This window comes from Anopheles maculipalpis, chromosome 3RL (genome assembly GCF_943734695.1).
Source record: "Anopheles maculipalpis chromosome 3RL, idAnoMacuDA_375_x, whole genome shotgun sequence".
Lineage (NCBI taxonomy): Eukaryota > Metazoa > Arthropoda > Insecta > Diptera > Culicidae > Anopheles > Anopheles maculipalpis.
The window spans coordinates 88,505,977-88,732,169 of record NC_064872.1 but is presented as its reverse complement, the minus strand read 5'-3'; the positions used below and the strand labels follow the sequence as shown (position 1 = coordinate 88,732,169).

The 226,193-nt window shown below is 44.3% G+C and overlaps 13 protein-coding genes and 3 non-coding genes across 19 annotated transcripts; 8 read left to right on the top strand and 8 right to left on the bottom strand.

Annotated features, from left to right (window-relative positions):
* Window positions 1-13,464: 13,464 nt before the first annotated feature.
* Window positions 13,465-13,547, bottom strand: Trnal-cag (transfer RNA leucine (anticodon CAG)). The gene has a single exon. It is a non-coding gene; the product is annotated as a tRNA-Leu (tRNA).
* Window positions 13,548-14,875: 1,328 nt separating this feature from the next.
* On the bottom strand, window positions 14,876-14,949 carry Trnan-guu (transfer RNA asparagine (anticodon GUU)). The gene has a single exon. It is a non-coding gene; the product is annotated as a tRNA-Asn (tRNA).
* A 3,171-nt stretch (window positions 14,950-18,120) lies between these two features.
* On the top strand, window positions 18,121-18,194 carry Trnan-guu (transfer RNA asparagine (anticodon GUU)). Its single transcript has one exon. It is a non-coding gene; the product is annotated as a tRNA-Asn (tRNA).
* A 39,020-nt stretch (window positions 18,195-57,214) lies between these two features.
* Window positions 57,215-200,594, top strand: LOC126563200 (uncharacterized). Its single transcript, XM_050219825.1, has 5 exons — window positions 57,215-57,224; window positions 199,798-199,941; window positions 200,024-200,115; window positions 200,207-200,348; window positions 200,413-200,594. The coding sequence occupies exons 2-5, from the start codon at window positions 199,827-199,829 to the stop codon at window positions 200,592-200,594; spliced, it is 531 nt and encodes a 176-aa protein (XP_050075782.1). The 5' UTR covers window positions 57,215-57,224; window positions 199,798-199,826.
* On the bottom strand, window positions 69,151-94,918 carry LOC126561158 (serum response factor homolog A-like). Its single transcript, XM_050217104.1, has 4 exons — window positions 94,692-94,918; window positions 94,447-94,611; window positions 93,860-94,373; window positions 69,151-69,326 (listed from the first exon to the last, which is right to left on the bottom strand). The coding sequence occupies exons 1-4, from the start codon at window positions 94,770-94,772 to the stop codon at window positions 69,151-69,153; spliced, it is 936 nt and encodes a 311-aa protein (XP_050073061.1). The 5' UTR covers window positions 94,773-94,918.
* LOC126563677 (U7 snRNA-associated Sm-like protein LSm11) lies at window positions 96,496-97,406 on the top strand. Its single transcript, XM_050220321.1, has 2 exons — window positions 96,496-96,866; window positions 96,931-97,406. Exons 1-2 carry the CDS (start codon window positions 96,563-96,565, stop codon window positions 97,404-97,406), a joined length of 780 nt encoding a protein of 259 aa, XP_050076278.1. The 5' UTR covers window positions 96,496-96,562.
* LOC126562519 (RNA-binding protein 1-like) lies at window positions 160,714-166,099 on the top strand. 3 transcript variants are annotated; one of them, XM_050219058.1, is made up of 3 exons: window positions 160,714-160,979; window positions 161,067-161,156; window positions 165,980-166,099. In XM_050219058.1, exons 1-3 carry the CDS (start codon window positions 160,771-160,773, stop codon window positions 166,077-166,079), a joined length of 399 nt encoding a protein of 132 aa, XP_050075015.1. In that variant the 5' UTR covers window positions 160,714-160,770; the 3' UTR covers window positions 166,080-166,099. The 3 variants fall into 3 exon arrangements, with proteins under 3 accessions (XP_050075015.1, XP_050075016.1, XP_050075014.1); XM_050219059.1 differs by having other exon boundaries at window positions 166,004-166,093; XM_050219057.1 differs by lacking the exon at window positions 165,980-166,099 and adding an exon at window positions 161,921-162,692.
* On the bottom strand, window positions 167,816-168,254 carry LOC126563322 (anaphase-promoting complex subunit 15B). The gene is made up of 2 exons (XM_050219955.1): window positions 168,035-168,254; window positions 167,816-167,967 (listed from the first exon to the last, which is right to left on the bottom strand). Exons 1-2 carry the CDS (start codon window positions 168,249-168,251, stop codon window positions 167,816-167,818), a joined length of 369 nt encoding a protein of 122 aa, XP_050075912.1. The 5' UTR covers window positions 168,252-168,254.
* On the bottom strand, window positions 172,252-222,351 carry LOC126562035 (putative uncharacterized protein DDB_G0271606). Of its 2 annotated transcripts, none has more exons than XM_050218445.1 (6): window positions 222,024-222,351; window positions 193,963-194,164; window positions 193,719-193,776; window positions 192,994-193,154; window positions 192,287-192,920; window positions 172,252-172,730 (listed from the first exon to the last, which is right to left on the bottom strand). In XM_050218445.1, the coding sequence occupies exons 1-6, from the start codon at window positions 222,100-222,102 to the stop codon at window positions 172,293-172,295; spliced, it is 1,572 nt and encodes a 523-aa protein (XP_050074402.1). In that variant the 5' UTR covers window positions 222,103-222,351; the 3' UTR covers window positions 172,252-172,292. The 2 variants fall into 2 exon arrangements, with proteins under 2 accessions (XP_050074402.1, XP_050074404.1); XM_050218447.1 differs by having other exon boundaries at window positions 193,963-194,161.
* LOC126563193 (uncharacterized) lies at window positions 173,593-174,339 on the top strand. The gene is made up of 4 exons (XM_050219819.1): window positions 173,593-173,779; window positions 173,845-173,936; window positions 174,014-174,134; window positions 174,218-174,339. Exons 1-4 carry the CDS (start codon window positions 173,632-173,634, stop codon window positions 174,328-174,330), a joined length of 474 nt encoding a protein of 157 aa, XP_050075776.1. The 5' UTR covers window positions 173,593-173,631; the 3' UTR covers window positions 174,331-174,339.
* On the top strand, window positions 174,914-175,702 carry LOC126563142 (uncharacterized). The gene is made up of 4 exons (XM_050219767.1): window positions 174,914-175,070; window positions 175,145-175,236; window positions 175,340-175,484; window positions 175,569-175,702. Exons 1-4 carry the CDS (start codon window positions 174,914-174,916, stop codon window positions 175,697-175,699), a joined length of 525 nt encoding a protein of 174 aa, XP_050075724.1. The 3' UTR covers window positions 175,700-175,702.
* Window positions 178,784-179,534, top strand: LOC126563264 (uncharacterized). The gene is made up of 4 exons (XM_050219895.1): window positions 178,784-178,928; window positions 179,015-179,106; window positions 179,234-179,363; window positions 179,446-179,534. The coding sequence occupies exons 1-4, from the start codon at window positions 178,784-178,786 to the stop codon at window positions 179,532-179,534; spliced, it is 456 nt and encodes a 151-aa protein (XP_050075852.1).
* Window positions 183,229-185,920, top strand: LOC126562983 (uncharacterized). Its single transcript, XM_050219590.1, has 4 exons — window positions 183,229-183,388; window positions 185,101-185,192; window positions 185,401-185,545; window positions 185,624-185,920. The coding sequence occupies exons 1-4, from the start codon at window positions 183,229-183,231 to the stop codon at window positions 185,872-185,874; spliced, it is 648 nt and encodes a 215-aa protein (XP_050075547.1). The 3' UTR covers window positions 185,875-185,920.
* Window positions 195,905-196,684, bottom strand: LOC126563156 (uncharacterized). The gene is made up of 4 exons (XM_050219780.1): window positions 196,549-196,684; window positions 196,359-196,450; window positions 196,115-196,259; window positions 195,905-196,044 (listed from the first exon to the last, which is right to left on the bottom strand). The coding sequence occupies exons 1-4, from the start codon at window positions 196,682-196,684 to the stop codon at window positions 195,905-195,907; spliced, it is 513 nt and encodes a 170-aa protein (XP_050075737.1).
* Window positions 197,290-198,094, bottom strand: LOC126563163 (uncharacterized). The gene is made up of 3 exons (XM_050219787.1): window positions 197,954-198,094; window positions 197,528-197,758; window positions 197,290-197,435 (listed from the first exon to the last, which is right to left on the bottom strand). Exons 1-3 carry the CDS (start codon window positions 198,081-198,083, stop codon window positions 197,290-197,292), a joined length of 507 nt encoding a protein of 168 aa, XP_050075744.1. The 5' UTR covers window positions 198,084-198,094.
* LOC126563141 (uncharacterized) lies at window positions 201,099-201,826 on the bottom strand. The gene is made up of 3 exons (XM_050219766.1): window positions 201,682-201,826; window positions 201,340-201,579; window positions 201,099-201,253 (listed from the first exon to the last, which is right to left on the bottom strand). The coding sequence occupies exons 1-3, from the start codon at window positions 201,809-201,811 to the stop codon at window positions 201,099-201,101; spliced, it is 525 nt and encodes a 174-aa protein (XP_050075723.1). The 5' UTR covers window positions 201,812-201,826.
* Window positions 222,352-226,193: the final 3,842 nt, after the last annotated feature.

The following is a 226,193-nucleotide window of genomic DNA, read 5'->3' as shown; positions in this document are numbered from 1 at the left end:
TGCAAGACGCTGCCCCATTCACGGGGCACTAGGCGTATGCTAGGCGCATGCGCACGGTACTTGATTTGAATTCAGCCTAGACCTAGAAAAACGGAAAACCCATAATAACCAATGATGAATGTTAAAGCGATGTTTTATCTCTCACGCCGCGCCCGTCCCGAGTGAGTTCCCCTGGTCGGCGCATGTTGGCACGGCGTACGAGCAGTACGAGGAGCACGATGCGTTCCATGAGTCCCCCATGAGTTTGGTTTCGGAAAAACGAGAAAGCAAGTAAGTGAAGAATTGCATACGGGAGAGATGAAGTTACGGTTCTGGCGGACGGTTAGCTGCCAATGTTTTCTGCGCCAAGGGTACCCGAAGCGATACACGGAAGCTGTGACAAAATTGAGATCCCAAAGTGAGATGGTTGTCGGTTACGGAAAGTGTCACATTTTGCAGTGCGGCCATAATTCATTGGCCACGGCGCACACACACACACATGCATGCACACTGTAAGTCGCATTGGGATGGATGGGCAATGAAATAGAATGAAATTTAAGAACGTGTCTTTTATTTTTGATGTTCGAATCGGTTTGTTTTGCTTTGCACAGCTAGCGATCGGTAATGGACCGAAAGGTTTTTCGCTGTCATCGGGCGATTGATGGGGAACCACTGCTCGCGCGTGTGTTTGTATATATATATGTGTGTGTGTGTGTGTTAGGTGGTGCTAATGTGTGCCATAAATTTTAGACCATTTGTATTGTGGCAATTAAACGCATTTTTCTCGGTGGTTTGCAATTGACGGGAAAGTGCAATTTTCTGTGACAAAAAAATACAAAACACTCGCACACACGTGTTGATGGATGAGAAGCTGTGAGTAGCTTAAGTACTGCGTGTTTTGTGTGTCAAAATATGTGAATATTTGTTCGGTTCTTTATTCCTATTTTATTGCCATTTTCCTTTTCCTATTACTGCATTTAAGGACAATTTCTTAGAGCGTTTAAGAGTGAAAAAAGGTTCTTAATTTTCTTTATTATGGTATTAAATGTTAAGGCAGCATCTAGAAAGCTTTCCTCGCTGTAAAACCTATTATTTAAGCAGCAGCTCAAGCACAAAAATAGCAAAACATATGCAAATCGACAACGCTGCCGTTCGCAATGCAAACACGCATACGCATCTTCGCAACGAGCGCCACAGATGTCCCAATTTCCTGGACAGATTTCATTCCATCCCACTGCCTCCGTGTAAATCGGAGGTTGTTGAGGTGTAGGCCTTCTCCCCCCCCCCCCCCCCACCAGTTTTCACGCGATGCAAATGACAAGGCAAAACGCATCGAAAAACAAACAACGCGCGTCATCTTTACGATCGTCGATGACAACGATGGTAATTTTTCAAAACGTCATCTTTCGTTTACCATCACCATCCACCACCGGTCGGGACGGGTGCGTTGGGCACGCATATCGCGCACTGACGTGCGTCACGTTGCAGCAATGCATTCCTCCACTGCTCGATGCACTTTTCGGTGCACCGGAATCGAGGCGGTACCATGGATCGGTGGATTGTGTTTTATTAATAAAAATCACATCCACTCTTTTGCAGCTCATTTTCCGCTCTGTTCGCAGTAGCAGCAGAGGGTGATGACGGGGAAGTGCAATTCTTTACCCTTATTTTGAAAATTAAGACACAAAAAAAAACGCCTACAGGCGAAGATTTGTTTTGAGCATGAAGCGATGCATTCGATTTGCCACGATGCAGATGCACGACCGAATCGGAACGGATCGAATCCGATGCGTTGAAGGAAATGATGACGATGGATCGGACGAGCTTGGTGGTGATCAATGCGGAACGGTTGAAAGGGATGTCCGAAGGGGATGAATGGGGAGGAATGCGAACGTGCAATATTTATTAAACAATTAGGTCATTTACACTAGATAACCGTTCCTGTTTGGCGCCTGTCGCTATGTTTGTATTCATTCTGGGGGACGAACCGCGTGCGAAACGATGGAGTAATTATACTTCGACTTATTTGAATTTGTAATGTTTGTGAGGGAAGTTTCAGGCATGTGGTTAGCGTTTCGAAATCTATACTTTTGCAGATGAATCGAGTGAAGTAACTCCAAAACCGGAAAACGCACGGAAGCGGAAATATTAATGAGTTCACAAATTTGTAGGCGATTGGTTTGACCTGACTCGATAGCAATGTTTTACATTTAATGCTTATCATAACTCGTCTTCTTGCTTTGCTCTGGCTTCCATTACAGGTTTTCTTTGACTTTATTTTACATGTAGCTTCCATGCCAAAACCAGCCGTGTACAGGCCTTCTCACGGTTATTTGCTTAAATTGGGGTAATTATTTTGGGATATTCTTTGAATGTAAATAAAAGGTTTTTGAATGTTCTTTAATGCAAGTAATGGACGTTAAACATTTATGATTATTTTACTGTAAACAGTTTCGAGGTCCCAACAGATCCGTGCATGATTCTACAACCCAGAATCCAAAAGCATGAGTTCAAAATGAAGAACAACATTGCAGAGCAAAATAAACTCAACAACGAACCTCAGCCGAGAACGATGGTAAAGTGAAGATTGAGTGAATTAATTTTTATCACCCGTACGCTCATCGACTACGATTAATAAATATTCTTCCAAATGAATCCGAAACGGTACTCTAGCTGCTTGGCTGCCATCCACACGAGAATGGCTTACGACAGTGCCCGGGCCGCGAATTGAGCAAGCGGAAGAGTGAGAGACAACCGGCCTGCTTAAGCGTGTGGGTTTTTGTCGATGCACCATCGAGGCAAACGAACTTGCAAATATTTCTATTGCCACCCGCACCAGCAAAACTCCCTACCGCACCCTACCAACCCTTCTTCCCCTCACCGGTTGTTCTCGTTTCGGTTGTTTTGAGACGGCTTTTCCGTTTTTTTTCTGGGCGCACACTGGGAGCTTTGGTTTAGTAATGAGATCAATATTCCGGTACGGAAACACGGTACCAATACAGAACGGGTGAAACAAAGGCAGAGCAGTACGTTCGGTGGAAGCCACCGAACTGACCCGTGTTGATCACGTACGCAGCCAGTTCGTTTGTATGAAGCACCGTGCGTCTCCATTAGTGCTAAGGCGAGGTTTGAAGGATGCTATTTTTGGTGCCGCCTTTTTTTCCATCGTCCTACGAAAAGCAGCGTATTATATCCCAATGAAATTTCATCGACCTGTCACCCGATCTAATGGGTAGGCAAAAGATGCGTGTTTGTGAATAGCGCTCTACGCGCTTTTAATCCTGCATCAAGCCGAAGATGAGAGGGCAAGCCATTTTACAAGCTGACAAATTTGACCCAAATTTAACGCTCCAACCGAGCTGCTGCATCCGAGTGCGGCTTGTGGATTCCAACAGAAAAACAAAGCACGTTCTTGTGCTTCTGTCTGTTTCCTCTGTTGGATGATTCGGTCGAGTGTGCGTGTGTCTGTTCCCTCGCGATTCAAAAGAGGGATGCGTTGCGAACGGCGTGGCGTGAAAATGAAAACAGCTTGTCCGCAGTCGGGCGTATCAATTCGCGCACTTAATCATCGGGCACGCAAATCGTGTAAACATACGCCGAGAGTGCTCCTTGTTGGGAATGAGCGTGCGTGCATGTGTGTGGATCTGTAGGGCAGGGTAAACATCGGACCGAACCAGCTGCATCGATCGGTGTATGAATGGTTGAAATTGAAATTATGAATAATGGATTGTAAAGTTCGCGCCAGAAAGCAAGGAAGAAATCGCTGGTTGGAAAGGACAGTATTTTATTGATCGATAAAGGAGTTTAAAAAGCAGGAAAAAGTAATTGAATGCTAGTGAAAATAAAAACAAAACATTAAATAACATTAATTAAGCCTAGCTTCGATCGTCGAGCACATGCAAACCAATCCTCGTCGTTGTCAGGGCCGGGATTGTGGAGTCATAAAATCTAATGAGCAGTTTGACGGTCCGCATCGAAATCATATAATGATGATGACCCACTTTACAGTCCGTCTGTTGCCAACTTTCCTTGTTCGCGTTGGAAAGGATTTGGAAGAGATAGAGAATAGGGAATGGGCCAAGAAAACCGGAGAGGGGGGGGACACTTCCAATTTAACAGGCTGGTCAGTTGTTTATTTTTATGGCAAAACTTTGTCCCGCGATGGGACAACGTATTCTTTGCCTCGCCCTGTGCGCTAGCACCGGTCTGGTGTCGCGAAAATTATCTCCAATAAAAACAAACTCCTACTCCTCCAACTACTTCTCCTTCCACCGTTGGGCTGGTGGTGTCTAGGATGCAATGGCCAATTTTTGCGAACCAACCGACTCGACAGACCGACGGAAGACGATACACGTTTGTTTGTTGCTTGCTTTTGTGGGTGACATTTGGGATTTTGTCCAGTCCAAGTAAGCTGGCAGGTCGAGAGGATAGGGCAGGGCCAGCCATTTTACTGCACATATGATGGATTTACGTTTTATCGCACCATCACCACCACCACCGACCGCTGACCCAGTTAGTGTGAATCAAATGCTTTTTTCGGGAGGTGAATATTACTTCGTTGCATTTAAATAAGCACCTTGCATTGTCGCTTTGGGAAACATCACTTAATGTCTGCCTGACGTAACGACGTAGTAAGTATGGAAAAATATGTTAAAGCTTTTGCCCGACTTTCGGTGATCATGCTACGATCATGTGCTATCACGTGAAAGGGTGTAGGCCGTGGGTGTGATCACAGCCACACATTCACCTTCGCCAAGCAACTGCTAGAGCACCGTCTTATGTTTATTCTATCCCCACTCACGGCTGTATGTTTTATGGATCGCGGAAAGATACCCGTCCCGAATAGACAACAAGGCGCATCCCTTCGAGAATCCCTTAGGCAAGGTAGCCACACAGAAAAAAAAGCAAGAAAAGGGTAAAGGTTATAGCGAAGGGTCGATAAAGAGAATTTTGGCTTTCGAATAGTTGATTCGGTTTCGGCATGATCATTCCTCGAGCGCGTGCTGATTGCACTTGAACAAATCAATACACACGCGCTTCGATGTGGAGATTATTTTAACGCTCACTGAACTTGGTTTCGGTTTTTTCGGCATGAAGCATGAATATGCGATCGAGGGATAACACTTTTCTTTTAGAATTCAACGTAAATCGGGTTTCTAGTGATATTGATCGTTCACCAACCGGTTGTGTTAATACGTTCGATTGTACTGTGAATGGGTTTTTTCCTAATCGAGCAAAAGTTTCATAATCGCAACAAATGAATGAATCTCGATTTGATCTCTTAATCAAAAAATAAATCGCACACCCCTTGACCCATGTCCCTATTTCTAATCGCAATGATCACATCCGGATGTGCAAATCGACCAACAAAACTGACCGATAAGAACCACATGCGGAAAAGCAAATGCATTGGAGTGGCATGGAATCCGTGCACCAGCAGCTTGCCAATTCATTCACCTTTCCCAGCCAGTCGTTCGCTCGGTTCGGCTTCGTTTAGTCAATACTGAGTGGGAAGTGGTGTAGGTAGTGGCTGCCGGGCTAATGTACGTGTGTTTTGGGAGGTTGGTACATGATTTAGAGCGTTTGCTTCTCTTTTTTTTGTTGCTGCTTGATTTCTGTTTTGCGAAAACGTGCCGTAAGGTTAACGAATCCGAATCTACCCAAAGGGAAGGAAATGCAAATCAAAACAAAGCAGCACCCCAAAGTGCAACCCGTTGTAACCGTCTCCGTTTGCTCACCCTGTCCTGTCTAGGATGCAAATCATCGGCACCGGTCACTGGACGATGGTTGCCTGCATCGTTGGAGATAGGAAGCGACTCGGAAGACTGCAGGGCGAACTCAAATAAAAGTAAGGAGAAGAAAAAAATCCAAAAAGGGGTGAGCTGACTGGGGTTGAGTAGCATAGATAAGGAAACGATTTGAATGAATGAGTGGGCACCCGGTTTTCCGCCGTGGGGGGGGGGGGGGGTTTGAAGGTGTAGGAGTGAGGTTTGTGAGGGTGTTTCTTTATCTCGCTTCCTTTGTAGCGCGAGGTGGTACAATTGGGTTGCTGATCGAATGATTAAGATCAAAGCTTCCCTGCTTTTTCCCGATTTCTTTTCCCCTTTTTGCATCGAAGCTGCTTCGCAATGGGGGTTGTTAAACGTTCGACGACGTGACCGACTATACAAAGAAAACAAGCGTACAGGAGAGATTTGAACTTATGTCTTTTTTTACAATTTTGTTTTCGCTTGCTGCTCTTTGTTTCAACTAAGTTGCACTAAGCTGCACTGACCGGAATAGGTAACATTCGTGTGGGGACTTGAGAGAAGCAGGCGGGATGAAGTAATATTGGATAGCAAAAGACTGTAGAAAATTTCTAAAGGAATGTCACCGGAAGGGCTTTGGCACATTGATTCCAAAATAATTGTTTATGGATTGATTATTGTTATAGATTTTTGTACAATTTCCTGTCAGGTCATTTATATACGACATTAATTGTAAATTGGATTTTTCTGAAATAAATTATAAGCATTACCATTTTTTTAATTTACAATCTTTCTATAAATAAACAATCTTTAATTAACAAAATCTTTCTAAGCTATGCCTTTTTACAAGTATATCGTCAGTGTTAAATTTTACATTACAATATCGTTAACTAAACAGTCAGTCGGTACGTACCGAATTATTATTACATTCTCTTTACAGAAGCTTTACAACATTTTGCGCAAGATCTGTTTTAGAAAAGATCAAAGTTTGAGGTGTATGGATATAATTTTCTATTATCAAGTCCAATCTTCCCCTTTTTGTTTATTGTTTTGCAATCATTTTGCGTCAATCGAAAGCTAAATAAAAATTGAAGAAGTAAACATCAAAATTCACAAAAAAAGAAGGAAATAATTAATTAAAAGTACACATTACAAACTAATTGAAACGCATCAAAACGATCAGACAGAATCTCCGTAATTTTTTTTTTTTTTTTTTTTTATTCGTAAGGGACGGCCAGGCCGTATTGCTTGGAATCTCCGTAATCAAACCAAATAAATCGACCGAAAAGATTGAAGAAACAAACAAGAAAATAGAAGCCCCAATTCAACGCACCACCTCCGTAACAGCCAGACGATGATGCTCCAGCATATGGTCAGCCGCCGAAGCATTCGTTCTCGTTCGCGCAACCTCAATCTCACTCACCTTTTCCCCATTCACATCTCATCCTGCTCGCATCCTGCCCCTCGACCACATACTCAAGAAATAAAGAGATGAACCCCCAAAAGGCGATTGCGTGAACGCGAAAGCTGCACACTGCACTGTTGTTGCGCGCTGCCGTCGATCTGTCCGCTTCTCCAAATGCACACCCAACCCAAACACACATCCAACACGAGTGCTTGGCGTGTGTTTGTGTCCGCGAGATGGTCAGAAAAGACAAAAAATCGACCTAAGAGACCTAACGGGTGGTGGGAGGGGCAGATGCAGGCGGGCAAATTGCAGCAATGAGTGGCAATAGCGGAGTGCAATAGAGCTATATTTATATACATTTACCGCGTCTCGTATAGTGTAGTAAATACGCTCTCGGTGTGCTACTGCCCATTTGCTGCTGTTGCACAGTTCGACGAACGAATTCAAGGCTGCGATTGCGGCGCGCGTTCGCAATGCGCGCGCGAATTCACCCCCGGCATGGTCGTCGTCGTCGTCGTCGTCATCGACACTGCTGCACTTCGGTCTGCGGCGTCTGCGAGTGCGAGCGAGAGCCGCATCTCTGTGTGTGGGTTTTCTTTCCTTGCGGGATGCGATCGCGTCTCGCGCGAGCTTCTCTGTACGGGTGTGGGTCGTCTGCATGTGGTTGTTTCTTTCCGTTGCGATCGTTCTGCGATCTTCGATGCCTAAATGAGCGACCGATGATGCATTTTTTTCGTTGTTGTTGCAGTGCTTAACCTCGTGAGATGAAGTGAGGTTTTTTTCGTTTTTTCTCTGGCCAGCAAGACGGGGGTTGATTTCAATCAAAAAGCGATCATCATCATCATCATCTCGGGACGTCCTCGTCGGCGGTAGTAGCAGTGTTCCCGGACGCATTTGCCATGATCAATGAGATCAGATGCAGGCGATTGCATCTTCGGGTGGGATTGGTACGATACGGTACGCCGAAAGTGAGCTGATTATAGTTGAACTGTTTGACTACGCGCGAGCGGTCAACGGCATGGGGTTCGATTCATTTATAGATGCACCGTAAGTGTGGCCAATAATTTATAGAGCAAATTCGTTGACCCGGTTGTGATAAGACGGTGGGCGATACGAAATAATAAAGATGATCGTTCATATTTTGTTTTGCAAATGTTTCGGATCCAGAAGATCATTTTGTAATTAAAGTTCAGCAAAAATGTATATCTCAACTCTGACCTAGTCACCACGAATATGCAAACATAGTAGTAAAACAAAAAGAAAAAATCCACAACAATCTATTGTCTGGCTGACTGAACATTGATTTACAGTTACTGATCTTCACCTCCATTAATCCGCTCCTCAAACGCTCCTCAAACGCTCCTCAAACGCTCCTCACGCTCCTCTACCATTCTATCTGCTTCTGGTGTCGAATGACAACGATCGAAATCGATTAATTGGTAAAAATAAATTTGCATCAACGAGCGTGGCTACTCGAAGCGTAGCGGGTCCGGTTTTTACAACCAAAAAAAAAAAAAGCCCAACACCCGATTTTCAAGGTCCCTCGACAGTGCCGAAAGAAGCGGACCGAAAGCCAGGCGGTAGGCAAATGTCTTGCAAATGTAGCAACAGTTGGTGACGCGCGGTGACCAGGGCGAGAGCGCTACCAGGATTGCGTAATGATGGTATTTTTTTGTTTTGGCGGAAAGAAAACAAATGCACCGCAAATGTAGAAAAAAAAAACTCACCCCCCACAGCAAAACAAAACATCATAAAAAAAATACCATTTCCAAAAAGCGCCATGCTCACCTTTGCGCGGGTTGTACAGCTGATTGAGCGCAACCTTGAGGCGATGGACGGTGCTCGGTGATTCGGTTTTGGTTTTTCGCAGCGTGTTTCGGTAGTGGCTAACTCGTAGCTACTTCACTGTTGTTGCTGGTGCCTTAGATTATGCATTTATTTATATATTTTTTTCTATTCTGTTTCATTTTCTGGAACCCATAAACCGTGACCAGTCGGTTAGTCAGTCCATTCATTCCAGTTGTATCGGATATCTCCGGTACGTACGCTTCCGAACGGTCGCCGAATCAGCTGATTTCCTTCATCCGTGAAATGCAACCAGATCCGTTCCGCTAAGCGTGCGCCCAAGAGCGTGCGTTTTTTCGGGGTGGCCGGAAAATCTCGAGGTGGCGAAACGCGCTCCGTCCGTACCCACGCGATGCACTGAACCGTGGGGTGCCGCTGCGATGGTGGTGGCCGGTGCACGTGGAAATCGAGCCACCGTTGTGACCTTGCCCTCGTATGGTGCGTTGAACTAAGTGGTCCGGCGGGCACAAGGTTGGAACATTTTCCGAAGAAAAACACCTTCGCGGTAGTGGGTAAAAATTGACGGACAATAATTGATTCGTTGTTTGTGACAATCGCGAAAAGCATTTAGTGTACGAGGAATGTCAGAGAAGAGTCAGCTGATAGGCAATTAAAATACAAAAAAGCTGCCAGAGTAAAAGATCAACCGAATGAAGCAAAACAAAAACATTAGAAAACATAGTTCCTTCGAAATAGAATACTGAACAAAACAATGAAAAAAAAAACATTATTAAATGAAAACAGGAAAATACGAAAAATGTAAGGAAAACCAGTTATAATAAAGTGCTGAAGAAAGAATCACGTAAAATAGCAGCAAAGTATAATGATTAATAAAAAGAATAAGCCTATTTTAAGCTACAAAATCACGCAAAATTTAAACAATTTGAGACAATCAACAAATGTGCTGAAGATTAATGGGTGTAATAACCAAAAGCGCTCTGGGTATGGTTATCATACGAAGTTAAAAATTACAAAAAAGGAGAAGTAAATAAATACAAACAAACCACAAATATTCAAAAGAGCTATCCGAAGCGCAAAATAGTAAAAAGTACAAACGAACGACAGAAGAAAAAGAGGAAAAAAAGAAACCAGAAAACGAAAGTGGTAATCAAGCGTACGAAAACGAGCTGAAACATAATTATACATTGTGTATGCCTTGACCATATGTAAACACATTGTTGGAAGTAGTTAGGATTAAAGGAGTGCGTTGCAACATCACTCAAACCAACGAAAAACCCTTCCATCCGACATTAGCTCATTAGCTTCTATTAACTTCCAGCAAAAACCCCCTCTAAGAAAGCTCAATCACATCTAGGTCGATTATCCTAGTGCCGCTAAGTGACGGCGGCATCTCGTGGCGAGATTCGTTACGCATCTCGGGCTGCCAAAAAAAAAAAAAGACCGGGGGACCGCTTCTCTGCAGCACGTGTGTGTGAGGAAGGTGGGGTGGGGGGACGGTAGGACGCAGGCAACGGAACGTGTAAAAGTAAAAACCCGTTGTGTGACCTTCGCCAGTGGATTGCTTAAGGTACCCACCGAAAACTACATCACAAGCCTCCATCCAAGTAGAAGTTGCCTCGAATTCGTACGTTGAACTATTACTATTCCGGCAAAGGGATGAGAAAGGGGGGCAGGAAAGTGGGACAGGGGGATGCTAGAGCAGTGAGATGTACTGCCGAAAAATGTGTGCCATTGTGTTAGTGGCTGCAATGGCATCTTATTGCGGGCTGGTTGCCATTTGCGAAGCGAAGTTATAGCCTCACAGTTCCCACCAAATTGTGGTCAGTTGTGGTTGTTGTTTTGGGAGGTTTGTTTCAAAGAACAACCTTTAGATGAATCTCAGTATGAGCCATAGTGAGGTGTCGCTGACGGGGGGAACTTTTTTTTTGGCGATCCACACCACACCAACCTTCCACAACGCCGCTATGCTGTACTCCGGTTGATCGTGTTTCCTCATCGGTGGTTCCTCACCGTGGTTTCGCCCCAACCGGGGGGATGTGAACCGGTTGTGAGAGCTGCTGGAAAAGTTGAGCAACGTCCTGATCTGCCGGTGCCGATCGAGGGGGATGTGTCCATTGTGATGCATCACAATCTTGCGTTCGCGAGCGCGCAAAAAAAAAAACACACACACACAATCCCCGCCATCTGTCTGACTAACCGAAAAACGTTAGCACCATCATTGAGAGGCTCTTGTTTTCCGAGCATGGGATGTGAAATCATGGCATTTTGTTGATGGGGTTTGATGTTTTTTTTTTTTTTTTGGTTACTGTTGTTGTTGCGCTACTGTTTCCTTTCGGCAATAGATCGACGGTGGCGAACGAGGGAACGAACGAGAGAGGCAAGCTTTTCGTCACCCCTTTTTCGGGTGGTCGTTTTGGGGCGGATGGTGCGGTGCGTTTTCCGTTTCCCAAGAGTAACACCGATCCGGTCATTCGGGTGGTTCATGGCAAAATTCGGCGGAAATGTCGACACCGGAGTTGATGTTTTTGTTTGGGGGGACTGACCGTGTTTGGATGGTTTTGAGTAGTGTGCGCGTTAAGCTCTAATCAATGTGCCATTGGAACACGAGTGAAAGACTGTTTTATGATTAGTTAATTATCATGCTTTCGGCATTAGGGGAATTTTGAGGAATTCTGAAATGAAAAATATCACTCAAACGATCAACTCGAAAATGACAGCTTCATTACAGAAAAAAACCAATATTCATTAAACATTTTTTGCTGAGATCTTGCACCACAGTATCCTGACTTTCAGAACTCTAAATAGAAAAACAAGATCTCCCTATCTATATCCATGAAATTCATTTAAAAAAATTCACGAAGATGATCAAGAGCAAAGAAACTTCCTGCCCTTAGGAAATAAACAGCTCCAGAGCCGTAAAAAGAGCCACAAGAAATCCGGTAAAATGGACAGCTACGATGCAACTAAATACTACCTTCATACGAATGACGTCCGTAGTTTTCTGCCCTCTCTTTCCAGAACATCATTTCCTCGATGGACCTCCGTACAGCTGGTTTGACAGCAGTATCAGCCAATAGATCGAATTGAACGAGATCAGGAAGTGATCAGGTCTGGAGAAAAACTCGTTCTCGGGTCGGATCGTGAGCCATCCTCCTTTAATTCTGTTCAAAGCAAGCACAGGAAAGTACATGAAGAAAACCGGACACCAGGTACGATGATGTACGGAGCCTCTTCCCGGATGGAGGCTTGGCTCTGGCCCAACAGGCGCAATGTACTGCGGTGTACACAACAAATCGTTAAACAAAAAGCAACCAGACAACTTCGTGCCGGAAAGAAGAGTCATTCGTCTCGAGCATTGCAAGTCCTCGCTTGCCGCGTGGTAAAACATTCTTGAGAGATCAAGAGCCCGCAGAACGCATCTTGCATCATGTCGTGGAGAGATAATTTGTTCCACAGAACCATACACTCTGCTGGCGAAGGATGCCCTCTCGCTGCCCTTTCATCATTCCCTTAGTTTTTTCGCCCTTTACAGCACTCAGACGAGGGGGGTAATTTACAGCTTCTTTGTCTTTTGCAGAGTGGCGTTCTAGCGCGACTTCCGCGCTGTGTGCAAAGCATCAGGCACACCTGAGCGGGATGATGATGCCCCCGGATGCCTGGAGTCTCGCGCAGCGACGTTTCACACACGTTCGCTTTTTTTCCCGTTTTCCCTTTCAACCGGTTGGACTGGCTTGGCAATTTCGTTTTATGGTCGTGTTCGCGTTTGCGAGCGTTTAGGCTGCCCATTCGTTCATCAAGCCGGCTGGATGGAAGAGGGCGGCGAACGGAGTTGGTAAAGTATCATTAAATCGCTTATTACTCAATGCTACCGACCTGCTGTTTCTGGGTCTTCTCGAACGCTTCTAGCACGACCGGAGACGGTGTGGATGCTTCACTGGAAATGCACTTTGATATTTAACACGCTCAGCGTGTGTAGCTGAATGGGCTAGAAACCGTCGAAATTCACTGGGACGTTCTTTGACGTCCAAAAAGGATTGAAATTATGCAACGCTACGCCTTTTTATCCTTTGAAATATTAAGTTAATTAAATAGTTGAAAACAACTCTTCTTCGTAGGTTTAATGGACTTTATTTGTAAGAAACTGTTTGTCACTGTACTCGTGCTACTGGCGGTCAACATTTCCTCACGCCAATTAACGCCTATGTTACGCCGATGCTGCAACAAGAGCTGGCATGACACAATAATAAACGATGATCATAACAGTTTTAACTCTTGCGAGCAAGACAGGGCAAGAGACCGTGCTTAAGATTCAACGTGATATGTTCATATCTTCGTACCACCACAACAAGGAGGGTTTATTTTAAAGAAGCGGAAATGATGCGATAATATTCGGCCTTGCGTCGCAGTACCGGGTCTATTTTTATCGCTTCTATTTTCATAGAAAGACCTCATGAGAGGTAAAATAAGAAACAAGATTAGAGAAGCATCATTAAGCGTGTTATATCAAGGAAAAAAGAATCTTTTTGTCAGAAGTGGGATTCGAACCCACGCCTACAGAGTAGACTACGACCTGAACGTAGCGCCTTAGACCGCTCGGCCATCCTGACTTGCGTGATGATCCGATGCTAATCAACGTGGCGGTTACGTTCTCATCACCACCACACTACGAACCAGACACTGTGTGTGATAGCGCGCTTGTGAGGTAAGGTGTGCTGATGAAGTGTAGGCGCCGCACCTCGAGTAAGAAATCGTGCCTTTCAGTGATGGCAAAGATCCGATAAGAATGAAGCCGCCGCGCACGGAAACCCTTCTGAATGGGCGCAAAATCTAAGCCAAGGTTTGAACTACTTCACTGCCACTCGGTAAGTAAACACGCGTCGCTCCTCGTGACTCGCGTGCTGGATTGCCTCTTGCCGCGACCACACTGCACACACGCAGTTTCCCTTAATGCTCATCGGAAGTGTCCAGGTTCTGTTATCTGTGGCCTTGTTTTTTTTTAGGGGTTCTTCTGATTCTGATGGGCAGAATAATGCATTCATGCGTATCAAGAAAGGATGAAGGAAGTGACACAAGACTCGGCCTTTTCTTACACAATCATGAATCCGTCCACCGGTTGTATCGTGCAAACGGCTCGTGGAGGGTTGAATCACTGCGTGTTCTTATCTTTCCGTAACGCAATTGAGGTAGCTCGCCTCTCTAATTCGTTGGGGTAATATGTTGGAGGTTGCTGGTTGTCTACGTACGCAACGGGGCCTTAAATCAACAAATGGCTAGCAGTGCGTTCGGCGTGCAGGTCTCGTTGTGTGTGTGTGTGTGTGTGTCAATGAGTTTGTTAACATGCTTCCGATAGAGAAACAGGTGTCGTCTGGCATGATAACACGCACGTAAATACCGCGATAGAGTAGGCATAACGTAACTTAGTCCCTGCATTAGCCATACACAAATACCTGTTGCAGGTGTGAGTGGTTGAAGTCCAGTGCATAGAGTGTAATTACCTGCAAAGGATATAAAAGAAATATAAATTAATAAGGTTGATTTATTCAATTTTGAAATAATTATTATTCAAAAAGGAATCTAAGCAATGGACTTTTTTATCATACATGAAGAATTAAATAAATTTTAGAAGAATTTAGTTATGATAAGATTAAACTAAATATAAAAGGATTGATGGATTGTCCATTATATTACAAGACATGAACAACAAGTACATGTGGTAAGGTGGTAGTGAGAGCATTTTTAGTCTCTGAGCTCCAATCACAGAACAAGACGGACGCTATATTACATAAATGGGGTGGTGGGTGTGTCGGTGGGTGTTTGGTTCACTATTAAAAGCGTGGAACAGGACGCAACACGCACAACACACCATTATCCTCCATGTATTACATGAAATTTGCATTCATTTTATGGCAAATGAAATATAAAAAGGTCCTTTGAACGCCCCCGGGTGGACTCGAACCACCAACCTTTCGGTTAACAGCCGAACGCGCTAACCGATTGCGCCACGAAGGCGGTATGTACGAGAGAGCCACCCATTATTTACAATTTCCAATCTATTATGCTCGGATTACGTTCTTTGCCACGCTTAGCTAGGATTGATCCGAACTTGCGGCATTATTAGCAATATCACGATTCATTGCGTTCGGCGATACGCTGCGCCAAACATCACGTCGTCCACAATGAATAAACATGACAGCGGAAAACACATTCCCGAACGGTTCCACCATTCTGTGAGTTGAGTAATTTAGCTTTCAAAATTGCAATAACTGCTCACCAGATGTCGGTAAGTGTCCCATAAAACTGTCCTAAACACAGCACACAGTGGTACGTTAGTAAATTTCCAACCTCCAACTACAAAACCTCCATGACCTCAAAAATTGCAAAACTCAAAAATAGAATCGTACATTTCCGTCCGGCTGCGCTGCAAAAATGCTCCGACGAAAATGGATAAGTTTGTTTCCAAGCTGGGAAAGGAGATAAATTGTTGTCCCTCACTACTTTGCGGACCGTTTTTTTTTTCTTGCCACATCATACGCCGGAGTATGATTTCCACCGATGCATTAGACATTTTCCATTGCTTGCCATCCGCCCCCCGGACATCCCCCTCCGTTAGTCTGTTTTGCGTGAAAATCATCTCCATGCGGGCATTCGGGAGAAGTAATTCCGGTAGTCGCTAGGGCGTCGAGCAGTAGGGAATGGAAAAGAAAGCCACAGTAAAAGTGAGAGGAGAAGAAAAAAAAAGCATGCTGGCTACCGCTGTTTGCAGCCGACTGCAATCGTAAAGTGCAGTGGAGAGACGTTGTGCGATGCATTTCACTCAGCAGAGGAGTGGCGAATGGATGGAAATGCAGGAGGAAGGAAAAAGACCATCCAGAAAACTAGGCCATTAGAAACTGCCGTGTGCATCAATTGCATCGCACATTGCATTTTGCACCAGCCCGTCATCAAAAAGTGCTGTTGTTTGTCGCTTCGATGTTTTGGGGTTGGTTGGGTGGAACGAGCGAAGGTGGATAATATTTGCGAGAGACTTGAGAAGGACGGAAGTCAAGCGGTAGAGCTATAGTGTTTTGAGTTTGTGCGCTTGAGATAAGAAAATTTAATTAAAAGTTCATTTTTCGACGCGTATGGCTAAGAGGTTTTTAATAAATACAGTTGTACAGTTACTGATTCAAAAACGAGAAGGAAAAAGTCGAAATTCGCTAGAAAAAATCGAAGATAAGGCCGTTAAAAGAATTCCATTAACTGGCATTTGTTCGCGTATAATTCAAAATAGATAATGAAATTTAAAGTATAATAAAACAATATCAAATTAAGAATCTAATATGAACTAAATTTCGAACTAAACGATCGAAATCTGTTCAACTGCAAGAACCGTTTGATATGCGAGACCAGCGATGACATGATGGGAAGAACTATTCGCGAACGAAACCACAAAAATGGCTAACGATTCACACAGAAACAACTGCGCCGTTTGAAGTCCCATCCCGTTGCGACCGTGAAAAGTGGAAAGAAGATTTTCCGGTCTGGATCGGTGCGTGCGTGCCTGTGGAATATGGCTTCGGCAAGGTGGACAAAGCACGGGGCAAGGTTTCATCCGTCCCCTAGGTGTCGATCCGGTTTCCCCATCGTCACCAAGACCTTGTTTCTACTAGATGTTTGTGCGTTTGGTTGTTAAAGGAAAGAAATGTTCACCCATCTTTCCGAACCTTTCCCCTATAGCGGGTTCTCCCCCATTACCGACCGACATACATGAAGCGGATTTTCTTTATGCAAAAAGCACGCTAAAATGGTATGATGGGGACAATTTGAAATTGAAAATTATACATGCTGTCTCACTCTTGCTCTTTTTCTCTTCTGCTTGCGTCCCTATTCCTCACCGTGTGTCTTAGCTCAGCTCGTCGTGAAAACCTCAGCTACAGGGATCACTGCTTCCATTATTGCCCGTTGTGGTTTCGATTTCATTTCAAGTCTCCATTTCCGCAGTGCTCCCCATTCGAGGGAGGAGAAGGTGGAGGGTAAGAGAAAAGGGGAGAGAAGGTATGAAGCAGCTGGGAAATATCATCCCTGCTCCAATGGATGGAAAAGCGCATATCCGATTTCTCGGAAGCGGACCTATGCCTAAATCCTCCCTGCCTTTTTGCGGTTCCGGAGGAAGCGTACGCGCGCGTGTGTGTGTGTGTGGTAGCGGTGCGGGGAAGGAAAATTCTACTTTTGCAAATGTTTTGTAATTCCAAACTCAAACAAGTAGTATCCGAAATGTCCTGCGGGTACGTGAAACAATATCAGAGCTAGGCAACATGGATCGTTTTTCTAGGAAAATCCGGTAACATGCAAATGTCATGCTGTGCCCGGGGTATGAGGATGTGCTCGGATGTGCTTGGATGTGGGGGGATACTAGGAGAGCTTCTCCGGGTGGCGGTGTGGTGTAGCGTTGTGAGGTTAATTTGAGTAGCAGGCGAAAGAACAAAGCCTACGACCAGCAGGAACAAGATAATGTTGTTTAGCTAATTGATATGTTTGAATTGCAATGTTTTAAACAAAATTCAATTTAGCCAACCAATACCTCCTAGCCGGTGGCGTATCAAACGAACGGCGTTTGTTTGCTCTTTACCTTGAGCTTTATTGATTGAAGGCTGAAACAAAAAAGAAATGGAGAGGTGGAATTCTATTTCAGCCAACAACTGTTTGCTTAGTAGCGAGCAGCATATTTAACGCTCGTTGAACATTCTTTCCTATCCGCTAGCTGATAAGTTGATTTGATTGCATGACACGGTGTGATGATGTAGATGGTAACGCATACCTTTAACCATGCGGTAGGGTTTTCTATTTTCCCGTACCTCGGGACATCTGCCCTTCCCCCTGGCAGCGCTGTCCTATTGAAAGTGAATACATTTAATTTCCTATTCACTGGCTAGCGAAGATTCATATTTCGTTCCGGTTGGTTTGTTTCTTTGCTTTCTCTGGAGTGTATGTGTTTCTGCTCACAGGTTTCTCTCAAGCTTTACAGTTTCAATACATTATCGATTTGTTTGGTGTTAGAGATTTAGCTTGAAATTATGATTCGAAGATCGTTTTGGATTTCGGAATACACAAAAATAGTGTTTTTTTAATAGCTTTGTGAAGAAAGGTGGAATATAGTGTAATCATGTTCGATACGCTATACAACACTCAGGTTTTCAAGTCGCCTTCGTGGCGCAATCGGTTAGCGCGTTCGGCTGTTAACCGAAAGGTTGGTGGTTCGAGTCCACCCGGGGGCGCAAGAAATCTCTTTTATTTACATTATTGTAATTCAATATTTTCATATGATTCCGTTGTGCCATCATGCAGCTTTTAAAACAATTTAAAAAGAGCGCAACAACAGAAACAAACAATTGTGTTAAGCGACCTACAAAAAAAGCAACTTTATAAGCTTTTGATATTTGACGGCATTGTTTGTAAAGGAATGTCCCAGTTACTACTATACACATTATAAAAAAGAATTTGCTTCTTGTTAATGAATGCCAATAATAATATGCACGTTTCCCGGACATACGTGTATGTAAATTGAAAACTTTTTCAAACATTTTTAAAGCCCCTTTGGGTCTCGGATGCGGCTGTGTTTGCGCAACAAATTCGCACGAACTGCCGACGCTCGGGAAAAAGGAAAAGTTCCTTCTGCTTGCCTGCCGTTTCATGATCATCATGCGTGTGACTAAGTGTCGAAGTGCGTTGAGAATGCGCTTTCCCTTTAAGAGGAGAGAGAGAGAGAGAGAGAGAGGGAGAGCGAGAGAGAGAGAGAGGAACACACACTGGGGTTGTTAAGGTGAGGGCTGCGGGAACGCATTCGGGCTACCGATTTAATGAGACGTATCACTAAAGATCGCAGAATTCATTTCATTATTGCCACTGTTTGTGGCGCTGAGGGAGTGCTCTCCTCTTGACGATGCATCTTGCACAAACGCGCCCGATAGGGGGAGAGAAGCTTGGCGAAACGAGCTTATCAGAGAAACTCGTTTTTTTCTTTTCACTTTCTGGCCTGGCGTCTTCGACGCGAGCGATAGATGCACACGAGCTTGGTACTGGATTTTCTCATTACCCGTTAGACAAAAACATAAAATAGATTTCCTTTGCAGTTGAGTTGCATCTCCAGAGGGAAGAGATGTTTGAATTTGATTTAATTTAAACCAGACAAGGGAAACAGTTGTTTTCAAGGTTAGGTTTTTTGTACTACTTGTATCAGTCGAGAATAATGTTCCCTTTGTAATTGTTAATATTTTTTTACTGGCGCGGCGTTTTTAGTTTAAAAAACGAAGAAAAGGAAGTCAAAGATGGTTCGATACAATTGTTCAGTGCACATGGGCAAGTTTTTTTCCCCTTTGCTACACGCCCCTTGACATATCTTTTTACCCATCCCTGACTACTGATCGGATCAAACAAGCGCATTACTATTATCTTGCCCCGTTGCACTTGCAATCTTCATGCGTATGCAAAATAACCTCTCCACCCAGAGCTAGCGTGTTAAACACACACACAGACACACTGCGAGAAGATAGTCGAGACAGGTCGTTTGCAATAATTCGACGTCTTCACAAGCTCCAGTTTTGAACCCGGTCTGGTAGATGATCCTTCAGGAGAATTACCTACTTGATTAACGAGTTTGCTTCTTTTCTTCAGGTTTCTCTCGCTCTTCAACGAACGCAGACGAGACCTCTTCATAAGAGTTGGCGAAAAAAAAAAAATGTTCCAATAATTATGATGCAGTTTTGCTAGAGGGCACTACACACTACTCTGCAAGGAGTTGGGCGCATTATCCGAGGTTTGCAGATTTACGACGACAGCTTGTGGCAAAGTGCATAGATGTACAGCATGTACTGATATGCATAAAAAGGGACGCCTTCTGGGTGCTCAAGGTATAATGAATGGATCCAACCCACAGCGAGATAGGTACAGGAAGAGGATTGACTTTTTCCGATCCATCCGGTTGAGTTAAGAATTTGAAAAGGAAACCTGTTTCTTAGGAGTAGGTTTATTTGAGAAATTACTAAAACATTTTTTTTGAGTTGCTACTACATCGTGCAAAGAAAAACGCATTTTGTTTGTAAACAAACACACAAAATCAAAACCTCCTTGAGAATGTTTCCTGAGTCTAGAGAATATAAAAACAAGGTTGGAAACTTGAACACCTCAAGGAAATTAATGTTGCATCATACTTTGTTTACGATACGTGACTTTGGGATATTTTGTGTGTGTGTGTGTGTGTGTGTGTGTGTGTGTGTGTGTGTGTGTGTGTGTGTGTCCCTCTCTCATCATGAAAGGAGCAAAAAAGACACAAGAAATCACAACACAAAACAAAACATTTGGCATTGGCGAAAGGGGTTGTGATTTAGACTACCGTGGACACCACACTTCGGTTAAGATCGTGGAACGATTGATTGACGGTCAGTGTGATGACGATCCCAAACTCGGTAGCGAAAATTGAAGCCCGTGTTCCAAAAAAAAAAAAACGGCGACCCCCATCGAAACTGCTGCTGTTGTTGTTGGCATGCACCCTTGAAGGTTGTTTTAGCTGCCGAAAATTTCGTACTGCGTCATGAGGCCAAATGTTCGATTGTTTTGCTAGTTGCACCGGGCGTTGGAGCAATAGAAAGAACATTCGCTCCACAAAAACAAGTTAATCTTAATGTGTTGGAGAGTTTTAGGATTGTTTTTTTTTTTTGCTAAAAATATTACTCCACGCTCCAAAAATAAGCAAAAAAAAAAACATAAAAGCGAAGTCAAAGTCATCACTTCCTTAATTTAAATGATGTATCACATTTCGTGGTGGAATATATTAAAGTGAACACACACAGCTGAAACTTGTTTACCAGTTCGTAAACAAAACTTCCCAACATAACCAATAGAGCAAAAAAAAAAGAAAAAACAAAACAACCTAGTAAACAAGAGGGAGAAAGAGAGCTGGCACTCTGCTAGTGTTTTTCTGTGTCAATGTCACGTTTGACGTTTTAGGTGCGTGCGCTTAGACTCGGTAAGATCGAGCAAGTGACAGGTGGATCGAGCAGTAGTGGTAGTAGTAGCGGTAGTACATCGAGGCAGTCATTTGTTTTTCGTGTTCTGTTTTGGTTACCCTACGCGCTCGTGTTGTGTTTGTTTGTTAGCTTTGTCGCTTTTTTTTTGCTCGATCATTTTCTATTTATTTTGTTATTCATTCGGTGTTTGTGTGGCGGTGTCGATGGGCGAACGAAATGGCTGTTTTTTGCTGTTGTTTTTTGGTTTCTTTCACCTAACTTTTTGCCTTGTGCTGTATTTGTCGGTGTTGATCGAGTAGCCAACGGCAACCAGTCGGTGGGAAGGGGTTTAATGAGTGTTTTCACAATAATGTAGTGAGCCCGAAACCGATCGAAAGTGCAACCCGGCGCTCTAACGCGCGTTTCCGAGGTAAGCCGACAAGGGGGGACGATAAAGTGACTTCATTTTGTCGCTTATCCGAATTGGTGCGTGGTGTGGAGCGTACGCCGTTTCGGGCAAATCGATTAATAAGCGGTCCGCGGGTGCATTGTGGCTTGCAGCTTCGTCGCGACTCAAGGTGGACGACTGTGGAGTCAATTAGCAGCAGCAGCAGCAGCAGCAGCAGCAACAACAACGGCCCTCGAGTGTTGACGCTTTGTTTTCCACGGGTCTAGGAGTTTATTATGTTTTCAAAATGACGTAATACAGCGTCGTTTGCAAATAAAGCAGTAAAAACAAAACAGTAACCTTCATTGGAAATTTCCGTTAGCGTTTGTTCGTTCTGCAAGCGATCCAAAAAAGAAAAAAAAAAACGGAACGTTCAGATGACTTATCATCGATTTGTAGCCCGGTGCGATCCGGCCACGAATGGTAATTTTGGAGCCCTTCTGGTTTTCTCTCTGTCCCTCTGTCTTTGGCTTTTCTTGCATTTACTGTTGCTTCATCTTTATATTCGGCTGATTTACGCCGCGGTCCACACCGGTCACGTGTCTGTGCTTCTGGTGAGGCTGGCAAGGACAGAAATGTCTGCATCGTAGGTTCTTTCAGAGGAGGTATGATATTTATTGGGATAGGGATAAGATTTAATTTTACGTGTGCGGGCTGGAAATGATGGTTTTGTACCAAGCAGGGTTGCAGTGTATGCCCACAAGAGACGGTAAAATATGAAGCTTGATTTAACAATTTTTTATCGTAATTAAAATTTGCTTAATTTTTTTAAAAACTCAAATATCTTTTGAAAAGGTTTAATCAAAGTTCTAGAGTTTTGATTCACCATTTAATTTTCTTTCCAGTTTTACACTACATAACTTGAAGCCCAAAATAGAAATAAAGTTGTTCAAATTGTTTAAAAATTCTTTATACACTCTCACAGGTGCTTCGTGTTTGAAAAGTTTCGTTAAACCAATTCCTAAATTGATTCTTCATAAGCCTAGTTTATTCAATGTTAACCTTTCTTTACACCAATTCCTCCTCAACCCTTTACTGCGTTGTCCATATCTCACACACACACACACACTCTTTCTCTCTCTCTCGTAAATAATGAACAGGAAAAATTCAACCTAATGAAGTTGACCGTTATCGGCAAAAAAGCACACACGTCGGGTGGGCAATTATCAGCCCTGGGCGCAGGGTGCAATAGCTCCGGTTTACATTTCCGGACCTTGACTGAAATTCAGCCGGGCACACACATTGCACCCCGCGATTGCACTGTTGCCTTCTCTCTGTCTCTGTGTCTCCCTCTCTCGATAAGCAATGTTGCATACACGGATTGCATTACTCCACACCTCGAAGTGAGAAATGGGTAGAAGCGAGAGTGGCCAAGAGAAACGGGGTGGAACAACATGGGGGCGATGCTTTTCAAACAAGAGAAGATATCCACGGGCTGCGATGCAACGCGCACTGTGGATCGTATCTTCCGGTGTATGTTGCAGCCCACCGCATTGCAATCATTGCGTACATCGGGGTGTTGTAAATAAGTGACACCCGAAGCGGACAGAAGCTTGTATGTCTACAATGGAGGAGGGAGTGTGTGCGTGTGAGAGAAAGAAGAAATTCTTTCCGCGCTGAAACGAGGTGCAATGAGGTTCGATCCTCCTTCGGGGCACGGTGGTTTGCCAGTGGTTGCATAATGCTGCCGTTTGTTGGTCAAACGCATTTATGTGTGTGTGTGTGTGGGGATTTTTTTTATTATCATTCATGCTGCGCTCTCCCTCCGATTAATCCGACCAGACATGGAGACAACTTGTGCGCTTACTTACTTACTACCCGGGTACCCGCAGTACCAGTAACGCATAACTTATCTCCGGTGGCCTAGATTTTATTATACGCAACGAAATCGATTGGCCTCGACCGATCGGACGACAGTAGGGTGGAAAGGGAACGGAGGATATTCGAGCAGGCTGGTTGAGTGGTTTCCGATTGACAGCGGCGGGTCCGACTTGAAAGTTTGTACTGTGTGTCCATAGTAGGACAGTCAGACCAACCAGTGAAGGGTGAAGAAGAAGGACAATGGGAGATGGGATGGGTGGAAACGGAAATGAAAGCAATTTTGCCGGAAGCGTGTGTGGCGAAAAAAAAAAAAAAGGTTAACTGGGTTACATCCCCCGAGAGAGAGGCTTTTCAAGTAGTGAATTAAAATCTGTTATAAAGCCAAATCAAAACAAGATGTTAAAATGGAAAATGTCTATTTGATCAGGTGATCTTAGGTTCAACTATTCAGTTTTACTCATAGATTGACTGCAGTTTACTGAGCTTACAAAAGCTTTTGAAATCGATTCGTGATTAAGAAGAGGCTTTTAAATATTATTATATTCGAAGAAACGTACAGATTTAGATTAATTTAACGGGCTTTCGGCCGTAGAAGCTGTTAGTTTATTCTTACCTTTAATGCGAAGAAATGTACAAACTCTGATCAATTATTTTTCTGTGCAGCGTTTACTAATTTTATTCAAAAGTCTCAGTGAGGCATGCTTAATACATAAGAAAGAATTATCAATTTAAAAACTGGGTCAATACAAATAGAATTTGGGCAAATTTTATTATTGTATCTTGCGTCAACGACTTTAAATTTCTCGACTGAACGATCCACACCTCAAGGATCCATCTTCCTTCCGTGCAATATAGTACATTAACTTTCTTTATTTTAATTATTCTAATGATTGGTAGACAAATTTGCAGTTTCATTAGAATCAAAGATAATTTACGTATGCAGTTATAGTATTATTTCCGTTCTTTTATTTTAATTATATAGTTAACAGCAAGCATAATATTATTCAGAGTTTCTTTTCAGACTATCCCTACATAACAACGTACTCAAAGTGCATTCGGTTAATCGAACCAAAGCAAAACGAAGAAAACATGCTGTAAACACACAATGCTCGGTTTAGCGTGGCTCACCAATCGCACACGAGCTTTTTCCCAATTTTGCCCAATCGAAACGATTTTCATCCTTCCTTTCATGTGCACGATGTGTTGTGCATTGGCACCGGGACCTGGAATGATTATGGGAAATGGGTTTTCCACACCACGATAAGCACAACCCGGGCACCAACCAGTGAACCACCGAGCCAGCTCAAGAAAGGAAGGAGAAGCGAAAATAAAAACGAACAAACACGGGCGGATAAGAACGAACGAAGCCCGAGCAGCTCCTGGATGTTGTGTCTGATTTTCATGCAGCAGCCAGCACCGGATCTATTTGCGCATGAAATCAAAATCACCGGGCACTTTACCACACACACCACTCGTCTTTTCTGGTTAGGTTTGTGTATCCCGGTAAGTAAAGGATTTTCGGCACGGGTTACACGAACCAACGAATAAATGATTCGATTGGTGGAAAAGTGCGAATGGAACGGAAAGTCTGGGAAGGGGGGGGGGGGAGGGAGGGTTTTTTGGTCGGGAAATCCTTACAACGGGCCATGGAAAATGACGACGACTAGCACAAGGAATACTGCGCTAGGAAAATTTGCAGCCAAATAATGCACAGGACAAAGGTACGCGGGAGTACAAGGGGTGACGTCAGGGTGGACGGATGGGAAAAGGTTAATGCACCCCTAAAAATTGAAACGTCTCCGCTGAATTCGGTTGGTAAGGTTGGTCGTGGTTGAAGGACGAAAAGGACGTTCCCTCACAGGAATATCACAGGGCTGCTCGTACGGCGGATTCAAATAATCGAGAAAAGATGCAGAAGAAGGAGGACTAGGGTTCTGTTTTTCGTTGAGTAATAAATGCTCCAAACGGAAGAGGAGGGTGGCATTCGGGTGGTAACGGGATGATAAGGACGAGCCCTGACACGATGGTAGAGCGTTGATGCTGTTGCTGCTGCTACTGCAGCTGAACATCTTCACCATGGGACGCCCACAACCGAGACAGCTGCCTTTTTATTCGCTTCAAGTCTGACATGGTACGGGGCAGCAGGCAGGGTTTGGCGGGGACGAGACGTGTAAGTAAATGCTTCATCCTTCCTTCACCGAAAATAGAATCAACTGGAGGTATAATGCAGGATTCAACGGCACACAGCCATCGCCTCGCCACCAGCCACCATTCCGTTGCAGACCTTCGAAATGCAAGCAACTTTCACTTTAGCATCCCGACCACCCACCATGGGAGCACGAGCGAAGGACGAACGGGAACGAAAAGGAAAACCAAAAACAACGCGCTTTAACGGAAGTCGTCCTTTTCTTGCGCAAAGTTGCTGGTGCTCCCTGCTGGAAGCTTTTTGGCCTGCGACTTCCAAAACGAAACACCCCGAACAGAAAGGATGTGCTTGGTTATGTTTGTGTGTGCGTCTAGTTAGGAAGCATATCTCTCATCTTGGTGGAATGAAAACTCCTCCGGAACAGTAAGCACCAGGGTGCAAGGATAACCCGACAAGCGTGTCATGAAGAAATGGCAGAATAAAAAAAAAACATAGAAGCAGCTCCGGATGGCGTCGGATTCAGTCGGAACAAATGAACACAAATTGTCGGGATCATGGCACGCTGCCAGCGCTTTTACAATGGGAAAAAGGATGAACACGGATGGAGTGTGAGTGTAAGGTTAGCCCGGGAGCTAAAGACGAGGAGCAGCAGCGTGTTGTGTCGTTGGGACAGAAAGCGGCACATTGAGCTGGCAATATGCTTGGAAAGTCTTGGTCAAAATGTTGTCATCCTTTATTATTTTTGTTTATAGATTTTCTACAAAGAAAACTATCGTCCTTGTTCATGTATAATACTTGGTCTAGCCAAAGTAGTATAGGCGATAGCGGCCTTCACACGGCAGGACAGGGGTTCAAATCTCATCCTAATCGAATCCCCCTTGGTGATTACTGACTGGCCGACGTGACCTAGTAGGTCGTTAGGTCAAGTAGAATAAACTTGCACCAACACTGGCTAAAATTTTCTGTTCCATTGTCCTGGTTATCACTTACGGTTATGAGGCATATCTGTAACCCAAAGTTCATGTATTTTAATAGTTTTATTGGTTTTCTTTGTATTCAAAACTGTCTTTACCACAATTTTATCAAATATAACTTTGAATGATATACTTCCAAAACTTCAAAATCCATCTTAAAAACTACATAAGTTATTGTAAAATAAAGCACACCTCCCAGGAAAAAAGGAAAACCTCCGTTTTCACCGTTTGTTGGTGGCAAAACTTTTCCTTTCCATCGTACCACAGATTTCCCAAAGAAACCAACGAGAGCGAGAGTTTGATTGAAAGCGAAACAAGCTCATGCGCTAGCTCATTTTATGGAACCATCGTCCTTTCAGGTTCGCCGAGATCGTACAACTCTGGGCACCGAAAACGGTGAGTTTTCCCGCTTGGCGAATGGGACGTCCTTCGGCACGAACTGTGTTGTTTTGAAGCACAAAACCTTTTCCTACATGCGCTAGACGGTAGAGCCCTGTGTTGTGCTTTCCTGCTGGCAGTGTGTATGCATATTCTAGACGATAGCGACGTAGGGGTTTGAGGAGTTCGAGGAGGAAAAAGAGGTGAGAAAGAGGAAAACTGGCACTAGACGAAACGTCACTACGGTTTTAGAGCAATCGTCATCATCGTCGTCGTCGTTGTCGTCGTCGCTGTTGGTTGTGTTGTTGCTGATTCTGCTCCAGCGCGATAAAACGCGAATGGATGAACGAGTAGAACAAACCAAACCGAGGACTCCACATCGAGGACGATAGTAAAACTAAGCATGAAAATGAGCAGTAACATAGAGGATATGGTAAAGAATCAGTAAAGCCAACCCAGCAGAAGAAAAAGAAGCTGGCTGCAGTTTTTACGCCAGCCGATAAGCGAAACGAACACAAACAAGGCAAGGACAACCAAAAAACAACCAACCTATGTTCGCTTGTGGAGCTCCAGAATACACCTTTGCTCTAGGGGGTGGTGCTTTTCTGTACCTTTCCCTGGGTTCATGTGGCGTGTCTGGAAGAGGTGCTTTGCTGTGTGCTACATTTACCTTGACTGCCGTTACAGCTTTCCTCTTTCGTCCGCATTTGCTTTGTCCTGGGAAGGTTGGTGCACCACGAAAAGGACTTCACATTCGAAGCAGAACGGAAGGCTTCAAGACGGTGAGTCGCAGTGAGTATTTGTGTGCGATACCGTGGGAACCGTTCAACTTCTTTTCGTTTGCTTCCCAAATTTTCCAATTTTTCCTTCAAAAAGGCGGTAACGGAAAAACGGAACGCTTGCTCTTGCTCCTGGTTGCAATGATTTTCATACATCGGAAACCGATTGAACGTAGGTTTGGGAAGGTATCGAACAAGTAAGCGTACTAAAATGATTTTACTGATCATTATTGCATCGAACAAGATTGGCTCGGTGGAAAAGCAGCTTTCCTGCCGTTTTTGTGTGTGTTTGTGTGTCTATGTACGTGTTCTGTTCTGTACGGTGTTACGATTACGACCTCCGCTACGAGAATGATAGCGATGATTGTAATGATGATGGCACTATGACGATCGACAACGTTCCTCCGCCTGCTGGGGAAACGGCGACCAGTGTGATTCAATAACGGCATCAAATGGTGGTGTAGCAACGGTACTACATTTCGCCTGCAACGACCGAGACGTGCCGGGACAGTAGTCCTGATGCACCGAGCCAGACAGTGGCGAATCTGGCGCTGGAAAAGGTGGGAAAATGAATCGTTGTTTCGGAAGAGAGGGAAAAAATAAGGGTTCACTATCATCCGTTGAAACTGCATCGGGAAAGATGGCTATGGCATGGTGATAAGATGAGCTTTTTATACGGACGTCCATAAAATCGACGCCCCATCGCGTGAGCTTTCTATTCAATGCACAATGAAAGCCATCTTCGGCAGTCTTTAGCCCGTTGGCAGGTTTTAACGGCAAACGGGCAGGGAAGTTTATGATCGTAACGTGGGCGATTGTCATAATTGGTTGGGACGGAATGGATGGCGCTGTGACCTGCATGGAATATTCGAAATCGGAATGCATAGCCAAAGTATTGAGTTGGGGAAAAAATTGATCTTATTTTTAACACGATCATGAAGACATTAGTTGACCAAGCCTCCGGAAATGCTCACAAGCCAATTCAAAACTGTGTGGCTTGATATTTCTTACTTACTGTACAGTTCCCGTCAATAACTTCCACCAAGTTTATATCCAAATCATCCAGAATGCAAAATCAGATTCGGTTGTTGCTGGCTCCACTTTATCTGACTTTGACCATCTGTCCTCAAGATTCCATCAAATTCTGGTTGAAATGCGAGCCTTAAACACTTTTTCCTCCTTTTTTACTGTCTCAAAACCCAGTCAGTTATCATATTTTTTTCTCTTCGATCCCAATTCCACCAACTTCAACAATCAACCGTCATCAGTGGAAAGGTTCATCCACCCGGGTTCGGTTGCAAAGTTTCCCTTTACGAAAAAGAAAAACCAAAAAAACCGGGAAAACCATTACTACACGCCAAATTAAACCTTCTATTTAATAAATTTTCATTTCGATTGGTCCGTCCGGTCTGCCAGCGTAACCTTTCGCATCCTACATCCACCACTACTGCTAGCGTCGGTGGAAGCAATTCCTAAATTTCGCGGTTACACGACGTACCACGCTGTAGCCGTCAAAACGGAAACCTTCCCAGCACCTTGGCGGAGGTTTTCCTTTGAATTTGTTTTCGTTTTATGTCGCACTTCCTTTTTCCCTTAGTTTATTCCTTGCGCTCTCGGAAAACTCTGTATGCAGCGTGGACGGAAATGTCAACGACTCTTGTGGCGGTTGTGTTGTGGAGTGTTGCTTGTTATAGTCCCCGTTCTATCGTGTTTTCGTGTTAAACCTTCAAACATCCTTGTACAGGCGCAACTTCACAGACGAACGCGTCAAGGTACGAATCTCGCAACACTCATCTGAGCAGACAGATAGACGGAGACCGCGCCGAATAAAATGCTGAACAAATTAAGGACGAAACTTGTAAGAAAAACATCCAATAGGAAGCCCCGTATTCGGAACGGTCAGAAGTTGGTCTAATTGAAATGTGAATTTCTTATCGCGCGTTTGGTGATGCTTGGGCGCTGACCAGGTACATCTGCTGACCGCAATTGTTGGGGGTTGGCGTTCGGATATTAATTACTGAACCGTTTCACTTGGCTTTGGAGATGCTTGCTTGTGGACCAGGAACAGTCGGACAACTCAATGAACTACGAGAAACTCCCGAAGAAGACAAGTGAATCTCTCTGGCAGGTGCATCTCCGGTAAAGTGCAAATTCATGAAATCGTTTAAATTTTAATGAACGTAAATTTATATTCCCTCCATCGCACAAATCCACATCATTTTGCTCTGCAGCCACTACTCCTGCGGGAGCTTTATGTGATTCCGTTGATGGTTCGAACCCATTTCTCACCACCTGGGTGGAAATCTCACTCGCCAACACACTGTTACCAAAAACCGCTAGAGCAACCATTAAAATCCACACCGACTCCACGGCAACTCGCGGCTTGCGAAAACTAAAGAGCCGCGATGTGCCAGCCAAAGAGTTCATTGGCTTCGAGCTCCCTGTGCATCGACCACTAAGCAGTAGCAGCAGCAGCAGCTTCATAGCATCATCGACAGTAAAAGCGTCTTTGTTCTTCATGCCAGAACGCGCTCGTCCTTTGGGGCTGGTCGTCGACGACGACGGTTGGCCTGAAACGCGTTCGAAAGGGAAATGCTGCTGCATGTGTCATTAAGCTAAAGTTTGCCCTGCTGTTCAGGCGTACCATGTTTGCCGCATCGCGCACCGATGGGAAACGGAAGATAGCAAACATCCTGGCTGCGGCGAGTCCCGGACTCGCCATCCCTGCATCGTAATGGCGTCAAACCATGAAAATCCGTTTTATCAACCGTTTGCCGTGGATGAGCGGCTTGTGTGTGTATGTGTGTGTGTGTGCTTTCTCTGTTTTTTTGTTTCCGAGCTAAAACGTTGGTGGTAGCGCTTAGGTTATTGAATTTAATTAAGTTTTCCTCCTTAATCTCTTTGCTCGCCCCTCGGTAGCTTTTCTCCATCCGCACTTCTTGGACACTTTCTAGTACTGCTTTTGTCAGTGACAAGTGTAATAGTTGCATTGCTACTTTGGGAGAAACTTCATACCTGACCTCGGACCGTCTCTTCCACTTTCACACCCCCATATTCACGCCTTGTCCCGCTGTGTCCCTTGTAAAACAGGACATGCCACACCACCAGGGGGCATGATGGGATAGATTATTCCTTCCGCTAGCCACAAACCGGTGGCATCGTTTTAAAATGCCAAAATTGAATCAACCGTCACGGACACACGGTGTAGCGACCGAATAACACCGAGACAGGAAGTCAAAAGATCATTAATGGGGGTAAATGCGCTACTTAGCGAAGCTCATTAAAACAATTTTGTCGAGCTAATTGAATTGAAAGTCGCGGCGAGCGAGGATGATGATGGAGAAAGAGTGGAAAATTTGTTTGTAATAAAGATGGTGGTTGAATGGTGGAATGGCTTATGGTGGAAATGTTATTACAACCCAACGAATAGCTTAGAAATTTTGAACAATTTTGACGAAGGGAAAAGAAAATGTGTTGCAGAGGGAGACAACATTTTCTTTTAGATGAAGCTGAAATGTTTTGCTAATATAATTGAATAATTTTTAATATTCGAATTTTTATTATCTTTGTCTAATATAAATACTTTTTTTATACACTTAATTGGGGTAAAATGAGCTTATTTTTATGTGACGCCGATAGGATTCGAGCTCAAACCAGGCGTGATCGTCAGTTTACCAATTACGCCATTTGCTCGCTCCCTTTTTGATATTTTTAGTGTGTGATGGAACATTTTAACATTGTGAAATTGAGCTTAAGTTATCTGTAGTTCGTCTTTCATCTATGATTGTAACACAATTCAACATCGGATAAGAATTTATCGGCTCAAACCTTCGTATTTTGATGAACCATTTCGAACCATCTCAATTGAAACCCTTCAAAAAACCTCATCTCATCGGTAACTAAAATGTCAGCCTATTGAAATTGTACTCCATTTCTAATCACAAACCTCCGAACGTGCCAAAACGTGGTGCGATTACTGGAAGATGATTTTCACTACCAACGTTACCATCAAACCACAATGAAACCCAGCATCAAACAACCACTAATGCGCCCTTGTCTTGTATGTCTAGCGTGTTTGTGTAAGTGTCCCGACCAAAACAAATGAATCTACCGGCTGGTACAGCATTTGAGAACTCCTTCTTCAAAAAACCGTGCCGCATTGATTACCGCGTTTCAAATTTCATCCCCAAAATTGCGATTTGCCGTGTGCCGGCTTTTTCTTTCTTCGATCTCATCTTTCGATCGTGGTTACGCACTGTAAACAGCGCCCTTTGATGAGTGTTTAAAAACGCGTCAGTCTGGATCGGCAGGGGCTGATTTTCGCACTAACAATTCATCAAACAATACATCCATTAATCCCTTCCGAAAGCGACTGCTGACGGATAATCGTGATGGAGTTCGTGTTCGCCCGCTGTGGCGAGGAAATGAATAATTGAGTCGAATAATTATGAAACACAAGTCCTGCTTGGTGGGTAAATTGATGGTGTGAGATTGGTAGCTGGTTTTGAAGGGAGAGTTTACTCAAATAGGGGACATATTTCTACACTTGCTACAGCTTAGACGCACTCGAACGGGATTAACGCTCGAAGGTGTCGAGCAGTAGGACTTGATTGTGTCTCACCTGCTACTAGTCTTGCTTTACTTCTTCCCTACTTCTTCCGAGACGATGTTGCGATTTATGTGAAGCTTTATGAAACCTCATCCAACGCACCATTATTTGCTGGTCCTTTTTTATCGCACTCCGAAACACAACAGACGCCGTCTAAAAACATCACATCTTCCCATGTGTGCCGGCTGGACTGGGTGAAGGTGGCGGATAGCTATATGCAGCACAGAGCAAGTGTCAGTCAATCTGCGATGAAAATTATCCTTCATCATCAGATATCCCTTTCCAAAATGGTGCGCTTTTTCCGCACTTCACACGAACCGATTGTTATCGTTGTCGAGGGATATATTATACATCGGTTAGGAGCGTACTGCGGGCGAGAATTACCGTCGTCGTTTCGATCATACACATCGTTTTTATGGTCCCGGTTTTAGCTCCCCTTTTCCCTATGTTGACAGCTTGCCAACATCGGCATCACCGTCAGTAAATAGCACATGAAGTTCTCACTCGGCACTGGGGTAGGATTGCAAGATGGTGTGCGAGAGATGGGCGGGATTCAATTTGATCAGAAACTCCTGTCGAGTGTTGCTACTGTGCTACTGCCCGTGTGTAGCATTAAACCTGTTACGCACAGACACGCCAACAACCTGCGAGACAATCGGTGCTAGTCTCTCTTCCTCCTCGCCTAGCCGGTGAGCGACAGCCAGCGATGGGTTTTAGCTTTACCACTTAGACGCATCCTGCGCGCTCGGGTCGTCCCGTCCATCCCAATCCCTAACTTTAATTTGGTGTCGAATGGAAACGCGATACCGACACTGCCCTTCATCCTTCTGCGTGAGTACGAGTGTACGAGTGCGTGTGTGGGTTGTTGGGGGAAAGAGAATCACACTCCTCTTCATCTAACCTCATCGTTATTGAAGCCACAGAAACGTTTTCATCCAAACGATTCGACGACTACGACCCAGACTACTAGCCAGACAGAGCTCAAACTCGTTCGAATGGATGGTCCGTTGTATGTGTTTGTGTGTATTCGCTTTCACTTGCTCTCTCTCTCTATCTCCCTTTCTCTCTGTAGAACTTATGCCCAGCGCCAGGATTCTATGGATCAGTGAAAGAAGGATGAACTTGAGACAAGCAGCATTCTGACTGAGGAACGTCCGATTCAGCGTAAGCTGCTGTCAATGTCAAGTGAGTCTTTTAGCTAAACAGATTTGTTCGACACACGGACGAGCGTTTTCTATGCTTTTATTTATTTCCTTTTCATCCATTCCTGCTGAATGGCCTGCGTTCGATGCGTTGTACCATCTGTATCGATAGTACGGAAGCTTAGGATGCGACTGAACTCGTAGGTTATGTTCACCCAATACGGGTTTTGTACGCGGTACGAAAAAAAAAAATCATCAAAATAGTTAAAATGATCATACCAAGAATTATTTTATTTAAAAAAGTAGCAAAGTACAATTAGATTAAAAAGTGACTCAATCAAGCGACTTTCTAATACTGCTCATTGATCGAAAAACTCCTGAACTACAAGCACTTATAATGCATTCAAAGTGAGCTGATAGCCCTTATCACAAAAACGTGCGAAACATTCTATCTTTTGAAATTTGAATTTTGGAGAAGGTTCAGTGCAATTCATTACACTAATTGGCTCTTTTAGTAATTAAGCTTAGGCTTCTACGAACTAAGTGAAAAAATTCTATGAAGCTAGACTCTCATTTCTTCTATCATTTTCTCTCTCTCTTGGGGTCGCTTAGATTATAGTTCCTTGTCTACTTTCACTTGTCCATGGCTTTGTTCCCTTATTGCCATTTTTAGTCTCTGCGTTCTTTAAAATAAGTATTACACCACCAACCCTAATGTAAGATTCTCTTAGGTAATGAATAGATATTAATAATCAATTTCTTACTTTTTTGTGTATTGGAGAAGAATTGACCTAATGAGTTATCTTAAATGCCAAAGTCTCAAACTGCGGTTGTCAAGTTAAAATGCCACAGAAAGGGATATTTGGACAAACGCTAGACAAGCAAACGCTTGTTTCAAACCTTTCAGTTTTCGTTCAGCAACTCGTGGACCTGTTTACCCATATTTCGACCACAATATTGCATCTTAGGTATAGGTTACTTTGCAAATTATGTCAAATGCCATGTGTAGAGCAGCCGAATCTGTGTGATGAGAGCATATTTTAACCGGTGAATGAATAACTATTATCTCCTTCAATAGGCTCGAACCGTGCCAGTGAAGCACACACAATTGTAAAAGGGACATTCTTGGAGTTCTTAGAATTGTAAGCTCTGTTCTTTGGAAAACATTTTATTGTGTCACATATTTATTTAGGAAAGCAATGTATGGACATTGGTTGAATCTTCGTTGGGGGAAAAAAATGGTAGTAATTAGTGCGATTGCTTTGCTTCAGTAAAATTTCAAACATAATCTTTCCAAGCTTTTGTTCAAAACCAAAAAAAAAAAATTGAGTTGATAAATATGTTGATAACAATCTTCACGGGAGGGAGAATGTCTACCATATCCAATTATCACCAGAAGCGCTGAAAATAAATATGCTACAAATACAGCCCCCAAGTCTGCGGGGGACAAATTGATGCATGATCCTTTTTAAACAACCAACCAGTCAAAAAAAAAGGTACTTTTTATCGCTTTCCTTGTGCGCTGGACGATTGAATTGTTAAAGAGTTGTTCTTTTTTTGACCTCATCGGTTTTTTTTTTCTTCCACGTCTCGTTGAGTTAGGTCCGACCGACGAAACAAAAAAAAAAAAAAAAGGAAGAAACCTTCACTCGGGCGTTTGATGAAAATGGGAATGCATAAAGCGGTATTCGTAGTGGTGTAAAAGAAAATGGATAAAGGTAAAATATGCCATCCGGCCGGCGCGACAACACGCGAACCGAGCCACCCTTTCGTTGGTGTGTAAATATTCATTGAATTGACCTCGGGATCTGGTGCGGATGAGGGTTTTTTTTGTTTGTTGTTGTTTTTTGTTTCTTTTGCTTTGCTAAGTTCACACTTCCTCAACCCGTTTACACGAGACCAGAAGCCGCCACCGACAGAGCGAGCGGGAGTAATGGCCTCACGCTTGGTGGGGTTAAAAACATCGTCTGGATGTGTGTTGTAAATTGCTTGACAAGTTAATTTAGCTAAAAAATAGGTAGTGAGAGATTTTTTGGTAAGAAGTAACTCGTCAGTAATATTAGCGATATTTAATAAATGGTTTGGCTTCATTGTCATGCAATTGCAGTTATCATACGTATCCGCATCCCGTCTGTCGCACTACGCCGACTCAAACGTCAAATAAAGCCGAGAAAAGCCAACGACACGGGCACGACCATCAGCATGTATAAGTTACCTGTTTCGCGCTTGATTTTATTATTACATTTTCTGCCATGTTCTACTTCTCCGTTTGCCTGTTTTTTCACACGCTACGCTACCACCACCATACGACACGCGAAACATGAACGATACGCATCGTGCCAGATGCTAGGCATCTGTGCTACGGGAACCTCACACTCCTGGCGGCCCCCAGTTTCCCAATGCCGCACAAAGGATGTGTTGTGATGTATTCCAAATGATGTTGTGCTTTGCAGCATAAAGCTCATGTATTTGCTTGTTTAGTGGGGTGAGCACAGAGCGCCGGAGAAGGTTAGGTCACACAGGTAGCTTTATTTATTTATTTTTTGTGCACACGTGTGTATGTGTGTGCATGGTTCTATGCGATGAAAGTTGGAACGGAACGAGAAGCAGAAATGGATCCACTGGCGACGAATAGGAAAACAAGAAGGTAGGAGTAGTTTTGAAAACGAAAGACGAAAAACGAATAACAAAATAAAAAGGAAAAGCAAGCGAAAGTTATGCGTCCACCCATCCAACGCCATCTCCCTAACCTCCCCCGAGGCCTTGTTCTAGTTTTTGGCAATGTGAGTAGCAAAAAAGTAAAAAGAAATTCAGAACCTTACAGTACGCGAGACAGCAGGCAGAAAGGAAAAACGGAACCAAAAGGGACCAAATCGTTGTCGTTTGGCCATCGTGTGCCCATCTTGGCGTTGAGGTTCAATGACTCGCGCGAGTTTTAGGTCTCCTCCCGAATAAGAAACCCGCCTGGATGAGGACATCGACACCACGGAACGGTACCGGTGTGGCGCACGGACACCGAGACACAAAAATGTCTCGGGTTCTTCCCGAGTGAAAGAAGCATTCTTCCAAAAAATTAATTTCCGCTCACTCGAGACGAAAACGCGAGCGCGCGCTCGACCGGGCGCAGAAAATGGAGACGCCTGGTGGATCGGATAAAACAAAAGAAGCAGGAGCATGGGGTGTGTGGTGTTTGTTTTTTTTTTTTGTTACGTCTCAGTCGATCGCACCGAACATTTTCGCCTCATCACTCATGCATCTGGGCGGGTCACGTGGGTGTAGTAGCAGGAATGCATCATTCGTTTTCGTTTCGTTTCTTTACTGTCCTTGGGCGTGCGATTCTGCTTGCGGATGTGTTTGCTACGGTAGCGGAGGACCGTATTCGCCCGTCCATCGAATCGTGCATACTTCCTCTCATTATCCCTTAATGAATTCCGCTTCAATTATAATTCTACTCGAGACAAGCGTAGCAAGCGTAGCCAGCCGGTCAGGGATCTTGAGAGTTTGGGTGTTTTATTTCGCAAAACTTTCGCACCGAAATGATACTTCAGGTGGGCTGAAGGTGGTGCTGTCTGGCGATTATATTCATCTGGCGGAGTTTGCTGGTTTTTTTTTTTTTGGAAATTGTGTTGTGAATTTTTAAGTTCACATGTAACAAAGAGAGGTAACGCAAATGTTGCCGGATAATGCGATGAAAACAGACAGGTTAGTGTGATTAAAATTGTTACTTTTAGTACCATATCTAGAACAGGTCTTATCAAAGCTTACGCTACGTTGAAAGGTCCCAATAACATAAATAATTCGAATTTCTTCCCTACGATCTTAGACGAATATTGAGCTGCCAGTGGTGTAACACAATACTCTAATTCACTAACAAGTTGTGCGTAACATTTGCATGAAATAAAAATGATTCATGCAAACACTTTTTCTCTTTCCATCCATACTTCAGTCTAGCCCAATGTGCTACTGTTTCCTTGACATCGATTTCCTTAGCCCAGACGGAGCAGAACTCCACTTAGGTCCACTTCAACAGTCTAACGAGAAATGTGCAAATATCGTCTTCCCATCTAAGGTGACGGCACTTTAACCAAACGTTCCGTTGAACTTTTTTTTTCTTTCTTTCGAAGTACTTTGTTGCTTATCGTTGTTGCACTTTCTCCCCAATTTTCTCTCCCCAATCAACCTTTCCTAGGCTGAATTCTTATTCTTTTCACTTCACGACACGTAAGTCATCCTCGAGCCCGAGGTAACAACTATTTTACTTTCACTACGACGGCGAGGACCACCTTCTCGACTCGTTTTGGTAACTTGTGTTCGTCTGGTGATGGGATGGTTGGGCTGCATTAAAGATGAAGTATCGCTTTCGGCGGGATCGTTGACGCGTCTCAAAACTCGAAGCTCCATAACCCTATCTTCTATGAATTTCTTCCCTCAAACCTAGCAGCAAAGGAAAGGCACACAGTGTCCTATTTTAGGATCGTGCATCTTGAGAGCTATTAGCCACTTTTTTGTGTCGTTGTATAGTTCCTTTTGTTGGTATTATCTTTATGTCTCTTATCAATTCTAGCGTATTTTTTACATATTTTTTATTCTTAAAACCTATTATTCAGTAGTATTTTTTACGGAAAATATATGATTTCGTATTGTTACTCTCGGTTAGATTGTAGTAACCAAAAAGCAGCTTACTTACATAAATAAGAATCAATTATTCTGCAACTTTACAACTGTCTTATGTATTGTTCACCCACCTGAAACGAGAGGAGAGGCAATGAGATTAGCATGATTGACTTTGAAATTACATAGAGTAGATTTGGATAGACCACAACACTTTCAACTCTCCCAGCAGCCAGCTTAAAACGAGACGAGCTTTTAAGCCAAAAAGTTTGCCCATGCCTTTCGAAACAATTGGCACACGTAATCCTGGCTGATTTAAAGCACCTCACATCAAAAAGCGACTCACCAGACTCAATCAATCTTTACTAGCGGATATACATTTGTCTCGTTGGTGGATTTATCACCATCGGTCTCTTCTTCATCTGCAGCACCAAAGTTTGGCAAGCTTTCCCGAATGACCCTTGGCACGGAGAGCGAGCGTTCCGTTGCCGAAAGGCCAAAAGGTTTCCACACCGCAGTCAAAAGCGGCGCCCACAAATGCTAACTGGCGTGGAAGTGAATGTATCTTTTAACGAAATCAATCATCACTCCCCGAACAAGAAAAGGCAAACAAAAATCTTGCAAGATGTTGAGCAAGAACTTTCCATTTGGCAAGTGCACAAGTGATTTCCAAAGTAAAAGAAAAGCACACACACACACACACACACACACACACACACACACACACACACGTATTATCCACCATTGCAGCGTGATTGTTTTTGCGCAAGCATAACTCAAAACTTGCGCGTAAATCATGCGCCGCTGCTTTCAGAGCAGCCTTCCTACCGCCAGTCCACAACTTTTTCGCGAGTTTTGAAAATTTATTTGCGTATAATTTGGACGCCACCGACGGAGCTGCCCAAGAGCTAGTGAGACATTTTCTGTCCTCTGTGTCTGTGGCTTCGTCCACTTTTTGTTGTTGTTCCCGCTCGATGTGTTGTTCCAAACGGGAAGCGGGAGCACGACCAAAACTTTCCAGACATAGTCACCGTACCGATGCGCTGCCCATTTCTGGGAAAATGATTCTGAGTCACTTGGGTACCACTTGTTGCAGCTGTGCGACGTCAGCGAAGCATAATGCGAACGTTATGATGGTGGAAACACTCGGGGAAAATTCTCACACACCGGCACCGTGCAGTGGTTGAGGTATTCTGAATTAGGAAAGAGGTGGGGGGGGGGGGACATTGGTAGTCGAGGGATGGCTTCTAAAACTTTCCTTGTTAGCGGTGGGAAAAGCAAAATCTTCACTTTTTAGCCGTGGGGAAAGTTTGGGGTTTTTCAACGACTTGCCAAGGACATGTCGGAAAAAAGAGGAACAAAAGAAAGAAAATCAAAGTAACCAACAGTGCAGGTAGAACGGTGGATAATGATGAGTACCCGGCTTACTACGATGTCTCAGCTTCCCATCCCTTTCCCTCGGCACTGCAATGGAGGATGAGGTAGAACATGCATGCGAATACGCAAAAACACGGTGGCCCTGTTCGGTTGGGCCTAAGCGCAACCGGCCCGCTGGCGATGGATGCTACGTACACGTACACGTGCGGCTCATCCTTCCGTTACATTCGTGTAAACCAACTGATATTGGAACACCGGACGATCTGTCTTCTGTAGGCAAAACATCCGGATAAGGTAGAAACATAACCTCGCCTCAGGTGGATTTTTTTTTTTGGGGCGGGTGGTGTTTCGATTTTTTGAGAATTTTATTAACAGACGAGGCAAAATTTATGGAGGAAAAATCCAAAGATCCAAAGCCACTTGTTGATTGTACATGAAATCAGAAAAAATATTATGAAAATCGAAAACTTCCTTCCAAACAAAACGAATAATTAACGTGTTTTTTTTTTTTTTTGAGGAATTAATAACCGTAGTCCAATTTAAAAACGCTAAACAATGTCTTGCTCTCCACAGGAGGTCACACTTTATGCACGCCCGCTGGGAAAACATTTTGCAAATCAATAGATCAATCTGTAAGAAAATGAATCGCGAGGCGATAAATCGGGCAACACAAAAGCGAACGATTTGAGCGAAAAAGAATGTCCACCGTTACGGTCGCCTCCAGTAAGACGCACAACACTCGTCCTTTAATATACCGTTTCATCTCACTCGTTTGTCTACTTAACCTTTGATCAAAAGGACCGCGCTACGAAGTACCACGTGCCAATTCAATTGCCCCAAAGAAACGGAAATGGCACACCAACAAACAACTGATGGCGACGATGGTGTAGCATCGGCGAAATGGAACAGAACACGCACCGAATCAAACCAACATTGTCAAATCTTTGGCCCATTTCCGGTCCCGGACCGGATGGGAATTACAAAGACAGCGGACAGCGTGTCATACGTAAAAAGCCTCCGAAAAGAAGCACTCGAATCGATGGTGAAGGATGATGGGAGTTTTTTTTTGTATTAACCTGCCGGAAGCGATACAATGGCTAATTTCGATTTGTTTGCTCTTTCTTGAGGAAAAGTTACATGAGATCTTTTTAGGGTAAATAAAGAAATAGCATTAAAAAATAACTTAAAGGTCGTTTAGCACAAGGCATAAACAAAAATTCGAGGCAAATTTCTTTAAGCTTGCTTAAAGATTTTTAATTGAAAATTTCATCTGAAAAAATTATCTAATTTTCCTTTCTTTTTGGTGAATTATGTTAAATATCGGTGACTTACTGTTATCGGTTTAAAATTTCTCTTAAGTATAACCTGTTCCTGAACAATACGGCACTGGACCGTCATAATTAATTATAAATAAATAACCTGTTCCTGGTAGTTTAACTGTTAATGAATGCTATTTGACATGAAATTGTAAGCATTTTATTTTTCCATGAGCATTTTCAGTCTGGTTTCGCTGTTTCTAATCACCCACACAAACTCAGCCCAACTTTAAGATTGAATGAGAAATTCATTACAACATTTCGTCAGTAATTTGGGACTGGGCTGCTCAATTTCGTTCAATTACAGCAAGCAATAAAAGTGACCCACCGAAGAACCTTTTCTGACATTAACAGCACAGAATCAAACGAAAACGCTTCTTCACAAATGGGCTGCGTAAAGCGTTCAATTCCACCAAAAGATGCTTCCCAATTTATCGGAAAAACAAATCCCTCTCACCGAAAGCGAAATTCTAGTCCGTCAGTAGCTTTTCCAGCTGAGTTTATTATTGCAAGCCGTCTGTTTGCTTGTTGTCTGCGCTTGTCCGGCCCAGCTGGCTGTCACGCTGGCTGGCACAACTGACTGGCTGGCTGGCTGGCTGGCTGTCTGGCTGGCTCTGTCTGTCGATGATTGCGATCCACCACCGGTGGGCATCCTTCACAAAGCGCCCTTAAATGCCCACACGGTCGCAGCGGCGGTATTATCAGACCGTGGGCTGATGTGATGTTGGCAGCCTTCTGAAGATGATTACAGCTGTAATTCTAGTCTAGCCACACGCTCGTTCTACATGTCTTCAAAGGCTTCCTTTAAAACGTTGCTTCCTTCCGACTAAAGAGCGGCCCCATTTGGCTAGCCGACCGTTAGTGGTATGCGTTTGCCGACAAAAATGCCAATAAACGCACACCCCCCACATCGAGTGAGCCAATGTTTCCAGTCCGCTTAAACCATCGGAAAAATTATACTTCTAGGAACATGGAACAGCAACAACAAAAAGAAAACACACAGGCTGAAACAGATTTGTGTCAGCAGCATGATAACTACTGGCTGGCAAAATGTTTTACAGCACAGATACTGTTTGTTTGTTTTTTTTTGTGTGTGTGATGTGCCGTGTCCGCCTCTTCGGGAAAAAACTTTACTGCACATAATGGGAAAAATGTTCAAAAAAATAGGCCGCCTCAATGCTTTCGTCCCCAAATCTTCTTTTTTCTCTCAATGCGTACCGAAGCAGTTGGAAGGCACCATTTTTCGTGTGGGCTGTGGCCGAGACCTTGAAATCAGTTTCCTAGTCTCGCGCCGGTCGTTTCCTCAACGGTGGAAGGAAACATATTTTCTCACCCTGTTTTGCTTGTTCGCTTTGCCAGCCTGGTGTACGAGAGCAAAATCAACTGCTCGCAGCATGATACTGACGGTCGACCGCCGACAGTGACGAACTTATAGCACACACACAGAGACACAAACACAACCACACACAATGTGCCTGGAACGGCTTTTCGGCGTACACGTGCGTGCTTCGTGAAGAGCTTCGGCCGGTCCGGTCGCCCTTTGGATGGTAAAAGCAGCAAGAAGGCTCAGGCAACTGCTTTTCCCGGCGAACATAAACAAACGAACACACGCCTACAAAACATCGCACCACCACCACCATCAACAGGAGCCTGCGGGCATTGTGGTAGACGAGTTTTCCGGTCCTCCCTACGAGCGCGCCATCGACAAAACGGAAAACTTGTGCAAACCGGCGCGAGAAGAAGAAGCAAAAGCAAAAGAAAATCAACAGACAAAAGTGCAAACGAGCAAGGGACTGTAAAATTTCCACTCGGAAAAGTAGACATTTCCGCTGGCGTGGTGGATGCTTTTGGCAAACGCCCGTCAAACAACTGGCAAGAAATAGAGAGGGAGAGAGAGAGAAAGAGAGAATGTACATCGTTCAGAAGCAAAAAGGGAAACAGTCAAAACCTGGGGTGGAAAAACTCATTTCTATGCTTCCGGCGTTTGGCAGCCAGCCTGGCTGTCTTTTCAGGATGAGCCGCACAACAATGATGACGGCGGACACTGCCGTATCGATGATGATGATTATGTGAACTTCAACCCCAAGGATTAGGGCGAACCGGAATGTTTCGCATCCGCTTCGACATTGCACGAGCGAGCACGTGCACGACTTTTGGGGTGAACTTCGTAATTTTCCTGTTTCGTTGTGATGCGATCCCTTTCGAAACTTGCACCACATCCACCAGTCTATCGGGTGCCAAAGAGAGTCAATTTTTTTTCATGCCATGTGTTACAATGCACGCAGGAAAAGCTCCCTGTAAACAAGAGGTGTATTAGACGTATTCAGTATCATGTAAGAAACAGGAAATGAAGGGTGCATGAACGTTCAAAAACGTTGCTTCCTTATTGACCAAATAAAGCAGTGAAGAAACCCAAAAACCTTTCATCGATTTTAAACACAACCGCGATACGTTGTGAAATGCAATGGAGACGCCTGGTCTCTCACTATGGAAAACTGGTTGCGTACTGTGCGGTTCTTGTTTCTCAATGCGTTCTACCGCCTGTTTTGCAACTACACACACACACACACATACGCATCCTGTCGTGTTCGATAACGCAGAATCACCTCATGTGTTGAAAAAAGGATTTAACACACGACTGAGTACAGAGCATTGTTCAGCTCAATGGTGAATGTTTCACATGTTCTTCGTTTTCCCCTGCACTGCAGTCCACTGCGTACGGAGCAGGGAATTGTGTAAGACTAGACAGAATGAAGCCTTGCTGTGATTTATTGGTGATGTATTTCAATGTCTACCATCCGAATAAAATACGGCTCGCGCCTGGAGACATGGTGCGGACGCCTGGTGCCGCATGTGAGGCTTTTTTTTTCATCCTTCCTCACCGCTACTAGGCATAGTTGGTGAAAATCGATAATCATCATATGGTGGTGCTGAGGGCCATTGTGTGGCAGTAACTACCGGTTCGGTAATATGTCCCGTATCGAATGGCTCCGGGTCGAAGAGTTGAGTTTCTTTAAGCTGGATTAGCTGGCAGACCGGTAGCAGATGAAAAAAGAAATTTGGCCGAAAAAAAAATACATAGAGGCTTTGAACGGTATCCGAAAGAGATCAATTACAGATGGAAGGTTACCTGTGCGATATGGGCAAATTCGGAGGAAACATTTTTCTTCCGAGAAAAGATTTTACAGGACAATACGGCATTGGACCGTCATAATCAATTGTAAATAAATAAAAAAAGATTTTACAGGCTACAGATCAACTGCCAGTTTATGTTAGGTAAAATATTTTCGCTAGAATCATATTAAATCTGTTGCTTAAGCAGGTTTTGCTTCAAAGATGTGTTTGAAAACACGTCAGCTGGAGTATTATATACAAATCATATACTATTCAAACGATTTCCATAAATTCCTTTAATTGGTAAGCCCTGTAATTGAAGCATGTAAAGCAGAGAATGCTTTAACAATATGAATCAGCACCAAACATGCCACCATGACGGTTTCATACAGCAGCAACTCCTTTCGAATCCTTCGTTGGAAATGGATGAAAAAATTAACCGACCAAAATTAAATCATCGGCGTGAAACGTGGCGGTTTTCGGGGGGCTCCTTATCGAAGACATCAACATAATTTGATTGCAGAGGCTGAATAACTTAACAGTAAGTAATCAAGGTGGTATTAAAACAATCCTTCCCTAATGTGGACGCTGATGGAAAGCGAAAAGGGAACACACACACCCCCAAAAGCCCCTAATCAATGTTATGCTCTGCACGAACACGTCCATTAAACACCAACCAGCGCTCCATACACCATAAAACCCTGGCCGCGGTAAGTAACTAGCCATTGTGCGTAATTCCTACGAAAACGACGGATTGGTTTGCGTTGAAAACTTACGTCCCACATTTTATTTTCATCACCGCGGAAAAGCGGAAATCATATTTCCTTTTTTCCCCAGGGGTACTGACGGTAGCACACAAAAAATAGCGCCACGCAGTTCGCGCTTTTGGTTCTGGGTGCGATTTCTATATAATTCTACCGCGAGAATGGGGCGTTCCCGTGGCCAGCTTCATGCGGTCCAAGACGATCAAAGGATGTCGCGATGTGATGGGAAGGCGGGACGCTCTGGTTACTGGCTAATAAATAAATGAATATTCATAAGTCATGGTTATTTTGCTTACGCTTATGGGAACGTACTGAAATGAGGAAACCACCGGCTTACGGTTGAGCCAGTACTAGTCAACAACTCTCCGGTACTTCGGTTCGTTCGGTCGTTCGGTACGCGTTTGGACCTTGGTTTCTTTCCTCTTTGTTTCACTAGGTCCTTGTTCGCTACTTTTTCGCACGACACAGGGGATCGATTATAGCCAAAGCCAACCATCGGTAGTGCTCAATAAATTTTATGAAACAATCATTACTGAGCTGGTGGGCACAGTTTGGGATATTGTATAAGTTGGTGTGTGTGTTGAAAAAGCATAATAAATAAAACTTTCCAGTCTGCAAAAATACTCCGCCCGGGACTATGCGTGAGTGTCGGTTTCGGCGGAGAAACATAATACCGGTTGTGCTGGATTGATTCTTCCGGTGCGTACACAAGAGGCGAAATTATATCCATGCTTCCCGAAGCGGTAGTGTAATGCTAGACGCATAATTAAGCCAATTATTTATGACTACCTGGTTGTTTGGCTCATTTCCTTGATTGTCTGAACATTGCTAGTGGCTGTACTAGTTTTTGCTCTAGAACACTTCGCTAAAGAAACAGACTAATCTATTCAACATTTTTTTCTGTTCATGTCGATACCCTATTCCCCTGCCTTGATGGTGTGTCAAATGTGCATGACTGGATATCAATAAAATTTACAAGTTTTATAACAACCAGCATGGGCAAAAGGATCAAGAACAAAAAAAGGATCAAATGGGCGGAACTCATAACTAGGGAAGAAATGTTCCGTCCGTAAGGTAATTAAGTATATTGTTACAAATGACATCACGTGACGACAGCAGCAGCAAAAAGAGCTAAATACGTATAAAGTTTTTAAGCAACAGCTAAATATTAGTATGCTATTTCATAAAGAATTAAAGTTGAAGTACTTACACAATATTTAAATGACATCCTGCTTAAATGCCTATTTGAACTAATTCTAATTACTGATTTTAAATATGACAGCTTGCAATACGGCATTGTCAACCATTTTTTTTTTCAATTTATAGTCTCAAAAGTTCGTCCAGCATTCAAAAGACTCTTCGAAAGAGATTTAATATCGAACGTTTCATCTTTTAATTATTAAAGTATTAATATTGGAAAACTTGGAAACTTTAAAAAATACTTAATTTAAGTAACAGTGAGTAAAACGTCATGAAATCATTCCAATATCCTTTTTATTTTCTGACTGTTGGGTAAGAATCTTTTAAAAAGCTTTCATACTTGCATTTTTATCAGAATCAAAAAGTTAGAACTTGTTTTCAATTTGCTTTAAATTGTGCATAAGTAGTAAAAGAAAATATCTACGTTTTTTATTGACTTGATATTCAACTAGGAAAATTAATTTTTTATCCTAAGCTCTACAATAATTTAAAAACATTTCTCCCAAGAACCATTCCTTAACTTCCTTCCCATTGTGTTGTGCAGCACGAGCAAATCAATTATGATATTTCCGATCATGATTACGACCCTCCCAGCAATTACTGTGTATTGTCGCACCGTGGCCGTACCATGAAGCGCCTCAATTCTCCCCCATCGATTCTCGGCAACACAATTGTTGAACACATACACACACATACGCACTCAAAGCCCCGACACGAGCATACGAGCTGCAATGAGCAAAATCCATTACGAGCAGTGAAAGTGAAACGCCCTTTTCGTTTTCGTTACGTTCTATGAAAGCGACGTCGCGGTTCCAATGCTCTCTTCATCGCATGCATCACCCAATCCTTCAAAATTCCAGCTCCAGCCAAGCTCTGGTTGTTGCTGGCTGACGAGGGAGAAAAAACGCGAAACGAAACGAACCGAAAAAAACAACAACCATCCCGTAAAGAGTTCCCTAACAATGCACGAGCTTTGCTCCGAAGGCATCGAACACTCGGCGTCTGAGAGTTTTCTGTTTCGTGTGAAGAGGACGCAAGCACACGATTTGGTATCGGGAGAGCCAGACTACGGTGAACATCGTGTCCTTGGAACAACCTTCACTCACCGACACAAACCTCAAAAAAGGAAGCTCACCACTCTGTCTGTCTCGGCGAGGAGCGAGAAAAAGGGAAAATTTCATGAGCAGAATAAATAAACGGAAACACTTTCACTAATAGCCGTGTCGTCGTCCTTGTTGTAGTCTGTGTTTACACACGTACAGCTCAGACGAGCACACACATTCATAAGGTGGGATGAACACCAACGCACACTCGCTTTCGGCTGTTCGGGTCGGTGTCGCACAAAACACATTAATGTGTGTGTGTGTTTGTGTGGGTGGGTTGTGGAAAGTCGTCGCATGCTCCCCATGCTATTCGGTCCTCTTCGGTCGAAAAAATGGTCGACCTTCAGACGAACGTTCCCACCCATTTTGAGGCATTCCCGAAAAATTCCGAACCGCTCTTTCGATGCATTCCGATTCGATTCCCGTTCCCGTGGCTGGAACGCTTGCCTTACTAATGTTGGTGAGCGTTTCGTGCGTTTGTATTGTCGCTTTTCCCGGCCACTAACCACCACACAGCCCGAGGCGAAAATGCGCCGACTCCCGGTGCATTTACATCGCTCGCACAACGTTCGACAATGGCAAAAAGCACACGAGAAAAACGGACGCCTTTGCGAACCCTTCGCGAGAGCAAGCGAGCGAGAGGTAAAAGCAGGCAAACGGAATAATCCTGCACCCGATAATGGGATCGATGGTGGGAAGGGGCAAACGGCAAGGGCACGTGCTGTGAGAAAAAGAAAGATGGCCCATGGCCTACCGCAACACCGACCTGCTTGTGCCAGACAGCCGCAAGCCGCAAGCAGCAGGACGGGAAAAGGGTAGGACTTTCGAAAGGACAATCGAATGGGGTTTGCCGATGCAGGCGACCAAGCAACCGTGAGCAAAAGGACAACTTCGGCGATTCGTTCGATGGCGTTGTCTTTCTCGGCTTTCGGCGTGTCGATGAGCGCACACCGATGACTTTTTCCTTTGCGAGTTGCGAGTTCGAGGCATCTTTTCCAAGCGAAAAAGGGCCGCTGAAAGTTTTCCTTTTTCGTACCGTCGGCCATGGGTTGGCAGGGTGGGTGAGTGTTTGGGTGTAAAAGGAAATTTATGTTACGTTCGGTACGTGAATATGGAATGTGGTTTCGATTGTGGTGGTGCAATTTTGTCGATGTATATAAGCGGAGTGCATTGGTGGCAAGGGTTTAATTACAGGCTTTGGCGAATGTGTTTTAAAGCATCCCAAGAACAAAAGCATAAGAAAGCTTTGATTTCGATTTGCAAACACAAACATGTGGCAGATAATATGTGAGATTTGAACCTTAGTCCTGCCGTGTCACTGTTGCCTCTACGGACGGGAAACTCTAACAGTTTGAAGGATCTGGGCTTCAAATAATTCATTATAACTTTTAAGAAAAGGCTTTCGTTTCCTATCATTATAAACTCACCAAGTGCAAGACATTCCTCAATTTAATGTCTTAAATAAGAGAATGAACAACGAACAACATAGAGGCGGTGCATTCGGCTTTATCATAAGCTATAATGAGTTCCAAAACGTAGTATTTGACATTTTGGTCTGTTAAATAACTCTCTGGAAACTCTGGAAAAGAAAAATCAAAACCTCTAAAATCCAATACCCTGATTTGATCCCGTTTAGATTGCCAACTAAGAGCTCGATTATCATAAAAAAGGTGTTCTCAATAAAAACTCTACTGAAATATTTAAAAAAAGTTTGTGTGGAATACCGCATCAGATAACGTATTATAAGCTTCAAGGCTAATTGGTTGAAATCCACTCTAACTTATCTCAGATGTTTATCATCAGCAGGAACTCAAATTTTGATTATTAATCGCCTCCACAAACGAAATATCTCAATCTCGCCGCTCCAACAAGACTATTTTGAAACTATTTTTGCCCCCCCCACCGACCACCTTAGCCTTACCCTGGTCAACATTCCAATAAATTAAAAGGACAAACTTCTTGTGTTCTCCTATAGCAGGGGAAACATGAGTCCGTGGGACCCTTGTTCGTGTTTACAATCGAAAACAAAGATCAATTATTGCGCCGAAAGTTGTTCAAGAGGTCACAAATCAATTTGGCGTGATTTTTATATTCCAGAGAAAAGGGAAAGAGAGAGAGAGAGAGAGAGAGAGAGAGAGAGAGAGAGAGAGAGCTAAAAAAAGTTCTTCAAATGCTTTTTTTTCCCGGCTCCTTTGCGGAATTCCGTTTCGCTTTCCAAAACAGTAGCACGCCCTTGTACCCTTGTCTCCACGCACTTCAGGGCCGCCAATGCTAAAGGGAAAGGAAACAAATCCTCGGCAGCATGTAATAAAGAATTCCAATTTCGCAAAGAACGTACGCATCAAACGGAAAGTTTTTCGGCCAAAGAATGTCGTCCACCCGTCGCAAAAAAAACCCAAAGCCTTCCTTTCACCCTCCTTACCCACTCCACTCAAATCCCGGACTAGTGCTAGTGTTGTCAGGCGTCCTGTCTTTTTGCAAAGTTCGCACACAAACACTCACACATACTCGGAATGGGAACGGAACCCGGACTTATCGGGAACGGAAGCGCGTGAAATGGGAAAGTCTCACGCAAAAGTCACATTTCCGGCTGACCAGCTCCACATTCACTCGATTCCGAATTGGGGTTTTGTTTCTTTCTTTAGGGGCAAAGCCGAATCACGCCAATCTATGCCGGTTGTCGCACGCCAAGAGAGTTGTTGGTTATTTGTGAAATTTCGCTGCTAAGTGTCCTTGTATCTTGACTTTTTCCTTCCTAGCATACGCACACATCCATGCATACATACCTGGAACGAGAAGAAAAAGTGTTGGGAAACATGTTAGCGAATAATTTTCTTGAGCTGTTCTAGATCTTTTAGCTCTTATGAAGATGTTGTAACGTTAGAGGGCGGGATAAGAAATTGTAAAAAAATGTTGACGGGAAGTATGTCCCTTTTTTACGAGCTTAACTCAAAGAAAAGCATGCTTCAATTCATTTTTCTTCAACATTTCGATTCCAATTTCGATCTGATCGGACTTTGGGCAGAATATTTTGCCATTCACACACGACCAGCTTTCTATCCCAAGCTGTCAATGTTATTGAGTCCATTTTCGTGCGATGATTAATGCCAAACGACATCCACCCGGCCGATCAACATCGGTAGCAGTGAAGAAACAAGGAAGAAATAAAACACCACTTTATCTTGCATTCAGTTGGCCTGTTTGAAAATTGATTTAAAACCACAAACTCGACAGGAATGTCACTTTCTCATTAGTAACACAGAAAGAAGCAAAAACACGGCCCATCGAATCGATAAAGCAGCGTAATGCTTTACCAGTCAGAGTGCCACTGGTAAAGCAACTACACGCTTCATGAAGATAAAAACTGATATTTCTACTCTCACGGGCTCCACCTGTTTCGGGTTTGGGGTTTTTTTTTCGATCTGCAATTGCGAATAGCTGCAATTCCAGTTTCTGTCGATGTTGTGTATTTTTCTTTTCCTTCTTTACATCTGGTGAACGATTTTGTGAATAAAAGAGAACGTTGACACCCAGAAGCGACCGAACGTGATCGACTGACGACCGATGACGAGTTCTTCGTAATGATCGAGTGAACTAGTTTGAAGTCATCAGAAAACAAGGTTTTTCCCTGCGGGTAACCTCGGGTATGGTATGGAAAAAATTATTGTTGCATAAAAATAATTTAAATTCTATTAAAGCTTTGTTCTACGAAATGAGTCATTATTACTGGAGTTGACTAAAACATTTTTCCTAAAGGGTGTGAGAACTACTGTTTAGGCTTAATAGCTTTAATCATCTTTCAGGAGAATAGCGGACTACTCGAAAACTCGAAAACAAAAAACTTTTACAATATTAAATTTCTAGCGGTGTGAGTTTTCTTCAGAGGAAGAAAAATGTTTTAACTCGTTGAAATGGTTTTTTAGAGACGACAGTCCACAGCCTGCAAGATCGGGGTTCTAATCCCATTAGGAATGTTGCCCTGTAGATCATTTTACTATCCAACTACTTGGTATAAGTAAGTCTCATATGCTTCATTTGATTCATTAGCAGGCATAACATCGTCAGCAGGTCGTTAAGCCAAGACGAAGAATCTTGCATGTGCAGTACTTTCATTTGCATGTCCAACTATCTGGTTCAAGGTCAGCAGTGAGTCAAGAAAATCAGAAATGGCTGGACCCAGAGAAGCAGAAGCAAAGAATTTACTATTTTCCAAGAGTTAGACTATTTTCTATCGTACTAAAGCATTAGTCCGCTAAAGAGAATCTGGAAGAGTTTCGAACCCAGACCTAAAGAGTAACCTGTTACAGCTGACATCAAATCGGCGCTTCCTAGTCATCAGAACTGTCAACATTCTTAATTTATTTATCAAGAATAGGTTCCACCTTTTAAATAAAAAACCTTAATTTATTTATCAAGAATAGGTTCCAAACATCAAACAAATTATGAAACAACGTTCCATTTCAATACAAACGTCCACAAAGGGTTCGCTTAGAAATTTCCCGCTATCTTAAATGTAACATAGAAATAATCTACCAGCACGGTGTAATTCGTGGCCAGAATCGTTACCCCTAACTTACCTCACACCTATCTTAAACGCTTTATCTAGCAAATACTGCAGCAAATTGCAACCAGCCAGCCAGATTGGATGGAATGGTGACTGGGTGTAGCTGTGCCCGGGCCGCTTCCTTCAAATAACTTTCATTTATGAACTGTTCAATGCTTTTTCTTTTCTTTTCCCCCTCGCTGCCTTCGTTTCCTCCTTCGCAAAGGTCTTGTGCAGCAGCTGCTGTCTTGCACCCGATGTCGACGGTGAGGTCACCCGATGGGGTTAATGTTTGGTCGGGGCGGCCCACCAAACCAATCCGACAACGACCGGTTCAATCATTAGTTCCCTTCGCGCAAGGCGTTGGTTCGTTGGGCACAAATGGCAAGGCGTTGAGACGTCACCAGTGCCATTCTAAAGAGACCGCCGCACTAAGATGTCGTCTAGATAGCGTCCCTTCGTTTTCCCTCTAGCGCCATAGACTCCAAGATGAAAAGGAAAAGTCGTCCCTGGCAGCAGAGTCGGCCAGAGCGGGCGAGAGCGTTTCGGCGTGTCTGTCACCTCGGTGGCAACAGGTTCAGGTGTGCAGGCCGCCCTATAGCCACACCGACACGACCTTTCCCGGTATTTCTTTCGATCTTCAAACGCACAGAGGAAAAGGCTTCGGGTAATGTTACATTAACAAACCGATTCGCTCGCTCGAAATGCGTTTCGATGCGGTGCACACGCTTTTTTTCCATCCCTCGACTGCATTATGCAATTCATCGAGCGTGGCGCAGCTTTTTCTGCACTGTGCCGCTGCGTATAAAGCTTACGCGTGTCACACACGTACGGACCCGACGCGACCCGACAGCGAACGCATGTGCCGTTTGTGCGCCTTGCCCGCCACACTCACGCAAGAACGTCCCGAAAGCTCTATTTGTTGTCAATAACAAATGGAGTGTGTTTGCCTGCGTCGGCTTGACAGCATTGATTAGGCGTCGGTTCTTTAGTTTCTTTTTCCTCTTCTGCACGGGCCAGTCTTCGAAGGAGTCGATTGGTTTTATTTTATCCCGCGCGTATAAAGCTGGCTGGCTGGTAAAGTTGAAAGCGAAAGCGCTGTTGAGCGGTGTGTGTGTGTGTCCCGTGGTATCCCCCTATCAGACGTACAGCTGCCATGGCAGTCATGTGACTGTTTGTGCAAGGAGTAGCTTCCACTGCTGGAGCCCTCCTTTCTTAAGCTCGTGAATTATTTCTACTTCTCTAACTGCCCAAGCGGACTCGTCGGATTATCGTGTCACTAGAAGCATTCAATGAGGAAGGTTCATCACGTTGGAGGAAGGTTTTGCACTCGCTAATCCACTGCAAACCCCGGCGCTGCACCGTTAACCTGAATGATTAGTTTCAACACCTGCGGGCCGGGGACGACGAATTTGACCCGATTATTCAACCGCTCCAAAGCTAGCAGAACCGATCGTGTGAAATGTGGCTCCAGTCGGCAAAGGAAAGCGTGCATAATCTGCACGGCAATTTATGGCATCGTAAAATATACATTTATCACTCAGCGCGCGAGGTGCAGCCAGCCAACCAGCTCAGGGACCTCAACACTAGACTCAACTCTTCTCAGTAGGGGAAAAAAGGGGAAAAATAAAACACACATTTTAGCAACCTGTAACACCCAGCCCATTTGGTTGCACTCGATTTCTTTCCGCTAATCCACCGCTCGTTTCCAGTGTGTTGTAAAATTCAATTATGTCGAGGACTTCTAACAAATATTACTGTGCGCAAAAGGTAAACAGATTACCGGTTCGACAGGGCACGTTTTTACTGGTAGGCACCAGTAAAAAAAATCCATTTCTATTGCAAATAATGTTTGCTTTAGAACGATTTCCTTCCCATCTTTCGATTATGAGTTTTTTCCGTTTGTTGGAGCAAAGTTCTCATTCGAACCTTTTTCCTTTTACGCACAAGTAAATGAAACACTTTTCCACACCTTTTAGCCTTTTATGCTGCTGCACCAGCTTTCTGCAAAAGGGTGTTTTTTTTTTCGCTGGTTAAGATTAAAAATCTAATCCGTAGCTTTTAACCGGGCCCGACATCATCATTCTTCGGACATATTGAGAGGCCCAGCTCACAAGCCGGCTTCCAGAACCGAGCGGTACACTACATTAAGCCGGCTAATTTGTACAGTAATTGAAAACAGCCTTCTCGGTTGCTGTTTCGTGCACAATTATGTTGCGTTTTTCGGACAGGTGCACTTGCTCTCCGGGCCGGGAATTGAACCACGGGGGCCGGCATTTTAATTACGCAACTTTGAACTTAACACCGAATGCGAGGAGACCGCTATGAAAGCCAGCAAACGGCATAGCATTAGAATTTTTTTGGTGTTTTGTGTGGAAGGGTGAAAGTTTCAAAGAATGCTTTTTGTCAGATGAATGGTATGGATGCATGGATGCAAGATGATCGGTTGGAGCATCAGATGGTTTTATGGATGTATTTCAGCTTTTGTTTACACTGTTTACAAGATTTATGATAAAATGGAACGGAAAAATGTTATGTTTTGATATATAATTCGTTGGCTATTTTCTTCCACTTTTTTCACACTTGACCGACGAGAAAATTATTCCATTAGAACTTAGAAGAATTAAGATCCATTTAGACTAGGTTTTTAAGAATTGAGTGAATTCAAGTTAAGTCGTTAGTTAGTTAGTCGTTTAACCCATATAATCGATATCCATTCTCTATTCGGAAGACCTTCTGAGGCGATTTGCTCGGAGTACCAGCCCGTTAGGATTGGATTGAGCATCAATAGAACGAAGAAAAAATACCAGCTTGCCGTTAATTGTTCTCTTAAACAAAAAGAATCCGTCTATCATTCATCCAACTATCACTCAAACACTACACTGCATCAGTCTAACACACAGCCCACGCCAAAAATCCGCTTTCCATTTCGCATAAACATACGAATGTCATATCGATACAAATTTACATTTAACCCGTTCCCATCATCATGACAAACCAGATGTCTGTGTTGGCACAAAAATGGAAACAAACCATAGCCTGTACCCACAGCCGATCCCCCCGAAACCCCTGAAACGGTGGCCACAGTGTGTGGGGCTGCATTAAAATAAAAATAATTGAATTATTATTATTTGCTTCATTAAATCGATATATTCGTTTCACTCAACGACTGCCACTCGTAACTGGCCGGCCGGGTTCGCAGGCTTCACACACATTTGCCCGCCGCTCGCTCTAACAGATCGTACGGTCAAGATAGCAGGGGGACATTTTGTCAGAGCAGCAGCCCGTTTAGCTCTACCTCGTTGATGGTGGTCCATTACTTACGGCGGTTACTCCCGTGCGGTTTGGAAAAACGGCCACCACACCACGTTATCCTCCATCGAAACGGAGAACGAGGCTCGTTTTGCGCACACGTTTGTGTGTGTGTGTGTGTTTGCCTACTCTACTGCTTCTGCTACCGATCAGAGGCACTGTGTGTTCTGTGCTAGGCAGGCCCTCGACGATCGTTGGTGGCGTGCAAAACAAATTGTAAACGGTGCCCCTGCTCGCTTCTCGAAGGCGTCCACCCACAAATTGCTGCTGGTCTCGTGGTGCGCTTTTCCAACGGGGAAAAGCACGGCAGGTTCCAAACGACGAGCGGATCCCAATCTGACGCAGATAACGGACGGACGGTCCGGACTGTCGGCAAGGTGGTTAGCCTGCTTAGAAGGGAAGCTGCCGTAAGAAGTGTTCGATTTTGCAGCAAGGTACATTTTGATCGACATGGCGTGAACAACAATGTTTTCCTCACCAGTACACGCGTTTTTAAAAGATAAATTCATCATTTTGTACCACCCACGCGAGAGGGAGGGATTGTTTTTCATTAGCGAGGTAATTAAGACTGGGAGATAAAGTCGCGCGCAGCGTGCCTGTTTTTGAATTGCTGCCAGCGGTTGCCCTGAATATTACTTGCGGCAATTAGATATTGGGATGCAATTACTGTGTACTTTTTCTACTAATCAGCAGTAATATCTCTATAGAAAGAGTCCACTGTTGCCCTCGAGACCTAAAACCTCCTTTTTTGTAGATCGATTTTGAGGACTAAAAAAGGGAAGATCTTTTGACGCAACCGTTCTTCTGTGGAAGGAAATAAAACTAAAAGAAAATCTCTAAACCCTTAAGCGAAAGGTGGAGAAAGAATCGCATAATAAATGGTGGTTATTAATAATTTGAATACGTTATGTCATTATTACGAGGGTACCGTTGGTGCCGTTGGCGATCTAACTTCGACTGGTCCGTGCACCGTAGTTCGGTGTCCAGCGGTCTACAAACGAGGAGTCTAACTAACAGCGGTCAAGCGAGGTTTAAGATCGGGACGGGGCGATATACTTCGGACGTCCCAAGACGTATAAGCATGGTTCGTGTGTCCGCACTCCACACGCGCCATCTCACGCGATCTGGAGTGGAGTGTCAGAACAGCAGCCACCATCACCATAACACGCTCGCGCCCAGATGAATCTGGGTGTCTCTAGCGCATAGGGACAGGTCGCGCCCTAAGCTCCAACCTTTGCATCGTTTAGTTTAAAAAACGAGGTTAAACCTAGACCGCCACGGTGAGTCGACGAAAAGGAAAAGTGCAGCGTCAGTATCTACCACGATTGGAGCAGTTTCATTTCGCTTCTAAACTGTAACTTAAACAGGCTTTCCGCCGTCATCTAAACCTTACATCTTGGAGGAGACATTGCACTCGATTTGTCGATTCTGCATATCCTTTAAGCTTGTTGCACCTGAGCCGCTGCGTAGACAAACCGTAACGAAAGCGAAAGGTTATTATGGCGTGAGGGCAGTACGCGATAGGCAAATCTACTAACCCGAAATAAAAGGCTGCAGTCACACGAATGTTGCGCTTTGACAAATGATCTGTTTGTTTTGTGTGTGTGTGTGTGTGTGTCTGAATGTTTTGCACGGTTGGTGCATTGTTGCACTCGAGAGCCACGAAGATAAATCGCTTCAGGTGGAATCGAGTGCAACGCGGACACTCCACCCCGCTCACGAGCCACAGCCTCTGTGTCCTGCAGGGTCCCAGACCAGTGAGAGCAATGTTTTTGATGTATTTCTGCATGTTTGATCGAACGGTGAAGTGTTGTTGTCCCATTGTAGGTGGGTGATTGTTTAATGAGCTTTAAACACGATCTAGCAACGGTTTAGCGTGTTTTTTACCCTCGCACCCGAAACCCTTCCTAAGGGTTGTAATAAATTACCGCGTGTTTTAAAGTCGGTAAGTGCCTTTTTCGGTGTGCAAGGTGCAAGTCCCCGCTGCTGTCCCTCGTTGTAAGCGGTGTGATTAATGCGTTTCCTTACATTGTACGCGTGCGATACAGAGATACTTGTCTGAAGGTACAAGATGTTTTAATTAGGATTTTCCTATCTCGAGTGTGACCCACGGTTTGAGGGAGGTTAAGCTGCTTTTGATGTTTATTTAGGCAAGCGAAACATATTCGATTGAAGGGTGAAGATTGCGTGGATTATTAATTGATCGTGCTACTAAATTGAGACGATCGAATGCATAGGAAATTTTAGATCTACTTTAACGGGATTACAGGTTGTACCTGTGGCAGATTTGACTTCACCTGATCCTGCCAACAATCTCGCTGTGGCCTGGTGGAACATGAGTCCGGATTTCTATTGGGGTGAACAATTCTTCTAAGGAAATAAGCGTTCACGACAAATCTGTGTCCAACTCGATTAAAAAAATGTTTCTTTTTCAGATGCTAATCTTTGCCTCTTCTTCTTACAGCCTTTTGCCTGCACTTATGTCATAAGTGTCTAAAATTCATTTGTTGACGTTTTTTTCTGTTAAAAGTCGCCCATTCCACCAATTCATCCCTGACTTTGACCGTGGATATATTTAGATAGATTGTCCGCTTCAAATTGGTTTAAGAAATTGCGATCGTACGGGACTTTTACATACTTAACTTGGCACCTTGAGATCCTCCAGAGTTTCTTTTTTCCAGCGTAAGCGTATGAAAAGTTGGATAATTTTTATCCAATTCATACGATATCTACTGAATGATTTTATCCTCATCAAAAATTATCGCACGAAAATGGATGAGGTCTGTAGACAGGACTTGGTCTTCTCATTGTGCCAAGATATCACAATCCCAACGCTAATCTCTGTTTAGAATAACATGTAGCATTGATTTGTCCTCAACGGTTGAAGAGCTTTCTCATCATCTTCAGCAACCACCAGCTCCTGTGCTTTAATAAAACCATTAAAGCGAATGATGATGGAATGCTCACATAAACTCCTTTCAAACATCGGTTTCATAAATTGTCTCAAATTTAGCTTCCTGCTACCTCGTCAGCTTGCCCGACTCCCGAGCTAATTTATGAGCCGTTTATGAGCAGCCAATAAATTACAATTTCAATTCAATCAATTGATCTCCTAACTCAAACGTTCAAACGCACTAACCAACAGCTCCATTCTAAGCGGATCTGTTGCGGAACGTGCAGACTAATACCGCAAGGTTGGTCGAACCGTCGGTTGGCCATAAATAAGCGTCGGACCTCGGACAGACAGCGGGAGTGCTTGCGATCGGCATTAAATAATATAATTACCACCTTCGCCTCCAGGCACAAGCTGCATCGGCACGGCTGTCGATGTCGTGAAAATGAGCAGAATTCGCTTTGCAATCTCTTTCTCTTTCTTTCATGTGGCTACCAGCAGCATGCACGCACTGACACTTGCCAACCCCTACGGGAAGGAAGTACAGCAGCAGCAGCAAACGCGCCACGAAACGGTCGACCAAATCTAGCTGTTCTAGCTGATCACGAGGACGAACGGCCATTACGTCGCCCATGCTACCCCAAAATTGACGCTCACGATGCGTGTGCAGCGTAGTAACTGCAGGCACGAATTTGCAGCACGGTTCGAACGGTGTGCTGATGCTTCCTTCCTTTCTTTTTGCTCTCCGGCTCACACGTTCACGAAACGAACCGACCGCTCAGGTTGGACTCTCAGGTGCGTACAACGCATTCAGCAAAACCGAAAGAGCAACCGCACTCTCGAACGCGCTAATCGATGTCAAGGTGCACCACCATCACGACAAACGCGTTCCTTTAAAGCAGTGTTGTTGTCCGTTTTTTTTTTTTTTTTTTGTTGCCTTCTTTAGTTTGCTCCTTTACTTCTTTTCTTTCCAATTTTTGCACCAACCATCGACGCAGATCAACGATCGAAACAGTTAATTTTATGTTCGTTTTTTTAAACTTTTTATATGCTGTTGGTTTACTTTTGTACTGCTTCCATGTACCGGTATGTGATGGGATTTTCTTACGAGCATAAAATTTTATCCACGTTATCAACGTGCGCACCGGTTGCGGTGTTGATTGTGTTTGTATCGAGAAAGCAATAAACGGTTGGCTCAAGTGTTACATAAGACAGCAGGTTTATCAAGAACTCACTGTAAAGTAGAGGGATTTTTATAAATAAGATGAAGTGGAGAGAGAGAAACACAAAACTACTTTACAGAGACTAACTCTTTATTACCCATATATAAACGCTACTCACCCAATATTCTACATAAATCTGACCAAACCTGTACCCTTGTGTATGGAAAGGTTCACATACTTTAAGACGCCGAAGAGATGGAAGTGAACCCGCCAATGCTTTAGGGGATGAAAACACTCGTAGCCATTTTGCGTGGCACAAATCAGATATCGAACAACCTCTATATACCTCTCTCTCCCCCCCTTCCCCCTCGCCCTCTTGATGGTGAGGTCTCGTGACTTTGGCGTCCAAATGCACCAAGGGAGTGGTACCTTTGACATGGTTCAACTGGTCCATGTCTTCCAACGGCAGATCAACCTATCACCAGGGAGGAACTCGTCAACACGCGGTATTGCTTGGAGGGTTGAGTGTGCGCTAGCCGTGCCGAACGTTACCCACACTGTTCCCTCTTCTTTCCCTGCTTACGGTGATACTGTTTCGTGCTATAATTTAAGGATCGTGCCGTTCGACAACAGGAACTTGCATTGTAATGACCGGTTACAGATTGTTTCATAATAATTCGCACGACAAGCTACAACTGGCAAAAAAAAGAAGTCTCTCTCTCTCTCTGCACTCAAATATCAGTAAAACAGGTGCGGAACGCGGTTTTATGGCTCACGGCAGCAGAGTTGTGCTGCAGATAGATGAGCTGAACGCGATCTGTTTACAAGGTTTATTGGACCAGTTTGACTAAGCTTGAGTCATTTCGTATAAACCAATACCAATTAAGAAAGTAATAAGTTCAGCGGAGTGTGGCAGTTCTATGATGTTTTTATGTGTCAATGGATTACTGAATATACTAAGAGCAGATGCTATAAATTTACCTAAATTAAACTTGTTCTACACATCCATAAAGGCTTCAACCGTTCAGTCACACAAGGAGCATTCTATTGGGAAAAAATAATTTAAAAATTTCAGCAATTTTTCGTAACATTTCCTTTCTAGCGAACATTCTAGTTAAAGGAAAAACTGTACCAATCACCACTCACATTCTGCAACCATGTTCGTCGACCAGCATCTAAACACAGCTCGATCTGCCACTCGCTCTGCGGTGCACCCGATAGCAGTTATCCTCGTGTGCGTATCCACCGTACCTCTCCCACAACACCCCGCGATCGTGCTCCACTACGATCGGTTTCTGTGTGCGCCCTGTCACTTCACCCTTGAACGAGGTGCATGAACCAATGAACTCGCCTCGGCCGGGGGTCGTGATAAAAGGCAACAGATTAAAGCTGAAACCCGACCCAGGTGGGCAGAATGCACGCACGCACGCACGCACATGGTAGTGAATGTTGCTCGCGACGAAGCAATTATTAAATCATAGCCTGCGCGAGCTAGTTTTGCTACCACACCACCCAAACCGGTGCGAATCGTGTGCGTTTGGAGGCGACCAGTAATGAAAACGATCGCAACCGGACGGCCGAGCTCGTTTTTCATGCGTACCCGGGAAAGGGAAAGGGGGGGAAAAAGGAAACAGAGCACACACGGGGGAACGGAGGAAAAACGGGCTAGAACCAGCCCCAAACAGGATGTGGTACGCATTTTGTCGGCTCCCTCTAGCTTGTTCGGGGTACGGTTGTGAGGTCATCGGCGCTGCATTGCGTTAACGAAAATGCGGATCGCAATCACCGTTCCTTCTGATTGATGTCCCACTCGTGAAGGGTTGGGAAGTGTCGCCGTATGTGTGCAAGCACAGCTCAGGGTGAACCAGACTGAAACTGGTGCGTGATCGTAGTACAATGCGCAACGGTGGCTGGTAAAAGTGAGCCGGCTGGTAAGCTACCGTTACAACTTCCGATTTATGCTAGGAGAAGGTAATAGTTTTATGAGAGAGCATTAAAAATCCATTAACGATGTACAAACGTTGGGCTATTAAAAAAAACTCTTCGTTTATGTCAAATCGTTTGGCACCTTTCACATGGCATGTGGAAGGTGTTTCCATACTAATTTATTTTCCTTATGTATTCTAATGTTTTTCGTAACTACTGAACTTATTTCTCGTCTCAGTAATGCATTGAACTTTCTACTCCTTTTTCTTCTCCTTAGCAAAATTTTCATATTTGTTATTTTATCATTTTATGTTTAATATGTGTTTATTGTGTAATAATTTTCTTCTTTTTATTTGCTGTTCTTCTCTACTTCTTATGCTTTTACTTCTTGAGATCCTCTGAAGCTCCTTAGATCTGCGTATAAGTTGTGTTCAAATAATGTTTAAAATTCCAAAAACTGCTACTTTTCGCCAGACTTTGTCAACACGTGAGAAGTGTATCATGCTTCTGAATTAATGTAAGAAACCAACTACCAGCAAGGTTATCCTCCTGCCGTTTATGCTTGAAAGAAACATGTTCCTCTAATACGTATGCTAATGGACTATGTCAACTGCTACTCCTGCAACACTGCAGCCCAAACACACCACGATCGATTTTTACTTTCGTCCACAAAAGGCGATAGTAAATATCATTTGCTTGGCAACGCGCACTCTCCGCAACCTTCCACAAACGTACCGTCATCGTACTTTGCATAATCAACCGCAACTCCGGTGCAAGCGCGCTCGCGCGCTCACACACGCCTGTCACCCATCGCGCCGTACCAGCGGCGCACAAAGAGGCGCGTCCTTCTAATGCAGATCGATTCCGCTGCATTGATCCGCCAGCACTGCCCAGTGTTGCCCCACGTGCACAATTCGACTCAGGCGATGCAATTTTTCCAAGTAATTGAAATTTTAATAGTTCAAGCGCAATGTCGCCTGCCTGCGTTGCCTCCGGTCGCACAAAAAAAAAAAAAATGCCAAAATCCTCCATCACCCAGACGCCGTTCGCTGCAGTTGGAAGATTTAAACGATTTCGACGGGTGCGTACGCACGAACTGCAGCAGCAGCGCAGCAGCGCAGCAGTTAAAAAGAAACACACATAAATAAAGAATGCAAAGCCTGCGCCGCGAGTGCTCTCCCTGCGTGGCGTTTCGCACTAAACATGTGCTAAAAGATCGCGATACGAGTACACGAAAGATAGGATCGGTCCCTATTCGCGTAGGTGGGTATGTTTGCAAATGTCGTACACGCGTGACCCGCGCACCTACCAAATCCACCCACCCAGCCACCCGAAACGCGCGTGGTGGACTGTACCGAGATGGTGGTTCGCTTTGCATATCGCTCCGCCCCCAACATGCCGAGATTCATCGGGCACACACACACACACACTGGGTGTCTAGCGGTCCCGCAGACGGCTGGCTTCGCTATGCTGCTCCGCGCACTATGTATCGCTATGCTGTTGCGTCCGTCTGCAGGCGGTCTAGCCGAGTGCAATCGAATGCTGTCGGCTGATCGGGCGTCGGGTGCATGTGCATAATTGCCTCGGCGGACGACCGACCCGACCCGGGGGCCCGATGCGATGAAAGGCGGCAAGGGCAAACCGTCACCCAGCATTATTGTGTTGTGTCACCCGTGTGGCCGGTGGAAGACAGATCCACACATACAGCCATACACGCACGACCAAGCGCGTGGTAACAATTTGTCACAATTGTCAACGGAAGTTACCGTTCATTACCGTCGGTGGAAAAATTATTGAGTAGGTATTAATCGTACCTTTTATTATGGTGGTGACTAGAGGTGGTCTAAGTGTCTTTTGCGATCAAACGCTACTTCACACGTATTTTTTGACTGACACAGGGCATCCCGGAGTAATTTGTCGCTTTCCTATTTATTTTTGTTTGTCGATCAAACGAAGATCAAAAATGTTTGGGCCATCGTCCTTAAAGCCTCGCGATATCGGTAGGAAGAAAACTATTTTGAAAACTGTCACCAAAACATCCGCTAAGTAATATCAACACACTATTACATAAACAATCCTTGTTTCAGCTTTTATTTTCTCACTGTCTTTCACAAAGTCACTCGTGTCAGAGTCAGTCACACCGAACAAATTGCATCCATTGGTTAGGAGACTAGAAATCTCCTAATCTGCACAATCTGCCCTTCCTACACAAGCGCAACAACATGAAGAAGAGGTGCCGAAAACATGACCAAAAACTTTCGCGTCTTTGGTAGTTCATTTGTTTTGTCTGCAAAGTTTGTTCCGTTGCTCGTGTCTGATGCCCACATTCGCACTGGGACATGTTTCTTCTCTAGTCGGTCTTTATTGCAGCTTTTATATGCGACTAGAACACACACGTTTTATCCATCGACTTAGCAGGAATCCGTGGAGTATGCTCTAATAAACCATTTGCCCGTGAAGCCACCCATCGCGTCATTCGCGCCAAGCACAGAACAGACAGCTGAGACTAAGGAGAAGCGTTAAAGTTAATTTGCTTCCAGCCACTGGTTCCCACCGCCCCAAAAACGAACCGAAATGGTGTTAGCTTCAGTTGAACGCTTCACAGAAGTACCACATGGATGCGGTGACGTTGGTTGCAGTGAAACAATTAACGGATAATTCAATAACAAAGCTATTGCGTTTCTAGTCTTCGATACGCGGGTAATACTTTGAAATTGTAGTCAATTGTAACGGATTAAGACAATCGTCAGATATAATGATTGTCTAGCCAAAAAAAGGAAGCTCTAATCTCAAACTATTGTCAGTAAACTGGATTTTCCTTTTCGTCATTGGAGCGCTCTCTCTCTCTGAGATTGGATGTGTGTAGTACTGATTCTGATTGAGATCTGGCCGTCCTTATGAAAAACTATTTTCACTATCTTTAAGATCTCACCGTAACATAAACATTGGGAGGTCCTTCGTACGACACAGGTTGCAAACCAATTTGATGCTTATCTCCTCCAATAAACCAACAAGGTACAAAACATTTACACGACGCCTGTTTGCCTACCGTTCAGAGAGGCCGTTTTTAGATTATGTTTCAAGCGGGAACACAAAACGGCAAAGAATGTTCGGTGTGCCCAATCGATGCAACAACCATTATTATTCATACAATTATTAATGCTCTTGTTTCAACGCCATCGACGTTCGGTTATTGATGCGCTGACCTACCACCACCGGGAGGAGGATTGGCGAAGGAGGTTTGTTTCATTTGCATCTGTATCTTGTGCTAACCGTTCGCTCGGGTCTTTGGTAGGTAGACTGCACGTTACACATAGGATAGAGATCACGACCTAGGGGTCTTGCGACTGGTCGCGCCACAGTTCATGACACACTGTACTTCGGCGCGGTGATCACCGTTCGTTTTTGAGCTTTAAACTGTGGTTGGATGGTTGTTGGAAGTTGGGTACAATGTTGGTGCTGAGTACATTATTCAAAGTTGGTGCCTTAAATCCGAATGGCTGTCTTGGTTGAGGGCGGCCGCGGTTGGCATATATTGCTATTGATTGGCTCGAATTAGGCCTGATGGATGGTATTGCGGATTTGTGTCGTATGCAGTTAGACGTTACGTTACGATCGCTGTTGCGACATAATGAGGTGCGAATTGCAATGATTTATCCTTGGAACTGGGGTATCACCGGACAAGCAGGTGCGAAATAAAAGGGCTTTTAAAGCGTGAGCTTCAACTCACTTCAGGTGATAGTTTAAGAATAAAGTATGAGTTATGCACTAGAATTCCCAAAAGACCTCATGCAATGCTAGCTAGCTACTGGTGGGAACCGGGTACAAGCTCTATAAATTGGAAAACCAAATTGAGGACAGTCTTATTGATTACAAGCGTAAGCATTTCCCCACCAACGGTTACATTCCCATGCGCTGAACGAGGTTCCTTCACTCCCAGGAGGGTGTCCGCACACTTGGTGATAAAAACTGTCCACAGCAATCTAGTTACAACCGCCAGTATGGCCGCTTGGTTCCTAACAAATCTCAAGCTACGTTGTATTTGTCAATGAACCAGAAGGGAAGAGAGAGCATAAACCCCTCGGTCCACCTCACCAAGCCTTTCTAGGACGAGTTCCATGCAAAGCAAGCAGGACCAGGAGACGGAAGGTTGTTGGGTGAGTTTTCTGCCAGCTTCGCCTTCGATAACTAATCCCGCCAGATGGTCACAGTACCGTGCAGCACCGGTACCCGGCCGTGTGCAGTAATCGGGAGCGACAATCTCTGCGTAAGTGCAATGCGATCCACAGACCTCCATAGGTCTTAACGTTGAGACCCCGCGACTTGCGTATCCATTTTGGTGCTAACGCGTAGACAAGGAGGGGCGATATTTAATAAAGAAGTACAGCTGACGTCTAGCCCCAGCCCCAGGTCGAGCGCCACTCCTTGTAGCGCTGTGACACACCACTGTCCGGTGCGTTGCAAGCGTAAGCTAAACTACGCGATCGAAAATCTTGAAATCTTGAAACCGACCCCGAGAAGCTAACCGTATATCCTCGTCCAAGCACTCCACCAGCACAGCCGGACTTTGTGCTCCATCTGGCACAGAAGACACCGGGGGGTCTCCTCCGCATCGACAGCGGGACTTTTGGCGATCGTAACACTACGATCCGTTCCAATCTACCACCGACAGCATAGGTTAGGGGAATCAAACAAAAAAAAAAACAAACCTCCAAAGATGATGGATTTTTTCTCACTCTTATCTGACCACCCTGAGACGTTCTCTCCCTCGAAGCGGTTTGCAGCGAACACTACACTCCTTCGGTTGCGTAGAAGTCCCAACGTTTTCTTTCTAACGAAATTCGCTCCACCAAACAAATGGCGCTGGTTGCCGCCTTCTTCACAGCTCCGAGCATAAGACACCGGGCGCACTGGTTAAAAATCGTTTTTGGAGCTCTGTTCGACGAGCGTCTCAGGAATGTTAGTTATGCGTTACGTGCGCAGAAACGCACACGCACGCACACATCCGAACCGTGGCTCAGCTGGAACCTGGAGCTGGATTAGGGGGTATCGTAATTGGCGTTTCAAATTCGATGCCGCTGGGACCGGTCGCTTGGAAACCCTGCGAACAACCGGACCCTTCACCGAGGTTCCGAAGGAAGGTAACTAGTGATTCATGGTGATCGCAGCAAAACGATCGATTTGTACCCCACAAATTAAGTGGGTGGGAAAGAAAAAACAAATGGACTGTTGGAGGGCTAGCGAGGGTGCTAAGCTCATGCTGCAGGCATCAACAAAATATGCAGCTGATTAGTTGATGCTGCCATTTTTGGAAGATGTTCGAGCAGAAATGGAAATGTGGCGAATGACTGAAATGGATTAGGCTTGTTCGAGCCACAAGAGATAGACAGGATTGAGGAATGATTTACAAAAATAGTTTTAAATTATAATGAGTTTATGAATAGATAGCATAACTGTTGAGGTTTGTAATAAATACTAGCTGAAGACAAGCTGATTCCAAATTTACCAATTCTTCAGAAATATCTAGATCAACTGTGCATTTAGTTCAATAAATTAAGAAAATTTCTTGCCCGATTGCCTACGATTATAAATTACACGAACGTGAGAACAATGTCTTTGCAATCCACGCACGAACGGGTAACGCTCACTGCACTCCCAATGTTGTAGAAAATAAAACGTTTCAACGGAGGTTATTTTGTCGTAACCATTTCCTTAAACCTGTCGCTCGATCGTACACACCCTTCGCTCCGAAAATTCCCTCTTTTTGCCGTTAATTCATTGCTTCCTTCCGGTTTCGTTTGCTCCGTTTCCAACGATCGTCACGACCGTCCTTGGCGTGTCGTTGGTAAAAGTAAACATCTCAACATCTTATTCCGTCGGTTGGGTCGGTTTGAAAGAAGCACCAAAAGAAAATGCGACCAAGTAGTAAGCTCAATGGACACGAAGTTCTTATGCAATGCGATGCAACGCTCACCACTTACAACACCTCTAGAATGGCTTGTTCTTTTGTGGAAAACGACACGTCTCGTCGTGTGTAATGTTATTCTTATGCAAAAGATGCTTCTGGATATGTTAAAAACGAGCAGACTGTTCGGTTGTTTCTGGAGCAAAGATCACAGCGAATGGATGTTAAAGGCTTTTGCACACCACTCTCGCGATCAGCACGATTGCGAAACATATCCCACCATCAAATCCCTCCCCGTGTAGTAAACGGACAATCACATAAATCTGTAACTGATATCGATTTCGCGATAAGAGCCACTTCACACTGTTCCCACACATGGCTGCGAGACCCTTTGGCATGGCATGGCCAGTGCGTGGCCAAAGGGCGGCCCACTACTGACCCCGGACGATCGTCGAGGCGTCGAGGAAGTCCAGCGCGGCGTGAATTTATGGCACGTTCAAGACCGGTTGTCCGATCCGTTTTGTCCACAGGGTGGACCCGCGTGCAGCTGTTGACGCTCACACGGAGTGTGATCAAGAGGCCACTCGTGGACGGGGTGCGAAAAGAGGTAAAATAACACCAACAACAACAAAAACAGACCAAAAAGCCCGGTACCGAGACTGACAAAGGCTCGCCATGGCTTGCGAAACATGCGCACGTACGTGTACGCATGTCCGCTACGCAGCATGGTGTGTATAGCGAAGGGTGGCCGGTGGCCTGGTGCGGTTGTAAATCAAAACTTTGTACCACCCGACACTGGCACGCAGGGCGCGAACGGTAATGGGGGTTTGCAGCAGCCTCTTGGCAGCGGTTCTGGAGTGGATTGTTGAATAGATGTTTATGTTATTCCTTTCCAATAAATGTTATTAGATAAATGTTTGTTTCGATTGCTGGAGGATAGTTTAGACTACCGAGATTACCTTGTATCGGAGTGGGTGTGTGCGGGTCATATGATCTCTCTTCGGGACGCTGAGGCGAACACACTTTTTAACCCACTTATCTTATCCTTTTTGCTAAAGTGAATCAGAATGATTTTTCACAACAGCCACACAGCAACAACACAACAGTAACTCGTTAAATCAACAACAACTCAACGAGCTGTTCCTGCTTCAAGAAGGGCAATATTCCTCGTCCCGGTGCATTGGTCATTATTCAATGTCCAACTATTTGCACATCGTCGGGTCGCGCACTATGCGCCTACATGCGCGCTTCAACCCTTTGCTGATCAATGATGATTGATTTGTACTGGGAGGCAACGTAAGAAACGGCATGATTCATGATGTGCCATTCCATGCGTTTAGAAGAATGATTATGTTCGTCGTGGTGTTGTGTCATACTCACAGTTCTCTAACACATCGTTACCATTACTATCCGATATTCGCAAACTTCAACTCCACAGCTTTACTCTACATAAGTTCAAAGAGAAGAAGGCGCCCGAAGAAATGTTAATTAAAAAGCATAAAAAAGCAAACGTGTCATAAAATGCCTATCTTGCTACCGTAGGGACATAATGCATTGTAAGCTCCTAATAGCAAACAGGTCCCTCTTCTGCCCTATCTCGACATCTTTATCTTCCAAAAGATAAACACTTCCACCAACAGGTCCAACGTGTCCAGGGTGCCCAAGCGCTCTGTCAATTAAACGTACCAAACCTAACACAATGTAAGCGTGCGGTGCAACAAGTTGCACTGTTTAAAGTCGTGCGTACCTGCACCAGATAATCTCTACCAGAATCGGAGTGTCTGTCCAACCGTACACGGCGGAACACATTAGCGACAGGCGCGACTAATCAATCATGGACCACAATCAACCATCATCTCGCGATAATTGACACAAATACCGGCTGTGGAAAACCCGTCCCGTCCTGTCCCGGCCGGTGTCTTGCAGGACAGTGGATGTCCGCTAGCCACTGGCTTCTTCGTGCGACCAAAGCCAAAGGTTATGTATGCAGTCGGAATCAAATTGGCTTCACTGCGAGTGCGCTCGCGCCCGCACGTATGTCACTTCATCAAAACGGTGTGGTGAGCTGAGCCGACCAACCATTAGCTCCCCGATTATGTCCTCCTACGCGGGACGTTAGATTCTTGCGGTTCACATATGCCCCCGAACGGATTAACCGTTTTGTTTTGGGTCGCAACCAGGGCCAGTAGCCACACTGCCACCCGTCACTTCGATTGCTTGAGGCTGTTCGGTTGGCCATTCCTCAGCACTCCTAACCGTGGGGGAGAGATCCCTACGAAACAGCGATAGAAGGGCATACCGCACCACTAACTGGACGTCGGGCTGACTTAAAGTCGGCAGCCGTACCCAAACATTTATCACTCGTCGCAATTCATTACTTCAAACGGGTGAGGTACATCGATCGTCGAACAAACGACAAGCTACGCAGGAACCGATCTACCGCCATAACCCATTTAATGGACTATAATGATCGTAATAAACAGCCAAACAGCCATATCGCAAAAATTGTATAATTGTATGGACGACGAGGAAAACATGCGGAGCCGTGGAGTGACAAGGATATGCAGACCGACGAACGAGCCTCCGTACTGCACATTGTAGTCGATGGGGAGTTGGAGTTGCAGCTTGGTGGATCTAGAGCCGAGCTTGACGAATGCTTTGCGGTACCGCATATTCTCTTTGGGGATCGAATTTCAACTTCATGTTCAACTCTCGGCAGACTTGCGTACGACAGATTTGCACACATGAGGTAGCGGATTAATCATCGTCACAATCGTTGTGTGTATATGGGCTGTCTGTTTGGTCTGACTGTTGGTTACCAAATCATACTTGTCTGCAGGGAATATCCGTTTTTCCGACAGAAGGAAACCGTTGAACATACCTGAAAAAAAAAAGAGAATAAGATAAATGTTAGTATAAAGTTGTTTAAATGATGGTTTTAACAAATTTAATTCATGTGATGTGCTGTAGTACTATTTATAAAAAAATTTGTTTCATCAGTAAATTAAAAATATTTTTAGAAAACTTTTCCTCAAACGCTACAAAAAAATCATAATACATTTTGAAGCACTCATACCCTCAGAAATCATTCTTTCCTTTCCAGGAATTACCGCAACAATTTTGTTATCATTAACAAAACCAAAACAAGTGACAAAACTAATCCTTTTTCCCCCTTTTAGCAACTCTTTTCATCCTTTCAACCCATTTTCTTCCAATATATCTTCCTTCAAACGGAAACAGCTTGCAATTGCATTTCAAACATGTTTTTTTTCGCTCTCTCTCTCTCTCTCTCTCTCTCTCTCTCTCTCTCTCTTTCTTTCTCGGTGCATTGCTGTTGTCTTGTGGATTTGTCTACCACGAAACCCGCAATCATAAACTTCCTGTGTTCGCTTGTCACACTTGTTGGTACTTTTTCTTCCCCGCCAGCCAACCCTAATACGGGAAAAACGGTTAAAGAAGATGCTCATACGAAGCGATGCCTGGTGGCAAAAGTGATTATGAGTTGACACAAGGATTTGGTGGCATTTTCGAACGTGACTTTTATGCTGGGAAATTTTCATCGAACGGTGGCGTGTACTTCAGGCGGGGTGACAAAAGCAAAACGGTGAAGCGAGCGATAATTGATGGCTTCATGTGTTGGCAAACCCCCGAAGGCAAACCATTCGGCCGAAACCCATCCTTTAAACAATTTTCCTTGTTCGACGTTGAAGTGGTTGTGTTTTCCACTTGAGCATTTAAGAATCTCTTGAGCGGTGGAGATGTTGCTATTCTAAATATTTCCTTCCAAAACAAATGCTGTTGGCGCGATCTTTACCGCTTGTTTGGTTAATTTTTGTTCGCTTTCGTAAACTGTACTAAAAATCCTCAATCACTCCACCACCATCCTAGACAATGGATCATTAAAACCACATTCCTACCTTCTAACCGTCTAAGGTAGAGGACACACCGACCGTAGTAAGTCATTGCTCTTACACCTCCATCAAGCAATTATGCAAATTAATAACTTTTCTGTCACTCGTCACAATTCGTCGATGCAAGTGTCGATTGCATAGTACGTTCCACAGCTCGCACAGGTAGTGGTTAGATCAAAAAGAGAAAAAATAACCATATCCACCCCGTGGGTTTTAGCGATCGTGTCGGATAAATTGATGAAAATAATCGTGACACACATCCTGCGGGTGCCGTGCAAGCAAAACGGAATGGTAAGCGAGAGTGAAGAAAGGTAAGAACAGAGTTTAAGGTTGGTGTAATGATTGCATTACTCAATCGAACGTATTCGTATGTCTGCTGTGCTAACTGTTGATAAACGGCAATTAAATAGTTTGTTAAAGGAAATGACGAAACTTCTTAGTCTTCAAATAAACCACTTTGTGTCCATGTCATTGATTAATTCCTATCCGTTTACGGTCAACCCTCAAATTATAAAAATAAATTCAAAAATGGAATTCATACGGCCACAGACACATTTAAATATCTATCGAAATTGTAATTTTTGATTGGATTTCGGCCAATTTTTCTTCAACATAAATTGCTACCCTATAAAATAGGACAAATTTAACACCTCGTTAGCTTACCCTCGTTGAAACCAAAAGCAAAGCGATAAAAAAATCCCTTAACGAACAGGTTCGCTTCCCTGATGGCTTCATTAAAGTGCACAAAAATATGTCCAGCATAAAACTTTACGCGTTTTCACACGGTGTCCTCAATAAAGTGAGCTAGCGCGCGAGTAAAAAGTACAATCCCACAACTACCGAATACTTTCGCGAATACTGTGAAGAAGAATTCGCTTTTGCCTGCTGGTACTGTTGGATGATAAAACTTCAATGCAAAAAAAAAAAAAAACGTCCCCAAAAAAGTATGAGTGCATAGGCACCGTTAAGAAGTTGCTCGAGTGTAAAATGACTACGAAGAATGGTTGTTTTCGCTTGCTTCTTTGCTGAATCCGACTGACTAGTGAAGGCGCGAAACGGACGATGAATCGCGGTTCGAAAAGAATCAACGAAAGTGAATGAACGTCCATGAACGAAATCCCGTATAGTGGTGTGCACCTCGTACACCCTTTTGCCCCATACGCCACCCCACCAGCCCTTGATCTCGATCGATCGTTCTGCCGACATTGTGCCGGAGGCGATGCGTCGATCATGCCGGCAAGGGAGGGGAGTGACGGTGGGCGATGTAGTGTGTATATGTAACGTATGTTGCAACCGCAAATGCCGTACATTTTCGACGCTTTCCGAACGCTGGGTCAGTTCTTCCTCTGCGGGTTGATCTTCCTGCGGGCGTTCGGTTCGATTTAATTGACGCGTTAATGTGACTTCGTTGGTAGTGGTACGGTGGTTTACTTCAAACTTGAATGAATTTTATGATAATAATGAGAGTCTTATTTGTTCTTCAAATAAGATTTATAATATAAAAACTTTAAGGATCCAACAACGTTCAACATATTTGAGCTTTTGAATTTTAAATATTAAGTAGAATTATATTTAAATATTTTAAATAATTTCTTTACCTTGAATAAGACTATTAAAAATGTATGTTTTTAGTGGCAAGCCGTTGTATGTAAAGGAAAAGATAGTAAACCAGATGGAAGCAACAACAAATTTGGAATATTATGAATAGTACATCGAGTGACTTTTATTAAGAATATGTTCCAACTAGAGCCTTGTGATTGTTATAAAGAAATCAAATTTAAATACTTTAGAAACAAATCACAGGTTTAAGGATTTGTAAATCCCAACGCTTACTATCATATAAATTGATTATGAATCTATTATCTGATTATGAATATCTGTTGAAATTTTGTTATGCATTTTTTCCTTTTTTGATTTTTTAATTCATCTTGAACTATTTGATTTTCAAAACGGTGAGCATGTTCAGCTCTGGTTGTCACGGAAAATTTGCAACATATAGCAAGCCAAGCCCCGACGCTGCTCTAGCGCCATCGTATGTTGCCATTCCTTTCAAATGATATTTGGAGATCGTTTTATAGTTGCCATTTTTTTTGTGGGTATTATTGTTGCCACCCCATTGCAAGCAAACACGCCAACCAGGAATGGTGCAATAAGCCGGCGATTGCATCAATGAGCTGAGCGCTAGTTTTTTGGCAGCCACAACGGAACATAAAACTCCCCAAAACTCGCGAACGCGATAAAAAAAAAGCAGACCAAAACATCCACCGGAAAAAAAATACGCCAACATAAATCTACAAAACAAGCTGCGTGCGCTAGAGTTAAGCGACTGACGAACAACAACAAAAAAGCAACCCCCCAAGCCTTAGCTCATGGAGAATGGAACAAGAAATACCACCAAAAAATGTAAAACCACCCTTGTGTCGCCCCTAACGAGTTGCGGCTTTGTTCCACCGCTCTTACTCTCGCTCGCTCGCTGGTACATCCATGCCCGAGCCCACGGCTTATGCTGGTCTGCGACCTCCGGTCGGGCCATTGGCACAGATTTTTCGGGGGCCCAATGAAACCTTCCCCAGATGAGTGAGAGTGAAAGTGAGAGGATGGTGCGAGCGGGAAAGCAAACAAACACCAACCAACCAACCAAGCTTGCAACAAAAAAAAAAAGCTCCGTGAGAAGAATCACCGTTTTGTTACACTGTAGGCAAGATCGCGCGCGCGCGCGGAAAGAGAATGAAGAGTCGCGAGATCGCACATTACGCAATGGACACAACTACGCGATCGGACGCCATGACGACGACAACGCCATCCGGTGCTTTCGACAGCGAGAAAAGGAGTGGATCTGATTTTCTCTCCTTCGCCCGCTTTTCGATCAACGGCACACCGTTTCGTGGTCATCGTTGGAGCTTTTTTTGGGGGTGCTTTTTTTATTTTGTTGGTCGACCTTTTAGCGAACCTGCCGTGAGCGTGTGTGTATTGCGTGATGATGACGGAAGATGTCGAAGCTGTACATCCGACTCCGACTGCGGCATAAAATCCGATTGCGCATGACTGCATGCTGGTCGGCAGTCGGCTCGGTGTGTAATAAAACGATGCCTCTTCGCTTGTTTTGCTCAAACTCAACTGTGGCTTACGGTGTGCGGTTTGGGGTTTGGACCCGCCCTGGCGGGGGAGAGGTGGTTTCATTCACTTTAGACTTAGATAGGAGAAAAGTACGGCGAGCGCGCGAGGAAGGAAGCGCGAAATTCACTAACCTACATTGCAAACGGCGCTATTGCGTGAGTTGGCCCGCGGACGGCAATGAACCCACGTGCTGAACTCGAGTGCGAAAGATGCAGCCGAAGCCTTCAACCTGGCCGCGTGCGTGGTGCGGTGGCGAATTAGACGGTAGCAGCATCCCGAAAGCAACGCGTTATGCGTACACGAGATAGAGTTGTTTTGTGGCGTTGGAAATGCTGGGCTGCGGGTGGTGGCCCCGGTAAATTGTTTTCTTTCCACACGTACGCACACTTGCGCACTAACAAGAACCGTGCTCGCCCGCCTAAATGCAACTAAATACATAAATGAGCGATAATGACCTGCTCAGCTGACCTACTCAGTTCGACCGGGCACTTCGTGCGCTCATGCTCCTGAGGGCTTTAATTACACGCTTGCGGTGAAGCGTTAGAAAGGCGAAAAATAATGGGCCGATCAGTAGCGATTATGGGCGTATGAAGAGTTTATTGGGTTTTAAGGTATATTTATTGAAATCTTTATGCGGTATGCGTCTTCATCTAAAATAAGACTATTTTTAAATTTTGTTTAAGATGATTTTGCTTTCTTTCGCATTATTTTGAAGGCCAACGATACTGACTGTTCTTATTACTTTCGTTACGGTCACGTGGTAGAGGCGACGGTGGTGCCAGAACCGGAGCTCAAATCCCATACAGACCGTTCCTCCGTAGTAGGGATTGACAATCCAACTACGTGGTATTATAAAGTCCAATAGTAAGCCTTTCGATGGCCAGTAAGTTCTACAGCCAAGAATAGATCCGCAGAACCACGTTAGGCTATCGTCCCTGGAATGTATAAGTTTTGAGATCAAATCCATACCGGAAAGCTTAGAATTTGTCTGTTACGTTTGATCACTTCTTTGCCAGAATGGCCGTTAATCTAGTGGTGATCAAAATTTCACAGATTTTCCTTACATTATTTGTTTATCACCCAAGCATTCGATTTCCTTTAAACTTTTCAAACGGGCAAAGCTTGAGGGCAGGGAAAAACTGTTTTCTTCTCATATTCTTCCGGTTCCACGTATGATGGATAGAATTTCAAACGCTTACCTGGTGTGACCTTTCGAGAACACTCTCCAAGTGAGCCTGAACATAAGAAACACTTCAACTTCAAACTTCGTACAGCATAAAATCAGATGATTTAGTAAGGCATAACAAGCGCTCGACGCGCATCGAATAAGCGTCTTACCATGCAAATGTGAAGGGTGTTTTAACGGGAATTCAGCCTTGAAAAGCGTGATGCTTTCGAACAACAATCGCCTATAAAACATTACGATGCATTATCGACAGCTCTTAAGCTGCCACGAGCTAACGAAGATTTTCATCGACTGATCTTCATGTGGTGCTTTGAAGTATGGAAAACTGTTTTGCTTAAAGAAGTTTTACTTAAAAATGTATGTTTTGATTCAGTTACGATCTTTTCATGTCTAATGCTTTGCTCAAAGGAAGACAGTCTTATGCAATATCACCAGCCGAGTACTTTCGAAGCATCTCACTCATTTTACAGGCTCAGCCAGCGGTCCCAGGGCACTGGCCTACAGCTATATCTGTGCCACTAAGCATTCACTTCCCCGAACCCATTTTCTTGGTTGCCCGCAGGCGTTTCTCAGCAGTCCCACCCAGACCACCAGTCCACCCAGCTCTCCAACGAGATTCTCGCACCCTTTTGCTTTCATTAGCACCGCCGGATTGGCGGCCGTAGAGCAGTTAGAGTCGAAGCCGTTTTTGGACCGTTAAAGTTTGGCCGTCGAGCGACCTACTAAATTGCAAACAATAAACTACTTCTCACAGTGTGGCAAAGTGAATGCCGGTCTGTGTAGATGGATATTAGATGTGGTTTGAGCACGGATAGACATGTGACAATGTAGTGACGCTACTAAGCATGGGTGGATAACACCTGAGCGAGGAAGAAGGTCCTCGGATGGGTCGCGCCAAAGAAAAGTAACAGGAAAAAAGTACATTTTGGCACAGTCGAAAAATTCAAAACGATAATGAGAACTCCGCGCTCCAATCAGGTGATGTAAACTCGTCTAGAAATTCCTTGTACACCTTAAGTTCATTAAGACTCAAAGCCCGCCGATAGAGCTGAACTCTTGCACATTGTTCGTCGATAATTGTTCTCATCATTAGCAGCGCATCTTAAATATGCACCCCATCTTCGATTCTCAGTAACTCCATCACCCAGCAATCAAACCGAGTGCGGAAAGCTCTCGAAACAAGGTCCACTACTCACTATCCCACACACATACACACACACCAAGCCGGAGTGCTTTGAACTTTTACCTTCAACGAGTTTCGAGAGCTTCGGCGAAAAAAAAAAACGGCCAAATCCGAACCGAATCCGTCCGGCGTACCGAAACGCAACTTGACCGACTGAATTGTGCTGCCCCCGGAGACTCGGTCAAAGATGTATGCGGACGCCTCGTGCCGGTTTTGCTGTGGTTCGCTCGCACACTCGGGGCCACGGATTGCACGGGGTCGAAAAACTTCCAAGGTTCCCCATGGTCAGTTTTCCCCCTCCTCCGTTACCAGCGCTGCCTCTGCACTTGCACTTTTGAAAGCTTTGGGACGAAATTTTGGACGAAACTGAATACGAAATATCACAAAACCACCCCAGCCCCAGGTGTCTCACGCGGTCGAAGATCAGCAAAATGAAACGTCCAAACCGCCATGGATACACGCGGACGCGGAGACAATCGCGCTGGCCTAAACTACCGTTTTGTGAGCTGGTGGCACAAAACATGCCTAAAAGCGGAACGATTGAACGATTTGGGAGGTGGGTCCTACCTTCTCCACCAAACGAGAAAAAAAAGTGGATTCTTGTCTAGCTGCGGTGGTCGTTCACTGTTCAAGGTGATTCCTTGTACCGTTTTCGAGCGCGAATCAAGTTTGTTGTTTTTTTGTTTTGCTTGGTAATTTTGAAGACCCGGAGAGAAGACGGTCGATGGGAAGAGATGCTGAGGTAAGGTAGTAGTAATCTGCACTCACCAAAAATAACCAGTTGATGTGCTGCGTGAGGGGGGAGGGAGAGGGACCTCTGTTGGTGCGGTAAATCGAAAGCAAAAGCGAAGTTCCTCGTTCGCCGGTATATTGCCCAAGACTCTGGACGAATAATCAGCACAGCTCGACTCAGGGCACGATAAAGGGTCAAAGCAAGCTTTTGACATTTGGCTCGAAACAATAGGGAAAAAGTGGTTACCAATTATGGAGCACCCGATGAAGCATAAAACACACACACACACACAAGCTGATCGATTGCATGACACGAGATGAGACAAGAACAAGGTAAAAATCAACACGTCCAATATTTTGATGACGAAGCCTTCCTTTCCGTGTCGCGTACAGAGTAAAACATTCTCTCCTACCAGAGCTATTGAAGCCCCCTTTTTTTTGGAGGATGATCAGCAGTCTGTTCAGCTGAGTAGTTTGTGATCGTTTGCCCCGAAAAATCATTTGTCAGCCGATCGACGACGTTCGTTAGCCAACTCTTGCAGCTGAACCGATGCTGTCAATCGCGGGTTGATTTGGTTCCCCAAAACTGGAGAATGTAAGCCTTCGGGGCATTGCTTTTCGGGTGGAAGGTGTGCTGCGTGTTGTGCGAAACAATTACTCGCCCGTGTGAGGCAGTATAGGCGAAGGTTTTTTTTTAAAGATTCGTGTTTCTTTCGATTGTGAGATCACTGAACATGCAGAAGAGGGGAAAAAACCTACAACAAATGACGAATGTTTGGCTCGCTTCGATTTAGATTCCCCCAGAACCCACGCAAATCACTTGCGCCGGCGTGGTCCGATCTATCTTCGATTACCCTGGGTCAGCAAGCGATAAATTGCACGCAAAATTTGGAACACACCATTCGCAATCACCCTCGTCGCCGCTTGTGACATGCACAGCACGCAGTGTTTGGATCGTTGGTTGGCCTGGTGGGTTTTTGCATTCCAGTTGCGTGGCGTGCATGTTGTTGCATGACATGCGTCAACTTGCGTATTCAAGGTGCCGGGGCACACCGTTTCCAGGTTAGATCCGATACGGATTTCGGTGCCTTCAGTGTGCCTGTCTTGCATTAGGTATGCAATCAGGTCAGTTTCGGACGGAGGTGTTTACAACATGTATTATTTAATTGTTGACTTTGATGCTGTTTTCTTCAACGGGAATTTCCAGAATCGCACCCCATAACCCCCAACGGTTCTCGGAACGGTAGATTGACGACGAGGATTCAATGGACCGTACACCGTCTTATGCCTTTGCGAGCAGTTTCCACCGTTTCTGGCCCATTAATTCAAGGTGAACGCGATCGTCCATTAAGCTGAACCGCACACGCACGTTTCCTTACGCATCGCAGTGCGGAATGTCGCACATACATGAGTCGTTTCCTACTGCAACGATACTGGTTGTAGCTCGCTCGCCGTGGTGTAACGCGTTACCGAAAAAGGATCACCAAGAAGGATGTGACGACGGGGAACGACATGTGCGTAAAACTCACAGTGTGAGGAAGAACTGGAGTTAAGGAAGCACCGTAGCAAGCAATCGTGGCACCGTACGCACATGCGAGGACGTCATGTTGTGCACTACGCACTCGAGAGTGCTTCGCATCGGTGCACCAAAGAGGCGCGAACGCGCGTTCCGCAACTGCGCCGTGAGAGGAGTTCGAAAGCACATAAACAACGTCGAGCTATCCTTGACCGAGTAATCACTTCGGGTGCTTGACTTGCCTCGATGTGTGGTACAGTACGGTGCATTGCAGCGGTTGCGCATAGCGGTGGGCAAGAGATCGTACGAGGGATTGTTTCCATCTCCGTCGCACTGTCGGATGTTTGCGATCGAGCGTCGTGTTCGTCTGTGCGTCTTCCATTGCGTATTTACAACTTGTTGAAGTACTTCCAGTTCGTTGCCAAGTGCTCTGCAAAGCTTCAAGAATTAATTTTGGAAAACAACAAACTCAAAGATCCAGAATAGCCACAAACTTTCTGAACTAGAAACAGCAGAGCGCGATTCGCACCTCACCAGATGACCTCAAGAGACCTGTGAGAGGTGGCCACTGCATTCAACAATTTATTGTCCGTCTGACTCGTCTTATTACACCCAGATTTGCAAGAATTCTTTTCCTTTCTCCAACTAACCTAGATACTTTCATCCTACATACGAGACGAGAGTGTTAGACGAACAAAGAGTCATTAGCTATTGAGGACATTGCACCATCGCTGACAAAGCCGTGCGTAAATGGATTGCATTCCCCTCTGTTAGATTTGTTCTGCGTTTGAGGAAGTACCAAAAAACATGACCGCATCCCATAAAGCCCATCACGCATAACAACTCAATGACACAACATTTCTAGATATCCGTTCTCATCCCAATCCCTTCGCTCACCACTCACTTTCGAACGTCAGAATATAAAGTAGTCTAATTAAATGCTTCATGAAAAGGTTTCATGTTCCATTCCGCGTGTTATGAAAAATCTGCCCATTCACGTTTCCCTCCATACACACACAGCAAGAAACAGGGCAAGTCGCACGAATCTCACGCTAACCATTGGGCCAGTACTACGGGTAAGTAATTCGCGTAATCGCAATGAATTTGTCACTATGCCTAACCAACCAACCACAGCGTACAGGGCCTGTGGTCTCAGTCGAAAGGAGAGCCTTAATTTAAATGTCATTTTTACCCATTTATGACAGTAACCACCGGCGCGCGCAACGGTTGGTTTGTGTGAACGTGATAAGGTCTGCCACTGCCTACACCTTTCCGTGTTGTGACCTGACCTAACACACTACCGCAAGTGCCAGGTGTACCAGTGCCCAGAGGATGCTTCTCTACGGCTGTGGGTTTGGGTGTTCCAAGTCGGTTGAAGTCGGTGCGTTGGCGCGAAATCAGGGCACTATCATGTAGTCCCGATCGCAGGTGGACCAACGCCCCTTTCTACTGGGGACCAGGCAAGGAAGCGGTTAAGGCAGACCCACTGCAACGGGTTGCTTGTAGCGCCAAACGATGTGATGGCTGACCGAACATAACCGATGACATGCTCCATAGTACTGGTACGGCCTTTCGGGCGGGTTGTTCCCGTTGTCCTGTGATCGTGATTGCCCATTTATGGCGTATGGCTTGGGTACGCCGGACACAGAGTGCCGTCGTCTGGTAGGCTTTGCTAGCCTGCTATAGTCAGTGCGATCTTTTACGGATCGGGTTGGAATCGTGTTGGCGTGGGCATAGCGCTGGCGCCCTGCTATAACATAGTAACTTACAAACGCATTACGCAGTTACGCGACAAACGATCGCAAAGCACTTATCCGTTTCGGGGTTTTGGGTTCCATTTCACTCCCGTACTGCAACGGGTACGACAAATTCAAACCGCAGCCACTTAAAGAAAAGTGGAAAAGAAAACTCTTATTGAGGGTTTTTCAGCTTTAACACGATTTTTTTATGGAAGACATGTTCTTGATGTTGGAAAAAAATTCTTTGGATATCTCTTTCAAGAGGAAATTTGAACCAGATCCGTCTTAAATAGAGGCAGTGCGATTTTCATATAAATCATCAAACCTCTTTCATGAAAAACATTATATTATAACAGGTTGGCTGATAAGTCCCGGTCCCGGTCTGACACATAGAATGCGCCGCTAGTATTAAATGCATATTATTTTTATATAGCACCAACGTTCAAATGATTCGTGTCAAAATTTGACGTCTGTATGTCAATTAGTTTGTGAGACAGAGCGTCTTTTGTCAAGCAACTTTTGGTTGCTTGACGAACGAAGAAGAAAAAAGTGTTGTTCCACCAAGACAACGCACCGTGCCACAAGTCATTGAGAACGATGGCAAAAATTCATGAATTGGGCTTCGAATTGCTTCCCCCCACCGTATTCTCCAGATCTGGCCCCCAGCGACTTTTTCTTGTTCTCAGACCTCAAAAGGATCCTCGCATGGAAAATAATTGGCTGCAATGAAGAGGTGGTCGCCGAAACTGAGGCCTATTTTGAGGCGAAACCGAAGGAGTACTACCAAAATGGTATCAAAAAATTGGAAGGTCGTTATAATCGTTGTATCACTCTTGAAGGGAACTATGTTGAATAATAAAAACGAATTTTGACAAAAAAATGTGTTTTTCTTTGTTAGGCCGGGGACTTATCAGCCAACCTGTTATACTCTCTAATGTACCCTCAATATAATCCAAAATGTATAAAACTAATTCAGCAAAAGTCAACTTCAACAAAACAAAAATCCTTCCAGCAAGCTTCGTACATCAAAGATCCTACAGTTGAGCTTTTAAGCCTGACCCAATCCTGTCCATTATTACGTACTCTGCTGGCTAAACTAGAAAACCTCCTGTTCATCACATTAACTCTCGTTATCTATCACACAATGAATCACTGATCCACACTATATTGTTTCTTTTGACAAGAGGGAAAAAAAACCCTCATAAGAAGTAGCTGTCACCAGTCTCAGGCCAGTCCACCGGTTCTAGTTGATCAAGCAAAAGATGGTTCCCTTTACCAGCCAGTGTGAAACGGTCGAAGCGGTCTGCCCTTCTATCGTATCAACATGCTACATACAAATGCCCTGAGGTGCACTTGTTTCGTCGACTGATTTATGTCCACACTGCCGAGACACGGTATTCGAGAGATCCTTTTCGCATCCGTTCAGGAGCTAAGAAGCTAAGACCCGACTTACTGTGAACCCGTGTGTATGTTATGCCACTTAAACACACATACACATTTGCGTCAAGATACATGAGATTGTTGGTCCTTGCAGTTTGGGACACTTCCTCGTGGCACTGTCTCTTTTTCGCTTCTCGCTCGATTGACTCTCGGACAAGAAGGTAAAATGGCTGTGTGTGTGTCAAACAGTTACAAGCCGTTGTTACAATTTATTTTCCTTCTTAGAACTTGTACCAAGAGTTCAACACACTTCAAAACACACACACACACATTTCCGAGTAATGATCTTGTAAGGAACACAGGCTGTCTTCTAATTTTATATGCAATTTTACAGCTTAAAGAAGAGCACGCGAATCTCCTCCATCTTTCAGCCCGTTTGCCACTTTGCACACCTGCACACTCACGATTTCTTTACAACCTATCTCAATATGGCTGTTCGTCTGCAGGATGGCAGGATAAAATATTCCTCAACCACAACATCGTCATCGTCCCAGCAGCGCCACATACAAAAAGCACCAAAAGGTATCAAAACGAGGCCAACAAACTTGCCGGCTCAACTTTACTTGCTTGTTCGGGGAGTTTGAGTTGTTCCTCTCAAAGTCTCTCTCGCAGCATTTCACAACTCCCGGTCGTTCCGCTGTCCTGCTGGTGCGTCAGCTACGGTAGTATACAATTTGCTACCTTCATCATTGTGCACTAAACGAGATTTTCCGTTCGAATTTGGCTAACAGAGCTCCCCAGGGCGCATCCCCAACAAAGCAAGGGCGAATGGGAGAGTGAAGGAAAAGACGGGAAAAACTTTCCCAAAACCCCGTCGGGGTGGATGGTTGGAAAGTAAATGTTTTCAATACCTGCAGCCCCAGCCAGGATGCTCTCGGTCGCATCACAGCATACAACAAGGCACCGACCAACAAAAAAAGGTAAAATCTTCTTCTGATCAGTTTACTCTTGGTGCTGGTGGAGTCAAAATTGTTTCGTTTTTATGCTACTTTTCCCAATCCGTTCGCAACCGAAGCGATTTAGTAAAGTTCAAGATATTTCCTTTTTTTCCTTCTTCTGTTAAGGTGTTGCAGTTTTTCCGCTGTTTGAAGGAATATTTCATTCTGCATTTTTTTGCACTCCCTTGCCATTGTTGCGCTCCCTTTTTTCACCCCTCTCTTCTTCACCCATATCATTCCCAGACGGAAGGTCCGGGAAAGTCGGTACTTTATTTTCTTCGGACGAAAGTTAATCAAATTCCGCCCCGGCGATGATGAAAGTGTTGCGCTAACGGCCACCCGGACGATCGGGTCGTCCGGGTGGTGAGTTAGTGTTTTGCTAATTGGATGACGTTCGACTCACTTTGATTCGGTTCGCTCTGTTCCGTTGGTGAGTTGAAACAAAAACGGAATAGAATGCTCTTCCACCGAAAGATCCTCGTAACCATCCATCAAAACACACGTAACAACTCAATCGAATCGCACCCGGGGAACACGATGGTGGTCAGCTTTATTGACACAGGCTGAGGCGTCGTGAGGGTTGTATTACCGGGACGTGAAGTACGTGACCATTTGATCCTGTTCTTTACACGGGAGGATTTTTTGATGAGACTGGCGAAATAATGGTACTAACAAAGGCAACAATAAAACGATGCTCCACAAAATCCTCCCATCAATCCGATGGGGATGTAGAGCCGTCATAACACGCGCAACATGGTACAGTGTACCGAGAACGGAGAAGTTCTCAGTCAATGGAGTTTTGGTTACTTTTTTTTTTTGCCCGTAGCTGCAATGCTTAAGAGATTCACCACCTCACGCTGAGACTTCAATGGGAAACTGATTGACGGGATTGACTGATCGGGTTGTGTCCATCGGGTTGGCGGAGTGAGTGAACGACCAGCGAAAACAAAAACGAACGCCATAATCTAGACATCCTCCTCGAGCGAATCCTCGTCCAATCTGTATCGAACAATCTCGACCGAAAAGTTTGACTGATTGACAAAATGATGATGCCATGTGATGATACTACAGTTTCTGCTCCATTTGTCCACCTCCTCGGTTTTCGTGGCTACCCAGACCCTTCCAAACCCATGAAACTGTCCGTCGATAAATCAGTCAATCTCTGATCGATTGAAGGATTGAGAACGACGTGCGTGGGTGAGGCAGCACGCTCACGTCCAACGAGACGATGCCCACATTCGTTGCACATTCTCTGTATGACACAGAAAACCATACACAAGCACACACACACTCTCGCGTGCGATGATGGCCGGTTGATGGAGTTGTAAAATATATCTCATCGACCAAGAACATCCATCCGCACCGTAAGTCTGGCTGGAACGTGTGTACAGTTGGCCCGGGTTGCCGGAAGAACGTCTGCACCGTCCGAGACAAGCTTTATTACATCACCGATTACGCTGACGATGGCGTCGGGACATTGTATTGATGCGTGTGTCGCCCGATTGCGTACCGCCCGTCCCATTCATTCGGAGTTATCTTCCGTTTTGATGACATGAAAATTAAGGATGTGGTTCCATCGTCGGAGCGCAGTGTCCTCGGGTGCGTAAGTACCGAAAACGATGACAGCAGAGACACTGAGTGACGATAAAAAATCGATTTAGCTCTAGAGCGATATGATGTGATGAGATATTTTGGTTGTTTTGTGGGTTAAGTTTGATTTTTTGTTGTGTTTTGGTTGTTATTAACAGCATAAATGATCCTTTCGACTTCGTGGAAGATCCTATTTGCATCATTCATGGTACATAATGCTTGGAATGCGTCCAAGAGATCCAAGAAATAGTTTTCACTTTTCATTCATTTATCGCTAAAAATATATTCAAAAAACCAAAAGGACTCTGTAATTTCCACTTGGAAGTGCAAATATTCATGGAATCATTATAAAAATCACAAAAAGCCAGCCATTTCTATGTACAAACGACCACAGCTCATCATGCCTCTCACACAAAAACAAAACTATAACTTGACTTACTTTCCACCTCCAGCCACACACACTTTGCCAACCGTGAAACCCCTCAACATCAACTTCAAAACTACTTCCATGAACTATCATCATGGCGCGCTCTAGACTCTACTTAATATTCATACACTTCCTTCACCGCACCATAACGATTCGATCGTAAAATTTCCCAAAAAGCCAACACAAAAAAAAAAGTCGAATCGACTATTTTCCCATTTTTCCAACGTAAACAAAGCGGTGGCCCTGCACCGACGGCCGTTATCAGACTACCGTCGAGCGAGAGTATAGAAAACTGCTTGTAAAATTTTAAAGTGGTCCAATCGAGATTTTTTGATCGCACAGCCCTAGCAACCCGTTACCGGAGACTGGTCCTCAATGCCGGATATGCCTTGGGAAGTAGAAATCTGGATGCGGTAGGATCTTTCTGATTTTCAGATGGTTTTCTACTTTCCTCCCCCGGGGCTACAGGATTCGGACAGACATTGGCTCGGTTGGAAGTCTGCACTACTACCGAGACACACCATGTCAACGGATTGTCATAAAACCCAAGTGCCCACTGTGGGCTAAATGATGCTACGGCAATGGCTATTAAATTGCCAGAATGACATCGATAGCTGCTGCTACTTGACGCAAAGCAGGCTACGGTAGAAGCCAGAAGGGACTCCGGCAAACTTTTCCTTTCCTTTCCCTCTTCTCCTTTTTTTTTCGTCTCCCCAATCTACCCGAAGAAACATTCAAAAAAAGGGAAAAAGAGGCCAACCCAACCCTCAAACATTCCCCAAAAAAAAAGCAGATCTCCCCAAAGTCTTTCGACACGGATGAATCGGATGTTCCAATTGCAGCCGCAGACGGTAACGTTTCAGTTTTCAGTGTCTCTCTCTCTCTCCCTCCTTCTTCTATCCGCCAACTATTCCGGTTCATCATCCCTTTCGCTAAGGATGCGTTTGCAGAATTTGTCATTCCACTCCCGAATTCAGCTCGCGCATCCTTCCGTTGACATTTTTGTCCTTTCCATTTTTTTTTGTGTATGATTCTTTCCACCGTCTGTGCCAACTAACAAAAGGCACCGCTCACGTTACAGACGTACAAAATCAAGTCCATCGCATGGCAATGGCATTGGTGACTCTTCTGGCTGGCTCAGTAGCTTGGCAAGCTCATGACGGGCGTCGATGATGATGACGGCGACGACCAACCGACGGTACGCTGCTGGTCAATGATCGGGATCGTGGGCCCCGGGAAAAATCCTCGCCCCAGCAAAATGGTGTCACCAACCGTAGGAGCAAGGACGAAGCTTCAACTAAGCAAAAAAATAAACAATCTCCCGGGTCTCTGAGAATCGGGCTCTAATCAATTTCGTTCCAAAAACAGGATGCCCGAATAGCATCCCTGAACCTCCCTACTCCAAACGATGCACTTTTCTTCATTTCCACTGCACGGAAACTCTCCGTCGCCTTTGCACACTCTTAACCAGCAAATGGTCTTCTTCGCGTCGGTCGTTTGCTTCGTTCGCTGCTTCGTGTCCCATTTTTACGTTGCCAGAGCCGTGGTCGGGTCTTAGCCAGTTCTAGCGTGTGGAAAGTTCTTGGCGCTTGGAAGCCGTTTGTGCGGTGTGCGGTAGTAGTGGATCATAAATTTTATTGCTTTCGTCTGCTTCTTGTCATTATTCCACTTTCACTAGCTTTGGCACGGTCTGAGTGTGCTCTTTGTTGCTCTGGGCTGTGGCGCTGACTGCTGCAGTGTACCAGCCACGTTGGTTAACACTTGTCGGTTTGGGACGTTCGTTTCTTTTTTTTCCGTTCGTTTGGCACGGTATGATCTCGAATATCCTGTCCCTTCTCTTTCTCGTCCTATTCTTCTATATCCTTTCTTTCCCATTTTCCTGTCTGGGTTGAGCGATGGGTTTCATATTTACTGGATTTTATTATAATTTTTCATTTACTCTTACCCGATCACGATCCTTCCGAGCAGCACGATAATGGTGGACGTCGCGTTCTTCTTTATCTTCGAATCCAAACCGATAAACCGAACGAAACCTATCGACACGGTTCGATAGAAGATAATCTACCTATTTTGCATACAGGAGCTCATCCAAGCTCGTCCACGTCCTGATTCCTTGCCGTTCCTTGCTGGTTAATAATTTGCATAATATCCCAAACGCGACGATTTTCCTTGCCTTTTCGGTGCCTTCCATCCTGCTTTTTACAGTATGTCACATTAGGGAACTATTCAAATTTTTCTCCTTTTTCCCTGGCCAAAACGTGACACATCACTCCCTCATCCGGAATGCTGGAATGCTCATTCAAGCTGCTCAATTTTTGACGAACGAAACAAAAAGAAAGAAGGGAAATTCCGCCCTTTTTTCGCAGGTTGCAAATTTTTAACCTCACTTTTCACACCTCCACCAGAAGGTTAACACCATATTGCAGTCCATAGAGACATACACACAAACACAATGCTTTCCGGTGCAGTGTCCTGTCTGAGGTTGACAGCAATACATGACAACGTGACATCGCCCTCCTAGCATAAGGGAAACGCTAGACGGAACAGCGAAATCAGACAAGCAGGGTGTATAAAAACAGCTACAAACTAGAAATGAAACTATGAACCAGACAATGATTGCATGACAATTTTCAATTTTACCCACTCTCCTCTCCAACCGTGTTCCCCGATTCCGGGACAGCTTAGGGTTTAGAAATTCCCTTTCAGTGTGGCTAGACTTTCACTATATCCGAGTTTTATCGACCTCGATCTTCACCGCGGCACGAGCACTACCATCCATCGGGAGCTATCCTTCTTCCTGGCTTCTCATTTATCGTAAGGAGTTTCATTTGGTGGATTGGAGTTTGGTTGCCCTTTTTTCTAACTTTGTTGGTGCTATTTTCCTGCTAAAAGAATAGTAGTTTTTCCGCCATTTTATGAGCGTCTCTGCTTTCGATCGTATAGTTCGTAATATTATGCCCACTTTTGTTCACTTGTACACGGCTCAGGCTCAAGAGAAGCAGGCGAGGTTTCGTCTGCAATGTATGCAAATGCACTTAATGCCGCCTCGGTAGTGATGGTAGTAACTCGTTGAACTTTATCGTGCTGAGCGTGAAAAGTCGTGTGGATTTATTAATCTAATTGTTGGACACATATTTTTCAAAGCTCCAACGATTCAGGAGCAATCGGCTGCCCGTCACTCAGTCCGAGCTGACGCGTGTCTGACATCATCTACTTACAAGGCAGAAACGTCATGTTCTACTGTTTTAACTCTACTTCAATGTAAATAAACAAACAGCCATTCGAAATGAGAGACACAAAAAAAGAAACAGCAGCACCAACACTGCCTAAGAACAAGCATCCAATTACCGTCGACTGTTGCGCGTTTCGGCTTTATCACTCCCATCACTCCCCTTTTGGTGAGTGCATTTACAATCGGAATGTTTTTTTTTTTTTTTTTGCTTGCGCAGAGTATAGAACCCAGCGTTCCAACCTGTGCCCAACATAACTAGGACAAACCAATCTAATACTCCATGTGCCAGCGAAGGTAAAAGGACACGCGTGACCTTTATCGGACGTCAGTCTCGCTGGTCCGGATGGTTGTGAGGGCGAATGCAGTGTGGGCATGCCCTGCACCATGCATTTCGGTTTCGCAGCAACAAAAACACTGCGAGCGAAGATATCGATACTCGTTAACGGACACACACACACACGCGCGCACGTTGGAACGCACCTTCAGAATAGATCTCATACGACAAAATCAGTTCCCGCTCGGTTCTGCCCGGTTTCGCTATGGAAAGCGAGGCTGCTTGACCCACTATCGCTAGAACAACGCTCCCTGCCAACTTTTCGCACACGCAACCGATGCGTATGATGCGGCTCGGTTAGGGTGCATGGGAGACGAGCGGGAGCGACTGATCTGCATACCTGTGCCTCCAGGTGGGCTCGTTTAGATTTCAGCACAACTTCTACAAATCAATCGGAAAAACAAACATAACTTCTACTTTGACATGACGGGACACGGCGTCCAAATTCCTGGCCGACCTGTGGTGGTGAGAGCCCAGAACTGGGGAGAATTCATGCTGTGTATCAAGGCTTAAAATGTGTCTCGTTTTAGATGGATTCAGTTTGATAAAGCCTTTGTTTTAATTGCCGTCACATTATGTTCAATAGAGTGTTTTTAATATAAATTTCTTCCACTTCTTGGCTTAACGGCTTTGTATGTCACGGAGGCCATCGAATGGATTACTACACTTGCTGATCTCTACCGCTGGACTGTCCCAGTATGATGTTTAATGCTACAAGCGCATACTTTATGAGACTTCTTACTTGTAACTTAAACAATCAATAAATCGTCACTCAATTAGAATAATTTTATTGATTGATAATGAAGTAGAATAATCTCAAAAAAAAATTCTCTGAAGGAGTCGTAGTGTAGCTTTCCCATCCTTCCACGAAAGTCGGAGGAAATCTAACTTCCGTCGCTGCATAAGACATTCCAAGGTCGTGTTGCTTTAGGAGAAGCAGCACAACCTATGCTACGTTTGAAATAGTTTTAAATTTAAACTGAAAGAGACCAAAACTTTAAGTCTGTAAAAAACGAATGGCGAAATGGTCAACGCGAGGCGCTAATGCAATACTTCATTAGACTAATCTAGCTAACTCAGGCTCAAAATCAGCAGCGAGTAATGACGTCCCGCGGCTCACACTAAACAAAGAGCACGGGTTAGCTATCGTTGACTGGATTAATATCATCGTTACCGATCGATCGGCTAATCGATCGACCAGATCCGTAAACTAGGTGCTAGTGGAGGACCATGAACCGTGATTTGTGCCTTCATAATGCGCGCGCGCACTCGCACACACACACGCACGCACCCATACCCATTTCGGGCACGCACCGTGCGTGGTGCGTATCGGGTTTGTCGGCCGCTTTGGGTCACTTATTAATCAATCGGAAATGACTCTCCACCACCGCTTCCTTTCACGCTATGTCAATCTGTCCGTCGTCGTGTCAGCCCGGTTTTTGCTAAATCGAGAAGGATCAGGTTTTTCGGTGTCGATCCTCACCCCGAAGAAAGTCACCTTCTGCGCGTTGCGTTGATCGATTGTTTACCGGGCGGGGGTTTACAATAGGGGCCCGGAGGTGTGAAGTTGGTGGAGAGGAAAAATAAAAATATCCGCTCAGCCGGTTAGCCATGACCCAGTGGAGACCCCGTGTTGGGGTTGTTGTTGTGTCGTTGTTGTAGTTGGTAGTGACAAAAAAAAGATTGCACGAAGTAGCCTCACACACGAACAGACGAGCGGCAACTTCCGAAAGCTCCTAGCGACTGAGTATTATCGGAGATTTCCAGTTTAGCGCTGGTATTCCGTAAGAGTGCGCTAAAGGGCGTGCTGAGTGCGTGGAGGAACCGTCGCATTATGCATTTCCTTTGCAATTTACCGAGGCCAAGATAAGCCAGGTGCTTTTCTAAGCTCTTTTGATAGAAATGACACAAGATCCACGACGTGTTTGGTCTGATAGTGTCGTGAACGTTGGGGCTGATGCTGGCTTTATGACAAATTGGACCCACCCAATGTGAAGTCCAGCTGGCAGGATCAAAACACTCTACAAAAAAGCCATTCTCAACAGAACGTCACACAGTATGTCTATACTTTCAGTTTGACACCACTCTAAGATTATCGGTCCTAACAAAACGGTGCTTTTACAAGGCCACCACGCCAGCGATTTAGGCTTCGGAAACAATATTGTAAATGTCACAACCGCAAAGATCCCATACGCTTACCCATAAGAAAGGGCGCCTTCTGACAACACACCAGAACACAGGAGAAAAAATGGTACCTCGCTGTACACACATCGATGAAACCCCAACCTGCCCTGCGCGGGACATAAAATGGTGACCCCAATTATTGCAAATATCTTACACCTCCCCCTAAGGCAGTGATGTCTTTGAGGACTTCGAAACGGTTGCATCAGACCTCTGGGTTAGGGGGTAGGGAACAAGAAAAACAACAAAAATACACACCCTTCAACGTGGTTAACTGAACTGGAGAAGCCTTAGATGAGGAGACCCGCACCACCTACGAAACTCATCTTCAATCGGAATGTCGAATTGATCGACACTTCAGCGTGTCAGCGTGGCGTGTGATTTGTGAAGGAAGACCGCAACCATTTGGACACCCGCAAGAGGTCAGAGAGTGGTGTCAGATCTTCTGACGCCGATTCGATCGTCTCACGCTTGATCGTCCCATTCCGACATTCCGGCTCAGCATGGTGTCAGGTACAAAGGGCCGAAGAAGCTCATGCACAGGACGGACTCTTTATGGCGCTTTTGTGATTGTCGCTCGATGGCGCTTTTTAGACACAATTAAGCTCTTCTGCTAGCATGCATGAGGAGAATTTGGCTGTGCAAATTAAACAGTTAGTTTCAGCCTTCCCAGCGAGCTTCAAATAAATTCTTTCAAATTTAAAAATAATTATTGAGAAATAGTTTCTCCTTCTCTGCAGCAATTCCGTGCCGGTTGGCGAATAAGGCGATTCGCTAGGTCTTTACCCATTTGGCCATACATTCCCCATTCGCAGTCACTGTTCACACCCACCATTACGCAACACAACGTTGCCCCGGAGGCTAACCGTTTCCATAAGAATCCCCGTCTAATGATCCTTTCCAGTTGTCAAAACTATCCATTTTTATGCCCAATTTCTTTGGACGATCAATCAGGGTGAGAGATCGCATTACATCGAACTCATCGCGTACCAACCATTTGTCAAACAGAGAAAACCAAATGTGAAAAAACATTCAACAGATCAACATACTCCGTAAAAGGATACTGAAAAATTGCAACCCAAACAGAGCGTGCCAACTGAAGATGTTGCGGATTAGCGGACCGCGAGAAGGCAAGAGGACGACAAAAAAAACCCCTGGCGGGTGCCCTGCGTTGCGTTTAAATGTCACGCTTAATTTTTCACTTTTCTTCAACGAAACATGTGTGCGTGTGTGTGTGGTTTCCTTTCAGTTTCATGTTCGCCAAAAAAGCAACAATATTACAGCAACATGGCACAGCAAACGGAAGCAAATCGCGTGCAGTGATAAAGTGAAAGATCAACAGCGGAGGCGAAACACCAGCCGAGCCGTGTGACATAAATGGGCAAATGGACAGGAAGCCGACGAGATCAGTCGAGAACGAGCGAGATGTTCGAGCCCGTAAAGGAGCAGGGAAAGTGAAAAGATCGCTAGGGTCTGATGGGTTTGTTTCGGTTTCGAGTGCTGGCCACGATGTTGTTGCTTTTCGGGCTTCGTGACACACATTTTCTCTGGTGGATGTATTTTTTTGTTAAACTCCGTTTGGGTTGCGGGACAAGTAAAAGTAAAAACAATCTTAAGAGTGGTGAAGCAAGAGGCCAACCATCGGTTATGTATGAAACAGTCTACCGAAGAGAGTAATAACCGCTTCCCGTCACTGTTGTGGCCCACTTTTGGTGGACAAATTCTGTTCGAAAAAGCAAATGTCGCGGAAAGGAAGTACAAAAAGTGGAAAATTGTTGGAAGGAATGAGTTGCATAATTGCCGTCTTTGCATGATTCACATTTGGCGAGTGATCGGATGTACCGCTGCGTGAGGTGGTTGTCTGCTTGATGGAAATGATTATGACCACGGGAAGTGGGGGAATTCCTTTTGTTTGGAGAGGATGGATTTAATAGGAATCATTTTGGCGTAACATCGAATAGCCTGAAGCAAACGTTGCGTAGAAGATTAATATGTACAGGATTGAGTATTGAACAATAAAATGAACGCTTCAATCAAGCTACTGTACCTTGCGTCAGTTAATTACAGCGCTTTCGTGCCGATTTTTGGCACAATGAAGATTTAGAAAATCTAGATAATTGTTTTCATTTCTTAAATAGCAAAATAAGACTCTATTACCAATCCATGACTTGTTGCTCATTCTCCGTTATCTCTAAGACAAAGTACATTGACCTTCGGACCGTGTGGCTAAAGAATGTGTCGCAAAATATGGGAATAGAACTGACCGGGAGTCAGATTTCAAAGTTGGTGTGATTTTTGTTTGTTTCCTAAGACGCTAAAGAAGAGCACGAAGCACTGTGCCATGCGTTTAACAATGTGATAATGCATGATTTGTGTTGTTTTTCACCGTTTGACTGTAATACGAGCCCATGGATGGAAGGTCTATTTGTTGGCCACGTGATCGAGGTGATACCAATGCTTTTATTATGCACGGAACGGAAGACAGACTTATTTTTAACTATAATTGCCAATTATTTGTTCAAAGAAATCAATTTTTAGACTAATTTTTGTAAAAGACTTTAATTTTTTACAAAATTTTACCTCATATTTTGATCAACTCTGCTACGAAATTGCACTCATTGTGCAGCACCGAAACCGTGCGATCGGATTGCGGAAACTTGAAGAAACATTGCATTGCGCAGCAACAAAGCACAAGCCAACGCCGTCACCCGAACACTAACCGTGCTTTCTTTTAACGGATGCAATTGATTTTGCCGACCGGTGCAACGTGAACGCGTTAGCGCGGCCACTGCACTTGACCGTCAAAAAGGAACCGTCTTCCCACCTGTCCCACTTTGTAGCCTCTCTCAACAAGTAGTTGCAATCAACAATCAACTGAATTATGATACTGACAAAACAGGGCTGACTGCAGAAAAAGGGTACAAATAAAATCAATTACTAATTGCAGCCGGGTTGAGGGTACATTGGTACACCCGATAAAATGCACATTCTTCACAATACGTTCGCCTCACTGCAAGCTGGTGGAGCTTCACACGTTAGTTGTTCCCTTTTGGGGATGACGCTTCACATTTCACTTCAATCCGAAACGTCGAAACGGGTCGTGCTTCCGTTTAGGACTTTTATTGTGGGTTACCGTTTTTGCTGCCGTCTGAAGGAAAATGCTTCGATGGCAGATTTTGGTGCTATTTCGATTTTACAGCCAAGCATAATGCACAGTTCGTTTACTGTTGAATGTCTGTTTTTTTTTTCGAGTGAAGGAGAAGCAAGAGAAGGAAGTGTTTGCTTAACGGTTTAAAGCAACTAAAACCGCTTTCGATAGCAATTTTTTGTACGTTTTGATCATTATTTTAAACTCAATAATAACTCGCTTCTGAAATAAAAAAAACTCGCACTAATTTAACACAAATGTTAAAATTATTATTATGCTTCTCCTCTTTCTATTTCGTTTATTCCTTGAAGGTAAAAATAAAATATGTTCCTTGCTGTTACTTGCATAGCAACGGATAAATATTCAAATATTTAAACGCTAACCACAGCTCGGCTAGTACTCAACAGGTGGCGCTAGTGTATACACCATTCCTGTTGAATTTTTGGTTTTGGAATAAATCACGTTCCCTTTTGATAAATTATGTATTAATAGGGTTTATAAAAGAATATACAGAACAAAATTGAGTGTGTAATATTGTACGATAACTTATTTAGAGTGTAATTATCATAGTTTCTGCAAAAACACGCAGATACAGTACCGAAACTAGACTGAAACTTGCTCCTAGTGCCACAAACTGATTTCAACAATTTTACAAGCGGTATCCGTGTCCTTTGCCATAAAATGCAGTATGCAAACGTTTCTTTTCCAATTTATCAACAGTAATAGAACCCTGCCCTTACCTTTTATGACGATATCGGGCGGTTTGTTTGCCCTTCCGCCGTGACTGCTACTGCTACCGTTGCTGCTATTCCCATTATGATGATTGTTGCCATTATTGTTGTTGCTACTGCTACTGTTGCTACTGGAAGGCACACCGAGTGCATCCAGATTGGTAACGCCATTTTGTGATGTTGTGTGTGCATGATGGAGATGTTGCTGTTGATGGTGGTTCTGCAGCAACTTTTCGGCGAGCAGTGAATTATTGAAACGATTCTGCTGCAACAGGCCTTGCGCTTGAGCAATGAGTAGCTGCTCCTGTAGCTGTTGCGTGGTAAGCCCACCGGATCCAACGAGCTGATCATTACCACCGGCACAAAGCCTTTGCAGGCCACCGTCGAGTTCGTTTGGCTCACTGACGGACAGGGCGCTAAGCTGAGCGGCCGCCGCTGCCGACGTTAGGAACTGGCTACAATTCTGTAGGAAGATCTGTCCGTTTGCTTCCTCATCTAGCTGTAGATCGTTATTGTTCTCCTCCTAAAATGGAATGAAATATAGTTAGCTTTCCCCACGACTCATCCGGCCACCAACGGCTACCGATACTACTTACGACTTTTATCTCGGTGGCAGGATAATCCTGGAAGAACTGTTCCAGCTCGAACGTGTTCTCCGTTAACTGTCGCAGCAGCTCGTCCGAATCATTGTCCAGCTGATCCAGCGTGTTCAACTCACTCTCGAGCTCTGCCGTTTGGCTTGCCGTTGCTTGGTTGCTCTCCTGCAAAGAAAAGGAAATGGGAAACCTCATTCGTACCGACTAACTTCCTTCTGTAGCTTAAACAAAACTGTGTCGCTTACCGTTTGCAGGCATGCTTGCAGATCCACCATCCGTCCATCGTTGTCCGGGGACCACAGCAACTCATCGTCGATAAATGGCATCGCCACGATGGCAGAGCCACCCCGTAAACTCGCCAACGCCAGCGTTTAAATTTCTTTCTCAAATTCTACCTAGTACGAAGCTAGATCTGTACATTTGCCGCGAATGCAATAAAATTCTCTAAAAATAAACTTCAACAATTTGAAGGTAAAAACGACTGAAAAGCTTTCTGACTACACCTCACTAATTCTATTCACCACTCATTTAGCTAAGACACCACACTGCGCTCACCTTCCGTGAGCTTCCGTATAACTTCGCCTAGGTGGCGCTGGGAACTATTTTTTACTTTCACCACAAACCGCTATTCACCATTCACCACGGCGCACCTTTTCAAATATTGCTTCTTTCACCACGCACACGCACTTTACTTCGCAAAATATCAACTTTCTACACACGTTTTATCACACGAGCTGCTTTCCGAAGAATTATTATCATTTATCACAGATTTCGTTGCATTGCAGGTTAGGTAAACGGAGTGAGGCTTGTTTCGCCGCTGCTTAAAAGTTCTAACTTTCGTAGTGTATGTTGCAGGTAATATTGCTTGTTGCGCGTTGCTAGTAGCTTGAAGACATATGGTGCTTTTGTTTCGTTGGTATCGTTTCGATGATGTTTGCCAACGACTGCTGCCTCTGTTGTTCGAGGGGGCGAGCTTGAGTAGCAGTTGTTCTTCGGTTTGCTTGATAAGTAGTAGTTGGCAAGATTTGGCTTTTTTTGGAACTGCAGTATCATTTTCTGGGCTCGTTCAACAGGCGGGAGAGATCCAGGTGAGGGTCAGCACACGATCATCACAGTGGTTTGTGTTTCCTGTGCAACATGCTGAAATTATAGAGATAAAAACACACAATAAACGTTAAAGCGATTGATAATATTAAATGTTCTTCCTAAGCAGAACCGAAGAAGAAGCCAAATTGTTCCCACATACAAACAAACTAGCAATAACCTAGTAATTAGAACAACTGAACCTTTCTCTCTCTCTCACACACACCTTAGTTTTACATTATGGTTCAAATTATGTTAAGAAGCTCCAGTCAACCTGTGTAACCCAATTCCATCTTCAACAGGTGACATTGAAAAGAGGCTAAAGGGAGCAATACGAGTCCCGAAAGTGTTACATACAAGCTTTCACTAGATGTTCAATCCTTTCGTCTAGTCGCGGTATTACTGACTGACGCAAATTACGTAAAAACATAAGCCAGTTAGAGAACCATCTCAATAACAAAATCCGAAGCAGTTGCTCGCAGAACGAAGTAAGGTACATGTATTATTAATGAACGAAAATATCATAATCAGTTGAAAAAAGACTCAAATTCAATTAGTAACATATGAAATGATATTATTGAATAACCAAAAATATGCATTCTTATTTTGCTCCAACGACTTGTAGAAGTAGAAGAAACGATGCATTCAAAGTATGTTGGAATATAATTTCGAACACTGTTTGTTGTTTCGATTTCGAACTTGATCGGGTTTTGCTTTTGAAAAGTCGAATACGGTTTAAATCTTCACTTTATTCATTAAAAAAAAAAAAAGAAAAACCATTGCATGCGTACATTGATAGAAAAACAATTAATGACCAACAAAACACTATTATCATTCAAAATCTGTTCAAATAAAGGCAATTCATATCTGAAAAGGAAAAACTCTTCCGAAGCAAACCCAGCCATTCGAATTGTTTGCTCACCCCTGATGTAAACAATCATTTGACAGCTGCCAGTTTGTCAGAAAATCATTTGCTTCTGCGTGCGGTTGAATTTCTTCCATCAAAAAACGTTAATAAATCACCGTTAAAAGCATGCATGATAGTGATTCCGAAAGTGCAACATCCGACTCGGACAGTTCCTCCGAGCTAGACGTCGGCAGCAAGCGATTTAATCCACTGAAAGCCCTATACTCCGCCAAACTGAAAGTGCCTGTTGCAACTGCCCGGCTGCATGACAACGTGAGCGTGCTGGAGTCGAAACAAAACACACTGGGCGGTTTTGCGGAACCTTACGATGAGAATCGTGTCAAGCAAATCCGTGCCGCCCAAAATGCGAACAAAGTTAAAGTTATTCCTCGTGGACAGAAGCCGGAAAGGAGATTTCTTCCAGAGCAAGGTAAGGGGCATCGTTTGGGGCGGATTATTCGAACTGAAATAAACTCTGAAATCATTCTCTACAGGTCCGGTAGCGTATGTACGACCATTGAAACACACAAAAAACCTTCTCACGCGGTTGGAAAAAGGCTTCGAAGGACCGTTAGCGTTGATGCAGAAATGGATGCAGGAACGGCGACGGGTGCGCGTACACATACGCAAGCAGAAAGGCATACGGGGCCACGTCTCGGGTGTGATTGAACTGTTCGACAAACACTGGAATATAGCGATCAGCGATGTGTGCGAAACGTACACCAGACGCAAGTATCGGTACAGCGAGAACAATCTGCATCCGGACAGTATCGTTGCGCCCACAGATTGTAGCGAGCGGTTGCGTCGGTTAGGGATCGTTCTGGCCAAGACGACGGTACGCTCGGAAGGCAAAAAGAATGTGATAATAACCCGCAAGCTGCCTCAGCTGTTAATACATGGCATTCAGGTGGTGCTGGTAACACCCGAACCGAATGATCCTCAAGCAAGTACTTCGAGAGCGAAGCAATAAATGGGAATATTCATCTACCTTGGAATTGATTTAATCGTAGATGTAGTAGTAGGATAGGGGAAAGGGGGGTCGACAGCGACGCCGGTTTTCACACGGCAGGACCAGGGTTCTAAAACTATCCGGATTATCTCCTCGTAGTCAGGACCGACTATCCACCTACGTGCTCTACGTTGCCCTATATCAGCAAATTTAGTAAGCCATTCAATGGCCGGCGTATCCAAGAAGGTCGTTAAGCCAAGAAGAAGTAGTAGATAAATAATTTTTACTTTCGATAAGCATAATCTTTTGAATGATCAGAATGAATAAAAACCCATTTCCCTGTCAATGACTTCTAGGCACGAAAGTTCGCCACAGGGCAACCGAACGGAAAGTCTATTGCCCTCGCCGTTTAGCGTCGCAAGCATGGCATTATCTGGCCAGGCGGGCATTTTCTTCTCCTTCCCATTTTACGGCCACAAACGTCTTCTAGCGCCATTCAATTGCAAACCGTGTACGAACGTACGTACGTAGCAGAGTAGTGCAAAACGCAACGATAAAACCATGATAGGAGATGGCGAAGGAGAGAAAGTTGAAATCATTTCACTTTTTAACTGGCGTGAAGAAACGGTGGCCACAGTATACGTCATTCGTAACGGTGGCTTGTTGTTGTTGTCGGTACAAGTTGCGCTCACATGTTGCATATTCTGCGTGCCCATGTGCGGTATCTTGCACGACTACCGGTTTTGCTGCAAAACGATCGCCCCGGTATGCGATTACACATCTCCCGGTTGGTCTCTCCGTGGGTGATCTCCGGTATCTGATAACAGCCAGTAAAAGATTTCTTGGTTTCCTGGATATTACGATGCCCACAATCAGTCGACAATTCAGCTTTCGACCTTTCTTTCACGCACGATCACGGATTGTAATGATGAATGAGGAAGAATTTCTCCACCGCTCCTTGGGTTCCGTTTTTCATGCAAAGGTCATAGGAGTTTGGTCGTGATGGATGGTGCGCTTAAATATCGCATCGCCACACAAATGGATCTATTGACAGGCGGCAAGTACTATTATTACGGAGCCGATCAATGCGTTTTTGCGCTACCGGAGATAGTTTGAATGGCAAGCGTTCATTGGCCTCGCTTCTGCGTTATGTTACAGCATAACAGGAAAGGGGGAGGAAGCAAGCATAAGAGCCAGGCCACCGAACTGTGTTGCAAATGGCATTGCTTGTTTAGCAAAATAGTACCGTTAGCGAGCTCTGGCTGAGAGGATCGCCATTTTTGTATGTTGTGTGCAGTAACAAACCAGGAAAAGGGGAGAGAAAAACATAGTTTTACACACACGCACAAACACACATGAAGCAGGTGCAAACGTGCGATGCAGCGTTGCGTGTGGTGCATCATCATTTCGCACGCGCCCGCGCTCGCCCGCCAATCCGCATCACACAAGAAAAGGTCATTTTTCTTTCGCTTTCGCTTGGGGTTTTTGTTTTGATCGTGATCTTCTTGGCGCTTGGTGTGGTGGAACCTTGCCGCTTTTGCTTTTCAATGAACCTGAAGCTGAACGCGAACAAGTGCAACAAACTGTGTCCGCATTGTCAGCGTCATCGGAAGTCGGAAGTATGCTCTGTGTGCCTGTGTGTGTGTAAGAAAGATGGGAAAGAAAAGCACACGATCGTGAAGAAGCAACGATAAAAAGCATGCAGCAGAATTGCTTACAAACGAGATAAGCGACCCCGGCTTCGACCAGATTCGCATCACGCTGTGGCCAGGCATTAGAGAAAGGCCTCTATCCAAATCGCCGTTGATTGTCGACAATTTCCTCCGACTCTGCCGAGCGAGAGAGCCTGGCCTTGTGGTTGTGGGTAGGGAAAGTGCAGCTAAAAGGGCAATGGACTTGGACGCCGTGCGCGATCTTGTCGTGTTGCATCAGTGGGGAACGAAATGGGAAATTGATGCACTTTTTTCAATGCAAGATCCAGGCGACTACGACCATTTCCCTTCGGTCTTGAACGGTGACTTTTACAAGTAATGCGATTTTTGTTTTATAATTATCAATAGACTTCAATCAGACGAGGAACCTTCAAATAACATTGTACGGCCGCCAACAACTCGCATGTTTGCGCCGTACATGATCGTATGAAAAATCACAATTACTTTCACTACTTGGTGCTCGACTTTGCACGGGAGACGCGTACAAAGCAAAAACAAACTGCAACCCAGCCGCTGCTGCTACAAGCTCTTGCCAAGCCGTGTCACTCTTGAAGGGATAAATTGAAATAAATTAAATAATTACAAATAGCGTCAGGCATCGTGTGCCTGCGAGGGAAAGAAGGCGCACACAGACGTACACCATTCATCGGCCATCTTTCCAGCGCTCCAATACTCGACGTATCTGCCGGGATCCCCCCGGCCGTTGATGTAATGTGCTTACAAAATGATTAACATTCCTGCCACATTCGTCGCGCTCCTTTCGATTGCAGATCACACAGCATCGATACGGCCAGAGTCGTCATACCAGAAGAGCACGGTAAGGCACATACATACGCCGCTAGACACCGAAATCGATAGCTCCGGAAGCAAACCGGTCGATCGGCTCGCTCCGTTAGATTTTCCCGACCCCCGACGAAGACAGTGTTTCTTCAACTACTGACTGGTAAGTTAATTGCACTTTTTTTCTTAATACGATCGATTAATATTCTAATCGACCCAACGACCCTCGGTATCTTGTGCTTTCGATCGGAGCGTCGGGCACTGTACGGACCGAGAGGCTGATTTATGTCCCATAGTGTCGCACGATACGGGTGAGATATAGATATTTCGCGATGTACTACGTGCTGCACCTAGCTACTACTACACCCTGTATGTCTACTAGGCCTCGCCTATGTGGAGTGCGCCTTTGACACCAACCAATAAGGTGCACATTTTCCAACTACTGACCGAGTGCACCGAGAGCTGTGGTGATATAGTGTTGTTATTTATGCAAATGTTCTACGATGTTACGGGCTCGCTGGGTGACCCCGGGTGCCTTATGACAGGTCGTTTGTCACTGAGAGAATCTGAAGCACGCTCTCTGGGCCCGTACAACGTTCTTGTCCATAAATCGTTTTCCGCCTGATGGTCAAAACAGTCGAATTCTTACAAATCCTACTCGCACACTCACTCCAACGCATTGGAGATCACCGGGCAAGACCTTCGACTCTGGTGGCCGATCTGCGCCGTGTTCTTCCACTAATGAACCGCCATGACATTGAGCGCGTGGTCTCGCTCGTGGTCCAGATGAGGTTTGCCGACAGGGGAGGGATAGGGTCGGTAGAAACCTGTTAGGTGCTGGTTTGGTCCGATGTGGTGGTGTTTGATTGATCAAATGTTTTCCGCATTCGTGTTGAAAGCGGTTTGTGCTTTTTTTGTGTGTGTGTTACGTGCCCCAACGATTGTTTTGATGGCGATGCCCACAATATCACAATATCTTGAGAACTTAAACGCGAGCTCTAGCGTCCAAGGATAACCGTAAAGGAGTAGCTTAAAATCGTATTGGAGTAAATTTTGAGACGACATTAAACTGATAGATCACAATGCTAGATAGTTTGACAAGCAGCGCATCAAAAGCCGCAGGATCTAAAGTTTACACAAAAATGTACTCTTGTCGTCAATATATTTTGGCTCTTTTTCCCATCGAGCCGATGATGATGAATATCTTAAAGAATCTCCTTTAGTGGTACTCGCCGTTCCGCATCTTGGAGGTGTAAAGATCCCAACAAAAAAATATACATACCCGAATTGCATCCCGCCTCACCGTTTCCCAAGTAACTCCTTGTTTTCCGATGGACAAGAGGACGTGCTGCATTTGCAAAGAACGGACCAACGGTTCGGCATCGATCGACACGATCCGTTTGGCCGCCAAACCGAATGGCGGTGAGCAACTAAAATTTCAAGATCAACCCCCTCCCCCCTGCTCCCCCGATCATCCCCTGACCCACGCTGATCACCCAACACTCCTCATCGACGCAACCATCGACGGCGAAACTTTCGTAAGGTCAACCACTACCGCACGCGATGCTCGAAAGGAAGGGGAAGCTTAAGCAGCCGAGCTTTTGCAAAAGGCGCGTTGAGACTTTTGCTGCGCCCTCCTCCCCCCTCTTCCATCTTCAGATGCAGGGTGCAAAGTAAAGCTATTCACGCGAGACGTAGTAGACGCCTCGCACGGCTCCCCATTGCGTCTTCGACCCCACGTCCCCGTGTCTCATGTTCATCACGGTTCTCACTCACGGTCAGCATCAAGGGGGAACCTTGATCGTGACGAATAACATGTTTCCCCTTATGTGTGTATGTGTGTTCCGACCCTTTCCACTTCCCGTGCGTACATACACACGAGCTTCACGATCGATCCAAGTTCTGTCGAAGATCTTCTCAGACCGAGTCGTCGTCGTCGTCGTCGATGACGTCACCGGTCATTTGGCGTCCAATAGCATGGGGTGGTTTTCGTTTCGTGGATCATTTCAAAGCCGACTTTTTGGTTTTTTTGGCAACAAGACAAAACAGACCACCATCGCTTCCGATGTGTTGCGATCGGTGTTACGCTACTACGGCCGGTTTTGGCCGGCGGTGGTGGTTCGAGTTGTGCTGGGTGGCGCGACACTGGAGACAGATATGCGCGGCCTTGCAACCGCCGTAAGCAGCTCGTTTCGTTCGGTGTGGTTGCCGTCGACCGTCGTCGTAGGTTTTGATCGTGAATTTACAACCCCCCTCAGGGCGGAAGGTCACCGCGAATTGGTGGTCGCCTTGAAGGCCTAGGCCTATTGATGAACATTTCTGGTATGAGGGGTGTAGTATGATTTGGTAATTTTATTGCATTTTAGTTCGGCAGCTCGTCTATTTCAACCTAAATGGTTTTAGATGTTACAAACGTGTTTTTTCTTCGACATTTATGGCGATCTTCTGCATGACTGAACATGGTTTTTACAAAAACCAACAAGATCGAATCATATCCTTCTTTTAACTATTCCGCAGAGAGGAAAGATTAAACTAAATTACCCAACTCTCGGCTTCTAATAATAGCCTCGCTCCACTCGAACCGAACGTCCATTACAACCGGATCAAATCAAAGAACAGATCACGATCGACCATTTTGCGTACAGCACCACAAGCAGCAGCCGCGCTGTAATAACGCACCGGTACCGGTCTCAGCTACACATTGTCGCTGGTAATGATCGATAATTGATTCGACAGCAGGCATTAGTCGAACAATTGACCCTCGATCGTTTGACGGTAATAAAACGCGTACAGCCAGATTGTTCCCGTCGCGTTCGATCAGCGATCGCCCGGTGTAATCATTTCATTTTACAAATCGGGTTCGATTACAAGTTTTGCGCCTTTCCGGACTTTGCAGGACAGGTGGGCTATGGGGTGTAAATTGGTCATCGATAAGTCGATTTTCCTGTTGACTCAGGCGGCATGGTAAGGAAATTGTAATGAGCTGTAAGATTTTTTGATAATTGTCTGACTGACTGACATCCTTTTTCTTGATGGGGAACATGACTCTTGCACTCTTGAGGCGAAGCAAGTCCTGTGGTGAAGTTGGTGGGCCCATCTTCTTGTCACATTAAAGGTTTGAAGTTCAAATCCTGAAGAAATATTTTAATTAAAATTAGTTTGGAAAAAATGTAATCGAGGGAATCATTATCCGGATTAACTACTCAACACTTTCCCGACTTGTTGGAATCTTCTTCGTAGCGCCGTTTCTAAGCACAAGAACAAACCATGCAATAATATTTACATTTACGCATTAAAATAAAACAACCATGGAATAAATTATAGTTTTATGTGTGTTCCCTTGTAATGACTTACAATTAATTCCACGAAGTTGTTATTAACAGCAAAACCAGCGAGATATTCGTCTTGCGTGCCTCGGTGCAATAGATCACTGGTTTAATAAATACTTACGATCGCGTACGGGTCCTTTCGGCGGCGGTCCCATGTATTTGACACGCGTAAAGAGTATCATAAAATAACACTTTTATGTCCATATTTAACGGGAATCAATTGTCTTCACGGATGGGAAAAGCCCAGACAATTTACTACAACCGTGGTGTATGTGTGTGTGTGTTTTTGCTCCCGGAATATGCATGCGAGGTCAAGCTAATCGATTGTCGTTTAGATTTTTGCTTAACTTGTACTTGACCCGATCGAACGAACTTTACTCAAGAAAGGATCGTAAATAAGCATGCAAATTGTCGTGACAATAAACGTCACAGAGCTTAAGTGTACTAACAGGTCGCTTAAATGTACATGATATTGACATTTTAAGCGTGTTACATTACTTGTAGGAATTAATTTCTACATCACAAACACACTTAACTTTTGAAATCCAAAATAGAAACAATTGTCTAGAAGTGCAAGTGTAGCAGAATAGAATGTTGTACTCTGGTGCACTCCTATTTAATTCTCGAAACGACAACGCAAAGTGTAACTGCATCTCTGCACAGCAGAACGCGCCTTTCCTTTCTCTAGCTGGTGGTAGCGATTCGTCATCAGCCTGGTCGTTTTCTAGTTCTATTCTAAGTGCGTTACGCCATTGCGAGCGAATGTGCGTGCACATTCGGGTAACACCTCACGTTCACCATGCTACCCCTAATTTCGCCCTTTTTCGCAATGCTGTCCTTGCCTAGATGACGTCTCTCAACGACGATGACCGACCCAAGACGAACAACGATCAGGAAACCCACCACAAGTCTCAGCCTCGAAACGGTAGATCAGATTGTCCCTGAGGGTTGATCAGCTATTGTCAGCCATCTTGAACTCCGTCGCCAAGGAGGACGTGGACGTGAAGTTGACCAAGGATGGTGTTTGTGTGTGTTTGGTGAATAGTTTTAGCTACTTTCGATGTCGCTTCTATTAGCATAATTAGCTCTAATCGTGTGCATGAAAAGAGTGTGCCTTTGTGCACGAAGCAGCTGTATATGGTAAGAATCTGATTCCATTTCTAGAACTAGTGAAAGGCGAAAGTTGCATAAATAAAGCGATCTCGCAAATGCAATCAACTATCACATTCTCAAAGTGTCAGCATCAAAACGGGGAGGAGTAGTCTACATTCACTTCCTTTCTAAAAACTTTCGAATCCCGCCTCGGAAGCACGGTGAACGGTACCAATCAATTCTAAAGCTTCAACTCTTCTAATACACATACGAAAAAATCCTCTCAAAGAATCTCCAATGCCACCACCGTCGCTTCACATATGTTATCAACGCATTCCTATTTCATCGGGTGATGCAACGCAACAACTCGGCTGACCATGACTGGTACCGCCGCTCAAGTACCTCGCAAGTGGACGTGTATTAGCTTCCGGTTCCGTACGCGCCGGCAGCTTTTGCCTCAAGGAAACTCAAGATGGGCTTTCTTGAACTTTCAAAGCCGTCCACCACCACCTCCGAATCGCTGCTGCACGCATTAAACAAACGCGCCGGGAGGTGGGCCATGTTTTTCATACGCCGCCGACTGTCGATTCTAAAAATATATCCCAACCGAAAAGGATTCAAAGTATTTACAGATGCGCATGCATAAACCGGTTCACCGGGTTTTCTCGCGCGCCGGCTTCCTCGCCTTGAATTAAATTCACTTCCTCCCGCAACAGCTTCGATGATCTCGATCGCTTTGATCGTGCGGAGATTAGCAGGATGGGTAGGTAGACAGGGGAAGGAGGATGGGGAGGGGGTCAATTTGCCCTTGACAATGTATCTAGGGCCTAATCAAATCAATGCTTAGCACGCGATCATACGTTCACAGCATCAAAACACGGTAAACATCATAAGCGAATCGCCATTAGACAAACAACAACTCATGACGCGCAGCGAACGAAGAATCAAATGCATTAGTTCTTTCGAACGAATTTTGGACAATTGTTCGCTAAGAACTCTAAACGGTACAACGCCATCACACCATTTTTTTTTTGGCGATGCTTATATAGTGTGCCTGGTTGAATAGCTTAAAATGGCGTCGTGGTTCGAGCTTCTAGGCTGTCAGTATTCACCTTTCCCACCCAAAAGCCAAAAAACAACAACCCCATAGGCCTTCCCTTGCTCAATCCGATCAGTCATGCCAACACACGAATGCCAATTGCTGTGGTGTTTGCCCGCTACTACTGTTGCTGCACTCGGCAACGTCTCTCGAAATGGTGATGGCAAAATCCAGGAAGTAAATAGACACACCATCGTACCAGTGTGCGTTAGAAACGCTAAGCTAATGAACGGACTTGGCGTTGTCTTCATGTGTGTGTGTGCGTGTGTTTTTTTCACCCCCTTTACCATGTAACTCTGGCCACGAGCAGTGAAGTAAACAATCATTTTTCCAAGGATACTCTAATCATCACCAATACCACGCTACACACGCTATAGACTCTGCCTTCGTAAACAGAATATGGCCGACGTACGCATACAAGCTTTGGCTCCGTCTAATGGCGGTACGGGGAGACTTCAAATCACTGACTATCCAACAACCAATAAGCAGAATGTATGTGTGAGAAGTGCGTTTAGAAAATACTACCCACCACCATATACAGAGTAGCACTCCACTAGAAGAAATAGTGCGCGAGAAGGAGACGCACTATCAGTACAACCCCTTGCACGGCTATTTGCAGCACAACTGCAACTGCGGGCATGGTCGCCGTGTTTTTTTTGCGACGTGAAGTTGTAGAAAGTCCATACAGGAAGTGGTGCATGGTGATGATTAGTAAGTGAATGACTTACGATCGCTAGATTCGTCTCAATGACACTGCGTTGGGTGTCGCTTACGTGTGCGTGCTTACACACGGCTAACGGGGAACTAGTTGCTATTCGGGTTGGATAGTGGACAACTTAGTAGTCATGCTGAGTTCTTTGTAAAGTATTTGTAATCTTTAAAGATGGCCGCATCTTATTATTCTACCAATTAAACACCAACCAATATTATCGCCCACGAGCACTCAACAGCCCCAACCCAGCTTTAAAAGACATTCACCAATCCCTCCACTCGGTGACGGATGGCGCGCCCGATGGAACCCGAACGCACCGCGCAAATGACACTTTATGATTTATGACAGACAGGCGATTAAAAAGTACTCCACCACCCCACGGCCGTCGCACTGAATCCTTTCAAGATAGTCGACCGGTCGCACACGATCGCTAACCGTTCGCTGGCAGAGAGGTTGAGAAAGTGCATCCTCAAGGACCAGATCCCATCCTTCAGCGCCGTCGTCGTTTACAATCGCTTTGTGAATGTTCATGTTCCCCACCTTCGGAGTGCATTGATGTTTGTTTCCAATTACTGTTTCCATGATTAAACATTTATTACATTCCAGTGCACGAATCTCGCGAGCTACGGAGCAGTAAGTAAATGGGTTTCACTTAACAGATTCATTAAAGCTGGAAGTTCAAGAACAAGGGCGTTTCGCTGTGCGGTATTATTGATCGGTTGCAATTATTGTTAAGTAATAAGGTGTTGTCGCAAATAGATTGAGATAAAGCAATAAAATATGCAATGAGCTATCGTAGTGTCCATGTGACACTGACAGCTTTCATCTGTCATGAAAGAAGTTCTTGAAGAAGTAATGAAGAATCATGCAAAATAGTATACATATTTTTTAAATCACAAAAATCACCACCGCAACCACTCAATTGACCGCAACTCATTCTCTGTTCCGAAAATAAAATCGCACAATCCCGATGACGAAGTCATTGGAATCCCGAGGCACGCTAACTGCAAATCGTTCCCAGTTCTCCCTCAGGAGGCCGGCATTTAAGACGAGAGCACTCTGTGTGAGCAGGCGACAACGGTGCGTAGCGAAGCGGGACGAGGAATGGCAAACAAAAACCGGCTCGATCTGATCTATTTCTAGCGGCCCAAGCAGGAACATAGGGGAAAGTGTGCACGCTCGAAACGTGCGCTCGTGATCCGTTGTCAGAAACAAATGGGGGATGCTGTCAGAGAGACAGTTACACCGACCAAAAAAGAGAGCGCGAACCTTTGTGAAAGGAATGCATTATTCCCGGTTGTTGGCATAGGTCCCGGGGTGGCTAGCCGGAGCGATACTAGCCGGCCACGAGCAAGAGAGACTACGATACGGAGAAGCCATTCAACCAGCCGGCCAAACGCCAAATCCTGACCTACCCCAACGGGAGCTTAGTGAAGATGATGGCGTCCCGATGCGACGGTGTCCCACTGATTCCCGATTCCCTACTACTCTCACTAAGCGCACCGCGTGAGCACCGCCAGAGAGCAAAGGCGAGCGAGACAAGAAGGAATCAAAGCCGTCACACACTGATGGTGGGTGTTCTGGGTGGTGGGTTTAAGGGCGGTGGGTGGCGATGTGTATGCAAATTAATGTTTACCAAAGCGGCGGATTGTGCTGCCACTGCGCTTTGCCACTGTGCTTTGCCTCAGAGAGCACGGTCGCTTTTGGGGAGAATGATTCTCGATGGCGAGATGCCGGGCGGTTCGCTCTCGGCGGTGACGCATCTCTTCGCGATTGCCTTCGCCGTTGAACTTGGTTTGGTGCGCCGCATCAGGCCTCAGACATCGCGCGCGTAAACATGTTTACATTGAAACGTGTGAATTTTGCTCTCGCACCAAGGTGACGTTACATCGTGAGGGGATCGCTGCGCGAGATCGAAAGGTTCATTCATTCATCCGAGCGTTCATCCCCCGTGCAGTCACTCACCGCGGGTCATGTGTGGTGGCTTTTGAGTCTATCCGTTTGTTTTTTTCCACTGTTTGCGAGTCACGTTCTGCTCAGGTGCTAAAGCTCATCGTGCTTTTTCCTAGCCTGTTTTCCGCTTGTAATTCGATTTATCAACTCCGGTTGTAGTCCGCATGGTAGTCAGTGAAACTGGGTACGACACATGGGAACATTTTACCTTGAGCAGAGTAACATGTGCCTCCGAAGCACATGGTGAGTAAGTGAACCATGCACATACAGGTATACTACGGAAACTTGCTGCCATGTGATGAAGAGCATGCCATTTTCCCAGCCGTTTTACACGGGGAATAAATACCTTTCGAGCCCTAGCAGACGAATCATAATAACCGCCAAAGAAAGTACGGGGTTAAGGTGAACGAATCGGTTCTGAGGAAGCTACAATCAAGAAAAGGGGCTTCCCCACAGCTCGATGTGACATGTGTTGGAGTTTTTTTTTGTAAGAAATTGTCACGATGTCATTTAAACGCAACAAGCTCTGTTACTTTCACGCATTTCTTTCCCGCGAAACGTGTGCACGAGCGATATGGTCGTCGGGAAATTATGACCATCACGTGCTGGTGCAACGAGTCGCTATTTTGGGCCCTTCGCTCTTCGGCCTGGTCAACGTTACATACAGGTAAATTGGCACGTAAAGCCACCACCAACAAACAGCAAACTTAAGCCAGGTTTGTTTACTTCCCGCGAAAGAGTTAATTGCTCAATGTGGCCGTCTGCAAGTGGGCTTAAAGTGCACGAAGCGGTCAAGAAAACCTCAACATGACACTCGTGCACGCATATTGTGGTGGGACAGGGAGAAAATTTCCTACCGAATCTATTGATAAATACACGAGCAAGGAAAAATAAAACACAAAATTAAATGACACACCACAGACGGTGTCTGTTTTGTTTGTTTGTAGGAAAAGCTCCCATTTCACCACCGATCCGCACTATCAGACTGAACGTAGTGAAACCTTCCAAGTCACGTACACGCGAGGGAACAGGGGGGTTGTTCTTGTTGCTTTTCCTTTCCACGTCCCCCTCCTTCCTAGCCCTCTCCGTTCGGTGCGTGTTTCAGTGTCTTTTGGACACACAGTTCCTCAAAGGTGCGTCCGGTGTGATTAGCATAAGTCCATGTGGCTGTTTTTACTATAGTTTTTCTGCACTGCAAATGTTTACTTTCTGCACTCTCTCGCTCTCTCCCTCTTTCAGCTCATGGTTTGTTTATGGTCAAGTCCAGACGAGTGGTTTGTAATTTCAACCACAGCTGATAATTGGCTGATTCCCGAATAAGTGGAAACGCGCGTACGGTGTGTGCGGTGCGTTTTTTGTACGATAACAACTGTTATCATCATGCGAACTGCGTTTCGTGCGTTCGCAGAGAAATGATTGAGTTGCTGCTGACTTCTATCTTACCGAATGGGTAACGAAAGAATGCTGGTTAAAGACAAACTGTGGAGGCTTTAGTTATCGGTTTGAGAACAAAAACTAGTTTCTAGAACTTTAAGAAAAAATAAATAAATAATCAAGCTCGAATGGCAACATCAACGGTAATTTAAATTCTTTTGCTTACAATGAGTCTAATTGCTTTCAGTTTGAAAAAAAGATTCCTCTCCAGTTCACCAGAAAATCAAACTTTTTCAAGAGGCAATTTTGTAAAGACATTGTTGGCGTCACTTCTGGAAATTAATTTTTCCCCTGCTGTTAGGGACAAGCATAAAAAACTCCCTATCTTTTGCACTTATGCTTTCTACCCTCCTTGCTTCCTTCCTTCTTTAATGATCTCCGTTATTACCCTTCAACGGTCTCATTCTCCCCATGTCGTTGCATAATTTCTGTCGCTTTTTCTCAGGTTCAAGTTCAACGAACGAACGTATGAACGTGATTCGGTAATCGATACAGTTTGATCATTAATTATGTATGATGGTCAATTACAGCACCATGTCATCGTAAATAACAGTGAAAATATGTACTGTTTGTGAGAGAAATTATTTCCATCAAAGAAGCAGAATCCCACAAGTGTTTTAAAAGTGATTTAAAACTCAATTTTAAATGCTACCTGAGCGCCAGTAAAATATTCAAATTTTCAACCTAAATCCAGGCGTTCAGATTCTCTGAACAAGCGACAACAATGTAAGGGATTTTAATATTACACCGTTTTTTTGCGGAACCGGACTGCCCATAACAGTCCAACATGCTGATGCGGCCGATTAGATAAGGCTGAAATGGCAAGAATGTATTGTCTGAGGTCAGTGGGAGTCACGCATTAAGCACGATGCAGCATACCAGGGATACCGATCAGCTTTAAAATGGATGAAGCGTGAAGAAAAATGATCCATAACCGTGGCGAGAGATCGGTTTTCTCCCGGCACACAGACCACAACCTGGCGATGCAACACAGTGAACCGCGCTCGATGCATCATCGTTCCCATTACGGTGGTTGTCCCTTTTGTTTCCATTTTCTTTGCTTCCATTGCTTCCACCGTCTTTCCTATCCACCGTTTCGCGGGTTAACTGTACGCTTGCATAATTTCCCTCGTCTCACGAAGACTGCGAAGAAGGCAAGCGAGAGAGAGAGAGCGAGCGAAAAAACCGAAATTCATGTTGCACTCTAATGTAAGTGCAACATGAAGCAAACGAACGGTGATGATGCGCTTGAAGACCGAAAGTGAAACGGGCGGGAAATTTATGTAGGATGTGTTGAAAGGGAAGAGGACAGTAACCGGTTCTTGGTAATGGAAGTGAAGAATGAATGTGTGCATAAAAAAATGGAAGCAAAATGGGCTGGGACTGTATTTTCCCACAGCCGAAGTTACATGGTTTTGTTTTGCGTTCAAAAATTCGGCGTCTGTAAAGAGCAGATCTTAACAACAATGAAATAAAGCGTGAATAAATTGCTTATTTTTATTCTGAGGAAAACTATTGCTATTTTTATGTTACCTCATATTATTTGGATAATAAAAACGCCACCTTTCCTACAGCACTAATCTCGTCTATTCCGTACGTATCTCACCTGCAAATAAAAGACAGAAATTGTATCAAACGTTAAACACCATGCGTCTCCATCACTAGTGCTAATGTATCCGATTTAGAATCGAACGAGATGATTTGAGCGAGAAGATGTTACCAGCAACGATAAACAATAAATAAACAATCCATCACTGTCGAACTGCCAGCCAGCACCGGGGGCAACGAATGAGATGATCTAAATATTGCTCCCGAAAAATCGACACTCCACGCGGGGAGCCGTGTGGCGGTGATTGGCGGTTAGGATGATTTAATGGTGATCCGTTCCCGACCATAGCATAGAAACGTTTGTTACACATTCATCGACCAGGATGATACGATGTCACACGTCACGCCAATAACCTTCACCTTTTCTGTTTGTTTTGTCAGCAGAGAAAGTAAAGATAAATTGCGAATTGGAAGAAGTTTGTTTGAAACTTTCAAATAGCTTTCAGAAATAGACAAAAAAAAATTGCATCATTTTATTGTTCAAGTTTTGTTTAAGGAATGGTTGAAGCATACATTCGAAGCTGAGTATTGAAATTGCTCCTTAAATTACTCCTTTCTCTCTCTCTCTCTTTCTCCTTTTCTCAACGCTCAGGCAATAACAAGCAAGCAAACACGTGCTTAAAGTCAATGGCTGAACTTGATCGGACAGCGGTGTCAATGGCTTTGGCCTGAATCGAGGATAATAGTTCATGGTTCATGCTACTCCACTTCGGTTCGCTGCCAAACAAGCTGACATCGGGAGGGCAAAAATAGCGAAACGAAACAAAAAACATTCCAAAACGAGCTCGGGACATTCGTCTCTATTTCGATTGTCATACAGCGTGTTCCAATATATGTGTGTTTGTGTGTATGTCTGTATTAATGGTAGGAGAAAAACAGCATCCATCGGATAACAGCAGCAGCAGCATAACATGAGAAGGCAGCATGAATGGATGGATGGTGCAACGAATATGAAGGGAAAGAAATGACCGCACCAGCGCCAGCAACAAATGATGAAGTGAATGTGAAGTGCATAGCAGAATGGAAGAGATGCATTTCTTGCACTCCATCGTGAAGAGAGAGAGAGAGAGAGAGAGAGAGAGAGAGAGAGAGAACGTACATCATGTTGCTCGATTGCATAACTGGTTTGGTGGGAAGCAATTTTTTCGTTGTTTTGCTGTCTGCTTTATGCATTCTTCTTTCGTTTTTATAATGTTTTTGAAGTTCGTTTAATGGAACATGTTTGTATTGCATTTTTCTCTTTGAAATTTGCATTTATATTTATATTTTTTACGATTTATTGAATTTGTATTTATATGTTTATTTTATAAGTTTTATTTCTTTTAAATATTTTTGTGCTTCATTTTGTCGCCTTTATGAAGGAATAAAAGGAAGAATATTGCACAGTTTTTAAGAATTTCGTTGTAGTTTTTAACAGTCCTTTTTGTCTCTTTCATTAGTGTATTTCGTATTTGATAAAAAAGGTTTACAATTTTGTTCACACCAATGTCCCAAAATATGTGAGCTTGCTATTGTGTTTACTTATAAAATTTGCAATCTCATGTCTTCCGTCCTGACCTAGCTTCAACATCCAAATCTAGGCCATTTCTTCGTCAGGCCCATAACGTCTAGTAACGTGCGAACTGTTTTCCCATCGTTACTCACTTTAAGCTAAGTCGACCCACCATGTGCGTGGGCGACACCGGCGGTGGCAGATTTATGTGCATCGGTTTGTCACAATTGCTCTCTCACAATTTGGCAGGCAGAAGGAAGAAACCCCAAGAAGAACGTTGCTGGGTGCGAAAAATGGGACGGTGCAATAAATTATTAATTTTATGCGATTTCAGATAATTAAAACCTAAGCTCACCAAGCACAATGCAGGAAGCCATTGAACATGTTGTGAGCGGTGTACCAATCACATAAAAATATGTAATTAATTTAAGCTAGCATTTCCAACCGACAGCCAGCCACACACGTGAGCAATAACCTCCACGAACGACCAGCAGTAACACTGCACCGGTGTATCAATGCTACGGCCACGGTCATGGCGCCAACTGACTGTCCCTATCGAGTCGCGATCTTTACGAACGAACCCAAGCCAAGCCCAACGAGCTTGCACCATGACTAGCATTCCACGCCGTCGTTGGTGATATTTTTCCCGTTCCATTCGTTGAATGCACACACATACACACACACACACCATGCCATTTTACACCCACGACCCCGTCTAGTCGGTAGGGCAACATTGACAAATCATGAAAAAAGGGTACAGATCGGTACGAGCCGCGTGAGAGGGATTGGGATTAGCGAAGTTGAGCTGAGCTCTAAACGCTTTCCTCCACAAGCAAGCGAGTTTTTCTCGCTTACCACTCTCACCATTAGCCGTAGGAACAGCAATTTAAAACCCACCCACCCACACTAACAAACACAGCCGAGAGCCCTTTTTTGCTGCCACGCTTTGCCTTTAATCTTTCCAGCCTCGTTTAGTTTATCTCTCGCTCCGCATGCACCTAAACTCACTGGCGAAAGGTTTGCCAGCACGATCTTCTTCTGCAGGGAGGTCACACTTTTCTCTCCATCTGTCGATTGAGTTAAAACACACCAACACACGATTTCTTTCTCTCTTTTACTGCCAGCTTTTTTCCGCTGTTTTTGTTTGCGGATCTTCCTCCATTTACAACCGTTGTTTGGTGCAGTTCAGTGCATCGGTGAGTGCATCGAACGGGTGAGGGGGAGAACCAAAGGGAAATATTTGTGCATTATCTCAAAGGCAACGACCTCCGCCGACCTAGCACAATGCAAAAGGAAAAGTGCAACGGCCAAACACGCAAGAGGAAGCAAAAAAAAAAAAGGGCATAGAAAAAGAAACAGAAACAGAATGCGCAAAAGTGCATTGCCGTAGTGATCGGACGGAAAATGCAATAAGTGTGTGAAAGGGAGACCCTATGCATCTGTGTGTTTGTAAGTGTACACTCAACACAGTGTGCCCTAGCACCGAAACGTTAGATATGCGAAAAGAAATGGTGGGCATAAAACGAAATCACTTTAAGCAAAAGCAATGAAAACATTGCCATCCCAGGAAGGTGGGACGTTAAAAGGGCAGTAGATGGGACGGTTGTTACGATAAAGTGAATGCAGTTTTGAACGAAAAAAGTACTTCAAATGCAGCTCCAGCTAAGGGCGATCGTTTCCGATCGTAGCTTTTCCTCTTTCGTTTGGAATGTTTGCACCGAAAGGGGGTTGGTTGGTTGGTTTTCGGGATTTGAAACCGGCTGCCTGCTGTTTGCCTAGGTCGTGGGTGTGCAGCATAATGCAATTTTATTCACCACCTTTCGCACGTGTTGTGTGTATGGGTGTTCGTTCGTGTAAATCAATCGCGAACGGGCGAAAGCTTAAACTGGGTTTAAATCTCACTTCCATTAAAGGTCAATAAAATCGGAGCATTATGTTTGTGGAAAAATTGTGGAAAAGGGCGAACCGAAAATCAATTTACGATTTGCACTGTTGGAAGTGTACTTTACAATCTCAATTAGTTCTTACTTAGAATAAATGTTGGGAAGGTTTTGCAACTTGTATCAAGGAAGAGTAAATAAACGAGTTCCATTTTTGCATAAGTTTCAATGCTCTTTTCCATAGGATATAGATAGAGTAAAATAGGATTTACAAATACGACTTAATAAGATGTTGAAGATGATCATCTTTGACTTGGTAAAGGTGTTGTTAGATCTGATCTTGAAAACGAAACTATTCAAATTTAAGTTTTTTCAGTTGCTAGATACACTTCTGCACCAACAATCTCTACTATTTACGTTACTTGGATCAGATCACATGACCTAACTTGTACAATCTCGCATAAAATTACACAACCCTAAAGCATAAGGAAAAAAATCAATAAAACCGTCGCTGGTCACATTACGTTGTTAATTTTGTTTGATATTTGAGTCGCTGAAAATAATTAAACTTTATTATTAACCCTTCTCGATCCGCTTCCATCCATTCAAACCGCAAAGTGATGTGACATTAACGGCCACATTTATAACCGCACCGCACAATAACGGCCCGCTAATTTGTACTCATCATTCCTAAATCATGCAGATCACCCCAGACACCACAGAAAGATTCAAGTTCAGACCAATCCGAAATTCGAGGAAGCAGCAAACACAGCAGTGCGGTGATGCATTGGCACCTGAGAGATGAACGGGAGGACGAAAATGTTAATGTGTGAAAAATTTTCCCAACACCACTGCAACACCATTCGGTATGTGAACTGTCAAGCAACATAAACAGAGTTCATCAGAAAAAAAGAATACTCAAAGACAACAAACAGAAGAAAACACTATTGCTAAAGGAAAAACACACACTTACTACCACCCCCAATCGGGATGCTTGGGCCCCCACCGTGAGGAAGAGGTGAGGGTGAGAGGGTAAAAGATCAGATGCTTCTTTCGTTGCTCTCAAAAATAGAACGTCCTTCAGGCAAGAGTTGCGCGAGGAACGACCCAGTACGAGGTCTTCGGCCACCGTAGAAGGGACGCCACCGGGTGTCGACAATTACGGGTGCGAGAGTTCAAGTTTACCGAATTTGTTAAAAATAACGCTCCCTTTAAAGCTAACGTTGGCGCTAAAACACTTCAAATACACACACACACACTCGCGCGTGTCCACATACTATCCTCAGGTCTTAAGGAAGTACACACCGTAGGATCTACGGCAAGATTATTGGAACAAGTCTGGACCACTTTTCGGAATTTACCCACGCGTGTTTTATGCTCCAGAACGTTCCAAACTGTTCAAGCTGATCGGAGCACAACTGAGCCGATTTTCCTGTTGTTTTTCTCAATAACTGGGTGGAAAGTAGAGGAATTGGGTTGAGGTGTTCGGCAAAAACATGTGCTCAAAAACGCAGCAAAAACATGGATCGGGTTGGGGTGTTCCGTAGAAAGATGCGTGACCCCCCTTAGTAATAGGAGGCATGCCCTCCTGTTACTACCAGTAGCACCTGGTCGGTTTTTTATTTTGTGCCAAAACGGGTCGCATTTCGATGGGGCAAAATTGGAGCAGGAGTAACAGGAGAGCATATCAGGCAAGGAGGTATCAAATGGAAATTTAAAAAGCGGTCATAAAATCTTTGAAAATCTTTTTAAAAGACCTCTACAACGTTTCTTATGAGGAATTAGGGGGGTTTTTCATAAAATCCCGGAAAATTTGGTCTGCAGCATTCCCGTGGAAAATCGGCGATACCTCCGTCATTACCGGTTCAATCCTGACGTCCGGCATACTGTTGGATGCGTCTTGAGACCGCGCATCTTTTTGCGGAACACACCTTTTTCCGGAACATTCCATCCCGATCTCTTCGCATCCCAAAAAACAACCCCCCCAAACACAAGCCTCGCAGAATCGTTCAATCTTCGCCCCGCAATTGTTTGGTTAAATCCAACATTTTGAAGACGGATGACGTTGCCATATCTGTTTGCACACGTGCATGCGTTAAACTGTTGTCGAAACCGTCTGTTTTGTCAAACCAGGCAGTGACAATGTGTGTGAAAGTGAGATTCCACAAAAACTGCGAAAGCAAACTAACAACAACCACAGCAACAAAAATGGTGGACACTCTTTACTCATCTGAAACCGTGTTCCTCCCACACGGCCCACGCAATTTGCTGATGCGAAGCTGGTGGGGCGGTACACAGCGCAAAATTCTCGACAACAAATCGTTGTGTATGCTCTGTGGACAGTTATCGAATGTAAACAAGTGGGCAATTAATCAGGTGGTTTTGAAGAAGAGAAAAAAAAATCGTAGGACCGCTCGAAGGCAAATACGGACAAGGATGGGTCGTGTAGTTCGGCTTTACTTTGCGTGCGTCAATTTGGTCAGGTGAAATTGCAGACCCGGTGGAAGGTAATGACGTATGAAGGGAAAGATTGGACAAGTGTGAGCCATTTGGACGCGTGATCTGATACGATTGTATCCAACACGATGGTCGATTCGTCAGTGCAACTGCTGGAATGAGTCCTTTAGTCTCTATAGGAAGTTGAGCTCGAGCTCACTTAAAGGTTGCTTAAGGAAGCAAAGTTGATAGACATGGCAATGTAAGCTTGTCTCTCCAGCAATAAGGTTAAGTAATATTTATTCCAATATCCTTGGAAAGCTCCTCCTGGACTCCGAAGCAGAATCATGACAAAAGGCTTGTTTTGGTCGGCCATCTTCTACCTCCTAATAGCTTTACGAAAATCTGGGAAACTCAACTCCCAGATTATATCTTAAACATCACTACAGCACTGCTTGTGTACAAACGAGTTCATTGTGAACATCTGAGCACGTCTCAGCATTTGATTTTGGACGATGCAGTTACAAACCTTAATTTAACGTGCCGAAAGCTGTAACTATCAAGCAAAAGGTCACGTCCATTTGTTCCGACATCTTCACAAAAGATCGTACTATTATTGTTGGGCAAAAGTTCACTTCCTGTCCTGAATGGCCGAACCTGGGTGGGCAAAGCTCAACTTCACTCAACCATTAAAAATGGGGTAAAAAAGAAATAGAGTTCCGACAGGAAGAACATCTTAAATGTCAAATTCAATGCATGATATTGAACAAATAAATAGTGATTTAATCAATTTGGTAGTTTTACCATTACTCTGACAGACATTTCAACAAGGAAGTCGAATAAAAATTTCGATAAAAAAATCAAACACGAGCATGCAAACTAAGGCATCTTTTTGTTCCTTATCAAACAAATAGCTTTAATTTTACACACTTATTCCAATTATATCATCATCAAAAGTTGACCTTTGTTCTTGGATCTTTGTTGCAAAGCAACGCCTCGAGACGGACGGCGTTAGTTTGCGGTTAGTTAGAGCATTTGACTACAAATAAATGAATAGCATTCACAACTATCGGGCCCACTAGTAGCAAAAACATTGTCGAGCTCTTATCACCACGCTTTTGCCGCCCACGCCCCACTGTACTTCACTCTGATAGGAGGATAAATAATTGTACGTGTCGTTATCTATTTCTTGTTTTCGCCAGCTGTTTTCGTAGCTTCTGTTGTTGCTGCGTCATATCAAGAAGCACCCCAATCTTGGCTGGTAAGTAAATGCGAGTAGGAAACGGCGCCCCTGGTGAGATTCATTTTCGGAAGTCGGTGGATGAGATAAGTGTTTGAGCGGCTGCTCAAGAAGACCGGACATGATCATCAAACCTGCCCCTAATCGGACAGCAACACAACGCCACCCTCTTACTACTTGATTGCCATCTACGACGCTAAAACATTGAACTTCGTCATGGTCAACCGATCGCTAGACGACGCTACCCAGCACAACGCACCCGCTGAAATACGACCCACCAGCACATGCGGCCAACCAGCCTACGGAAGACGACGCAACGACCAACCAAGCGGATGGTGAGTAAATTCACGATCACCCCTACCAAGCCCTCGATTTTCCGCCTCCCCATCCACCCTCCTCCAATAAAGCAAATCTTCCCACACCCCTCCTCCCCTTCCGTAATCTCCAGTCGCTGCTCGGGGTGGGCCTTCTACTACTCGCACAATCTGGGTCAAAGACAAGGTTACTGCGTGTGATTTTGCGACCACCATCAACCACATCCACCATCCATCGCGTCCCACTGCTCACGCGATCCTCTCTCACACGCACACGCATTGTAAAACGCTCGCTCGTTCACTCACACGCTCACTCTCGCGCGCGTTGCCGCGGAAACGAAAGCTTCCCTCAGCTGGCGCCCCGACCGTTTTGTTGTGTGTGTGTGTGGTTTGTGTTTTATTTTATTTTTTGGGGGATGAAGAATCGCTTTTGTGGATTGTATGTATCAAGCCCATTCATCATCGCCGCTTCGTTTCACTTTCATCTGTGTCGAATTTTTGATCCCGTTTCTCACCAATGGAGCAAACAAAAAGTCAGAAGGTGGAAGGAACCTGGGTGTTGGTTTTCCATTTCGGTGGTATTCGATGGGAGTTTTGTTTTTTTTTTGTTTGTGTTTCCCTCTTTGGTACAATTAAAAGAAGAAACATTTGACGAGGGAGAGTGAGAGAGCTTTTTAATATTGTGCCGTTCATTAAAAGACGTTTTGCTTGCTGGTGACACGCTATTAGCAGTATCATTGTGTTCGTATCGTCTGCATTAAAATGTTTTCGAAGCATCTAACGCCACTGGCCGGAATGACTTATCATCAAGAAAGAGAAAACCAAAAGCCAACCGCACTGCGATGTTGACATTGTTTCGTTGATTTGTGGAACATTAAATAGAGCCATTAGATGGGAACTTATTAAAAATGAGTTAATATTTGTTTCCGCTGGGGTGTGAAGTTTCAACAAAAAGGAAAGAAGAAACTATACCGAAGATGATATGGATACATATTTTAAGCTTTTGCTTAGGCCAAAGATTTCTTTTAAATAATCTAAAACACTGACAAAACTCTAAATAAGTCAGTTGCTAAGAACTAAATGTGCGGATAAAGAAAAATGTCGACCAAGGAAGTCTCTTAATAAATACTCCTTAAAAGTATTACAATGAAGATACGCCCTGAAGCAATCCGATCCAGAAGCTATTAACACTGTCTGGAATCAATAGCCACAGTGTCATCATGTAACGGATTCAAATGATGTCTAACCTTCGACTCTAAAGTTTAACTTCACAGTGTGAGCCACCGACCTTCGCATGCGGTCGATAGAAGGAAAACGCCCCACCCACCCAAGATTATGCAAAAATGTGCAAACCGAATCATAAAGTCGAACATCGGGAGTAGGAGTGGTTGGTTCAATGTGATGTAAATGTTATGAAAAGCGGATCAGACACGACTGCGTGGGAACTGGCTTCCGGTAGCAGAAGTTTCAATTACCGAGCATATCTCTGAGGGCATTAGGCAGGCCCAGCTGTGGATAATTATAACGATCGAGCTTATCGTAAGCTGTAACGTCTATCGTAAGCTTCCATCACGAACAATCCGAAAAAACTTGCCCCCAGCCCAAGGACACACAGCAAGCCCAATTAGACCTCTGACACTTGCCAATTTGTGGCGCGTCTGTACACGCACACGGTCGGTGAGGATGTTGTCTGGGGCCGTTTGGGCCTTCGAGCTTCTTCACCACACACAGTGACACAGTGCTACAAACCTCCGAATCCACTGGCAGATCGTTACTCTTTCTCGCTCGTTGGCCGGATTTGCTCAAATAAAAAAAAGACCTACAAAAAAAAAAAAGCCGCAGCCGGCTCGAAGACAAACGCGAATGATGCTGAGGCCGCGGAACAGTGTTCCAGCAACCAACACGCACACACAAACCGGCGACGACGAAATCACGCAAAAATAAATCGAAAGCAAAGCTCGCGACAACTAAGATCTTGTCAAGAAGCCAAAACCAGCACGCGTTTATTCGGTTTTTGTGTCACGGTCACGCGAAAAAGAAGCATCGAAAGACGGGGAAAAGCAAGAAGGTAACCGACGGAGAATTGGAGAAGAAAAGAAAAAAAAGACACCCCGAGAGCTCTCTCGGGAGATCGATTTAAAGCCGTGCAAGGGGGAGGAAGTAGTTGATCAAACATCATCAGCATGACGATCCTGACCGCAGGTTTCACATATGTACTGTCGTGGGAATTTCTTGTGCGTGTTTGACTCGTTATAATCATCCAGAGCTGTATGTGAGGCAGACACAGCACACGATACGGATGATCAAAAGGCTACAGTTTGCCAGGATAAAGGAAAGGAGCGCCAGACGTCCAGATAATGGTGAAGCTGCAAATGGTGATTGCGTGCGTGCTGTTTGCCTTTTACAAAGTAAATTTTTGTGACTCATCCAAAGTGGTGCATTGCGCACATAATCAGCATGAATGTAAATATTTATGCAACCAATATTGTCATAAAACTCTACCCATAAGTGGTTGCAAAACTTTTTGAAATATTGAGAAATTTACCGTTGCGGTTATTAGGTTGGTTTAATGTGGATTCGTAAATAACTTTTTTTATAGTTTTGTTATAATATTATTTACTTAAAACTTTGAATAAAGTTACAAGAAAATAGGCTTAGTGATACCATGATTAAATCATTTGTTATGAACTGCCTCAAAAAATGATCAAATTTTGACATAATAATACTCACTACAATAATTTCCCCATTTATTCAACAATTGCATCATATTTACAATCCACAATCTTCGACCACGACCCACGAGTGAAAACCGGGCTCATTATTTGTAACGGTTCAGTCCAGCCAAAGATCGCACAACGATCCACGCAAAGCAACCTCGAAAATCCAGTGCCCCCGAAGCAGTAATGATATAATCGTATAACGTAACGTGCGATACCCTGCAACAACGATGCAAAAGTTTAGATAAACCTTATTGCCACCGGTTTTGTGCAGTCCCCGGGCGTGAGTGTCCGGTCCGGCAGAGGAAGCGTATGGCCGTACGGGCTCATACCATCCCTTCCCGAAGCATTGCCTCTGGGCAGCGTGTTGGGCCGCAAGGTTGGATTTGTTCGATGGACAACACCACCGAATTTCTACAGCCAATGTCAAACTAATAATCGTTTTGGCTTTACGCAAATGTGAGCGCGTGAGTTTTGTACGTCGCTTCTGTCGTTACGTCGCCTTTGTGTGTGGATGAGGGAGCAAAAGAAGCTTATTATTGTTTCATAAAATATGTCTCCTTAAATAATATTTAAGAAATTGTATTTAAATACAATTAAATATGCAAATATATAGTGCATTGTAATGAGGTTTGTTTGAAATTATTTAATTTTTTATACTCTTTTTTCATTAACCACAGTAACAAGTTTGACATTGCTGCCAAAAGTAATACAACTCCGTATGGCGTAAAACCAGCTCCAGCAACACTCGTCGACATGTTTTCATTAAGCGACGGAAAGACTGTTCAATTGCAAAATATTCCGCACCTAACTGACCAAGGTTGCACTGATTGCGATTGCCTATTTTGCACCGGTAGAAGAAGACAACAAAAGAAGATCAACAAACCGATGTGCAAAAAAGCTGTCCCTAGCGAGATATGAAATTATAAACAAACAACATTCAACGAATAGCAGGACATCGTCTGACACCGAGCAGAATGAAATGATTAAAGGCAAGAACATGGAAAAATAAATACATTAAAAACACGCCTAAAAGAATGCTGACAGCCTCCAGCTTCAGCGTGATCATCTGTCTAGCTGTCCAGGCTCGGCTTGATTTCCATCGTTCGCACGTGATTGATGCGGCGGCGATCGCCACCCGCCCCACCACAATGGCAGAACTGATCACCCATAATCGAACGTTCCACATCCGTGATCGTTCTGTGCGTAAAGGGTTCATCTTCAGCGAAGGACACCCGGTCGGAAGGGTCAACAAGGAACAGTCGCGAAAACTATTGTCAACATCGCACCTTGTTTGGCAAAATGTGGAGCGTGTGCGCGCGCGCACACATTCGATCGCTTGTTATCTGATTGTTTCTTCGTTTCCGCTCGTTTTTAACTTGTGGCCATTTTCGTTGCCCTTGGTAGGTGAAAGAGGAAGGCACGGGCACACACTCGGAACAAGAACCGGAATGCAAATCACCGACGCCACATCTGGTAGTGTGAGACGAGTGGAGTGTGGATCGTTTGCAAGGCCATTCGGTTCTGATGCTGTGCTCCACGCTAATCAAGGTCATGGTTGAAACTATCGCTTATAGTAAGTTACCATTTAAATAAAGATGATCGTGATCATGATACACGAAGAGACTTATTGTAATAATTAATTAAAATAAATCCTTTGATTGTTATAAAACTCCCAAACACCTGAATGTATGCAATGTTTGAATAATTCCAGTGAAAAGATTACTTCTCGATTATCTCTTATGTCTTCTACAAAGGAAATTATTCCTCCCATTAAAAAGCGATACATAACCACAGTTCGAAGTTGCGGAAGAAAGAGACATAATAAATATTGCAGCAGGATAACCCAACCGCAAAATATGTAGGCCATGGCTAATGCCATTTATGTGTGATGCTCGTCGCACCGTCCGAGGGCAACCGGGAGCCGAACACAAAAAAAAAAAAAAAAACCGGACTGAGCAACACAGTCAGAGCAAACAGCATGACAGCGTATGTGTGCGGGAATCCAGCAGCATACCCACCCCAGAAAGGAACACACACACGCAATAAGCGTCCAGGGCTCACCCAAAGACATGAAGACGTAAAGGCAAAAGGCAAACATAAAAATCCGTACCTCTAAGTACCTTCAATTTTTGTGCTTTTCTTTTTACGCACGCATAACATGATCGAAAAAGATGAAAGTAGTTTAGCATTTATTTTTTCGTAGAGTCACGGAGTGATACCTCACTGATGATAGTAATACGGTGCGTTTAAGGGAGCAAAAGAAACAGCAGAAGGAAGGCGCTAGCGCGCGAATTTGACTGTAAAATTCCGAAAAGCGAAATCTCAAACAAACGAAAGTTTTACACGGCGCCTGTGCTCGAATTCGGGTTGCCCGATCGGATGGGTGGCGCTTCTAGTAAGACGATGGAGCACACCACCCCAGCCCCTCTCATGCCAACCGATTTTCTATTGCCCCGAGCCACCACTTTACGCACCTTACGCACTTTTTTTGGGGTTTTTTTTTTGGAGGGATCGTTTTGTCTCGCTTCGTCTCGCTTAATGTCAAAGCTTGGTAGTTGGTTTGTCAATTAATGTGGCGTTTTTGTTTTTCTTTTTTTTTTTTGGTGCCTCTCTTTATTCGACAGCCAGCCATTCAGCAATGCTCAATTTACATTGCACATTGATTTCACTAACTGTTTCCTTCTGTCTGTGAGGGTTCCTCTCTCGCTCTTTCGTTTTTTTTTTTTGTTCAACCTTTTGCGGGGGGTTATTTGAATGTGCGTGTGTTTTTTTTTTCGGTTTCGAAAGCGAAAGCATTAGGTTGGAGCTACAGGCAGGGCAAGGTTTTGGTCAAAAGTGCGTGGATAAAACCTTGGCTTTTCGGACTCTATTGCTTCTTTTCGCTTGGAGCGGGTTTTTGTGCCATTTGTCATGAATTTTGGGTTTGGGTTGTAAAGCTCAAAGCTCATTTAGACATTATTTGCACTTTTTATATCAGTTTTTCAAAAATTTTCTCAACTTATCGAACCCTCTTTAAATCTGGTTATGTGACTAAATGCGACCTTTTTATGATATTTTTATGTTACAAACAAACTGCCCATCCCTCGATAGTAATAGAGATCTCAAGTACAATAAGCTTAAGTAAACTTCGGCGCTTCTTTACGTATCAAATCACCTCTCCCCACACCCATACCGTGTATCCATAGGCATCTTTTCATTAATTAAACCAACAATAGCTCGTCTAATCACTTCGGTTTCTCTCACACCAGTCAATCAACCTCACTCACAGATTCACTTTCGTTCAATCGAGTATGTGCCCCGTCATATCGCTTTCGTTTGCATTAGCAGTGATGATGCAGCTTCACACACAAAAAAGAATACCAATCTCCAAGCGCAACATTTCACCGCATAAACGAGGTTAAAAATAGACCTCAGAGCATCGCTAGAGAGGCAAAAAAAATAGCAACTTAATATCCAAATATATTGAAATTTCCATTTTCCCTCTCAAGCTAATGAGAAAGAAAGTAAAATCATCGCTATCGACCATGTTTTGACCCTGTTGCTTGAGGAGTTCATTCGGGATGGTGTGTGCTTTTCCTTTCCTTTTCATACAGGTGTGGTTCGATGGTATCGGAAGATCGGTAGTGTGTGATCGTGCATCGAACTCAAGGTGTCAAAAACCTCTCCATCTTTGGGTGAAGTGGTGATTTAAAGGTGAAGAGGATCTGTTTGGCCGAATGCTTTCCTTAGCATACGCCAAACCCCTAATAAGATGCCCAAAGATGGCATTCGATAGCCAACAGACCTATCGCTATCCAAGTGTTGCGGAAGTGGAATCCTCTCATCTCGGCAGGCAAACCGAGTCAGGTGAAATCAAGCAAAACAGGTCTATAATGCTTGTTAAGGATCCGAGCGATGTTGAAAGGGAATTTCCATATGATAAGATTATTATTTTTTTTTAAAGCCTTTCGGAAAGCGCTTCACAATTCCACTTTCAACACATCGTGAACTTTAGTTTCATGTTAGTTAATTTGAGGAAGTTGCAGTAGGAAGTAGTGATTTGAACCCTCGACTCAAGGTAAGCACAGCGCTTAGCTTCGACAATCAATCGGTCAAGGGTTTCCGATCCATTCGGACGAGTAACCTACTGATCAGCCAAAAAAAAAACCTTCCTAAAGTCTCGCTCTCAAGGTCACGATGCTCCAGCAAATGTAACGTTCTTACCCCCCAATGCCGTCTAGACCAGACCGTTGGCAAAGGTCGCCCGGTATTGCCTTGAGCTGCGTACAGCTGTAACGAGAGTGGCCTGTGAAGCATGCAGCATGAGCTTCATAAACACACATAGCAATGTTGGAACAATGGAATGCTACGCACCTGCTCATCAAGTTAAGGAAGGGCTGCCAGGCTGCCACCATTGACATCGCGGAACATCTTACAAGCAATCAAACATCCTCCAAAACACGAGAAGAATCGAATTCCATTTCCATGCTCAGAGTGTAATTAAAACACCTCCATATTCAATTAAAGCGTTAGCTTGCGATCATGCTTCTGCTCTCGCATCGATCAAACGATGACGTACGGCAGCAGCTAGCACAAACAGTAGTAGTTGCGAATGGTACCTACAGAAAACTACCCCTAACCCTCGCCCAGGCCAAGCCAACCAAGCCAACCAAGCCAAAAACGAAGGGCATCGGCGCCAAAAGCCGCCAACGAAAAAAAACAGCACCTTCGCGTATCGCGCGCGCACTATACGCTACAAAATTCCCTGCCGGTTGTGTTGGTGAGCGCCACAATGAAACGCGATCTCGCCACGCGTGTTTCGAACAGACCACAGCGCGCAAATCACACATCTCCCTCTCGAGGAAGACCGCCAAACTGTGCCATCATGGTGGTGATCATGATCATCATGCTGACGGTGGCGATGAGGAACCCTCCCCCCCCCCTCCCCAACCTGGGTGGCATGGGGCGGAAAATTTAAACTTAACACACTTTTAAATTTCAATAGCAGGCCAGGGTTACCTTACATTGAAAAATAAAATTCATACCAACACCGACCGGTACGACCGTTCTCTCTCTCTCTCCCTCTCTCTTGTAGACGCGTTCTCTCGCTTTGACTACGGTTGATCTTCCGGCAAAGTTTACGTTTGAGAAGGGATGGAGTGTTCAGGTCGACCGACCGGTACGTTGGTATTGAGGTGAAGTGGGGAGGGACAGTTGCACTGGTAAAGGTTGACGCAGCGATGCGCAAGACACGCCGAGATACGTACTCTACTATACGTAGAGAGGGTGAGTTTTGCGGCCCACTTGCTTGCTGTTTCGCTTGCACTTCTCTGTATGAGTGCGCGAGCCGTAAGACGATTTGTCGCCGATCAAGATCGAATTTCCCGATCGAAGGTATGAATGGAGGGTACGAACTTTATGAGCTATGCGAGATCGTACGCTCGTACGCGGATGTGTGTAAGATCTTCAAGACAGTTGCATTTTGTTGAGAATTTGTGGCCGAACTACGAAATCGATGAGAAATTAAGTGACTTCCAGTAGGATTGCTCCAGGCATCATCCGATAAGTGAAATGTCGTTACCTTGTTCCCTCGTGTGTGGTAGAATCCGTTCACCTCATTAGTTTCCCAGTATCGAAACCCATCGGTCCGATTGCGATAATGACAATGCAGATAAAGCCACCGCAAAGCACCCAAGGGCAAGGATCACAAGACGTCCATTTCCCATTCGCCATTCCGTTGACCATCAAGCTTCAGCAACTTTGCAGCATTGACCGTATCGTGCCGAACACGCGTATCCGAACTTCAGGGTAAACATGTTGGTACGCACTCCGCACCTTCGCACACGACAGAACCACGTAGTGGAGTAGAGGATTGACTCCTTATTTGGAAGCACTATCGCCTCCGGGGTAACTTCATCAACTAATGCGATACGTGTCCTTTATGTACTGTGCGCGACGATGTATTTCATTTTGCAGACACAAATTGACTCCACATATCGACAGATACTGTTCCGTGATACCGGTCTCGGGGAAGATCTCGTCCTCTCCTAACCTCTCCCCCAAAAAAACACGCTGGAAGAAAAGCCCGAAGGGCTTTCGGTTTGGTCGCAATGAACACATCGGAGCGATTAGTCAAGTTCAAGTTGTGTTGCGCAAGTTGACGGGCGAAACGCTCAAGGTCCACCCCGGGGTGAGACTTCGCAAAGACATCGTCTTCGGATTGCATAATTTGTGTTCAGGTTGTGCCTATATAAGTGGTGGAATTTGTACGTGTTGCAGCAGAAGAAAGCGGCATTCGCGACACGTTCACAGACACGCTGTGTTAGTAGATAATGCTTTTGGACATTAATCAAAAGTTACATAAATTTTGTACCAAGCGCAAGCGACACGTAAAGAGGTGATAATGAGCAAGCAATAATGTACTTTATTTTAATAGATCTCTCGGGTCCTTCAATAAGTCTGCGATAACCGTACCTGTAAAAGAGATAGAGAGAAAAGAAACGCATTACTTTCATTGTACATGATCTCTTTATTGCTTTACAGAATGAGGTTATTCTCCGATTGATAAGAGCTCCAGAAAATGGAAACTTGCATCTTTGGCAATCGATCGCTTGTATCACCGGCTGCTGCAGAAGCGTCTTCGACAGCCCATTTCCAAACCGTATGATCGTACTGTATCATGAGTTAAAAATACACTGACCCATTTCTGCGTTCGCTAAAAATAAAAACACATTCCTCTTTCTCCGCTTTATCGCTCCACAAGAAAACGCCAGCATCAACACGGTCGAACTAGACAAAGTAGATAATCATCATTCCCTTGCAAGCCTTCGCGAACCAGACTCCACACTACCACAGCTAGCTAATGTCTGTTTAATTTTGCCTTATTTTATTACCCAGGAGAATTAGAATATGTCTTCCGTTCCTGCCTGGTTTTGGCATGCACATAAATCGCACACAACTATCGTAACAAACATGGTCATCGGTCACAGCTTACACGTCACAAGGAAAAGTGTGTTTCTTCTGCCACTTTCCTCGAGCTGTTCCTTCTTCTGATTCGCTAAGATCGCTGCGGTCCCGTCTCAGGTTAGTCCTCGGGCCGGCTGTTTCAATGATGATGGTGCAGCTCATGTAACGTAATGTACGATTATTACTAGTAGTAGATTATGTACTAGAACGCAACGACCCACCGACACTCTCCCGGATGGGACGTGCACGATGTGCGGTGTGACCTCGATATATTTATTTGCAACAAAAGTCGCCACGCCACGGCACAACCGAAAGGGAAATAAATACCATCCTTAATCGTCCCTTTGCAAACGGCGTGCAAACACATACCCAAACCATCGCCAACGCTGCTGCTCATCTGCCGAGCAAATTAGTTGCGAATCACAAAAATAAACTTACGTCCCGCAAACCACACATTGAGGCTCGGTAGAACTTCCCCCGCTGCTGCTAGTAACGGTTGCCGGACGGGGCGTTCTAATTTTAATCGGCTTGATCTGTTTGGTTCGTTTTGTGTTGGTACATCGGGTTTTGTTCATGGGGATGAGTGTAAGGCGTGCATGAAACATGACACGAAAACTATTCAATGTTCGTTCCAGAAATATGGGCAAATCATTAGCATTAGAGGGGGGCGATGCTATTAATCGTGGTTCACATAATTTCCAAAACAAACGACATTCATAAATTAAATGGAGTATGGAAAGATCTTCAACTGAAGGAGAAGATATGGAGGTATGCACGTGATGAACACAATTTCCGTTGACGAAGCTCTCGAATACTAACTACCTTTATTAGTAGCCCAAAAATTCCACCTTGGACATCACGCTCATCAAATCCTTGAAACCCATAGGATCATCATACAGCCACAAAACAAACTTCAACAATCTATCTCCACTGATGCGCTCCAGCCGCGAAGATGTTGGACTGTTTGTACAAGTGACGCGCAACACTTATGTCAAATTTACTCCTCCATGTGCAATTCGTGAGTGCTGTGTGTATCCCTCCCATTCTCTTACGCACGCATACGCAATTGGGTCAAGGTTGAGTTTGAAATTATCAGTGTTTTCACTAGCAGCCTCCCAATCGTTTTGTTTTTCGGATTCGGCTTTCTCTTCATCCCTATCAGCTGTTTGGCCGGTCACAGTTCTCTCGGACTTTCACAATTAGGAGCAACTTGCTATAAGCCTAGGGGCTAGGTTTGGTTAGCTTGAACTTGTTTGTATTTCCAACATAACACACTCACACACCTCTAGGCTGATTTGCAGGTTGTTGGTTGGTTGTTCCTTTAAGCACCTGCGGATACAAGACCCAACCCCCGTGGACAGGTGGAGGTAGTTTTGACAGCGTGTGCCTTTATGACTAAGATTCGCGACGTGAACTTGAAGTTAACGAACGAGCTTTTTCATGGTCTTCTGTGGCTAAGCCTATTTCATCTATTAGTGCACAGTGTACAACATCCTTGGGAAACATGCCTACTAACCCCCACGCCAATCGGCGACACTTCACACTGGCAGCTGGGAGTCTACACCTCCGCCAGACAATCAAGGAAACGGCAAACTCACGTGACACTCTATACTAGTGGAATGGCCGTGGCTGTGACGAATGCTAGCTAGAGAGAAACCCGGCAAACGAATACGAACAAGACGGAACATCGGATCCATACCGGGCCAGCGAATTGGCCCGGCTTTATTTTGGCATGGGGACAAAACAAAATAAAAACAATTGAACCATTTAGCCAGAGGGTAACAGAAGAAAACTATCCGTTGCTACCCACCCACTCTCGTTGGTTCTCCTTCCGTTTCTGTCAACAACTGTCAATGGCTAATCGTCCGACCGTGCCGTGTGATGGCGTGTAGTGGGAATTTTGGCGCACTTTTGGTGACACACAATGCCGTTTGGGTTTTTGGGTCAAGTTCAGTCGAAAGTTTTTTGGAGTTTCGTCTCTCTGTCTCTCTTTCATGTTTCATCGCTACGCTCTTCCGTATCTCGGTTGGGGTGCGAACCTTGGTCTCATGGTGAAGTGAAAAGCGGGGAGTAGACAGCAGACAAGATGGCTGCTTGCGGCACTAGACGAGGAAATGGAAGACACCCAACAAAACCTCTCAATAGCGTATGCATCCCTTACTTAAGCCTCCTAGGCCAGGTGACAAATGTTTGCCGATTTCATTTATGTCCCCATGGCTTCATATCATAAACTCCTTCCGTTCATGCAAACGCATAACAGCGAGCTCGGTGGTAATTAAATAATAATATTTTGATTTCTCGCTACTTACGCCCGCTCAAACAAATCAGCGGCGGAAACCGTTTTTCACCAAGGCCATCTGTAACATCTGTTTCGCACAGTAGAGCCACACACACACACGCACACAAGCGTCCCCTGGGTGCAAAACGCGCGCGATAGCGATCATCTGGTTTGATGTTATTTTTAAACATATCACCCAGCGAAACCGCCAATTATCGCAAATGCTTGGCTGCAGTACGTGTAATTAGTGCTAGCGTTAAAGAAGTCGGGTCGAAGCTAACGTCTAGCTCGTGCGGTTGTTTCCTTTCGCTAATGCTAAAATGTATCCACCACAAGATCACACTCAATGGCAGGAGCGTTCTACTAAGTATAAGATAACAGATCAGACGCAAAGAGGTGGACGTTTTGTTTGACATGAAGCTTAGAAGATGTCCACGAATTCCTTACTGAAGTTCAAGTTTGCTTTGTTAATATCAAATGCTAGTGAGGACAGGCTCTTTGCACATAAATGTGATCATTAGTCACCTTCTCCATTTTTCAAACAATTTTAGCTGACTAATCGGTGACGAATTAGCGGCTGAACCATCGACAAATCTAGATCACTCAGAGGACTCGTCTTCCGTCACTTAGCGGGGTAGTAAATGTGTGTGTGTGTGCTACTGTAAGTTCTTCCACACTGCTACCAAATATGAAAAAGGCAGGCAGGCTGATCTGGTACCGAAACGGGATGAAAACCAATTAACCCACTGGTCAGAAAAATGGGTCATAAACGAATGGGCCAGCATCGAACCATTCTTCATCACTTTCGACACACACACACACACGCGCGCAAAATCCTCGCAGCCGGTGATTTTACCGAGCGCGGTAAATTAAGTAAACTGGCCACCCAGCAAAACCGGGAACCCCCTCTCAAAGGACGACGGATGCGCTTCGTTCCGAGAAGTGCGAGATGTGCGGTTATGCGCGATCTACAAGACTGTCAAACAAAGAGAAGATCAATCATCGTCAAGTAGAAGCCGGTCAAACGGAAAGGCCAAATGCGGTCACCTGGGGGTGGAAAACGCGTACGCACCACAATAAGATCATGTGTGCAGTGTGGCCATTTGCAGGATATGATGGGGGGGCGAATTTTAGTAGGACTGTTTGCCTTAAAACGTAGTCCCAATTCTTTCAGGATGCTTTTGTTTTTCTTTTCTACTTAATCCTTTCTAGTGACGAAAGCACCGCCAGTAGAGAGATGATCGTGTGGAAAATAATTTTCTGAAGGATCGTTTTTCTATTTTTCACTAAATTAAAGTTCATAAACGAAATGCACTAAATTGAGCAAATTTGTGCTAGTTGTGGTGGATTGTTTTAGCTTCGCTAATTATGCTACTGGAACAATCTGTTCCGGGGAAGGTGGCCCTTTTTACACCCTCTGCAAGCCTCACTCCGGTACCCTAGATTTGTTAGAACCATGCTGACACCGCGCATCAAATGGTGGCAATTGTCACCAATATATTTACCAACGCTCGGTAGATGTCGGTCAAACACAACCTCGCAAACCTGCCTATCGAATCGAAGAATTTGTGCTGAGTTCTGCAAATCGTTTTTACATCGGCTTCACCGAATGCGGTTGAGTTTTGTGCCACTTTACCACCCTAAGGTTGTTGTTGTTGCTGGTGAGCGTTTGTTTTGTTATTGTTCTAAAAGCGCACCAGTAATGTCCAAACGGAGCGTTTGGCGATTGTTGGAGAGCAGAGGTGTCCAAGCTGAGGTTGGCTTCAAACCAAGGGTGTCCTACATTTTTTTAAAATTCGTAAGAATTCCCACAGAGACAACTAATCTAGTGCTTGTTCTATTTTCCTAAAGCAGATGGCACAATATACTGAGGCAACATCTTCCAGTAGGAAAAATCACAACACGAAGTAGCTCGAGACGAATTCTTAATGTTCAACTTCGGTCTCAAAAATCATCTAATCTAACCACGAAACTATCAATCCAACACAAACTACCTACGCTGCCATTTCGGATGCACTGATTAGCACGCCGAAGGACATCGGCAAGACTATGGCGCACCAGAATTCACGGTCATGTGCTTATCAATAAACGGCCCGGTACAACTGTTTTGTAGCCTCCGGTGGTTTTGGTGTACAGCTCGGCTCCACAAGGCAGCCGAAGGTCGGCCTCCACTTAGCGCGAGTGCGCGAGACGATCAATTTCCAATAGTGGCTAGCGCTCGCACACTCGCGCGATGGAACGGTTGCCGGGCTTCACCTTGGCAACTATCCGATAAGATTAGATGAGAGCACACACCGAGAAGTGTGCCCGGGGTTCCATCAATACCGTTTTTTTTAACAGTGTGTGCTACCATTTATTGATGAGGTGGTCTAGCATTAGTTCCGAATGGACGTATGCAAACATCGATTGATTTCCTAATGACTTTTAAACGCTCTAGATCATTTACATATTAATCGAATGCATTTGTGAGCTATTAATTAACAGATTCGTTCACACTGATAATACGGATGTCTATCAAGCATGTACCTGATATCGGGTATTACGGTTAGAACTGGAGCACAAAGGTAGTTCACACTTCCAATATCTCTTGGTTGAATCATTACGAGCACTGCTCATTACATACAATCGAGAGCCTAAGGGTTGAACAAAAAAACGAAAAATCGAACAACTGCATCGCACTACAATACGCACCGAGGTTATCACTCGTCTAACGGCATGTTGCTTCCGCTCCGAACGGGTGCGGGTTTTGCACACCCGAACGGGCCTCTGCTCGAGGGTCACAGGAGCTCCCCGGAAGTATGCCGGGTGATAAAAGTATGATTAACTCGATCGCTACACGCAAAATGGTGCACCAAGTACGAGACGATCGATGCAACGCAGTCGCGAACACGTACTTGCACTTCACGGGTAATTGGTTCCTCCTCCCACTAGACTAGGCGCTAGTGCGTGATGATGAAAGGAAGGAAGGTTAGGCGTAAGGTTGGTTCACACTTATTGTGCGTAGGAAACACCACAGCCACCAATTAGGATAAATGCATTTGAGTTAGAAACAATTAGTACTGCTCGACACTGCTACTCGGGGTGGGTTATTTACAAATTATCGATACGGAGTGAACCGATTACTTAGGTCCCGCATAAAGTTTGATAACTTAAATTCTGGAGAGTTCCTAACAAATTTAGAGGTCAGACCTGCATCCATCACGTCCAATAGTTTTCCACCATGTCAAGATGCGCCTGTCCTTCATCTTAATGCATCCTACACCGTGATTATCGTAGAATCATCAGACGCTAGACGCAGATTATTTACCAGACGGCGCTCGATGCAGGTAAGCGTACACCAGGAGCACAACACATCCGTAAGCTATTTATTGTGACTTTCCTCCCCCGTGTCAGCACCCAACCAACCACCTTCCAAACGCCAAAGGCCACCGTCAACCGCCAAGTTCACTCTTTGTGCTCAACAACAACAGCAAGCGACCAGCAAAAGATATCGTTATTTATTCGTTTATCTTCACGAACTGGGCGGTTTGTTTTGTTCCGAGTGCGCGATCCGCGATCGTCCGAGCTGCACAACTGCATATGCATGCACGCGTCCCTGTACAGGGCTAGTTTTATGTCTTACTAGCCGCGCCGCATGGGGGATGTGCGTTTTACGACCGAACAAATTGCGCCAATCTGCACCAAGTGCACCAGTACACCCCGAACCCTAGGCTCTAGCTGTCGCTGGCTTCCTCCCTGGCATTAGAAGTTGAGCCGGTACCGTGAGGGAATGGCAAATGGTTGGCTCTTAGCTCACGCCTAATGCTCACACCGGACCCGTATCCGATCGATCCGGGTTCGGCAGCTGTAAGATTCGGCAGTTTACCGCCGGCACAGTTTACACTCACATCCTGGCGCGGCGCACATTACACGACAGACGTAGCAATTACGCTCAAAGAAAGAGGGCGTAAGTCTCAAGGCCAGTGCGCACACATTTCTCCCGCGCACTTGTCACTAGAGAAGCGCAACAGCAACCAGCGTCAGCCGAGACAGATGCTCGGCGTGGAACAGTGCGAATAGTGCACTGCAATAGTCTATCGATTTTGAAGGTCGAGCACGATCGGTTTCGTCGATCGGCGCGCCAGGAAGGAAACAAAGAGATGCTGAGTTGGCCGCCTTCTGCAAAACTAATGCATGGAACACAGAGAAATTGTGTGCATCTGCAACTCTAAGCCGGCTGGCGGGATCGATTTACAAGAGTTAAGGGTTAGAGAATAATGAAAATGGATAAAATACTACTTGGACGAGATCCAACGAACGATGGCCGAGCAGAATAAATGGTCCGGGAAGTATATTTAGGGTGAGATGTACCCTATTAGTTATTGTGAACATTCCTCAGATGTCATGTTCTATTGGGGGGAATTTCTAAAGCGTACTCTGCTCACTCTTGGTCTCAAGTCAAAGTATCAAATAAAGCGCACATCTTACCGCGTTTTGTCTACTTTGTGTTACACCGTGTAATTTATTCCACGTCTCGCGAGCACTTTACTACACCTGCACAGTCGGCATGCTGTACGATCGCGCTAGAATCAAGATTAGGATCACACTTATGCAAATTAGCCTAAGGTGGAAGTAATTTCGGCCTAGCTCTTCCTTCTTCTGGCAGAGCGCAAGCGCACCGATCGCGAACTGTCTCCTTGCGATCAATTAATAGCTTAATTAATGTGACAGCTCTGGCGACACTGGCAGGCACACCGACCCAAGTCTCATGATCGAAAGCGATATCTTGCCGCTTCCTTCACCACGTGCGCGGTTCTTAATCGCAGCACGCTCGCTCTATAATTTCCTAGTACGCGCACCATGGAGGTCGCTACATCTCGTGGGGTTCACAACCTACCCCAACACGGGTTGCGATGAGATCTCGGCTTGCACGCCGAGACCCCCGCCATGCCCATGCCGCTCGTGGGCCGCTTACAACACCGCGCACCAGTCTGATAGGGGCATTAGTAGTCTATCGATTATGCTAATCCGTCCTAACGCTGCGTGGCCGTATGCATTCTGAAGTTGAAGCGATTGCATTGAGCCAGCACTGCTTATGGCATACGCGGAAGGTCTTAGAATCGTATCGCCAGTGACTCAAGCTCGTTAGGGTAATGGAGTGTGATGCATGGAGTGCTCCGTGCTGAGTTGAGCCGGTGGGAAGCAAGTTGGTTCGTGCAAGAAACGCAATAAAAACACACAACAAACAATTGTAGCGATTGATAAAGCCGATAAGAATGAAGTAACGTGCTGCACCGTGAATGTTTATGGGATGCAATCTGTTTTGATAATGTACTGCTGTAAGACCATATTATACAAATAAGCTACATATAAAACATTTTTAAACCGATTTACAACATTTGGTTCGGTTGCCAAGCAGACTGGACGCAGCGTTGCGATTCTGCGATTTATTTAAAATAGAAAAAGGACAAACCACACAATTATGAAAGCAATAAAAATAAAAAGTCCCGTCCTCCATTCGTAATACATAACAGCCTTTCATCGTCTAACCTTCCGCGGTCACTCACGAACCGGGTGACATTGCGGGCGTGCGGACAGTGCGGGTAGGCACACGAACACTTGACGCCCTCGTCGAACTATACCGCGCGATGCACTGCTGAGTGCAACCAAAGAAACTCGACCCTTGTACCCCACGTGCAACAGTTGGATTCCGAGTTGCCGGATCTGTCTGTCAATAGTGTTTGCATCGAATGATAGGGATATAAAATTGTTTAAATAATAATCTTCGCCAAGTCTGCCGAGGAGAAGTACATCAATTTGATGCAACGTTATCATTGAACTATATGATTAGTGAGTCCGGAAGAGCATGAAGATGATAAAACGACTTCCTCTGTGTGATGATCGTTTGAATGGCAATAGAGATTCATCGTCTAAGCTTTGCTATTGAGCAAAACGCATGTATTGTTAAAACGCACCACAAATTCAACGAGCGAAGAAACGACGGGGAGAAGGTCCCAAAGCGTGTGGTGACTTTAACTTGGTCCGCTCGTGTAACATCGACGGCGACGTGCCTTTTGCACATAAACAGAAGCCGCGTGCCGCACTGGGGCGAACGAAATTTTACATTTTGCCAACGTAATACGGCCCCAACCCCATTTCTCCCATTTTCCACCTCGCTCCCGATGGCCGATTTAGTTAAACAAAATTCTATTGCACTGCTTTTGCTACCCAACAACGTGCGGTACGCTTTGGTCGTGTTTTATTTTCCCTTTTTTTTCGTGCTGGCAAGTTTTCTTCCAGCACGTTTTACTACGATCGTGGAAGATGCAGGTTGCAGTCCCCTATTTCGGGGACCGTCCCCTAACGCAATCAGCATCCCCAGCGAATGCCTTCGAGTGGGTAGATTCGAAGGGAAAAAGGATCCAAAACCGTTCGCTTCCGGGAATTGAAGATCGTGCCAACGAGTGAGTTTAGCCAGTTTGGCTCGTGTGCGATTTACGATCTGCCCACAGAAAACGCTGTTACGCATTGTGCTTTTGCGGAGTAGCGGAGTATTGGTAGCGTGTGTGTAAAACGGTCATTTCGAAAATACTACATTCTAGTAGAATTTGAATGTTTAAAGGCGTAGGGCGTTGGTGTAACACTAAATAACTCACACGTAAAAATGGCAAATTTATTCCTAATCAGTAATTTAACCAATTTTAATAACATCATCAAAAGCTGGTTTAAGGCTTCCGCACGTGGATCTATTTTTGGGACCGTTAGCTACAGGCAAGAGATTTTTACAGACGTATTACGTGTTTCAATATTGATTCAAATACACCTCACATCCAGTTCGAGGCTGTTTTGTAACGTTGTTTTGCAAATTTGACGACTATTGTTGGCTGGTACGGATAACAGATCATTCCTGTCTACGGTTAGACACTGCAATTCCGATATTTGCACTCAAGTTTTGGGCGCTGTTGGTACAGGTACAGCTGCACAAACCTCGGTCGTACCGTCGGCTGTTTTTGTACAAACTACAAGCTGTTGGCCTGAGGGCTAGACGAAGAAATACGTTAACACAAACATCGTACGTTGGGCTTCTTGAAGCAGACGGCATACGCCATTCTTTCTGCTTTGATTTTAGTAGACTTTTGTGAAATAACCCACCCGTTACTACTACGCGGTAAAGTTAGGAAGAAGGATGCACTGCTGACCTCGAACATCTTCATATAAAACCGTCAAAAATTGGTGCTTGAAGTATAATAGTTTACCTTTTTTCCTATTTTATTTGACATGGAACGCTATTAAACCTTCAAATTTATGGAAATATTGTTCGGTTCTCATTCTTTCCCTCTCTCCCTTTCATACTGCAAACATTCTCACGCCTCACTGCAGTAAAACAATACTGAAAGCCCCGAAACTAGTATCACCAACTACTTCTGCCTGATTTTGGACGATCCACACACACACACACACACACACACACACACACATAATCGTCCCTGAGCAATTTATGGAAATATTCAATTGGACGTTTATTTTGACCATTTTTAGCTTGTTTCTTAAATAAGGCACACGGTTTTAGCATATTTCATCGCTACCTACCGCTTCTCGCCTTCCACAAGACAACAATCATCAGCGGGCGGGAAGCATTAAACATAAAAATGCAGATTTTCAATGTCGCAGCGCTGACCCATGCCAGCATTCCAACCGATTCCAAAAAAAAAAAAAACCCCGCAGCAGGAAAAGGAAATCCGTCGGTCGGAAAATTCATCATCTGCCCGGGAGGGGTGGTGTTGCTTTATTTCACATCGGTACCACCATCAGTGCTCGATTGTGATGGCAGCATGAGTGTGTGTGTTTGTGTACGATCGTCAACCAATGGCAAACACAGCCATCGCGCGATACGGAGCCGTGACGATCTTGCAAACTCTCAAGGCCGTCGTGCCCCTGGTGGAGGATTTTTTGATTTTGTTTTATGTATGGCTGGCTGGCGTGTGTTGTGCTTCTTTTTTTTATTTTGGGGTGGTGGGATAAACCAATCCTTCATTCGCAAAAAAAAAAAACACTCAACGCACACCGTTTTACGAAAAGTGCCTCGAGGTCACGATCAAAGCTGGGCGATCGTGTAGCATGACGAGATTTTCGTGCAACCTCCTCCTCCTCCGGGGAGGGATGAGGATCGGAGAGGGAAAAAGGTGGGCCGGACTGTCAATCAGCTGTCAAACGTTAAACACATTTATTGATATACATCTTCCTACCACCCGTCTAGCGTTGCTCACCTGTTGTGGCCGTTGTTTTAGCAAGCGATTCCCTTTCGCTAATGCCGGTGACATTGGGCCGGTGGCGGTGGAGGTGATGCTTTTTTTTTTTTTTGGCCAAAGGATTCGACTTTAGCTAATTGCCCTACCGATTGTGCCACCGCTTGATAGATTCGCTTATCGGGTGCGGTAATGGATGATCATTTTCGTCATGAATAAGACATTTTTGTGTTGCAACCGATTGTCTCTCCAAAGGAAGTAGATCCTTCGGTTAAGAATGCGAAAGATAAAATCGATTTTTTTCTTCAAAATAAATGTAATGTCTGGAGTTTTGTTTCTAAAAATTAGAACTCAACACTACAAGGAAGTTTGCTTTATCAACAAAGCACAATCAGTATTGCAAAAGAATTGCACAACGTTTATCCACACCAAACGATCTACTACAATCGTTTACCTTTCCAAACTACACCTGCCTAATCAAATACTATGCCAACGTTGATTTGATCTACGTATTGACAGGGTGTTAGGTTACTGCTGGACACTGTGCAGCTACGGTTAAACGCTAAATCATGGAGAAGGCTAAACGGGCTATAGGAACACCCTGACCTTCGACCGTGAAGCGACGGCCATGCTCGTGGCGAACAAAACGGCTCGCACAATTCTCGCGCCTTTTTGGCGGGTAAAGCATGGGAGAGATAGAAACAAAACCTCCCTAACGGACGATATTCATACAGACAGATACCTTACTATTGATTAAATTAAAATTGTGCTCGAGATGGAAATATTGAACATAACTTTACAGTAGTGTAAACTGGTCGTTAATTATTAAAGGCATAAAAAGCCCTAAAGTATGCAATCCAACTTTAACGAAGGATTCAAACATTTAATCAATTTTAACACCTTTATCATGCCATTCACAAAGTGTCAACTTTTAGTCATTTATATTCGAATAATAAAAAATTGTTCACGGCCAACTACCTTCGAGTGATAATTAAAATTGCATAAAATAGCAACACCCATAAATGCCAGTCCAACGCAACCACGCAGAAAGGTTTTCCGTTGTGTCTGTCCCTCCGCACTTTAACCACAGGATATCCTCTGCCATTGAAGAAACTCCGCTTGGTCCTACACTTCCGCGACCTTACTGTGGAACCATTTTTTACTTCCTTTTGGTATAAAGCTAGGGCAACCATTTTCTTGTAACAGAATGGCATGTGCGCTGCCACTGTTTGCCAAAAGAAGTAATTAATTTGTGCCCGTGACCTTCACAAAATTATGAGGTGGATTTTCTTGATGGGTGAGCAGACACTGTACGCATCCATATTCATTTCTCTTATCAAATTTTGTTGACGCTTAAGGTACGTTGTTTTATCATCAGAAAACGCATCCGTACGAGGCTCACCATTTAGGGCCATGAGATTTTCATTCTTCGTGCCAATGGAACAGTTTAGAATGCATAAGATAGTGCACGGATTGATTTTGTAATTCGTTTTGGTTTTGAGATAGAAACAACGCTCTTAATGTTGCTGTGAAAAAGACTCACTGCATACATTTGCATGTATCTCTAGGACGGTTTTCTTGAGCGCATCCTTTATTCAAATTATTCGCCAAATATTTGGACTTTGAAATGGCATAAAGGATTTTGAAGGTGAATAGTGTTTTATAGTCGTTTTCAAAATTATTCAGTCAAGATATGAGCGACCCCTCCATCCGGTTTAGTGGTGGATTTAGTAGATGTCCTTCACACGTATATCGACGATAGGCCCAATCTTGAACCACTCACCTTGAATCCGTCCGACAAGTGATACTGAAGTAGCTGCTTCCGCATTATAATCCACAACCGATATTTCGATCTCCGATTATCCGTGTAAATCCAGTAAATGTGCAGTTCAGGCTCGTCCTTCGGATGTACTTCAGCAATAGTAACACACCGGTTTCGCGTCTTAAGTGTGAAACCTTTTTCACGCACCTTTAACAAAGATCCACACTGTTTAAGCACCAAACAATGCTATTTTCTTCCGGCAAGATGTTTTCCCGCACGGAAATTGTTGAGCGCACTTCCAAAACACTCCGCTTCACGGACTCAAGTACACCCCCAACACTAAGCCAGTTGAGGCTGGAGAGCACCAACGTACAGCAACAAGAAAAAAGGCTTGGAAATCTCGTTTTTTTTTCTCCAAAAACTTCACAACACGCACATACACACTTCAGCACACGAGGAAAATGCACTTCACTCGGGGCATTGAATTAGAGAAGGAGAGGATCACTACAGACGGATCGGTCTTGATCGGACCCCTTGTTATTGCAATTTATCTGCGTATCGTGTGCGTACTATTATTACTTTTATTGCTCATTCGATGATTATCATTATTCAGCTTTTCCTTTCTGTTGGCCGAAAACGAATAAGAAAAACCAATCACCTTCACCAATTCCGATGTAACCGTAATGCGCAATGTAACTCAAACTCACTCGATCTCGATCTCGGTTTATTTTCTTCTGCCTTTTCTGCTCGGCCCACGCGCGCACCAAGCTTTTCACTCTCGATTTTCAAACTTTACTTTTCTTTTTTCCTCTTTCAACAAAAAAAACACGAGCGAGGCCACCAAGGCGCAATATTTTATGGCGAGGACAATTATGATGAACACCACTCACAATTATGCTGCGAAGGCACTGCTGCTGCTGATGGAGTGTGTGATGAGCGGCCAACCAGCCGAAAGCCACCGTCGACTACAGCCGTCCGCCAAAAGGAGCAAATTGAACAGAGCGGATTCTTCTATTGCAGAAGATTTACACCTTTTTTCATTCAAATTCGAAACACAAGAGCACGGCTAAGGTTGTATATAATTTGACTTTTTTGTGGTTTGTTGTCACTATATGATATATCACTTTTACGAACACTTTCGACACAAATTTGACTTCAACTCACGTAAGGCACTGGCTGTGTAGGTTAATTAAGCGCTCACCACGCTCCACACGTGTGCAGTGATTATTAGAATTTTTCTTTCTCGTTTTTCTTTCTGCGAGCCGTTAACGGACGACAACGATGCTATCGGTATCACTGCTTATTATCTTTGGGGCGGACAAACGTATCACCACCCTTCGTCTTCTCCGGTTTATCGTTTGCACCCACGAGTTTTCGCGGGTGTTCCCGCCACCCGCTTGCCACGATAGCGGGCACACTTTCACTATCTTGTGTGTTTGAACTTCGGCAAAACTGAAACCGAAATTTGTTGATTGATTTTTATCCCTCTCGATGATGATCGAATGAATGAATCACCAAAGTTTTGTGCCCATGATGCACCGCACAAAGAGGCACACCACCGACAAACACACACCAAACGACTCCTCGGTCCTGGCGGTGTCCTCGTGCAGGACTAGGAGATAACTCAAGCGATAAACCACTAGCGAATGCCAACCGAAAAAAAAAACCCCGATGATTCGATGCGATCGCGCACAGCCAAAACAAAAACAAAGCACACACTCGCGCGCAACGGTGCAACGCGGGAAAGCACAAAACAAAAGCCGCGTAGCAGCACGCGTTTTTCCGCCTCGGAATCGTACTACGCGGGTTACGGGAGATACGCGTCAACGCGAACGGAAAGTCACAAAAGAAGTGCTTGGGATCGTGTGTGCGTCGATGGGCGGCCGAGTGACTTGGGTCGGCATTTACCCCCACTACACTATGGGTGCGGTATTGCCCAGTGGGTGGATAAAAATTTGAGTTCCTAAACTGTCCAAATCATTAGAAGTTGATCGGAATAGAAAAAGTTAACCTTTATTATTATAAGTGATTCGCTTTGAGGGACGCAATTGCTGACGTTTTTAAAATAAATATTAATTTCGCTAAATTTCAGTTAGAGTCATATGAGAACTCACATATTTTCTCATATGTTTCTAACGTTTTTATTTTATTTGTGCGTTTTACTGTTAATAAAACGGTTTGAAGTAGTTAAGAATTCTATGTACTAACTTCACACGGTAGAACTAGGGTTCAAATACCATCCGGACCACGTTACACCTTAGTGAGAAATTTACTCATCCAACTAAGTATCATTGATAAGTTTAGTAAACCATTCGATGATCGGCATGTCCGGCATCAAGGATCGGCAGTCAAGAAGAATAAAAAGAATTATTAACTTAAATAAGAAAAACATACACTTCCCTTTACACGATCCCATAGTGAAATACCACCCAAAGCAAATTCTCTCGTTCGCTGCCGCTCGCGAGTATGCTCACGATGTAACGTGAGATACTCTGCAGGGGTTTTTAATGGAACCAGCTCACCATGAGCTGTTGGTAGCGGTGGTTTGGCTCATAGCGAATCTTAGTATTCTAGTTGGTTCTTTCCGGTTCCATGAGTCATTGTATTGCCAGTTAATGAATCGTTATCATTGCGGTAGAATAAGTAGTTGCAGAATCATTCAATTGTGGTATGAGACTTGGTTTACTTTAAGTGGATTATTTTGTGATTTATAATATTATGTTTTTAGATAAACTCTTGAGAGTTTTTTAAAAATAATAAATATACAAGAGGAGTATTCGTATTATAAAAATAAAATTCGATCTAATGCAACAACATTAACCCTGCACACATTCATTCGACGAGAACGCTCTCTCATGTGCAAAATGAATTTGCACGCCTTTGCCCCCCACCAGCAAACGGCACCAATTGAGTAACCCATCGGTGGTGAGATGAAAAACCAACTGAGCGTTCACCGTTCACCGAGACCGGATCGGGTGGAAAATGGTTCATTTTCGGTTGTGGCGAGTGCATTTTTCCGCCATTGAACCCGATCGCCACCCGACAACGTGCGCGTACGGCCGGAAAAAGTTCAACGGAACGGGACGCCACCGGAGAAAGGGAAATGTTATTGAACTTTCCTACATTTCTTCATTCACTCGAACGAAGCGAGCGAGCGAACGAACGAGAGTGAACTGGACGGTGGACGGTGGAAAACTGGATATCGGCGTGAGGGCGTGGCGTGCGCTGGAAGTGGTGAAGGGTGCTAATGATCTCTCACTTACAACACGGGCCACTCCAGCCACCAGCCAAGTCCAGCGTAGCAAAATGGGCAATTGGCAAAAGGCGTTAGTTACGATGTTTCTCCTCTCTTCTTGGGTCGTTTCGAAGAACATCTTTCTTTTCCGGCTGGTTGTTTATAGACAGGGGAGCATCATCATCATCTCGGACTATTGCGATTGGATCACCAAATCTTGACCTACTTTTGTGAACGTTCAGTGTAAGGTTAGCGTCAGAAGAGATGAATATTATATTAATACTTGGCGTGTACTTTATAACTGTTGCTTGCAGAGTTCTACAGACAAGACGGACAAGGGATTACTACAACAAATTTCACATTGACTCCTAACACACCTCCAACAAACGTCCTCTTAAGTAACGAGCTAATAATTGGTTCAAACAAGATACCTCGTTTGTATAACAAGCACACAACATCGCACAAGTAAGACAAAAAAGCCGAGGCAGAAGCAGATACCAAAACAAAAAACCTTCAATTAAAAAGCGGAAATAAATAAATCGCTACCGATACACCGCTGGCGCTGCACAGCAACGGTGTGGCACGCCGTAGTACGGAGGGGATGTTGAAGCCACTGATGCTAACAAAAAAACAGACACCCGCACAGTTAGTTTTTTTGAAGGCTATCGCAAGCGAACCGTTAAAGGATCCTTTGCACAAGGTGCGTTATGGCTGATCTTGCATAATTGCCCTGACCGCGAACGAAAGACGCACACTAATGGGAGGGCTTTAAGTTTTGTCTGTTTTGTTTTTGTGGTATGTTAGGAACACATACGAACATACGCATTGGGATGGGCACAGGAAATAAGTCAATCGTATTGAATGTGAATGAGACTATGAGAAGCATCAATGTAGTTGTTATGCTTGAACGGTTTCCGTTGTAATAAAATGTGTTCCAATATCGGGATAGTAATTTTCAAGCAAAATTTTCCGTATGTAGGTTTTAAACAAAATAATTCATCTGGCCCAAATACATAGCTTCTGACAAACGAAGAGGGTCCAAACTGACATCTTCTCGCTAACTAAATGCTCAACCTAACACAGTCCCACTTTTGCCTGCTCAGGAACGAGCGTTAGATGTTGGTATAACGACTGTAACGAAAAAAATAGTTTCAATTGTTAGTAATTAACGTTGAAAATGACTTCCTTGCTGTCACAATCAGCACTTCCTACGTCAAAATTTGGAATACCTGCACCAACGATGCAATCGACGAAACCCTTACAGTTTAAGCTTCAAGTTCAATGCCCCGCACGCGCTTATGTTGCGCCTGAACTCGTTAAACCCCAAACAACTTTCTCGCTCAAATGGCGGTTGCCCGTTCAGGCCAAGCCTCCGGTTACTCACTCCGGAGCTGTGTTGTTGTTGTCGCTGCTGTTTCCCGCTTGCTCGTTTTTTTTACAATTTCTGCACTACGCCACAAGCTCTATTGCATCTCGCCTTTCTTCGCCCAGCATAACCATCTTCAACCAGTGTGAGCGTCAAAGAGTCTTCACTCTTACCTTCGATGATCATCGCACACCACACATTAGCGGCAGTCGAGTAGCAGAAAAGTGATCGCCGCTTGCCGTTGCAGTACAAACCGCAACCCGATGGAAGCGGCGCACACAAAATGGCAACAGCATAGGAGAGCACCAGCGGTGCAACGGGATCTATTATATTACGAACAGTGTACTGCACACAATAGACAAAGCCCACCGACACACCGCACGGACCGGAATCTCGGCGTGGTTAAGCAAATTGTCGGTAAAGATGGCAATAGAATGAGACACCGCACTCCGGTTGCATCCATTCCGTCTAACCGAAGCGCTAGGCAGTGTGCTGCGTGAAAGGCCTCGGTCTTTGGAGAGGGCAGAGCAGTGAGAAAAAATTGCCAAAGAACTGCACTCAAAAACCGGTGCACTTCTCAGCAGAGGCCACTGCACTGTAGTGTAGGAAAACAAGGGTTGGACGATTAGACGGATGGGTGAAGTGAAGCAAAGTGAGGAAAGAAAAAAAAAGGCACGAGTGCAACGCGCCTACCGTGTGCCGGTGGGAGAGAAAGCCATAGAAAACATGCTGGAGAAAAGTGAAATTATTTCACTCTCGTGCCAATAAACCATGGACGACGGTGTAATCTCGTTCGGGCCAGCCTTCTGCAAAGGCCTAAACTGATGGAAATAGCGATGCAGACGACGAACCCGTTCAGTGGACGATATGGTGGACAGGCGGGAGGGTACTTTTGGGGCCAATGGCCAACCAAACTGGCTTCGGCAGTGAGTGAGGATGAAAGTGGAAGTGGTGAATTAAAAACAGAGAGAGAGAAAGAGAGCGAGAGAGAGCGAGAGAGAGAAGGACGGACAACCGAGCAATAGGAAAAATCGAAGGAATTTGCATTTTACACCCTCCGAACACGACGTCACACTGAAAACGTTGTGATTTTTGTTCCTTTCCCAGCTCTTACGAAAACTTTGGTTCGATGACACCGCATGATAACCGCGCTTGGGAAATGGGATAATCGCACAACCTCAACCCGTAACATGCTGCCTGCTCGTTTAAGGATCTTGGCTAAAAATAGAAACAACCAGTGTACGAAAGCTCCTCGAACTCGTAGCAGGAAACATTAGAAAGGTGAAGCACAAGGTAAGTTCACGATCCACGACGCTAAACAGCGAAGGCAAGGAGCTGGCACTACTCGCCCCAGTACAATGGTTTCCCGATCGTGAAAATCAAACTGATCGCTTTGTAGGTGGCCGTAGGTCGTCGCATGCAATATGCCTCCCGTGGGTTTTCTTACAACGCCCACGTGATAAAGGAAAGCTAACACTGAGGAACTGGTTCGTGGACGGTAAGCTATACGGTTGGCACGCGAACATAAATCTTTCAAAAAATTAAACATTTAACTATATCGCATGGATTCGGCAAGGGCACAACAAAGTAGATAATTAATTTGAGCATTAGTTTAATCCATGTTGGAGCTAAGGGTGGAATGTGGAGCCTAATGCCGCTGCATGAAAACTTTCAATTTCTTCAGACGGTACGGTACACGCAGACAGTAGACATTGTTTTAAATTAATGTTTATTTTGAGCTATTATTAAAATAGCTATATAAAAATTGGCCATTTTTGCAAGTCGTAGAATATTTCTTAGACAAATATTTAAAGAACCCTAAGAACATGCAGCCGAAATTACTCTCCGAATAGGTCCCACAGGTGAACACCTGTGGGACCTCCAGAATGTAAAATGCTGTGTCTTGCTCCTCGTAAAAAAAATAGATTATGAAAAATAATGTAAAGAGAAAATTTTTACATTTTTTTTGTTTTAAGCAATATGCAATATTCAAACAAAAAAAATTTCAAAAAATATTTTCATTAAAGGAGTAACTTAAAAATAAAAATCATTAAAGATTTTCAAGCCTTTCAAAACAGCTAGCGAGTCTTGCTATCTTTTATTCCTACAAGTTTCAGTTAGATTCAAGCAATTTTCAATTAACCTCCTCCTATCAAATTACTTTCCTTTTGGCCATTTAGAAAATAATAAAGCTGCTCCAATCACCTCACCAAACCGATCTAATCCAACGGACCGGTTCGCTAGATCAACCACCATCAAACCATCACACGAAACTCTACCGAAGGGGTTCGTTGACATCGACGAAATCAACCCCTTCTACGTTCAGGTGCAAGTGCATTTACGCTGCCAACAGCAGCGGCAGCGGCAGCAGCTGGTGCAATAAACTTTTGCACTATTTTCCACACTTTCCTTAAGTTATGCACCGTTTCAATCACCTTGTCGATTGGCCGGGCTAGGCCGAACGTAACATTTCGTTTGGTTTCGTTTGGCTGGAACCATGGTACCATTTCACTTTTGTTCTGTTTGTTGGTAGTAATCGACGGACTGTACCCGGCATCCATAGCTCGACACTAGCCGTGTGAGCGGTCACTATCTTAGCACCCTCACTATCAGCCATCGCTTATCGCGGTGTTCTCGGCTAGTTTAAAGTGATCGCAAGTAAATAGAGGAAGTACTTGCACGCCCCATCGGGATGGTGCGGTGCATATTAAGCGCTAATCTCTTGCAAAGTGCTCGCCACACCATTCCTACAAACAACGAGCGAGGGTTGAAAATGCACACGTTCGCATACCTGCGGGAGTAAGCGTCGACATTGGCATTGGATGTGCGAAATTAGGTCACCATCAAACACCGAGACGGCTGTCGAGCGTCGAAGGAAAGGGGACATAACAATCCAGAACACCCGGCGGGATGCTCCTGCAGGCGTTATCTGATCTTGGCTTACTCATGAGCCAGCCTGTGTGTCCTCCTTTTGCTGCTTTTACAACGCATCAGCACATCCTTCCGTACGGATTGCCGGACCATGAATTAAATCCCATTCGCTAATAATGAATGCTTCTGGTGCATAAAGTGACGCCACTATCAATTCGCCAGCCGATTTGCCAGCTGATTCACTGCGGAGGAAGATTGATTAATAAAGCAAACAACAACACCGGCAAACATTGAGAGCAGCAACATGGAATTTGAATTATTTGTGTAACGATGTGTGCTGAGCGGGGCGAATTTTATGACCTACTTTTTATATCGTGTAATCGAATGTTGTTGTTGTTGATGGGATTAAAATGCCTTGCGGGAAAATAGTAACAAACACCTCAACACAATCGCTCTGATTGTAAACCACTTCAGCAGCTTATTGATCGATAATAAAGGAATAAAACGAATCGTTTCCTTTTGTTTCGGCTGGTACCGCAAACGTTTTTCTTTGCGGAATTGTTGGATTGTCTTTTTGAGCATGCTTACAGCTGAAGATGTTCCTCGCGTGTCACGTGTAGTTGATGGAATTACTAACAAACACACACAGTTCCAGGGTAATATAACAAAAGTAGAGCAAAACATGTAAATTAAACTCGCCACTGGATTCTGGAGGGAAATTGAGAACCTTTGGGAGTCGTCCTGTATATCGAGATTCACCCTTTTATCAGCTGAAGGAATCGTCGTATAAGCACTCAACTCAGCCCTTATTCTGTTCCGTGTGGCGTATTACAAATCATCTACTAATGACGATATGTCTCACTGATCACTAAAATTCAAACAGTACTCAGGAGAGGATTCCTCCCGAAAGTTTTTGAGTTAGATCCAACGGTCTGACGGCGTTCAGAGGTACTTTCGGTAGATTATACACTTCAAGTAATAAGTTGCAAAACTTTGGGCAGAATGCATAAGCTTCGCTACGTAAAGAAGTTCTATGAGCTTTAAAATTCATTATTATTGTACATCTAATTTTACTTCCAAGAGATATGATTATGCCATGAGAATCTAAACTCACTGCATAGGCTAACCTTTCAGAATCCAGAAATTTTGTACCTAATCTTTTGATAAAATTTGATAACACAAGTTATGCTTCGAATTCCACAACAAACTAACATACTACTTGGACATTAATTTGAATCCACTGTTCAACGCCTTCTAAATGACGTCACATATGCATCACAATTCTTGTCAGCACTGCATGCTTTCCTCCGTCACAATTCCCTACTATACCACATCTCCTCGGGCTGGTTCCAACCAATCCCCCAATGGTAAACAACAAGTATCAGCAAATCCCCAGCTGTCTGTCCTTGGATTGCCGTTGCGAGTGAAATTGCCTGCAAACGATATTCATTATCAATAACGGTTACACTTGAAAAGAAGAACCCTCCCAAGCCAACGGTGGAAGCAATACGATGCACGACCGAAAGGGATTTTCTCACCCCATGTACGAATTGGCTGCCGGTCGGATAGACGATCGTTTGCCCTTTTTGTGGTTGAAAGACATACCGCATCATTTCCAACATCCCCCAAGCTAACGTTATCTGTCAGGGGGTGAACTGCAAGACCGACACACGTTAAGAGCTTCTGCACACAAACAAATGTTTAATTCGAACGGAACGCTCTGCGCTATTTCAGCCCGAGCTCGAGAGCTCCGTAGCTTGACTTTTTTATCTTGAGATTCCCTCACCCTTTATGCATGGAGTCCCTCGGACCAGCCCTTGTGATGGAGCTGGATTTTTGCCTTCGTACATCGTTGGTTGCATTGTTCTATTACAAACCGCGGGTCGCGTTTGGATGAATTTGCCTTGTTCTCTCTCTCTCTCTCTCTCTCTCTCTCTCTCTCTCTCTCTCTCTCTTGCTTACTCCCGTGATCCCTCTATCATCCCGTAGGCGTACTTTCTCGACACTGCAATTCTTTTCACGAACAAGGAGAAAAGGCCAACGAGTCCGAGCGCCAGCGGTCGTAGTAGCCGTGATCGTTTGCAGTACTATTATTATATTTAAATTGTGTTAAATTCTATCAATGCCACTGCAATGGGCGCATACTGCTCTCTTGTGTTGCTTGTGTATATTGGCATCCTTCATCCATTCTGATGCTTTCCAATTGAGTCGGTTTGAGACCCTCAAGTGCCATAGCGGCTGGAGGGAATGGTTGCTTAAGTAAATATTTTTTTTTTACTTATGTGCATTGGTGGATTCATTGTGATTCGGGGATTTTTCAAGAGCCAAAGCCTCAAACAAACATTTAGAAAACCATACTCATTGATCGTGATTAACAATACGTAATGAATATTAGCTGCTAAAGTGTATGATTTTTTAATCTAATTTAATACTTCACGCTTTGTAGCATCTATTAAACTATAAATTATGATATCACTTCTCCAATTGCATGAAAATAAACTACACTTTCCCCACTGGTAACGTCTTTCAATGAAGTAAGATTGAATTGTACCCTTCCGTTTAACGAAGATGTCCTTCGACCATTATTACTGTACAGCTCACTTTACTCACCTACTCACACAAAGCATCGAGTAAACATACCTACACACACACGCACCCCCGATAATGATTGTTGTTAGCGACAATGGCCAACCCAATGACACGGTAAACTGATACGACCATCCAGCTCGTTCCCTTATGGTTCCGTTTCGCTCCGCGACAGACGACGGTCGCTAATTTTACGGAAACATCACAGCATGTGTGCGTGCGTGACTATGCGTATCAGTGTGTCCTTGGCAATCGAAGGGTTTTGGCCTGCTGCATAACCGTACCGTATACATGTAGCATGATAAGAATATATTTCTTTAAAAAAAAACGTTCGACTAACCCGCAATGGAGACGCATGGTGTTGGGTGAAGTGAAATAAAATATTCTCCTCCTAAATACCTTCCTTCAGTTCTCAATGCAGTTTTAAATATTAATCTTCACGAAAAAAAATCCCCTGCAAACAGTTGTGTCGATACACACACACACACGATCGTGAACTTCAACTTCAAATAACTGTCCCCCCGCGTTTTCCGGTATCCACCGAAAAGGGCGGCACGACACCGTCATCGACACCAACACTATGAGACGCCCATTCAAGTGGTTGGCATTCGCCTTGGACGGCGTCGACGCGGTTCACAGCATTTCAATCTTATCTGGCAAAGAAGTGGGGCCCTTCAAGTGACTTGCCTTTCTTCCTGCCTTGCCATCGCGCCGCTTCCCTGCCCGTGTCAGTTCACTATCGCTGCAAAGCGGAGCCAACGCGGAGCGCACTTGATTCGGGGTGAAGGATGTCCATTCCGTGGAGGGTTGAACAGCCCTGCGGTAGCCCTTGGGGCTAGGATTATCGTTCGGCAGAGGTGTATTGATGCAATTAGATAATTACATTGTAATCGATGTTCGATCCTGCACGGGACACTCTTCACGCGCGGCGTCGATGCGAGATGTGGTAACGGTTGGTTTCTGAAGAGTTCTTCCATGAAGAACTAACGAAATGACATAAGTTGGAGTAGCAATCATGTTTTTAATAGTAATTTGTTTGTAATTAGTTAATTTGACGCGTTTATTTTCAATAATTGAGCTTTAAGAGTAATATCTTTTTGGGCTAACGCCTAAAGCTATGCTATTTGCATCCCAATGTACAGTTTTAATCGCTTTTCTAGCTAATTTCCACTTTGTTTAGTCATTTTAGTTGGTAGAACAGCTCTGATTTTCACACGTCAGGACAAGGGCTCCAATCCCATCCGGACCGTTTCCCCGTAATGAGTATTGACTATCCCGCTACGTGGTATCAGCAAGCCTATTAAGCCATGTGGTGACCGAAGTGACTTGGAAGATCGCTGAGACAAGAAATAGAAAAAGAAATCTTTTATTAAAATTTCAACCCTTTTTGATTACCTTGATAAAGCGGTAAAATAATTATCTATATAGAGTAATCTCGGCAATCGTCCACAGCCATCAAACGGTGAAAAACACTTTCCAATTCCCTTCCGCAACGTCTCACAGAAAAGGTCAGCAAACCTGGCACCAAATAATCCATCACAATCCCCTCCCCTCGCTTCGGGTGCACTTTTGCCCATCCGGATGCATCCCCCCCCCCCCCCCACCATCCGAACTCCGACTGCATCTTACGCCACACCACACCAATGCATCCGAGTGCACTCGGTGAAAATGAAAACTTTACAGCGAACAGATCGTTGTCTCTCTTTCGATCGCAAAGATCGCTTCATCCCCGCAAAACTTAGTTCTTCCCCATCCCCACATCCCACACACTTTTCGTGACCATTCCCGGGACCCCCACCGCATCGAACCCCGGCCACTGCGGTAATGTATCGGCAAAGGTTTTCGTACGGTGGACGCACGTTGCAGCCACAAATGCACCGAACACATCAAACGCGGTCGTTGCATGTGCCCGGCCCGGTTGGGGTTTTTTTTTTTTGCGACGTTAGAGCGGTTCGGCACGATGGTCGCGATGAGATGAGCGATTCGCTTAGCGAAGGAAAGCGGCAGCAATTTGAACGCTGGCTTTGCAGTGCAACACCAACGCCAGCACTCTTCCCCACCCCGGATCCGATCCGGGAATCGTGTAATAAAATGGTTTGGACTTGCAGATTGGATCAGCATCGAGGCAGTTCAATGCACCCCATCACAACCAAGACGCAAGTGACGCGAGGACCACTCGATGAAGGTGACTGTTGCGATGATGATGAGGACGGGCCGGCGTACAGGCGAGCGGGCATGCGAGAAAATCTGCGGCAATCTAAACACTGCGCGAAAGCGACCGGGGTTGGCGCGGCTTGTCGTTTGGCGAAATGCAAGAGGTTAGGTTTCACGGTATAAAATGGGGAGGGTTTTGTTTCGATGGTGTAGTGTTTTTTGTTTTCTTTCTCTCTTTTTTGCTTAATTTCAGCAAAGAGCTAAGCGAGAAACATCTCTTCCGGAGGATCTCACTCGATTCACTGATCTATCCCAACGTTTTATGCTCGAGCTCTCTAGCGTTCTGCATTTTTATGTGGCGCGTAGCTCACGTACATCTGGCTGCAAAATTGATCACTGATGGTGGCGTTCAATCAATAGCAAATGTATCATATGAAAGGACATTGCGTCCACTTTTCAATTTGTTAAACGTTTGAAGGATTTTTTTAAATTATTTTGTATATTTTACATGCCACTTGCCTCCTTGATTGCGTCCAAATTTGTTACTTGTCTCGTTTTCATACTGTTTTCATAAATGCTTGAAATGTTTCAATGCTTTTTAATCGATTTTTACTTAATCGTTTACTTTATTATACAACTCATCACAATTTCATATTATACATATTCACTTATTGATTTGTATAGTTTTTTTTCAGAATTTCCGTCGTTTTTTTAAATATTACTTTAATTCACAAACTCATCTTACCCTTAACTGATGTGCATTACATTCGTTAAATTTTCTAATAACTTTCCACTTCATCAATTATGTTAAACATTATATTTTCGATTTTCCATATAAACATTTAATTTAATTTATGCATTTCTTTTCTTCTCCGCTCCCTCTATAGCTCTTTCTGCCCTTTTATAGTCAAAAACACATATTTTAATCATTTGTTCGTTTGTCCGTCAATCAACACCGCACAAAACGAGACAAAATCGCACCGAAATTCGAATAAGCAGTGCAGGGAAAACCGAAAAAGGGGCTCGTTTGTGCAGGCCACCCGGTTCATTAACCCCGTCCACCGGGCTGGTAACCGTGGCCATGCAAATGCGATGCAAGTGCATCGCGAACAGTTTCGTCACCAGCTTCCCAGTTCGCTCGTTTTTGGGATTTCAATTTCGTTTGGCGTTTGGCTTGATACATTCCTCTGGCACGGTCGATTAGTGTTTCCAACTGGCCTCGAAGGAATTGCGTGGTCTGGATTGAAGGCATATCCGTCAATTTGAAGCTGTTGGTAATGAGGGAAATGAAAACTATCGATGGAAGCATCGATACAAGCTTTCTGCGCAATTACTTACGGAAATCGTATGTTAACTAATCAAATATTGAAGGAAACTAAAATTATTGCACTCTTTGACTAATTGACAAGAGTTTTGGCAGCTTATCTCATCCTGGATAAAACATAAACCTTCTATTTCATCAGTTAGTCAGTTTCCTACGAGTCCACATTTCTTGGAACCTCGACACCACCCAGCCAAACCCTTTGGGCGGCCTTTGGTCGTGTTGTATAGCTAGAGCGAGAAAAAGAACGGTAACACTCGCTCATAGCCAATGCCACCGTATGGGTGCTGGATGCCGCACGGTGAACGACATTCCGACCACCAGTTGCAGTGGCATTGCCGCTGCATCCGCGCAAAAAAAGGGAAGGTGTATGTGTGTGTGTGTGTGTGTGGGTTCCGGTCGTTGTGTTTTCCGCTCGGTCTCTCGAGTTCAATGCTCCAGATTGACACGCTTTTCGATCGTTGCGAACATCGAACGTTACAATCCATTCCGGAGCTGATGCACCGACAATGCGATGCAACGATGCCGGACCGACACCGTGGAGAAGATGGCGGTACGAATTTCCAATGCAAATTTTCCGCTCTACCCTTGCCCACCCGTCCCACACGGCTGGCCAGTGCAAGCGGCGATTGGCCGCGTTCAGAAACGTCGATGACTTGTTTTGGGGCGTACTGAAGGGGCAGCTCGTTCGATAACCAAACATTTGAACGGTTGAACGCATTGAACACAACCTTTTTTTTGTTGCCAAAAGCAGACAAATTGTAACATGTAATAAATTACAGACAGCCCATAGGAAATCAAAGGAAAAAACCGCACCAAAGTGAGGATCACTCCGTAGATCACTTTCCATTTTCAACTTAACCGCATATATCCGTGAGCCCGCAATGACATGGCATGAAAGAAAATCCTCCAACCAGCCCACTCACACCCACACCCACACACCAGGGCCAGTGTAATCATCCCGTTCGCAATTACAGTCACATCACGCTGCAACGAGAGCAAATGTGAGAATGGCGCTAAATTGCAGCACCGAATTTAAATCATCCTCATATCCACCGCAGCGCACCCCTCCATTATCATGCCCGGATCATGAGATGAGTGTGGGTGGTTTCGTGGCCAACCCCCCCTCCCACCGGTCCCCCGCCCCCTCTCCTTCCATCCATTGTAGAGGCAATATCGGAAAGTGAAAATAGCGGTGCGGTGATTGAAAGTGAAAATTCGATTGGTTGATCACCGGTCGGAACACGGTTCGAGGAAACAGGCAAATGTCTGAAGAGTCAATCGCCGACCTGTCAGCGGTCAATCGAGGAAAAGCGGGAACTCGATTCCACTTTTTCTGGGTCGATCGATAAATTTTACTTCTCGATTGCAAATCGTCTCGTTGCCGGGTGGAACTTTTTTGGTTCCACCGGTGGTGGTGCTGCGATGCAATTGAGTGCATTCTGGAGCAAAATAATGACCCTGAGAGAGTGTTGATGGAAGCACCTAGGAGTAATATAAATTAAAGTGAAAAACATCAGTTCTAGATTGATGCAAAGAAACCCAATGATTCATAGCGCTCTTTCGTCAATGAACAGCTCAAAATGGAACTCAATTGATACAAAAGAAAATTTTAATAACTTTGTCCGTTTTTTTGCAGTTCTATTTATCTCCTAAAGCTACTCATGACATCGTTTCATAAATAAAAATTATAAAAATGTTTAGCATCCTTCACATAAATTACTCATAGATGAGTGGTCAATCTTGCCTACAATGTGTCGGCCTAGATGGGATTTGATTATGGTCCCTTCGCTTAAGCATATGGCGGCTCTACTTGAAAGGGATAAGGACACATGTTCCTTGGACTGAGTAATATCGAGAAACAACTTAACCACCTAAAACTTCCTGCTTTACTACACAGAAAGTCAACAAATCAATCAATATGTTTGCTTTTCAATTGAGTATAGAAATTTTATTTTCTTCTCCTAGAAGCAAACTCTCCTCCAAAATACGATCGTTGTCCTGCTGGGTTCCAAACAGGGAAGGGCGTCATTTCCCTTTTTATACTTCAAATATCAAATACAAACAGCAAAGCCAACAAACGAGAGACAGAGCAACGCATCGGTTTTTATGCGGGTGAGCATGAAATCTCCAACTGACGGCATCACTGCCATAATCGATAGCAGCAACTGTAGTAAAAGCAATGGCAGTTTGTAGTAAATTGTGCGTAGGGTGATAGTAAAAAACAAAAACGGTGATCGTTGGTATAATAAAAAGGGAACACGTGAGTGGGTTGAAAGAATAGCTGCATGGGTGGGTGAAGTGGAAATAATAATGCACGTGCTGAATGGTAAATTAAGGCAACCGATTGCAAGTTGCAACATTGACTTTGGCAAAACTTTCACTCTTATTTAGTTTTAATGCGAAAACTTGGCTCTCGGTGTGCCCGATGGATTTTTGTCAATTGATCTTTGTGTGGTGTGATTAGAGAAGAATGTCTCAAAATCTTTTGAAAGGGAATATCGCAAAAACGGTTCATGTTTTAGATGCAAAAATTGTCTTCTCTTTGGACGTATTCGCGAAAAGAAGAATCATCTCAACCACACATATCTGACTCATTCCCATCTGGTCATGTTGCATGCCAAAAGCCCCACCGTGTACAATAACCGTTGCCGTTTTCGTGGTTCATTATGGATAGTTCTGGTTGGACTGGTCGGTGTACATGCTTGTCTTGTCCCTTGTCCACAGTCAACCAGAAGGAACACCGGCAGCTGACAATCGAAAGTGACAGTGACTCGGGCTTAGATACAGGGCTGGCGACTTGATTCGTTTCGTTTCATTTCTGTACGCGTGTGTGAGAGGTACTTTCTTCGGTACGTACGTGCCTGCTTCCCGCTGGGAGTGCATCTCTTCGTACCGATGCACTTTTTCATCCATCCGTCAGTTTCTTCCTCCTCTCTGTTGCATAGACAAATGGCATACCTCGCCACGATCACTACCACCGCCACCACCACCGTCACCATCCAGTCAAGGAAAGCTGTCCAAAGAGGAAGACTCCGATGCAATGCGCGGGTCCGTTTGGGAGTTTCTGGCTAGTTTCTTGACCGGTTTGCTGCATGGGTGCAGCTGCAAGGCGGTTGCACCAGGCGCAATGAACATGTTTAATTAACATCGGAAAATTGCCCGCCGCCGTAATGCGGCTCCCACCGTAATCCGACGTTAGAAGCGATCTGCACCGTGGCTGCGATGTGAGTGTGTCTGTCGAGCGAGTTGATTGAACTGTTACTTGACGTACCGTCACAGCGTTTGTTGGGGGAAAAAGGGTTTCCTTTTCAGGTTTTTTTTTCACTATATTGCGCTAGTTTAATGCGCAAAAGGAAAATGACCTCCACACAATGGGGTTTTACGGGTCCATCGTAGTGCTGGATGCTTGAAGAAGAGTGATTCTAATGCAGTTTAATGTTACTAATTTCTAACGAAATATTTTACAGATACATCAAGCGCATATAGTGTTTAACCTAGAAACAAATGTTAAAACACGCACCTCTATCCAGATATCCCTGTTCCAAAACTGTCAATGAAGAGATCAGCCTGGATCTTGCAGGCAATAAATTATGTACCAGTTAGTTCGATTATTCTCGTCGACGGAAGTTTCGTACTGTGGAGATCGTCTCAGGCTTACCTTTGAACATAAACAAATTTCCATTTCTGCGTGGGTTCATTGCGTGGGATGTTACTGATGCGTTTGCATGTGCATCGTTTAAAGGTGGTCCTCTTTTACTAGGAGCATAAAATGCAAATTCCAATGCCTGCCCGTGTGAACCAGTGATCGAAGAAAGCTAACATGAACTAATTTGCTGATGATGAATGTGAGGAAATGAGAGGAAAAAATGGATCCACTGCCAAAACGGTCTTGTTTCGATTGGGAGCGAGTTCGCTGGACGTTACTTTCCTTTGGCGATATTTTGTTAAGGAAGTAGACATGTTCACATCAGCAACACGTAGAGGTGGCTTTAGGGTTCCGGTTCGCATTTCTCTATAACATTGGATCAGACTTTTCCAATGTTATACTTTTATGAAGCAGCAGGATACCGCGTAGAGAGCCAGTAGAATCGCATGTGTCCTTCGGAATCGTCTTTATGTTATATGTTTATCTTTATCCCTAATTTATAGCTCATATGTTGGACTAAAGATCTTCATCTGTAGAACAATATCGCCTTCAATACTCACATAAAAATATTTAAATACATTTAGGTGTCAATTCTATTTATTGAAAATCACTCATAATATCACATCAACATCAATGCTAGACATTTTGGACGCATTGGGGACATGTCCAACGCACAAGGTAGCGAGCTGTAACCGGACACGACGCATTTCTATCATCAACCGTCCCATGAACAGTCAGCTATCGTCAGTATTGCTGAGGGTCATCGATCTTCGGGCTGAAAGATTTGACCAACGCACGTGCCACCCGTCCGTTATTACTGGCCCCCGGTTCAGACTGACATCTAGAATCTAATGAGCAGTGAAATGCAGTTTCGCGCAGAATTTCAACCGAGCCTACCGAAACAATATAAACGGTAGTAAAGGGTAAAGAAGTTCTTCGCACATCCACAGTCCATTCCCGATGACAGTGCTGATGAAGATTTGAACGATTCTGTTGGCTAATAAGCTCCCTTTTCCTGTTCGGTTTCGAACAGTCAAATAAAAAAGACGAAAACGTAGATTTGCCCAATGTATGGTGCAGTTGCGTCACAACACGCTGACGACTCGAGCAGCGTGTGTCTACCGGCATGGTCTGTTCCAAAAGTGGACGCAAAATTCGTGTACCGAGCCCTTGGCTGGTGGCAACGCCAAGACGCCTGTTTGTTCGAGCAGCCCTGAGCTAGACGTGTATCGATCGCTAAAAATAGAGACGCATTCAATGCATCCATGCATGCCGATCCCGGTGGGACCGAATTGGGGTAGGCCAGTCCCAGTCCCCAGTCCGACTACGCGCACTCCCCATCCTTCGCCCGCGAGCATTAGCATAAACCACGAACGCATCTAAAATAGTTACATCCAAATGCTGGTCCATTTGTTTCTGCGCTGTGCTGTGCCACGATGTCGCCCGGTTCCATCGTTCGCTTCGCTTATTGTGGTAGGTTAAGGTATAGGTAGGATGCTACTTTGGAAGCTGATGTTTCCGTGATGGACCATTTGCGTTGGTTTGCCGCGTGACCACTACATGTTCAGTGGACGAGCGACAGAGTTCTGCGGAGGGAAAGTGCTGCATCGGCCGCGTGCAGCATGGGAAAGTCGTAAGCAGCGGAGGTAGATTATCCCGAACGAGAAGATTCTGCGAGCATCGGGGCACTGTAGCGACGTCTACTGATGTGCATCGTACTTGCATTCTGCTGTGATGCAGCCGGCAGGAGGAAAAAAAAGATGGAAGAAAGAAGCCCGAGGTTGGGACTAGTCGTCGGTGCGCCTTGACATCGTCTGCTGCGCTACGTCTAAGGCAGAAGAAGAATTGATCTACGATTCCTAATTTACTGTTGGGATAGGTCAAGTGAAATTTCGTATCAAGTTTATAAATAAACGGTGCAACGTCAGCCGATGCACCGTGATAGCAATGATGCACCATGCTGTACTGAGGCCGTATGTAGCTTAGAGGGAGAGAATGTTGATTGTTCTAGCTAAAATGAGACATTAGGAATGTTGAAATTAAACCGTATAACTACAACATATTAAATTCGAATTTGAACGCCGGTCCTGGCGGGTGAAGATCGACGCCGTTTTAGCTAACCACCGTACAGCCCCCGATGGAAGGTACCGAAGACAAAAATGTGAATATGTATCTGAAACGTACAAATTCTTACTATCTGTAATAAAAATAACCGAATTGCAGCGTAAACAATTTTTTTAAATAATCGTTTGGGCTTTATGTAAAATATTCTTAAATATGTAGCGACTATTTCAAATGATTTCGCATAATTTTTAATCGGACTCTACACACCTTGATTTATGTTCGAACATCGGATGGTGCTCCAAATGACAGCCGGACGCGCTAGCTTGATCAATTTACACAATATAGTTGACGAGTTCACGTGTTTTTTATGCATTTTCTACACATAATCAGTAATAAATCCACGTGAAATGTTCTTTCTTACATACTCTCTTATTTTATTCGTGGTTATAACATAAAGAAAATACGCCTCATCCTAAAATTGACTGTTTGTTGTTGTATGTCTTCTCAAACGGCTTCTTGTCAAAGTGTTCAAACATGACAGAACCTCGCTTGTTTCACACACCAAATTTTCTCTCTATCTGTGGTGCTTGCTAAAGTGCGTCTTGCTGTAATATTCCCCCGAGACAAGTTAATAAAAAACATTATTTTGCTTTAATTCATATATTAAACCCAAGTTCTACAGACAAACTACGTCAGGTATGTATTAGTTGCCCATTTTAAATCGATTAAAGCAGGAAAAAAGCATGCTAAATTTGCTGACGACGCAATGGTCTGCATCGGAGCAAGGGCGGCCATCTTGCATTAATCAAGCGAAGAAAAAAATGTGTGCTAGCAAAAAATTTCAACATTCGTTCGCCCGTACCGTGGTGGTGCTATGCATCTGCCTGCAGCAGTCCCTACATCAGGCAAAGGCAAAAAGCAAATCCAAGGCCAATGTTTACGTATTACGCTTGAATGTTTAATGCCAATATTCTACCGTCCGCGCATACTGTGTCCCTTACCTAATGCATCACACATTTACGCTGGTCGTTTTCTTTTTTCTTTCTCCCTTTCCAAAGGTTACTACCGAGCGCACATTTCATTCGCGGCTAGCAGTTGTATAATATAAAATCAGTCACACTGGATAAGATGGCGCGCTACCGTGAGTGGGACCTGCAGTGCAAGGTTTACGTGGGCAATTTAGGTTCCTCTGCATCTAAGCACGAGATTGAGAGTGCTTTTGGGAAGTATGGGCCGCTGCGAAATGTTTGGGTAGCACGCAACCCTCCTGGTTTCGCGTTCGTCGAGTTCGAAGACAAGCGGGACGCTGAAGATGCAGTTCGGTCGTTGGATGGAACGTAAGTTTTGGTTTAGGGTTGGTTGTTTTTCTGCGAGGTTAGATTAACGTTTTGTTCTCTTCGTCACCACCTTCGCCACAATAAAAGACGGTGCTGCGGAACACGCATACGGGTAGAGATGTCCTCGGGCAGATCGCGACGAGATGAACGCACACGCCGACCCCGCCGCTCGTACAGGTGAGTGAAACGGTTTTAGGACGAATTAGATGATGGTTTAGTTGTGTGTAAACTGTTAGTCTCATTTAATGAGCAAACTATTAGCGAATCTCTTAGAGTATGTACTACATCCAAAGCTAAAGCAAAACCCAAACCCTAGCGTATTAAATGACCCTAAACCACCACCACATGAGCCACATTCAGTTGTATTGTTGTGGTGGTGATGAAGAGCGTTTTACTCTTTCTATCACCCAAAACGATACGTAGAATTTCATCCGCTCGATGTAATCATGTTTCGATTTACTCTTATATGCAGCCTCGTTTTGACTGTGTTTCTTTCCATTTTTATATTTGTTTTGCGTGTGTTTTGCGAGTTGTGTGGAAAATTGCGATAAATAATGTTACAAAACCTAAGATAAATAATGTTTGGCCGTTGGAATACATTCACGCAATCAGTTTCTTATCCTTATCCCCGAGCAAACGAAAAAAAAACTAAGTAGAGCATGTAATATTGATAATAATACTACTGTTTGGCGCAAGATGAACAATATTAACGCCTTGATTAAAAAGCAAGCAAACCTAACTCAAATACACACAGGAGGAAAGGTTTCGTAAGGGTTTGTTTGGAACAGTGTTTGTTCTTTCACATTAGTAATACCAGAATCGGCTTTCCACCCTCCCAAAAAAAAGTACCAAAACAAGAGAAAAGAAACAATATCGATATTCGTACGTGTAACGTAGCGAGCAAAGCAAATCTAACCAATGGTTGATCAAACAAATTTCAGGGCAAACTCTTCTATGATACTACTCCACGACAGCGACTTACGCCACAGAACATCATCTTGTCCAAATTTTGCTAGTAGCGCTACTAGTGTTAAGTCTACTACCGCAACCACCACCACCACCATCAATTCCACCAATTTTACCACCACCATCACAAATACAACTACCACCACCACCACTACTACTACTACTACTATCTCCACCAACACCACCAATACTTCTACTGCGTGCCTGAGCTCCTGCCGGCGCGGCTCGATCTCCTCTAGACCCGATCATTCGTCTTCTGGCGACTGCTACTACTACCACCACCGTCACCAAAACTACTACTACTACTTCTACTGCTGCTACTACGGGCATGCGCACGTGCTTCTACCTCTACTTCCGCAAGCGCCCATCGCGACACCACTGTTAGCAGCAGTAGCAGCAGCAGCGTCAGCACTGCGCTTCCTCTTGCGATGGGCTACAGCAACGGCAGCGGCCCTTCCTTGCGACGGCCTCGTGTTCTGCAGTTTGCTTCCCCTTCTACTGCTACTACTACCACCACCACCACAGCCGCCACTGCCACTGCTACTGCTACTACTACTTCTTCATCATCTTCCTCCACATCCCCTCCATCGGCTGCGAAGTAGTAGAAGCGGCGGTCGTCTTAGCAGCACCACACATAGCCTTCGCAGTGATTCAGCAGCGCCCTCTACCGCCGCCGAACGGTGCCTTCATCCAGTGCCATCGACTCGCCCCGTTTGGTGGACACTGTTGGTTCCATCTTGAAGAGGCAGCGCTCACCTTGAAGTGTCTCGAGCTTGCTAAACACACAGAGCACGGGCGAGTTTGGTTTGGTGTTTATAGTTTCCACCGACCTGCCGTCTGATGTACGAGCGCTGCGTAATATGCTGACCATGCCCAACTTCTTGCTCCTCTAGGAGAAGAGGAACAGCAGCAGCAGCTAGAGGGTTTTACTAGCCCCAAGGGTCAAGTAGTATCATCGCTCTTCAATGCTTACCCACACACGCACACAGATAGACATCCGGTCTTTCGGTGGCTGACATCATCCCTCCGAAATGTCCAGAGCAGAAGAGAGCATGATGAAGCCGTATCCGTGAGGCATCGCTGCTGCTGCTGCAACACCTCCTCGGGTCTTCTTATGACTCTCTTCGCCTTCGCTCCATCTTCTCCAGCCTCCGGATGGGTTCACGCCGTTACGGGAACTCTTTTTTCTTTTTTTTTCTTCTCTATATATCTCTCTTTCCCAGCGAGATCATCTCCTTCAGTTTGTTTGTACAAAACGTGTTTTGGACGCGCTCTGTTATGAATGGGTGGTCCATCGTCCGCGCAAACACACACACACTTGTCATCATCATCCTTCGCGCTTCTCTGCGCCTAGGGGCTTCTCTACAAGAATCCTTTGCACCTGGCAACTTTATTTATCATCCACCACCGACCATCATTCTTCACCAACAACTACTTCTATCTACCAAGTGTATTATGCCACCGCTACTACCACTACTACAACTACTAGTATGTACTTCTATTGCTACAACTACTACTACTCCTGCTGCTGCTACTGCTACCCACAATTCTGCTACTTGTGCTGCACCCACCATCCACCATCGTCATCATTTGGGTGTCATTTTTGCGGCATCCGGAACCGGAACCACCACCAATTGCTATTACTACTCTGCTCCCGTCTCTTCCACTGGTGTTGCTGCATCCTACTTCTGCTACTGTACCATCACCATCCTTTTCTTCGGTGCTGCTTCGGTGCATCCATATACCACTTCTTCCGAGGTGGTGACAACTCCTGGATCGCTCCTTGACCCGGCTTCTTCGAGCCTACAGCATCCTTCACACGAAGCTGCTCGACCTTGCGATGGGTCTTACACAGTTGGTGCAGTTTGTGTTTTGTGTTGGTGGTAGCAGCCTTCAAAAACATTGCTCCTACTCTGTCTCCGCTAGCGCTTAGCTATGCCAACAGTGCCATAAAAAAAACATACACCTGCAACTGTAAGTGAAACCGATTCATTGCCTATACAAAAAAAAACCTAATAATGTATCTTTAGGTCACGTAGCAGGGATCATCCCATCGCGGCTAGGCATAACAATCTCAAGCTCTTCCTTCCGACATCGTACGACCATCTGTCTCCCTTCACCATCACTTACTACCATCACCAAGACCACAACACCGCTGACCCCAACAACTTCTACTCGACCTCGCCACCACGTGTACCGACATCAAACAACAACCATCATCTTCTCCATCATCAGTCACCACATCTTGCCAGCTCTTCCCTGCTCTGCAACCCAACCCATTGAACCCGCGCGTCGCTTCTGCTCTCTTCCCCCTTCCGTACGAAAAACTGTGGCCATCCTCTTCACCTGTGGCGTGTTCTCTCTTCAAATGAGGCAGAGCAAGCCTCTACCACCCACTGGCAAGCCGAATCGGATATTGAAGATTGTGCACAGACAAAACGGTCACCAACAATTGGATCGAATTGTGAAATTTAAAGTTTCTAATTCTTCCTTCACCACAACACCACCACCAACTGCCACCAAAAACACACCACCAACCCACCAAAAATCACATCCAACCATATCCACCAAAAAGCTCCACAACGCGCGCGCGCTCGTGTGTGTGTGTGTGTATGTATGTGCGCTCGCTTTCTCTTCTCATCTCTTCTTCCGTTTCCGGAAAAGGTAGGATGTTGTATGTATGATTTTTTTGTTTTTTTCTCCTTCTTTTTATGCTTTTTTCTCTTTCCATAACTAAGCCGTTACATCATTGTAATGGTTTTTTTTGCAGAACTTTTCATTTTATTAATTTATCTATTTTAGTTTTCGACCATTCACCATTGCTACGTTTGATTGACAGTACAGTAAACACAATTTCTATGTCAGGAACACCATGTGTTATGTTTCTTTCATTCTATTTTCATTTTAAATTATTTCTTTTTTATAATCGGTTTTAAAATTATTTATCAGACGATTATGTGTTTTGTTGTTATGTCCAATTAACTGTCTCTTCCTTTTTTTGTTTGTAGCTACATTCAGTTTACTTAGTACCCATAGAGCTTTGTTTGATTGGTTTAAAGCTATGTTTCATCATGATATTAAACCTTTGAAAAGCAAAGAATTTCTATAACTCAACACAACTACTTATGCCTCGTCCAGGGCAACCAAATTTATATTACACTGTGTTGCGATTACCCGTGCCAGGATGGTCATCATCATTCAAGGGAAAACAGACAAATATCATGTAGTCTGTTGGTAGACTTGGGGGAAGTAATCTCTTCGTAGCTAGCTTTTTATTTTCGGGCACTCTTGACTTTGATCCAAGACAAACCCCATATAAAAGTCGATGGATCTCTTGGGGCTCGAGAAAAGCATGCATCACGAGCAAAAGCTTTCGTAATACTTTTGGTTGGTTTTCAAAGTACTCGTCCAATTCTGCAGTACGAAAATTCAATGTGCAGCAGCAGTATGTATCGTGGGGTACCTTCACTTGGCAAATAAGGGACGTGTGGCTTCAACTTTATATTCTACTGTGCATGGTGGAGTGGTCTTGCTAGCAACCAGCAGCTTTAACAATTCTTATACTCAGCTCGTGGAAGCAATTCGTCTAAAAGACAGCGCTAGAAAAAGTACACTAGCTATGGAATATCCCAACGAGTTCTACAGAGCTTGCCGTGTTCAAAAGTACTGTGTGGTTGCTGTTTTGCGAGTAGTGCCGGTTTTGTTTGTTTTTTTTTTTTTTTCATTAATTAAACTCAATCGTATCGTAATCTCTAGTGTTATCAAACATATTTAAAAGAACAACCATAAAGTGTGTGTAAATTAGCTGATACCTCTCCTACGGTGATAATGTGCTGCTTCATATACATCTTTATCCAAAATCGAATAAGTCTAGTTGTGTGGAACTGCCAATAATTTCGTCTGTTCTTTCGAACATCAACCGTTCCCAATTTCTTCCCATCTCCCTTCAACAACAACAACAAAATCTGTGACAACCACCATCTCCTTCGTCCGTCCCCGTTCCGGCTTCATTCTCCTCTATTCTCTCTATTCAGATCTCGATCACCGCGTCGTTCCAGATCTCGCAGCCGCAGCATGAGCCGTGAGCGCGATCGCGACCGTCGCAGCCGCAGTGGATCGCGCGACCGTCGCTAAGCTGACAAGAGGATGAAGTTGCTGGAAGACGCATACATACGCGATAAGAGGACAGGAGCTGGAACACATAAATGCAGGTGTGGTTTAATGCTAAGACGAAAGATTTATGTATATAGAGGGATGGACACTAAAAGCGAGAAGGGGGGAGAGAATGAAGCGCATGTGCAGATTTGGAAGTACCCACAATGCACGTGCGTGTGTTCACTTTCTATTGTCATTACTTTTTTATTAAGTAATCTGAACTAGATGATAAGTCGACTATGAATTTTACAATAGACTATGGACGAATGTAAGGCAGAAAAAAGCAAATGAATCGTGTACAACAAACAGTAAAGGGAAAACTTCAGCTAAATCAAACAAGGAAGTGACAAATTCCCGAATTGAGATCGTCTCAGCAGAAAACGAGCAAAGATCGATAATATGTGTAAGCAAAGATCATTCAACGACAAGTGGAGTTGTGAGTGGTGCGACAGTAAGATTGAACCACAAGTATTTCTTTCTAAACTTTCATTCTTCCTGCCATCCATGTGTCGTCGCCCCTGCGGCCCCATCCTCTGGTGTTCTCGGTGTGTCTGGCATGAATAATCTCGAAACATTTCGTCCTTCCGACCTGAAAAAGCACACACAAACACACCTAGCCACAGTGATGATGCGCCCTAAATAATTATAACTTGATTGGTTGATTTTGTTTGAGCTGACACAAGCTAGCATGGGAAAAAAAGGTTGGACGCATTTGAATATCCCCCAACACACCATCATTTTTGAAAGCACTCACTCGCATGCATTATTCTGCCAACTTCTCTTCCTTCTTGCAAAAGATTAAACTACGTCAAAACGTGGCAATTGTAGCATGGGCAAGTTGTGCTTGAGATACAGATTTTTGAGTATTTTTTTTTTCTCCTCCTCTATACACATACACAGAAAAATGGTTTTATTTGCGAAGGTTTTCGCGCGGATCAAGACGCATCGTGTGTCCCTTGTGTATTATATGTGAAGAGGTGTGTGGACTTTATATATAAGTTTTCTTCTTCGCCGTTTTTGCCAACAGCAGATTAGTATGCGCTACATTTTTCTTACTTTTTCTTTTTCTTGAATGTAACACTTACCCTAGTGTATAGAATCTTAATACATAATCGATAAATAAAGAGTAATAGACGGTACACAGGAGTACAAACGAAATGGAGATTGTGTCCTTTTGGCAGCTCGTGATAATATCACAATATATAAACTCCTTTCGAGAACAGTGCATCTATGCAATAATGGCTATGTTGGCAATTTGAGTTCCGCCTGGTTCGACTCCTTGTGATTCAGCCAATGTGCTAGATGGGGCAGCTTCGTTGTGGGCCATGCATTCGGCATCCTTATCACCTACTCCAACCATCGTCTCCTTCTGGATTGACTTCTGTCTGGATGTATGAAAGATTACCGAACATACCAGTGTGTTTTCTAGATCGCAGGAGTTGGTCTTCCGTCACTCATTTGTACAGATTTCGGAGCCTTTTCTACCAAAGAATCCCCGTAAACTACTGGATATAACATTTATGGAACTTATTCTTATTATCTTCACTGACCTTATGTGTCTTACAGTAATTGGTGTATTAACAAATAGATAGTCTTTAGCTTCCCTCATGACACTGCCATCATCGCACAGAATTCTTAATACAACTTAATGCAAGCTTCATACAATGATTAAACAGAGAGTGAGACACAGAAAAACTCGTAATATGCTGCCCCTTCTACAGCGTATCAGATGGTTGAAGATCGTCTCCCATGTAGCCTCCCGTCACGGCAGTGATTTCATCCGGAAGATTTCCACGCGTATTGTTCAAATCATCCATATCGTCATCGTCATCGTCCGAGTTGTCTGAATCGTCGCTCTCGTCGTTTGCTACAATCGGTGTTATCATTCGTTATTTCAACAACGCACACCAAGGGAACGGCATCAACAAACTTACCATCCTCATCTTCCGTGTCCATATTTTCCATGTGCTGCTCGTTGGAACTTTTGCCAATCGGCGTAAGCTCCAGCCCGATGAGATTGATCCGGTTCAACCATTCCGTGTGCTCCGTTTCCATCGCATTTACTTCCGCATCGTCATCGTACGATTCGTCGACAGAGAACCAGAACTTGTACGCCGGTGATGGTTTTAAGGAAGGATAAAAAGGAATCATTGTGTTTTGGTACCGACTGCTCCGGTTAGGCGATTTGCTGGAAAAATTCAATTTAATATTTACAAACTTCAATCAAACGACCGCGATAAGCAATATGAACGATTTTACTTACAATTACAGCACGCTTTGTGGTCAGCAACAATTCGCTATTCAATGCGGCTTTGTTGTGATACAAAATTTTGTTTACCTATCGACGAAGGAAAACCGAGGACCGATTTGACAGGTGCGTTTCTGGTGGAAATTTATATACCACTTCCTTTTGTTAGAATATTAACAATTTGTAATGCAAGCTCAATTTACGAACAATTCTTTGTTGAATGTCTTCACACAATAGAATCATAAAAATTTCTGTCTTGGGAATAATGTTTACGCGCTGGAAAGAGCGTGACCACTGTGAGTCTTTCGTGCAATTTGACAGCTATTGCCAAGGTTACTATAACGCTGAACGCAGGTGGCACAGACAGGGCTACTTCTGATCCTGCAATTCAAATAAATCAGATTTTTTTTTGAAACATCAAGAAAAACATACAAATTTACAAAGCAACACCAAAATACCATCCATACATTGTTATTCAGTTTTTTCCCTTTTTATTATTGAATTTTATATAATTTTTCAATTACTTTTCTCTATCGATTTTCTTCACGGCTTTGTACATAGTCGGATTTCATTAGAAAAAAAAAATAATAAAAACAGAACAAAAACATACACGAACATACGATCGTCTGTTCGCTCGTGCTTGTTCTCCATTCGCTTTCTCCAATACCTTACATATTCTGTTCATTACAATGATGAATTTGTTTCTCTTTTTTTTCTTCCCTTTTTCCTTTTACTTTAACCGGCTTAGTTGGCATGGTTACACTCTTGCTCTTTTCTTCTTTTATTTTCTTTCCCTTAAATCTTTATGACTCTTTTTGGGTTTTGCTTGTTTCTACTTCTCTTTTTGTTTCACGTGCACTTAGTAGAATGGTTCGACGACTTTGTCAAAATGGGAATTTACTTTAATTTGTGTATTTTTTTCTTTCTCTCACTCCCTCTTGTTCTTTTGCGTGAATACTATTTTCATCTTTTTGGTTTACACTGAACATCTTATACACTAAAGGTTCTGTTTTTTGTTTTGGTTTCTCGCTTTTACTATCCATAAAATTAATGTATTTGTGGGTGTGTATGTGTTGGGATTGCATCCGTTTTTTTTTTTTGTTACGTTCAAGAAACACATTGACACTGTGGTTAGAAGATGAAGACGGTAGTGCGTAGCTTATACCCTATGAATCATCAAAGACTAGAAGGGAAATTAATCGAAGGGCACCATGATGCAGGTGATGCAGTGCAAAAAACATCACCCTAGATAAGAACCAAACGACAAGCTGCCGGTTCGTTACTTCGATACAGTGAAGTATACCCCATACGGTACAATGAGAAACAGAACTTTCGCAATTGCGTTCACGAATTAGCAAACGGAAACACGTTACAGTCAGTTTTAATTCTATTTTGGAGCTTCTTTTGATTCGCACCACATTTTACCGACCACTCTGCACCCTAGCGTTCCTATTGCTAGTTAATCAGCTGTAGTAAATCACCTTTTTCTGTCAGTTTTCTACGTTGCTGCTCACGAAACTCTTTAACTGAGAGATAGAAAATTTTTCTAATGGTGTAACGAATTTCTGCTGGCTCCTGTATGCACTTTATTAGCCCAAAATTGAAAAGATAAATCTTAAAATTCGCTCTTCGTCAATCACGGCCTGCAAGCCACGTTGATCACCACTTTGTGTGTTTGCTGCTACTAAATCCATTAACTCGTTTAATGTTAGACACCGTTGGCTTAATTTCATCTCACCACCACGGACAGGGTGAGACAAAAGCCTTTAGAATCGAAATCTCGTGTTTGACGTCATCATATCCGTGTATTAATTTTCTTTTTCTTTTGTATAAAGTACACACACACACACACACGCACTCACATACCGCCTATATGCTTTTTTCTTCTTTCTGCTTTAAGTAACCTTATCAGTGTGATGTTGTGATGTGCAAGGATCATCGTGAAAGTCGCAATTCTGTATATATTTATAGTGCAATGTCGATTTTTGTTGTTGCTGTCTCCCAATTTGAAATATTTGTTTCTTCCTTCGCTTTTTTTAAATCATCACATCATCAGCATTTGTTGTCAACAAGTAAAACTTTAAAAGAGAAAAGGTTGCTTCACAATATATTAGCTACTGAATGCGTGGCTCATCTGTTTTTTTTTTTTTCAATATAATCTTTCTCCACGTTTCATTAATCTGCTAATTCCTGTTTTACTTTTTGTAATCGTTCTCCGTTTTCCTTCCTTTTCATGCCAAAATTAACAAAAAAAAAACATTAAGAAATATAAATTCAAACTTTTTGGTTATAAATAAAATTTTCATAATTAATCTTCCTTTGGAGAAAAGAAGCTAACTGAATGTATAAAGTAACAAAAGCAAATAAATCTTCAAAACTGCATCCATTTTCGAGGCACAAAACCAATCCACACAATACGCTTGTTTCTACATGTCTATCGCGCCTCTTCTCTAATGTGTTGCTTTATATTATCTTTTCAATTGCAGTTTTTTTTTGTGTTTGCTTTATGAGCTATAATGTTTTCTTCCACTTTTTTGTCCTTCTAACACGCTTGTATCATTGTTAGTGCTATTTGTTACATGATTTACTCTCGTTTTCTTCTATTTGTTTTTGGCTTGTTTTTTTACTTTTCTTGCACTTTTTACTTGCGTAAAAAAGACTTATCCTTACCACATGTGTGTGTGTGTTGTTCATATAAATAAAAGAAGAAAATAAACAGATAATGCTAGCTAAGTTGAATTTTCTCTCTTTCTCTTTCTCCACTCCTAGCTCATGTTTTTTTTTTTTTTTTGTAATCCCCAGTGTTTCTCTTTCACAGTTTTCAGTTTTTCACCATTGTTTTTTTTTTCAAACCTCTTTCACTTTTCTTATTCTGCGAGGATGCAAATTTTATGAAGCCATCCTTCTGCTTTTTTGCTGCTTTGCGCCATGAGCCTTTTTTTTGTTAGTCTTCTCTCTAAATTTCAACTAATATTGTGACGATTTATCCTGATGCTAATCTAATTGCGAATGTGTTTGTGTATGTTTCTATGTGTGTGTATGTGTGTGTGTGTGTGTGTGGGAAAGGTGGGAAGAAACAAGACCGAAAGCCTAGAGGACCAATGCTCCCGTGGCTACACGTATGTCCGGGTCTTTTTTGTCCGTTGTACAGTGGTTTGTTACTCGTCTATTTAATATAGTGACTTCATATTCAAATTTGAATGTTTGCCGAATGTGTTTCCTGTGCTGTATTTGTGTGTTTTGGGCATTTCTTTGTTTATCCTACTGTTGTGTCCTCTTATCCTCTGTACTCTAGAGTTTAGTGTACACGCCGATTGATGGGGAGGTTGGTTGGCTGGTTAGGGTGTCCGGTGTGTCTTCGCAAACATAGTTGTATGGCAGCATCAACAGCACGAGGACGTGTGCATCAGGCGCACAAAATTTTGGGGAAAAAAATTCGTGCCAAAATTTGTTGTTCGTTTAGTAAGAGTTTAAGTTAATATGTACATTGGCTCGAACGGACACCAAAGTCAGCTGTGTCGGAATGGACTGTGAAGCTGCAGGAGAACAGGAAAAATTCGTCCTTTGACCTTCATTAGTATAACGAAAGTTTGAAGTTGCCAAATGAATTCGCTGCCTTTTTTTTGTAGTGTGTTGTTGTAGGACTTAACATAAAACCAAGGTCAGGAACATCAAACATACTCAAGCAGCCTTTTGAAGATGCTCTGAATAGGAGAGAGGATGAATTCTATCACAAAAAAAGAACAAACTTAAATCACTCTTACTCCGGAAGAGCGCTCTTGGCAGACCAGCAAGCCTGGACCCGGGAACACAGTGGATCGGATTTTGGTTGGTATCGGCATTGACGCTTTTTCCCTCCCTCATCTCATATCTCGCTATCCGCTGCACCACCGCTGCCGCCGTCGTCGTCGTTTATAGGAAATGTTTCACTACTTGTCTAGATATCACGATAGTTCCTGCGAATACTGAGTCTCGAGCGTTGGCCGGCGGGCCGTGGCCCGTGCCAGAACCGAACCGGTCCCGGTTGGCAGTACCGTCGTCGGTGGGCCGGGTCCGGTGCCGTACGCCGAACCGTACAGCTGCACGCACGAATCCTTTATCAGTTCCTGCGTTTCGCGTAACTGCCGCTGGACCTGGGGCGCCAAACGCTGCACGGCGATGGCAGGTGGGAAGCGGGGCTCGCTGGCAGAGGACATGGAGAGTGGACCACCGACGGCACTACTCGTGCCACCGCCCGTACCACCGCTGGCGGATGCAACTGCAACCGAGGCGGACGCTAGTGAGGCCGCTACGGACGACGAAACGTTCGAGATTCCCGCCGGCATTGGCTGTTGTTGTTGGGTGGGTTGAACTTGCTGCTGAAGCTGCGTCACTGGTGGAAGCTAGGGGGAGCAAAAGAGAAGAAGAGAAGCGGGTAAATAAATTATGCATTAGAAGAGACAGGACTAAGGACACATCCGAGAGCAGTAAAAGGAAGGTTGGCATTCCATCACCCTCGAGGGGATTGATTTTATGATTCAGAAGCACATGAAATGCGTTGGGATTTTGTGTCCAACGATCACATTTAAGCACTGTCATTCAAGCATTTCTCCAGCAAACGTCGTTCCTGCTCGTGTGGGGTTTTCCCACATGACTATCCTTGCCGATATCCAATCGATTGGTTCGGTAAAACTATTTAGCAATTTTATTTAAAGTAAAACAATCGTTTTTTTTCCTCCTCCTTCCAAACCCAAAGTAAAGACGAACGGCGACAGCTGTAAAAAAAAGCCAATCCCTTTCTGCGGATTCTTTTTTAAAGCGTTCCCTCCTTTGGGAAATTAAGGATCGTCTGTTTTTTAAGCTTTCTCGCTTCTTCTTCAATCTTGATTCTGAACAGCGTATGCATGTGTTTGGAAGCATGCCTGAAGGCAGGTAGATGTGCCTTGCATTTTAAGCATGTAAAGTTGGGATGAAGCCATGAATGATCTTCAAAACACATCAAGGCTCAAAGAACAGCTGGTTTGGCTCACAATGGCGCGTCTCGTGTTGCTTCCTCGAACACCACCCGCCGGGAAACGTTGCGGTGTCCTTGCTCTGCTTTTGAACATTGACTTGTTGTTCTTCTTCGTCCGGATGATCAGGATGATTACTTTACAACCGAGTCGAGAGACCCGAACGCTGCCTTGGAATTCCCATTTAAAGGAATTCCTTTTTAGGTGCTCTTCCGTTGGTGGAAACGTCGTGCAGGTGATCTTGCCGGCACAGTATCCTTCTGATGCTGCTAGGGGTAGGATCGTACATCACATGATGAGTCTCTGCGTCAACATCAAGTTCCACGGGTATTTGATCGTGGTGTTTTCGGCCCTGCTAACCATCACGGTTCTCATCAGTTCTGTCACGCTAAAGTTGATCTACCGAAACCGGCACGATGTGGACACCATTCCGACCGATCGTAAGTAAAAAAAGGGGAATACAAATTTGGAGTGATTCTAAAAGCGCTTTTGCTGCCTTCTACAGTTCAGGATCTGATCGACTATGGTTGGTTCGATTTTGTCGGCGATTTTGTACACCTAACCACGATCGGTGTTCTCTTCTACGGCATCCGAAAGGTAATTTCTTTGGATGGCAATGCATCATTCTATCTTCAAATCAGATCTAATTCCTTTCTTCTGTCTGTCTTCCTTAGGAAAACCGCTTCTGTCTGATACCCTTCATGATATCGATCGTGTTCGACTGGATAGTGTATCTGATCTCGAACACACGCAACGGTTCTGCGCTTCCCTATCAGGTGTGGCTAGTAACAACAGGTAGGTTTGGTAGTAGTTTTTAGCAACAGTAAGCGTGTCACGATCTTCGCGATCACTTACATCAACCATGTTCTTCCTTACAGCTCTCTTTCTGTACGTGTTTGTCACGCTAATTGGATTGTACAAATTTTTCCAACTTCAACCCAAGGAAGGCACTAACCGGTCGGATGAGTTTAACAAAACGATGTGTTTGTGAAGCTTTTTGGTTAGTGGTTAATGTGTTTTATGTACGCGTGCAGCATCGCGGTACTTGAAGTACTTGCGCTATCAAAAAATGGACAGGAAGTTGATCATTCGTTGTGATACAGGGAAAGCTGGGGGGGGGGGGGGGGGGTGGGGCTTTAGTGATAGTTTTTGCTGATGAAGTGTAGTAGTGTAAAAACACTTTAGTTTTATGAGAAGATTAGGAGGACTGTTATAACAACAGCAAACAAAAAATGCAGTCTTAACCCTCTTTACGTAAGCGGCTGACATTGTCCGAGTCCATGCCATGTTACGAAAAATTTTACAAACAAAACCTCCTGGGCAAATGCCGCAAGAATGATCCCAATTCCGATTCCCAATCGTGTATATAATCTTGAGACGGGAATGGTGCTGAAAAAAAAAAGGGAGTCGAAATCCCGAACCGATAAGGAATGTCGGCTACCGATCCGTGTGGCTCTCATTATCATGGTACGCTTGTGTTCTGTGAGATGAAGAATCGCGCGACAGTTGAGTGAACCGTGTTGTACCAGACGGAGGCAGAACAATCGTACGGAAAGTGAATCAAACGAAATTCAATGGCCAAAGGACGCAGTTGCTGTGGATGGTTTTGGAGCCCACGGTTTCATGGCGTGGTGGTGGGACTACTGGTGCTGGTCAATGCCATCTCCTCCATTATGGCTTCCGCTTACCTTCAGATAAAGTTTGAAGACTTCCGGAAAGTTCCCGATCAGTGTGAGTGTGTGCCTCTTACAGAGTGTCTCCAAGGGCACGGTAACTTTATACAGTATTTTCCTTTCTCTCTGCAGTGTCCTTATACTACCGATACGCGACGATAGACATGATCTTTGTGGCGATTGTACTGCTGGTAGTTATTGCGTACTTCATCGGAATCATTCGTGTAAGAGAGTGATCAGGGGAAGAAGATCGATCACAAACAAAAAAAAAAAAAACACACACACACACAATGAAACCGACGTCATCTTTCTTTGGGTTTGTTTTAGGTTAATGAGTACTACATCATCCCGTTCGGCATTCTACTGCTGTTGGATTTTATGGGCTATGTTGCAACGGAAATGGCCACCACCCTCAACAGTGACAAGCCGGAAATGTTTCAGGGTAGAACGGTGGGCACGGTGTTCGAAATCGGTACATCCTAATAATCAGTATTGAATCGTTGAAAAGTTTTCCATTAACTGACTGCCTTTCTTTTTTCTTCCATTCGATCTGCAGTCGTGTTTGGCTACATGTTTCTGACAGTGTTCTGTCTCTTCCGGGATCTGCAGCTAAGCCGACGCATGCAGGAGGAACGTTTGCGCGGATATCGAAGCTTAAGCAGTAGCACCGAGCATATGGAAATGTGATGTACGTCCACGTGTTTCTCGGTGTGTATTTGTGTGTATGAATCAGTATCACGAGGCATATTTATGCTACCGTCGTTTAGTGTATTGTTTAAGCTTAAAATGCTTTGATGAACTAAAGAAAAACACTCTCTAGAAATATTCAAAACAATTAGATTGCAGCGAACACGGGCAAAAATAGTATTAGTGCTTAAGACAGGTTGTATTACTTAAACCGAATTCAACCTAAAACTACATTGCCCCACCTATCTTGCTCTCACTCAAGCTGTCGAGATCAGATGCGATCTGTTGGAAGCAAATTTTGTCAGACAAATAATGGACTTTAATAATAAAAGAAACGCGTCGCGAAATTACTTTTATTAAGTCTGTTTTTTTTTTCAATATTAGCTAAATGGAACACGTTCCATACCAGTTACTAACTAAAGTTAAGATTAGTAGAAGTATGATTATTGGCAACGATAAGAGAAGCTATATTCGAAATTGCTTATCGGGCCGCTTTATACATTTTTATTTCTTTCTTTAAATATATTTTAAAAACCTAAACAACGAGGTTTTTGGTACTAAAGGGAACTAAAGGGAAATTTCAGAAAATCTCCCCGAAAATTCCCGTGGAAAATCAGCGACAATTCGCTCAATTTTGGTCCGAATCAATCAGCATACCGTTGGATGCGTCTTTGAGGAAAAACTGCGAAAAGAGTTTTTGTGCAATAACTCGACAGAAGAGGGAGGAGGGATCGGGTTGAGGTGTTCGGCAAAAAGATGCGCGGCCTCAAGACGCATCCTACGGCATGCCGGACGACAGGATCGAACCATAGCTGAACGAGTTATCGTCGATTTTCCACGGGAATGCTGTTGTTTTCCACAATAACTGGGCAGGGGGTGGAGGGATCGAGTTGAAGTGTTGGGCAAAAAGATGTGTGGCTTCAAGACGCATCCAACGATATGCTGGACGACAGGATCGGACCAGGAATGACGGAGTTATCGTCAATTTTCCACAGAAAGCTGTTGTTTTCCTCAATAACTCGTCGGGGAGTGGAGGGATCGGGTTGGAATGTTCGGCAAAAAGATGTGTGGCTTTAAGACGCATCCAACGGTATGCCGGACGACAGGATCGGACCATAGCTGAGCGAGTTATCGTCGATTTTCCACGGGAATGCTGTTGTTTTCCACAATAACTGGGCAGGGGGTGGAGGGATCGAGTTGAGGTGTTCGGCACGAAAAAGATGCACGGCCGCAAGACGCATCCAACGGTATGCTGGACTCCAGGATCGGACCAAGAGTGAATGAGTTATCGCCGATTTTCCACGGGAATGCTGCTGGCAGAATTCCCCCCCTCCACCCTTTGTTTTGGAAAATCTCCTTTAAAATACCCTTTAATATTAAAAACCATGTTTTGGAGGTCTTGTAAAACGATATTTCAAGAAAGAAATAAAAATGAGACAGAAAAGCTTAAAATTGAAAGACCAACTTAAAAAGGGACGGAAAAATATTTGTCACGACGGAAAGAAAATAATTTTCGGACCACTTTTAAAATTTCCATTTGCTACCTCCTCGAATTCATGGTCTCCTGTTACTCCTGGTCGAATTTTGCCGCATCGAAAACCGACCAATTTTGGCACAAAAATCCGACCAGAAGCGACTGATAATAACAGGAGAACATGACTTCGAGGAGGTAGCTTGTGCCGGACCAAAAAGTCCAAATTCAAACTTAAAATACAAAACCAGTTTTAAAATCTCGAGTCAAAATTAAAAGTTGAATTCCAAAGTTAAAATTTCGAACTCAACTTTAACTTGGATTTCGAAAATTAAAACTGGATTTGCAATTTTTTGGTCGGCCCGAGCTATCTCCTCGAAGTCATGTTCTCCTGTTACTATCAGTCGCTCCTGGCCGGATTTTTGTGCCAGATTTTTGCGGATTTCGATGCGGCAAAATTCGACCAGGAGTAACAGGAGAGCATGAATTCGAGGAGGTAGCAAATGGAAATTTTAAAAGTGGTCCGAAAATTATTTTCTTTCCGTCATGACAAATATTTTTCCGTGCCATTTAAGAATGTTTTCCAACTTTAAAGTTATTCAGTCCCATTTTTGTTTCTTTCCAAAAATATGTTTCAAAAAGACCTCTACAAGGTTTCTGAAGGAAAATTCAGGGGAATTTTTCACAAACTCCCGGAAAATTCGGCCAGCAACATTCCCGTGGAAAATCAGCGGCAACACCATCATTACTGGTTCGTCCCTGGCGTCCGGCATACCGTTGGATGCGTATTGAGGCCGCGCGTCTTTTTGCCGAACACCCCAACCCGATCCCTCAACCCCCCGTCAAGTTATTGCGGAAAACTTCAGCATTCCCGTGGAAATTCGGCGATAACTCGGTCATTCCTGGTCCGTTCCTGTCGTCCGGCATACCGTTGAATGCGCCTTGAAGCCACACATCTTTTTGCCGAACACCTCAACCCGATCCCTCCACTCCCCCAAGAGTTATTGTGGAAAACAACATCATTTCCGTGGAAAATCGGCGATAACTCGGTCATTTCTGGTCCGTTCCTGGCGTCCAGCATACCGTTGGATGCGTCTTGAAGTCGCATCGTTTTGCAAAACATTCCACCCCGATTTCACCGTTTTAGGCGTCAAGTTACGCTCACGCACACACAGCTTCTTGCTCCCGTCACTAGAGGGCGCGTTATTTTATATGATTAACATCGAAGCATGCGGTACCAACGTTAACGGTCAAAGGGCCATCGATATAGAGAGTGCAATACTGTGCACATCGAGAATGTTTACAAATTAGAGAAATCAGAAACGTAAACAGCAACAAAAGCATAATGTTAAAGGGTAGCGTAAGAAAATTCGGTTGGTTTTTTTTATGTTCTGCGTTGACGACGCCATATTTTGCAGCAGCAGCACTGGTGGTAGTGGTGGTGAGATCGCTGTGTATTGAGAGACACCGAAAGTACAACAATCGCGCACAGCTTCAGCGAAACGCGAGAGCTTTGTTTGTCGTTAAGGGTGGGCACCATCAGTTCCAACAGTTGACAGCTAGCATCCAACAGATCCGGTACGAAGCGCGCTAAACCTTGTAGAACCGCAAAAATGGCACTGCCAACATATTTGAATTTTACCAACAACATCCGAACGCATGCATACTTCGTCGGTGCAATTATGACGTTGGATACGATCTGCACTCTGCTGCTTGCTGCCGCCTGGAACGTTAAGGCCGAGCAGCTTCCGGAGGACTGTACGTATGGAGGAGGTGACCATCTTTCTGGTGTTTGATGGTGGTAACTAACACGACGCATCTTGTTTGCCGGTGCCTGCTTTCAGTGCAATTCATCGCTAAAGCAAAGGAGTTCCTACTCGTGGTCGGTATTGTGCACACACTCATCACAATCGTGTACTGGGTTGGTTTCCTCAAGGTAAGTAGAAACGTCTTGTGATAGTCACAGAGTGTGTGCAGTGTGAGTGAATCTCATCGGTTCACACGGTTCAATTGCATTCAATCGTAATGTTTTGGTTTCCCTTCTACCACCAACAATGGACCAGCGTCAGCGATGGTGCCTCACACTGTTTATCGGCATTTTGGCCATTTCCATCACGCTGCAGTTCATCGGATTTCTTGGTGCGATACTTCAGCTACAGTTTGTCAACGCGTGTGTAGTGCTGATCGGGCTTGGTAAGTGAATAATTAGTCATTGGAATCGGGTGGACAAAATTTGTTAACCTTCTTGGTTCACCCTCGGATTCTCCCGCATTAGCGATTAGCGGCTACTTTTTGTTGGTTACACTTCAACTGCGTAAAGTCAACTCGGAGTCCCTGCGATCACAGGATGGATTTAGTGCTTAGTGCCCGGATGTGTGCGATCGTGTTACATTCAGAGGTATAGCTTTAAAGTTTCCATTTTAGAAGCTAAGAGAATCCGGAAAGCAAGCGATCCCGAGCCTAGCCCAACGAAATACGCAATGCGTTTAATAATGCTCCGGTTCTACACTTCCGATGACGCATACACCACGCCACAGCTTATCGCGCGCCTCGCACGATTGTTGTTGGAAGCGAGGTTTAAGCAAAAAATCTAATCCCGAACAGAGGGGAAAAAACATATCATTCTTCAAGCACAAAAGCAGCAACGAAACGAAATTCCATTCAAATCAATGCGTCCACAATGCGGCTGCCAGCTGCCTTATCATCAAGGAGCACTTTTTATTCACGTACACCTTCGTACGGGTTTGATGGATTTTAACAACGTTGAAGGGACGCTTGCAAGCCACGATAACCTAATCAACTATAATAATGAATTCGTTCAGCGCTAATGGTTAGTATTATTTTTTACTAACAAATGAAAATATAGCTTAGTTATGCAGAGAAGAAAAAAACGCCTTAATGGGCTACGGAGTGAAGAGATCAATTTTCTACTATTCAAGCCACAAGCCATTTGTTGCATGAAACATTTGGACAAATACAAATTTACAGGGGAAAAAAATCCAAAAAATAATACTTACACAGATTGTTCTAAATCATTCAAAAGCAAAGTAAATGGCGTTTCACAAAGAGAATTGTTTTGGTAAGAACGTGTGTGGATCGCTCTTGTATGTAAACCAAAACAGAAGGTTCAATAAAGATGTATAAAATTTCATTGTAGACAAAGTAAGACCGCGGACAAATATCGCTATACGACCGATCGTGGATAGCATAAGATAGTGTTCGTTTTAATGCTTATCTAAGCAGGCCTCAAGCGAGGAATGATGGAGGAATTGTAAACAAAAAAGAACAACATTGCTGTACTTCATACTGCGATCGGATTGATACGATCGAGAAGAACAACTGCTTTATGTAAACTAAAAGCTTGCATTCTGGTCGACCTGCCCACGCACGACTAACTATTCCGTTATGGATAAACCAAAAATTCGATGAAGCTAGTATAAATGGCAGACCAAAACCTCTTGCGGTTGGATAGTTAATTATAGTAGAGCAAGAGAATTCAGAATTTTCTAACTTTTTCAATGAGGTTCAAACGGGCTGGTGCCATTGACAGATCCTTCATAAATACTTAACAATCGTTCCGCAACAACCCTCCAAGAAGCTGTCGATTTGCAATCTCGAAGAGCCACCATCAATCCGAAGATCGCAGTCTTAATGCACTAACAAGCCTCGGGAGGTATTTTATAAATTATTTAATTTTATAAATATAATTTTTCTTTTGTAAACGGTCGGTCAGAGTGCAACAGATCGGGTTTCATTGATTTGTTCATAGAGGGCGCTATTGTGCGCGCAGCATAACCAATCGGAAGATGCAGTAGAGTTTTTAAAACACATCTGCACCTTCTTGCACCCAAGAAAGATGTGCATAGCCGCGGCACACACAGTTAAACTTCGCCTCAATATGAAAAACACACTGCCATCAACCCTTCGGGAAGTAAAAAGCCGGTAATCCAAACACCAACAGAATGCATACGATCGTGGGCAACGTTTGTAGTGGTGGTGGTGGTGTGATGTCTCGCAACAACATAAGATCGAGCACGTTTGAATGCTTGCCCATGCGAGCTTAAGGAAGGGATGATTTGAATGAACAAATGTGTGCGTGTGTGCGCGCGCGCATGAGAGAACCAGAGATGCATTTTACAAGTTCGCTTAGAAAACAACGCAAGTGAGGCGTTAATGTTTTAAAAATTTCATCATTTGCTCGATCGATACGAACGGGAAATTTGTACAAAAAAAAGGACAATTAAGTGATGAATAATGCACCTCACAAATGATGAGAATGTAACACGTGTGTGTTTGTAGGTGACCTCTTCCTCTTTTCCAACATCAATCACAAGAGTTCCCGTCCACACAAGGAGAAAGAATTGATTGCTTGAAGTTACCACACTTCTATCGACTAATGACCCAGTTGTTGTTGGACCTTTCCCTACACCGTTGGCTGCATGTGCTGAAATAAGGGCGAAAAGGGGGGAGTCCCACAATACTGGCCGGGTGGCGATGGTAGGGAGCTTCAGAATTAGCATTAGAAGAAGCCACACACTGGGGAACTACACGTTCAAGCGCACAACCACGCGACGTTCGATCAGCATGTGGTGGGAGGAATGATGATGCACCGACACATTTGTGGGGCGACGTACGGGTTGGATCCAAACATGATTCCAACCTTTGTGTGTTTGTGGTGGTGCCAGTGTTCGTTGCTCGGTTTAAGGTACTGTGGGGCTCGGACAGTTACATCGAACGATTCGTAGTACAGAAAGTAATCAATAATGTTTCTGTGAAGTCGGGTGATAAAACTTTTGCTAGATTTTACTCGACTGGAAACTTGCCAGACTATTTCTTTTTATCAGGCAACCAACTTTACATTCTAAAGGCCACGGGCCACAGGAGATTTTACAATCAAAATTTCTCGCTTTGAGATCGCTTTTTAAGAATCTGGAGCATTTACTAGCATCACGAGACAACGGAAGAAGGTTGAAATGTCCCTTGACCAGAACGTTGATAAACAGTCCAGATGAAAATAAACCTACGGGGCTCGACATTTGTTTATATGAAATGTTAAACTGTTAAGGCATCCGATCAGACTTAGGTTCAGACACACGGAGCTATTTCGAACATGTTCGAGCATAGCACACAACGTGGTCCAAATGGCCCCACTCTACTCTAAACGCAAACCGGTCATGTTTAGCCGCGGGTTCCCCTACACAGGCACGCACATAACTCAGTCAGTCGGTCGATCGTGCGGTTGTGCTTTGTGCGCTTTGTGCTTGCCATTTGCTGCCACTGTGCTACCCCGCAGGTGTTTCGCGCGAAGATACCCTTCAAAAAATCCGACCCCTCTCGTGCAGGTAGCGGAGGGTTGAAAGGCGTCGGGCGTGCGTTTTACCTAATGATGTCGCACATTTCACCGTGCGCTTAAGTGCAAAAATCCGCTTGAAACATGCCAGTGTGAAGAGCATGACAGAAAATTTACGAAAGTGATGCTTCACCGCCGAAGCGACACAATCCATTCAATCATAGTAAGCATTGTACATCATTACAGCGAGATATCCGCCGTCGTCGTCGACGAATTTGTGAGAGTGTGTGTGTTTGTGTGAGATTCTCGAAGTGCTTTCATCCGGATTTTGCGCACGGTGTGTAAGATCATCTTCACATCAGCAGCATCGGCAGCATTATAACCTCCGGAGAAAGAGCAAAGCGGATCGACGCCGCTTACGGAAATAAACGCTCATTGTTGCTGGTGGTGGCCGCGATCGGCGATCCACTCGGGGTGGGGATGAACGTGCGTTGTGGGGTGGTGTTCGCGTAGTGTGTGCGTCGCGTTTCGAAACAGCGTGATCCGAAAACAGACCGCAAAGGAAACAACGGTGCTCCGAACGGCCACTCTCTCGAAGGGCACGCACACATACAGCGAGGATTCCGCCAAAGTTTGAAACGATCGATCAAGAGCTCGACACGTTTTGCGCCAGCAAGTGAAGTGAAACGGTGTGTTGTTGCAGTTGCAGAACCGAACCGACCGATCCCACCCATTACAACGCGGTTTCGCAACGGAAAGCATCCGAAAATGCTGGAATCGATGATCATGAACCGAATCTTTCGGTACTTCATGAAGTTCCACGGGTACTTCATCGCGTTCTGCACGATCTTCTTCACCTCCGTCATCATCGTGAGCTCGTTTATGGGCCGGGACGTCCACGACGAACCGCTGTTCGTGGAAGAAGAGTGTAAGTTGAACCACAAAAACAAAAAACAAAAAAGCATCACGATCACACCGGAGAAAAGGGCATCTTTGTAATTTGGTTCTCTATTTCGCAAACGTAAAAGACACCAACCGAAGCAGCAAGCCTTGTACCACGGGGGTTTGCCAAACGTCGCTTAGTCGCTGGGTGGTTTAAGCCAGTTACAAAACATAAGAAGAAAAGGGTTAGCCTTTTTCTTGGCGCACCCCTGGCGGTATTTTCCACCGGTGCATATTTATTCAGCTGAACCATCCCCATCGGCTTAGCGAAACTCTACTGGCGCCCGTGTGTGGGGGGTATGAACGCAAAAAAAAAAACACACAATTACTCCATTCGTTACGAACATTTTTTCTCTTCATCCGCAGTCGCAAGTAGTAGCAAAATAAGCACGATTTGACCAAACTAAATCGAAAAATAATTGGAAAACGGTTTCATTCTGTTTTCTATCGCTGGCCGGTTTTCCCATACTAAGCTCCGCGCTCTTGTTAGTGGCCCACATTTCCGGTGAGCGATCACAACAAGGGAGGTTGTGGATCATTGTTATTTTTCATTTTTTTCGCTACGTGTTTGATAATCATGCCAAACACTTGCTTTAAAATTGTGTTACCCAAAAAAATAAAACTCAAAAAGGGTTTATTATTGTTGTGCCAATTTTTCTTCGGTTGTTGTTTGAGCACAACTTTAAACTTGATGAGCTGGGTGGACAACAAAAAGATCCTTCCAGAGCGACTGTTGTTTGGTTGCACTGGTGTTCTTCCCCCTTTTTTTTGGCAAATTGAACCAAATGAAAACAGCAAATTAATATTTATTAGACTTGGTGTTTTCGTGAATTGTTCCGGAATAGGAAATTGAACTTTGGAAGGTTATTTTGTTGTGATTTGCTTCCATTTGCTGGAATACGTTGGCTGACACGGTTTTACTATCACATCTGTCTAGCAATACTGTCCTCTTTAATTAAGCAATGTTTGCAATTTGGGTTCAACTTCAGAGAGATTTACTAGTTTATGTACTAAGCAGTAGAAAGGCACAAATGACAGAGCAATTTGTCTGGATAAAGCTGTACCCTAACAAGAAAAAGAGGGATAATGTTATTAGAAAACCACGACTCATGCATCATTTAAGTCCGGAATCTATATGAAATCTAAAGAACCCTGCAAAACCCAAGCGATCGATTGAACGTCCGGATGGTCGGTTTTTGCTGGCACAAAATTTCAACTTATAAACATGGACACACACCTCGCAATATTCCGAAGTGTTGGTCCAATTAGAAACTTTACTACCAACCACAAAACGGTTCCTAGAATGAGGCTGACGACGGTGATGATGGTCAAATCACCAGATCACGCGTACACGTATTGCAGCTCTTCAGGTAGAGCATAAGTTATTTCAGTTGTTTGCCACGCGAATGAGACTCTGCCAGCCACGACCTGGCGAGCATCTGCACTCGATGGCAATGGGAGCGGCAACAAAAGAAAAGCCGGGCCCCGGCGGAAAATCGCAACACGAACCAATAGCTAGTGCCCACACCACAAGCGTGGTGCATCTACAATTCGTGCTACGCGATGCGATGCGCAAACCTGGAAGAACCATAAGGCGTATCGCGCTGTGCAAAAGCAAAGACAAACTTTCGAGTAATGAATTTATCTTTCTCTTCCTCTCATCTTTCCCATCGGGGCACATCACCCGTTGCCATGCAGTCGAACCGGTGCTAAAGTTTCCCGTACTGATACAACTCGAATCGGTCCTGTGGTTGACAGCATCGGTGATGCTGGTGGCCGGACTGTACAAGGTAAGGGACGAATGGTTGTCAACTGCAGCTCCGACGTCAAGAAGCGTCGACCTTGTTATACACACACACACACCACACACACACACACACACACACACACTGTGCCACTTACTTCCCCTACTTTCGTGTCTTTCTACTCCACATGTTGACTTGTTGGTGTTGCCGAACTTCAACTCCAATCAACGGACAATCCCCGGGAAAACTACAGGAAAGCAAGAATTACATCACTCCGTTCTTGGCGCTCTTCATTGCGGACGGTGTGGTCGTGATCGTGCAGGAAACGGTTAACCTGTGCACGGGACGAATGTCCGAGCTGGCCACGATCGATACACGCCAGCTAGTTGTGATGATATGTAAGAGCAGCCCAAGCGTCGCCCAAATCTCCCAATTCCCATTTCATCTGTCGCTAATCCAAAGCAATCTTCTTCCAGTGGCAAACGTGTACGTGCTGGTCAGTCTGATCGTGCTCTATCGAATGTTTGGCAAGGAACCGCTGCCAACCACACACAACAACTTCGTACGCTTCGACAACGAGCAGGACGTGGAGACGGGTACTGGCAATGGGCAGCCAGCAACGGTAGTTCCCACAGCGCCACCATCGACCATCTTACCCAATGTCAACGGTTCGTTGAACCCGTCCGGTTTCGCGAGTAATGGTGTCACAGCACAGCACGCGACCTAGAGGGTGTGGATGACTGACTGGATGACTAACCGTACGCAGAAACCCTCCCGAGAAAGCCAACCCCCCATGCCCGATGCGAATATTAAAATGCTAGTGAAAGTGATGTACATACTCGTTTTATAAGTGTCAGTACGGAATGTTTGTCGCGCAGTCGGGACACAGTGATCAATTATTTGCCACCCGGAGGAGCGCTGGATGGATGGAAATAGTTTCTCAATGGAAGGCTTTCTCGGCGAGCCGGTGAGGATGTTGGCGTGCGGGGACGAGCTGAAGCCCGGGATGCCGCAAATTCCACGCAGTCTGTTGTGTAAGTTTACCCTGAAAACGTTTGACAAAACGCTACACTCCACGCTTGGTTTTTCTATATTTTCGCCAAACACACAATCATCACTCATTAGTCGAAGCACACAAAGCAAGAGAAAGTCCCTCCATGTGGACGCGTAAAGATTCGCAGACACCCAAGTGGAATCATCTTTTGGGCGCTTTTCCTTTACTTTTATTAAAATAAAATTCAACTTACCAGCACACAAGGAACGGCAGGAGAAATCGGTATAGCCTCTGGGAAGATAAATCAGACGAGCATCGAGCCTGTCTGTCCGAAAGCTTTGAAGTGGTGTGGCTAGTTCGAAAAACTATTGCAAATTCATTACGCGTTTCTCTGGCAACATGCCACTTTCGTATATAGCCGGCTGATGGTCCGTTAGGCAATCGATTTTTCTATTTAATGGTGTCGAAGGAAAACGACCTCCGAGTGGAGTAGGAGAATATTTCACGCAAATTTTCTTCGGCCCGAGTGTGAAGGGTTGGAAGTTTGAACTTTTGATTAACACCTCAATAGTTGGGGCTGTTTTGTGTTGATTGCGGTTTGACTATCCTCTATGCAACTGTAGGAGAAAGTTAACCGTTTACCGATAGATGCAGTGAGGAAAAGAATTTAATTTTAAAACGCCCAATTCACAGCATCGTAACTAATAGATTCCCAAATGGATAAGCACCAAGATGAGAGAGGAATGAGAGAGATAGGACCGACCTGGCATTGATTATTCAGCGCTGAAATGGCAGACTCAGACCCCAGCCCAGAACCTCCCTAACTCAGAAAGATGAGCCAGAAAATAGTAAAGAATTTGTTATCTACATCAACAAAATCTTTTGATTCTTCAAATATGCCTCAATGCTGTTGTTACACAATAATCTTTTGTACAGAAACACTGACCTTTAATCTACTATTAATAATCTCAACAAAATCAAACGTAAGACACTTAGCACGCAAAGAGAAATAAATTTGAAGGCTCAATTACCGCTAGCGCCATCTGCCGTCAGACGAAAATTAGTGCCTAGTGTCCAGTAATAGGATGCAATGGGCTGCTTTCCTCCATAAACACAACAATAATAAACCGTTTACGAATGACACAGCTTAAACTGCTGTAGCAAAGTCCCGGACTGCCGGACAAACTCTTCAAACAGAGTTCCGCTCAGACCCAGTCATTTACTCTAAATAGCCCCTGCCTTTTGAAGCGTTAGATCTCCATTACACAGTAGTTGCTTTGCTGTGCAGCAGCTTTACGGTTTCCGTTTCGAGGTTTAAGCCGAAACACTACAGCTACAGTAGCTTAGTGCACCCGGAAGACATGCAATAGTGCTGTGTTACTGATAGTAGGAGACTGTTGTGTGTCTAAGCATTCGCTCTACCTGTGTGCTGTGAGAGCGTTTCACTGCAAGCCAGTACAACTTTACCCCTCCCTACCTAATGCACTATTATTTACGCGCCCCCCCCCCCCCCCTAAATTTGCATACTTCACCCATCCTCGCGTCCACTCGTACCGGGCGCAAACAGAAGCAATGTTTGCGTGTGGATCAAGCACTGCTGTGTACGTCTCGTTTATGGGGGCGATTGCCAGCCTCCAGCATTCATATGTTCCCTCCTCTGCCGTATGTTTCGCTTCCGAGGGCGAGGGCAGGGTCAACACTGTATCGCACACAAGCCTGCCGGCTGGAAAGTTTCATCTGTTGGCGAAATTTTAATTCGCTCACAAATTGTAATTATCCAACTCATTGTTGTCGCTCGGATACAACATCGCTCGCGCTGTGTGCCACCGTTCCACCATCGTAACCCTTTATTGCGTATCGCGCAACCGCCATTCGGTGCAACGTTTAGCGGGCGCTCTGTGTCGTCTTTGTGTTCGTCCATCTGGGGCCCCCTTTTTTTTGTTGTAGTTTCGTTGGTGCACCACCGATACGCATTGTACCGAGCCGAGAGGATTTTAAATGCGCGTTTTGGAGCAATCAGCCACATATCGCTCCAGTGCGTTCGTACGCGTAACGCAAGCAACTAAAATGTTGAAAAATGATCCACAGTGACCTACAAGCGTTTGGGAAGTTGTTGTATCGGTAACCTTTCTTGTTGCATATGGCTTTCGATTGTCGGTTTTGTGGTGCTCGGAGGGGGTCTTAAGTTTCTTTTGTATGCGTGTTAAATCTTGACTTAACATGGCTTTCGTTATTGTTGCCTGCGTGATTGTCGTAATTTAACGAGTTTTCATGCACACTTTTGTGATTTGTGATGGATGTATGACAGTGAGTCGTTAGAAAATGAACCATGAAACTGTACCGTAGATTGTAAATGAAGCTATACGAATTCGACTGAAAAGAGATATCAAGAAACTCTAACTATTCTGAGGGAGCCTCAATTCTATTCTGGGACATACATATATGATGTTTTCCTATCTCCAAGAAAAAGGAGACCTCGTCCTTTTTCAATTTCCCAGCCTAGCTCTTAATAAACGCTCATCCACATCAAATGAAGCCTTGTATCTTCAAGAAGGCATCTCCACGCGTGCTGTCTGATTAGAGCATGAGACAAACCCAAAATTAATTCTTATCATCTCGGATTACACACTCACGCAGTCTCACTCGGAAAAGACGCAAGATTTGCTCTGCCCAGCGGCAAACTGCGATAACGGACTTGCCGCGCCATACCAACATAAGACACGGGAACGATCTTCACAGCAAAGCGATTGCCGTGAAGCGTAGATGAATTGACGGTAGCCGTACTCTCTCGTCTGTGCTTTCGGGCGATTGGGAAATGGGAGAGGGTTTATTTTCATTACTGTTTCTATTTTCTTTAGACTCTTATTTTCGTTTGGGCTGAAATGGAGTCATTAAGATGGAGCAGCTAATCGAAGTAAAAGCTAAAACCGTTCGAGGGAGAAACTAACAAGATGGGGAAAACTAATTAACTGTTTTAAATTATGTCTTAGTAGCTTGACAATTGGTCCAATAATTTATTTGTTGAAATTTGTATAAGGCCTGTTAAGCTTGTCATTGGTTTTGCAACCATTGGTTTTGACCTCTTTGAAACTTTCATCAGCTGCTATGAGTAATGGTAGTAATCGAAATTAGTGACCCGTCTAAACTACTAAAACTTGTAATCGAGGTGCACTAAAAAAGGAATTGCATATTTTCAGGCGTTCCTCATGGGGGACATCAATTAAGTGACAATTTCGCATGACATTAATGTAACCGGAAACCTGGAGCTGAAGTACCTTTTTTTCATATTTTAATGTTTTCTTTGCAGATAAATATCAACGTTCGAAACCGATACACACGACTCATGCTCGGATGGTGCCGCAATATCCCTTTCACATTACCAAACAAACACGAGCGAGCTGCTGATCCGAGTAGTTGCAGCTAAATGAACATCATCATCTCTAAAGGGAAACTGATCCACTGATCAACACACGCGCACTATCCTACCAGCCGTGTATTGCAGAAACTCACTCACGTGCTATACCACAATTGGCCAATTAGGGCAACGGCTGCACGAGAAAATCCATCGCAACAACAAACCGCAGAGCGCAACATCATCGGACGCTCGGGAAGACGCTGTGGTTCTCTGTGTGCGTTTAGGCTGTGCGTGTTCAACGTGATCATGTTCGCGTGTAATATAATCAGGCTGGGAAACGATCCTCAAAGGCAAGCGAATCCCGAACAAGTTGTGCGTGCTTTGTTGCTTGAGGACATTTAATAGACTACGAGTCAGTACGTAAGGGGAAGCAATCTGTCAGTGATCTGATTCTCTGTTGAGTGACAAATGTGTACCACGCTCAGCTGCAGACGAACACGTTACAAACTGTCTATCAATGACCCGGCCACCGTTATGTGTTAGCGATATGTATGTTATGTGTTTACTATTTTATTTAGTATCTAGTTAAGGGATAGCAATTATGTTGTAGATATATTGACGTGCATGTGACGTTATCAGTACACTGTTATTATCATAAAGTGACGTTACGTGAAGCAGGGTTTAGAATTAGATGCACGCCACAAGCTGTGCTGTAGGAACAGTGGACGTTGAACGCATTGTATGATACAGGGTGCCGCCGTATTGTAGTAGTATGATATAATCACATTCCCTCTGTGGCCAGTACTAGTAGGAAATAGTTTTGTCGGCGACATCGATTTCCCTGTCGATCAAGCCCACGCACACACACCACACGTGGCTGAGAGTCAGACGCGGTCTAGGTCTTAAACTTACTCTCTCATAAGCCTCACAAGGGATGGTTGTAATTTGGGAATCGAAAATTTAGTTCGCTAAAGGTCATGAACATAAAGTGCACCCCAAGCCAAATAATACAATAGATAAACATAGGATGAAATAGCCACACACAAAGGAGCGGTACAGGAAATACACGCGCTGCTTAAACACACTAGGACTTGTTTGTTGATACAAACTTGGTACACACAACAATGAGAGCAAGAGGCAACAAAATATAGAACCTACAATCGAAGAAGTGAAAAACAAACGATACGTTATGTGTTGACCATATATTCTTTCTTCTTGCTGTGCGTCGCTCCAATTGCACGAGCCGATTAGCTGTTTGTGCGCCGCATTAACAAACGCCACATGAAAAATGAGACGTAGTCCCCTCCTCTGGAGCGGTGTTTTAAATTCTCCTCCATCTTTTTTTTTTTCTTTGTTCTGCTACTCGAACCGTTTGTATATAGATACGCGTCAGTATTGTATTCGCGAGTGGAATTGAAAAGTTGGGACTAAAAGAAATATTACTTGCACATCCGGTGTATCATTCTCGGCAACCCTGAGCACCCTGAACGGGGCAAAAGCTGCGCACATGCCCCGTTGTTGCGAGGTAATTGAAGACTCCGAGCTACTAGAGGTGGCTTACATAGCGAGTTTCGGAAATTTGAGCTGAGTTTTGGTCTTGTGGGTGGGTTAGAGGATGATTCGTGGTGGAAAAATCTAACCGTATAAACGATCGCTGTATAAACGCTTATAAATGATGATAATGTCTCTAATCAGATCCTACTACTACTACTACTACTACTACCACCCAAGGTTGCCACTGCTGTCTGATCCATCCCGGACACGCGACTACCCGGGCTGCTCGGTAGTGTAATTTCCTAGCCACTGACACCACCTGCGGTGAAATCGTTTGCGTGCCCGACACAGTCTTCCTGGGGTGCGATGCTCAACAACTGATATGGCGGCAAGTCGGTGTGTCGGAGCACGAGAACATTACCACACCCCGATTTTCATATTTTGCATCGCTACTGCTGGTTTTGTTCCATTTGCGCGAGCGTGTGAACAAGGTTCTTTCCTGTACAGCGAAATATAGACTGCACTGCTGCGAACACTCCCACCGGGTGGAAAATGGCGGATAAACGAAAGTTTTCCCTCACTTGCTTTGGGGTGGGAGGTTGGGGAGATGATCTACTGCGTGGGAGAGTTTCAGAACGTCGGCCGGCAGAGCTCTGTTACACTGCTAAAAGGCAACTGATAAATGGGACCGCTGGCTGATACGGGGAGCCGCATTTTACCGGCTACAAAGCAAAACAACACAACGAAAGACTAAACTTTTCTTTCCTGTAGACATTCAATATTCGTAGCGGTGCAGAATGCCTGTTGCGTTGGCGCTGTCTTACCCCACAAACGAGCGCGTTACGGCCCATAAATATTTTCTTTACTTTAATGACTTTCCTCGTGCAGTTTAAAGAAGAATTATTAAACCTTTCTAGCCGTGATTTGGCTCGGTCGGATACCCTTTCTTCATAAATTTAATAAGTTTCGGCTCAGTTTTATTGATCAATAGGCTTATACGCTGATCTGACGCTATTGCCATCGCATCATTCATCAGCAAGCAAAGTGCACAAAGGTTAACAATTTTAATGAATCTCCAAGCATAACTCCGACCCCCTTACTTGCCACCTAGTTCCCACGGATATCCGTCATACTTGTGGGCATTATGCTGTCAACAAAGGTGTTAGACAGCCTTGAAATACGTTCGCATGCCAATCTTGTGTGTCTTTCATGGTCAAACTATTGGTGATTGGGGAGGGATTTTAGCAAAAAAAAAAAAAAAAAAAAAAAAAAAACAGAAGACAAGACTTCACTCACCTGCATCGGATGTCGCAGAATGTCATTGTAGTAGGACGTCGTAGAATGTGGAGGTAACGATTGCTGCTGCTGGAATTGTTGGCTAAGGGATTGGGCTTGTTGTTGGTTTTGCTGTTGTTGCTGCTGCTGCTGTTGGTAGTAGGACATTTGCAAACACTGAACCGGCGAAGGTAGTGTGCGACCTGAACTGGGACGCAGCTGAGGCGTCGTCTGGGACGGCTGTATCACACCATAGTTCTGATGGATGATGGATTGCGAGAGCAGCTGCCGTTGGCTGGGACCATCGCCCCCGAGCGGCATACCACCGACACTTACCGCATTGCCCGTGGCAATTATCCGCTTCGGACTGTTCATGCCGATGCTGAGGTTCGGGTGCATCATTGGCTGCTGCTGCTGCTGCTGTTGTGACTGGGAACCTTGTGCCGTTTGAAGATTGTGTTGCTGTTGCTGCTGGAGGTTATGGAGCTGCTGTTGCTGATGTTGGATCATCTGTTGCTGTTGTTGTAGATGTTGCTGCTGTTGGTGCTGTTGCTGCTGGTGTAGATGGTGGTGCTGTTGCTTGAGCAGCAGTTGCTGCTGGGACAACAGCTCGGCACTGAGCGGTTGCTGGAACGGCGGCCTCAGTGGAGGCTGTCTGCAAGTTCGATTCTAAGCGTTACATACACGTCGCGTGGTCTCGCCTTGATAGTGGCACGAGTTGGGCTTACCTGAGCGGTACCTGTCGGACCGGCGTCCCCTGCAGAGACCGACTGGTGGAAGAACACATCGACGTGGTCAAGCTGGCCGACTCCCAGTGCTGCACCAGTGCATTCAGGCGGGCCTCTTCCAGTGCTTGCTCCGTTTCACTGCTCGAGTCGTAATCTGGGCCCTACGTACAGGGGCAGCAACCAAACAACAACAACAAAAAAATGGTCCGTTTAACTCTATTCGGCGAAGTACTCAATCTTATAAAACAAAGGTATTTTCTCGGAACTTGGAATGCTTTCCAAGACAGTATGGTAGGAAAATGATTCATCACAGTACCTGGAATGCGAATTGTCCTTCTCTTCACCAACACTCAACACACTCGCAACCAATCTCATTCACTCGCCACATCACGCTGCCTTATAAAAGGCCCATACAAACAACTATAAACAGAATTGATTGGATTCCAAACTCAATTACTCTTTGCTCCAGTGTTCAGCATCTCTCGACCAACAAGTCTTGAGGCCCCATTCCCGCGTAACGCGTCTACTCCGAAAGGACACTACCGTGGCAAACAAAGCGCACACATGTTGCGTCGGTAGGCAAAAATGAAACACAAACAAAAGGCAGCACACTAACATACACGCACATACATACACGCCAAAAGAAAACACGCTTGTTACGCATCGGTACTGAACGAAACAATTCAATTTCCAAAACAAAAAAAAAAGAAAAGAAGGAAACCCACCTCTTCGATCTTCTGATCCAGCATTCGGAAGAAGTTCTGTTGGCTGGAGGATATTTCCCTGCGGAGCGTAGTTCGACGAGGGAACACGAATAGCCGCCAGGCAGCAGGTAAGATGAGGGGAGAAAATAAGCAGAAAAGCACCGGGTTTCGATGATTGGTGTCTGGAAAATTGTCCTCGCGCCCACCATCCCCCCTTATTTTCCTTGCGCTTGAAAGGACACCTCGACCGCGACGGAATACTTACTGGCTCTGGAGCAGGGATCCATTTTTGCGGAGTATTGACACGATCTCCCCATTCGGGGGTTCCGGCGAACCGTCGTCCCGTAGCGAATGTTCCTCGTCCAGCTTCTCCTTCTCGCCGTTAAGGTCACCCCGTTCGCCCCGATCGCTCCGGTCGTCACTCCGCCCATTCTGTCCGTCCTCTTCATCCGCCTCGGCGTCCTCTACTTTTTCGGAAAAGCGAAAACATTTGTTCGCGGAAGTTGGGCGGCAGGAGGTAGGAAAACAAGTGGAAGAATAAAGATTAATTTAAGAGCAAAATAATAACGAAAACAAAGGACGAAACCACAGTGACAGTGACAACCGGAACAGCGCGATGCAGAAACAATATAAACGATTGCTCCTGTGTTCCTGGGTGTCTGTGTTTGTGTGTGCTCGTCTTTTCCTCCAACGAAGGATACACCGTTGAAGCTGGTGGAATGTGGTTCGGTGGTAAAATAAAAGGTCACATAATTTCGATGCCTCGTTTTCATCGATTTTTTGGACAGCATAGAAACACTCTGTACGCCTCCCACGGACACACTACTGTTTTGACCTTTGCACTTTCCTGTCGAGAGGAGTGACTATAGCGCAGTGTTTTGCTGGTTGGTAATCGAATTTGGGGTTTACTTCACTATGCTCTTCCTTCCTCGGCAGTACAATGTTGTCCCCGTTTCCTATACATTATCCCATCACCGAGCCGTAGCTGGTGGTTACGTTATTTCAATAAAGGAAAATGTCAAAGCTTGTACATAAAATCCGATGCAAATCGGGCGAAAGTTAGCGTGTGCGTTACTGATACGTACCGGGAGTAACATTTACCACATGGCTGGACCAGAACCAGATGGAAAAAATATAGCAGTTTGTCACACTTTCGTTGTCATTGATTAAATTGATTTAAATTCATGGTCGATAGTTGATAATCCGTAGAAATTCTATGAGCTCTAAAATTCCTTATAAATCGGTAAGAATAAGGCTTCTGAGAGTTGATGTTTCAACGAATCAATAAATAATCTTTTTTGTGCCTTTATCATACTTATTAATTCTGATCCAATAAGGCAAAATAAACTAGCAGACGTGAAATATACAGGCTGATGAAGAAATATATAATTACCAACGGTCAGAGCAGAGAACGACAACCTATTAGATAATGATTTTGATTTACTAATGATTTTCTTTCACTACTTAAACTCTAACAAGGACATAGAGTGTTCAGATATGGCATAGTTGTTCACTAACTTTATTCGATTCGTTCATTCTAACCAAAAGACACAGTCATACAATAGACTTAAGTAGATATTCGGGCAGCCAATTCCCCCAAGCTGCCCAATAAAAGCAAAACATTAACATATGTATTTTCCTAACACAACCCCCGGGAGCTGCCGTTGCAATTTGACACCTTGACACACTCAAGTCAATCACAACATACTCTTACGCGTCCATGGTGCACATGACAGCCAACAACCGTTCAACTTCATTGCAAAAAGAAGGGTCAACCGAAAGATAAAGTAGGAAAAAAATGCAAGACACTGCCATCACCAACCTAGTCACAGTACACAATTCTTCACCAACCATCAATGTCTCTGATCAATGAGCAGTGTGCCGATAATTTCGGTGCTTGTAAACATTGATGCTTTCATCCTGATAACTAGACGTCGTCTACAGTCAACAGCAACAATGACAGTCAAGCATGCTGTCTCTCCCAGGCCCTTCCATGCGCACATAAATGGGCTGACTCCCCTGAGTCTGCCGTGCCATCGACAGTTGAGGTCAATAGCAACATTCAGTGTACAGTGTTTACTAAAACGTAAACAAACATTTTGCCGATAAAGATGGCTCGGCGTGTACACGACGTTGCCATTACGGACAGAAGGTGGTTGTTAGTTGATGAGTTATGGGCACAGTAAGCGACAAAACTTTCTTTTTCGCTAGTGTACCCTTACTAGCGGGTTGATCGGTTGCCTTTGTGCAGATCCGGATGGCGCTGGTAGAGTAGTAAACTTACGATCTTCCGATCGGAACAACTTCTTCAGGATGTACAGAGTGTAGTAAAAGTAGACCAGTGCGGCTACACGTGGAATGGAGAAAGATCGTTTGAACAGTGACTGATCTCGTGCACAGTGACGTTTTGGGCTTACCGAAGTACAAGACACTAACTTGACCATTGCGCAGGAAGCAATCCTCAGCATCACCGTTCCATCGCTTGACCACGTCTCCGGCACAGATAATGAGGGTTTCCAAGCCAAGTACGAACCCGATAGGGTACAGCAACAAACTCACTTCCTGTCAATCATAAACCACGATCGTAAGTCATGCGAACCCCCTTAATTCAACTGAATCTCAGGAATAAATGACAGTTCCAGAAAACGTAAACACACATACCAGCCAGAGTGCCTGATAGAAAGATGTAACAGCAATAATCCACATAATCTGAAACACTCCATCTACGACGGGATGATTGCGCATTTCAAGAGCTGAAGAGGTGGTGATGCAACGAAAAAAAAACACCATAAATTGTTTGTTTGTGCTAACTCTCCTCATTCAGCATCACGTGATCTACACTATGGCTCACCCTCCGTGAAAGGATACTCGTTCCCGTTCTGCAACTGTACCACCCATTGATGTGCATTTACAATTACACGAAATCCAACTAATAACACTATAAGACAGCCGTTGAATTTTATGTACTGTTCAAACTTCCGTTCCATGCCGTGTGAATCCTTCTTGCCCACGTTCGATGCTGATGACGTTCGGCGGGAAACTGATACCGATGCCGGCTCGGTGATGGCGAACCGAGCGCGGTAGAGATAATGTTTTTGTGCACCAGTCCTAGAACCATCTTCCTTATCACTTGTTTACAGCCAATGAGTTCATTTTTCCGGGACTCGTCCGAGGACTAGGTTCTTCCCGCCATTGAACACGATACCCCAGCAACGAGCGAACCGCTCCGGCCGGCTCGTGATGATTAATAACACATTGAAAGAATGTTGGCTTCGATTGATAGGAAGTGAAGCGCGGTGCTGTTGCAACCGATTTGCGTCATCAGAATCAGTTTGCTGGTGCCATTACTGAAGGATGCTTCACGAACTTCTTCGAGATAGCAATGGCCCAGAATTTGCTATCGGGCCTGGACGACGAAGGCAAACTGTAAGGAAAACCCTAATACGCACTCGTCATGACTTGAAGAACTTTTCTATTTCTTTTGCCCGTCAATGCTTTAACGTCACACTTTCAACATTTATAAATTAACGTATATCTAGCTCGTAGAAATAACCTTAAAGTTTAATCACTTTGTGTCGATCACAACCGTGCTTTAGCTGTAGGTATCGTCGGGATCTTCACCAAAGAAGAACTTCACTGGACGCCGTGCCTGCTCGATATCCTGGTCCTCGTCTTTGCTCAGACTATCGAATGCACGGTAAAGTATGACTAGCGTGTATCCCACGTACAACGGCACCACTATGTTTTGGATAGCAACAGAAAAAAAAAACAACACAAAAAGCATTTAAGTCAGCACCGTCGATTGGAGTCTATGGTCGCGTAAATATTACGTAGAAATACTGCTGCTTCAGCCGACAGGATCACCTCGATCAGATGTCGATGCCCCAGCTTGCTGACCAGCTGCACCAGTATGAGGCTCCACTCAACCAGAAAGATAGTGGAGAACGGAAAGATGGCTTCCTTCCGTTCGCAGATCAGACCCAGCAGGAAGATTAGTCCCGCGACAATCCACGCGATCGAAAAGATCAACTGCTCGAGTGGCCGTGTGCGAAAGAAAGCGTCTGCGTGATGTTCCGTACACGAAGAAGAAGACAGCACGTCATCCATGTGTCAGCCATTGTTTTAAAAAACGGGGAAAAGGTAACGCAAAACAAACTACACTCACCAAACGGTCTCAAAATTATTGCAACTAAAAATAAACGCGACAATCGCTTGCCCCACACCTTGGGAAGGTGCGCGAGGATTTGGTCACTTACATTCGCTTGCGGTACGACTCAGCTGATCGTCGTTGAGAATACTGGCGACATAGATGCATCCAAAAAATAGGGCGGATATGGCGATCGCATACCCATGGGCTTTCACGTACCGTCTGAGGGCGCGTTCCATGATGCTAATACACACTCGCCTGTCGATGGCTTCGCAGACCTCCTTTGCTTGTACGACTTGATATAACTCGTTCTATGCACGATCGAGTGGGGTGGGCCCACTCCAGGGAATCGATTGTTCTCTGGCTGGGAACTGGTGAATGACTGTGGCGACCCGACTAGCGAAGGGAAGCTCTTGCCGTGGGATGATGCGGTACGTATACACGGGACACCGAGATACCCACGATCACGATCAAGCGGCACAAACGCACGCACGTACGCACACCAGTCGGGTCGGGAAACTCGTTTGAGACGGACAAACGCTCGCTGCCTACTGGTAGCAAACGGCATGGTCAACATAACGGCTCTCGGCCCTGTGTACTGTGTGTGCGCGCGCGATAATCCGGATCACTGTACGATCGCAACCACCAATACCATGGCATCGACATTTCGAGGACCCCGATGATGACGACACAAAACGCCACAACGATCTGGGCGCGATCAAGGAGATGATACTGCTGCGTTGCATACTGAATCTTCCCGACATTCCCAACCGCAACCCACCTGGTGGCACCCGGGGCGGCGTGCACGGTCATGCGGAATTTGGGGTGGCGTCCGAGAACGAGGCAAAACATGCACACATGGTGAGTTCGCGGCGCACGCACACGCATACTATCACCGTTAGGTGTGGAAGAGGTGTGCTGGGAACCTGATCTCAATACCGCGGGAACGTAACGGTAGAAGACCGAGGGCGCTGAAATAAGAAAATACGCGTCAAATGGTGATGGTTGTCGGGATCGCGATGCGTACGGTGATGATGGTCCGTCTCAGATAGCAAACATGTTTCGACGAGGCGACGACCAGAAGTGAGTTCGTGAGGTTGCGTTAAGAGTGTCAACATGCACTAACGATCGCACATGTTGCGTGCTTTTAAAATATGTACCATTTTTCGTCACGTGTTCGACAATCGTTTTCAACCTGCTTTACTTCTGTCCATTGAATATTCTAAACAACTGTTTGCTTAATTTGTTAGTAAAATAATTATGTTGAGAGTACAAGAAACAAGGGAATACGATTGCTCCTTGAGACTATGAAGGGAACAAGCTGTTCTATTTTAAATTGTCATTGCCAAAGTCGTTAAAGTAGTGATTGCGTTCATCGCTCTTAGCAAATCAAAGTGTCAAACATCTCATTATTTCTACACACGAGACAGAGAACAATGATTTTTTTTATAGTCTGTTTATTACGAATGGACAAAGCAATGGTTTAATACACATTACTTTTTGATTGGAAACAAAGCAGTTTGGTTTTTTTTCTGAGTATGACCAAACGCTATATGTTATCAAGTATGAATCACACCATTGAACTTGGAGTAAATATTGATTAAAACGGAACAAACAATCCTATGACGATCATGCGTTACAAAAATTACAACAAACAACGCTCCCAATCACGATCGCACGCAATCGTGAAATATTTCAAAAGATTTTTCGATCTTTTCACCGTTTACACCAACTTACATGCAAACTCGATCACCAACTCGATCTCAACTCTCGAAACCACCCGTGTAAACTTAACCCACTGGTTCGATCGGTTACAAACGTCAGACCATGCTGTGTTGTAAATAAAACGATACTAGAACAGCGAGACGATCGCAATGAATTGCTGCTACTGCTGCTGCTGCTGCTGCTGCCGGCTACAGTACCGGATGATTTAATCCAGAATCAAAGCTCCAGTGCGCGTAAAGTGAGTCACGAAACTTGCAATGGACAGATATTTGAGATGGTTCATCAAATATCAAGCGTACATGATCGTCGTGTTCACGCTGCTGATGGTGGTTCTGGTTACGCCGGCCATGGCACAAAACAACATACAGGAAAGTAAGTATAGAGCGCGTTCGGGGGCTAGGCATTGCGCTCCCATCTCACATGTTTTATTGTGTTGTTTTTGTTGTATTTTTAGTTGAAAATCTACGCTTCGGCGGTACAGTGGCGACCATATTCGGCTTCTCCTGGGCCGCAGCCGTTCTTTGTCTGGTGTACAGCATACAAAACGTAAGAATCGATTTGCACAACATACAAATCTGGTAGCGTGATGAGCATGCTGAGAAAATAATGTTTGCGCAACATTGTTTTTCATCCACAGGAGGATAAACGTTTCATCTATCCGTATCTGGCCGTGTTTGGATTGGATCTCACACTGTTGCTACTGCGAGAGTTCTACCTTATGATAGCCCATGGATTTTTTATAGAAATTATAACCGTTAAGATATTTATCGCTACGATAAGTAAGTGGGAAGTTTTCCTTTCTTTCGTAACGTGGTGATTACTGTATGGTTCATCTTTTTTTAGCTATACCATACGTATTCGCAAGTCTGTTTGCGCTTCATCGACTATTTACGGTGGATCCAATTGAAACACAGCGCAGCGAAGGGTTTGTGCGTTTCGATCGCAACGAGACGACGAGTGGTATCCAGGAGAATCCGCACAGCACCATCAGTACGTCGACGCCCAATGGAGTACAAGTCGTGTAGTGGGGGGGCGGGGAAAGTGGGAGAAGGCGAAAGGGTTTTAGGCGAAACAGTCTACACATCATAATGCCTACAGTGCATGTTTAACACTACGTTGTATCCTAAAAACAATGGCAAAGTTACCTTCCTAATAAACTCCTGTGAACTGATGTGTGATAGTACTTGATGCACTTTTATTAATAAAATTAAAACAGTTACATGTGGGGTGATGAGAGGAAATGTCGTTCACAAACGACTGTCGGCGCTTTATCGCGGGAAAGCAAGCTTTCCGCTTGCCTATCGAAATCTAAACACGAACTCCTATATAATCAATCACAAACCAAAGCTTTCTCTAAACGATAACGTCGCAGAAACGTGGAAGATTAGAACAATTAGGACTTCACTACTGATAAACTGCGTGTGGGCTAAACACAAACACAATACACAATTGTACCATACACAAACACATAGTAAATAAGCGCATGACAGCATGGTTAGCATAGAACGGGAACAGCAAGCAGCGTTGAACTATCCTTCCACCAGTGCCGCTTCATCCTCCAGTACGACCGGGTTTGTGATGCCGTTGTTGAACCGTACAAAATTATCACCCGTTTGCGGCTTCGGATCGGTGCTGAACAAACGAGCCAGAGCGATCAGCGTCATGAACAAAAAGCAAGTGATGTCTGTAAAATGGATGTGCTCTTATGTTAATACGTTTGCTTACTTGGGAGGACATTTGGGAGGGAGGAGAATAATGTTAGACACTTACACAGCACTGCTATTAGCGATGGAATGTTCACAAACACCATCGTGTACCAGCGACGATCGTGCCAAATCATCACAATATCCCGAATGGCCAACAGACACAAATCGAGTATGTACAGCAGAGCAAACGGAAGTAAGCACTGCTTGATTTCACGATACACACCGTACAGGAAGGACACGCCAGCAATAAACCAAAACACTCCCAGCACCACGGCCGTACTGCCCATGAAGCGGTAGTTGTAATCTAGACGCACGATCGAAGCACAATATAGGAACAAAAATGATTAGGACTTTGCTCAAAGGGGTATTGATCCGTCGGCAACACTAGGCCCCTGGAAAAACTTACAAAACTCCATCGGATAGTATGGTTCGTTCGATTCGAATATCACAATCGTTAGCAGGATCGAGAAAAGTACCGTAAACGCACCAATCATGTATCCTTGAAATTTTATGTAAAATCGTAAATATCGCTCCATTTTGCAGTATTGTACGGTGCTACTGTGTGTTTTTCAAATAAGAATTGTTCTCAACAGGTTTAGATTCCTTTCCAGCAAGCGGCAGACTTGTCCCACGGAGCGTCCCACACTGCGCAATGCTGGCCGACTGACGGACGAATAATCTCCCTCGTTTGGCGTGTGTTCTGCCAGGGTTCGGCCGACGACGACTAGAGCACGGAGGTCAGTTTGCTGATAAGACTTCGCTCCCTTTCCTAGTTACTCTATGCTCATTATTGTGTCGCACTGACTGCATGTGAAAGTGAGCAAAAAAAAAAACGACTCGTGTTGATCTTGACCGAGAAAAGGCGGAAGAGCCAATCGCAGCATTCTAGCATATACGAGTTATCCAGCGAGCGCTAAAAAATAGACGCCCGATTAGACAGCGTTCCTTAACAGAATTAATAATTCAAGGATGTGTAAAAAGATATTTAGATTTTCCAAATGTTGTCAGAAATAGTGGTTGTAGGGAACAGGATTAACCGCCTTAACATTTGATGAAGCCTTTTTGATGACCAGATGCAACTAGTGGGTGCTAAAAATGTATCCCCAACCACACGAATTGCTTATCAAGCATCAGGCATTACAAAGAACCCTTGTTTAGTTCAATGCGGCAGCCCTCAAGAAAGTAATGCCACCCTTAATTAGCTGCCATCGATATGCCGTCGCTAAGATATGTAAATCATCCAGAAAACGGGTAGGAAATGACGACCATTACGCTCCAAATTAGAGAAAGTATTTGCTCAGGAACTCGCGGCACCAAATGGCACCACTCCCCTTCGCCGAAAGCGTCATAATTTCACGCTCATATTAACTCCATACCTTTCCTCCACCGAGAGACACCTGTTGGAATGGGCATTCATTTCCGCCTCATTCATCACGCACTCTTCTGCCAGGCAGAGCAGTGGCATTGACCGGATACAACGCGCGGCTATGAAATTGGTGCTAGATCTTTGAAGTTGATAAAGCAACAGTTACATGAGTGATCGGAGCGTTTGATTCTAATGCGAGGGAGTTAGAAGAAAAGTGAATACGGAGAGAAGCGATAGGGTAGGAGAGAAAGAGAGATTTTTTTTTCTTTACGCATTTGCTTCCAGCAAGCAAGCAAGCTGTTTGAAGTGACGTGTTTGTTGTGATTCTGGGTAGTGCGTTTGAATTCGATGGAATTATAATTATAAGTAACATGCAGGATGCACTGTGAGATAGGAAAGGGTTTTGGTATTTGTAAAACGTCATTACATTATCAGAAATGTGATTTCTTGGTTGAGAGCAGTAAAACAGTTGTGGCAATCGAAATGAACGGTTTCGACGTCAGTCTTCACATTGGTGAGACGGATATTAAATCCCGTCCGTATTCTTGATCCCGTATGCAGGACTGAACATCTAGCTACGAGTATAATTTAGTCAACGAAGTTAGCAACGGTGACAAGCAGTGGCGGATTAACCTATGGGCAGGAGCCTCGTCGGCCAGAAAACCCTTTTCGTCTTAGATAGCTAGCTCATTTTTGGTATGATCGGAAAACCGATCCCTCCGAACAACTTAAACCGATTCTCCACCTCAATTTCCTTGCAGTTATTGTCTTATTTAGATCAATAGGAAAGCTAGTTATAAATCCGAATACAAGACTTCATATCATATCATTCTTATAGCAAAAATCGGAATAGATTCATTGTGATAGAGGGGCCCTATTTCCACTCCCTATATGGCGCCCCAGAAAGGCTAAATCCGCCACTGGCGAAAAGGAAAGACTTCTTGGTGTTGTACTGCAGCCAGTTGAGGAGAAACCCAGCCAAACTTTATTGTATGATTGAGTATAATTTTAGAACTTTCTATGGCCATGTTACAAATTCATAACACAAAATAAACGAAGCATATCTGTTTCACTTCATTGAACCCTTTCCCAAAACGATAAACACAGACAAACACAAGTCACTATCCCATCTGACAGGTGTTACTAAGTCATACGCTGTAGACCGACTCCCACTCGTACTAGTAACCATAGATCCTTTATCCTCCGGGCAGGTCCATCGGGTTTTGTGTTGATACACTGGAAGGATGCAGACTGTGTGGTGGCTTGTTTTTCTTTCCTTCCTATTTCTCTTTTTTATTTGCCCTAATCCAAACCATCCATCTGTTTCGTTGTTGCTTTTTTCCCAAAACTGAAGCTCGTCTTGTCTAATACCATTGTAAACCTGACAAATGGCCAGTTCATCGAAACCGTTGCAAAAGCATCAATTTTTCATGTATCCGGTATCTTCTGTATCAATCGTTTCTCGTGTGTCCTGGGCAGAGAATGTTACTTCAAACCTTCCGGGAAGGATATTACCGTGTAGCCGAGTACCGAGTAGTGGTGGTGGTGGATTTTAAAAATAATTGTTCCGTTCGCTGAAAAAAAAAACGGATTCCAGGTATTGATTCTTGAGCATCAAACAAGTGAGTTTGAATTTCATGGAAAGGAAAGACTTCAATTTTGCCATTTTTTCAACTTTTCAAATCTGTCAGGCTCGGTACATTTATATCGGAGTTGACAGTTGTTAGAGCCTTGGATGGTTAGTCAACCATAATTTATTATATTTGGCACAAATCATTTCTATCTGCTCGGCAGTTTGCAACACGAAGAAAGTTCCTGCGATACAATCCATCTATTGATAGCGTGCGGGCAACGGATTGCATTTCTGACACGCCACACACTGCTCGGAAGAAGCTAGTGCCAAACCAAGGCAGGAGCAGGAGTTAAGCAAATAGTAATGACGTTTAATACACTTTGAGAAGTGCCCTGTCAATGATGTGTGGTAAATTCCCGTGTTCCAATCAAACCGTCAGCAGCAGACGAAGGGTTTGAGTATTGATCTCATCGTGTGTACGAGTTTCTCTCTCTCTCTGCAAAACTGCTGCTATGGAAGTTCGAGCAGTAAGAACACGAGTGGCGAGCCCAACTAAACCCAACAGCAGCAAAAGGCGCCGAAGATGTAGGGTATGTGTTTCGTGTCTGTGTGTTCCACTTTCAAATATTTTGAACTAGTGTGTGGGATGTAAACTGCGGAAACGTGACCATCGTCGTGCCCAAGTGTTGTTGTTGATGGTGTTGCTGTAACCCGACACCATATTCCTGACACACAGGAGTTCTTCAAATGCGGTCACTTGAAAGTCTATCCGGGCACTTACGGTTTACTTGTGCGGCAGTGTGGAACGTACGACACGCATTGCTCGGCATCCTGATACGGGTAGGATACGGTTGAAACGGACTAAACGGATATGCTCGGTGCCCGCTAAGCACCATTATATGTCCAAGGAGAGAAATCGTTTCAAGTGCCGAGAGGTGAAGATAGCCGCCCAATCGAATCATATATCATATTGCTGGTACATAAAACCCTTAAACAGTCCAATTCGAAGCGCAACCGAATGTAGGACATGATTTACGAGGACGCCCTTTTTATTGGCTTGCGCTATAAAATTGTAATATAATTTAGCGTCGTCCTGCTATAAATAGAAACGTTCGTCAGTCTTTGGTATTAGCTCAAGGATATTCGATAAAAACGTATATTTGAAAAACACCTTCCATACGGTAGATGTAACACGGGCATAATGTTATAAGGTCCAAAACCTAAATACTCCAGATGGCGACACTGTGACCAGCATTTCACTTGAAGTCATACCCTTTTAACGCTACTAAAAGAGGGCGTGACGCGCCGCAGAGTTCGTGCCGATTCCAACGTACCGGAACCGAAACATTTTCCCGTCCTATTACCCACCATTCTCCTCCCGTCACTCAACACTGTCCGGACATTAGAAGTGTACCACCAGCGGCACACCACCCTGGTGTACCTCCACCTTTCCTTGCTGTCATCGGGCATTGTCAAGCGTAGCAGGAGATGCATCCTGTTCACCCATAAACTATGCATACATGGCATGCAAAAATGCTTCACCGTACACTGCTGCGTTCCACACCGGAAGCGGGACTCATCTTCTTTTTTTGTAACCCAAGTTCCTGAACCGTGTACATGCATCACACGATAATAGCGTTTCCTGTTCTTGTCGTTCACGTTCTCCGCTGGGGAAGGAAACTGTGTGCTCGTGACGTCTCCTGTCCGGTTGATTCTTGCTTCTTTTTTTCCGTACTGCTCCGCCCAACCTCAAGAAGCAAGTAGCTTAACCTTATTCTCATCGTGTATTTTTTTTAAAGAACTCAAATTTTCCTCACCGAACAATAGCATCCTTTACCCGGCAACACACTTCCACAGTCAGTGCCTTACAGAGCCAGAGAGAATGGGAACTTTAATCAAACTCGTCGCATTTCATGGATGCATCCTTCTCTGCTTGCTTGTGTTGCTTGCAAGAGCTGGAAGCTTTGCATGTTTCTTTCTTCTTGGAGCCATGTTTATGCCTGCCCTGCCTAAGATGATAAGCGACTTGTCGTGGCAAAGAACTTATCGTCGCAAATCCGTTGAGGTTAAAAGATGGATTGAGAAGATGCACTTCAACGAGGTGCAACCGAGAAAAAAACGGTGCAGTGTGCATACAAAACATGGGAGAATATTCTTAACGATACGGTCAACGTTTTACCTGACAGATGCGGGTAGTGCACGACATACAAGAAACACTCATGTAACTATCAGGTTCCGTCGATTAGTTTAAGGATTGCTTTCAAGGATATTCCACCCGTTCGTTCGTTGATGGGCTCCTGTGTGTATTCGATGGATTCGAATCCAAAGCTTGCTCGCTTTATAATGGCGTAACCATCATTTTCGGAACCATTCAAACGATCCTGGCACCACTCCTATACCCAAGAGCGGATTAACAGTTTACAACCGACGGTACCTTTTCTTGGCTTTCTTCGTGGAAGGATAAGAATCACGTACTAATCCACCAAACAAATGCTCACGGACAAATGTCTCCTGTGTGGGTCCTTCTCGTTCCCCTGTTCGTTTCCCCGGCTACCTAATGGGATTCGCAGTAAAAAAGAATATGCAATTATCCTCGTTCCGTGTGTGTGTGTTGTGTTAGCGACAGCAGGCAAAAAGGTTACTTTTTAATCAAGGACATGCGGCCGCCAGTTATCGTCAATGTCCGCGGTGGTATAAGAGGATTTCTCATTTTTTTTTTCACGCTTCCACCATCTTCTTCCGTCGCTTTACGTTGTGCCACGCAATCATCGCCGCGGTCGGCGGTTTATCATTCCCGACCGAACCGGCGCAAGGACGAACGGGCGAACGAAAATGCCATTTCGTCGACGTCGTTCATTTAACGGCTCAATTAGTGTGCTTATTATTACACAGCGCACTCCTTCGGCACTGCCGTTAATATTCCGACCGGCCCCGGTCCAGAGACCCAGGAGAAGTGGCACATTTGCTGTTTTTTTTTTTTTGTGTTTGCTTCCCTATTTGTTTTTAGGTTGCTTTTGACGTTTTTAGTACGGCAGAGCATTTAGAGAGATTTGAACGCCGAACATGAAAATCGGACTACACACTGAACGCCTTGTTTTCGGCTTTTGAACGGCGGGGGAAAACAAATTCAATTTCAAGTACCATCCACACAACGGCACAAGAGCAGAGTGCTCGTCTAACAAATTGGATCGCTTCCTTTTTTTTTCTCACCTTTTTGAGCTCAAACTGACCGTGATCACGATTCGAGGGGTTTTCTTGTTCTTTTGTAGGAATTTCTAAAATTAAAAAATGGTTTGACTTTTTTTGAATTTTTGAATGGGGTTTAGTTACATTAGAAGAATTGCTGGGAGTGTTTTTAATGGTCAGATGTCAAACGAACTCCAAATTTTTAAGATTTTTTTTTCCTTTTATCCGTTTCGTAGATTCAGTAATTAAACGATACTCTTCCTTGACACAGATTAACATTAAAGTACAATTTAATCTGTTACCAACGATTCCGAGTTTTAATTCTTCACTTGGAAGCTAATATTAATTTACAGTTGTGAACACCCTTAACTGTCTTTGGTATGTTTTTGCCATAATTTCAACCCAACATCGCCCTGCTACAAAGCTCGTTCGCATAGCCGTTAAAGTACTGGGCTCAATCATCGTACACTCATACCTTTCCATTCTTAAAACATACCAAGCAAAACGGGAAAGGCCTGTCGGAAATCGTAAAGTTCAGGTCAGTGAAGGATCCCCGCTCTGAAATGTCACCGGTATTTAATGAATTTAGTCAACAGCGTCGAAGAGGGATACGGTTCCCCAGTGTTGCGGGAAACAATCCACTGCTTCTTCGTGTTCCCGTTGGACAACCTGCTCCAATAAAGCTCAACTACGTCAAGGTATGAAACCATCATCTTGGAATGGCCACTACCGTAGAAGAAGAACCACTCTCGCCTCGACGCTATAATTAGAAAACATGTAAAATAATTTCATTACATGACAGCGTACCAGAAATTAATACAGCAGGCAGCTGTTCAAAAGCCGGAGCGCGTACCGCAAGACCAGGCGCACTCAAGAACACACACACACACACTCTCTGTCTCTGTCACACTCGGTGCCTGGACAACACTTCTTACATCGACCGTACGAAACGTGTCCGTAGAAGAAGCAGCATCTTGCTTCCCGAACTGTTTGGTCAGCTGTGGACGTGGAAAGGAAGCAGAGCGATGGTGGTCCCGGTGGTCTACCCGTAGAATGTGTACATCTTACATTTTACACTGTCGCGGCCTTGCGGGTTCGTATCGTCACGTTCATCGTGATCGACACTCGCCGTAACCGCAAAATACTCGCGCGCGCTCAAGACTCATGTCTCGAGGCGTTGACGTGAAAATGCGCATGTACACTACTCAATCTCCAGACACAATGAGACACAAGCCTGCTTCCCTTGGGCAGGCGGGATGGGATCGAAAGTTGCTCGTAGCGTCGCAAGAAACGCTGGATGCTGCGGTCGAATGCCGCCGGGGTAAGTTTCAACTTGATCGGGGGTTTTACGATTTCACGCAGATTCTTGGTAGCGTCAAACTTTCCGGGCCAGGGTTTTTCGTCTTGGCAGCAGCATGTAAAATGAGCAACATTGTCCATCTTCAGCGAGTTTTCGACCGTAGGGAAGGTGGTGAAGCGAGCGATTAATTTTATCGTCTATGAACGAAGGATACATTGTACCTGATTTGGAACGCACTATGTAGCAAATGGTGTTGATGCTTGGTGTTGCAACTAAATTACGTTTGTATGAAGTAACTTTAGAAAACCGCGCCTAAAAGTATGGAAACCGCAGGACAAAGCGCTCAATGGCATGCCATTGGGTACAGTAAACTATTTTTAAACTAACTTCCTCATCAAAAATCACTTTATTATTCAAGACTAAGCTTATACATCATGTAACTCAGTCAAGCTTAATCAAAGAGAGTGATTTCAACCGTAATTTACTCCACAGTTTTTAATTTAATAAACCCTTCGTGCCCGTGTCACTCTCCAAAATGTCACCTGACAATCAATCATGCACTCACACTTAAATGATGTATAGTGTGATAATGTTAAACTATTGCTTGTACACATTACACGCAAACTTTGCTTCGTGTTTTCTACAGCCATAAACTACCTTACGGCTAACAAGCAAATTCCGTTTGCCAGGTCGTATGTTCTAAGCGTTTGTATGGCTTCTATCAACTATGAGGCATCACAGAGTTAAGAGAGAACGATTCCCAAACTCAGCTCATTAATGTCTTGTTGTCACGCTGTCTCGCACACGAGAAACGACCACCATGAAATGTTTTACTGTTGTCGAACAAACCATAAACTTGCCCAACAAAACCACTCCAACCGGTTGCGGCACCTCAATCGAACGATTTTTATTGTGGAGCAAAAACTAAATTAGCACCGGATCGCCATGGAGGTTGACCACAGCTCCACAGCTGATGATGCTGCTGCCGCTTGGATTACGGCTAAATTATGTGCCTCAAAGCAGACAAACAGTATACGAAGCTAGTGGCTAACTTGGTGCAGAATCAAGCTTCATATGATCGAAGGATCGGCCACCAACAGTATGATGCGCCTTTCGGGTGTCGAACGTTTCTCTGAACGAGGTGGGCCTAGATAATCATTAAAGTCCCAGATTAATTTCATCCACCTCCACCTGGGCTAGACAGCTTGTGTGGTACCTGTGAGTGTCAGTTTCGGGATGGCCCGGGTTGTTATAATGATTAGCCGTAGGTGGTGCCAAGTGCGTACGTATGTCAGTCTGCAATTTCAATACGAATTGCTCTAGTGGACTGGTTAAAATGGCTCTCCAGATGTTGTGTTTGGTTGCTAGTATGGTCTACATTGAGAGAATTGTGGGGTAAAGTGTTGAATCTATTCCAAGCATTGATTGTCGCTAATTAAACTGCAAGGCTCGACGAGAACGAGAAACTCTATTGTCAATGTCTTGATGTCTTGAAGATACTTAAAGCAAAATTGAAACATAATAAATAAGTCTATGCCCGAAAGTAAGCAATATGTAAGGGTGTAATAGTAAAATGTGATGCTTGTTATATTAATAGCATATTTTCAGAAAAATCACAATAAAATTCAATTATTTAAAAGCAGCTCCAGTAATACATCTCCCGTTTTGAATTTTGAAACAGCTTGAAGGCACAAAATATGACGCTTAGCACCCTCGACGGAAGGAACTCTGCCACCATGAGCTAACCTTTAGCAGAATACCGCGCCATCTCGGTTTTCCTAAAGCACACAATCTCAAAACGAGCACATCAACCGTGCCACTAATACGACCTGACACACTGGAAGGATGTCATCCGGATGTCGGTTGCAAGAATTAAATTGAATCGTTTTTCGCTAGTTTGCAGTTTCAGTCGTACGCTCTTTCTCTATCTCTTTTCATACGTGGTGCATTATACTCTTTGAAACCACGACACCGTACGATAAACGATGGCACAGCTCTGAAAACCGCATGCGATTCAACGATAAATGCAATGTCGATGTCGATTGATTTTTCTTCCCGTTCGTCATCTCATAGCAAGGATTTGATGCGAGGGTCCTATTTTTTTTTTTTGTTTTTTTTTTTGGTCCTCCATGCTCCGCCTTTTTTGAAGCGAGCCATGTGTGAAAGGGATAAATTAAATTTGGGTCAACATTATGAGGATCGCATTGAAAATGATGTGCTGTGTGTGGAAGATTCTGATTTTTTCTAGCAAAAGCATCGATCCAAGAAACGGACGAGAGATACGATTGCATCATCCAGAGCAGTTTTACGTGCGTTACTTACAAAGGGCTTTGTTTGTGCAGAAGATTGTGAACAGATTTCAAAACTGTACGCCTCAAAGTATGCATTCCGCATTCCCAAAAAGTTAGAGTGTTACAGAAGGTAGAATTTCAAATATTTATCGCCTATTAGAATACCAAAATTAAGCAGCCAACCTGAAAAATGTACTTCGACACTCATTACACACCGTTTTTTCCCGACGGCGTTGCTTTTGCCTTTTCTCCCTCCTGCTAAATGAGCTACCCAGCAAGTAGTAAAATCTAATCAGTACTCTTCGCTTCAAGTGTCGGCAACCTCCTTTATGTCCTTTATGTATTATGTTACGGAATGGCAGGACGGTAAGTGTCTGCGTGTTTTATTTCTTAAAATATGTAGGAGGATATTGGAAACAAAATTTAATTTTCCCTTCCTCTCATCGACGGAAAGCGAATATGGCCCATGTCTTCTTCTCCTCGATATCGGTTAGATGGTTGCAGCTCATTCCAGCTGCAATGGACAAGCTTAAAGCAGCGGGATTGGAAAAGGATACGTCCTAAGGAAGGACAGGCATCCGCGCTATATGTTAAGATAGGGCATCCTTTATGGATGGAAAGCTTTGATGATCGTGTTGTCATTAACCTGCTGACGAAGGCCACAAAGTGTACGTGTGTGCACGAGTACGCTCGTTTTTCTATTTATTTTTACGTCGGAATCCTTACGATTTGTTGATTTTTGCCCGTGCTTGGTGTACGTGCGTGCCTGTGTTTGTGTGAAAACGGTGAAACATTTGCTAATCGGTCTGAAGGCGCGAAATGAAGGTAGAAACACATCGACGAGAGTGGATAATAAAGGAACGCCTTTTGGGAGTTATTCACAAAAAGGGGGGCGATGGGCAATTTCGCGGAAATGGACGATGCGTAAGCTACGTAAAAAGGATATGAAAATGTTAATGGATTTCCGCCTGCCTAGGTCAGGAAGCGACCGAGGGGGAAGCTTCATCCTTTTTTTTGTTGCGCCAACATCCCCGCCAGCAAAAACCTTTTCTAAACCCTTTTCTTTTACTTGTATTCTATTGGTTCCAACTCGTTTGCTTTGTGGCTGTGTGGCTGTGTGGCTGTGTGTGTGTGTGGTAATGGCCGAAAGCATTGAGCGTTCGTTTACGTGAGTTTACGGCTCTCGACGACCACACCTTTTCTCACCCTGCTTGTTCCCGTATCCGGTTCGGCGAGCAATTTCCACTAAGGCGCCCGGAATACTCCTTCGAAATTTGCCATTTGCTGTTCAAAATTGATTTCCTCTCCAAACAACAACACAACCTTGTGCCGCAAGACGCCAGACTTCAGAAACACAGCATGGAATCAGTACCGTCAAGAGAGTTGTTACTAAACCACCACCATCACGACTTCATTTCAAAGCAACCGTCACCGTGTCGTCTTACACTCGAAAAGATGCTGTGTAAATAATTCAACACTCGAGTCAAACGTCAAGAAGTGTCGCCAGATTAATAATCCGCAGAGCAAGATTGTTTGCGATGGGTGCGCTCGCTGCTGATATTGCAAACGGAAGTCATTTTTCCAACCAAAAACGAAGTGGCGGAAAATGTAGAGGGAAGCATACAATCTCTCTCACTTTTGTACGCTCGAGAAACGGTGAGCTCGTGCCGAATGTGAATCAGTAGCTAAATGGCGATAGAAATGTAAGCTACATTTTGTCCGAACGATTGGCTTAAATATGATGAAGACTCTTTTGGAACGCATCGTTACACACACACACACGTACACAATCGTTGAAGATCCATTTAGCAAACCGAACCGATACCTCTTACCCTCTGGTCACTCGGCACCGTACGATGATGGGCAAACAAACGATTGAACAGCGCCAAAAGTAACATAAACAGATGATAATTAGGGCGAACGAATTTTAAACTCATTTTGCAAACGGCCAATCTTCACATCGATTGATGTGTAGAGGTGGATGATTGAGGAGCGTGCCATAAAGGAAGGAAATGAAAATGGGAAAATCTTCCATCTCCAAAGAGGGGTCTTGTAAAGTCAAGTCGTGCTTGATTCGCAGCCTCAACCATTTGACGCCGCGCTGTTTAACGTAAATGAATTGGCGAATCGGAATCGATTTTAAATGGCAATCAAACTGAATGAAGTAAACTTGGCACGAACAGTGGAGAGGGGGGGGGGGGGGGGACAATATAGAGGGAAGTAAGTTGATTTCCACGAACCGTTTTATGATAATGTACATCTCGTTGCAGTAAAGGTGTTCATTTTAGGTACGCAAATAGAAACACTGAATTGATTAACCAGGCAGACCGTTTAATTATTCAAAGCGTGGATGAATAATTATATTATTGATTTGCTGCATTTTTCCACGAAGGATTAATTTCGATGGAGGCGCCTGGTGGTTTGTAGCATTTTTTTTTTGTTCCCAAAAAACCCAGCATATTTACATTGTCTAATGAACTTTTCCCACTTGCAAAAAAAAAGTAAAGTGTTAAAAAACAAAAAAATCAAAAATTGTGATCTAATTTAAACTATTGAACTGCTAGAAAAAGAAAACATATACGAATTTAATATTGAATATTTCAAATAAAACGAGCTTGATAATAAATAAATTTTCTACTTCATCAAACGCTACGGCCAACCCAACTAACTGCTGTTCGTTGAAAGCTATCGAAGAATCGCTCCTCCAAAACAGTATCGCATAACAACTCTTCTTGAAAGAAACCACTAACAAACACAAACACACGCCAAACGTGCGAGAAGTGTACAACACATTATTCAATGTATTTTCTCGGGGTTGAAAAATTGGATAAATTTTCCCCTGCCGTGTGGGGAGTTTTTGGGTTTGATGGAAATTGTAAACTTCGTTCCGGCCCGCCGTTCATTTACTTCTCGCGCTTCTCTTCCACAGACACATACATCATCCCATAACAACTCTGCTTGCGATTGGTAGCGTAATGTTCCGCCCGAGATTGGCCCTTAGGCACACGCAAGCTGTAATACAAACAAGAAGAGCAAAAAAAAAAAAACATGCCACTACCAACAACACCTTGCTTCGCGAATTACATACATTCAGGCGCGAAAGAAACCTCCCCCACTCCCACCCAACCCCTCACCCAATTGGTTTCAATATATTAAGAACACGAATACGCCACTGGCACGGATTTCGTGTAGCTGCATGTGTCTTATGGTTCGTCGGCTCCATTTTGCCAATGAAGCCACTCGAAATGGAAATGGAATGGAAACAAATGCTTACAATTTACCTCGTGGATGTGAAGATCATCGTTACCGGTGATCCAACAAACCAGTCTGGAAGAAGTGGTAGAGTGTGGACCCCACACCACAATCCGGTGGAACAAAAAGAGCAAGCAAAACCACCGCACGATGAAGTACCGCCGTGGCTCATTTTGGGCTCGTTCTGAATCGGTGCGCGGCCATATTATACTGCCTGTATTATAAATCACCGCTTCAGCCGGTTACAGCCGTACACGCTGGGGCCGAACGAGATGAGTTTCTGGCATCCTTCAAGGCGGGGGTACCAGGTACCGGGCGTCACCATTTGCCATGACTTCGAGCGGGACGGGACATTATGTTCGTTAGCTAAGCACCCGGATGGGTAATCGAATCACGGGTTTCTCTGCGCTGCCGTCTATGGATATTGCTGCCTTCTTCTGCACGCTGCTCCACACCTTCAACGCTGTTGCTGTCATGCGGTGGTAGTGTGTGCTCCAAAAATAGCTCACTGCTCGTTATGCTCATTTGCAATAATTTTTTACTAGCTAAGAAATAAATGTCTGCCTCAGCGTCTTCGGGTAGCTTTTCCGATCGACTATTCATGTTGAGGTGTGCTTGTGGATATGGCACGTCGCTATGGCATGCCACACAGCCAGCCAGCCAGCCAGCCAGCCAGCTAGCAACCTGAACTGTGAAATCGTCCTGCTTCAGGAGCTTCAATAGCGGGTACCGTGGTTGAGTAATTTCACCACCCACCTTCCGAGTGGAGGAACATTTCTCCATTGCTATGTTTAAGTATTCAAGTATTCAAAGTTTTACGAAAGGATAGCAACCGAGATCAACGAACATCGGCGGAGTTGGGTTGAGAAAAAGGTACAAAAAGCTTCTGCACCAAAATAGAATCTTTTCGTGCCTGATGAGGTTGAGACTTCTTGCAGCAGAAAACAGAAGAAGCTGCCCCAAGGAAAAGGCCACTACCAACCAACCCTGGCTAACTCCACCCCCGGCGTTGGATGTGTATTCCCGGAAAGTGTTTGTTTTCATCTAAGTTTATTCAGCTTCTGTACGTCGAGTGGTCGAGTGCCATCTCAAAGATAAGCCTGGAAATCGAGCGTCCTGAAGCAGGCCGAAGAAGTCCTGCTACTTGCGGGAGATGTTCTTCTGCAGCGCATTATCGTTCTTTTTATAACTTTACACGTATTTTTCCGGTTTTGTGTGGTTCTTTTCTCTACCTTTTTCTTCTTCTTGTTGTTATCATGTTTTTGCTTCTCCTGTAGAGGGAAGAAAAAAAACTCCGGATCCAAAATAGACCAAAGCAAAGCAAATGTAAATAAAAAAGGGAGAATGAGAGAAGATGTTTGCTGCAAGGCACCGACCGTACACTTTGAAAACAGGAACTTTGGAAAGAAACTCATTTTCACAAAAGTGACAAAGTTTTTCTTCTCTCCTCCGGTGATCACAGAAAAAAAAAAACAGAGCAGGAAAAATGTTCTTTAATCAAATGAAACTGTGTCTCGCGTAAAATGGAATAAAAATAAGATCGCACCGTTATTTGTGGTGCATATTCCCGTGGAAAATCGATTTCATTATCATGCTCGATGCAGACCATGCAAAGAAATAAAATGACGGAAGACAAAAACAAAACAAGACCCTGTACCGAGTGTGTTTGTGTGTTTCACCTACAGGCAAAACCATAAAACACCAAATTTGATTTTAATTTCTTGCTTCACCACTGTGGAAAAAATAAGATAATGGACGTTGGGAGGGAAACATTAAACAATGAAAACCCTACACACATGGAGCAACACCTGATGCTATTTATTTATCACTGCTTGGAAGAACATTTAATGAGTCAAGTTTTTGCCACCAGACGGGTTTGCCAAAATGATTGGCAAGTGATAAAAATATATAAGCACAAAGGCGAAGAAGAAAACGCTAATAATCTTGATTGACATTTATCTCACTGGAAACGACTGGAAATTCGGTTCAGTTTGAATGCTTTGGAAAATGTCAAAAAGCGACACCGTAATTCGTCACTTTCTTTTGTCTCTTTCTCTCGCTCTGTACGTCTGTAGTAGATGTTGATTGTTTCAGTTTTCCCGTTTGGTTCGGTTTCAATTCCCACACGATGTTAAAAGTGCTCGTTAAATCCCACAACCCAACACACTCGTCCTGCTTCATAGTTTCACAGATGACTTTCAATTTTTTGTTTGTTAGTGTATGTGTGTCCCCTTCCCGCCACAAATCAGTTCAATGAAAACTTTTGGCTCTCAAAGGATCGATCCTCGGTGGGACCGTTTCCCACGTTCTCCCGCCCCTACAAAGGCCGTACCCCTTTCTCGTCCCGTTCGGCGTGGTTTGCGTGGTTGACGTCAGCAAAAGTATGGAGCAGTGGCGGGGGCGATGCTGCTTTGTGCTTTCGGAGTGATTTTGCTACGCCGGGCAGGATATAAAACCCTGGTTTCGCCATAACAACTTAATAACAACAATCCGTGAAGTCGAAACCCACCGCATGCCACTGTGTACCGGCCCGGTTTGTACGGATTCGGCAGTGCGCAACCGAATGCATGCGTATGGTGGTATCTCGAAGGCTTCCTTTGTTCTTTGTTGCCAGGCTGACGGGCTCTACGAATCAACCCAGGATGTATGTGCGCTACAAAGGAAGCTAAAAAGCCTTTAAAAAGGTGAACTCAAAGCAGATGATTATGTCATTGCTAATTGCTTTAAATTAGTACCTTTGTTGATAGGCTGATTGCATACTTTCGGGCGTTTTACGAAAGTGATTCAGCAGATGAAGCAATATTGAATCACATTTTACATAATCGGACTTTATTTTCGAAAGCTTTAACGCTGAAATTCATATGTATATTTCCACCAATACCAATAGGGTTACGCCAGAACGAGCATCGAATCACCCTACAGAGACATACACTTACACGGACATTCGCAACCCCGCATACCGGTGTGTGTGTGTGTGTGTCTGCCCGTGAGGCCCAACATTTCCGACATGGCAATAGCGAAACGATACAGTCAACTTGTGGTACACAAGATTTCTCTGCTACATGCTGCTGGGTATGTGTTGTCCTCTGTTTGTCCTTTTCCGCAACAAGCACGCATTTCCAAACGCTAAACTCGTGGCCTTTTCAGCGCACGTCATAATATCCTACCCCGGTCACAGTTTAGAGAGCACACAGCACAAGCCCAACCAACAACAAAGTGGGTAGATCGAAAAGATCATTATAACTTTTCGACCATCGGACATTTTCGGCTGATTGGCGGCGACATTCGGGGGACATGGAGAATGCCGAGGAAGGACATTTTGCTTCTCAGCAAAATGTCATGAATTTCTAAAAATGATCTGAAAATTGAGATAAGAACAAAACGTCTCGAGCGAACAAGGAGCGCACCTCGGAGGGACGAACCTTTGGGACAGGAAAAGGAAGCCAATGCCAATGTTTTATCGACCCTACCCCGATAAAGTTTGGGACCGGCGATGGGAAAGAGCTTCTTGGCGACCGGCAAAAGCGCTTTCGGGTAAAATTTCATTAAAATATAACACCCAACGGAGTGGAGTGGAACCGGAATTGATTCATTCATTTTTCAGCACCCGTCTCCGGCTGGTGCGTGTACAGACTAATACTACACATCCGTGGAAGAGACGACATCAGTGTTGCTATGCCGTTTTGAAAAGTGGTGTAAAATGGCCTTTTTAAGAAACGCCTCGCTCATCGTGTTTCATCGTCGGATGATTTATAGATTTTTGATGAAGGCTCTTCGATGCGAAAGATACGAACCCGGCGGGGGGGCAATGTAACAAGGATGAGTAACGTGTTTGAAAAATACATTAACAATATCCGTTACTACTACTTCTACTCATCGAATGTTGTTCTCCGATGAGCGATGTTAAATTATCGTGTTGAGTAGGGTAGCGACAGCAGCGACGAGATGTTCCATCATCGTTATGGAATCAATGTTTCTTAAAACATCATCCAATTGACCAGAGACAACGTTGTTCAAAGAGATTCCAAAAAAAGGGTCATTATAAGCTAATTTTGGCATGCAAATTGAATAACTTTAGATATTTTATTTTGGGAAAAGCAAAGATTATAAAGATGGTTGCGGTGAAAAAGGGCGTAATTTCCATGACATAATCTCGTTGATGCGTTGAGCTAGAAGAGCCATAGAGTGTTAATAGCAGTTTTCCTTCGCACGTGAGCTCAATATGTCAAATAACTCGCAGGAAGTTTCGTACCAAACTACAGCACCAGAATGCACATTAAAGGCGAATGATAGTTGGAATCTATTACCAGCTTTTCACAAACACACACACACAGCATGGAGAATGGTTGACCACGCGACAGAACGTAATTTACACCAGACGCCAGTCATCGACCGTGCCCAAACAAATGCCTGCCGACGCTTGCAGCGCCTGAAACCAAAACCAAGCTTTTCGCCCCAAAAGCGTACCTCATTAATCTTCTTTTACTGCCGCCGACCGTGCAGCACAGCGAAGACAAATTAGGCTGCTTTCCAGGCCACCCTTTTCCAGCCAGGGAGGTTTTCCCGGGCGCTTTTGTTCAGGTCCGATGACCGATTGAAGCTCACCATCCCGTAAAGCGAACCGGGGGATCGTGTGCGCACTGTCCCGTGGAACTGTTTGTAATTGGGGGTTTAAAAACAAAAAAACTTTACACTTACGGTCTTTGTGTCAAAAAAGGAGGTTTTAAATTACCAAAATCGAATTTGTGGTGCTTTAAAATGTGCTAAAAAATAACATAGACCAGCTATCGAAATTGTTGTTTGCTCTTAATTTTCTCAACACAACCCCGGTTTGGAAGAAAGTAAACCACCCTTTTTCCCTCAACGATACTCAGCGAACGACAACAACAACCCAATCCCAAAACGTCCAACACATGTTTATGCTTTTATGCATAGAAATGTTTCCAACACAAAAGCTGTTACACATTTTACGACCGACCGTCGGACAAGAAAAATCAATTCCAGCTTTACGACATGCCATTTTTTCCATTCTTTTGCAGCGGACCCGCCCTTCCTATCCTTACCCTCTTGCCCCTTATTGGATTCTGATCCCGGGAGAGGAAAAACTTCTCAAACGAACTGATTTATGGCGAGCGCCATTGATTTATGGCCGCTCGTTCGCGACGTCCACAAAAGCATGGGAAGGAATGTGTGTGTGTGTGTGTGTGTTTGTCTGTATGTGTGTCCTTGTGATTTTAGATTGGAGCATCGTAAGGATATTCTGCAAAGTGCAAGATGCGTTTTATCTTGAAATTGAGGTTACTTGCCCCGTTTATCTATCGTAGAAAATTAATTTCAAAAGTTCTATTTCGCCGGAACCGGACCAGCTTTACGTTGTTTATTGTAAGCTATTGTATGAATGATATGGCGTCGTTTTTTTGAACTTACATTAAACTATTTAAATCACATCGCACCGTAATAAATATTTATTTAATTTTCTCTTCTCTCAAACTCTCCCATCGAAACAAGCCTAAGCCTATCAACAGGTTCCTTTCCACGATGTTTATGTCACACTGATCTGTCATTCAGTTAGCCAAAAGTATCGCTTACCGTCTTAATTTTAACACAAAGAAACCGTAACCACCCGACGAAAGAAGACGAAAAAAAAAACTCCAACCACCGACCACCGAATGCTAACGAGCTTAATTTGCACTTTTCTACTCTCCGCCAGCTAAAACACTGCCTGCCGAAACCGAAACAAAATAATGATTATTGGTCGATGTAAACAACCGAATAACAAAACCTCATACTTTTCTATCACCATTATCCATTGTGGGTTGGAAATTGACTGACTGCGAGCGGTAACCTTAAGCAGCAGTACGATGGCAGCCAAAAGAGGGAAGTGAGCCCAGTCCCTGATATCGATCGGACAAAAAGGCTCACCTGGGACCGACATTTATGCACGGTCATTATATTCCACTACCATAAGGAACATGCCCAAGAAGAGCGAAAAGATCCAAAGGAACCAGCAAAATGAAAGGACCACAACCACCGTCATAATTGCCGCTGCTATTTACAACTTTTGACCGAAGGTTAATAAAATTAAAAAAAAAATACAAACAACACACATACACCGTCATGGGAAACTGTCCGGCTGGACCGGTCATACCCGGGTGGGAGGTCCAGTTTCTTCAGCACTTCATTTACGTTGACGATACAACACCTGCCGCCGGTGGTATGCAGGCAGTAGACCAATCATCCGGACGGCTCCAACGAAGGTTCAACGAACATCCGATCAATAAAGCAATTTTCACACAATTTAGCTTCTTGCGTCCGTTTTACAATCCGTAAGTCTATATTTTCGGGTGACCTTCGGGCGGCTTGTTTTTCCCACCAAACACCAAACCTTCCCTGGGGGTGGGAAGGAATGAATAACCGGCGGAGAAGGTACTGGAAGGCTGTTATTTTACTTCGCCATCGTTAAATTACACACCACTCATTTTATGGAATTAGTCTGCGTAAGGACATAAAATCGTTTCGAGGACAGTTCGAGGCTATGATAATAACCTCTCAATCAAATTTAGCTGCTGCGGGACGAAGAAACTCCCAATGCTTGCAGTTTTCAATCATGGGAAAAAATTAAAAGCAAACACGATGAAAACACGAGGCGAGGTTATAATAGTGGCCATATTGATATTGGTGAACTTCGAGAATAATAATTAAACCATTTTCAAAAACACTCAAACAGCTGTCGCTACGTAATAAAAAAAATCAATTTGAATTTCCAGTTCTCAACCATGATAACATTCAACAATCGAGCCTAGTCGAGCTAGCTAAAACAAAAATCCCAGTCCCTCTCGATTGTGCAGGAATGCATTAAAAAAAAAGGTTAAACTATAAATATTTTGCAATTTAAAAAAATCTCTAATCCATGTGCTTTTGTTCAAGAAGTATTTCCTTTTATGATGTTAAACGTCCAAAAACAATCCATAGGAGAAGTTTTTCAGTGCTTTTATACCTCTCTCTCTCTCTTTTAATTTTATTTTTCCGGATAAATGCACAACCGTCTAGAGCACGGTTCAACAGTTTGGCTCTGTATGGTTGGCTTTTAATATTATTTTTTGCTGCCCATATTTTTGCCTTTTAGATCCTTCCCTAAATGCCTATACCATCGTTGGTCCCTAAATTGATTTGCAGACTAACACAGTCGCCACAGTTGTGCTTAAAAGCGCAAACAGAAAAAAGAAACGAAAACAACAACAACAAAAAACCCCTGGAATCTAGAATTTTTCCTTTCCTTTTGAGCAGATGTTCAGTTTATAAAGGTTAATTTTTTTCTTTTTGATAAATAAAATTGATTCTCTAAACCGCACGCACGTAGCCCAGAGTTCGGTTGAAAACAGTGGTACAAGTAGCTAAAACCAGACCCAAAAATAGAGAGATCTTTTATCGACCAATTTGAGGGAGGGCTTCAGGTTCGGTAGGGCGCGCTTCAAAGGTTTCGTCCGAGCCGGAGCTTGAAAAGCAGCAAAATGGGATTTTATTTCTGTGCCTTTGCCTTTAATCGACAACGTTTGACCCTGATTGGAAGCGGAAACGTGAATGTTTCCGAATAGGAAACTTCATTTAAACCGTCCTATTTTGCAGAAGCATCCGTAAACATTTAACATTTTAATTCATCGAATAGATCAAAGTGAAGCCAAAGGACCTCGTTTTTACCACCGAACAAATACACACGCATACTTCAATCTAATTACTGCTTAACTTAATATGGCGCTAACCGATGTTTGCTGCTACTTACTATGGCCGCTTTTTTTTCCGTTCGATTTACTTTTGTTTTTCCTCGGGTAGAGATGAATCTTGCTCTGTCCGCATCCCATTCTGTGGCACTTGCAGAAGTTGTTTAAACACTGGACACTCTTACGCTACACACACACACACACACAAACACACACAGGCGAAATGCACGTGTGCACCCGGACTTAACAGCCGCTGGTCGAGATCGCACCGTGGGCCAGTTTACCGCCCATTGGGAGAAATCACTTTCACCACATCACGTAGTACCGCTTCATGTTTCACCATCAAGATACAGGCGATCGAATCAACCACATTCGTTACATTCATTTGATATCACCACTTGCTTACTTGCTAGCACACGCTTGGTTTAACCTGTGGCACACAGGGGAAAGATGGAAAACTGAAAATTAAACTACATATTGCAGAGCACTTTTTTCCCACAAACACACTAACACAAATTTAAAGATTAATATTAAAATTGCAATATTTCACATTGTAACTGAAACGAAGAACAATTGAACTCGCGTTTTTATAACATAATTCTTGTGTAACTAACTGCCAAACGCTCTTCAGAACTCCTGCGGCACTGGTTATGAAATTCTGATTATTTGTTTCGTACTAATGAACAAACAATCCAACCCGAGCCGATAGTGTGACACAGTTTTCCTGTAAAGAAAGAAAAATATGATACGAAATTATTGTTTGTTCAGACTAAACGCGAAAAAGAAACTGGATCTCAGAATTAAAAGAAAATGGAAAGCGCCAGAATGTATGCAATTTAATTCTCTCGTGCAATGATTTTTCAATTGGTTTTTAACTTCATTTATTTGCTCAACCAGAAAAGTTAAAGTTCTATATAATCGTCCTCAAAAGCATTCATAAGCATCAGAAGCAATAGGATTATTACGACACCGTATTATTTATTTATAAAATAATTTAAAAAAAACATTCTTTCTTCTATTGACATTTTTCGCTCCATCCCGAAACACAATCACAGCTTTCATTTTCCACATTTTAGCCAGCAAAGTATGGCATATGTATAAATAAATGCCACACACACACACATGATGCTATTAGTTTGCGAGTGTGATGCTCCCGGAAGCGTCCAACTACACATGACAGGCAGGATCGAAAAAGAGAAAATTATAAGCTAATGGAGTAATGGATCGTGGATCAATTTCCACATTCAACTGCCCATCTCTCTCACCACCCATCCTTTCCTGCCTTCCTCCTTCTTTGCCCGCTAACCGTCAAAAGGATAAACCAAAGCTTTTAACAACCTTGGTTGGATAGATAGTGTGAACCACCGAGAGTTGTTCGTACATGAAACGCAACGCACATGCAGCAGCTGAGCTCTGTGACTGGCGGTCGGGGGCTGCATAAAGCCCTGGAGCCTGTTTGCGTAAGCATTTTTTTGCTCTTGCATACTCATCGGAACCGGTTGGCCTGGTTGATGAGCGCGCATGTTGCCATCCGTACTTGCACTCGGGGGAAATTATTGTCCAGCTGAATCCTGGGCCCTTGCCATTTTCCCACAGCCTTCCTCCATTAGCAATGGGGAGAATGTGTCCTGTTTTTTTTTTCTCCTTCCCCTTTAGCAACAATCCTCCTGTCGCATCCTGTCCTGTGCCCCTTTTAGTAGCTTGCTGTTCCCGTTTCCGGTTCCACCCTCTGAAATGATCTGTTCATTTCACCTAATGCAATCTGCTCCTGCTATAAACTCATCACAACCCGCACGCTCGTCGCAACCTGCGGGGTGATACGGGCGCTTGGTTCCTTCCTGCTGTACACACACGCTGGCGGGAAAATAACAGCGCACCAACACCGTCAAATGCCGAACGTGCGTTGCCCGGAAAATTAATTAATCATTTCGCTGCGATAATTTAATTGAATTTTCCGTCCTCCTGTCCCATCGGTGATTGATGGCAGCGAGAAAGAGAATGAAAGTATGTGAATGTGGTTGAGTTTGTCGGTGTGTGTATGATAGAGAAAACATTGGGAACAGCATTGGGTTCACATGTTACGAGGAAAAAAGATTGGCAGATCTTTTATAGGATCGCGAGATGCCAACAGACGCACAATAGCTTTTCAGATGTGGTGTAGTGAAACGTTTGTGTGAACACGGCACTCGGAAAACGAATAGCAATCGTGGCATATTACTTTAATACTTGCTTACGATTGACACAGCGCTGGTTGGTTGTATACATAGCAGTTTCCCTAAGAATATGTGAGGCTGAACACGAAAAGGTACAACTATTGTATACAAAGAAAACAAAATAAATAAGAAATAAATTAAATTTTGCTCTTTCCCTTGCTGGTCGCGTCATGATGGAGACGCATGGTACTTCACGAATTGTTTTATTTCGAACAAAACAATCATGGTTAGGTTGTACTATAGAACATTTTTGTTTGCTTATCCTCTTTAATCTAGTCCTCAATTTAGCCTTAAACAAACGTAATCAATTAGCTTTACCCGACATTTGTGTTCCCAGGGACAAGCAGAACAAAGGCTGGCTGAACGTTGGTCGATTGAAATCGATTAAATTTTCCATTTGCTTCCATGCCATTCCCTCGAACGGTTTAATCCTCACCATCATAAAGTCACCTTTGAAGGGCATTGTTTTAATCAGACATGAGCAAACTATTCACTTACACTTCATCGCACTCAGCGGGACCCGGGCGGGTGGGTCGATTTCGCACGTCGCACAGAAAGATCGTTAAGCTGCGAATGATGGGAAGCGAGTGCGAGTGCAGCATGGGAATTGTGTAAAAATTACCCCAGCAATACCACCCAGGTATACACTAATAATTTCAGCTTAGCGCGTGACACCCACCCAATGGATACATAATTTATCATCCCCACGATAAAGTCGTGCCGAGATTTGTGAGCGCTTTTGCTCTCCCTGCCCAACAAAACAAGCGAGAAAAGGGGAAGCGAGGGAGGTGTGAAGGAAAGCAAGAATAGCTCAAACCACGGTAGAGAGCTTTACTACACCCTGCTCCACAACAAGCACAAACCCCGTGTGAAACAATCCGATCGCCACAACAAACACCAACGGAATGCTCTTTTTCCATGTAATTCTTTTCCTTTCCATTTATTTTCCCACTTCAACGGCGGTGCGCACGTGCCATCCACCTACCATTTGGTAGGGTAGGGCAGGACAGCAAGAGAGGAGTGTGAAACGGTGGAAAGCGGAAAGTTGTAGAGCAGCACACGCAACAGAAAACAGACTATTCCCTTGACTCAAACTCGGATGATAAGAAGTTATAGCTGCCACGGGACAGAGCCGGATTAAAAAAGCCTTTCATAGCTGGAGCTTTCGGTTTGCGGCACACTAACACTAAACTTGAAAAAGAAAACAAAACCGGAGACAACCAGTTGTTGTTTCTGTATTGGAGAGTATGAAAACTTCCGCTTCTTTCCTTGTTCTCGTCTTTTTTCGAAACGTTTGTGGATGTGGATCGTAAAGCCTTTTTCATCATATTTCCATTTGCATGGGCGGGTTAGCATAAGCCGGCCATTGGTTTTCAGTGTCATTAAGCCTCGAAGAAAACACACACGAAAAAAAAGCTGGAAAATAAACGAAATAAACTAAACAACAGCCAGCGTGTGTGTGTGCTAAATGGTTTGCAACCGTTGGAAAATCATCCTTTCTTGCAATTGAGGCAATGGGAATGAATTCTCAGAATGAGTCTGCTTACAATGCACGAAAGAAAAGCAAATCACGAAAATGGTTTCTGCCTGGGAAATACCGCAGACCACAGAATACAAATACACACAAACACATTTACAAAAGGAGAAAGGTCAACGAACCTTTCTGTGGGCTGTCTGTGGGCGACGGTAGAGCAAAATCGGAATCTTCTTCACAATTCGTTTCCACCAACAACATCACAGAATTAGGCATCAGGCGAGGGAAAAAAAGAAGAAAGGGGGAAGGACTCTGCGCCAGCGCGGTTACAGACCTGCACACACACACAGGAACGGAAGAAGAACATTCTTTAAATATTTATCATCTCCGACGATGACGTGTGGCCGCTACACATCAGTCAATGGCATATCGTTCAGGACGCCCTTTACGTTGGGCTAGTAAGAATGCTAGCAAAGGTTTGTGCGTTTATACATACATGTGTGTGTGTGTGTTTCGCCTTCCGTTTTTCTTCAGTTGAACACGCT

Bases quoted from the DNA above. Each gene is read 5' to 3' on its own strand.
- LOC126561158 (XM_050217104.1), bottom strand. From the start codon at position 94,772: ATGCCATTTATCGACGATGAGTTGCTGTGGTCCCCGGACAACGATGGA. The intron at 94,612-94,691 runs GTAAGCGACACA...TTTTCTTTGCAG, and splicing joins TGCAAGCATGCCTGCAAACG to GAGAGCAACCAAGCAACGGC. The intron at 94,374-94,446 runs GTAAGTAGTATC...ATTCCATTTTAG, and splicing joins CTGCCACCGAGATAAAAGTC to GAGGAGAACAATAACGATCT.
- LOC126563677 (XM_050220321.1), top strand. From the start codon at position 96,563: ATGCATGATAGTGATTCCGAAAGTGCAACATCCGACTCGGACAGTTCC. The intron at 96,867-96,930 runs GTAAGGGGCATC...CATTCTCTACAG, and splicing joins GAGATTTCTTCCAGAGCAAG to GTCCGGTAGCGTATGTACGA.
- LOC126562519 (XM_050219057.1), top strand. From the start codon at position 160,771: ATGGCGCGCTACCGTGAGTGGGACCTGCAGTGCAAGGTTTACGTGGGC. The intron at 160,980-161,066 runs GTAAGTTTTGGT...CCACAATAAAAG, and splicing joins GTTCGGTCGTTGGATGGAAC to ACGGTGCTGCGGAACACGCA. The intron at 161,157-161,920 runs GTGAGTGAAACG...AACAAATTTCAG, and splicing joins CGACCCCGCCGCTCGTACAG to GGCAAACTCTTCTATGATAC.
- LOC126563322 (XM_050219955.1), bottom strand. From the start codon at position 168,251: ATGATTCCTTTTTATCCTTCCTTAAAACCATCACCGGCGTACAAGTTC. The intron at 167,968-168,034 runs GTAAGTTTGTTG...CACCGATTGTAG, and splicing joins GGACACGGAAGATGAGGATG to CAAACGACGAGAGCGACGAT.
- LOC126563193 (XM_050219819.1), top strand. From the start codon at position 173,632: ATGATGAGTCTCTGCGTCAACATCAAGTTCCACGGGTATTTGATCGTG. The intron at 173,780-173,844 runs GTAAGTAAAAAA...TGCCTTCTACAG, and splicing joins GGACACCATTCCGACCGATC to TTCAGGATCTGATCGACTAT. The intron at 173,937-174,013 runs GTAATTTCTTTG...TGTCTTCCTTAG, and splicing joins TCTTCTACGGCATCCGAAAG to GAAAACCGCTTCTGTCTGAT.
- LOC126563142 (XM_050219767.1), top strand. From the start codon at position 174,914: ATGGCCAAAGGACGCAGTTGCTGTGGATGGTTTTGGAGCCCACGGTTT. The intron at 175,071-175,144 runs GTGAGTGTGTGC...TTCTCTCTGCAG, and splicing joins CCGGAAAGTTCCCGATCAGT to TGTCCTTATACTACCGATAC. The intron at 175,237-175,339 runs GTAAGAGAGTGA...GGTTTGTTTTAG, and splicing joins ACTTCATCGGAATCATTCGT to GTTAATGAGTACTACATCAT.
- LOC126563264 (XM_050219895.1), top strand. From the start codon at position 178,784: ATGGCACTGCCAACATATTTGAATTTTACCAACAACATCCGAACGCAT. The intron at 179,107-179,233 runs GTAAGTAGAAAC...ACAATGGACCAG, and splicing joins ACTGGGTTGGTTTCCTCAAG to CGTCAGCGATGGTGCCTCAC. The intron at 179,364-179,445 runs GTAAGTGAATAA...CTCCCGCATTAG, and splicing joins TGTAGTGCTGATCGGGCTTG to CGATTAGCGGCTACTTTTTG.
- LOC126562983 (XM_050219590.1), top strand. From the start codon at position 183,229: ATGCTGGAATCGATGATCATGAACCGAATCTTTCGGTACTTCATGAAG. The intron at 183,389-185,100 runs GTAAGTTGAACC...GTTGCCATGCAG, and splicing joins GCTGTTCGTGGAAGAAGAGT to TCGAACCGGTGCTAAAGTTT. The intron at 185,193-185,400 runs GTAAGGGACGAA...GGAAAACTACAG, and splicing joins TGGTGGCCGGACTGTACAAG to GAAAGCAAGAATTACATCAC.
- LOC126563156 (XM_050219780.1), bottom strand. From the start codon at position 196,684: ATGGAACGGAAGTTTGAACAGTACATAAAATTCAACGGCTGTCTTATA. The intron at 196,260-196,358 runs GTATGTGTGTTT...TATGATTGACAG, and splicing joins TCTATCAGGCACTCTGGCTG to GAAGTGAGTTTGTTGCTGTA. The intron at 196,045-196,114 runs GTAAGCCCAAAA...TTCCACGTGTAG, and splicing joins AGTTAGTGTCTTGTACTTCG to CCGCACTGGTCTACTTTTAC.
- LOC126563163 (XM_050219787.1), bottom strand. From the start codon at position 198,083: ATGGAACGCGCCCTCAGACGGTACGTGAAAGCCCATGGGTATGCGATC. The intron at 197,759-197,953 runs GTAAGTGACCAA...AACATCACGCAG, and splicing joins GAGTCGTACCGCAAGCGAAT to ACGCTTTCTTTCGCACACGG. The intron at 197,436-197,527 runs GTAATATTTACG...TCCAAAACATAG, and splicing joins TGAAGCAGCAGTATTTCTAC to TGGTGCCGTTGTACGTGGGA.
- LOC126563200 (XM_050219825.1), top strand. From the start codon at position 199,827: ATGGACAGATATTTGAGATGGTTCATCAAATATCAAGCGTACATGATC. The intron at 200,116-200,206 runs GTAAGAATCGAT...TTTCATCCACAG, and splicing joins TGGTGTACAGCATACAAAAC to GAGGATAAACGTTTCATCTA. The intron at 200,349-200,412 runs GTAAGTGGGAAG...ATCTTTTTTTAG, and splicing joins GATATTTATCGCTACGATAA to CTATACCATACGTATTCGCA.
- LOC126563141 (XM_050219766.1), bottom strand. From the start codon at position 201,811: ATGGAGCGATATTTACGATTTTACATAAAATTTCAAGGATACATGATT. The intron at 201,580-201,681 runs GTAAGTTTTTCC...TCGTGCGTCTAG, and splicing joins ATACTATCCGATGGAGTTTT to ATTACAACTACCGCTTCATG. The intron at 201,254-201,339 runs GTAAGTGTCTAA...TCCATTTTACAG, and splicing joins ATCGCTAATAGCAGTGCTGT to ACATCACTTGCTTTTTGTTC.
- LOC126562035 (XM_050218445.1), bottom strand. From the start codon at position 222,102: ATGGGATGCGGACAGAGCAAGATTCATCTCTACCCGAGGAAAAACAAA. The intron at 193,777-193,962 runs GTAAGTATTCCG...TACGCTCCGCAG, and splicing joins GGATCCCTGCTCCAGAGCCA to GGAAATATCCTCCAGCCAAC. The intron at 192,921-192,993 runs GTAAGCCCAACT...TCGAACTTGCAG, and splicing joins GTCCGACAGGTACCGCTCAG to ACAGCCTCCACTGAGGCCGC.